At 39.9% G+C, this 254,573-nt stretch overlaps 4 protein-coding genes, 1 long non-coding RNA gene, 1 other non-coding gene and 1 pseudogene across 22 annotated transcripts; 4 read left to right on the plus strand and 3 right to left on the minus strand.

The window, feature by feature from the left end:
• Positions 1–2,913: 2,913 nt before the first annotated feature.
• On the minus strand, positions 2,914–3,020 carry LOC111758291 (U6 spliceosomal RNA). The gene has a single exon (XR_002792490.1). It is a non-coding gene; the product is annotated as a U6 spliceosomal RNA (small nuclear RNA).
• Positions 3,021–15,407: 12,387 nt separating this feature from the next.
• Positions 15,408–43,042, plus strand: Hexb (hexosaminidase subunit beta). The gene is made up of 14 exons (XM_063258351.1): positions 15,408–15,680; positions 18,805–18,950; positions 21,600–21,665; positions 23,019–23,065; positions 23,310–23,420; positions 28,094–28,195; positions 31,295–31,424; positions 32,983–33,163; positions 37,370–37,456; positions 38,756–38,828; positions 39,146–39,320; positions 40,538–40,628; positions 40,767–40,871; positions 42,622–43,042. The coding sequence occupies exons 1-14, from the start codon at positions 15,442–15,444 to the stop codon at positions 42,665–42,667; spliced, it is 1,599 nt and encodes a 532-aa protein (XP_063114421.1). The 5' UTR covers positions 15,408–15,441; the 3' UTR covers positions 42,668–43,042.
• On the plus strand, positions 28,202–30,767 carry LOC111758284 (protein FAM204A-like; annotated as a pseudogene).
• Positions 30,906–85,310, minus strand: Gfm2 (GTP dependent ribosome recycling factor mitochondrial 2). Of its 11 annotated transcripts, none has more exons than XM_063258343.1 (22): positions 85,138–85,310; positions 77,168–77,254; positions 74,790–74,874; positions 72,415–72,472; positions 71,930–72,027; positions 69,417–69,542; positions 68,515–68,603; positions 63,048–63,136; positions 61,796–61,856; positions 61,452–61,631; positions 59,510–59,590; positions 57,929–58,077; positions 56,151–56,291; positions 55,975–56,074; positions 54,301–54,490; positions 49,773–49,849; positions 47,646–47,784; positions 47,347–47,526; positions 46,913–46,965; positions 43,809–43,991; positions 43,083–43,207; positions 30,906–33,845 (listed from the first exon to the last, which is right to left on the minus strand). In XM_063258343.1, the coding sequence occupies exons 2-22, from the start codon at positions 77,228–77,230 to the stop codon at positions 33,782–33,784; spliced, it is 2,331 nt and encodes a 776-aa protein (XP_063114413.1). In that variant the 5' UTR covers positions 77,231–77,254; positions 85,138–85,310; the 3' UTR covers positions 30,906–33,781. The 11 variants fall into 11 exon arrangements, 9 of the variants coding, with proteins under 9 accessions (XP_063114413.1, XP_003461958.2, XP_063114411.1 ...); XM_003461910.5 differs by having other exon boundaries at positions 46,850–46,965; XM_063258341.1 differs by lacking the exon at positions 85,138–85,310 and adding an exon at positions 80,430–80,565 and having other exon boundaries at positions 46,850–46,965.
• Fam169a (family with sequence similarity 169 member A) lies at positions 85,138–165,347 on the minus strand. Of its 7 annotated transcripts, none has more exons than XM_063258347.1 (14): positions 165,220–165,273; positions 150,446–150,559; positions 144,967–145,099; positions 143,837–143,948; positions 143,333–143,418; positions 139,668–139,839; positions 114,555–114,734; positions 109,399–109,527; positions 108,603–108,715; positions 106,396–106,435; positions 105,725–105,875; positions 102,841–102,997; positions 96,801–96,995; positions 85,138–95,924 (listed from the first exon to the last, which is right to left on the minus strand). In XM_063258347.1, the coding sequence occupies exons 3-14, from the start codon at positions 145,096–145,098 to the stop codon at positions 95,394–95,396; spliced, it is 1,998 nt and encodes a 665-aa protein (XP_063114417.1). In that variant the 5' UTR covers position 145,099; positions 150,446–150,559; positions 165,220–165,273; the 3' UTR covers positions 85,138–95,393. The 7 variants fall into 7 exon arrangements, with proteins under 7 accessions (XP_063114417.1, XP_013013799.1, XP_013013805.1 ...); XM_013158345.3 differs by lacking the exon at positions 165,220–165,273 and adding an exon at positions 164,963–165,095; XM_013158351.3 differs by lacking the exon at positions 165,220–165,273 and adding an exon at positions 164,963–164,985 and having other exon boundaries at positions 143,837–143,936.
• On the plus strand, positions 85,395–91,793 carry Nsa2 (NSA2 ribosome biogenesis factor). The gene is made up of 6 exons (XM_003461911.5): positions 85,395–85,539; positions 87,198–87,385; positions 87,468–87,618; positions 88,849–89,028; positions 90,515–90,707; positions 91,601–91,793. The coding sequence occupies exons 1-6, from the start codon at positions 85,537–85,539 to the stop codon at positions 91,666–91,668; spliced, it is 783 nt and encodes a 260-aa protein (XP_003461959.2). The 5' UTR covers positions 85,395–85,536; the 3' UTR covers positions 91,669–91,793.
• An 82,309-nt stretch (positions 165,348–247,656) lies between the features above and the next one.
• On the plus strand, positions 247,657–250,890 carry LOC134478130 (uncharacterized). The gene is made up of 3 exons (XR_010050567.1): positions 247,657–248,317; positions 249,170–249,282; positions 250,351–250,890. It is a non-coding gene; the product is annotated as an uncharacterized LOC134478130 (long non-coding RNA).
• Positions 250,891–254,573: the final 3,683 nt, after the last annotated feature.

A 254,573-nucleotide genomic window follows, 5' to 3' on the forward strand; every position in this document is an offset into this window, starting at 1 on the left:
TTATTTGTATTGTTATTTTGTCTCAGTTCAGTTAATTCATTAATTTCTGCTCCGATCTTTATAATTTCCTTCCGCATATTAGCTTTGGATTTGGATTCATCCTGTTTTTCGAGGACTTTTGAGGTGTATCACCCAACAATTTATTTGAGCGTATTCTGTTTCCACTATAGGAATTCACTGCTATAAACCTCACTCTTAGGCCTGCTTTCATTGTGTCCCATAAGTTCTGACATGTCATACTGGCATTATTGTTTGATTGTAGAAGCCATCTAATTTCCTAATTTTTATCTGTTACCCACTGATCATTCAAGAGGGTTTTATTTGTTTATTTTTAAAATTTTTTTATTTTATAGAGAATAAAACAACAAAGCAAATCAGAACAGAACAATGCAAGTAACACAAGACTTCACAATAAGACAACAGGATGTCAACAGTGGTTACCATGGAAGTATCTTATTATTCCATCAATTTTGAAAGATAGTTTTGCAGGGTATATAAATCTGGGTTGGAAGTTGTTTTCTTTCAAGATTTGAAACACTTCACTCTAAGTTCTTCTTGACTTGATGGTTTATGTTGATAAGTCTGCTATAATTCTGATTGGTTTTTCTTTACATGTGATCTATTTCTTTTCTCTAACAGCTTTAAATATTCTGTTCTTGTGCTGAATTTCTAGGATCTTGATTATCATGTGTCTGGGTATAGATTTACTTTGGTTATGGGTAGTTAGAGTTCTATATGCCTCACTTGTCTGCATGTCAGATCCATTTCCCCTGTTTGGGAAGTTTTCTGCTATTATTTCTGTAAATAGCATTTTAATTTCATTTGTGTTGACCCCTGCTTAGTCACTGTTATGGGTTGGAAACTGGTGGTCAACTGAATACCAGCAGAATTAAATCACCATGGTGCTGAGCATAGATGTTCCATCTGAGGAAAGTTGCCAGCATAGAGAAAGGGAGAAGGAGAAGGAAAGCATTGCGGTGTTGAGCCGTTGAGGTACTGTGGGTTCTCCTATGAGTTGCTGTTTGAACCATTGATTCTCCTGGAGAAGCTCTGGTCTTTACATCAAGCATTTCTTCCTGGCTCCAGAGGGGAAGACGTGTGCTTCTTGGTCTCCAGGATGAACTCGTCATGCTGGCTTCCTGGAATGTACCAGACTGTGCTTATCTTTTGAGGAGCTCGGGGCCTCCATGTTGCTAAGGATGACTGTTGTGCTTTTCAGGACAGCCCTGATCTATGTTTTGAGCATGACCTCTTATCTCCAGTGTAGAACCTCAGCTTATCAGCCACAGCTCCTTCAAACTGCTGGCATGGACTTTCTAGCTTCTACCACTGACTGTTGGGCCTTTCCAGCACAGATCTGTAAAAGAACTGGCTTGAGTCCTGTTTGTGGGCTCTGGACTTCCAATTGGACTTGTGGGAGGCATTGTCATGAGCTCTAGGTCTTCATCTGGACTCATGCAGGACATTGCTGTGGGATTTAGGCCCTTGGCTAAATATTCTATGTCTTTAGTGTTGTGGATAGATTTCCTGCATTTTCTTGTGTTAACTCTGGGTGACCATCATAAAATAATATTATAAATTCCATGACCTGATTTTAATTGTTCTCTGTACAACCCCTGACTACAACAGTCACCTACACCTATCACTCTTAAATTATGCTTCTTTGCATCATCTTGCAGCCATTGAATTATTTCCTGATTCTTTGTTATTTTTAAGAGATCTTTCCTTTCATGATCACTAGCTGCAATCCTATCTTCAAGGTTTGAATGTCTATCTTCAGTCTCTTTCAAGTAGTTTTTCCAGCTTTTGATTGAATTTTTAATTTCCTGGATCTTTCTTTGAATGTGTTTCATGCATTATAATTCCTTTTTAATTCATTCAAGGTTTCCATCATTTTCCTATGCTCCTTTTTTAAAATCTATGTCTTCTTTAGATTTGCTGAGCAATTCTTTCAGTATGTTTGTGATTTCTTCTTTTACCTGAGACATTATTTCTGATTTGATTGTTTTTAAAATCTCATGAAGTTGTTTCTTTACTTCAGTTGCTATCCTCTCAGAGATTTCAGGTGAGTGACTTCCATTTTCTTCCATGAGTGTATCTTCCAGACATGTTCTGTGTGGGTTAAAGGTCTGAAATTTCCTTTTGCTCCTTCATCTTGACATTCTCCTGGGTTCCTCCCAAGCTGGTTGTAGGGCCTCAGGTACTCCCCTCCATATGGCTGCTCCTCCATAGTGTAGGGAAATGGGACAGGCACCTGGATTCCTCTGATTCCAGATTTACAGGGAGGTAGCAGGGCATGGAGCAGGCTTCTCCAGACCTGTGCAGCTACGCTGGGGCTTCCCTGATGCTCAAGGGCATGTGGACGTGGAGCTGTTTCTCTCAGCCTGTCTGTCTACACTGGGACTCCTGAGATGGTGGCAGGCACACAGGGGTGTGTCTGTGTGATTCTCCTGGTGGGTGATGGCTGCCCGAAGCAACCAAGGGCCTCCAATGGTGGCCTACTGGTGCACAGGGCTTACCTGGCTGTGTGTCTCTGCTCCTGCTGACTGCCTGCAGGAAGGGGCCTTCCAGTGGCAGTGCCCGGAAGGTGTGTCACTATTGTGCTATATAAATTTAAACTCCAGTGAGCTATGTGGAGATTTTTCAGGGTGAGCAACTGACAACAGATGACAAATCAGGGATTGTTAAATTCAGTCCCCTGCCTACTCCTTTGGAAATGGAGATGTGATGGGGCTCAACTACATGCATCAGTTTGTGGACTGTCTATGACTGCTTTCATTCTATAGTAGTAAGACCTAGTGGTTGAGATGGTGGTGGCACCACCACACACTTGAAAATACATTATCTGGAACTATACATAAAAAATATGCTAACAGTGGAGCTGAATGCATAACCAAATGGAATTCATTTTTTAAAAATGTGCAGTGCTTCATGAATTGGCGTGTCATCCTTGCAAAGGGGCCTTGATAATCTTCTCTGTATTGTTCCAATTTTAGTATTTGTGCTGCCAAAGTGAGCAGTGGAATTCATTTTGAAGGAAATGTTTTGAAAGCTCTAGAACCAAAAGCTATAATCCCAGTTCACAACAGAGGGACAAATAAACCCTTTAGTTATTTATGCAGTTAAAAACCAACCACGTGAATTGAGTATTTTAGGAATGATGTTCAAAATACCGTGAAAGCACAGAAATCCATTAGAATTTCTAAATCATGCATTTAAAAAATACATATATATTCTAGAGCTGAGTTGTTACATTTCAAAGTAAAAACTATTAAAATAACAGTAACTATTTTCTCCTAAAATCTGCCCTACAGCTTGAATGGGATGAAAGAAAACCAGGCTCGCTTTACTGTTGCTTCTACTGCTGCTTTCTACCTGAGATATCATGGACTATTTCTCCTCTGCCATGCCTCCCTGCAAGCAATGGACTGAAACCTCTACAAACTGGTAGGCAAAATATACCTTTCCTCCACTAACTTGTGAGTGTTAGATATTTTGTCTCAGGACAAAGAAAAGTAACTCAGGCTATTCTGGTTGCAAACTGAGTTGGACGAGGAATGAATCAAATTCAATGGTGGGGTTCAGAGTTCAGTGGTTGGGTTCAGTGGTTGGGTTTTGTTGTTGTTGTTTTTTTTTTTTTTTTTTTTTTTTTGTTTATGTAGTTTGGCTTTGAACTTCCTATAAAGCCTAGACTGAACTGAAACCCATGTTGCTCCTCCTTCGTCAGCTTGCCAAGAGCTAGGGTTACAGGTGTGTGCCACCACACCCAGTTCTGGTTAGGTTCAATCTATAATACTTAATGAAGAAAGTTCCTGTTTCATTTCATTTTATTTCATTTCATTTCATATTTTGAGACTATTTTGCTCAGCTCAGCCTCCCAACTCTTGAGCTAAAGAGATCCTCATACTTCAACCTCCTGAGTAGCTGGGCTTAGAGGTGTTTAGTGTTGAAATACATACTTTTAAAAGTACCTACTTCAAATTCTCTACCGGCTTACAATGGAGGAATTGCACCTGAGACTCACATGGGAACCTATCAGACACTCAGTGTCAATTGTCTAACTAGAACAGATGACCTATTTCTAATTGCAGGCTGCCCAACTTTTTGTAGGCTTAAAATTTTAGATGCTTACATATATTGTGTAGAAACAGGAGTTCACTAGGAGCAAAACTCAGAAGAATTAGTTTCAGTACAGATCCATTTCAAATCCAGGACTTCAGAGTTAGGCAGAATTGAAATCTGCAATCAGTAAATGGAGACAAATCCCATTTTCAGGCAAAAGAAGTTGACCAAAGACAAATCAGGTGTAAGACCCAGCTCATTTAAGAAAGACCTTGATACAGAAATAACACAACTTCTGTTTTTAAGAGATAGATTCTTTAAAAATAGAATATTGAATAAAGGACAACCTACTAACCATTTAGAAAGGAATAAATTAGCTTTTGCCACTATTTGTGATATGCCAAAAGCAGTTCTGGATAGATTTATTAAATATAAATGTGAGAAAAAACAAATTTAAGAAAAGCTTAAATTGATCATTTGATTGCAAGTTGGGAAAGTTGGAAGACAGAGAGGAGAGCATAAAAGAAAAGAAGGATGAAGAGTTTAAAATTTCTAAGGAAGACTGAGGAAGAAAGGGAGGATGGAAAATCTGGCAAAACAAAAATTTCCAACTCATGATCTAAGATAGGTGGCAAATGTCAAACCAAAAAAACAGAGTAACCCGTCCAATAGGCTGCAGAGGACTTTCTCGGGGAGCTGTCACCAGCAGAGACCTGCAGGTGTGCAGGAAACCTTGATGTACACACTTGCCTCGGGAGAGTGGAAATATACCATTACACCCAGGGAAGAGCTTGTTCAGTAATTCAACCTTTAGAAAAGAACCAGGGATCTACAAAAAGATGCTTTTCACCAGTCTGTTTACCATGGACTGGTGAAAATTTCTGAAAATTTGTGACATCTCAAACTAAGAAAGTGGATCAATAAAAATGAATCCATGCAGTCTCATGCCTTGAAGCATTATTTCAAAAAAGAAAAAAATATTCATGGTATTTAAAGTGTAAAGAGCAAGTGACAGAGGTATTACTTTCAAGAGTACAATTATAATTTTTAAAGTGAAAAATACATACCCGTATATAACAATGTTTATAATTAGATAGAATTGCAGATGCTTCTTTAATTTTCCTTTTTGTATTTTGCTGTTTCCCAAACTTTCTAAATCTATATGTATAGTATATATACATATATATGCAATCTGTATATACATTGTATATGTATATACATATATATATACACAAAATTTAAAAATATGTGTGTACACATGTGTAGAGGGAGAGTTATGAAATCAAAGCCCAGTGGATAGCATCTAGGCATCCCATCCCCCTCTGCTCCACATACATGTTAAAAACATCTTGTTGGAAACCACAAAGGACCATAACAGTGGATACTGCACAGGTGGGTTACTAGCTAAGCTTCCTTAATGAGAAATTGGGAAGATGTGAATAGCAAACTTGATTAAACCATTTCTTCTTAAAGCCATAAAAAAAGTCACCAAAGACAGATAAGAGCCTAATGACAGCAATATCAAAGACTGCAGAACAAATTCACTAAGAGAGAAAGAAAAATTTATAGACCGAATTCTTTTTCTGAAGCCAACTCCCTTTTGGGTATTCAGTTAATCACTGTTTAAATTATATCTGCAATTTTTGTAGCGGTTCCCATACTTTTCATGTTTGTAAACCAACATATCAACAATTCTTGCTCCACAGGATAGCATTTCTCCAAGGAGCTAGGAAAATACACCTTCCATTTTAAATATAATAAAAAGCATGACTACACACGCCTGGGTTCTTCATAGCACAGCAGAACCACATCTGGTTATTTTAAAAGATGCATTAGACAGAGTTGTACAAATTCCAGATACTTATTACAGGGAACTGTTTTATCCATTTAGCCCAATTTCCCAGATGTTTTATTACTTGGAGACAGGAGAATTGTAGAGAGCAGTGATAGAAGCCCGTTTATTTCAAGGGGGTAGACTGTGAGCCATAGGAAGCATTTGAAGCTGGGTAATTGAGGAGAGGGCACAAGGCAGCGCTTGAGGGGGGCTGTCATCTCACCAGGCACAAATAATCCCAAGGAAAGACAAACGACTGCTTTAGTAACTGGCAGCTTCATTTGCAACAATTGCCTCTTAGGCAAGCACTCGCCCACCATTTCACATGCAAATGTGTACGCACTTAATTGGAGCCATTTTCATAGCAGTAGGCCAAGCAGGCAGCCACATCAGAAATAGCCAATTGCCTGTGATTGGAGGCCTGATGGTCATTGTCTACTAGTGGCAAAATCTCACTGAAGTCTTGCCCCTCTGAAAGACAACAGGACCCCCTTTGCCAGGAGCAGGTGCCTGGACCCCCAACCCTGCAAGTTCAGGCCCCCTTCTCCTTACTCACCGCCTCCATCAAAGTCCTAAGGGGCCCTGAGGGGCATTAGCAGAAGGGCCCCAGACCCCAGACACTGCTGCTAATTAGAAGGCACCTAACTGAGGTCAGTTCTTTCTGCCTGCTAATCAACTTGCCCCAGCAGGAGGGGGGCTAGAAGTTTCTCCATGGTGGCTTCTCTGGTACCAGCAGCTCTGTTTTTTGCTTTGCATCTGTGCACAGCAAAAGGCTCTCAGGGCAGGGTAAGATGTTTTTTTAGGCCAGAAAGGCCACACTGCAAACCTTTCTCAGCCAGCATCTCTACCAGCAAGTGTTAAGACATTTATTATTTTGCTATTTTTGTTATCCTCTATCACTGCCACTGCAGTGCTGGGGATTAAACCCAAAGCTTTCACATGGATCTACATCTCAAGTGCCTTATTTATTCTGAGACAAGAGCTTGCTAAATTGCCTAGGCTGGGCTTGAACTTTTTGTTTTGTTTTGTTGGGTTTTATTGAGAGAGTCTCACTATGCAGTTCAGGCTGGACTTGAACTCACTATGGAGCCCACGTGGGCCTCAAACAACAATGCTCCTGCTTCAGCCTCTTAAGTGCTGGAATTACAGTTGTGCATCACACTGAAGCCTGGCTTCTCATAACCAGCTGCAAACTGCTTGCTTGGGCTTCATTTGGAGTCCAGATTAATTAATTACCTGATGAGCTCAGGAAATGTTCTCCTTGGAGCCTTCCAGGGGCATTTCAGGAAGGGCTTCTTCCAGCCACTGAGTTTTTTGTTTTGTTTTTCTCTTCACTCTTTGTCCTTTGATTTGGGTGTTTTCCTCTTCTCAGTGTCCAGACTGTTTTCTTAAATGTTTTTCTTATTTTCTTTTCATGCATGTTGGTAGTACATGTGATTTTTTTTTTTTTTTTTATCGGTACCAGGGATTGAACTCACATCTGCCTGCTTGCAAGACAGGTGCTTATGCCGCTGAGCTAAATCCCCAGCCCCAGTACATGTGATTTATAGTCATCTTGGGAAGAGGGCACATGCACGTAATGCAGTTCATTTCTTTTTTCAATCCCCTTCCCTTTCCCTCTGTCCCTCCTCCTCTCATTCTGCTTTCTCCATTTCCATCCCTGCTGATATTATTAATCCTAGCTCATGTTTATGGCGTACAATGCTGACACTCACGGAGGTTGTTACATTCCTGAACATAGCATCTCCCCCGACCTTGCACAGGGCTCAAACTCGTGACTTGTGCTTGCCAGGCAGGCGCAGTGCCGCTGAGCTGTATCCCTGGTCGCTGTGTGCAGCGCTTTCTACTTCCTGTCATCCCAGCACCACTTTACTATTCATGGCACAATTTCATCACAGATTTGCCCTGAGCACATTTTCCCATGTTCTTTAATACACGTAGCTGCTTTTCACTTACCATCAGCTGTGTACTTGCAATTCATTGCTCCTTGGACCCAAGAGCCTGAAATTAATGTGCTGAATGCATCATCTAGGGCCATAGTGCTTTAGTGAGTACAGCAGTACCTTGGTTCACAAACTTCTTTCCATGATTCTGGTTGCAAACTGAACTGATCATGAACCGAGTTAAACGGAATGCTTAGGTTCAATATTGACCTTATGGGAAAATTAGATTCAGTTTGCAACCAATTGGGAAATCATGGAAAGAACTAAGCTCATGAATTGAGGTACCACTCTATCAGTTCATTTCCTCTAGATTAAAAAAAATTAACCTCATCAATAAATCTGGAATTAATTCTGAGAACACTGAGATAGTTACCTAAATCAGCCTTTCCCAAAGGAACTTGTCCAGTGTTCCTGTTTTGTTTTGTTGAGACAGGCTCTCAGGATGCAGTTCAGTTTGGCCCTGAACTTACTATGTAGCCTAGGCTAGCCTTGAACTCCTAGCGGTCCTGCAGAGTGCTGGGCTTAGAGGCAAGTGGTACCTTCGTCACTAGTCTGGGCGTCCCTCAGCATAGATGATATTAACTGGTCATGTCTAACAGGGTGTGTATTGGGCTATCAATTCTGTTATTGATCTGTCTGGCTCTGATTATAATGTTGATAAGTGCAGGTGGGGGAAGAAGGAGACTGAGAGAAGAGAGAGAGAGGATTTCTGGGCAGGGAGCATGGTCTGAATCCACACAGGTCCAGGGGAACCCCAAAGCCTTAGAGGATGATGAGTCATAGAGGTCTCCATTTGGCTGGACACTGACGGAAGGGGCTACGGGAAGGAGAAGGAGGAGAAGGTAGCGCATGAGGTAGGATTTGATGGGTCCAGGGGTTTCAGGTTAATGAAACCTGACCATGTGCCCTACTGTAAAGCACACAAGCCAGGACACAACACATTACTGCAGTCTTCAAGGGCTAGGATGGTGCAGTGTGCCCCTGACCCACAGCTTCCCTCTCTGAAGTTTCAGTTGCCCAAACGGAAGTTGGAACATATGAAATAGAATAACCCAGAATTCAAACATTTTAAATAACTTATATGATAATTGTTCTAATTTATTCATTGTCACTACTAGCTGTTGTTGTTAATTTCTTATAGTGCCTAATTTATAAGTTGAACTTCATCATAGGTAAGCATGTATAGGGAAAAAACCTAACCAAGAGATGCTTCAGGGTTTATCTGCATTCTTGGCATCCACTTAGGGTCTTGGAACGTACCCCTCAGATCAGGGAAGAGTACGGTACACAGAAACGCAGGGACAAAGACACACCTGTAGTGAGGGGTAATGCTGCCAAAACAGCGCTCCCCCCCAAAAAGGTGCTTCAGGGCCCCTAGAAATAATGTCTTCTCATTCATCTTACCAGGTGTCCCCTGATCTCCGCTGAACCCCTGGGGTTCTGGAAATGCCCTCAATTGATAAGTATGTGAACAAATTCCATTATAATGGCATACTACTCAGGAACAAACAGGAGTATGCTACTGACACATCCCACGCGGTGAGTCTATGCAAATGAAAGAAGTTAGACCCCCAAAGAATATACTGCATGAGCCCATTTTTATAAAACTCCACAAAATGCAAAGCTGCAGAAAGAGGAGAGTTGTCCAGATGGGAAGTGGGGTAGGAAGAGTGGAGGGAAGGAGGGAAAAGAAGGGCGAGAAGGGGAAGAGGGAAGAAGAGACTCAAAGAAACCTTGGGCATGGTCCCCCCCCCCCACCTCAGTGTGTGACTAAGGCAGCTCCGCAGATACACACAGAAAAGTTCACTGGGTATCAGTTATACTCAATGAAGTTTTAAAAAACCATTTGCCTAAACAAGGTTACAGTGGCACACACCTATAATCCCAGTGCTAGGAAAGCTCAGGTAGGAGGATTATTGATTTAAGACCAGCCTGGGTTACAAAGTGAGTTCATGGCCAGCTTGAACTGTCAAAAAGACAAAATAAAATAAAATAAAATAAAATAAAATAAAATAAAATAAAGTAACAAAATAAAATACCTTTACCTTACCACGCTCTATGCAATAAATCTGGGCCAAAACTCGAGCACTGGTACTTTTTTTTCAGTTCCTAAAGTGAGCCTGATGCTCGGTCAGGTTGAAATTCCCAGGCCAGTGACAGCCATGATGCTTCCTGTGTCTCAGTCCCTTGCTCCCTGCAGGACAGGCTTCCTTGCTGGACCCAGGGAGGCTTTGTTTTGCTCACATCAGGACCTCAGTGAGAGTAGGAAGTGGCCACTCCTTTGCTGCCACCCTACCTATTTCTCTGACTCACCATGAGATTCAGGCCACTGAGGTCCCTCTGGTTTGTTCCTGCCAGTTCCTATCTTTCTTAGGGCTCCACCATCCCAATGTATGTGATGCTGGTGCTCAGACAGTGTCCCCCGACCCCAGCCCACTCTGACCTCAACACAGGTGAATGGTCATCACCCTGCCTGCTGTGGACCTAGCAAGCCCCTTGGTGTCCCTTGCTCAGAGTGGCAGCCCACAGTGCCTTCTACTAACCAGCCCATCAGCAACAAAAAGGAAGCTGTTCCTCATCCAGACTTCTGGAAGCTTCCAGCTGAGCTCTCTGGTCCTTCCCCACATACCTCACAGCTTTAGCTCAACACCACCCAGAGTCCTTCAGCTAGTGCCTGCTGCCTACACACGTGGGTATGTGGTGAACCACACAATCACCTCACACTGGGAGGAATTCTCTCAAAGACGTCTAACCTCTGAAGCAATAGACCAAACCTCTGTTCCTCAGACAGAGAAACCACTGCCATTCTGTCACCCTAGAAGACAGATTCCTTCCTCTCTCTGACCTCTTCTCATGGGAGGGCAGGGCATGTGGGTGTGCAGTTATGACAGCAGTAGGCTCTTGGGACGTGCAGTACTAGTGCCATTTCTGCTTGCTGGAAGGGTGTCCTGCTATACCCACTTGCTCATGACACCGAAAACTAAATCTTTTTTCTGTTAAGTTCCCCAGTCCCCTCCCAGGTCAGCTCCCTCCATCAATCCCATACTCCTGGGTGTGGAGGGTAGAAGGAAGGAAAAGCAGAAGCATCTTCAGGAGGGGTAAGGGACATGAAATTGTCAATGTGACCTTTGCCCCCAGTGCAGGGATTTCAATTCTAGAAGTCTTAAAATTTGGTTTCTTCTAGATCTTTTCATTTTGAAGCATGACATCAACCTTTGGTCTCCAAATTTGACCGTTTTTGTTTTGGATATGAACATCCAATTTATATAAATATGATTCCTCTATAAAGGAATGCAGAGAGTTGGAGGAAGGGAGCCTGGCTTCTCACCAGGAGGCACTGTTGAGCAGGTAAGAAAGTGGAAGTTGTTTGTGCAGCTGATTTTAGCAGAGCAGGGAGAAATGTCTGCCAGTTGCCTGAGCAGATTGCCCTTTCTTGCCCTGCTTCGAGAGTTCAGTTTAGTGCCCTATGCCCAGTGGAGCCCATCTCAGGTTTCACTAGCACAGCCATAGAATTTTCACTATTTCAGATGCGTCTGTGACTAGCATGGAGACCTCAGAACCCCAAAGACTCACTCTGCGGTTAGCAGCTGCCTTGCAGCTCACATAGGTCCTGCTTCCTCAGCGCTGGGCAGCTTTGGCCACTCACCTGTCTGCTGCTGAGCCAGCCACTGATGGGAGACCTTGTCACTACAAAGTGGCTTCGAGCAGGATTTACTTGTGATTCTGTCCCAGGCCTAAGGCCCTTGTCTGGAGATGAGCAGCGGACTCCTAGTAAGTGAAACTCTACGAATCACTGGTTCCAGACAAGACTGGTAGTGATCTGTGATGCCATCATGCCTCAAAGGACAGGTGAAGGCCACGGACGAGGACAACGGCTCTGACTTCATTAACCAGATAGAGACACAGCCACAGGCGTCTCAGGCCTGCCATAAATGTTAATCAGCAGAGAAGCTGGTCTCCTAAATCAGCATGATTTACACCTTGGAGAAGTCTTTGAACTGACTCCCAAGGTCCTGCTCAGTTCCCATGTTTTCCTAAGTATCATTGTCTGAAAACCAAATAAATACGAGCTGCCCAGAGAAGTTCTGTGTCTCAGCCCCAAGAATCTTGAGTTGTGCTAGAGGGTTTTGATCCTCCTGGAGCCCTAAAGTCATACCATTTATCTCATTTATTTAAGCCTTTGCTGTCCACTCATCTGGGAGGTTGTGGGCCTGATCAGGCCACGAAAGCTATCATCCCAGTGAGTGGTATCACGTTTAGTGAAGGTCAGAACCAGCTCCTTCAGCCTCCATCCATCTTTCCTCCTCTAATGACTGCCTGGGTGCAGCATCCTCTGTTCTTCAGTTCTGCTAGTTGGCTGTGATTACAGGAGGCTTGGATTCCGAGGGGGTCCATCAGACATGAGGTATCCCTTTTAATGGTGCAGACTGGAGCCACAGTGATGAAAGTCGAGAGTGAGCACCAGTAGCAGCAGCTTCTCCATTCAGCATGTGGCTTTCTGATCAGAAGAGAAACAGCTGCTCAAGTAATTTCAGCCAAGAATCAAATTCCATCAAGGATTCCATGAGGTACTTTATATCCAACAGTTAATTCTTCTGTTTAAAACTATCCAGAGTAGATTCTGTTGTCCAGCTCATCCTTGAGAGCTGATAAATTACTATGTACCTGAGCTGGACATGATGTTTCCTAACTTCCTCTCTTTTCTTCTCTGCCTTATTGGTCCACAAAGTTAATCAGTTGATTCCTAATTGATCCACTGAATACCACAAAGACACCCAGAGATTGAGGTCAATCAGCTGAGGATGGGAGCTGCTCAGGGATGAGACGTCAAGTGGAGGTGATTCTCATTAAACCCAGGTAACGGCCCTTTCTGGAAGCCAGCCATGGTGATCAGAGACCATGGGTAGAGAATAAGGAGTCTGCTCAGACAGCAAGCTATCTGGTGGCTTCTTGTTAAACTGAATTGTCAGGCACTTACAACCAACACTGCAGAATGGAACTTGAAAGGTTAGTTGTTTTGTCCAAGGAGTAAAGTGACTTCCAAACTTCCTCAAGCTTAAATGGCTCCTCTGTCTCTCCTCTACCCAGAGAAGTAGACAGAATCTGCAGATCCCAGTGATATAGGGCAATGAAACTCCCGACCTGTATACTATGTCTGGTACGAGCTGCGTGTTCTCTAAAATTGAAGAATGAATTTTAGGAACGGAGGTTAAGAGTAGAATATATTTATTGAGGGAAAGAAAGCTTCTATCTGAAGAGAGACAAAAGGGGTCCTGAGCAGGTTGCCCAGGACTCTGTCTCTTCCAGGGACTTTTATAAAGTAAAACTATGGGTCCAAGGTAGGGGAAGACTGAGAACTCACAGAGCAGATGGACATAAGGTGGGACATAACTATAGTTAGCCAATAAGATCAATAGTTCAGGTAAAATTGACTAAACTGCGGACGAATGGGAAAGCAAGTCACGTAAGAAGCAGGCATTCCTAGAGATCAGTGATTCCTCCTATAGGGGATTGGGATGGTGACTCTTGGCTTCTCAAAGTGATCCAGATTTAATCCCTAAGGATTATACTTAAGGGTGTGGTTGCATTTGTTTTGCCTTCTGTTTTCAGATCTGGTCCACAGCAAGAGGTGTGTGTCCCCTCCAAGGTCCTCCAAGATATCTGGTCCTCCATGCCGGCTTCCTCAAAGGCCTAGCCCTGTCTGACTGCCTATAATATTTCTAACTGGCTCAGCTGCCTGTAACACCAGCACGAGGAGATCCAGCCCAGTTCCATTCCTTCTGGCAAGAGAGGTCTGGACCCTGGAAGAGAAAGAAGTAATTTCAAAATGCCTGTTGGTCCACTTATTCTTTCCCACGCTGTTCTTTGCTATGAAAGACCCAATACAACTGTTCATGAAAGAGATGGTGATCTGAGGTAAATAGGCCTCTCCAACCACTGAGTGCTAGTTTAGGATAAATCCTTCTCCCTTTTTACCAAAATATGCAAGTACAAATACACACGATCCAATATTCTGTAAGACTAATATACACTACTAAAAAATATCATTCAAAATCGTGATTTAAACATTCACCTTGACATTGACAGCACAATAATTGGCCCATGAAGAGATGCGTGGATAAACAGAATAAACAGCTCCAAACAGAACTATACAGCTTTATGAAAAGTTAAAAAAAAGTACAGGAAATATCTCTAAGTCAGTGAAGAAAAGGTGGTTGATTCATTACAAGGCCCTCATGATTACCTAGCCACGTGGAGGAAAACAGCCTGGTTAACTTCCTGACTCAGTGACAAAATGAAAACAAAGCAGGAACCATCCCTCTCCGGGTGTCCCAGGGGCGTGGCCAGCTGACCAGGGCTGTCTTCCGCAGGGGTTATGAAATCAGGCTTGTCAGTGGCAATCCTTTATCAGACCAGAGGATGGACTGGGGCCTTCTTCGTGCCCTGGGGCTGCTGGGATAGCATCATGAGGGGTGGAGTCGTCCTGAGAACAGCTAAAATAGAGAAAATTTGGGCTGAAAACTCTGTAAGGAGAGGGAGGGGAAGACAGGAAGGTATGGCTTTCAAAGAGGTCTTTGCTCGAATCCAGATTATTTCTCTCCATATAGATGGTGAGGTCTGTCACTAATAAATATTTAAGTTGTTTTCAAGAGTTTATTAGAAATAGTTTCTTTCTCTTTTCCAAGTCTGGCAGTGGTGGTGCTAGAACTCAGGGTCATGAGGCTGTGCCCTGTTGGATGCAACCCAATTTTGAAGCTATTTAGCAGTCTTCTACAGTCCCTCTATGAAATCGTCTCGAAACCAGACTTATTACAGTAATTCTCTAACTTACGTATTGAATAAAACCTTTAAAGCATTTTCATTCTGTATTTTAACAAACCACGTTTTCCTTTTTTGGGAAAATTACGCATTGCCAAGATCAATCGCTCATACAATATGTTCTCTCTATCCCTCACTTCTCTGTGGACTTAGTCCACGGTGTCCTTCTGCAGTCCTCTCAGCCCTCGCCCTATCCCCTGGTTAGAACCCACTCCCAAGACTCTTTTGGATTGCATTTTCCTTTTTCACAAGATTTCCTTTTGCGTAATCTGGTAACCTGCAAAGTGTTCAGAAGTCTGCCCAGGGAGTTCTTGAGAGAGAGCATGATGGTGGTACATGTCAGCCATCTCAGGTCTCAAGAGGCTGAGGCAGGAGGATCTCCGTGACTCAGAGGCCAGCCTGCGCTACACCGTGAGTTCAAGGCCAACCAGAACTACCTCTCGAGATCCTTTTTCTATTCTAGCTGCAGCAGTATTCATCAGCACCCGGGCACCTGGTGTTTGGACTGAGTTCTCAATGTCACCACCAAAAGGTAGTGCATGGCCCAAAGGGGACCCAAGCTGTGACCTCGAAGCGGTTCCCGGCGCTCGGCAGGCGGCGGGGCTCCAAGTCCCAGGTTTCCGGGGCCTGGCCGCCGGGTCCCGGGCGCCGCGGCGGAGCTGAGAGTTCTGCCCCGGCGCGGGAGGGCGGAGTCGGGCGCAGGGGCGCGGTCAGCAGTCACCTGATCGGCGCGCGGCTGGGCTTCCTCCGGCGGCTGGACCCGGGGCGCAGATCCGCCGTAGCATGGAGCCGCGCGCGATGGGCCCGGCCGCGCTGGTGGCGCTGGGCGCGCTGCTGGCTCTGGCGCCGCGGGCTGCGCTTGCCGCCGCCGCCGCCCCGGTGCCCGCGCTGTGGCCCCTGCCACGCTCGGTGCAGCTGTCCCCGCGCTTGCTGCAGCTGGCCCCCGGGACCTTCTCCATCGACCACGGCGCCAACTCCACTGCCGGCCCGTCCTGCGCGCTGCTGCAGGAGGCCTTTCGGCGGTAAGATCCCGGTGGGGACCCGGCGTCGTCGCAGGCTGGAGGGGCGAGACCGCTGGCATCCAGAGTCCGCAGCCCGCGCCCTTCCCTCGCTCCCTGGGGCGCCCTGCGCTGGAACCCCGCTGGGGTCTGGAGGGAAAAGCCTCGGTTGCTCGGAATCGGTCCCAGGTAGCCGAAGAAGGCGACAGGCAGGGATGAGGGGGGGGGGGTCGCCGCTTCCCCCCACAGCTGGGGAGGAAGGACAGCTTCCTCAGAGGGAGGACAGCGCGCGGAGAGGCGGAGACAAGCCGGTCGGGAACCTGAGCAGCCTGAAGCGAACTGTCATCTCCGGGCCCCTGGCCTTCGCCTGCGCCCCAAGAGTGCACGGTTCAGACGGCAGAAGCCCGCGGGAAGCGGGGCTCCCTGCCCGTGACGCTTGACTCGGCTCGGCTTTCGTGTGGCCCGTGCTGGGCAATATTTTTCATCTCGATGTGTGACCCGGTCATGTGATGGCTCTTCCTGTTCCTCTTTATATCGGTACCTCCTTGTCACGCTCCATCAGCTTTGCCCCCCTGTAAACCCCCCCCCCCCATGATTGTAACCACAAGTAGGCCGTGCCCACACACTTGCTTTGCTAACCGCGTGAAATGCGGGGCACCTGCTTTCCAATGAGCCACCCGCGGCGGCTCCCTGGGACCTGAGTAGGCGACTGCCCTAAAGGGTGTAGAAAATGCAAACCCAATTGAAGAGGCCCCAGGTCTGAAGGCAGTGGTGGCTCCATCTCTGCTGCCAGGCGATTCCTGTATCCCTCTGTTTTGTGCACCTGGATGGATATTGGCGCCTGTGTTAGAGGCATGCTGACCACAGGGTGTGAAATGTGAGACCAAAATGTTCCTGGAATATGCAAGATTGCAGAGAAAGTTCAGACGCCTTGAGGGTCATTTAAAAAATCATAAGTACGAAATCTTTTCAAAACACCCTTGCCCTGTGTGTCCTGGGGCCCAGACCTGAAAGCAGGATTTTCTTTCTGCTTGGTGATGAGAGCAGGGTAGATGCAGGGATGAGTGAGTGAGTTAGAGGGTGGATAGCCAGGACTTGAGTCAGCTATGACACGGTTTGGAAACAAAGCTTGGTATTTGCAAGGCAGGTGGAGATAATGCTCTAGCATTTACCTCCCTCATTTGAGGCCTGTGTGGAAGGCAGCCAAAGTATAGTTGGTGTTGTTAGGAAGCAGGTTGTAAAACGCTGCTGGAGCTTGTAAGCACGCATTCCGGAAACTGCCGGCTCAGTAGAAGCTCCCTGGGTTTGCGAAAGCCCCTGGTGGCGGGGAGCTCACGCACCTCACTGCCCACTGCCGTGCTGTGTCTCAGACTCTGCGCTGGCACGGGATGTGACGTTCATCAGTGCCTGTTTGTACTACATAATGTTTACGTTTCTTGCGGGGGAATGGAGATGCTTTTTGCAGGCAGTTTAGCTGTCTGGCCCATGGCTGCTGCTTCAGCTTGTGGAAGAGTTTACCACATGCGTCTTTTTTAAAAAAATTTTGTTTTGTGGGGATCAAACCTGAAGCCAAGGTCCAAGGTCTTGCACATACTGGGCAAGTGTTCTACCACTATGTTACATCTCCACCAGCTCCTTTAATTTCCTTTTAATTTTTTTTATTTTTAATTGTGGCAAAACACAAAATGTATACCCCCTCCACTAGAGCGTGAACTCAAGGCCTCACGCTGCAGGTACTGTAAACTATACCCCAGGGCTTTAGTTTTTAAGACTGGGTCTCCCTAAGTTGCCCAGACTTGCAGTTCTGTCTCAGCCTCCTAAGTAGTTGGAATTACAGGTATGAGCCACCAACCTGGTTTATTTTAACTACTTTTAAATACAGACTCCACTTCAATTGTCTTAATTTCCTTTAAGTCTACAAGGTTTTCCTGTGCAAAAGACCTTCAAAAGCTAGCTCCCTTCTGTAGCTTCTAATTTTCCTACCCCTCCTTTAAAATTTTTTTTGTATGTTTTATTTTATTTTTGATACAGGGTCTCACTTGCAATGTAGGCTGGCTTTGAACTTTGTGTAGTACAGGCTGGCTACAAACTCCAGGCACTCCTCCTAAGCCTCCTGAGTACTGGGATTATAGGTATGTGCCACCATACCTGCTTCCCTCCTTCTCTGGAAAAGCACATGTGTTCTTATTGCCTAAGTAACATATACACAATCTAGCTTATCCAGATCTATACATTAGGACCAGTGCTGTGTATCAGTGATAGAATGCTTGTCCAGAATGCTCCAGGTCCTGAGTTCAATTCTCACCATAAATAAAAACAGAACTCTAAAACATTAAAACAGTTATTTTGAAGCTTGTCTTTTATTTTTTTAGCACTCTAAATGCGTATTTACTATTCTTTTTGTGATATTTGGGTCTCAACAAAATACAGTATGTATTTTAAAGGCTCTGTGGGCTGGTTACCGTGTGTGTGTGTGTGTGTGTGTGTGTGTGTGTGTGTGTGAGAGAGAGAGAGAGAGAGAGAGAGAGAGAGAGAGAGAGAGAGAGAGAGCTATGTCACTTTCGTCGGAGGGTAACAGGAATCCTGACTTGATCAGGCTTCAGCCGTAAGAAAACCTTACTGCCCTATGCATCCCACACGTGCTGCAAGCGTTAGGCTACTTGTTTGTATGGACTCAGGGATCCATGTTCTTTCCAGGGCTGCTCTGCAAGCTTTGGTAGCTGTCGCTGCAGCTGATTTGGTGTCACATGCAGAGAAACCAACTTTTTTTGTGGTTTGTTCAGGAAAGGACTGGTTAGCACATAGGCCTCATGGCCAGGCAGAATTGGTTTTCATTCCCCAAATGATAATTACCAAGGTAGATTACTGTGATGGATTTGATTGCTGCTTCTTCACAAGGGCTTTGGGGGGGGGAGCTTTCAAAATCCCCACCCTCAGATCCCTTCTCAGAAATTCTAATTCTGAAGGTTTAGACATTCTCAAAAAGCTCCCTGAGCGATTGTAAGGTACAGCTTAGAGCAACGGTCCCTGGTTGGACTAAGCGGGTATCAAATGGATTTGGGAGTCTACTGCAGTGTCCATGAGCATGTGTATGTTTAAAATTGGGCTGAAATGCTTTAAATTGAATTTCAGTTTGTTTATTCCACAGATATTATGACTATATCTTTAGTCACTACAAGATGCATCAAGGCTTTGGTAAATTTCAAGCCAAACAAGAATTACAGCAACTTTTTGTCACAATTACCCTTGAATCAGAGTGTGACTCTTTCCCTCGTGTGTCTTCAGATGAGTCTTGTAAGTCCCTGTTAAAAAGCAATGTGCACTGTCACTGTAGGGAATTTATAAGTATGGGAAGTGCAGAAGAAGAAAAAATCACTTATAATCTAGTACTCATAATCATTGTGATTGTAAATATATATGTGTCCATTGTGCAGCACAGAGTATTTATGTGTATTACACAGAAATACAAACAGTGACATGAACATAGGACTTGTCATTTTGTACATGTGGTTTCCTTTTCATTTTTGCTATCGAATTTTGCATAATAATACATATTTATGGACTGCATTAAATATTCAAACATTCCATCGAGACCTCATTTTTTTTTTTTCTGTCTTTTTCCTTTTTTATCGGTACCGGGGATCGAACTCACGACTGCCTGCTTGCAAGGCAGGCGTTTATGCCGCTGAGCTAAATCCCCAGCCCCGAGACATCATTTTTAATGGTGCAATCATGTTCTGCCACTGTATTGTAGAACTGGCTTGACTCACCTTTTTATTTTTGGACATTGAGAGAATGTCTTAATTTTTGTCTTTAAAGACAAATCTGTGCTAAGAACTGTGATCTCTACTTATAATCTACAGTAATCCTGCACAAAGAAGATGCAGAACTGGGAGTTGAGGGGGAAGAATAGCTGTTTTATTTGATGGATAGTATAATCAAACAGTGACCAACAGCCATGGATGTGGTCCGGGTTAGAGTGCTTGTCAGAGACTCAGGCTTCCATCCCCATGTGTATGTATGTATCCAAGAGAGAGAATGAATCAGTCGGCCTCTCAAAGGGGAATTTAGCTTTTTAAGTATTTTTACAGGTAAACACATTAATATGTTATTGGTGTACACACCTTCCGAAGCAAAAGTATTTGTCATATAAAAAGGTACAAAGGAGGTAACTGAAAAAGGAAAATATGCTACTCCTGCCCTGCCAGGGAGGTGATCATTGCTAACACCGATCACTGGATATCCAAATACCTGGAAAGCCATGTTTCCTCTTTTTTGCTCTATGTGCCTTTTTCCCGGTGGCTTGAATTGGAACCCTCTGTCTGTGAACCAGTCTGCATGACTGGAAAAGTGGCATCAAGTACACCAGCCAGTCCCTGCTTTTCAGTGGCTCTTAGTACTGTTTCCAGGAGCCTGCCAACTTACAATATGGCAAAAAGTGACCAACAGAGCCAGGGTGTGGTTCAATGGAAGAGGACTTGTTGGAAACCGGGGGTCCAGTGCTCAGTACTGCCTCCCCCACATTTTTTTTTGAGCTCTGGGGGTGCAAGGCCCTAGGCTGAATCCCTGGCACAGAGCTGGGGGGTAGGGGGACACAAGAAAAGGAAAAAAGAAGTAACCAGTGACTGATGGGATGTCGAGGGCTAGGTAGGCAGTAAAGACCTGGTTATCAGTGGAGCAGGGTCAGGATTAGCCTGTGCTCTTGGCAGTGATGTCCAATCTTATAATTCTTATCCTGCATTTAGCTGCTCTGTCAGGAGGCTATCAGCTGACAGTCACATGACTGCTACAGCTCTTTCCTTCCATTCGGCCACTGGTGAGGGACTTACAGTCTGCATGCAGGAGTGTCACATAACATGATCCGTCCAGAGTATACAGTGTGCAGTCACTAACTTGCACCTTGTGGGGACTTGGCTGTGTGGCAAAGTCAGTCTCTGTATTTGTTGCACTGCTGTACTCGATCTGTGGTTGACAATACCCCAGAGCTTTTTAAAGGACTAAATTGACTTTTTAAAGTGTCTCATGCTTTGCAAATGAGACTAGAGATGGAAAAATGAGCCCCGCTAGACCCAGAAGCAGTTGACAGGAGCCCCGTTCTTAATGGATGTGAATTTTGTAGTAAGTAGGACAAAACCAAATTAAAGAGAGCTGGAGAGCAAGTCTGTTGTTGTTGAGACAGTCTCACTATGTAGCCCAGGCTGGCTTCAAACTCACAATGATCCTCCTGCCTCAGGCTCCTAAATGCTGGGATTATAGTTGGGCACCACCATGCCTGGCCTGGAGAGCAAGTTTTCAAGCAGATTTTGGGAGATATTAAGGGAAGGCAGGACCAAGCATGAGGCAAAAAGTGAAGGAAAAGGAGTAAAAATAATGCTTAAGAGGAGTAGATTCTGAGTGACCAGAGCATTGAGGATGTTTGCGTTTCTCACCTAAAATCTTGGCTTATGTTCTATGCTCTGTGAAGATGCAAGTGGAGAGCACCCTGAGGGGAGGTGGCAGCTGAGTCCCTGACTTGAGCAGCTCAAGTCCCTGGATGGTGGCGCTGAGACTCACAGAAATAAGGAGTGCGGGATCAGCAGGTGGAGGTGTGAGGGCAGGGTTTAAGGAATCTGCAGGAGATCCAGGCGGAGATGTGCAGGAAGCCTCTAAGAAGTAAATCTGGGCCAAGAAATGGAGGGTCCAGCCAGGGCGTGGTGGTATACACCTGCAGTCCCAGCATTTGGGAGACTGAGGCAGGAGGATCGCTGTGAGTTTGAGATCAACCTGGGCTACAAAGTGAGTTTAACATCAGCCTGAACTGCATAGCGAGACCCTGTCTGGAAAAAAAAAAAAAAAAAAAAGGAAAGAAAGAAAAAAAAGGGTCTAGAGATACCTACGATGTGTTTAGGTTGTCAAAGCTTGTGTGTGACGGAAGGGCTGACAAAAGTGCTTCTCCCCGTACAGATACCTTAACTGTGCAAGCACCGGTGGCTTCCCTCAGGGCCAAGAGAGTCTGGGGAGCTCTGCGAGGTAAGCAGCTCCTTGTTTCTAGTGAAGGCACGCTTTCAGCAGGTGTTTTGTGAAACAAAGGAGAGCAGAACTTTGCTACATTGGGCCCTTTACAAAATGCTTTCCTGAGTGATTCCAAATTGAAATTACCTGAAACGCGAGAGAAATTTCATCTGACCTTTTCAAAACCTATTTGAAGGCAGAACGCAATTCACCACAGTTCTTGGGGCTCTGTCAATCATTGATAGAACTATAAGTGACCCTGTCTGGTCTGATAGAGAGGGTTTTTTGTGTCAGAGACTAGTTCTTGATGCCTTCAGTAGCAAGCATCTTGCATCCCACGGTTTAAATTCTTGGGTTTAGAAACCACCAAAGGTATAGGGGCTGTGAGGGCAAGATAAATATGCTATCGACTTGGTTAGGGGCAGTGGGCAGGGAGGAAACTTGGAAGCCTGTCTGGGGAATTTCAGGATTCCAGTTTCACAGTTTGGCACAGGACATTTATTTCTGCTGCAGAAAAGTTTCATAAGCTATTGCACTGACTTTTATTTTTTAGTTTTTTTTTTTTTTTTTTGTGGTACTGGGGATTGAACTCACGACCTCGTGCTTGCCAAGCAAGCAGTTATGCCACTGAGCTGAATCCCCGGCCCATTTCACTGACTTTTAAAAGCAAATTGTTTTATAAGGAAATTTTTCTATATGAGCTAATCAAAATTATAGTAGTTAAAAATATAAAAAGGCTTTGTATTTGACTCAGATTGTCTAAAATAGATACAACGAGGTGTGGTGACACACCTGTAATCCCAGCATTTGGAAGGCTGAGGAAGGAAGCTCAAGGCCAGCCTGGACTACACAGGAGACTTTTTTCTTTTTTAGAATTAGCATGCACTCTAGTGTATCAAGCAATAAGCCACTTGAGTAAAAAAGGTTCAAGAAATAACCTTTGCAGCTGTAATAGCTTACCAGTTTATAGTTTAATGGTTGTTTTCAAACATTTTTAATTTACTAAATTTTTATCTTCTAAATGACTATGATATTGGATCATAAAGTCTTTCTCATAATGCTAGGAATATTTTAAAAGACTGATATTTTATTTGATTAAATCACTTTTGTTTAACATGCAAACAGACTGTAGGTGACCAGTACACTGAAGTAAAGCACATTTATTAGATGAACAGAGAAAGCAAAGGGATTTGTTTTTAATTCAATGTTGGCTTTAGGAAATATGTTACAGAATATCAATACGAGACTATTTTAAACCACTGTATTTAATTTTATTGCCTTACCTAGTGATGGCTGTCTTTGAATAGTATAACTTTCACTGTCTCCATTTGTAGTTTTATAAATTAATGGAATAAATTTTACTCTCCTCAGGTTTAGAGACCTTTAGCCAGTTAGTTTATCAAGATTCTTATGGGACTGTAAGTATGATTATTATATGTTACTAAAATTAATTAGACATATTGCTATTACAAAAATGTATCCTGTTTAGCTATTGCTTCCTGAAGGTTTCTTTGCCCTAAGTGTTTCTCTTAGCTGGTACAGGTAAATTTCTTGCTTTTATTGTTTGACTTTTTTGTCTGATTCTCATAGAGGTAGTTGTAGTCTTCACTGAATTTAAGAGAAAATGCTAAAACTAAATAAAAGTTTTCCTTTGTCTTGTAGTTTACCATCAACGAAGCCAACATTATTGATTCTCCAAGGTTTCTGCACAGAGGGATTTTAATTGATACAGCCAGACACTACCTGCCAGTTAAGACTATTCTGAAAACCCTGGTATGTAATCGTGTGGGTTGATGGTGTCCTCTGTGCTGCTTACGGGTGGCTGCCATGCTGGTTGGAGCAGGAGGGTTTACTTCCTTGTACTGAGTGTAAGCACTCAGTGTGGTACTCTACTTCCACTCTCCACTGTCCTCAACCTGAAAAGAGGGTACCTGGGGGGGAAATCACCCTTGGGAGGTCCGAAGACCTGTGTTTCACCAAACAGTTTTCATGCTTTCCTTGGCCCTTGTGTACTTCTCTTTGTCAAATAATGTGTTTAGATATTTGACTTGAAATACATGGCTACCATACATCTAGCCAGCATCCTGTAAGTTTGTGACCTCCACTTTTTAAAAAGTGGCACAGAAAGGGATCTGGAAGCTGCCTTGTACCCGGGGCAAGGTCCCAAAGGATCCTTGCCTCCCCTAGGTGGAATGAGTGAGGGAGAGGGCTGACAGGAACTATTTTCCTAAGGACTTTTTTTTACGAGAATAAAACAGAACAAAGCCAGGCAAACAGGCAAAATAAAATAGAACAAAGCCAGTTGAAACAAACTAGTATAAGTGACACAGGACTTCAAAACAATAGGAAATCAACAATGGCTATCATAATGTTTCTTGCCGTTTTCAAAGTAGCTGTAGATTCATTCACACATAGTACAACAGAACAGAGACAACAGAACATAGACAACAGAACAGAATAGAACCAATAAAAATAAAACACTGAATGCGATAAAAGAATTCAAAACAAGACAATACTAAAGCGAAATGGTTGCCCAAAACAAACAGGATAAAATCCAACCCAAGTAAGCAATGAAAATGACATAGAGGACTCCAAAACAAGACAATAGGAAATCAACAATGGCCACCACTGTCAGGAGGAGATACCATGCCACACCATGTACTGTTATCCTCCAAATAGACCATCAGACCACTGTCCCTAGACCTGCAAAGTCAGTGAAACACCAAACACCACAAGCATCAAATTGCATTTCACCTCAATAGCCATCATCGCAGCTTGTGTTTCTTCAGATCAGCTGGTTGCTTACAGATGGTGGATGATGATGGTGGCGGCTGGCTCTTCTTGTTTCGCAGCCTGTGCGCGGGAAGGGGCTGGGGTCTCACTGCCTCCCCAGTGGTGGTGGCCCATGTGTGGTGCTTGTTTGCAGGGAAGGCTTGCTTCTTGACTTTTCTCTTCCTCTGTAATCCACGAATGCTGACTCACAGGAAGAGGATGAGTGAGGTCTAGCTTTTCCCCCTTAGTGGGACTAGTCCACACATGGTACATGCCTAAGGACTTCTTTTTGTAGGTTCCTCCCCATTGTTACCTGCCAACCAGCCATAAGCTTCTTTCAGTAGCTTTTTGCATTTTTAAATTAAGATTTGTACAAATTACAAATAGCTAATGAGAGCAATTATAATCACTAGGTCCATTTCATTTTCTGGCATACTCACACCTTCCTTGTTGGCTTAAGAGTGCTTCGGTGTTGTATTTGTCTGTAGATTATGTTGTTGGTACTTTTTTTATAATTTTGCCCTTGGTTTCAACATGATGAAATACTGACTCTGGGTCTTTACAAGTTCATTTTCTTAGAACAGTACAGATGGTTTAATTTCTATAGCTTTAGCAGTTGTTTTTCTTTTAAAGTAGTTTTATTTACTTAAACTTTTTTGAGGTGCTGGTCAAGATCTCTACCACACAGAGGTGCACACCGAGTCCTGAACTCATTTTAAATTTGTTTAGAAGAATATAGGGAAATGTATATGCTCTTTAGCAAGATACCCCAACTTAACATTTTAAAGTATTTACTTAATTAAAAATTATATCTGACATATTCTTCCTCTTTCTCTTAAAATGCACATGGCACTTACGATAATATTCCCTACTTTAGTCTGAATTCCCTAGAGAAAAGATGCATCTCCTATAGCTTCAATCCAAACACCAACGTCAAGCTGGTTCAGTGTCGCCCTGCCATCTGCAGGCCCCACTCTTCTCTGACGGCCCCTGCAGGTTTGATGGCCCATTCAGCATTGGGTGCTGTATTTGTTTACGTCTCCTTGGTTCCTTGTAGCCTGGACCTGTGTCCACCCGTTTTATGACATCAGAGGAGTGCGGGCATATCCGTGTGGGATGGCCACAGCTGCTCTACTTGCCATGTGATGCTCATTTCCTTGCCCTGTGGGGTTAGATCAGTGTCAGCTCAGTGCCATGTGCACTCCTAACACTTTGGCCAAGAGGTTATCTGCCACGTTTCTCCCCTGAGGTAGACAGGAAGCACCGTGTACTTGCTAACCAGGAAGTTGTCTCATGAAGAGAAATTCTGAGACTGTAAAATCTCCATGCTTCACCCAGTGTTTACCTGCTCGTTTTAGTAGCCACAGCCGCTTTGTCCCTAAATCAGCTGTAACTAAGGTAGCTGCCCAGTGATGGTTTCCTGATTCTATTATTTCTCCCAATACTTGCTCATTGGCATTCTATGGTGGGGTGAGTGTCCCCTCCTTCTTCACTGAGGAACTCACTGTTTTCATCACTGTGAATCACTGTTTGGTTCAGCGGGCTGTGAGCTGTTACCCTCCCTGTGCAGTGGTCTCATTGTCCGTGTTGGCCAGCTGGGACTCTTCTGGCTGGCCCTTGGCTCCTTCTGCCCATGCCCTCAAGGACAGCTTTCCTTTTTGGCATGTGACTTGCCAGGCCCAGCTCTCCATCCCAGTCTGGATTCAGGCTTTTCTTGGAGAAACCGGTCAGCAGTATTTTGAATCCCACAAGTGAGCTGTGGGTGTGCCCATCACCACGGGGTGCTCACACCCACTAGGCCCCCAACAGACACTACAGCCCGAGGGCTCAGCCTTTCACTCTGGCTGTTTCCCAGGAATTTAGATCTGTCACAAGCCCAGGATCCTCGGCCTGTGTTTACAATCCACCAGGTACAAAGCCGGGTTCTCCTGGGGTTCCAGGACCCGGGTAAGCACATTTACCAGTTTCTTATGAAGGCTGTTGTAAAGGACACAGACAGGCATGGGGCCAGGTATGGAAGGTCAAGGTGTCCCACATCCTCATGGGCACAGCACCCTCCTGGAACCTGCTGGTACAGCAGTGTGGAAGCCTTGGGAGCCTGTCCTTTGGGTTTTGATGGGAGCATGGGAGCTGTGTAGAGGAGGTGGACAGAGCGATGAGAAGCCCTGTGGGGCTCTGCCACAGTGCCTACTGGCCTCGCTCTCCTCCCCTTGAGGTGTGGGCAGCACCCTGGAATGAGGAGGCTCTGTGACTCTGTCTGACAAGGGCACAGAAGATAGTTTTTCCAGGGCAGAAAGGAGTTAAAATTAGTTTTTTGGTTTTTTTTTTGTCTTTTTGAGACAGGGTCTTACTATGCAGTGCAGGCTGGCCTTGAGCTCACTTTAAAACCCAGGCTGGAAGTAGAAGAGATCTTCCTGGCTCAGCCTCCTGAGTGCAGGTACAGGCGTGTGCCTCCACACCCAGCTTTAAAATTAGTTTCTATGACCCACTTTGGAAAAAACAAATTCTAGTTTTCATAGCCTGCTTTGGAAAAGGAGTTACAAACCAGGAACTGTGTACAAAAGCCAAAAAACATGTATCATAATATCACCATCAGCTACCTTTGCAAATAATTTTATTGGGTTGTAGCCACATACATTTGTTTACATGCTGCATTACTCTAAAGCTGGAGTAATTCTAACAAATCGTATGGCCTGAAAGCTGAAATGTCTCCTATCCAGCACTGTAAATCCCTGGTGTATGTGTTTACCTAGCTATATCTTTTTTGTGCTTTTTGAGACAGGGTCTTGCTATGTAGTTCAGGATGGTCTTAAACTTACTCTTGTAGCCCAGGCTGGCTCAAACTCGTCATGATCCTCCTGCCTCAGCCTCCTGAGTGCTGCAATTATGGGCACGTACCACACTTGGCTTCCCCTGGTCTGTATTAAAACCACCAATCAACTCCCATCACTACCTCATATTGTAGCTCTTTTCTCCAGCAGTGAGCACCCTCTCCTTTTCCTGACCGTGTTTACTGCCTTGGCCTTGGTACGGGGCTGTTTCCCATCATACCTGCTGAATCCCTCAGCTCTAACGAAGAAGGGAGGCTTTCAAAGGTTTTGATTACCTGGTGCAGCAAATCTACTCCCTTGCTGTTTAACTTTTCAAATACCTGTTTGTGTCTTATAAAAATATTGTTTGCTTCTCCAGGGAATACATTAAATCAGTATGTCACCTTGCCTAAAAATTTCCCTGGAGATTTTGATGGAAACTGAGTTTGTAATTTTTTTCATTTCTAAGGATTTTCATTCACATTTCCTAGCTGTGGGATTACAGACCTTGACATTTAAATCAGGAGTCTATTTTCCCTGTTTCTTCTCCAAACATAGTAGCAGTTGAAGACTTTCCCATTCCTGGCAGATGCTGTGTACTAGGAGTATTGTAAGCCTGCTCTGCCTGGGAGCAGGCTGACCACTTCCTGTCTGGAACACATTCATTCCACGTAGGCTTTGGGAGCAGAACACCCTGTGTATACTCTGCATGATGAAGAATTTATATCCTTTCCATAGTCTTTGTTTGCCAAAGAGGAACTTTTAAAAGGAAGCAGACAAAATGAGAAGCAATCCCAAATGTGGGTATGTAATAAGGGTTGTGTGTGATGTTTATGGAGTGTAATTTTACCTGTTTGCCCGCAGGATGCCATGGCTTTTAATAAGTTCAATGTTCTCCACTGGCATATAGTTGACGACCAGTCTTTCCCTTATCAGAGCATCACTTTTCCTCAGCTGAGCAATAAAGTGAGTAATTCATGGTACTGAAGGTCTACAAAATTCTTGGTATGGCTTCATTAGAAGTTTTTAATTTAAATGGCCTTTTTTATGAATACAACCAAAGTATGAAAGTTACATTTGTGGTAAAAAAAATTTTTTTTTTGTCTTTTTCTTTATTATCGGTACCGGGGATTGAACTCCCGACCGCCTGCTTGCAAGGCAGGTGCTTATGTCGCTGAGCTAAATCCCCAGCCCTCCCCAAAATTTTTTTAGGTGGTGGTTTAGCATAAAATTTGTATCTCTATTAGGGAAATAGTTCAGTGGCATAGTACTTGCCTACAAATATGAGGTTGTGAGTTCAATTCCTGATACAAAAAAAAACAAAAAACAAAAAAAAAAAAACCAAACCAAAAAAACCCTCACTTATATTTCTGTTATTACTACACGTGCTACTATAATAATGATAAATGTTACTGAAGATGTAAACAATCTCTAGGGGTGGTATAAATTTTTGAGACAGGATCTTGCTATGCCCTTCAGGCTGGCCTTGAACTCACTCTGTGGTCCAGGTTGACCTTGAACAGTGATCCTCCTGCCTCAGCCTCTCAAATCATGGGATACAGGTGTGTGGTACCATGTCTGGCTTAAATTTTTTTGTTCATTCTTTTTTAAAAATTTCTTTTCAAATTATTTATTTATTTATTTATGTACCGGGAATTGAACTTAAAACCTTGAGCTTGCCAGGCAGGAACTGTGCCACTGAGATATATCCCTGGCCCTTTAAAACTTTAAACTTAATGTTGATATGAATAACTGATAACACAGTTAGGACAGTAAGTAGTCCACAGCAGTTTTATTTTAGATTACATTGTTGGAAATATGTGAATGTCTGTTTTTCACCCTGAAAATCCACATTAAGTAGAGAAGGCTAGCACTGTGTGTTCTGTCTGCGCTAAACATTAGTGTTTAAATGGACCAATCTGGAATGGCACAGCTGGGAGCGCCTCAGCATCACCCGTCAATCCTGTGTCCCACTCTGCAGTTACATGCCTGTCTGGCTGCCTCCGGGAGTGGCAGGGCTGGGACCCCATTCTCCTTTGGCTCCAGTGTACTGGAGAGGAGGCTGATGTGAATGGCTTCCTGCTCAAAGAAAAGATGTGGAGTGGTCTGCTGTCTCCTGGCCGAAATGAAGGTGACACTGAGTTGGGTTCTGAAGATGAGGCCACACCGCAGAACCTTGATTATAACTTACAGAAGAGGGTGGGACCATTAGAGAAACAGACAGAAACAAGTGCATATAAACAGTGCCCTTCTGGAATTCACTTAAATATGTGAAACAAATATCAAGAATTGCATAAACATGCTGAACAGAAAACTTCAACCTCAGGGGCCGGAGATTTAGCTCAGCGGCATAAGCGCCTGCCTTGCAAGCAGGCAGTCGTGAGTTCGATCCCTGGTACCAATGAAAAGGAAAACGACAAAAAAAAAAAAAAAAAGCTTCAACCTCAACATTTAGAGGGAGAAAAAAAAAAAAAGGCTCCAGAAAAGATAAACTGAAGGATGAAAAGAATCTCAAAGCTAGCAGTCCTTAAATGAAACCCAGTGAAGGAGCTTACTCAGTACTTTAGAGCCAAGTAGTTGAGCTGCCTGTTAAAAAGGTGGAAAAATCAGGCCTTGCAAAGATGGTAGGCCAGGCTGTGGAGAACTGAGGGACTCAGCAACCAGTTAGCTACTCAAGAGCATGGTGTAAAAACTGCTAAAGGAGTTGCTGGCCACAAGTTCGTAAAAGCCCAAAAGGAGATTGAAAACTCCCATCGGGGTTTGAAGCAAAGAAGAGATGGGAAACCAAAAGCAATGTGGGAACTATGTAACTGGGTAGAAGTCTTCAAGACACATGGAAACTTATATGCTTAATTCAGAGAAAAGATTTTTCTGCTTAGGTTAAATATATCAGGAGATTGATAGAAAAAAAGTAAGCATAAATCTTGGGACTTAACTCTTTTCAGTTTTTTCTTAAGTTCATTCTACTGAAGTATTTTGTTATTTATGTAAGAACTTTGAGGATATATACAGAAAAAGAAGATAGAATTTTATTTATTTGTATAAATATATTATAGAATCAGTTTTGCTTTTTACCTGTTTGGTATAGAATAGCCATGATTCTTGTACTTCCTTATCCAGGCTTGGCATAACTGTACTTTGAAATTATGTTTCTTTTTTTTGTCTTTTTCCTTTTTATCGGTACTGGGGATCGAACTCACGACCGCCTGCTTGTAGGGCAGGCGCTTATGCCGCTGAGCTAAACCTCCAGCCCCCTGAAATTATGTTTTTAAGAATTGCTTTTGTAGGGCCAGGGATTTAGTTCAGCAGCCTAAGTGCTTGCCTGGCAAGCGCAAGATTGTGAGTTCAGTCCCCGGTACAAAAAAAAAAGATTGGCTTCTGTTTAAAATTAATTAGTCATAAATGCAAAAAATACATAAAAGGTAATAATAAAGTGGCTATGAAATACAAAAGCTATGCTTCATAGTAGGCAAATTTTCATTTGAACATTGATAAGGCCAGTATTTTTAAAAGTTTCTCCCTTTTTAAAAAAAAGTATTTGTAACATTATTTTACTTTTTGTGGCACTGGGAATTATGTCTTTTTTTTTTTTGGATTGGGGATCGAACTCATGACCTTGCACTTGTCAGGCAGTGCTTATGCCACTGAGCTATACCCCCAGCCTAAAAAGTTTCCCTTTAGAGATAAATATTTTCCCTCTTGTTTTTTTTAAATTGAAAGAGCATGATAGTAGATACTTTTAAAACAGGAGTGAGTAAATCTGAAATTAATCCAAAGATTCCAAGTATTTATTGATAAAATGATTTGACAAAAGGCCCCAAATGCCTATCCTGTGTATATATAATTCAGAAGAAATATCATCCTGAGTATGTGTGATTTAGTAGAAATTTATTTTTTGTGTCCTGCTGATTTTTGACTTGAAAGTTTGGCACTGTATTTTAAAGTGAATCACCACATGGGACTATTTAATAATTGCAACAGCAGGAAAACTAGCTATCAGATATCAAAGAATTGTCAACAATTTCCAGGATTAAATCTTTGTATATTTTAAATTGAATATTATAGGGAAGCTATACTTTGTCTCATGTTTATACACCACATGACGTCCGTAAGGTGACTGAATATGCCCGATTACGAGGGATTCGAGTCATACCAGAATTTGATACCCCTGGACATACACTGTCTTGGGGAAAAGGTAAGGACTTCATGTTTTATGTTGCAAAAAGTAAACACTAAGGTTTCTCCATTCCGTGTATTATGGCTTGGCATCTCGTCATTTTGTTATTTACTGTGGTTTGCACAGTAGTAGCAGGACTGAAAGATGTAACTGAGTAACTACTATGTGTCCACCATGAGCAGGTCCCTGGATTTAGGTACCACCTAATGTATAAAAGCCAAGAGAAAGAGAAAAGAAAAAAAAATGATTTCAACAAGTAGAATAATGGAATTCAGAAGCAGGTTTCATGGCTGAGGTAACACTAAAATGCTGCTCTTGAGAGATCATAGGATGTATATGTGTTTCTGGCAGAGGGATTAGCATGATGGGAGTCACAGCTGGGGAAAATCTTTGCGAAAGTGATTGGTTGAAGGGGAAGGAGACTGAAATCCTGGACCCAGAGAGTGAAACAGGATTGAAAAATAATAGACAACCAAGAGACTTTTTTTTTTTTTTTTTGGTCTTTTCGTTTTTATCGGTACCAGGGATCGAACTCACGACCGCACACTTGCAAGGCAGGTGCTTATGCTGCTGAGCTAAACCCCCAGCCCCGAGACATTTTAAGAATATGGCAACTGACTCGCTCCAGAAGGAGGAAAAGCTAGGGAGTTTGGTGACATTCTTAAAAGAATGCAGTAGAAGCAGAGAAGGGAGCTTGGGGGAAGCAGAAACTTTGGCTTTTGTTAGATCATATCCCAAGTGCTGCTAGGACTTGTAGTTGCAAGCAAAGAACTTGATAGATGGATTAAAGCTCGAGAAAGAGAGCCTGGGTAATCTGAGGATTTGGGAGTCACTGACATTTGAAATGGATAAAATCTGAGGCTGAATGAAAAAAGAAACCGTATTTGGTAAAAATTTTTGCTGGGATAACTTGAAAGAAATGACCAAAGTAACTCATGGCAAACATGCTTATGTTTTCTGCATAAGATCTCTTTTCTGTTTTTTTTGGTACTGGGAATCGAACTCATGACCTGTGCTTACCAGGCAAGTGCTTGAGCTGCTGAACTATAAATCCCAGGCCCTGGCATAAGATTTCTTACGGCTTCAAAATAAAGTTCAGATGGCTCTGACATGCAGTGGTTCCACATAAGACTTTGATTTTATGATGGTGTCAAAGTGACATGTACTCAATATAAGCCTTTCTCTGCATTTTGATCTTTTCCAGGCCGGTGCATGTGGGAGTGAGACACAGTAGAAAAGGCTTTAGGAGCCCACTTCCCAGCCGGCCACATGATCATGAGAGTGAATGACCCACATAGTACAGCAGTGGTGGTGAACCTTGTAGAGCTTTCGATGATAGTCTGCTACAGCATGTGTGCTGCAGGTTCGCCACCACCGCTCGATAGTGTATTGTGCTGCTGAGCCTATGCTGTTTGGTAGGTGTGTTGAGTGCACTTTTGACTTAGAACATTATCAACTTACAGTGGGGTTTAGGATATGACACCATCCTAAGTGGAGAGGAGTATCTATAGCATTTGTGCAAAGCCTGTTTTTTGTGATAAATACCCTTTTCTAAAAATCTTTGTTTTTCTTCTAGGTCAGAAAGACCTTCTGACTCAATGTTACAGTGGAAAAATACCCACAGACAGTGATGGGCCTATCAACCCTATGCTAAATACAACTTACATGTTCCTCACTATGCTTTTCCAAGAAATCAGTAAAGTGTTTCCAGATCAGTTCATTCATTTGGGAGGAGATGAAGTGGAATTTAATTGTTGGTATGATGATTCCAAAACACTTATTTCTTTTAAACTGTTGCAGCTGAAGTAGGTGTAGAGGGCTCCAGGGGAAAGGGAAGATTAGGGGTAACAACTTGGCTTGTAAGAGTTTCAGCTGGGTGACACAAGTCCTCCCATGCAAGATACACATCTGAGGGGTATGCTGAAGTTTGGAAGGAGAATCAAGACTCATAAAAGAGATTAAAAAAAAGACTATAGCAAATGAGAACATCTTTAGTGAAAGAGGGCAAGGATTAAATGGGGGACATTCTTCAGAGAAAAATTATTAGGCTCTGCAAATAGCCTTAGATTGGAGACATAGGTTTGGTTAGGAAAAGACTTTAAAATGAGAAATCGGCTTCCAGAAAAAATGTATTGCAATGGAAATCAAGATAATGCTTTTATTTTTATTTAGTGCATGTTTACAGTGAATGTCATTGTATGACATTCATCCTGTTGTGTGCACCCCACAAAATGTTAGGCTAGTTCGTGTTTTGAAGTCCTCTATTGTTTTGTTTTGGTTGGCTTTATTCTGTTTCATTTTGTTTAGTTTTATTCTCTTTAAAAATTAAAAACTACTAGTTAAGTCTGCACAGTGAATTTTTTTAAAAATTTTATTTAAAAGGAAAAAGAGAAAAAACAAAACAAAACAAAGCGGTGTAAGGGTACAAGTAATACAGAACTACAAAAAAAAAAAAAAAAAAAAAAAGTAAGAAATCACCAGTTAATAGATTACATATTATCATCTTAGAGATAGTTGCTCAAGTCACAGTATCAAAGCATACAAAGTGGACATTCAAACAGTGAGACTGCAAACAGTTGTGTTCAATGATCCAACCAAAAACATTAATATGGTCAGCTATTTAACACCCCTAAACACACTTGCTGTTGTATCTTTTAGAGCACTTTTTTTCCTTCTCTTTTTTACAACAAAATTTACACATTTTGGGTTTTATTACTCCTTAGTTCTTATTACTTTTTTTTGGGGGAGAGAATAAAGTCAAATATGGCAAAACAAAGCTGTCAGTCAAACCAACAAGGATAGACATAGCACATGATGTAAAAACAGAGTACAAGGTTATCAACAATGGTTACCATAATGTCTCTTGTTTCCTTAAAAAGAATTGTCTATCTCATTAGGCATTATAAAGTTGAACAAAACAGTAGAGAACAAGACCAATAAAACTTAAGCATTGTAAACATTATAGGACTTCCAAAGGAGACAATAGTCAAACCAGAATGGGCATCTTAGTGAATCTTATTGCCTTCAAAGTAGTTGCCTATACCCTCAAACTTGATACTATCATACAGAATGGAACAGAGTCTAATCAATCAAAACAAGATAGTGGGAGTATTACAGGACTTCAAAACAAGTTAATAGGAAATCAAAAAAAGTTACTATTATATATCCTGCTAATTTTTAAAATTTTTCCCCTTAATTAAAAAAAACCATAAAAATAATTTTTTTAATGAATAAGGGAGAGATTGAGATAAAAGAGGACATAACAATATAACAATACAGGTCAAAGCATGACTGTTACAGCAACCTAGTGCTTCACCACCAAATAACCCGACTTAATAGTAGTTACCATAGTGTCTGTCTTTTTCCTTGAAATATTTGAATAAAACTTCATATACTATAGCTTCAAATATTTCCATATCAAGAAGCCCGGAATAAAGCCTTTCCAATTAATAAGTGAAAACTTTATAAGGCTTCAAGGTCACATAATGGAGAATCATGATTACCACATATTTTTATATATTTGAATCATTACTTACATTAGGGAAACTATTCGGTATTCACACATGTGAGATTGATTTATTTCACTTATGAGTATGGTCTCAAGCTGCGCCCATTTATTGATAAATATCTCAATGTGATCCTTCTTTATAGCTGAGTAATACTCCACTGTATAGAAATACCCACAACTTTTTTATCCATTCCTCAGTTGATGGACACTTGGGTTGTTTCCAAGATCTGGCGATTACAAATTGTGCTGCTATAAACATAGGTACGCATATATCACTGTGGTATGATGCTTTCAGTTCTTCTGGGAATATGCCTAGAAGTGGAATAGCTGGAATAAATGGGACTTCCAATCCCAGGTTTTTGAGAAATCTCCAGACTGATCTCCACAAAGGTTGTACCAGTCTACACTCCCACCAACAGTGTAGGAGAGTTCCTTTTTCCCCACAACCTCTCCAGCATTTGTTGTTGATGGTTTTCTTGATCCTGGCCATTCTTTCAGGAGTAAGATGGAATCTCAGTGTGGTTTTAATTTGCATTTCCCTAATAACCAATGATGATGAACATTTTTTCATGTATTTATTTGCCATTTGTATTTCTTCATCTGAGAAGTGCGTATTCATCTCAGATGCCCTTTTTTGGATTGGATCTTTGCATTTTGGGGGTCTGAGTTTTTTTTAAATTCTCTATATATTTTAGACAGGAGTCCCTTGTCTGAGAGTTCACTAAAATCTTTTCCCAGTTTGTGGGTTTTCTTTTCACTATGCTGGAGATTTGTTTTGACATGCAGAAACTTTAATAAGAGGTGGTCCCAGTTATTGATTCTGGGAAGTATTTCCCGTGCGGTTTGAGTCCTGTTCATGAATTCTGTACCTACTCCTATGTCTTCAAGGTTTCTACCCAATTTGTCTTCCAATAGATTTAGTGTTTCTGTTTTAATATTCAGATCTTTGACCCATTTAGATTTTAATTTAGTACATGGTGATAGACATGGGTCTAGCTTTAGTTTTCGGCAAATAGAGAGCCGGTTTTTCCAGCACCATTTATTAAAGAGACTGTCGTTCTTCCAGTGAACCTGCTTGGCTCCTTTATCAAAGATAAGGTGGTTGAGTGTGTTCGTAGTTGTGGTTGTATCTTCTAATCTATTCCATTGATCTTCGGCTCTGTTTTGATTCCAATACCATGTTGATTTTACTACTCTTGCTTTGTAGTATAACTTCAAGTCAAGGATTGTGATGCCTCCTGCCTTGCCTTTGCTGCTTAGAATTGCCTTTGCTACTCTAGGTCTCTTCTGGTTCCAGATGAATTTTAGGAGTGATTTCTCTAGATCTGTAAGGTATGTCGATGGTATTTTTATTGGGATTGCATTGAATCTGTGTAACAGTTTTGGGAGAATGGCCATTTTCACAATGTTTGTTCTTCCTATTCATGAGCAAGGGATGTTTTTCCATTTTCTGAGATCATCTTCAATTTCTTTTTTCAGTGTATTATAATTTTCCTTGTATAGGTCTTTCACTTTTTTCGTAAGAGTAATTCCTAAATATTTCATTTTTTTGCTTGCTAATGTGAAGAATGTGGTTTCTCTTATTTCCCTCTCTGTGATTTTGTTGTTCGTGTATAGGAATGCTATTGATTTTTGAGTACTGATTTTGTATCCAGCTACATTACTGAATTTATTTATTGTATCTAAGAGTCTTTTAATGGAATTTAGGGGGTCTTCTATGTAGAGTATCATGTCATCTGCAAACAATGATAATTTAACTTCTTCTTTTCCTATCTTTACCCCTTTTATTTCTCTCTCTTGCCTAATTTCTCTGGCTAGTACTTCCAGTACTATATTAAATAGGAGTGGTGATAAAGGACATCCTTGTCTTGTGCCTGATTTTAAAGTAAAGGCTTTCAATTTTTGGCCATTTAGTATGATGCTGGCTGTTGGTTTGACATAAATGGCCATTATATTGAGGTAAAGACCATCTATTCCAATTTTCTGTAAAGTTCTTATCATGAATGAATGTTGGACTTTATCAAAGGCTTTTTTTGCATCTATAGAAATGATCATGTGATTCTTACTTTTGGCTTTATTGATATGGTAGATTGCATTTATTGATTTATGTATGTTGAACCATCCTTGCATTCCTGGGATGAATCTCACTTAGTCATGATGTATAATCTTCTTGATGATTTGCTGCATCCTATTTGCCAATATTTTATTGAGGATTTTTGCATCTGTGTTCATTAGGGAGATCGGTCTATAGTTCTCTTTTTTAGTTGGGTCTTTCTCAGGTTTTGGTACTAGAGTAATATTTGCTTCCAGGAATGACTTAGGAAGGATTGCTTCCCTTTCAATTTCATTGAAGAGTTTGAGGATGCACAGTGAATGTTAAGGATCTGTACTGCTTTAAGTAAGATTGAACACATCAAACTATTAGTGAAATTTTAATTACTGTTTTTTGTTTAAGGGCATCAAATCCAGATATCCAAAATTTCATGAAGCAAAAAGGCTTTGGCCAAGATTTTACGAAACTAGAATCTTTCTATATGCAAAAGTAAGTTACTTGTGTAGCTCTACTATTATCCAAGCTTTTTTGTAAAAGTTTAAGCTATCATTTGGTACTGTGCTTTATTTTTTCTCCACTTCTTGCTAAAGTGTGGATGTTGTGAAAATCCACTGAAGAAGAGCATTGCTTTCTTTAAGTGACCAGCTCGGGGACTGTAAGCATTTTGCAATGGCTGTTAAAATACAGAAATGAAGTAATCCATTTAAGAACTTAGCTCAAAGTTTCAGAAGGTCTTTCCAGCTTCCCTGGAATTCATTCCCTTTTGTCAGTTCCTGAAACGTCTTTTTTGCTCCCTACCTGTACTGTGTGATATGGTACCCACTGCCATGTGTACCTCTTTGTATTTAACTAAACTTTTACATTAGCCACATCTCAAGTTCCATAGCCCCATATCGGGGGTGGCTGTATTGGAAAGTGCAGATATATATATAAAATATTCTGTCGTGGCAGGAAATTCTGCTGGACAGAGCTGCTTTACACTAAGGAGTAACAAGTTTTTCCATAAAGGGCTGAAGGGCAACTATGTTATATATAGTTCATGGGCTACCTATAATCCCACATTTTTAAAAAATTTAAACAATGCATTTCAATGTAACCATGTAAAAATGGACTGCAAGCTATAGTTTATCAGCACCAGTGCCTGTTCCTATGATACATTCTCATTTATCCTGTAGAATGTTTAATATTGCCTAAATATCTGTAGTGCTTGTGGACAGTCAGCAGTTGAATGTGATTTGTGCTATAGAACAGGCTAAATGACAATCTCTCTTGTTCTAAGACCCATAAAATTAGCCAAGAGTACTGCTGTACACTTTCCTGAGTCGCCTACTCAGTTTGAAGCTACGTCCATTGCAAAGATGTGCTTTGCTCATGCATTCATAGCAAATGACTGCTAACCCGTCACCACCATGCTTATGCCAGAAAAAAGGCACTTTTTGGGTCATCATCCATTGTTTGCAGGTTCTGCACTATACCTTGTTATACTGAAAGGTACTTCTCAATGTTGCAAGTAATCCTTGAGAGAAAATGTGAGTGTTAGGCTGGGCATGGTGGCTCATGCCTGTAATCCCAGCATTCAGGAGGCTGAGGCAGGAGGATAGTTGCAAGTTCGAGACCAGCCTGGGCTACAAAGTGAGCTCAAGGCCAGCCTGAACTGCACAGCGAGACCCTGTCTCAAAAAGACCAAAAACAACAACAACAGCAACAAAAAAAAGAAAAAGTAAATAAAATGTGCTTTACATGTTACTCTTGTAATATGAAATCATTTTGTAATTTTTGCAATGCTAGGCTTTTGGATATTATTGCATCTATGAAGAAGAGATCCATTGTTTGGCAAGAGGTTTTTGATGATAAAAGCGAGGTAAGAATTGTGAAGACTGCATCTGGGACAATTGGGAATTCAAGTCCAGCTACTAGTATGGTATTACCTTTCTTGAAGGGGTAGTGATCTCCTTGTTCCAAGTTAAGTGAGGGACAAATCACATTGTAATCTGGGTTCATTGTACCTACAAGGTGTCATGTACAGGCAAAAGATAACCAATCTTAGGGCTGACAGAACTTGAATAGCAATGAAAACATACAGTGACTTAATTCTTAGGGAAAAAGTTATGGTCCTTAGATTTTCAGTTAATCAGCTGTATTTGCTAGCCCTAATATTACAATTTTTAATAATAATAGCTTCTACCAGGAACAGTTATTCAAGTATGGAAAATCAGAGATTATGCTTCTAAACTAAGTCAAGTCACAGCATCTGGCTTCCCTGCAATTCTTTCTGCTCCTTGGTACTTAGATTGGATTAGCTATGGACAAGACTGGAGAAAGTACTATTTAGTGGAGCCACTTGATTTTCAAGGTAAGAGACACAACCATCATTACCTTGATTTATTTTCTTCCTAAAACCACCTACCTAGGACATCTAACCTGGATATCACTTCCTAACTATTCCTCATTTTATGTTTGACAATTGATTTTATTTTATTTTATTTTTTTTGTCTTTTTCGTTTTTATCGGTACCAAGGGTCGAACTCATGACTGCCTGCTTGCAAGGCAGGCGCTTATGCCGCTGAGCTAAATCCCCAGCCCCTGATTTTATTTTTAAAGTCAGTATTTTTAATTCTGTAAAAGAAACCATGCACTTATCTGAGTAAAAGAAACTAAAAAGTATTTCACCTTAGATTTTACCTCCATTGTCAACAATCAGTTTTGTTACTTGCTTTCTACATGTGAAAGGTATTTGTATTAACTTTGGGAGACACCTAAATAATGACAGTCTGGATACATGGAATCTCAGGGAGTTGGGATTGTGACGGGAGGGTTTGAGCCATGCAGCTCCCTTAATAGTTCTGCTTTGTTCAGTGTGCACACAAGTGTGCATTTGGGATAGAACCTGGGATCTTGCACATGCTAGACAAGTGGTTCACTACTGACCTACACCCCCAGTTCTTCTGTCCAGTTTTTATCAGCCTTTAGTATGAGTTCTCCTTTGCAAAAAGGATTCTGTGACTAAGTTTCAAAACTACAGACCTGAGAATTGATGACTTTCTCTATAAATCATTTTAATATGATCAAAAGTTCATAATTACTGTTTTTAAAAAAGGTATGAGGCCTTCAGTCCTTATTTTTGTTTTTTTAAACACCAAGACATAGAAATTGAAGGGCAGCATAGCAGCCAAAGATCATTTAAAGAAAAAAATTAATATTCCAACTTGTATTTCCTGGCACACTACTACCAAGAACTAGAAGAAAATAGATTCTGGTGAGTACCCACATAAATTGCATAAAACTAAAGTGAGGGGTTAGGTGAGTGACTTAATGGTAGAATGTTTGCCTAGCATGCAGAAGGCCTGGGATTAAGTTCCTAGCACCTCAAAGAAACAAAGCATCTGTAACACTATCCCACTGCATTAGTGTGTGCATGCCAGCAAGCAGTGAACTGTGGGCCAGGGCTGGGAATAATGGTCTGCTGCCTCCGGGACAGGAATGCTGCCCTCGGAGGCAGACAGAAGGGTAAAGCACTATTCCCTCTACTTGAACTGCTTAATGTATATCAATTCAATGGTTTTAATGTAGGTTCTGACAAACAGAAGAAACTTGTTCTTGGTGGAGAAGCTTGTCTCTGGGGAGAATATGTGGATGCAACTAATCTTACTCCAAGATTATGGTAAGGAAATGAAGTGATAACACTTGATACCTTAGTGCTTCCCTATTTGGATGAAGAGAAAAAGCCTAAGAATTTCCTCAGCTTAAGACTTAAATATTTACTTAATATAAATTTAAACTCCTTTGGTTTCAATTTTAGGCCTAGAGCAAGTGCTGTTGGTGAGAGACTCTGGAGTGACAAGAATGTTACAGACCTTTCTGATGCCTATGACAGACTAGCAAAGCATCGCTGCAGAATGCTCAGGTCAGACCACACTTATTTTTTAAGCTAGAATTCTCTTATTTGCTATACATAGAAATGTTAAGCAATGGTTTCTCAAGTACTAAGAAATGGTGCTCTGCTGGGGGTAGTGGGACACACCTGTATCCCAGCACTGGAGAGGCTGAAGCAGGAGGGTTGCTATAAGTTCAAGGCCGGCCTTCACTATACAGTCTGGCCTTGTCTCAAAAAAAATAGTGCTTAGTTGGTTCTAAATACCCTCTAATACTGTCATTCTCTTGAATGGTTTTACATTGTCTTGATATGTTTGGTGCTACAGTATACGAAGTTATACTCAAAGATTTCAAGGAAAGAGACACTATGGAAAAAATATGTCGGGATATCTTGTGGTGAAACACTATTTTGCTTAAATGGTTATGCTTTGACCTGCGCTGTTTTGTTGTTATGCCCTCTTTTATCTCAGTCTCCTTTTTAAAAATTATTTATTTTTATTGTTATCTTTTTAATTAAGGGAAAAAAAAAGCAGGATACATTATAGTAACCCACTTTGATTTCCTATTGACTTGATTTGAAACCCTGTATAGCCCTCACCATCTTGCTTGGACTGATTTTCCTCTATTCTGCTTTGCTTGATAGTACCAAATTCGAAAGTATAGGCAACAACTGTAAAGACAATAAGATTCATTGTGACGCCCATTCCGGTTGACTGTTACCTTCTTTTAAAGTCTGTAATGTCTCCAATGTTTTGGTTTTATTCTTTACTGTTTTGTTCAATTCTATTATAACTGATGATATAAGCAATTCTTTTTAAGATAGCAAGAGGCAGTATGTGATTGTTGATCACCTAGTATTTTGTTTTTACATTATCTATTATGTCCATCCTTTTGATTTGACTGACTCTGTTCTGATATGTCACATTTGGTTTTACTCTCTTCAAAAAAAAGTAATAAGAACTGTGGGAGTAATAAAACCCAAAATGTGTAATGGTCATTGTACAAAAGAAAGGAAAAGTGCTCTAAAGAATATAATTGCATATGTATTTAAGTGTGTAAGATAGATAACCATATTACTGAATTTTGTTGGATCATTGAACAAAACTGTTTCCAGTCTCACTGCTTGAAAGTCCACTTTATATGCTTTAATTTTATAACTTGAACAACTATTTCCTAAGATAACAATATGTAATCTATTAACTAGTGATTTCCTACTGTTTATTTTTTCTGAAATTCTGTATAACTTGTACCCTTTATTTTTTTTTTTCTCAAATTAAAAAAAATAGTGCTTTAATTTGGAGATGTTGAGAATTAAATTTTTATACATGAGTAATGCCTATAAGAAGATATTAATGGGAAGTTGACAGGGTCTTGGACTGTGTAGTTCAGACTGGCTTCAAACTCATGATGATCCAAGTGCTAAGAAGATATATTTGGGCATGGTGGCACATGCTTGTATAATCCCAGCTCTCAGAGATATTGAGGCAGGAGGATCACAAATTTAAGACCAGCCTGGGCAACTTAGTGAGATCCTGTCTCAAACAATGGAAATGGGAATGCAGTTCAGTCATAGAGCATGAGCCTACCATGTGTGAGACCCTAGGCTCATTAAAAAAAGATTTCTACTAATGTTTTTTATAGATACATAAACGTCTTACATTCATCTAATAGTTTAAAGAACTTAATAGCTTAAATTACAATTACTGAAAATGACTGTTAAAGTGATTTAGACTGAAGTTTAACTCCATCTTGAAACTTATGTGTTTGTTATCTGTCTACAGACGTGGAATCTCTGCCCAACCTCTTTTTGTTGGATTTTGCAACTAAGAAAATATAAAAAATGAACCGAAACAAAAATGGGAAAAAATGGGACACAGTAAACAATACTACAATCAACTTGATTTTGAAATCATGTAAATTTAGATTATTTTTGAATTAAATATTTTTATTGACTGAACTTCTACCATTTTAGAAGACTGGCATCTTTCCTGCTCTTGAAAGCAGCTTAAAAAAAAAAAAAATCACAGAGGAACAAGGTTCAGGTTCATCTACAATAAATAAGGTTTGTTTCTCATATAAGTTCAAAAGGGCTAGTACTCATTGTCAGTTTTCAAGTTACATATTTCTTATCTCATTCTTTGGACCAAAACAGTAATGTATTTGTCTTGTACATAAAACTGTTCTTGAAAATGAAACAGACAAGCTGCTGCATTTTTTCCACTTCCAACCTCCAAACACTTACATTGTACCACTTTTCTGGCTGAGCAGTGTATTTTGGTCTTGAGGATTCATGGCTCGGTAAGTAGATAATTCTAAGACAAAAGTCGCTGACCCTGATGTTATCGTTCGAAGCACAGTCGAATAACCCTAAAACAATGAAAAAGTCATTATGTTTGCTTTCCTGCTAGTTACCATTTGACTCTTATCAGGAAAAGCTGGTGATGTTGCATGATATGAGGCTTAGCCATACTGCTTCCTTGAGACAGATTATGCAAGTACTTCTGTAGGAAAGACTGGATATGAAAATACTATGGAAAGGAGAAAAGCCTCGCATAAGCAGGCTACAGATTCATTCTGTGGTCCTGCAACTGGAATACGACTCTGCTCTTCCTACTATCTGCTCGTACCCAGGTGCCTGTCTGTAGAAAGTTTGGCTGATGGGGGTGGGGAACGTGACATGGGCCTCAGAACTAGTTGGAGATAAATACACAGAAGGGGGAAAATGGTCTTTCAGATTCCGTGCTACATTTTGGTATATACCTCAATCTTTATGGTCCTAGGACTTAGGAACAAAGTCCTTTCAGTGTTGCAATCTTTGGATTTCTCCAACAGTTTAAATGCTTGATGGTTAACATGAGTTCTATAAATCAAAGCCCTGATGCTTCTTGCAGGTGTCACTATTTTCACCTGGCATACCTAACTCCCTTATTACAAAAAGAAATGTATACTTCAGTTACAAAATACCTACCATAATTTCTGCTAAGGGGACAAATCCAATAACAACTCTGTTGTCCTGGCGAGTCTGGATCTCCTGAACGTTCCCTCTTCTCTGTGCCAGGTCTGCTAGCACAGGGCTGAGGAAATCTCTGGGCACTGTAACTTCCAGATGCATCAAAGGCTCCAAAATCTGCTTGTCAGCTTTTTTCAGGACCTAAAGAGATTGGAGAGTGAGTCAGATTTTTAGGATGGAAAAAAGGGCGATCTGTAATAACTGAAGTATTGCTCATACTTTAGAAAACCTACTGCTTGACTTCTGTCCATAGAGATCACATTTTATAAGAAGTCAGGAACATTACTGTTTGCTTACACATAATAGCAGCTATGAGCCAGAAAGGGGAACCAGGAGGTAAGAGCTTTTAAAAAAATACATATTTCCTGTTTTTTAAAACAAACCCTTTTTCCATCCACCCTACTTTGAGAATCTTAGACTACAAAGGACAAGAAGAACATGCACACAGAACATGATCTTCAAGTGGTGTGCAACTGAACATGTCTTTCAGGATAAAATAATGAACTGCCCCTTCTTTTTTCTTCACATCCTTTTCCTTGACAACGTGACCTAGTTGCAGGGCTTCACAGCACCTCCTACGAGGCTTCTTCGCCACCGTTCTGCAGCTCTGCTCTACACTGCAGCCATGTATGTCACTGGCCTGCTTCGGGATGGGTCTGAATATCCTATGGCTCTCAAAATGCCCCAGCTGAGCTCAGCATTTTCTCTTCCAACACTTTTCTTCCCTGTTTCTCCTGCTGGCATTTGAAGTTCACATGCACCTTCTGACTTCTTTTTCTTAGGAAGCTGTGAGGTGTCCATTCCTGTTGCTGCTATCCTAATTCAGACCTAGATTATCTCCTTCTTTGATCCCTTCTGTACTCAGATTGTACTTCCATCTTCACTCAGAATAGTTCAGATCCTCAATACAGTGCTGCATTTAGTTTTCTGACATTATTTTCACTATGTTGCTATCTGTCTGACATTACAATTAAAGGGATCTTTTTATCTCAATCTGGAATGTCCCTTCCTATGCTCAGATCATCATAGCTTGGATGTTAATTTATAAAAATCCTCTCTAATCACAAGTCTTTATGGTACTCTAATTGTTCTAATACTTTGGCTATCTAGCTATATTTAATTTGCTTTCTAAATCATGAGCTCCCTTAAAGAAACACAATTATCCTATTTATGACCTCCTCAAGCCCAGGGAACTGTAAGCACAACACAAATGACTCAACACCTTATGACCACCATGAGCATCTCATAAGCAGAAAAAAAGGTAGTTGTCCCTACATGAGGAGTAGGCAAGAGAACTCTGTTAGGAGTACTTTGTTTAAAGTAATGAATTAAGACTAATGACTAAACATTTTAGCCTCACAAAATTAATCCTCATTTGTTAGTATAATTTTATTAAAAAGACTAACCAATCAAATTCTTTGAATTTTTTTTAAAACAGGGTCTTGCCATGCAGTTCAATCTGGCTTTCAACTCTCTGTGTAGCCCAGACTAGCCTTGACATTGCAGTGATCCTCCTGCCTCAGCCTCTCAAGTGCTGGGCTTTAGGCATGTACGTCATGCTCAGCTAATTTGACTTTTTAAAAGGTATAATTGTGTATTTTGCAAGTCAAAATACTGGGGTTTGAAGCTGGGGATTCAGCTCAGTGATACAAGTGCCTGCTAGACAGGCATGAGGTTGTGTGTTCAGTCCCTAAACAAAGTGGAGTTTGAATTTAGAAACATCTTTTGGGTTCTTATTTCAATATTAAAACCAGTATCAGGAGAAAAAGTGGTCTCAAGATAGTAATGACTACAGGTGGTATTTCTAACTATCATAGGTGAACAATAAAAATTACTTTCTTCAAAGCAGTTTTTTTGTTCTCTGTTTTCATCAGAAAACCTCGAGTATGGATCTGTGAGCTATAGGTATGGTTAAGTGACACAGCTTTTTTTTTTTTTTTTTTTTTGAGATAGAGACTTTTCAGGCTGGCCTTGAACTCACTATGTAGTCCAGGCTGATCTTGAGCTTACAGTAATCCTGCCTCAGCCTTTCAAATGCTGGGGTCATGGCTATATTCTTAATGTGTTCTGTGTTCAATCCTAGCATCAACAAAAAGATATGAATTTGAACTCCTATGAAAAAGACAGTTCAGCTTAATTCAAGGGCTGAGATGTTTATGATTATGGATTTAAATAAGACTACAAAAAACGATCTCAAAATCAGCCCACGTATTAGAAAACAGTTGTAAAACCAAATGTTCTTATGTAAAATCAATCACCCATGAGACTAGGATATTCTCACACTGAGAAGGATGCTTGGGGTCAGCAGTTAGCATGCCACATTCCTGGGGGTCAATCCAGCCCTGAGTATCACTAAGGGAGGAAGCAGAGTCCATGATACTCAAAGTAATTCTCCCCAGGAACCCAAACCAACACCACATGCTTGATGCTTCAAGGAGCAAAGACACTTGCCCTGAGTCTGATGCTTAGTGGGACTCAGATGGTTTCTTAAGGAAAGCAGTCTTATGGGAATCAACATAAACTCTAAAGCCAGAGCCAACACTAGATCATCAGTGTCCTTCAGATTATAGACCAGGGCCAAGCTGACCCTTTCTGTAACCTACTAGGCTTGCCTCTAATGGATATGACTGGGATGTGGAAAGCACAGACACCACTGAAGGAAACACCTCTGTCAAAATTAGAGGGTATTTTAACAGCAATCTGTGTGAGCACTGATGTCTAAGATCATTCAGGCTAAGAACTGTTGCTGGCCGTAAGACTGGAGGCAAGGATAGAAACACAGGCTATACTATATGTACAGTGTCTGTGAGGTCAGTGGTGCTCCATGCAGTACAATTGCCTAAAAACAAAAGTAGGACTAGAACTATAGTCCTGTACCTTTTGTTTTTGTTTTTTGTCTTTTTCATTTTTATCAGTACTGGGGATCGAACTCACGACCGCCTGCTTGCAAGGCAGGTGCTTATGCCGCTGAGCTAAATCCTCAGCCCCCAGTCCTGTACCTTTTGTACACATCTTGAGACACAGGCAGAAATCATGGTTGCAGAGGTACCAGGATGAATTACCAGTGAATGTAAAGTAATTGTCACATCCTGAATGGGGGATCCAAGCAGTGGTCCTGTGCAAGAGAAAAACACTGTATTAGGGTTCAGTATGTAGTGAGGTATATAGGTACAAAGCAGTAGGAGAATGCACAAGTGAAGTCAGGAAAAGATGGAAATGATCTGTAATACCAAAATGATTAGGAAGCTGGAAATGTAGCTGTGGGTTTAATCCCTGGCCTGTGCACTTGTAATTGATTTATCCCAAATAGAAAACTAAATAGTGCTGAAAGTAGGAGCCCACTCTCCCAAACAAAATGAAACAACATCAGCTCAGTTTATAATAAAAAATTACTTAAATGGATGGATATATTAACATACCTTTACATAGTACGTTGCCACACACACTGATTCAGTGGCCAAGTGGGCTGTTATACTCCCCCGGGTTGACCTCTCACCTTGGAGGCATGCATTGTGAACTCCATTTTCAACAGCCTCTTGGGAGTCCTTTAACAGGTCTCTGCTGACACTTTTGGCATACTCAATCACTGGTGTGACAGATGGTGTCTCTCCTGGCCTTGCTTCCAATTCTACACTCACAAAATGCTGTTTGTCTCCTAAAGTTCTGTCTAAGGTATCTAAAATACAAATTAAACATGGCACCTCAAAGATTTGTTCTGGAAAACTGTTATAGTGTCATCACTGGCAAAAATGCAATCAGTAAGCTCATGGTGTTGGTCTTAGTCTTGTGTTTTACCTGTGGCACGAGCTGAGCTCATGATGGTCTCTCGGTATGCCACCTGGAGAGGTCCCAGATAGGTCTCCAGGCCATATTCCCGCTTGATTCGGTCATGAATAATCTCAAGATGTAATTCCCCCATACCACACAGCACAGTCTAGTTAGAAGCGGAGGAAAATAAATACCAAAGGAAAAATTACACTCATGCAAAATATTGTATAAAGGTATGGTATTAATGTATCCATTTAAGTAATTTTTCATTAATTATAAACAGCTTCTTTTGCAGTTTTTTTGGGGGGTGGGTAGGCTTCTATATCTAGCCCCATTTACTTTTCTGACTGGGATAAATCAATTAAAATAAAGTCACTTGAAAACTCTCTTATTAGCTCAAATATCACCTGTACAAATGGAAATCTCACTAGGACTATACTTCCCAATCATAAAGCCTAATTCTGGCCACTAGAACATGAGTATAATCATGTCTACAACTTCTGTATTATTCCTTTCAGAGGTTAAAGCCCTTTCCTTAATGAATAAGCAGCAGCTGTCTTAAAATTGTGGCTGAGGGTAACACCTTATACATGGGGAGATAATCTTTCCCCCAAACACTTCGGAACCACAAGGCATTTCCTAACCACCCTCTAACTTTTTGGAAAATCAAAACCTCCAGGATAGTTGGAGGTCTGCAAAAGAACCACCATGCAAAAGAAACTGACTTTTTTTTGGAGCAATATTAAAATGTCTGCCTGTTGGCTTTGTCCAATATCCTGTCTAACAGTGTGATCATGGCATGGGCTCTGGAATAAATCTTATCAACTCTGAACTCCAGAGAAACTAGAGACTAAAGGCATCAGCCCAAATGCATGGGAGGACTAGAGACTAAAGGTCAATCATAGACTATCTGATTGAGTCCCAGTAAAAGCTCTGGGTACAGAAGGCTTGGCTGAGCTGCTCTGATTGGCAAGGAAGGCTCTGTACCCAAAGCAGATTCCCTGAGAATGAGGGGGGCCTTGCGTTCACAACTCTTCCCAGAATCTGCTGTGTCCTTTTCCTTTGGCTGGCTTTAATTTGTGTCTTTTGGCTATAATAAAACTGTAATCACACATTTTTTACAAATGATTACTTGGCATACAGTTCCTTTGAAACAAAATTGAAAAGTAAATTATGTATTAAAACACAAACAACTTAAAAATATCTGTGCATATATATTTGGAAAAATATGTTGTGCTGAGTAATACAGCATAATAAAAGAACACGTCTGCAGGAAAAGTAAGGAAGGATAGTCAACTTTTCACAGAAAAGGGACTTCAATAATTTATTTTTTTGGTATTATTTTGCTATTAAAATACTGTAATCTTTTACATAAACTTTAACATAAACTTTTACAGAAACTTTTAAATAAAATCTTTTACAGAAACTTTTAAATAAAGTTTTATTAATAAAACTTTTAAATAAAAGTTTTAAATAAACTTTTATTTAAAAGTTTCTGTTTTAATTATTGTGGTATTTATGGTAAATTAAATGACTGCATTTTTCTGGCATTTTAGGAAACTAAAGTATTTCATATTTTCTAGATTAACTACATTAATTTATCTTTATAAAGACAAACAGTATTCTAAAGGATTTCTTTCTAAAATCTTAGACAAACAACACCGCTCTGCTAAGAAAAGGATGCAGGTGATTTTTTTTCTTGATGGTCTACTGTATCAGAATCCTGATTTTCCTATAATGCTCAGTTCTAATCCATCACTCTAGTCCATGTCAGATGTGCTACTGGCCTTTAAGTACTTTCCAGACCTCCGTCCTAAGTATGCTGCTTCTACAGGCCTTGCTGTAAGAGGCTCAAGGCTTTACCTTCAACCTGACCCTTATTTCCAAATCTCTCCAACGGCAGTCTTACAGAGGATCCAAAATGCTGGGGGGTAGTCTCTGTGCAAAGTGTAATTATATTAGGAAACTGGGTAGACTTTATTTAGCTTGACACTCAACCTAAATAATCAGAAATTTATATTATGAATCAAAAAAAAAAAAAGCTGTTTCAGGAGCATAGCCCATTGAGTGTTTTAGAAACATGCATATATCTACACACATACACACAACTACTGTTACAGGAAGATTTCCAGGGCTAAGGAATATTATGCATACTTGTCCAGAGTCAGGATCAAGCTTCACTTTCAAACTGGGATCTTCCCGCTGAAGGCATTTCAATGCATGATCCAAATCTAGGGAAAAACCAACAATTTCTTTACATTTTACTTTCCAGATAACTTAGTGTATGTCTCAGTGTGGAAAACAGATGAGCAGCAAACAGATTCTGAAAAGTGAATGTTATGGCTTATATCTAAGAGATTCATGTGCTCAAAGGGGTGACTTTTGGAAGGGGAGTACCACAGGACTCTGGAGCTAAATGTGATGTTAGGAGGTGATGTTAGGTTCCTGGTTGGAAGAAGTGGTCATGGGGAATGACTTGGTAGGGTCTCTTCCTTGGTTCCACCCTTCTGTTTCCTGGCCACCCTGAAGTGAGCAGCTCTTCTCTGCCCAGCTTTACACCTTGCTCTCAGGCCTTGGAGCTAGCCTAACTATGAATAGATAGATAGTAAACTGAATGTGGTGGTACACACCTGTAATCCCAGCACTTGGGAGGCTGAGGCAAGAGGATCACTGCAAGTTTGAGGTCAGCTAGGAAGTTCAAGGTCAACCTGAACTTTATAGAAAGACCCTTGTCTCAAAATCAAAGCAATAAATAAATAATAAACAAGCCAGCCAAAATAAACCTTTCCTACTTTATGTTTTAGGTGTTAGGTATTGTGTCTCAGTGACAGGCGACTAAGACAGCAAATTTCAAACAGCCATAAAATACTTTGTAGAGAATAAAACTATGTTACATAACAATGATGGGAGGTTACATAATAATGATGGGAGGTTAATAATGATCTGGAAAAGTTTCTCCAGAACAATTTAGAAAAGATACAAAAAAGACTGGTTTCAGATACAATGGTGGTACAAAGTACAGAAAAGTAGCAAGAAACCCAGTAGCCAGAGACTGATGGATAGGATGAAGGGTAACTGGCTGGGGAGGTACCTCAGTGGGGTCAAGTTGTTGTCTAACACTTGTGAGGCCTGGGATTACACCTAGCATCACAAACAAAAGAGTACCACTAGATGAGATGTGCTGTAGGGATCCTACCATACACAGGTCTATAGAACACAGTGAGAAGTTGGGATATGCACTGTGAAGTCACCAAAGGGTTTCTTTTTCTTTTTAAGAGGCAAAAACATCATTTGATTATATTATACAAAGATCAACCTAGGAGCCAATACTTAAATATGATTAACTGGTAAGTATATTCTCCTTTATACAATAAAGATGTTAGAAATTCAGCAGACATAAAATGACCGAAGGAAAAGATGTGAGCAATAGGTTAATGAGCTAACTTCGTCAGCCACAAGCCCAAGGTGCTGTTAGGCACGTAAACCAGGCCTCCTGGAAATGTGCTGCCTGGAAGCCACAGGCAGATATTACTAATCTGAATTGGAAGACACTGCAAATGTAAAATGCATACCAGATTTCAAAGTTCTATATGATGAAATGTAAAATGTTTCATTAGTACTTTTTAGTATTAATTTCATGTTGAAATGATAATACAGATTGAGACCAAAGTTCAGAGGATTTCAGATTTTGGATTTTGCTATCAATATGAAAATTGCCATGCTGGGTTAAGTAAAACATTATTAAAATCAGTTTCACCATTTATTTTCCTTATATGGCCGTAAGAGGTTTTGCACTACATATGTGGATCACATTCATCTCCACTGGACAGTGTGTTCCAGCCCCAAGGTCCCCAGGTGATCCCAGAGCCTACAACAGGCTCTGAGGTCCTGACCTGCTAAGTGAGACAGAGTCAACGCTTTACCAAGAATCCCGAGATGTATATGCACATGAAGGTTCACAGGTGTCATTTTAGATTGTTTAGATGTTTTTACAGAAACCCAAAGAGGGTAACTATGTGACTCCTTTTTTTTCTGAGTGAAAATATATTGCTAAATTTTACTGTAAAATATATTCATTCAAAATATTTATAGACTCGCCTTCAGGGAGTTTACTGTGGTGAACACAGCAATGTGTCTGAGGGTGTCTGGTGGAAACTGGATGAGGGAGAAACGCACTGGAAACACAGGAAGGGAACACAGTACTCTGCTCGAGAGTGGAGTCAGGAGCCCTGGGATGTCACTGCCTACAACCCTGAACTAATTCCCTAGAAAGAGACATCTTTGGGCACCAAACTTCTGGTAAAGGCTTGAGTTCTTAAAGGTCAAAGTGGCTGGTGCAGTTCAACTGCAATCTATATGAAATGAATATGCTTAAAAGAACTCACAGTGGCACACACCTGTAATCTCAGCACTCTGGAAGACTGAGTCAGGACAACTGCAAGTTCAAGCCCAGTGAACTCAAAATAAAAAATAAAATGGCTGGGTTGAGGTGCGCAACTTGAGACTTAGCAAGACCCTATCTAAAAGAAATTAAAAAGGTGCTGAAGTTATCGCTCAGTGTGAAGGTCTTGTGTTCAGTCTCCACTATGGCAAAAAATAAAAACAAAAACAACTCATGGTTACTGTCTTGGGCAGCCTCAGTGCTTAGGTGCCAGTCCCTCCCAATAGACCGGGTCGCCTGACTTATCATCCCCTCCTCCTTCTGTCCACACATTTCATATTTTTGATCTGGTTGAGACAGGTCTTGCTATGTAGTGTAGGCTAGTCTTGAACTAATTTTGTAGCCCAGACTGGCCTCAAATTCACAGTAATCCTCCTGCCTCAGCATCCAACTACTTGGATTACAGGCTTGTGCCACCACTCCTGGCCCCCTGATGTTTCTTACCTGAGTCAGGCCTATACTTACTCAGCCCAACAGCTCTAGAACAAGAGGCATAGGCCTTCAAGAAGCCACAGGGAAGGAATAAAGATTTCTTCTGTTTTTCTATAATCTGTAAATTCAACTTGTTTTTAAGGAAAGAGAAACTAAGTTTGTCCTTAATCTAATACAGTAATTCATCAAGAACCTCATAAAAAGGTGATGTTTGAGCGGAAGCCTAAAGAATAGTCAATATTTTTCAGGCATATATGGTCAGAGAAAACCATTATAATATGAAAGACAATAGGATAAAAGGAAATAGCAATGCAAAAAGGGTACAGCATCTTAAGACATTAAAACTACTTTCCAATGGGTGCTTAAGGTATGCTCTTATTTTTTTTTCTTCTGCAGTATGAGATGTTGACCAAGGAGCACTGAGACAGGCCCTCACTAAATTGCCTGGTTGGCCTCCTGCCTTTCTGTCTCAGCTTTCCAATGTCACGATTACAGTATAACCATTAAACCTTGCAAAAAAATACTTTGATAATTATCAGACTCCTATCTGGTCAGTGTTGGTCAGTGACATAAGAAATGTCCAGAGGGAAGGGGATACATCTTCTCCCCTCCTATAGCCTTTTCTGCTGTCAGGAACTCCAAGTGACACCCTAGGCTCCTGTAGTCATCATAGGACAGTACATTCCGGCAGAGCAGAAAGATCAGAGCCTGGGTGCCTAGTGATTCTGTGGAGCCAGCCTCTGACACCTAGGCTACTGGTGTAAGGATTTTTTTTTTTACAAGAAAAGAAAGAAAACAAAACAAAACTTAGGTTCTAATCAAAGCACTTTTTAGGGGTTTTTCTGTTTCATGTAACCAAATCTAATTGAAAATGATACAGCTGCAATCATAGACTTTACATTCCATACAAAGGACTCTGGTTTTGTGCTGTCAGTAATAAAAAGCCACTGAAGAATTTTGAGCTAATATACTAAACGAAGCATATTTTGTATTATGATTTGTGTCTAGGTGACCCCCCCCCCAAAGCCTCCTGCAATCATGGAGGTGGCTGAGTCTAGTATCTGTGATTGGCTCAGGGTAGGAATAAAGATTTCTCTGTTCTCTAGCACTGGGCGGTGTGAGTGCTGCAACAGTGCAGGGGTGGGTAGCTGGCATACAGGTATTAGGGAGGGAAGAAGGTGCAATTTTCTCTTTTGCCCTTTTACTCTTTTCACTCTTGCAGTCTGCAGCCACCATGATCAGTGGCTCCTTAGCCACACCACCCTACCTTGGAATCAGCTGAGTATGAACTGAAACCTCCAAAAAACTGTAAGCTAAAAAAACTTTTCCTTCCTTCATTTTTAGCGTCAGGTATTTTGTCTCAACAATGAGAGAAAAATAACTGAGACATTCTGTAACTCTTCAAAGATCAAACAGCATTAGCTATAATATATAAATTTCTTCACTGGATTCCAGAAGTTGGCTAAAAACAAGGTGGTATTTTTATATATGAAAAACTTGAGTGATCTATCAATTACTATCTGATCTAATACACTACAAGTAAGGCCAATTACTTGTAAGCTCATAGCTAACACTGGAAGAACAAGAGTAACAAAGAATATGACAAAAATGGCCAAGACATAAGAAAAATACAAGAGTTTACAAAACTAAAAACACCTTAAGTAAAAAGAAAACTAGACCAACCATAAAAAAATCTTACCAGTAAGTTCAAATTCAGTTTCACAGTCACATAGGAAATCCCTGAGGGTAAACTGTAAGTATTTTACTCAGCATCAGAACACTTACTCACTGATACACTAAACCCTGTACCTGGCTGCTTAGCCCACGACGAGGGTTCTATAGTACAGAAGAACACTGGTTCTGGGATCTCTACGCCAGCCAGGAGCAGTCTCTCCACTTCGCAGCTCTGTCTCTGCTGCTTTTCTTCCCGTCTCTTGGCTCGCTGAGCTGCAGCCAATGCGCTGGACTTGGAGGAGACGAGGGTGTCTCCAGTGGCAGTCTGAGTAAACAGACAACATGGAACCAAACAGCCTCTACCACTGACAGCTAGCAGATAAAAAATTCAAATGTGCCACTTTTATCTCCCTGAACTTCAGAGAAATAAATTCACAAATCTGAGTTTGATTCTCTGTACCAAAAAAATTAAAATAAATTCATAAGGCTCATTGTAACTTTGTAGAGGGAAAGCACATTTGACTTGGGTGAGAATTTTATCTAAAATATTACTGTAATAAATTCTAACAAACCATAAAACAAACCTATGTACACACAACACATACTCAAAGTTCATTTGGCAAAATCAATGTACCTGGTTAGATTTTGAGTCATAACAAGAGAGGTTAAGGAGAAATCCATTATAGTACTTTAAAGCAGTTAAGAATTTACTACTATTTTACAGGAAATTCTCAAACTAAAATACACAATTAACTGGGATACCCTGGATCATGTAGAATTGATAGCTTTTAAGTAGAATCCAGTTATTACTTAAAACTATAATTTTAATTCTGATCTTTTATATCATAAAGTTCTGTGCCAGTTTCTTTCTCTGAAAAGACAGTCCTATGAAGCAATAGTCTAAACCCATTTGTAGAGCTCCTTCAAACATGTACAAGGAGCAGGTTCTGCCTTTGAGTAGACAGAGGAGACATTCCATCAGAAGTTTAATATCCAGAGTATAGGAATTTTCTACCCAGGGATCCTAAGATTTATCATTAACCATGAAGAGTTTAACAATGTTTACCCAAATGACAAATACACCGAAGTTTAGTGAAAATATTTCTAATTTAATACACAAACATGAAATGTTTTTAATTTTAACCCACTTAAAATAGACACAATATCAAGTATTTTCATCTGTTCATACTACAAGTGTCTATTTCATGCAAGCATTGATCTATGGACAAGACAGATTTGTGAGCAAAAGAAACAAGAATCATTGCCTTTATGGAGCCTTCATCAGCAAAATATTTCCCAGTGAGTTGTAAGGTCAGATAAAATTTTCTGTGATGACCAAAATAGGCCAAAACCCAATGGGTATAAAACAATATTTAAGCTCATGACATAAATATATTAATGTACATATAAATATATTATATTAAATATAATATACATCTACTTATTTGGATTCGAACTTTGTGAATATAAATATAATTCACTGTGGGTTCTGTATTTTTCTATCAAATGTATGATATTCACCCATGTTGATGAATAGGCTTGCATAGGTTGCAATATTCATTATTTGATTACTGATTTTAGATTTACAGATTTTTGCTACTAGACAATACCTATCTGGGGGCTGGGGATTTAGCTCGGTGGCATAAAGCATCTGCCTTGCAAGTAGGCAGTTGTGAGTTCGATCCCTGGTACTGATAAAAAGGAAAAAGACAAAAAAAAAAAAAAAAAAAAAAAAAAAAAAAAGACAATACCTATCTGTAATTCAACATTTAGACTATTATTTTTAAAAATAGTCATTTGGTCACTTACCTGTTTAAGCCCAACAGTCAAAGCAATGTTACCAGCAGTTAGTGAAGGGATTTCTATATGTTGATCAGCAAATGGTAAAAGCAGACGACTTATTTTCTCCCTATAAAACCATGATTTATATTAGTAAAGGACTTAAATCAGTACAGTTTTAGAAAATAACTTAAGCTTCTACTTACGTGCAATTTCCATTAATATTATGGATAGCCGACTGAGGCTTTAGTGTGCCTGAGTAAATGCGTGTAAAAACCAGTGGTCCTCGCTGCTTGTCGTGGAGAACTTTAAACGCCAGTGCACATAAGTCACCATTATACCACTGCCTATAAATAAAAGGGCATTCCAGAAAGGTCTATAGAATACACTTCCCATGCATCTATACAGATCAAATCAGAATCGCTGCAGAGAAGATCCCTCTTGTCCTTCAGAACAGCTATCCAGGACCAGTAAGTAATGCCACAATAAGCTTTGCTTCCCCCAAGGACTACATTATTTAATAGAGATATGATAATATCTTTGAAACTAAAAATAATTAATTGTCTTTCCATTATTACCTTTACTTGCAAATTACTTCAAAGCCAAGGGTTCTCTCCTTGAGAAGTATTATCAAGACAGCATAACCTTTGTCAAATCTATAAAGGATGAACTCAATGGTACTTTTCAGCATTTACTCTTTATAGCTATAAAATTTTCCAGAATAGACCTAAACTTGTTTATACCAACATTCTTATTGGTGCTCACTGATAAGTTTTTGAAAGTTTGAATGTTCTTGAAATTGTCAAATTTTGTCCATAGATTCATTTTTCTAAAGAACATACTTATTAGTCTCGAAGTCTATGACTTCAGTAGGTTAAACATTTCAACATAATATTCTCTAACCTTATTCCTAGTCTTTCCAACTTTTAACTTTAGCAAATATGAATATAAAGAGCTTATTATACACTAGCACTATTCTTTGTGTTCAGTGTTAGCTCACTAAATTTTTATACAACCCGAGAGATGTCTTATTCTCTGTACTCCTCAGCCATACAGAAAGATAAACTAGACACTTTTATAGGTAAATAGACACACCTTGAGAACATACTCATTAGTGAGATAAGACACCATGTAAACATCATATTGTTTCATTACTGACAAAATAATAGTTATACTACTAATTTCTCTGAGTTGGTTAAAGAGAAAGATCTGTACTGGTATTGTCTAGACAACCGAAGGCAGATAACTTGTTCTCCGGTGAATGATTTGGGGATGACAATGTGCAATGTTACCTTTGATTGATGTACTTCAAAATTTTATTGTAGTTTTTTTCTTTTTCTTTTTATGTTTGAATAAAATGGATTTGGAAAAAAAAGTCTTATCCTCTGAATTTTATTGGTGGAGATGTTAACTTGGAAGTGCTGGTATTTAAATATAACAGCACAAAACACATTTTCCTAATTGTATCACCATGATGCTTTTCCAATTTAAAGATGTAAAGTTATCAGTGTCCTACCTAACAAAACTGAAGCCCACTTCTTTGCTAATTTGCTCAATGCTCACTGATTTTACAGAAATTATTACTCAAGAATAAAACTGTTAGTGACAACAGGAGTAAAACAGTGATCTTTCTTCATAGCTACAAATTACCCCAAGCTTATGAAAAATCCTGAAATTTATATAAATATTAATAAATCTAATGAATGTTTAACATAGGATCAACATTACTCATACACTGAAGTTACAGTTTATTAATTCCATCTGTAAATATGACTGGTTATAGGAAATGATAAAGTAAAAGTTACTATGTAACTTTTCAAAGTTTCAAGTAAAAGTTACTATGGCTCTTAATGAATCACTTACAAAGATATTCTTCACCACTGTTATTCAAAAGTGGTGATTTAACTACTTTTCCTAAAATAAGGCTTGCTTGCTTTTACCTGTCTGTTTTGTCAAGGCTATCGGATTTAATCTAGGCACTTACAGAAAGTCATAGTTGCGTTCTTCAGGTGAAGGCAGATACATAGTAATCGCATCCAACAAGGGTTGTATCGCTTTGTTTTTCAGGGCACTGCCACATAACACAGGCACTGCTGTCAGAGCAAGCGTCACTCTGTGTATTGCAGTCTGCAGCTACAGGTAGAGATACAAGTGAACATTTATTTTATGTCCAGTATGTCTGTCTCTACCAGAATCTCTCAGGATTAGAGGCATTCCCTAACCACCCTTTTAAAGCAGCACTCCTAACCACACCTTCACTATTCATCATGGCTTTGTTTTTCATCATAACACTAATTACTAACTGGCTTGTTGAATACTTGTTTAGTATCTGTTTCTTGTTCACTAGAATGGAAAACTCCTATAAGCATTATAGCGAGTCCCATGGAAATACTACTAAATTCCCAGAAACTAGAAAGGTTTAAGACATAATAGGGGCTCAAAACTTCTTGAATAAATGAATTAATACCCTTGTGATTCAATATTGAATGCTATTAAAATAACTGGTCAAGAATAAAAATATAACTTTTCCAAGTGAATTAAAATTCAAAAGAAAATTAAAAGTAAAAACAAAATAGAAATCAAAGAAAAAAATTTTAAAGCTCCTAAGAACTAAGAAAAGATTTGTAAGCTATTAATGAGAACTGGTTAAGAGTGTGAATTCACTAAAAACAGAATTCATGTTATGTCGAATAGGGTATAATAAATATGTTTAAACATTTTAAATATGAAAAAATTTCAAAAAATGTTTTTCATTCAAAAGAAAAAATCAGTTTTTCTTCTACAGGTCATGTCCAGTGACTTTAAAACTAAGCCTCAACATTTTCTTTTTTCTTTTTTTGAGACAGGGCCTATGTAGTGCAGGCTGGTCCTGAACTTACAGGAACTCCTGCCTCAGCCTTCTGAGTGCTGGGCTTACAGGCATGTGCCACTACACCCAGCCTCTAATTCTTGTCAAATGATCTTTAAGTGAATTTGCTGGATGCATTTGATGCACACTTTACTTGGTAACTCTTATGCTTCATAAGGGAAAATAAAAAATAAATAAGTTCACAGGGGAAGTCCCCAGCATACTCCTCTCTTATAATTAATTATTATGAGTATTTTACATGTCTCTTCTCACATATGATACACACCAAAAAAAAAAAAAAGTTTTTAAAAAAGAACTACAGTGAGTTTCCACTCAAACATAAAACCGACTCAGAAAAAAAATTCTGAGCAAAAAATGACATTGTGATAGCTTGGACTTAAGTAAATGTTCTACCTGTGATTTCCCTAAACATCCTCAGGAAAATGATAAGAATGAAGAGGAAGGGCTACAGAGGATAAGCAATTAACTGATTCTGGCTTCACATAAGAAAAGTTCAATTGTTAATTTTGTAAAGTATATCCAAAAGTAATAAAGTGCTGACACTGATTACCTGTTTCAGTGACTTTATCTTAATTTTGAAGCCAGTATATTCTGACAGTATGTAAAATTAGAAAAGCAAACACATAAGTAAGACAGAGAAATCAAAACACATTCAATTAGTAAAATTTTGTCAAAGTAACTGAAAAATGTAATTACCTTTTCAGCTGGTAGCAAATCAAAATTTTCACTGAATTTGCCTAAAACCAAGTCAGCAAATTCATCATCCAAATCTGCAACCTATAAAAAAAGCATGTATTTGCATAACTATTAATTTGTCTAGATATGACAAATATGCATTATTCAAATTTCTCAAGAGAGCTACATTATCTTCCTTATGCAAGTTAAACATCTCTTCATATCTAGTTAGGAAATTGGAAATTGAAGACATGCTATTATGAGTTTCCTAAATATACAGAAAGCCAGACCCTGATAAAGCACATCAGTAAAAGGCTATTTACTCAAGATTGCTCAAAGAAATGAACAAAGACACACATAGCCAACAATAACACACATAATGGATTAACAGACACAACAGTTTTAGATAAATTGTAGGAGTTTTAGTTAGTAGAAAGCTTCATCTGGTACCTAACATTTTAAATGATCACCATATTTTCTTAAGAAAGTAATTAACAGAACCAATCTTGTTATTATTAACCCCACAATGAAGGGAAAGATGAGGGGTGTTAGCATTACTTAATAAAAACGCAGCTTTCTAATTTCTATTCATAACCCTCTGCCTAAATGAAACAACTTAATTCAGCTGACAAATTAATAAACTAGCTTCACAAATTGGTAATAGTATAAGGGAGAAAAACATTTAAACACAGAGTTAATTTCTGCAGAAATGCATCTAACTGCCCACCCCCCAGGCAGCTGTGTGTGTGACAAAGCCCAGCTTCTGGCATCCGACTCCCTTGTAATGGCTTAGTCAGGTTGTGTCTCTAACTCTGCCAAAGCTCCTTAAACAGTGATTGGGTACCTCCCTCTAGTGGCCACTGTGAGGAGTGGCCACTAATTCTAATGCTTCAGAAGGCGTAGTAATGCACAACTGCTCAAATGTACTTAAAAATGATTACGATAGTAAATTATCTCCACATTTACCACATTTAAATTTATTTTTAAATTGAATTATAAAAGTAATTACAAAAGATGGATGAAGAAAATTCTGGTAGAATTTATTTAAATCAATTCAATTTGGAAGTGAAAAATCAGTGGCTCAGTATCAAATTATTTTTCTACTCTAAGATTCAGGGAGTCTGTGTTGTTTTACTGTTGCTCTATATACTAATAATATAATACAAATATGACAAATATTAACATCTTGCTGTTTTCTATTAAAATTTTAGGATGCATGTGACCCAGAGATATATGCTGACTAAAAAATTTTTACATTTCCCAATAATTTGCTATCTGGTATGGTAGAAGTCTAGCAGATCATAATCCAGCAATTCTAAGTGTGATACTCAAGAAATTCCTGCACATGTGCACAACGACACTGTCTACAATAGCAAAAAAGAAAAAAAAAAAAAAAACCACGAAGTCCACTGATAGCACACAGACAATAAATGTGGTATAATCATACACTGTAAGACTACCTAAAAAAATGAAAATAAACTATATATACAGCAACAGGGAAGAATTTTCAATACAATATGAAACAATGTAATAAAAGATTGCTTAGAGTTCATAACATACAAAACCAAGTTCTTTAGGGATATATACATTTGCAGTAAGCCATAAAAATAAATAAATAAATATAAAATGATATATTGGGGAGCTGGAGATACAACAACTTCCAGCACCAAATTAAAAATAAACTCATTTTATGTATCCATGCATACACGCAAATATATGTATGTACATAAACATATGTATCTATTTGCAGGAAGCAGATAATTACCAGGAGAAAAACAGGACTAGAAGTAGCATACAGATTCAAGGGCACTGCTAATATTCTACTTTCTGTGTGTGTGTGAGGTACATACCCTGGTGTTTATTTTTACACAGTCCCTATGTAATTTTATATAAAGTTTCACAATAAATATAGTATGTTCAAAAGTTACTAAATATACAATTTTAAAGTCAAAGTATACTTTACTTGTTCAATTAAGGCAATCCTTGCTTCAACTGTCTCCTTTAGCAATTCAGGGTCACTTTTTTCCAAGAGGGGTTTTCTCTCGAAGTCTTTTCCATCATCTGAATTAGAATTCCAAAGAAGTTTCTCTTTATTCACTATATCTATTACTCCTTTGAAAGTTTTGGCTTCACCAATTGGTAACTGCAAGTTAGAGTAAGATTAGCCCTATTAAGTGATTGCTTACTTAGAAGAGCATTAAAAACAACAATATTTTGAACTATACCACTTCCCCTAAAATATCTATTGTCATTCTTTTTTATTTACAACTCAACTTCTTTCAAAAAGGGACATATTAAGCAATTTACCTGTAAAAGCAAAGGCTTTGCTTTCAACTTCTCTCTGATGCTTTCAACTGCATATTTAAAACTACAGGAAACAAAATTAATCTTGGTTATAGTCAAAATTTCTTAAAATAGGTTTAAGCATGTTCTCTAGAATAATCCCTTTATTCTTCTTAATATTCATGTAATGACTTTCTATAGGACAGTGTCTTGAATCAGCTTTCATAACAATTTCAGGTAACAGTGATTAAAAACCCACTATAATGCTTACATGAAAGTGTAGGGTATTTATTATTATTATTATTGCAAGCCTCATGCAAGTCAACAATGAGGTTAGTGGATTAAGATCACCTAAGTTAATAAAGTAAAGATTCAAATGCAAGATTTTATTTGAATTAGCCAGAGTTATTATCATACATAGCTATTGGCTTTTCTTCCTAGGGCTGAATTTGACATAAATTTTTCTAATCAAGACAAGAGTTCTTTAAACAGACTTAGAATTACTGTGGAGAATTGAGTAAATACAACACATATGATTGTGTAGTCTTAGGGAAAAAATAGTTTGTTTTGTTTTTGCCTCTCCTGCCATGGATCAGGATCTATTCTACCATAGACCAGGATCTAGCCCTATCATATTTCCATCCAGAATCTGTACTATTCCTGATTCTCTCCAATTCACATTTTTCCAAGTCCTTCACATATTCTTTGTTCTCTACATTATGTAGAGAATAAGGTATCTGCTTTCAATTATCACTCTATAAGTCAACCATCATGCATTCACTCTTTTGTCTTATATACAAGTCTTTCACTATGGACAGTTTCTCCTCCCTTTGTTGAAAGCCTGCTGCTTAGGAACTAGAGAAAAACAAAGGACAAGAACAAACACCATTCACCAGGGCAACTGAGAGAAACAATACTCTTCCCCTAGTGAAGATGGTACCCTTAAGTAATACAGGGGCTTCCAGATTACCATGTCTAGTTCTATAGCGAACCCCTATGGAATCAGCAAGACATACTCTGTCAGGATCCTACAATGCACGATTCAGCTTCCCTACATCTTATGCAGGATAATTTGTCACTTACCAGCTTTGTGTTAATATCAAATTATTATTTAACCTAAGGATTAGCTACTCTGAAATTATTTTTATGGAAATAAGTTAGGATTCCATAGAATATTTTATACCTGAGAAGGAAGAGTAACTTTTTTTTTTTTTAAATTAGAATAACTACTGAAGTTGTAGTCCATGAAAAGCTCACTTTGATAAACCAAAGATACCTTGCCCCAGTTTTGTCCATCTTGTTTAAAAAGCAGATTCGAGGTATCTTGTGTTTATCGGCTTGCCTCCACACTGTGAGAGTTTGGGCCTAAAGGAAAGAGAAAAGGGAAAAACATATACACATTGATATACACACATCAGACAAAAATAACTACATTACTAGATACAGAATGAATAGATTCAAGAATCTCTCACACCATGGGGTTGGGCCTGATTCTATCATCTAAGTAGTTCCACTACACTTACACTTCTAGGCTCATTCTTTTGCAGTCATGTTAACCAAACTGAAAATACATAATGGGGCAGGTATTTGATAGTATTTTGGGTGAAGTAGGCTCCACACAAAGAATTAACACTTGAAATGTACCAAGAGTCATGTAAAGAGGACTAAACTGAGAATCAGAACCCTACATTTTGTTTAGCTTCATCTTTCCTAGTACATGTCGCAACAGTGAATTAATTTAATGTCAGTTTTCTGATGTGTGTATTGGGACTTTTGCCTTAATTCAGACAACTGATTTGAGAGGAAAAAGAATAGGAGTGTACAGTAAAAATGCTATTATTGCTAAAATCACATTTTATTGTGATATTTAAATGTTTACATAAACTAAGGAGGATTTAAAAGGGAAGGAAAGGAAACCAGTATCTATAAGGTATAAAAATCATACCTATTAACTTAATTTTTTGTTTATATTTATATTAATATTAAATACGTAATTACAGCCAGGTGTGATGGCACATGCTTGTAATTCCAGCACTCAGGTGGCAGGGTGATTGCTGTAAGTTTAAGGCCAGCCTGAACGACATAATACGACTCTGTCTCAAACAACAACAACAACAACAAAAAGCCCCACAAAACCATTTTTTAAAATCTATTTATCTATCTACTAAAACAAATCTGTGGCTAGTGGAACCCAATAGCCCCAGAGCAAAGCATAAAAAGCCTAATGTCCTGCCACTAGTTAGAAAGGAAGCCCATGTGCTGTTTAGGTGAAATTTATCTGCTATTAAATACAGATTTTAGGGCTGGGGATTTAGCTCAGCAACATAAGCGCCTGCCTGGCAAGCATGAGGTCATGAGTTCAATCCTTGGTACCACAAAAGTAAATAAATAAATAAATAAAATACATAAATACAGACTTTAAATGTATAGCTCAATAAATTTTGATATAAAGACACACATTCTTATAACTACTACTACACTCAAAACAGAGGACACTGTGCCACTCTATACCTTTTTCTCATGCCTCTCACTCTCCATAAACAACGCATTCTGACTTATATCTGCCTGTTCCTGAATCTCATAGAAATACTACATCTTCTTCAGCTAAATGTCATGTTTGAAACAGTCATACATCTTGTTGGGTATATTAGATTATTTTTTTATTGCCACAAATGTACTACTTTGTTTTTCTATCGACCTGTGGACATGCATTTGGGTTATTATTATGAATTTAGCTGCTATAAACATTATGACTCTCTGCTGAATGAATGTTTAATTTTTTGGATAAAGGTACAGGATCAGAGAATTGCTGGGCATATGTTTAACTTTATAAGCAGCTGCCAAGTAGTCTTCCAAAGTGGTTGTAGTGTACGACCTTCTGATCAGCAACGTACAGCAGCCCCAACTGCACCACACCCTCATCAATACTAATACTCTTCTGGGTGTGAAATGGTATTTCTATTATTTTTTTGTTTTGCTTTTTATTGTCATTTTAATTTGTATTTTCCTGACAACTAATGGGATTGTGTTTTCTCACCATTTTTGTGTCTTTTGTAAAATATTTGTTTAAGTCTTTCATCCATTTTTAACTGGGTTATTTTTGCTAGTCATTTGTTCTTTATAAGTTCTAGATACAAGTCCTTGGACATACATGTATGTTATAAAAGTTCCAGCAAATGCTTCCCAAGAACAATGATATTCTCCTATAAAAACAACACTATTATAGCATTTGGTAAATACTCATAAAACTTCAGCACTAGAAATATGTCCCCATGGTTATAGCTTACTTTCCTTTTTTTTTTTTTAGTTTAGTGAACAGATATAATTTTAATAACGTTAACTGAATTGATTTTTATCTTTTTATAACTTACACTTCTTAGGTTCTCTCCAAGAGACTGTTACCTACCCCACGGTTGTGAAGATAGTTTATTTTTCCCCTGCAAGCTATATATTTAAGCTTGATGTCATGATGCATTCAAAATTAATTTGGTGAGGGATTACGATAAAAGATGCATGGGAAAATATGCTAAGAATTTTCCATGAATGAAAACATTAAAGAACAAAATGCTTACTCCTTTTATCACTCTTGCTAACTAAAAGTCTATCTACTACACTAGAACAGTGATGGTAAATCTATGGTTTGGGTTTGTTTTTAAGACAAAAAATATTAATGTTTGAGTTGTTTTTCCTAAACTGAACCCTCCGTAGTCAGGTTTTATGGCACTGTTGGTACTTTGTGATAAATAATTGGGTTCTGGGTTGCAGTTTGGGCATTCATCACTAAAGGGTTCAACATCCTTATTCTAGAACAAGAGCTTCCTGTTTCACAAATTCAGATTTATTTCCTATTTCATTATATTTTGAAATTAAAGTAATGCAATCTGCCTGAATATCAAACTTATGTAATTAAGTAACAGAAAGTACAACCTTTCTATGAAATAAAGTGACCTACAAAGAAATAGAAATAAGGGTAAAATCAATCTCAGACCTCAGTGTCAGGCTTTTGAGACAGGATCTCGTTGAAGTTAGGGCTGACATTGAACTCACTATGCAGTCCTGGCTGGTTGTGAATTCACAGTGATTCTCCTGCCTCAGTCTCCCCAGTGCTCGGATTACAGGTGTGTGCCACCACACCTGGCCTCAGTCAGGCTTCACAGCAAGTGAGCAGCATTGTGAGGGCCTGCCAGTGTGGCTCCCAGGTACGATCTTTTCCTAATTTTCATCTTAAACAATTCAGATTTATCGAATGGTTACAAGAACTGTAAACACTTGTACTCGTCACTCAGTTGGCCAAATATTAACATTTTGCCACATTTACTTTTTGGCCTCTACTACCACAGTGCATGTGTGCACTGTGGGTGCGGTGGCTGAGCAGATGTACCACTCACACTTCCTCCTAAGAGGAGCAAACTGAGGGCCCAATTCTGCCTCACTAGACCTTCCAACATGTTCCTGCCAATGTCCAGCTTCCTGCGGGCTGCTCCCAACTAAAGACTCAGTGCAGGCCTGTTCTTAGCAGACATAGCATTCCTCGAGAAGGGCCTCTGCTACTTGGGCTTTAATGGAACCATGCTGCAGTCTGAGCTCCTTCTCCCTGCTTCCTTTACAAAGTCGGGCCTGTCTTCCAGTAGCGTCATGATGCCCTCTCCACTTTTCTTTCTTGCTTGATCTTCACAGTCATCTGCCCCAGTAAATCTCCCATGATCTCAACTGACCCCATGTTGGCAGTTACTTCTCAAAGCACCCAAACTAATACCAGGTGTGTAAGTGGATTTGGTTGGCTCCTGACAGTAATGTATAAATACTGTCATACATTAGCCTTATCGACTTCTTAGATGTCACTAAATACTCAGCATGTATTTCCAAAGAATATAGACTTTAAAAGGCCAAATATAATTACTACAGTCGTAAAATTTGACAGTGTTTTTTATCTAATACCTCAAGTCAACATTCACATTTCGCCAATTTTTCCAATGATAGTCTAACTTTTAGTTCCAGAATCCAACCAAGAATCATAAATTAGTTTTCTTGTATCTGTAGAGTCCTTTACGTAAGAATAATTTCCCAGGTGGACATGGTAGTTCACACTGTAATCCCAGCACTCAAGAGCCTGAAGCAGGGGTATCAGTGTGAGTTCTAGGCCAGCCTAGGACACAAAGTGAGTTCAAGGCCAGTCTGAACTACATAGCAAGACACTCTTTCAAAAAAACAAAACAAAACACAGAAAAACAAACAAACAAAATCCCAAACAAAACCCCAAAAAACAAATAGTTTTCAGTTTTTTCTTTAAGCATTCATGATTCTTAATTAAAAGATTTTTTTCCCCCAATTTCCAAAAAATTCTGGTCAGAATTTTTTCAGAATGACTTTTCACTTAGTTCTCTGATTATTTTCTCATAATTAGATATGGACCATTTTGGGCAGGATAAACACATATAATGGTGCATTCTTCTTGGTAAATCATGCTATATTAATTGGTCTTTTTTTTCTGGAGACAGGGTCTTCTATTTTGTTCAGGCTGGCCTCAAACTCTCTTACATAGCACAGGCTGGCCTTGAACTCACAGTGATCCACCTAAGTCTCATAAGTGCTGCGATTACAAGCATGCACCACCAGACGTAGTGATCTGACTCACTTTTGAGGGATGTCAATTTCGGTCATTTAATTAAAATGATATAATTAGTCATTTAAGGTTAGAGAACAGAGCACGTGTCCTATAGTCACACAATCTTGACATTACAGGATCAAGGGGACACTAGCTGTAGAGTGAATAACTCACCCCTATAAAAAGGGTATAACTTATCCTGCTAGCAATGCTTATTATAAATTATTTCTAAAATTTATTCAAGAAATTATTTATTATAGTGCTGTAGATCAAATCCAGGGCTTTGAGCCTACCAGTCAAGTACTCAAACACTGAGCTATATACCCTCAGCCCAAGAATCTTTATATTAACTGGTGGGAGAGAACTGTTCATGGATCTCTCATGTTTTGCCTGTTACGTTAGGACAGGAACTGAGTCCTCTTTATTCAGGACTACATTTTTAAGGATGTTTGTATTGCAAAAAGCCTTGAAAGACAAAGACAGTCTCCCTCTGGAGCCAAAGGCAGGTTTAATTTTCTTTTATTTTGGTACCTGGGATTGAACTCATGACCTTGCACTTACTTACCAGGCAAACACTTGAGCCACTGAGCTAAATCCCTGGTCCCAAAGGCAGGTCTACTTACAGCCCTGGAAAATAACCTTCCTTCATGGCAAAATGCTTAAAATGATTCCATTCTCTCAACACAGAAGTCCTCTTAACCCTATTACATGTGCAGCTGTCATTGGAGTCTCTTCATGTCACCTTCTAGAAATAGGGACTTAAGAGAACCAGCACAAGAGAATGCTGAAAGTCTAGCTACATGATTTCTGTGACTAATAAAATCCTTTGTCTTGTCCCAGGAATCTTCTGTCTTCGGCCAGAAACTATGGCAGGCTAACTTGTTAGCTTCAAAGTAACTTGGCAAATCAACTCCTTCACAGTTTTAACACTTTTCTACTTCCTACAAAAAAGCAAACTATTCCCTTTTTACTGTATCTAAGATCCCATAGATCACATCGCAACATTAAATTCCAACTTCTCTTTAGATATTATTTGATTTGTATGATCTTAGGATTATAGTTGACTAATTCTGGCATGTTCTACTGCTTTTACAATCATGCTAGTCTATCCTCACTTTATTCTGGCAATACTTTTTACCTCTACACCAGCAGAGGCATCAAGCACAGCCACCGCACCATCCAACACTCTTAGGCAGCGCTCAACCTCCAAGGTAAAGTCCACATGACCTAAAAAAAACATGAGAAATACTTAAACTCTTAAAAAAACAACCATGTGATCCAGCAATTTCATTTCTGGGTACATACAAAGGAGTACTGAAAAGGAGGTCTCACAGAGTTACTCTTACACTTTGTTCACAGCAGCACTATTCACAATAGCCAAAAAGGGAGAAGAAGCTCAAACAGACCACAATGAATGAATAGACAAAATGTGATGCATACAGTTCCCCTCCACAGTATGGGTCCTGAATTTGCAGTCAAATAATTATAAACTGAAAACACTCAGAACAAATCTATATTTATAATGAATAGGTAAATATCTATTTATATGGGGGAGATTAGCATCTGCAAATTTTAGCATTTGTAAGGGATTTGCTGGAACCAAACCCTTATGAATACCAACAGACAATGATACATGGAGTACAACATAACCGCATAAAGGAAGGACATCCATGCTACAACATGGAGGAATCTTGAGGACTGTATGCTAAATGAAATAAGCCAATCATGAAAGGCCAAAAAATGTATGATTCTATTTATATGAGGTATCTAATGACAGAAAACAGAACAACGGTTCTCAAGGGTGGGGAGAGGGGACACATTAGAGTAACTGTTTAAGGGTACAGATTTTCAGATCTGAAAGATGAAAACGTTCTGGAGATCTGTTTCACAGCAATGGGTATATACTCAACACTATGAAGTATACATTTAAAAATGGCTAAGACAGAAAATTTTATGACATGTATTTTTCACAGTTAAGAAAAATGCAAACAAAATCCCCAAATGATGAAGCACCTCTGTATTGGTGAGGGAACATCATACCTGGTGTGTCAATGAGATTGACTCGGTAGCCCTTCCAATCAAATGTAACAGCAGCAGACTGGATAGTTATGCCTCTTTCTCGCTCCTGAGCCATGAAATCTGTCACTGTGTCTCCATCATCAACATCTAACCAAGAAAAAGATGCCATGCTTTAGTTTTATTGGCAAGTGTATATTACTGGTACTAAGTATCTGATCTGACTGAATTTGCTTTATGAAAAATCTCTTGCAAAAATATTTGGTTTAATATTTAGAACCCGGAATCTTTTTCTAAGTGAATCCTTATTTTAGAAAAAGTTTTTCAGACAAGAGTAGTAATTTTTTTCATAAAACAATTAAATTTTGCTGAACCATATATTGTTCATTTTTTCCCTAGCTTGATTTTTATTAACTCTCCTGACCCCCTAGGAGTTGGCAGAGTATAGTGAAAGAATGAATAGAGTTCTAGATTTAAATGCTAACTTTACGACTCACTACTCCATAGTCTTAAGCAATTTATCTAACCTAGTTTGTAACAAGGATGAAGTAATATCATGTATCTAGTCCAGCAGAAGATAAATGCCAGCTACATGAAATATGGTATAGAAAAATTCTTCTAAAGTTAAATTATACATTACAAACTCTGCTCAATACTACATTCTCCAAGGAGAAGGAATGCATATAAAGTCTAAGGAAAACTGCCACAGTTCTTCCATAGTTTTAAAGTCATGTATAGAAACTTTATCCTGTAAGCTTACTCAAATTATTCTTCTATAAAATTCTCGATTCACACTTTTTATCCTGATTAAATTTATGTACAACATTGGAAGACACAGTATGGTTAAAAAAAAGAAAAGAAAAAAAATTTATGTACAACAAAATATATGAAACAGTTCAAAATTCAGAAATGCAAAGTATCATTACCTTTTGCTACTATTTATGTCAGCACTGATACCCTAAAACTAGTTCCTCCTGTGTTTGTGTGTATTTACAAATATGTATAATGTGCATATACTGTATAATTTCAACTCCAGAATGGGAAATAAGAAAAAATATGTCAGCAACTCTAAATATTTATTTTAATATGTATTAATTGTATCTATGTTGCCAATTATTCACACTATAACTACTAAAAAAAAAAAAAAACATTAAGAATATCAAGGCCAAATAACCAAAACTCCTAAATGTAAGTTTTTAAAGTAAGATTTTTCAGTGACAAAGATTTTTATATCATATCTCTTTATGAAGCTTACATAGTGAATAAAATCAATCTGAGATCAACAAAATCTATCACAATTTGGCTAATTACTAGGCCTACAGAAATCTAAAATCACTTTTTCAAGTTTCAGATTTTGGAGAATTCCAATTTCCAGATTATAAACGACTAACTGGTAATCTATGCAAATATTCCAAAATTTAAAAAAAAACCCAGAAATCTGCAATATTTCTGGTATTTCAAGCTTTGTGAATAAAGGTTAATCTGCACTTAACTGTACACTTAAAAGTGGATAATATGTTATGACCTGTACACTTAAAAACATTAAAAATTTTAACACAATAACCTGAACTTCAGATATATAAAATGTCAATAAGGTAGGATTATTATTAAATTTATGACACAAATGAGAAAGCCTAACAATGTGCCATAATTTATTGTATGTCATACGCCAATTCACCTAACAGTCATTTATGAGAAATTCAGATGGTTGTACATTTAGGAATCCATGACGATGAAGATTCTAATTCTAGTATTCTTTTTGTATATAACTACTAAGTCTCAGCCCCTTCTAAAGATCTAGAGAAATGGCTATGTGGTACATATCATTAACTAGACCCTCTGAATCTTAATTTCCACAGTGAGGCTAGGGCATTATCATTTAAAAGCCAAACAACAACAACAAAACAAAGCTACACAGGGATCAACATTTGCATGCCTACCTAAAAACCATAATTTTTACATATGATTAAAAAATAAATTAAAAACGTAGTTAAATACTACTATTGTGGGCTAAAGATTAATACAATTTTTTCCTTTTCTACATTAGAATTTGATGTCTGATTAAGAGAAGTATGTCAACATGTTAATGTGGAAAATACAACTTCTGAATGATAAAGTAAATCTGAAATGGGAAGAACTATAACTTGGAATTATGTGACAAATTTCTCTTTTGTGGAACCTGGAAACTCTGCCTATGGAATTATAATGAGACACTCCTTCTTACAGAACGTGTAATTCTAAACTAGAGTGGCTCTTGGAAAGAGTATCTACTGCTATTGCTAAACTATGCTTCTTGTTCTGTTTCACCTTCTGAATAGGCCAGTGCCAAGTGAAGCCCATGACAGTCCTGTAAATCTAAATGTTTAGCTGAATCTAAGAAGCACCCTTTGGTGGGTGCTGCAACTACCTTATCTTTATGTTGTGCTTTAGACATCAATGACGCCATGCCGTGTTCAAGGTCTCTAGCTTGACTTCTTAGTCAAAATATTTTCCAACGGTCCTCTGCTAATAGAGTGGAGAAAGGAATCCATTCTAACCTCCCAGTGATCTTGTGTATCCAGAATAGTACAATATTCTTTCTGTAGTAGTAGTTTTGCCTGCATCAATGTGAGCCATGATTCCAATATTACGGATTCTGTTTGAAAGGAGGGAAAAACATGCATGATGAGGGTATATTATAAAGACTGTAAAACCAAATATGTTCAGTATTTCTATAATTTATAATTTATATAATGAAGTAAAAGCTAGAGGTAAAAAATGAGGTAAGTGGAAAATATATTTAGAGTATATCTTACCACCTTACTCTGAGAAGAGTAACAAAAGGCCTAAAATCTTAAAAATATTTTATATGTTACTATCACAAATATGCAGTAAAATTGTTACATTAAAAACTTGTAGCATTAAATTGAGAAAAGAAAATCACTGCTGAGATACACATTAACACCTATGTAATTCAGAGAATACTTGTAACATTTCTCAATAATCTGTGAAAAAGAACAACTGTATCAAAGACAATACTTACTTAGCTATAGGAGGATTAATGATGGAATGAAGGGATTTGATATCATTTCCTATCAAACCTAGTGGAAAGAGGGTTAAAATGTAACTGTTAAATATACAGAATTTGCCCTTAATTTACAAATGAATAAATCTAAAATAATTTAAAATGCTGCAATTTCAAATAAAGTAAGACTCAAGTGAAATAAAACTCATTTATCTAAAATTTATTTCCCTATAGTTCATAAGGAAAAGCTATGATTGACAGCAAAATAAGAGAAGTGCTTTTACACATTAATTTCTAAATCATATCCTTAGTTTCACTTGTTTTGTTTTGCTTTGTTGGAGAGAGGGTCAAACTATGAAGTCAAGGCTGGCCTTGAACACATTATGTAGTCTAACTGGCTTTGAACTTATGGTGCTCCTCTTGCCTCAGCCTCGCAAGTGTTGGGATTATACGCATGCACCACTATGCCCGACCATAGATCATATCTTTAGAAAAATTCAGATTTATCCTAGTCTCTATTCCTATTATACCTCTCTGTATAAAACTGTAGAATTAGAATTAATATTCAGGTTGACAAAACTAGTAGATACTGAATCAAAGAAAAACTTTAAATGGGGTAGTGCCATAAACTTCCCATTTTCCAAGGTATGAAGAGCTCAGAGTAACACCCACATTGGATGACAATAACTTTTTACACAATCTGGAACCCACCTTCCTCTCATCAGCCCCAGAACACAGTACCTTTAAAGACAGCCTAGGGAATATCAATAAACAGAAGTTGTAATAATCTAGTATGTCCAAAAGGCCAAGTAGAATTTCCTATATAAAAAAGGTCAAATTCCATGCTTACCATAGGTTTATTAATAACCAGTATTAAAAAAACACTTCAATTATATTTGTAAATTTAATCTACATCTTCCTATTTAACCCAGTTTCTATGATAAAACAAGAAGAATTTTGAATTATTTTTAAAAATTCAGGGCAGGGGCCAGGCCAACCCCTTGCTGTGAGCCAATGGTGCCCTGTGTTCTGGGAAGAAAATCAATATGCCAACGCCTTTCTGTGAGCCAGGCAGCGCACAGCCTGAGAAACAAAAAGTACCAAGGCAGTCCTTTCTCTTCCGCTCCATAAGCAACTGGCTGATTCAGAGAAACACAGGCTGAGATAATAGATACTGAAGTGAAAAAACAACTTAATGCCTGTATTGTTGGACTTTGCAGGCCTAAAGCTGGTAGTCTGAGCATCTATTTAAAGGACAAAATACGCAATACAGCAACAATGGGGGATCTTCTTCTGAAGGTGGTAGCCGTTGTTAATTCTCCATCATTTTGTTTTAAAGTCCTGTATTGTTTTCATTGTTTTGTTTTGGTTTTATTGTTTTACTTGATTTTATTATATCTGATGGCATGGGTAGCTATTTCAAAGATAACACGATATATTATGATAGCCATTGTTGATTTCCTATTATCTTGTTTTGAAGTCTTGTATCACTTTCATTGTTTTGATTGGTTTTATTCTGTTCTGTTTTGTTTGATTTTATTATGGCATGGGTAACTATTTTGAAGATAGCACGAGGTATTATGGTAGCCATTGTTGATTTCCTATTACCTTGTTTTGAAGTCCTCTATCATTTTCATTGTTTTGTTTTGACTGGTTTTATTCTGTTTGGTTTTGTTCTCTTTAAGAGAAAAATAAAAACTTCATGGCAGCCTGATGATCAAAAGATAATCTACACTTCCAGAGTTAAACTTACATGGCAGAATACAATATCTACACACAATAATGTAGCTCATTAAATTTATGTCTTTGTAACTCAGCCATCAGTCAGTACTGTACTTTTACTCCACTATTGTCACATGGCAAAGATGATGATGACAACAGCAACAGAATTAACTCATGGAGCCTGCCATGGTTGCTTGCTTTGAACATAGCAAGCATATCAGCACTGAAAGCAATCAGGTGCTCAGCTTTTCCACTTCTAATAGCCATATATTTATGCTACTGTATGTAAGTATTTAACCAAATACTTCTAAGACTCTTTAAAATAAATTCCTGCAGTAAACTTGTATTGACAGAAGACAGTTTTCAATAAAAACTAGCAGTGAACTAGAAAGATATAGTTTAGAGTAGGAGCAGTCTAAATGCTAACTTCTGAGCCAGCTACTCACATCAGTGTTTCTCTCTGTTTACTTCATCAGCGTGTCCAACACCTGCAGACCACTGATATCCCTCCCGGCACCTATCACAATGCTTCCACCTCGATACTCTCAGAGAGATGGCCAAGAAATAAAGATGGTTGGAGACTGCTAAAAAGGGAAATTCTCAAAAAAGTGAAAGAAAAAAGAGAAAATTTAGGCAGTTTAGGTAAAATGAGAAGAACTTCTTCTCTATACCTGGTAGGGAGCTGTAATGTTTTCCAAGAAGTACATCTGGCTTTGATGGTCTTAATCTTGTTGTTATTTTACAGCCGCACATATTCTATTAAGGAGCAAAAGACATTTGACATTAATCTTGTTTTGGCATTAAGACTTAAGTGGCTTTAATATTGTGACTATACTTTGTCAGAAGAAAATATTTTCCATCTTGTCAAATAAACACAATTTCTTAACTCCAATTCTTTAAAAAATTTTTATATTAATAAAAAATTTTGTATTAATACAAATTACATATTAACATATTATATTAATATAAAAATAATATTTTATTATAAAATAATATTATTTTATAATATATTATTTATAATAATATAATATAATATTCATAATATTATAAAATGTTATTTTATAATATAAAAACTTTTACATTAAAGAAAAAAATAAGCATAAAATACTGATTAACTACTTTGAGCTGACCTTAAAACAATAGTTTTCATAAACCTTCATTGTTAGCATAAAGTAAGCCTTATTTGAAATCCAAATTTTTAAACAAGACAATAGCATCAGAAATTCTTGAGAATAGATACAGCAATCTGATTTTAAAAAACACTTCAGCAGATCATGATAATTAGGGGCTATGAAGTATAGATAAGACAGCCACAAATGTTAAATAAGGTACTACCCTACCCAAGACAGAAGTTGGTTCTTCTCTGCAGATGCTACAAGTCTGCAGGGATCGTGAGCTCAAAAATCATTTGCTGTTTTTAAAGTTTCTAATGTAGTCAAACTACAGAGTAAAACGTTTGCACAAAGCCACTTATGCTGACCATGAAGAAGTTGAATATTTATTCTCCATCTGAATTTATCCTTTAATTACTAATCACACACTAACAACTGTCAACATATTTGAAATTGTATGCGTAATGATTTGGGGCTGTCACAATCTTTTTATGACAGCCTGGAATGTATGCCTATGCCTTCTAAATTATTCTACATTAGTTACCAAGTTTCTGGTAATAATACACTATTAAAGAGATAACTCATTTAACAATCTACCCATTCAACAACTGTTAAAACTTATAACTCACCACTTGGATTTACAAACCATCTCTTTTTTTTTTTTGTATAGTTCTTGTGCATGTTGTTATTAGAGCCTTAACATCATTTCTGTACAGTATACCTTCTTTATACAGTATCATAATTCTTGCTGATTGTACTTTATGGTATTATAAATTTATATTGTTACACATTATATTACTGCATGGAGGAGTTATACAAATAAAAGCAAAGTCATCAAGGTGGAGTTTCTTTGACCATTTCATTGTTCTGAATATTATAATATATATACTGTATACAATTTCTCATTTAGTGTTAAACAAGGAATGTCAGTATCCTAAGAAAATGTTTCAGAGCAGAGATTCATTGCTTAAGAACCAGGAAAAAAGACCCAGTAACTGCCTGTCATAGGATGAAAGTCTAGACATAAAAGTCTAAAAGTATAGACATAACAATGAAGAAAACTTTGGGCCACATAATGACATCAAAAATGATGTCCACGAGATTTTTAAAGCAGCAAAATGAATATACAGACGAGCGATGGTGAACTTTTTAGAATTCTCAATGGTACAACAGCCTGCTGCAGCATGCTGCATGGCATCACAACCACTGGTATAGACCAGTTATAAAGCATGCTTCCTCTGGTTACAGTTTCTCCAGTATCCCCTCTGTGCCTTGCTGGAGAGAAAGACCATGACCTAGACAAGCTTCAGTCTCTCACTTAACTGTAGAAAATAAGAGCATGATTTCATTTGAGAATTAACCTTCCTTTCCCTTCTTCCCTCCATCCACACCGTGGACTGAATGAATGGCTTTGTGTGTATTAAGGGCTCTACCACTGAGCTATAGCCCCAGCCCAAAGATTATTTCCAAATATTCCAAAATTAGGCACTGTACTATTAAATGTTCAATTTCGACATTAACTTAAGAGGAAGTTTCACAGAAGTGAGGTGTGCCCTTAGCAATTTAATGATGATATGTGTTATTCTTTGAGGAGATATACAGCATTATCTACTTTCAAACTCAACTGTATTCTGGTACTCTCAAAGAACAGCAGTCTTAGCTGTTGTTTTTTTTAAATTATAAGGATAACATACACTACATATCTTATGCAATTCAGTCTTTTAGTTTCCTTTGAGGACAAAGGTTATGACTGAACTAAATGTGGAATAAAAACTTTATTATATACCAGGCCAGAGATGGCACACTTTTTAGAGCTTTCAATACTACAAATAGCCTAATACAGCATGCATACCATAGGTTCACCACCACTATTCTAGGTCTTTGGAGTACATAATTGAGGATGTTGTAGTACATTTTATTTTATAAGAAAAGCTTACATTAATGTACAAACTGGACATTTTCTGACGATTCACTGCAAATATCCTCAAACTGGTCAACATCTTGATCCTCTAAACTGTTTTTCTCTGAAAAAGAAATACAGAAAATTATAAAACTAAATTAATGTATTACAAGTCAGTAAAGTATATATAAGGCATACGTATTGTAAAAAAAATGTGCTACTTTTGGTCTTGTTTTCCCTTTGGAGGGCTGGGTACTGAGGATCAAACTCATGAACTTTTGCTTGCCAGGCAAGCACTGTACCACTGAGCTATATCCCCAGTCCCTGAAAAATGTACTATTTTTATAAATGGGAATATTTTTAGCCATCAAAAACTCAAATATATCATTCAGAAAATTAAAATTTCAACTAAATAGGAAAAATATTCTCAAGCTATAGATGGCCTTTTTTCAACGCACTTTAATGCCTAAAGAATGCTATGGAGATATTATTGAAATACATATTAAAATTGCTAAAAATATATCAACCAAAATAATTTTTATTTAAGAAGTAGAGAAAAATAAGCATTCTTGTTTTTTTTTTTTTTTTTGTCTTTTTCCTTTTTATTGGTACCGGGGATCGAACTCACGACTGCCTGCTTGCAAGGCAGGCGCTTATGCCACTGAGCTAAGTCCCCAGCCCCAAAAAATAAGCATTCTTACATAAACTCATTAATTTCTCAGTGGCAGTAAAATTTATCTGCATATTATAATTTTCTTACCACAAATATATAAAATAAATCAACTACAAAAACATACCTTTGAAAAAAAACACACAAAAGGATGCCTTGTTCCTCTTTGACTATATAAACTAAGTATCTGCCATTTAAAAACATTTTATTAAATGGACTTCAGGTGTAGTTCAGCAGTAGATCAATTGCCTAGCACATGCAAGGGCCTTGGTGTATCCTCAGGACTACCGAAAGGAAACTAGGCTTTCACTAAATGTTCACTGTGTTTCAAGTATTACATCAAAGCTGTGCGGAAAGCATGCAAACATCTAAGATTAAGGGCAGAGAGACAGAGACAGAGAGAGAGAGAGAGAGAAAGAGAGAGAGAGAGAGAGAGAGAGAGGTAAACCACTGTTTCTATGTTTGTCAGAAGCCAAGTCAAAACTCACTGGTATTTTTCCTAAATCTGATCCTTTCCTATTTAGGAAGTCACCAAGATCTTTCATTTTATTTCTTAAATATATGTTGAATCATTTCTTTTTATTCCAAATGATAAACCTTGTGGGCTGGGGATTTAGCTCAGCAGCATAAGCGCCTTCCTTGCAAGTGTGCGGTTGTGAGTTCAATCCCTGGTACCAATAAAAACGAAAAAGACAAAAACAAAACAAAACCAAAAAAAAAAAAAAAAACCAAAAAACACTTTAGGACCTCATCATTACTCTCCAGTTACTATGGTAACAAATATTTGTCTCCAGTCATTCCAACCCAGTGCTGTAAATAGGAAACAACATTGCAGTGACCACTACACAGGAGATACCTGTCAATTATTCCACCAATCTGAAAAACTAGCATCTACGACTAAGGGTTTGACAGGCAATCAATACTCAAAAGACTTTTACAAAGAGATCTGTGATGCTATGAATGATTTTTTGATATCATGTAATGAATTCTGTCAATAACTGCAAGATCTGCACAACTCAGTGAAAAATTATTTTCCAAATAACCAAAGCTTGATGTTTCCAAAATCATGCACTGATAAAAGATACATTCCAAACTAGAACAGGTTTTATTATAAAAGCATAGAAAAATTTCACTAATATAGGCCAGGCATGGTGGCATATGCCTGCAACACCAGCACTCAGGAGGCTGAGGCAGGAGGGTCGCAGCCAGTTTGGGTCCAGCCTGGATTACAAAGTGAGTTCAGGGCCAGCCTACAGTATACAGTGAAATCCTGTCTTAAAAAGACAGACAAACAACAACAACAACAAAAACTAGTAAATAGTGCTCTAATAAATCTGATTACACATCACGGCTAATCTTTACAAACTACTACTTAACAAAGTTTCTTACATTATCTATGATGATACACAATATTCTTGAAATACTCTTGTCCAACCATCCATTTATATGATGGATTTACGTCACAAATTGTAACCGAATTAAATAGGGAAGCCAAGATGCTATTAAATCAGACATATAAAAAATGTCCAAAATTGTAAAACAACGTCATAGTAATTTCAATAATTTGAAACCAAATTATTTTTGGCTCAGAAAATGTTATTTTTCTTTCTTTTTTTAAAATTTTATTTAAAAGGAAAAAGAGAAAAACACAAAACAAAACAAAGCTGTGTAAGGGTACAAGTAATACAGAACTACAAAAAAAAAAAAGTAAGAAATCACCAGTTAATAGATTACATATTATCATCTTAGACATAGTTGCTCAAATCACAGTATCAAAGCATACAAAGTGGACATTCAAACAGTGAGACTGCAAACAGTTGTGTTCAATGATCCAACCAAAAACATTAATATGGTCAGCTATTTAACACCCCTAAACACACTTGCTGTTGTATCCTTTAGAGCTCTTTTTTTCCCTCTCTTTTTTACAACAAAATTTACACATTTTGGGTTTTATTACTCCTTAGTTCTTATTACTTTTTTGGGGGGAAAGAATAAAGTCAAATATGGCAAAACAAAGCTGTCGGTCAAAACCAAGGATAGACATAGCACATGATGTAAAACAGAGTACAAGGTTATCAACAATGGTTATCAACAATGTCTCTTGTTTCCTTAAAAAGAATTGTCTATCTCATTAGATATTATAAAGTTGAACAAAACAGTAGAGAACAAGACCAATAAAACTTAAGCATTGTAAACATTACAGGACTTCCAAAGGAGACAATAGTCAAACCAGAATGGGCATCTTAGTGAATCTTATTGCCTTCAAAGTAGTTGCCTATACCCTCAAACTTGATACAATCATACGGAATGGCACAGAGTCTAATCAGTCAAAACAAGATCGTGGGAGTATTACAGGACTTCAAAACAAGTTAATAGGAAATCAAAAAAAGTTACTATTATATATCCTGCTAATTTTTAAAATTTTTCCCAATGTTATTTTTCTTAAGACTATATTACATTAACATGTAATACTTATTTTAAAATAAAAGTTGGTTTTTCGATAATAATACACAAGTTATTAGCCTTATGTTAACACAGCTAAAACACCTATTTTGTGGGTTAAAAGGATTTGCTTTATACGTGTATACTCAGTGCAACTAGAAAATACTGTAATTAGAATCTACAATACCATAATTTGAAAGATGCCAAATGTTCTCCTTTTTTCACGTGGAAAAGGAAAATTCCTTTGACAATCATTTGAAGTTTGAACAAAAATTCCACAACTTCGTTATTCCTTAGGATCATTTTGTAGTCTTCAGGAAGCATTGCTCAAGGTGAGGACCAGAGCTTTCCTGAAAAGAACCACAGCCACCCTCAGTGACAGCCTCCAATGATGATGACAGCTGAGTTCATACCAGGAAAGCCAGCATGACAAGCTTCTCCAGGAGAATGAATAGCACACCATGTTCCCCTCCACTTCTCCTTTTATGCTGCTGACCGCAATCCTCAGGTGGGCCTTCCACACCCAGCACCACACTGATTCAGTTCAGCTGGGTGTTACAAGTGGTCTACCAGTTGTCAATCACAAGACCATCTAGGAAGCCTTCTCTCATCTCCTGAAAGCTTTAATACTGTTCTCATTACACCTGGTACTCAATTACTTAGAATAAAAATGATCCAAATTATTTACTACTTGAGTTCTCCTACAGAAGGGATCTTTCACCAGGAATGTCTAGCCCTACACCTAAAAATGTTCTTACCCCATAAGAGTCTTCTATGCCCCTACGGTGATTTTCTTCTTTCTCACTCATCAGTGACTTCAAAGAAAATGACTTTCTAGCCAAGTGTGGTGGTGCATCCCCGTAATCCCTGCACCTGCACAGCTGTGAGTTCGAGGCCAGCCTGGGTTACTGTACATAGCACAGTTACTGAACATAGTAAGTTCATGGCCACCTTGCAAAAAAGACCCTGTCTCAAAAACAAAAAAAATTTTTTTACTGGTGTTATAAGGCCCTCTAGAGGCCTTAAAAGTATGAAAGTGCTCACTGAAAGTGTTAACAACAATTTTAGGTTTACTAGAGACAAAGATACCCAATGGAACTCAGAGAAGGGAACCAAGCTTCATTACACCACCACTGGCAGGCCCAGAGAACCTGCACACTCTGAAGTCTGAGCTGTAGAGCTAGTGTGGGAAGTTACTTTTATACCATTTACCAGGCAGGGCAGGTGGGTCTTTTGTGAGTGAGCAGAACTTTACAAATATGGAAACAAATGGGCAACTCCCAAATTGGTACTACCACTGGTACAATTCTGTTTACCAAAGTCCAAGGAACACTGAAGACTATTAATATATTTGGAGTTTAATACAGTTTAAACACAAAAGTTCTTCTACAGAAGCTATCACACCTGACAGTATAGAAAGGCAGTAATGTGAAAACTGAGGAAGCACCCGTTCTACCTAATTAACAGGCAACATTACTAATAACCAAAAAAGAATCCATGGACTGTTTGGAAAACTATCATTCCCATAAGGGTTTTTGTTTGGTTTTGTTTGAGTCGAGCTCTCATTACGTTGCCCAGCAGCCTCAAATCCTAAACAACTGGGGTTATGCTAACAAGGTAAATAAACAAAAAAACCAGAATCATGAAAATGTGGGAATAATCCTAACAGGCAAGTGAAAATAAGAACATTGTTCAGAATTAAGCAATGTAGGAAAGGCGACCCTAAAACTTCAAGTTTAAATAGTCTGTACGTGGTATTTGATACATCTAATGTTAGGAAATTATCAAGTATGGATTAAGTCAATATATTCATTACTGAATAATGTCAATCCATAACATCACGTATGCATTCTTCTTTAAGTTCAACAGTCCATCTTAAAATAATTTAACTGATCACTTACACTACAAAATTTATGTGTGACACAAGTTTTAAAATAAGCCATTTTGTCTATACTTTAAAAATTAGTTCTAGGGCCAGAGATTTAGCTCAGTAGCACAGTGCCCACTTCACAAGTTAAGTCTCTGAGTTTGATTCTAGGCACCAAAAAAAGGAAAGACGAGAAAAAAATAGAACAGAAAATTAGTTCTAGAGCCAGATATGGTGGTACATGACTAATCCCAGCACTACAGGAAGCTGAAACAGAAAGATCACAAATTCAAACCCAGCCTGAGCAATTTAGAATACCCTATCTCAAAATTTTTCAAAAGGGTTGAGGAATGTATTTCAGGGCAAAGAACCCAGGTTCAGTCCCTAATACTGAAAACAAACAAACAAACAAACAAACCATTCAGCAGTTATATTTAAGTCAACTGGAGGGATAAAGCACTTTTCAATTTCTTTGTTCTAACGTTTAATGTGGAAACATAGAACTTGGCTATCTGAAATACAAACAATGTGTTGGTATCACATAATCTCCAATTTCAAAAATAGTTAGGTTTAAAAATTTTAGTCCATCTTCTGCATATGAAAAACATTTCATCACAATACTTTCTGCAAAGCTCTTATTACTATACTTGTTCCTCCTCTTTAACATAAATAAGTTTTCATTTTAACCATGTACAATGAATAAAGTAGATCCCACATTCTTCTAGTTTATCACTTCTTATCTATACCAATAATTACAATGTAAATTTCATTTAGACCAGAGGACTATCATTCTATGCTTCTGAAAGTCAGGGCACCTTCTACATACTTGTGACAGATTTTAGAAAGTAGTGATGTTATCCAATTTGGCTACAGCCAGGCAAACAGAAAATAATGTAAGAGCTTTTGGTTGGTATTAATCTCTTTGGCCCATTTTAAATCCTAAAATAACAAGTGAAAGTAAAAACAAATAATAACATAGCCAAACAATCTGGCTTTGTTATTTTATGCACATCAAAGAGCCATTGCTCAACCTTTAAATCTTCACTTATTTTTTATTTTATTTAAAAGACAAAAAAAAAGCATAAAAGAAAAACAAAAAGTAAGAGACAAATAACAAAAGAATCCAAAACAATAATAATATAAGCTTTCAAAACAAGATGATAGGAATTTAACAATGGTTGTTACATTGCATATTATCTTCAAAAGAGTTGCTTAGATTACCAGATACAGACATGCAAAACTGATCTAAGTACATGAGTATTAACTGCTTTTTTCCAAGAACTAATAGAATTAGTTTTCATCCTAGCTATGTATATATATATATATATATATATATATACAAATTTATACCTTTTTCCTTTTCTCCTTTCCCCTATCCCAGTTAATTTTTTCCCTTTGAGCAGCTTTTTCCCCTTTCACAATATTTACTGTAGATTTTGGATCTTATTTACTCTTTCAGTTTTTTGCACTAGGGAGACAATACAATATTTACACATGTGAGTTTGATTTATTTCACTTATGAGTATGGTCTCAAGTTGTGTCCATTTACCTATAAAAGCCTCAACTGTGATCCTTCTTTATTTGGAGTAGTACTCCAAAGCTTATTTTCTCTTCAGAAAGAAAAACGGGAATTGATAGATTTGGGAACCATAAATGAAAAAAACATACTGACATAAGTACCCAAATAAAACACATTAAAATTTCTATCATATAAAAGAGCTACAACAGGTAAGCAACAAGGGTAAATCTTAAATACTAACAAATTAAACCAAAATGAAAGAATTGATATGATTATGACAAGGTAAAATTAATCCCTTTTGTTAGAAGTCTGGATAGTATTTACTCTTGGGAGTATTAATGACTGAAAGAGCAAGTGCTTTTGGTGTACCAGTTAAAGCAATGAAAAATCCACTGAAATGTACACTTAAGGTATATTCATTTCACTGCAAGTATGTTACACTTCAATAAAGACTTCTTAAAAAGAGACATAACTATACTTTAGAATCAGTGAAATTTCTGGAGCCTCAAGTTTTTTATGACTTTGAATAAATCATTCAAAATCTGATTCAGTCTTTCATCTATCATATCATATCATAGGATTTGTTATAAGAATTAAATTCACTTATGCAACAAGAATTAATCTTCTAAGTTGTGCCTTCTAGGTTTACAGCCCTCAAATAAAAAACAATAATAATCCTTGCCTTCATACTGCCTCTATCCTAATCAAGGGATACGAACAATAAAATAAATAAAATACATAGCATCTCCCGTGGGGACAGGTGTTAGTGAAAAGAATTAAGCAGAAAAGATTACTGGGGCAAGCATAACTGGAAGCAAGTCAAGGAAGGTCTCACTAAAATTGACATTTAAACACGTATCAGTATGCCACAGAGGCAACTGGGGCGAGGGGTTCCTAGCCAGACTATACAATTAATTGCACCTGAAAATATCCAAGTGCTAGTTAATATTCTGATTTTAAAGAAAACAAAAAGCCTCTTAGAAGGTGCCCCAAAATCCTGCTTCAAATTCAAGCAGTAAGATATACTGCGATGAATATTTTCTTTTGGTACAATTATTTTTGCCCCCATAACTGAATCAAGTTCCAAACTTGGGGTAATTCAGGATTTTTTGTGACTGTGCAATTAAAACAAGTAAAACCGACAGGTGTTCTCAAACAGATGCTCTTCCTTAGGAGGTAGTTTCTTCCAGGCACTAGAGGGCCTCCACATACAAGTGAGCTCAGCACTCAGTCCAATTTCAAGAATTAGTTCTGCACCTCAGGAAAAAAATAGACCGTTGTTTTCTTTGCTGGCAGTTGATGAGGACGGGCAGTTTTACTTTACTATTAATACACTATCCTTTTCTGCATCCTTCTTAGTGGTGCAAACTTTACAGCGGCAGGAAGAAAAACCATCGTCGCCCTCGCTGAAGGAAACAGCAAAAGGCTCGCCGCCGAGCGAATGGTCAGGAGTGCAGGGCTCCCTTGGTGACATGCTAAGGAATGTCAGCGGCGCGGCGCGGAACCTACCTGAGTGTCCTGCACCGGACAGTGGCTTCTTGTCAGGTCCAGGCCTCTCGGAAATATGCAAAGACCTCAAGTTTCTCCGCACCACCTCTACGACCTCGCCACAACCGTCTGACGTAAACCTAAACCTGTCGCTTGGCTTCTTTTCGCAGTGGCAGCTCAGCACTTCCGGCGGTGCAGCCGCCAAATGCCACCTGCCAGCAACTTCCGCCCTGCTAGCTAGAGAGGACCTCAGAAACTCGGAATGAAAGCGTCGCGCTTGCTCTTCACTCGGCCGTTTTAGAGGGTAACTCTTTCCTGTTTCCTAGTGCGCGGAGGTAGCTGGTAGGTCTGTGAGACCCCAAAGATAGGACTTTTCTTCTCACGCCCGAGGCCGCCCCTGGTGGCTCTGCAGCTGTCACTATGGTAAGCAGGCCTTGTCAGGCTCTCATCACGGAACGGAGTCTGAGTTAGTAAGGCCCAAGAGCTGGGGGTGAGATTTGGAAAGCGGAAGTGTGATACTGCTGGGCGGAAGGAGGGTGAAGTCCGCGGAGTGGGCTGTGGGCAGTGGAAAAACTTTAGGGACATAGAGTGGGATATTTGCTAGAACACAAGTCGTGGAGTGAGACAGAGTTTATTCTGTTAACACTGCTGGCTTCGGTCAGCCGAGGCAGAGCCCAGTGCAAATGTAATTGACCCTTAGCCCTGTGCCGCAGGCATTAATCGCACCCCTTCAAGTTAATTTTGATGGGTACCTTGCTAAAGGCCAAATAGCGAATGAACTGCAGAACGGGGCCCGGACCTGACTGCCAAAGCCTTTTTTGCATCTTTAATCTTTTAGTCTACAAAATGGGATGCCTCATACCTTTTGGATGCTACAGTTCATGTGATAGCAGTTAAAAACACCACACCTAATTTATTTGTAATAGTTGAGTGGGCCAAAAATAGTCCAGGTTCTTGTGTACAGCGAAGAAAGAATTGCCAAGCGTACTCTCCCGAATAAGTAGTATGGGGAAGATGGCAACAGGAACAGGCCCAAAGGGTAAAAAAGGGCCGTGGTAACTCAGAATTTTAGAATTTAAAGGCCAGAAAACTCTTGGCTTTTTGGTGATTCCTGAATTTGTCACTGGCATCAGTGTTCAGCTGCCTAGGGTATGGTGATCTCTTATTTTGTACTTTTTTTTTTTTTTTTTTTTGTCTTTTTCCTTTTTATGGTACCGGGGATCGAACTCACGACTGCCTGCTTTCAAGGCAGGCGCTTATGCTGCTGAGCTAAACCTCCAGCCCCTAGTTTTTTTTTTTTTTTTTTTAATGAAAGCGTAAGTAACCATTAAGCTTATTTTTATAGTTTTAAAATAGGTATGGATTCTGGCCACATGCTTAAAACAACTGTTGTTTAAAATGCAAATGAAATCCTGTAAGTTACCGTGGAATGCAAAGCAATACAGTGACTCTGGAAAACAATCTGGCGGTAAACAGATGGCCAGAGATCTGCCTACAGTGACTTATTGTGGCTTTATTCCGAATCAAAAAGTGAGCAGCCCAAATAGCCATCAGATGGTCAACGGATATATACATGATTTTATAGCCATGTAGTGGAATAGTGAGCAATAAAAAACAGATTTAAGTTCTGATACATCAACAGCAAGATGGATGAGCCCAAAAATCTTATGCTGAAGGGAAGAAGCTAGTTAGAAATAACTGTATTTTATAGACTCCACTTATATTTTTCTCTAGGGAAGGCAAAAGTCTATGGATAGTATCAGACTGGGGATGAGGAACAGGGATTAATTTCAAAATGACATCAGGGAGGAAAAAAATGAAAGATCCCATACTCAGCTCATACTTTTAGTGGTCAGGTAGATTTTGGGCAATTCCCTTCAGTAACAGTAATTTTCAGAACATAATTATGGATGTAAACACTACTTTGTATCATCAGGATAAAAACTTAAATTTACATTGTGTGAATACATTTATCTGGGTGGTATGGACTCCTTTGTTTGTGTGTGTGCTGTGTAAAATAATTGTAGAATAATCTTGTCAATACTTTAAAAATTACAGTAACATTTCTTGCATCATTATAGCCACAAAATGAATACATTGAATTACACCGCAAACGGTATGGGTATCGTTTGGATTATCATGAGAAAAAAAGAAAGAAGGAAAGTCGAGAGGCTCATGAACGTTCAAAGAAGGCAAAGAAAATGATTGGCCTGAAGGCTAAACTCTACCATAAACAGCGCCACGCAGAGAAAATACAAATGAAGAAGACGTAAGTGATCCTATTTATTTAACACCATCCTTTGAGTTATAATTGCTAAACAGATAATCTTGAATGTTTCCTTCTTGATTAGTATAAAGATGCATGAAAAGAGAAACACCAAACAAAAGAATGATGAAAAGACCCCACAAGGAGCAGTACCTGCCTATCTGCTGGACAGAGAGGGACAGTCTCGTGCAAAAGTACTTTCCAATATGATTAAACAAAAACGTAAAGAAAAGGCGGTAAGCAATAAAAATTAACTTTTTTGTTCAGACAGTTAAATTCAAATTTCAGATGTTACTTGAGTTTAATTTTGAATCACAATGGGAACATTAGTTGGAAGTTCAGAAATTTTGTAAATTTAAGCTGATCGTAAGGTTTTCATATAATCAGATTTTAAAATTTTAGTTTTCAAAAATTTGTTAAGCAGTCAGACATTTTTGTCTTAAATAATTAAAGCTGGGTATGGTGGCTTTAATTTAAGGAGTTCAGGGTCAGCCTGAACTATGTAGTAAGAACCTGTCTAAAAACAGGTTAGTGGGCAAGTAGTGAATTTCAGATTCAGTATTTAATGGCTTCCTACACTTGAAAGCTCAACTATTGTTTTTGTTGCCCTGCAATACCCAAAATGTCTTCAAAACAAAAATAATGTAAAGTTTGCTAAGTGATACAAGCCAGATAAAAAGTCAGCATTTAAAACAAACATACAATCACCAAAAAACAATCTAGATTGTATTTGGTAAACACAATAGATAAACTTCTGCAAAAAAACAGAAAGGGAGAGTAGATACTTGTAAACACCTGTGGGAATGAATCTCAAATTAGAATGGTGTAACTTCAGTACTGAAAGAAACTTGGTTATTTATGTAATATAGTCTCATTTTATAGATGAAAAGACTGAGAATCGAAGAGTTTTGTAAATTATTAGTCACGATCATCTGTGAGATAGAATATGAGAATTATGTCCTAGTAATTAAGTTCAGAATTCCTTCCACTTCTTAGTATGCTATTGTTTTGTTCATACACACACATACACACGTACAAATACACCACACACAGTATACACATATACAAAAATTTGCATTCTGGTGTACAAAATATGTGGTGAGAATTTTGTCTTACTAGTAATATAATCAAAAAATGCGTTTCAGATACAAATACAAAGATATATTAAGTGAAAGTCTTCCAGTTCTACACGTTAACTAGTTAACACGTTCTGCTTATAGAAGTTCTTACTACAGATTTTTTTCACCCATAATGTTTTAAGAACTTTAGCTTAAGTAACCCATTTATCTGATGTGCCTGTGATATGTAAACTAAACTAGTTTTACCTAACTCTGGCTTGAGGATATGGCAGACTTGTAGAAAACAACTGAACCTAACACATGCTGAATATTTTATGTTAACATGCTTATTACTTTGTGTGATTAACATTCATTTTGCCTTTTATTACAATATAAATTTTTTATTAGGGAAAATGGGAAGTCCCTCTACCCAAAGTTCGTGCCCAAGGAGAAACAGAAGTATTAAAAGTTATTCGAACTGGCAAGAGAAAAAAGAAGGCATGGAAGAGGATGGTTACTAAAGTCTGCTTTGTTGGAGATGGTTTTACAAGAAAACCACCTAAATATGAAAGGTTTATTAGGCCAATGGTAGGTCCTTTGCAAGACAATGGGAATTTAATTAGTTCCCCTTGCTACACTAGATAAAATGTTAAGAATTTCCTGGAATTGCTAAAACTGGTAGGAAAAATATTTTTATCTCATCTCTATTACTTTTAACAAATTGGAGGATTACTTGGCACTTTTCCCACTAACACTTATTTTTGGCTTCATAAGATTTGAAATGTAAAAGATTGTTATACAAGACACTATGAAGTATGACTTTTGAAACTTGAGAATTTTTTCTCATAAGAATAAACTCTATTTTTTGTTATTTTGAGACAGGCTGTATGTAGTTCAGGCTTGCCTTGAACTATGTCGCCAAGGCTGGCCTTGAACTCACAACGATCCTCTTGCCTTGGCCTCTGAAGTGCTTGGAATTACAGGCACATTCAGCCGCAGCGTGGGAATGCTCTTGAAAACATTCAGTATGTAATCACTTAAAGAAAATATAAAAGTTGCTTCATTTCTGTTGACAGCAGTAATGGTCAGATACCCCAAACTAATCCTTACCTATCCATGCTTTGGGGAAAATTGAAAATATATTTTTGCATAATCCCTTCAAGAAGACTACACTAGATTTCCAGCTGCTCAAAAAAAACAAAGTGTGGGGTTCAACCTAAGTAATTTTTAATGGATTAAAATGTTGGCAGTCTGTTTCTATAAACCTTCCCCCACTCCCAAGAGTTGAGTAGTTAAAACAGATCATGTGCCCTACAAAGCTTAAAATATTGTCTCATCTTTTACAGGAGGTCCTTGTCCATCCCAGATTCTGTTGTGTTTGATTTCATGTATGATCTGAATAATTTTTGTTAATATCAGTTCTATAAGGGGAGTATATACTAGTCAGGCTGTTCCTACTAGTTTGATTAACGAATCCATTAGTAAGAACTTCATTTGGTGTTTTCTTTTCCCACATCCCCAAATGAGTAAAAATTAAGACTACGAACCAAGTGTGTTAATGTATTACACAACGAAAGACCCCATCTAGCTCTGTCTCTGTAGCAACGACTGCAGAGTCCTCTGTGTTACCAGCACAAACGAAGCTATTTCATGGAACGAAACTGTGGTATATAGACTTAGAATGGGGAATACCATACACCATTTAGTCTGGAAGCAGGTCGTTAACCCTGCAGATCTGTTTCACTGTTTACCACAAAGGGACAGTGGAGTCTGTTACATAAATGAGCCAGTTGTTAACTCCCATTATAATTCCTTGCATGTAGCAGGTCTTCAATAAGTAAAATGACTAGCTAAAGCAAAAATATGTGCATTTTGTGAAATAGCTATTGCATGGTAAAAATGTTTCCCCAGAAATACATGCCAAGCTTTGCCTGTGAATTTATTGTCAGGGTTTTAGTTTGTAGAAATATTTCATGACTTAACATTATGGAACCTGTGGTTTTCTGAAAGGATTCAAAGATAAAAAGACTACTTAGAAACATTTTAACATCAAATATTGTGATTGACTTTGTAGGGCTTACGTTTCAAGAAGGCCCATGTAACACATCCTGAACTGAAAGCCACCTTTTGCCTGCCAATACTTGGTGTGAAAAAAAATCCTTCATCGCCACTGTATACAACTTTGGGTGTTATTACCAAAGGTACAGTGATTGAGGTGAATGTAAGCGAGTTGGGCCTCGTGACCCAAGGAGGCAAGGTTATTTGGGGTAAGTTTCTGAATGTAGGCTGTTGCTGTTCAAAAGTTACAACAATTATTTTTCAAGGTGATTTAAATACAGTTTTTTAGTGTGGGAGAGCAGGGTAAAAATGTATATTCAATTATTTAATCTTTAGGAACAGTATTTTTTGTGTATGAGTTACAAATGTTATTCTATATTCCAAATATCCCATGTTGGTTTCAGTTATATAAGGTATACTCTGTTGTGATAGTTTTTGTTTTTTTTGAGACAGGGTCTCACTGTGTAGGTTAGGCTGGCTTTAAACTTACTGTGTAGCCCAGGCTTACCTCAAAATCAATGAACTGTGCCACTTCACTTTGCACATGTAATTTTTTTTTTAAATACTCAGTTTAGAAGGAAAGCAGAAATAAAGTTTAATCCAAAAGTACTAGAAGAAAATACAGTAAACTCACCATTGCTGGGGAAGCAAGGCATACATCAGACATAACCATACTCGGTTAACAATTAAAACTAAGTCATTAGCTCATACTTACGTTGAGTGACCTTGTTTTTAAAGTATGTTGTTAGATTAATTTGAAACTCATTTAAAACCTGATGCAACAAAGGCTTGCTAATGCAGTAATGACTGTCATATGTAAAAACAGTATTTACATGCAAATGTGTTCAAAACACAAGTTAGTCTTGAATCACAATAAGTGTGAGATCTTTGTTCTTTATTACCATATTCTTAAAAATGGTAATTAGACGTATTTGAAACAAAGGTTACGGTCTTTCAATTTTTGAGCTGGAATGTAACTGTTAGTATACTTGCCTTGCGTATGCAAGACCCTATATGTTTGATCCTCAGAACCAGACACATGTGCACAAATTTTTATTGGTTAATATTCCTCTTTTCTCTTTTTTTTTGGCTGTTTATGTAGGTAAATATGCCCAGGTAACCAACAACCCTGAGAATGATGGATGCATCAATGCAGTCCTACTGGTTTGACACTTACTGAAGACTACAGACTGATCAGGAAAACCTATTACGGGAAATACAACTTTTATAATTGCAGTCATCAAGAGAACTATTTATTAAATTGTAAAAACATTAAAATGGCCCAGTTTTACAAATTGGTCTTAAGTTTTTCTCAAATAGTCTTATTGATAATATTTTAAGACTGTCATTAAAAATTTATTTAGATAATTCCAATTTAGTGGTACTGATGCCCTGAAAAGAAACTTTGTTCCCAGTTAATATAAAATGGTCATGTTAGGGTTCTACCTCAAGTTTTGTGATCTGAATTAACTTGAGCTTTGGATATCTGTATATAACACTCACCAGGTGCTTTAAATTATGTTTATTTTTAAAGGTCTGTCTTTGAAGTACAACCAGTATGATTAATTGTGCCTTTAACAAAATCATTCAATGTCTAAACAGATTCAGTATCTAAACATTTTTATGAATGTAATTGGGAAAAAGAGAAGGCAAAGAATTTCAAAACAGAGACCAAAAAACAATCACAAAATATAGGTTTAATTACAAAAGAAAAGAACATAAGTACTCTCATAAGACTTGCTACTTTGTATAATGTAACTTTTTTCTAAGTTCTATAAACAAAGTTTTAGAACATGTACAGACTCTTAGAAAAGAATTGACTAGTAATTCTTGGAAATGATCCAGTGATAGAATCACTTGATAGAAGCTGAACCTTTGTTGCAATTAATTTTGACAAATTATTTTGCCACTAATAAAAATGGGTGATACGTGAATTTCTTAAGTTCTAAAACAAAAAGAAAAAACTGACTTCAGCTAATCACACTACAAATACAAGGAACAAGGTTAGCTTATTTTTTAAAAGCAAAAATAAGCAATTTTGTACAAAGGAAGCCTGATAGTATAAAGACAAGCATAATATTTGTAATAATTTTCACCCATGAAAGACTGGATCACACCATAAATATCATATTGCTACTAATGGACATAAAGGGAACAAATCTAAGATACTGTTATACAGATGAATAATGTTAATATAAATTATTTACATTAAAATGTTTCAGTTTGCTGGTGTGACCAAACCTTAGATGGTATCCTAAAGGATAAAGCCCAGTGTAAGAGCAGATGTTTTCATGTCATGTTAAAGGCTCAAGTGGATACAATTTATAACCCTTTCAAGGTACTTTTCTTAAGTTGCTGCAGCCATGTTTAGGTAGTGCTCTGGTAATCTGCTAAAAGTAAACTATGAATGACTGTATTACCATATTTGCATTGAATGGAAACAACATGAATACACACATTTTAGATGGAAGACTGACAATTCTAAGTCATGCTGTTTGATTTTATTAAAAAATCATAATAGAACCGCTCAACTTTAAAAGTTGTAGAAGAGCTTTATAATAAATTTTTAAATATACTAATTTCTGTGAGGTCTAGCTATTGAATAAACTTGAAAGAAGTAAAATTCTAATCACCTTTATATTACATAAGGAAATATATATGTATGTACACAAAAAGTGAATATCCTTTTCTGCAAAAAGGACAACAGAAAACAGATCACAAAGGACTATGTAGAATGTGACAACACCTGACAAGTAGATTAGCTGGCTGAAATCACACACTGTGGTAATGCCTTGCAAAAACTAAATGCATCTGATTAGACTCCCTATTATGGATAAATTTCTAATAAATTACTGAACATGAAAGGGATGTACATGTGACCTAATTTTCTCCTCTATGATCTACAAACCCAACGATATTTTGTCACATGTAATAAAAATTTTCTGTGAACAGAAAGTTGAAATTGCAAAAATTTCCATTTAAAGCAAACAAGTATAGGTTTATACTGTTAGCCCCAGTCATATATTAATGATTTTTTTGAAACTTTTACATCAAGTTATCAGTGGGTGTAATGTTTTTTTAAAAAAAAATCACATTTAAACAATGAATTAAAAAATGAGCAAAATATCAAGTTTTTAAATAGTTTAAGAAATGAAAACTGGAAAGGTATTTTCTAATTCTTGTTATTTCCTTATATTAATAAGTTTCTCAAAGCAGCAGCAAGAATTTTTGATAGACTCACTAGTATTGTTTACGTATTTCTTAAAAACATGGCAAAAATCCTTAGTCTTCACTTAGAATGAAATTAATCTCATTTCTGCTGATCAGTAAAACAACTGTTTAGGATCTAATAGGACTACTTCACCTGCTTAAAGATTTTAACTAAGACCTTTCTAATACTAATATCCCAAAATAAAACGTAATGACATTTTATCACCTGACTGAAGGCTGAATAAATCTTCCACATAAATCCATGGCACTCAAAATAATGACAGGAAGCCTAACATGCTTCTTTCATATACGATCAAGTACAAGCTGTTTCAAAAACAAGTATAAATGGGCTCAAAATATTCTCCAACTTACCTGCAAATTAAGTAAATGCCATACTGCCAAAGTTTTGAGATTTTTTCTGGACTCTAGAATTTTGCTTGTTTTAAAGCAAATCACTGTATAAAAACAAACATTTTAGGGATCTTCCAAGTTTTCCTAAGCAAATAAAATGCTTCTGCTATGACAATACAAATTACATATACAGGCTAGGTTACAACCAGTACTCACAGAAAAACCTAATGTGAACAAAACCAAATGGGCAACAGACCCCTCTCATTTGAATTAAGTTCGTTTGTAGCTCCTAGGGCGGCTTTACTCCTGACGTGCAAATCTAAGGTTGGAAGGTGTGCTTGCAAATCTATCCAAGAAGAGATACCAAGGCATAAGCTGGCAAGCAGACCTTCTGCCAGGAGAATAACTCCAATGAAAGCTGAGGAGAAAATAAAGACTGCAGTACCTGGACGGAGTTACAGAGGCTTAGGAAGAGACAACGCTGCTGACATAAAAGACATTAACTGGGTAAGAACAAAGCATCTCTGGCTTAATTTATCTGTGATTGGGACCACAAAGTCCAAGGTAAACTCTCTAAATTTCATTATCTGGGATGCTTACATGATTGAAAGTATACTCAAACTTGGAAGCATCTAAAGAGATTTTTTAAAAATGAGTGCAAAGTAATACTACAAATGGAACTTTAGATAATGACCCCACGTGCTGTAAATGATGCAAAGTGGGGAAACAGTATTTTATGTATCTTTCCACAGACACTAAAGTTGAAGGAAGATACTCCATCTACAAGAGGATCTACAAAATCACAATATCTTCATAAGCATTTGATCATAAAATTTCATTTTGTGCTCTCATTTACTTGAGGTTATAATTACTCTAATTTACTGAACTTATTTCTGTTTAGGCATCCCTATATTTTAAAAACTGGCGATTAGTTTTGATAGACCCCTCAGTAAGTTTTACTATTAAAATCCTTAATATAAAAGACTTCTGTGATCCTTACAAATAACAGAAAGCCAACTACTTTGTTTTTTTTTTAATTTTTTGAAATATTAATGGTCAGATTTTCCACCTCCTAAAGAAAAATATAGTATGATCTGCTTTCCCCAAATTGAAATGATTAATAAAAATAAAAAATTGTATTTACACAAAGCCTGAAAATTTAAAGAATGTTCAATCTTATATCCTAAAGGGAAGAGAAAAACTGCATTGTAAATAAGTTCAAACTGAAATTTTGGAAATTTTTTTCCTGTACCCCATGCTGTTTATTCATTACAATATTTAAAAAACAATTATGTTACAAAGAGGAGGATTTATCATATGCATCTCTTCTTCGCTCAGGTCAGCTTGGCCTTCTTCTTGGCAGGTCCTTTATGCCCTTTGGCCTTTCTTCTTAAATTCCGCCTGTCCACCACAGGCACTTCCACTTCAATCTCCTCTGAGCTGCTATCCACAGCTTTCTCTGCTGACTGTGTAAACTGATCCAGTTGTTCCGACGATGCTTCAGACTGCTCCTCGGATTGGTTCTTCTGTCCTGCATTCTGTGAAAATGGCACATCTTCAAGTTCAACCTCTATCAAAGAACTCTGAGGAAGAGCAGTAGTGGTTTCCCGGGGCTCAGGCCCCTCCTCGCCCTGGTCATCCACTGATGATGTAGTGTTGGGTGATAAATTCTCAGAGATTGGTTCTTCAGAAAATTCAGCTATCACAGAGTTTGGAAAACCACTATCAGCTCGTTCTTCAACACTATCTGAATTCCCCAAATATGTTTTCTTTTTTGGAACTGGGGGCAGTTTCTCTTCAGTGTGAGCCTTGTCATCAGATGGGCCTTGGGCTATCAACATTTCTGAGTCAGCTATGAGTGGGGTCTGAAAATAAAATCTTGGTCAATAAGCTTTTCTTTTTTTTTTTTTTTTCAATAAGCTTTTCTAGTATAGTTCTAAAAAGAATTACTCTCAGACATTAATGTGTTTCAACAATAAATTCAGAATTCATTATTTTGTTAATCGTGCATAAATTCTCTCTATATAATCCAAATCCCTTGAAACTGTCTCCTGATAATTCTAATGCACTAAATTCTTACTTCATAGATATAATAAAAGTAGTTGTTTTACCTCAGGGAACTAAAACTTTATGTCATAATTTTTCAAAACCATGAATCACCTCTTAAGTTTTTAGTATCCTAGTATCCCTGGAACCAAAACAAAGAATCCTTGGGGCATAATACTGTTCTACTCACTAAATTTGACTATTGTTTCATTACATGATAGGGAAAGACAATGTAAGTTCCATTTACTGATTTAAGGGAGACAGAGTAAAACAATCAAAATAGTTTTTTAGCCTTGAATTATTTTAAGTTAAAATTATCTTAAAATATTAAAAAAAAAACCTTTTTTGTCAGTGAATCTGTCTCCCTAATTAAAGTGAGTGCACTGGGCAGATGATGCAAGCAATAAGGACTCAAATATTCGGTATATCATGTTTTATCCATTTTTTTAAGCATTCCCGTAAGCCTACGAAATAAAATTCATTTTTCACAAGGTAGATAATGACTTTGATCAGATGATACAGATTGAGCCACATAAGGAAGTTATAAATCAAGATTACAAAGATTTAAACAGAATTACTGAGTATATTTTCTCACAATATTATCTAAAGGTAAATTACTTGTCAAGGTGGAGGAAATATATTGGAACTTAATAAATACTGGCATTTTAATTAAAAAAAAGTCATTTGTGCCTTACTTTATCTGGTGCCACAGTCTCAGGGTGTTTTGAAGATTCTACCCCCAGTGGAACACTATTTGCAGTGTTTTCATTGGAATTAGAAGACTGCACTTTTAATTCTTCTTCATTACCAGAGTCTTCCTCTTCAGTAACAAGTGAGGTCTTAATACTCTCGTCCATTATCTCACCATTCATTGGCTCCAATTCAGAATCCTACACCAGGAGAAGAAAGTGGGACAAGGTTATAAACTAAGTTATTTGTTATGTAAGATGGAGCCCTTCTCAGTTCCTATCTGTCATCTACCAGGAATCACAATGGATTTAGAATAGAGAATATCATTAACTATTATTTAACTCTTTTTAAAAACTTTTACTAGAAGAAAAAGGAAAACTTGGGAAGCAGGGTCAAAACAGGGAATTCATGAGTATCTCATTTTCCCACCATCCTTCCGGAGACAGGGTTAGTCCAGGATGCTGTACAGTCACACACTGTGGGGCAGAGTCTCAGAGAAAAGACTGCCTCCTTACTCATAATTCTTACAGGGCAACTGGAAGGGAAGAGCCCTTTCAAGAAAGAGGCATCAGTACGAACTGTAAATGATGCCAGCTCTTTTAAGGAGCACCTACTATTCAAGACCTACAAAGACCAAGCAATACGAGCCCCAGGGAGAGATGAGTTTGGTGGCTGCTTCTTGGTGGGTGAAGACAGCACCAACTGCATGTAGTTTACTGTCAAATGAGGTCATTTCTATACGATGCAGTCCCTTGCATCATATTACCAAAGTATGGAAAGGTGACCCGGCAATACAAATCCTCAATTTCTGAAATTCTTCCAAAGTTTATCAGTTAACTTCTTTTCAATATCAAATATTTCTAATTAATCCTAGTGAAAATTTCTTTTCTGCCTTTCTTGAGACAAGGTCTTATATGTTTGTGTGCCACCACATGGTGCTCTCAGGGACATTCTAATAATGAGTTTTATTATCACTTTAAACAATTAGAAATGGTACATTTCAGTGTTCAGAAATAGGCAAGCTGGGTTATAAAAGATACCTGAAAACATGGAGTCACTGCTGTAAGAATGCTCGCTGGCTATGTGATTCACTTAACCATTTGTCCCTGATTTGGTCAATTTTACCTGAACAATTAATCTTATTAGCTAACCATAGTTCTATCCCACCTTATGCCAGTCTGCCTTGCAAGTTCCCAGTTTCCCCATCTTTGACTCGTCTCACCCCATGATTTTACTCCATAAAAGTCCCTAGAAAAAACAAGAGTCTTTGGCAACCCATTCAGGACCCCTTCTGTCTCACTCAAACAGAAGCTTTCCTTCTCTCAATAAATATATTCTGCTCTTAGAAAAAAAAATTTTCCTTTTTTAGAAGGAAATTTTAAAAAATGACTGAAATCTGAAACTTCTGTAAGAAACATTTTTCTAAAATAATTTTAATCAGAAAAAACAGCAATTACTTCCTCAAGTTTATAATGTTTAAATTTTTTCTTTTTCTTCTCTTACTTCTGTTTACTTCTGTTACTTGTATCTACTTCTATTAATTTACTTTTACTCCTGAATTTTTTATTTCATTTTTCCCCTATTCACCTTCCATTGTACAATTTTTCAAATTTTCTTTCTTTCTCAAGTTCCCCAGCCTCTCTACATTTAAGCTTCTTCAGAAGCTTCAGACAGTCAGATAATTCTATGCTCTTACTGCTGAAGTTTTTTCTATTGTTAGTGGAGAGGGAGCTGTTGAATTTAGTAGATTTACTGTTATGTCAATATCTGGTTGGTCTTACGTGTTTGTACGGTAATTATAAATCTCTTTGTTAGAAGAGTCAAAGGTAGCACATTACTGGTTTTTTATGGCATCTTAACATCCAATTTATGTTTGATGCTATTACTATTGCTGATTTTACTGGAACTGCCAAGGTGACATAGCTGTTGCTACTAAGGGGTTTTTCATATGCTAATATCTGCACGGCCCTTATTAGCATTATATTATATGCAGGCCCCCCACTTCCTGGAGAAGTGGGTCAATATATTCTCTCCTCCAAAATTACAGAGGTGGTTAGATCTTGGACAAAGATAAAGGCCTATAGAGTTAGTAATATCTAGAGTGCATCTGTGAAAAGCAGATACTAACTAAAAAGGTTTCCATGTGAGCAACAAAATCTTTCCACTATTATTGAACCAGAAACTCTAGGACAGGGGGGGAGAGAGAGGAGAGAAGAGAGAGAGAGAGAGAGAGAGAGAGAGAGAGAGAGAGAGAGAACAAGATTAAAAAAATCTTTCAAAAGCTTTCATTTCCCCCAAAGCTGAGTCATGGGGCATGAGGGGAAAAATTCAAAAGCCACACAACAGTTAAATTATTTAAAATGATAAAACAGATTTTTAAAAAAATCAATAATCTGACATAATGGACTTAACAAACAAACAATAAAACTTACATGGTAAAGCCACTAGAATTAACAGCAAACTTCTCAACACAAGCTTCACAGGGCAAGAGAGCTTGGAGTGAAATGAAACAAGCCACTTACAACCCAGAATGATACATCCTGCAGAAATATCTTTCAAAACTGATGGAGAAATAAGATACTTTTATGACAAAAAGCACCATGTTAATTCATGACCAGCAAACCAGCACTCCAAAAATTTCTCAGGTATATCCTAGAAAAACACAATGAAGTTAAACAATGCTAAAACGGCTACCAGAATGAATTCATCAAGCAAGATAAGCAGTTATGCAAAAAGAGGGAAAAGAGGAATGTGTAACATGAATATAACAGAACGACGGGAATAAATTGACACTGTTCAGTACACGAAATCTCAACTCACCAATCAGAAGATATGGACAGGCAGAATGGCTCAGAAATAAAACCCAACATTGTTCAGTGTATGATACAAAATTCTAAAAGAAATTCACAGACTAAAATTAATATGGAAAATAATACTCATTGTAACAGGAACCTGAGAACAAGTAATAGATTATCCCAATATACCTAAAATAGCTATCCTACTTTCAGACAAACTGGAGTTCAAGTCAAAATCAGAAGAGGCAAAGAAAGATACTACATATTGAAAAAGAAAACAATTCAACAACAAGAAAGAGTAACCATTATAAACAAACACCAGGCATTGAACTTCATAAAACATACCAGATATAAAAGGTCAGACAAACATCAACATAATTATAGTGAGAAACCTCAATACCCCACTATCACAAAACAGATGAACTGAACCAAAAACAAAACAAAAGAAAAATCAACAAAGAAATATCAGTTTAAACAAATGGACTTAATAGACAGCATCCCACCTACCAACAACACATTCTTCACAGCCTCACATAGAAATAGACCACACAAACCCATGAAGCATGCTTAAGTAACTGCAAAGGAATCAAAATTCTTCAATGTATATTAACATACGATAGCACAATGAAACTAGAAATTAAAAGCCAAAGAAACCACAGAAATTATGCAAACAGATGGAAATTAAAACAGTACATTCTTGGAATAAGCAATGGGTCACAGAAGACATCAACCAAGAAATTCCAAGGAACACTTCCTACATCCAATGTAGTTCTGCTACAACATACCAGAACCAATGGATTACGGTGCAAGCAGCCCAAAGAGGTGAGTTTACAGCTGTGAACGATCCCATCAAAAAACCAGACTGAACCCATGCAAATAATCTATTGTTATGTACCTCCAAATAAAAGAAAAACAAGAACAATCCAAATTCAAAGCTAGTTCAAGAAAGTAAATTATGTACAAAGATCAGAGTACAAATTAACAAAATTGAGACTAAGAACCATTCTATATTGTTGGCAGGAATGTAAACTAGTACAACTACTATGGACATCAATATGGAGATTCCTCAAAAAACTAAAATACAAATTCCATCTGGCACAGTTATATTCCTTTTAGGTATCTTCTACAACAAGTTAAAGACAGCAGATTACAGTGGCACATATACACCCATGTTAACAGCAGCACAATTCATATTAGCTAAATCTTGGAATCTGCTTACAAGTCCATTAACAGATGAACACATAAAGAAAATATGGTATTTAAACTCAGTGGAGCACTTCTTTGCCATAAAGAAGGATAAAATTGAGTCACTGCAGAAAAATGGATGTCCATCAGGACCATAATGTTAAGTGAAATAAATCACACATCCAAACTTCTATACTGCATGATTTCCTGTATATGAAAAACTCAAAATAGAAATGAAGAGAAAAATAAAAGATGGATAATAGAAAACAGGGGCACAGGTCTTTTGCAAAAGGAAAGGGGCCAACATATGAAGAGAATGGGCAGGGAGAAAAAGGGAAGTAGATGAAAAAAGAATTAAGATGTGTTATGTACATGTACTTCTCTCTCAGGATATAATCATTATGTATTACAAACATACACTAATAAGACAAAAAAATTTTACAATGAAATATTTCCTATAGTTAATAGGTATTTATTTCATTATTATAACAGGTGGGATACAAAAATTAACTGCACACAAAAGATGATTACATACAGTAAATTCACAAAAGGATCAACCAGACTAAGAGAAATATTATGTGGAAAAACAACAGAAAGAGCAAATGTTGAAAACAAAATAGAATTGTAGTAACCAAAAAGTAGAAAGCAAAGAAGAAAGAAAATTAGTCCTTCAAGTTTTAGATTGAGAACAGAATGAAAGAAACAGGAAAATAGTGTTAATACAGAACTCAAAAGAATAAAGAGATAGATTCCCTATTGTTGTCCCTTAACTGATGTATTTTGAAATTCTGTTGTAGTTTTTTTCTTCTTCTTTTTTTATCCTCGAAATAAAATGGATTTTGGAAAAAAATAGAGATTTTAACTTTTAAGAGGACAAATATCATCTGCCTACATAGAAATATTAAGTAGGCAAGATACATTTATAGACAGACAGACAGACATAAACAAACATAAAACTTCAGTGATTAAAAAAATCACCAAGAAACAACAATACACAGGAGTTACAAAGCCATCAGTTTGGAGTACTTCAAGTAGGGAGAGTAGTCAACTCCAGTAAGGGAAAGCCACTGACATTTAGATGCATGTAAACACTGTATTTAGTAAATATTTCATTGTAAAAAATATTAACTTTTTCACATATATTTTATTTCCCCAATGTTCTCTAAGAAAAGATGCCATTTCAAAATACAATTTCAGGAAGTAGGAGAAGCTAAAATGGAGTGACTTTAAAATAAGCTGGGCATGGTGGTGCATATCTGTAATTCCAGCACTCATGAGGCAGAGGCAGGAGGATCATTGTGAATTTAAGACCAGCCTGGGTTACAAAGTGAGCGTAAGGCCAGACTGACACCTGCATAGCAAGACCCTGACTCAAAAAGACAAAAAACAAAATAGAAAAAACTCCACAGTATTCACCAGCTGTATAAACTTGGGAAACAGGTGAAAGGTTTTTCAAGAAACTCAAGTGTATACCAAAGAAATAAGGAATCTGAGAGCAAAAAGGATTGATGTTATTACAGAAAAAGGACAGGAAACAGGAAGTAAAAATGAGAGTACAGGTTAAGTATTTCAGAGGCTTTTGGAATCAAACCAGATAAACAGGTTAGTTACAAAGGATTTGTCTATTTGTTTTCTCCTACTTTAAAAAAAATGAGTTAACTTATTTGTAATCCATAAAACCAATTTTGGTCAATTTCTGTTTTCTGAATAATTAATTCTTATTGTTCTAACCAAAACAGGGACATAACTGATGGTTTTCTGGATTTGAAGACATGCCAGTTGTTTTGGTAAAGCCACACAGAATTTGTGTACACATTTATCTTTTAAATGCACTGGGGATCTTACTACTTTAAACAACTCTAGTGATACTTGCTACAACTCAACTTTTATGAACTGAGCATGAAATAGTAATTATTTCTGTTTTACTACCTGACTTTTATACCGTATATGCCTTTCTAGCACCACAGTTTCTAAAATTTATCATTATGTTTTTTGAACAACATATTGATCAAGAAACTTAGAACTTAGTTACTACTATCCACTTCATTTAAAACCAACTGCATACTTTTTCACCATCCTGCTTCTCTGGATGTGGCTGTGTTTTAGGTGTGGGCCGTGCATCTTTATCACTGCTGTCATCCTCAAAATCAGTCCCTCTCTGCTCTGGATCTTCTTCTGGGAAGTCTTCTGAACTCTCTGACGTGCGCACAGTCGACTCTAATCTAGAAAATAAAAGAAAACTATTTGTACTCATTTTATTATCAATAAAAAATTTCAAGAAACCAAGTTACTATTTTAGAGAATTAGGTTAAGTGTCATTCCATCAACTTCTTTAGGTTTTGCAGATCAAAAACCAATCTGTTCAGCTCTTACAATTTGTTCTCATTTCCATCTTGTTCCTCAGTTCAATTAGTATCATATCATCTTCTCAGTCACAGAAATCAGACCTGGTTTTTATTCTACCCATGTATTATTCAACCTTCTTTTATTGCAATGAACATATATTCCAGTATTTTATAAACGTTGGTGTTTAGTTTGTGAAGCTGGTGATCCAATGTACCTTAGTATGCTTGTGTAAACTACACATATCATATGTTTCACCAGTGAACTACATGTGGCCCTGATAAAAATACCCCTTTCATTATCAAAAAAAATCAGCATGGAAAACTAATTGTAATGCTTAAGTTCTATCTCCAAAATGCCTTTCAAACATATCTCTGGCTCTGTACTCCCATTTGGGCTTTGGGCCCAAATTCTCTCTGGACTGCATATAGCACATTCTTCATCAGAACTTTCAGAGCTGTCGTCCTGATACATGGATCGTCACTTGTTACAGATCAATTTGGGAACTTTCACCAGCTCTCCCTAACCTCTCTGAGTAAAGCGTACCTCTTCTCTAGACCTAATCCAACCAGACCCCTACCTTTTTATTTCCTACTAGGTAGACACTAACACTTTTATTTAGTTCTTGTTCAATTCCATTTGCAACCAAAACCACGGCAAGAATTAAGTTCATGAACCGAGGTACCACTATACTTTATATAGCAATTATTCTAATCAAAATGTCTTTGTTCCTTTGCTCATACTCCTTTAGACTAGGTCTGCACTAATACAATACCCACAAGAGACAAGCCACTATTTTACATTTAACTTCAGTACAATTAAATGAAATTAAGTACAACTAAATGAATTATAAAATTCAGTTCTTCATTTACACCAGCCAGCTTCAAGTCTGCAATGAGTACACTGGCTAGTGGCTACCACACTGTGTGGTGCACACACAGAACACCTCCCTCACCTCTACTGGACAGCTTTCCTCTAACATCATGGTGCTGGGCAACTTTTCTGTTAGGTTTTATAGGCCCATGGTCTATTCCAACTACACATCTCTGCCACCATAATGTGAAATCAATCTGGACAGAAGATGGATAAAGTTAATAAGCATGATGTCTTACAATAAAAATTTTATTTACAAGGACAAGTGGTATGTATGGCTGGCAATGCAGTCTAGTGTTATAGCCCCTACCCAGTATGCACAGGATTAGACCACTCAGCACTGCAAACAAAACAAAGAGGAGATCAGACTCAGCCTGTGGCCCACAACTTATGGACCCTTAGATTAGAAAATCTTTCCTCCAAATCTGTATTGAGCATCCATAGAACTTTGAAATCCAGGCCCTACATTCCAAATCTCTTCATCCCTTCAATTAGATGCATCTCTCTCCTTTGCATGCCTTACCACTGTTCTATCACGTCTACCCTCCAAGGCTCACAAGTGTGTATGTATCTGTCTTTACCACGAGGCAGTCAGTTATTCAAGGGCAAAGGAGAAGTCTGCTTTTCATAACGTGAGGAAGCATTCATGCATTTAGTCTTTTCTTTCCGTTTTTTTTTTTTTTTTTCCCAGACAAGGTCTCACTACGTACTTCAGTTCAGCCTTAAACTCAATGTGCCTCAGGCTGGCTTCAAACTCAAGTAATCCTCATGCCCCAGTCTTTTAAATTCTGGGACTACAGGTATATGTCACCACACCCAGCTCAAACATTTAGTCTTAACGTTATTGTTCTGTTTATGAAAAGCAAACGAATTCTACAATAATTCAGGGATGTTCTAAGTAGAATCATTTATTATATTCCCTCCTAAAAAGGGCACTTCTCAGTTAGAAAACCATACAGTTTTCCCATAAACTCATTTATTATTCATTTTATAAACTAGATTTAAATACTTATAGTCTTTTAACAATATAAACTTCTCACTAAAACATTTACATATTTAATTACCTAATTTTGAAATGATTTACATAATGAAATCAGCACAACTACAAAATTCTCTACACATATAAAATAATTTGACAGCAAAAATGACAAGGCTATGAGCTGACTAAACAGTAAACTCAAGAATGGTCAGAACTACTAGAATACAAGATAAACATTATTATAAAATTTTTAACCTTGCCTTCTTTAAGGAAAAACAAGATAAATTTTGACCCAAACATTCTAATGATTTACTTATTAAGTTTCTGGAAGAACTGACTCTACTATTTTATAATTATCACTACACTGTAAATTGTAAGTAGCCCAGTAAAATATATCAGTTATAAAGTACAAATGGGGATTTTAAAAAGCTGACTTAGCTTCAGCACTGCTAACAACTATGCTGTCAAATTTAAAGTTGGTGATAAGCACTCATTTACGATCATATAGTGTCTAAAATATTTTCCCCAATTATCATACATGAAAGAATCAACAGTGATTTCATTCCACTCTCACAGCAACTGCTATTAAGGTAATATCACTAGGAAACATACCCAGGCACCTTGTAGACAGATCCAAATATAAACCTCTAGACCAAAGATTTCACTACACAAAGAATTGAATAACCTCTACTGTTAAGTACTAAATACTAATAGTATGAAAGAATAGAACAATACAAGTTAAATAAACAATTACTTATTTAGTGAAGCTGTAGGTGAAGTCTGGGCAATTTTTTCATCTTCATCTTGAGAACTAGTGAATTCAGAATCCTGAAATCGCTTTCCAATCTTTGGCCTCTTCAAATGACTGCCCCGGGCACGAGTAGAAGCAAGTGTTTTTTCAAGACCTGAGGGAAAAAATATACCAAAATTGTACTTAATTATGCAATGAAAGGATGACCTATAAAAATATATAAAAGTATGAGCACTACTCTAGCTTTCTTATAATCCTACCACTATACTTGGTATGTCAAATATAAGCTGTTAAGTGTCTTAATTTATATCAAACTAAGAAAATAATGTCAATGTCATTTTCTAAAGTGTAACACAACTCTGTCAATATTTATTTCTCACATTTCCATTAACTCTGAGCTTTGGAAAGTGTTTTTTTCATTTTTAACTTATAGTCTCTCCTAATGAACTAGGAAATAATGCAGAGATCTCTGGCCCTATTTCACAGATATTAAAACAAGTGAGAGGTCACACAACAGTGTTCTCAGCATTTATGCCCAGCAAAACTAGAGATAGTGGCATTAGCACCAGATCTAGATTTGAGAGCTGTACAAATCTTCACTTATTCTAGGTCTCACACAGGTATATCCATCCTTACACCTATCTCAAACATGGATAATTAGCTCAGTTTCTTACCTTCAGAAGTGCTTGCGAAGGCATCTTTGAGAGAATCAATCTAAAAGAACCATATAAATTAAAATCCAGAAATATAAATTGTAATACCCCGTCTAATTTCACATCCTACCTACCCCCAAATGAACTTTACTGCTCCCCATTATTAGTCCCTCTTTAGGTGAATGGCATTAACAATTCAGTCATCATAGCAGAAACCTAAGAGGTAGTAATGATTTCTTCCTATCCCTCACTGATTGCTCACAGAGTCTGTCAATTTCAACTGAAGAATGGTTCAGAATTGTCTGGTCTTTTGCACTACCAGTGCTTTAAGTTCAGGACTTATCTTTAACCTAAACAATTTAAAAAGCCTCTTCACTGGTATCCTTCCCTTAAACGATAGCCTATCTATACCTTTCCAAACTGGAGACAGAATGGCACGTTCATGTCACAAAATGTACCACCGATACTTAAAAAAAAACCTTTAATGGTTTATCATGAAATACAAGCCCAAAAACTCTTCAGTAACAAATAGCACTCATATTAAACATGCCATTTTCCTTCACATCTGTTTTTAACATGCCTTCCTCTGAAATGCTGTAATAATCCTTGCCACAGAACCCCTAACAAACCCGTACAAGTCTTTTTCTGCTATGTATCTCCAATCATGTTTCAAGCAATGCAGTTTGAACCAGTTATCCCATGTGCGTAAGAACCATATCTCTGTATGCTCAATGATAGTACCTACCTACTCCATTATAAACTACAATCTATTCACCGTCACACATTTACAGATTTATATTAAAATAATTGCCTTTATTACATATAGGGGAAGAGCAGATTTGTTACTTTCCTTGACTTTATTATAGCTGGTAACTACTAAATGAATCTATATACCCAAGGAATTAGACAATAATATAAAAGAAGGGGGGCTTATTCTGAAGTCTGAAGTTTTTTTTTTTTTTTTTTTTTTTTTTGTGGTACTGGGGATCGAATTCATGACCTCGTGCTTGCCAGGCAGGCACTTAAGTCACTGAGCTAAATCCCCAGCCCTAAGTCTGAAGTTCTAAATACAGAAAAATTTTTTTAAAAAATTAATCCTTGGGGCCAGGGATTTAGCTCAGTGGCATAAGTGCCTGCTTGGCAAACGTGAGATCATGAGTTTGATCCCTGGCACACACACACACAAAAAAAACCCTTTATATACATGTATATTAGTCATTCTTCTTAAAAACATACAATTTTTTTTCACATAAATATAGTCAACTGTCACTCAAACAAGAGTAAGTATAAATAATTTCCCACAGTAGTGCTTCCTTACATCAATCTGAAATTTACAGACATATTCAATATTCATTAAAAACATACTCAGACATGCATGTAAAAAACCTTGACTGTAATAAATAATATAATTTATTTATGATATGCATAAATAACCCATGCATAAAGAGATTTCTAGAATTCCAGCAGTGGGGCCATATTTTAAATAATATCAAGTTCTGCAAACATAATTCTAGACAAGAATCTGCTAAGTTAATAATGAGACCTCTCTTCTCCTTACAGGATACCTAACATGAGCAAAATCTACTCATTCTGCAGAGACCTAGAGCACAGAGCCTCAAACCTCCTACAAAAAGCTTCATAATCTCTAAGCTACTTCTAATTCTACTTCTAGACATTTACATGCACAAGGAACAATTATACATGCAAAAAGATTCACATACAAATGTGCTTGTTCCTGTACTACAGAAAAATGTAAACAAAAAGTATCCTATGTTAAATAAAAAAATGATGAGATTTATATATAATGTAATAGTGTGCTACTATTTGACAATCATGATTTAAAACAAAGCTATGTAAAAATCCTTTTGTTAACAGAGAAAGACAGAAGAGTATTACAGAATAAACACAAAAAAATCTGTACATACACATGCTTTATAATATATAACAAAGTTTAACAGTGGCTCTAACAAGATTATCAATTTTTTATATTCTATATTTTTAAGTGAATTCTAAATTGCCTTTAATTAGCTTGTAATACTATTAACCCCATTATAACTATCTTTCAAAGAAAACTAAGTCCTTACTAAATTCACAGAAAATGAATGCAACTGAAGTTACCTAGTAGCATTGCTGAAGAACTTTAACATTCAAAACTTAAAAATATAAATGGGATCCATTTTAAAGAAACAGCAATATTACTTCCTAAGGTGAATATATAGTGTACCTACAGTTAGCTGCATCTCATTAGACTGACTGTCTTTAGTTCCTGCTCCATATTCTGGAACAGCTGCAAGACCATATTCTCCAGACGCTGGTCTTTTTGCGTCACTGTGAGACATCGCTGTGTATAGAAAAAGCACTTTTAATCAGTATCCACTCAGCATCTGTTTTTAATTTTAACACTGTAATGTCTTTGTACACCCTACACAGAAAGAAAGTCTAGGTGTGAAACGTTCCCATCACGGTATCTTATAATGAACTTGCTCCATCATCACAAGTCTTACATATTTCAGTAGTGTGTGACATTGGGAAGAGGTGTATGAGCTAAGAGGCCACCGCTGGTCTCTGGAAGCCTATCCGATGCTGTTTCAATAATCCATGGGTTCTTTTGCTGTTGTTTTCTTCTTCTTCTCCTTCTTCTTCTTCTTCTTCTTTTTTTTTTGAGACAATAGTCCCACTGTATATTCTAGACTAGAGCTAAACTTACTATGTAGCCCAGACTGGCTTTGGACTCATGGCAATCCTCCTGCCTCAGCTTCCCAAAGACTAGGATTATAGGCATGCACCACCGAGCCCAGCCAATCCATCTTTACTTATTATCTGTCAATTTGTACCAAGCTGTTACATTCCCCTAGGTCCCTTTATTGTTCATGACTCAAGAACTGATACATAATAAAAATTTAAACTTCAGATATGAAAGCCTGAAGCCAAAAACATGTAACATATCACTTCTCTGGACAAGACCATTATGTACTAGGTGCTACTTTTAAAAATGGAACATGTTCAAACCAGAAACATTCCTACCTGTAATTTTAAGAGTTTCTCTCTGCAATGCTCTGGTGACTGGTATTCTCTGGTACCAGTGTCCAACACCTTCAACTTCCCAAAGGAGTTCATGATCTCCTGGATACTTTTCAAGGTATTGTTTGCAAGCTGTAAAATACATTTAGAATTTCCTAGAAATCTCAAATACCAACTGTTTTGAAAAACAGAAGATAGAAAGTAAGCTGCCCAGCTCAATGGAGCTAACATTACAATGATACCCAAACACTATCAAAGCAAGTCAAGAAAAGTATTCAGCAGTTTCGTTTATAAGAAGTACTATTAAAACCCAAAAGCTTCAACACTGATAAATCTATACAAGCAAATCAGTATGTGTAAAAAAGTCACATAGTTTTAAAATGCACTAAACAAAACGGCACAGCACTGTGGAAATTGGCAATTCCTCAAAAAGTTTAAACAAGCAATTACCATGTGAACCAGTAATTTAACTCTCAAGTATCATAACCAAAAGAACTGAAAACAAAAACATAGAATTCTATGAATCAATGTTCACAGCAGGGATACAATAGCCAAAAGCAGAAACAACACAAATGGCCCGCATCACATGAACAGATAAACAAGATATGATGATTTCATGCAATGAAATACTATTTGGCTGTAAGAAGGAATGACAGATGAAGGGTACAGCTCAGAGGTAGAGCGACCACATGCAGGGCCTAGGTTGGAGCCCCAGCAATACACACACACATACACACACACACACACACACCATTAAACTTTGACATGTTACACGTTACATGTTTTTAAAAAGTGTATTGGTGAAATAAACCAGGCACAGGGGAACAAACTTTAAATGATTCTATTTAGCTGATGTACCTAGAATAAGAAAATCTGAAGAGACACAAAGCAGGACAAAGGCTACAAAAAGACTGGGGAAAAGGAGAAAGGGAGTTACTGTGTAACAGGTAGAAAGATCATGTAGGGGATAATCAAAGTAAGTTTGAATACAGACAGTGGTGACAGGTGCACAAGATTGTCAGTCATGCCACTGAGTAATTCATCTGGAAATTTTAAGTGTTATATGTGTATGTATTTTAACACAATAAAAAATTTAAATCAATTAAAAAGCACGCTAAACAATACTTTATAATGCTTCCATGTGACAGCATACGCAGGAAGGATATACACCAACGTCAAGTGAGTGTCTCTGGGGGAGAAAGGAGAAAGAGGCAGGGGATTAGGCAGGGCTTAGAGGAGAACATCAATGGCATCTATGACAAACGCTGTGTAGGCTGGGTAGCCATTATCCAAAATACTTAGGCCAGAAGTGTTTCCATGCAGAAACAGGACAACATAGGAGACTTTTTGCTGAAACCCTTTTACATCTTGTGAATTTTGTGACTGTACTCCCTGTTCAGTGGGAATAATTCAGTGTTAATAATACCAAAATGTCATCAAAATAAATCTTAAAAACAAAAATTAAGAAATAAATGAAAGTATTAAAAATTACTATTAAATTTAAAATAGAATATGTAAGACAGGTGAAGGCAGCAGGTTCTGGTTATGGATGTTCCAGTTTTACTGACCCTTAAATCTCTTAGAAGTAGGTTGTGTCCCCATTTTCTACTGATAGCTAGTTCTTTCTTTTTTCTTTTTCTTTTAAGTTCTTTGAGACAGGGTCTCACTGTGTAGTCTAGGCTGGTTCCTTCATCATGTAGCCCAGGCTAGCCTCGAACTTGCAGTCATCCTCCTGCCTTTACTTCCCAAGTCCTGGTATTACAGGCATGCATCACATGCCTGGCTGACAGCTATCTCAATTAGCACATCACTCAAAGTAAAATTAAAGGTACAAACTGGGTATCCTTTATCAGAAACTCTGATTTGGCAAGGATATTTGGTCTCTGAAATATCTGAACATATGTAATGAGATTTCTTGAAGATGGTATCCAAGTCTAAACACAAAATTCATTTATATTTGATAAGTCCTCTGCATAGCTTGATGGTAATTTCATATATTTTTATTAATAGTACATGCAGTTTCATAGTCACCTGGTGACTTTACATCACATCGGCATTTGAAAACCTTCCTATTTTGGAGTATTTCAGATTACGGATTTTCAGATTATGTATACTCAATCTATAACAATCTCAAATATTTGTAACTTCTTTTAATTTTTGAGAATTCAGGGTCTCCATTTTGAGACAGAAATGGCTCGACATAAAAAATTAAACAATAACTGAGTTTTAGAGAACCTTGGCCTTATTTATTTCATGTGAGTACAATATTATATGAACCTACTTTCAATGGTTAGCTAAACAACTCCTCTAATCTGGGACCAAACCCATTCATATGTGAAATGAACAAATTTATTTTCATTCTCCCTCTCCTCTTCTCCCCCTCTCCCCCCCCTCTCTCTGTTAGTTTGCTGGGTAAGACACTACAATCTTTTCTAAAATGCCTACAAATGCCACTGGAACCAAGTGAAGATTATCAACCTTCATGTAACATCAAGGAATTATTAATTAAATTGAAAAAGGAAATAAAATGAAAATCCAAGCCTTTCAAATGTGTTCTTTCAGGGGAGTCAGGAAAAACTATAAAGTAATAGGTCATACAGACTGCGATAGGATTATTAAAATGTCTGTTCTCCAAGTGTTCCTTTACTTACTGTCACATTTCAGAGACCAACAAAATTAGAGATGATACCAATAAAACACTGTCAGAGAATCTCACATCTAAACTGAAGGAAAAATGAAGAGCTCAAGCCCATTAAGACTTTACTGATGACAGAAATCAGCACTTACTTTCCTGTACATAATTAATTTGGCATGCAATTTGTTTCATTAGACTCCCAGAAAGACAACGTATTAAGGGATTCTGGATGCAGTGGAGGGAGGTCTTTGCATTCCTCCCCAAATTCAGTGAGGCAACAATCAGGATAATCCACTTCAGAATTTTCAAAGGGCATACAACATCCATCCCACTCTCATATACAGCATGAGGCTAGAGACAAAATAGGATTCGAGGGGGACATGCAGTATTTGGTTCCAGTTTCCTGGATTACTTTTGATATTAAAAGGAAGAGGGCTTAGAACAAAAACAGATTTTTTTAGAGGAAAAAGTCTGATATTACATTGAAATCAATAGTGAATTGCATTTTACATTTGCAAATAAATTACTTTCCAGGATTAAGTCTTCAAGAAAAAAGCTGCATGAGCTTTACACAAATGCAAAAGTAAATCTGTTATGGTTTTCAAAACATTGCCAGATGGTATATTCACACTGTAACATTAAAAATGAATATATTTCATGAATCCACGAATCTCATGAACATAAAGATTAATAAAGCAAAACTAAAAAGAATTTATAGAACATATATTTACATAAAGTACTCAAACATGTAAATCAATACAATATGTTGTCAGAGGATACATACATATGCACTAGAAATCTAAGAAATGCATGAGAAAAGTAAATGTCAGGGGAGGGAGGCAATGAATTTAATTGGGTAGGGATGCATAGGAAAGTTCAACTGTATTTGCAGTAATACATTTATCATAATGATGCATACTAAATGATAAATGAGCACTTGTTGCCTTATTCTTTTTGTTTTTTCTTTCGTGTGTTGGGCGGGGGATGGGGAACCGAAGATTGAACTCATGACCCTGTGCTTACCAGGCAAGCACTTGAGCCACTGAGCTAAATTCTCAGCTCTTGTTATCTTATTCTGTATCCTATTTGAGTGTCTGAAACTTTATTGCTATTATTAGTTTAAATAGCTACTTTAGACAACTCAAAGAAAAAATAGTCAAAGGATAGGAATAGGCCATTTCTCTAAAAACAATATACAAATGGCCAATAAACACATGAAAATTTGTTCAACATTAAATACAAATCAAAACTATAATAACATGCTACTTCATATCCACTAGGATGACTATAGTTAAAAATGCACAAAACAAGCTGAATATGGTGGTACACACCTATAATTCTAGCACTCTGGGAAACTGACATACATTCCAGCCCAATCTAGCATGTTAGTGATTAGGGAATGTAAAAATGATGCAATAACTTTGTAACAAAATGTAGTGTATGCGTACAATGGAATATTTTCAGCTATAAAAAGGAAGTATTAACTCAGGCTAACCATGGATGATTCTTGAAAGCCTTATGGTTTCATTGATATGAAGTGTCCAGAATTAGCAAATCCAGAGAGATAAAAAATAGGTTAGTGGGTGCCCACCAGTGGATAGAAAAAGAGGGGCAATGGAGAATGACTGCTAATTTGTACAAGATTTCTTTCGGGGGATGAGACCGTTCTGACATTAACAGAACTGCACAACTGTGAAAACTCTGATTTGTGAACTATAAAACATAAGAATCTTAATTGTAATTCTCCTTGATCGCTTTTATGTCACTCAATTATATATACTAATGACCTAATATCATTGAAAACACTTCTACAACTTCAGAAAACTTCAACAGCCATGAGATGATTCTCTTCCTTGCATTCTTATTCGTAAAAAGCTTAATATTAGCCTCAAAGAAAGACCGGCTAATTTGCAGTGGCCAAATTCATGCTAGCAGGGTTAGTGAGATTATAAACTAGTATTTCAGATGCTAGGAGCCCAGTATCTAGAGCAGGCTTTCTCCAAGCTCAAGTCCACAGATAACCTGTCAGACACTGACAATATCGCTAACTGGCTCCAGCGTAGACCTATAGAACCAGAACTTCTCCAAATGAGGCCAGGCATCTGTATGTTTTTTTAAATAGCCTCAGGTTATTTCTGTGCATGTAGAAACACTGCAGACCTTACTCTCAAGAGGGGTTTTCTAAAAGGATAAGAAGGCTCCTATTTCACACTATCTAAACTGACCCTTCCACTGACATCATTCTCCACAAATTTCTTTGAAAAGGTAACTTTGAAGGATACTTGGCTCATTATGAGTTATATCTTGGGGTTTTTAAAATTGCTTTGTTTTGTTTTAAAGGCTACCGTATACTCCAAAGCATACATATGAGATACAGGCACATTCACAAAATTATTTCTTAAAAGAGCCCAAATTCCAAACTTCCTTACCACTGAAACACATAAATTTATGGAATTCTGGGAAACAAGTTGGAAGCTGGAAGTGACATTGAGACAACTTAACATTTTCAGCTTAGTCCCCTTACCTGTGCATAGGAAAAAAGACAGAGGGTACCGCAAGCCAAGTGCATCTTCTGTAAAGGAATCAACAAAGTCTTCCAGCATATGAAGCCCAAAATCTTTGCCACGGTATTTCTTCCTTACAAACATAGTATCAAGAACTGGCAGCTGGTAACTCTGGGTAAGAAACGAAGCACACATACTTCCTGCAGTAATAAGAACAAAAATCTAACATTAAAATACGTATACATTGAGGGAATGAGTTAACAATTGCTTTTCTAAAGTCATTTGCCTTTTTCCTTCATCAAGAATGGTTAAGAAATGTGTAAATTTCACATTTTCCAGCTGTTATTACATATCATGTCATTTATTTTTGCCAATAGCACTGGCTAATGTCAAACAATCACTTGTATTTTCTGAAATACATACTTGACTACAATATATAATATATTGTAGTCAAGTATGTATTTCAGAAAATAATATATACTATATATTATATATTTTTATATATAGTATATAAAAATATATAACTATATTAAAATAATATATAAAAATAATAACCAACTATAGGCATACAGTTTTGAAATTTATCAACTACCAAAATTTCAGAGCATCTGATGGTTTTATCAGTATATAATTTTGAGCTTAATACCCATTATTTAACCTTTTCCCTTTCACTTTTCCCGAGTGAGTCTCTGCTCATTATATCTATCATGGGGACAGAGTCTTACTTTGCAGTCCACACTAACGTGGAACCCGCAGCGATTCTCTTGCCCCAATCTTCTGAGTGCTGGGATTAGAGGCAGGAGTCACCATCCCCAGCTTCATCTGGATGTACTTGATGGTGGTAAAGAAATGAATGCACTCTCTAAAAGCTTAAGGCCTATAATTAGGACTCATCAGAAACATCTGTCTTAAAAATGGCTAAGTGGGCAAACATTTTATGGAGCATGTATTTCTAAACTGATGTATGTGTTTAAGGTTAGACATGAGAAACTGTGTCTAGCTCTGTCTTCCCAGTGGTGGGGCTATGCTCATCTGCCTTTGAAGAAGCCTGCTATCCTTAAAGCAGCATCAGCAGCCACAAGAAACTCAATCTCTTCATGACTTCTGACTGAAGAAAGAGTGGAAAAGGCATCTCAATGCACCTTCCCACATCTGCAGGAAGATTGTGTCTTCACCCTTTTGCAAAGAGCTGAGATGGAAGTACAATGTTTGAATCCTTCCTATCCAAAAGGATGATGAAGTCAAGCTGTGGGAGTACGCTATGAAGGTCAACAGACTTGCAGAGTAGTCCAGGTTTACAGGAAGGAGTGCATTGGCAATACTGAACAAGTACAGTGAGAAAAGGCCAACAGTACAACTGTCCGTGTGAATTGCTACCACCAGGACAAACAGGACCCTGACCTGAAAAAGATCCTAGAACAGAGTCAACTCTCACCAAGCAGGAAAGAAAAAGGGAGAATATAATGAAGAAATGCTTGTGAAAATGCAGGAATAAAGTATGTATCACTTTCATTAAAATCTACTGAAATAAAAACAATGAAAAGAAGTACAACAGTTTGGGGCTTTTACAAACCTGAAAAGGACACTGAATTAGAGTGACTCATGAGGCTAGTTGGAGGCTGGGCAATTATATAAGACAGACTCTGGGGAGAAGAAATCCTGAGGCCTCTGCCTCACCCCACCATCACTATACATGACCCATCACCATAGGATTTCAAACCTGGAAGTCTCAACTGACAGCCTTGAAAATGAGCTCCACCTACAAGTAAGCCTAGCTGTGATCTACTGGAATATAGATAGAGGCCTGCAGAGGCAAGGGCCCAGAGAAGACTCTGGCCAGCCTGGACACCACTCTCTAACCTGGGTCTCTTCCCTAGTGCAGCTGTCAGCAACACAGACCCTGCAAATTCCCACCTAAGACCTTTGCACTGATGATCTGTATTGTGTTTTCTTATACATGTAAACATATTGAAAATAATTTTTCTTCTGGTTGCTGTTTTACTTTTAGCCTGTATGTGCTAGGATAGTTTGTTAGTATAGTTTAAGTTCTGCTGCAAGGTTTAAGTTCCTATCATATAAATACTCCAAAGCAGACTGCCTTGTAGTTTGGAGCAGCCTTGAGCTGTTAAGATAGATCCACTGTATTTAAATTTTAACGAACTCTTTGTGTAAAACAGAAAAGAATTAAAGAAAAGATAGCTGACTGATGTGGTGGTGGTGGTACACAACTGTAATCCCAGCACTCAAAAGGCTGAGACAGGAGGACTGCTATAAATTCAAGGCCAGCCTGGTCTACAAAATGAGTTCAAGGCCAGCCTGAACTGCATTGTGAGACCTTATCTCAAAAAAGAGAAAGAAAAGAAGAGAAAAGAACAAGAAAAGAAAAGGAGACAGAGAGAGGAGGAGAAGAGAAGAGAAGAGAAGAGAAGAGAAGAGAAAGAGAAAAAGGAAGAGAAAGAGAAAGAAAGAAAAAGAGGAAGAAAAAAGAAAATGAAAGAGAAGAGAGAAAGACAAAAAAACATGTGGGTTCTGACCATCAAAACAGGTGTCTGAGCTCCTTCAACATATAATCTTAAGGCAGTTTAGAAATTGAGGGTTCCTGGCAGGGTTTCCACCTTTCCATTATTTTTAGAATTCATTCACAGTTGTCAACCAACATTCTCTTTTTTGCCTCAAATAAAATAATCTATTGTTGCCGGGTGTGGTAGCTCACGCCTGTAATCCCAACACTGGGGAGGCTGAGGCAGGAGGACTGCTGCAAGTTTCAGACAGTCTAGGCTAAAAAGTGAGCTCAAGGCCAGCCTGAACTGCATAGTAACCCTGTCTCAAACACACACACACACAAATAATCTATTGTTTTTAATCAGATTATTCATGACTGGATAATTCACATACAACAGTTTAAGAAATAAAATGTCACAAGCTGACTTTTACCAGTCACATCATTTCATGAGTTCATCGTGACAATAAGACTTTCAGTTCAAACAAATGTGAATTTTTTGTGACTTATGATTTAGTTGCAGAATTTCAGTGACTTTTTAAGGTCTTTAAGACTATCAATTAATTTAAATTTAGAATAGGTAATACAAATTGTTATACATAGATCTTAGTTGCTGACATGTAGGTAGGCTGCTTCTAAGGGTCTACGTTTTTTGTTTGAATCCAGTAAGTAGTACTACCAATAAGCTAGTGTGACCATTATCAGTTTTTAATGCCTTGAAATCAGGGTTTTCTCATAGAGTGGCTATAGAACTGATCATGAAATTAAGAGACATTATTTTATTAGTTGTAGTTAAAAGTTTGAAGTAGAAAGCAAGAATGAGAAGGGAAACCACTTTATCAAGCTCTAGTTCTCAACAGAAAATCTGAAGATGTAACTATTAATTCCGAGTGCGCTTCAAGTTCCTTACAAAATAATACAACTATAATTATATGAAGGAACGTTCCCACAAGTTGAATTTTTTTTTTCTGATTTTACAAAAACATTCCTTCTAGATTGGAAAAGTTAAGTTCTAGCCTCTAAGAGTAACATTAAAGGAGTCTGGAAGAACATGGTGGATAGATACCAGCAGCCTCGGAGGCTCTCTGAGAAACCACACTTTAAATCTAGGAATGGTGCCGGGCAGGAAGTCCCAGGCAAGGGGGGATATTCTTTGCCGACCCAGGAAGGCACTAAATTAAGAGAAACCATCTGGAAATGCAATCCCGGTGATACAGCAGGCACAGATGAAGTCTCAGCACGGAAGCCGGACCCGTGTCACTGGAATCTGTGATTTGAATTTCCTGCGGTGTTGCGTACCAGTGGGCACAGCGCGGAGAGAGGCGCAAAAGCTCGGAGAGTGGGAAGTGTTGAAAGGAGTTGGGAGCAGGACTGGCTGGGTGCCCTGCATCAACCTGTGGTGAGTGAGCAGATCGGGACCCTTCCATAGAGAAGGAGGCTTCAGCAGAGGACATACTTGGACCGGGCAGACTTCCCAGAATGAGATGCTGCAGTGACTTCAGTCACATATACCCCTCCAAGCGGAATTGGTGGGGAGTGCCTGGCCTGAGAGACGCCGCTGGCTGAGACCCAATAGGCTAGCCCAATTCAGGTCCCAGCACCTGAAGGTGCACCCTAGCAGTAAAGCCTTCGGTAGGTTGACCTGGAGGAGCATAGACTGCCCAGGTCTGTGTCTCCATAGTGCACTGCAGTGGGCGGGAACACCAAGCCTGCGCAATTCAAACAGACTGTGGCCGACAGGGAAGGAAGCTGGGCCTCCTATACACGCTTAAATATAAGGAACAAAGAATATGGGAAGAGGGAGCAACAAGAAAGGGTCCTCGGCCCCCAATCCTGAGAAACATGCAATAGCAGACACGGCACCAAATAGACATAAAGTGCTATCTCCAGAGCCTCATAGACGAGTTCAGGAATGAAGTTATTAATGACCTGAAGCAAGACATAAGCAGAATAGTTAGAGAAATGCTAAGCACCGCCCAAGAAAAAACAGATGGTAGAATGGAAGAACAGAAAAAAAGGGGAGAACTGTTTGATGGAGAAGATAGAGAAAACATAGAATACATAAACCAGGTTCAAAGAGATTACCAGGAAACTAAAAACTCTATTGAAAACTGGCATAACAACTTGAAAGAAACTAAGGACAGATTTTGGAGGGCAGATTTGTAATATGGGAGCATGAAATGAAAAACTTCTTAAAAATAACAAAAAAAAAATGACAACAATACAAAAACTAAAAGATGATAAGAGGATCTATAACTTAAGAATTAAGAACATAAGAGAAGAAGTGGGGGACACAAACAAATAGACCACAAAAGCTATTCACAGAAATAAATCCAAGAGAATTTCCCTAATTTGGAAAATGGTAAAGATACTCAGATATATGAGGCATACAGGACTCCAGCCACCTACAACCCAAACAGAGCTACACCCAGGCATATAATAATCAAAATTCCAGAAATCCAATATAAGAACAGAATATTAAAAGCCATCAGAGACAAGAAACAGATCACTTACAAGGGAACACCCATCAGAATTACAGCAGACTTCTCGGCACAAACCATCAAATCACGAAGAGCGTGGGGGGAAATAATTCAAGCTTTGAAAGATAATAACCTCCAGCCAAGATTGATATATCTTGCACAACTGTCCCTAGAGATTAATGGAAAAACAAGGTGCTTCCAGGATAAAGAGGAACTAGGGGAATTTGCAACCACTAATTCAACTCTACAGAGAATACTGCAGGATAGTCTAAAAAAGGAAAATACCAAGATTCCAGAAATAGTGGCAGAGAGGCCACAATGAATGGAGCAGAAAACGAAATGAAGAAGACAAAATGACAACAAACGACAGAAAAAGAGCTCAAAAGAAATGAAGCAGAGAAGATTGTAAGGTAGGAACAGCAATTTTGGAGAAAACAAGACATCATAATAGCTAGTGCTGATTTAGTATCATCTTGTTTTGAAGTCCCATCAAACATGTATTCTTCTGTCTCCATTGGTCTTAAAAGGTTACATCTTATTGGATTTTATTATATATGATAATCTAAGCAAAAACTTTTCTAGACAAGGAGTTTATATAGAAATCATTGTTCATTGGCTCTAAATACCCTGTAATAATGTCATTCTCTTGAATGGTTTTATAGTGTCTTGATCTGTTTGGTGCTACAGGTGCTCAAGGATTTCAAGGAAAGAGACACTATGGTAACTATTTTTATGTCAGGATATCTTGTGGTGAAACACTATTTTGCTTAAATGGTTATGATTTGACCTGCGCTGTTCTGTTGTTATGCCCTCTTTTATCTCAATCCTCCTTTTTAAAAATTATTTACTTTTTTCTTTTTATTTTTTTTAATTAAGGGAAAAATAAATTAAAAAATAGCACGATACATTATAGTAACCTACTTTGATTTCCTATTAACTTGATTTGAAATCCTATATTGCCCTCACCATCTTGTTTTGACTGATTTTCCTCTATTCTGCTTTGCTTGATAGTACCAAGTTTGAAAGTATAGGCATAACTGTGAAGACAGTAAGAATCATTATGACGCCCATTCCGGTTGACCATTATTTTCTTTTAAAATCCTGTAATGTCTCCAATGTTTTGGTTTTATTCTTTACTGTTTTGTTCAATTTTATTATAACTGCCAATTCTTCTTAAAATAGCAAGAGGCAGTATGGTAACCATTGTTGATCACCTTATATTTTGCTTTTACATTATCTATTATGTCCATCCTTTTGATTTGACTGACTCTGTTCTGGTATGTCGCATTTGGTTTTAATCTCTTCAAAAAAAGTAGTAAGAACTGTGGGAGTAATAAAACCCAAAATGTGTAATTGTCATTGTACAAAAGAAAAGAAAAGAAAGTGCTCTAAAGGTTATAACTGCATATATGTTTAAGTGTCTAAGATAGATAACCATATTACTGAGTGTTTTTTGGATCATTGAACAAAACTGCACTGTCACTGTTTGAAAGTTCACTTTATATGCTTCAATTTTGTAACTTGAACAACTATTTCTAAGATGAGAATATGTAATCTATTAACTAGTGATTTCTTACTGTTTATTTTTTAAATTTTGTATTACTTGTACCCTTTTTCTGTTTTTTTCCTTTTTCTCCTTAAATAAAAAAAACAAGAGTAACATTAAAATGGTTGGTTGATGTACAAAGTATCCATAAAATTTAAAGTTCTTTTACTATTTTTACCTGCCACATACTTATTTATTTAAAACCACCACAGTGGTCTTCTTCCTTGCCTACTCCTTAGTTTTCCAGGAGTCAATTCTTACACAAATGCAATGAAATAAAGGACAGAAAACTTCCCATGTTACCAGAGATTATTAACACACATCAACAGCTGCAAGTAGCAGCACCATAACATAGTAAAGCAAAAAACCACAGCCTGCTGTGAAGGTGAGGTTTTCATTATACTAAATCAAATTAAATACTATTGTACATGGTAGCCACAGTATTCATATTTGTCTAAATCGTATCTTTGGCCCTGTTCTCTTTAGCTCTCCCATGACTTCCCCCATTGATTTAAATGCTAATGGCCACTTATTTCTACCTTCAACCTCTGTATGAGACTTACTCCAAGATCAAGAATGGAAGAGTTTACACAAATGTAACTAAACAAAAGCCATATGATCATCTCAGCAGACAAAAGACATCTGAAAAACCCCAATACCCCATAGGTGGCTTTATAGTTATGAATACTATGACCACCATGTGCAATACTGCACGTTTTGCCAAACTTTATTTTACTAGTTTAGAGAATTTCTTAAAAATCTACTATGTATCAGATCATGTCATCTGAACATGTAGTTTTGCTGTTTCTTCATCTGAATGGTGTTTATTCCTGTTTCTTAGCGAATTACTGTCACTAGAACCTTCAGTGTAATGTTAAATAGAAGCGGCAAAAGTAGACATCTTATTGTTGTTTCTGATTTGGGCAGAGACAGCATTTGAATCTCATCAAAATTAAAAACTTTCGCTGGGCATGGTGGCACATACCTATAATCCCAGTGCTACAGAGGCTGAGGTAGGAGGACCACCTGAGTTTGAGGCCAGCATGGGCTACATGAGTTCATAGCCAGCCTGAACTACATAGCAAGACCCTGTCTCAATAAACCAAAACAAACAAAGCTTTCATGTTTTAAAGGATATCAAGAAAACAAAATGGGATCAAGCCCATGAAATAGTTTAAACATTTTCAAGTTATGTATTAGACAAGGAACTTGTACTCAAAATTCACAGACTTACAACACAGAAAAAGGAGACAGGAAGAAGAATAACCCAGACTGCAAACCAACTGATAGTCTGCAGGATTTGTGGGGTATAGGAGATGGGGGTGACTGCTAATGAAGACGAGGGTTTTTCCCTGAGGCACTGACAAAGTTCTGAAATCAGGCAGTGGTGATGGTTGTTGTACAAACTGTGATTATAGTTAACAACCACTTACTTGTACACTTTAAAAGAGTGAATTGTATGACATGTAAATTAATTATGCTGAGTAAAAGACCCAAACTCCCCAGTCCAATGTAACAAGAGGGTGCATACACACTGTATGACCATATTCATAATAAATTCTAGAAAAAAAATGCTAATCTATTGTAATGAACAGCAGATAAGTGTGTGCTTGTAAACAAACAGGTTTAGGAAAGAATAGAAATTATAAAGGAGCAAAAGAAACAAGATAACAAGTATGTTTAAGTCTTGCTTGTGGTGATCGTTCCACTGCCATATATATATTCAAAACTACAATTTGTAGATTTCAAATGGACAAGTGTTTCATATGTCAGCCATACCACCATAGAGCTGGAAAAAGTATTTTTCCCAAACCCTATATAACCCAATTAAAAACAGGCAAAACAACCATGTGTGGCCCAGCACACCTGTAACCCCAGCACTTGGGAAGTTGAGGCAGTATAGCTGGGAGTTCCAGACCAGCCTGGGCTACAAAGGGAACTCAAGTTCAGCCCTGTCTTAAGATTCACAAATGGCCCATAAGGACATGAGAATATGTTCAGCATCTGTCACTCTTCTAGAAATGCAGGTCAAAATGACAATGGCAAGCACCTTCACACCTACTAGGTTGGCTATGATTAAGACAGAAAAGAACAGATGTCAACCAAGATATGGACAAACTAAAACCCACAAACATGACTAGCTGAAACTGTTAGAATGGCACAGGTGATGTGGAAAACAGCTGTAGTGCCTCAAACACAGAAGTTATCATAGAACCCAGCAATTCCATTACTAGATATATTAACTCCAAGAAAAAACAACATATTCACAATGTACACACTTCTACATTATTTACAGCAGCTTTATTAAAAATAGCCAAAAACCTCTTAAGGCTATCATGTGATAAAGATAAAATAGTTGTCTTATACAAGGGAATATTATTTCATCATAAAAAAAATACATACATGATATATGCTGTAGCATATATGAGACTTGAAAATAAAGCAAAAAGAAGCAAGACCCAGCAAACCACATGTTATATGAATCTATTTAATATGACTATTCAGTAACTAGTGGCTGCTAAGGGCTGTTAGCCTGGTAAACAATACTATGGTTTTTTTGGGGAGTGATGAAAATCACCTAAAATTGGTCGTGATACCAATTGCACTTCTTCTTCTTCTTCTTCTTTTTTTTTTTTTTTTTGTACCATGGATCAAACTCACAACCTTACCTTCATAAAACTTGCTCAACAGCCTCTGAAGCTGTTAATGTAGAAATGCCTCCACAGACACATGGAAAGTGAACCCCAAACAAATAATGTGATTATATTGTGATGAGAGGCATTTATCATTAGGTAACAAAATTCTACTTACAGTCTTCGTGTTTTATAAATCAAAATAATGCTAGATATTTTAAAAAACCAGACCATAGCTTTCCATGGTGGTATACCGCTGTAATCCCAGCACTTAACAGGCTGAAGCAGGAGGATCAGTGAGTATGATGCCAGCCTGGGGTACATAAGCAACTTCAAGGCCAGCATGCACTATATAGTGCAACCCTGTCTCAAAACAATGAACAAACAAAACACAAAAAAACAGATCAAGAAAGCTTAACATGACAGAAGTTTCATTTTTATTTAATTAACAATTCTATGTAGGTGTTCCTGAAAGGTTGATGGTTTTTCCCTTACAGTCATCCACTGTTTCAGTTACCTACTCCTGCTTTAAAACCAGCCCAAATCATATTGACTTAAAGCAAAAATCCCCTCTCTCCTATTGATGACTGCTCACATAGTACCAGTCGCCCCTGTACTCTAGAAGGTATCTGTGCAGGCTGAGTGCTTTAGGCAGTCTTATTTCACACACAGTGACTAGGCTGATGCACCACAGTGGAAACTGCTGAGCCTCATGGGTTTAGACCAGTGTTATTATGCCCCGTGTTCTCCTGCTGAAGCAGGCTAACAAGGATGAAAATGCACCACAGAGAAAGACCAGCACAAGAATCCAGCTTCCTTAATTTGTGGCTTGCCCATCCTATGTTCTCAAGCTTCTCTGCATTCAGTAGACAGATAAGGAAAAGGAAAGCGCCTTACACTACCTTAATCAGGAGCCACACACATCATTTCCTTCATTATTTTGAGAGCAATTAGTCACAAAGAATAACATAAATGTGACAATGACTACAAACCATAATCCCTGACTAGGCAGCTGTTGCCCAGTCACTTCAATAGTGAAAAAGAAGCACAAATTTTGGTGGACCACTATTAGCCTAAGCTAACCTTTCTCTTTACCTTATCTCCAGCATATTAACATTTCCTTTCAACTTTGGGATATCAACACTCATGTCACTGGAGAGTGCTCTTAGCTGGCAGTCTCTCTAGTGTATTTTGCTTACCTCAAGTTGCTTTCAGTAATTTACATCGTCATATCAATATTCACAAATGCACATACACTCTTTAAACAACAATTCTGACTCATCTTATCCACACTGAAAAATTACAATGATTTGGGCCCACATAAATATTCAGTTCCCCCATGTCCTCTAACACACTTTCAACTGTGAGAGACTAGACGTTCCATGGGAATACTAAACTTTCTGAGGCTAAACTGAACTCCTCTCTTTGTGTCACGGTCTTAGTCAACAGCATCTCACAAATACTGAGGCACAGGAGCCAAACTGCTCAGATTATCTCCAGCTCCTTCCCTGCCTCTCTACAAACAGGCAATGGAGTTACTACACTTTGTCTACTAGAAAATCTATCTACCATATATATGTTTCTCTCTTTTAGTAGTTGACTGATTGTGTCAATTTGACAAGTTTAGAAGTTTAACTGAATGGGGTTCAGCAATTTTACACCTTAGGAAGGGAGGATCTATCCTAGGGGTGGCTCATTGCCTGGATGGTATAAAAGGGAAACGAGGAAGGACAGACTGGCTTCCATTCTTTAGAGGAGCTCCAGTCTTTGCCTTCAGCTTAGTCATCATCTCCTGGCTTCTGGCACAGACTCTCTGGCTTCTACCTTGGATCCTTCAGCTTTTTGGCGTAGACGTTTCAGCCTTTGGTTGCAGACGCATCAGCCTCCAGACACGGACTCATATGGCCAGTACAGGGAGGAGCTCCAGGTCTTGGATTAGACCCGTTAGCCTCCAGACACCCTCTGCACAATTTCTCATCCAACTCTGTAGCCGACCATCATAAAAACCATCTTGCAATTTCTTATACTTTTGTATATCTGTTTCTCTAGTAAAACACTGATTGATACATCTCTCTATTCCTACCGCTACTGACTACTAAAATAGCTTCTTTAATGACTTCCATGACTTCAAAAGACAGTTTTTCCTCAGAAATGAAAAAGATGAAGGGCTGGGGATACAGCTCAGTGGCACAGTGCCTGCCTGGCAAACACAAGGTCCTAGGTTCAATTCCCAGTTAAAAAAATAAAAAAAGAAAGAAAGAAAGAAAGAAATCATAACGGGCACTGTTGAAATCTAGAAGAGTATTAATACCTACTTTGAAAACCTGTATTCCAATAAATTGGAGAATTCAGAAGAAATAGATCTGTACATACATAGGAATGACCAAAACTGAGCCAAAAAGATAGAAAAATCCTACATAATTCAATGAGAGGCAATAAAATTAAAGTAGATATTAAAAAGCCTACCAAGAAAAGCTCAGGACCCAACAGCTCTACCACTGACTTTTACGATTTACCTGAACTTCAGGGAAGATCTAACTCCAACACTCTTCACACTCTTCAATGACAACTGAAAGGGAAGCAGTATTCCTGGTCATTCCTGGAAGCTAGCATTACCCTGATTCTAAAACCAAAAAAGAATCCAAATGAAAAAGAGAACTACACACCAACCTCTTTAAACTGAACACAGATGCAGAAATCCTCAACAAGACACTGGCATACAAAATATAACAAGTCATCAAAAAGATTATACATCACGACCAAGTAGGCCTCATTCCTGCTTGGCCTGACTTAACATATACAAATCCATTAAAATATTGCATCATGTAAACAGAAACAAGGACAAAAATCAATCAAAGCAAAAAAAAAAAAAAAAAGTGCCTTTGATAAAATTCGATATCACTGACATCATATTAAATGGGAAAAAGCCAAAAGCTTTCACTCTAAAATCAGGAACAAAACATGGATGTCCAGTCTTATCACTCCTGTTCAATGTATTACAAAATATTAGCCAGATCAGGAAAAAAAAAGAAATAATAAAAATACGTTTAGGCAAGAAGGAAGTCAAATTATCATTATTTACACATGACTTGCTCCTCTATATAGGAGACCTGAAAGAGTCCACCAAAAGACTCTCAGAATTCATAAGCAAATTCAGTAATGCAGCAGGATCCAAAATCAACACACAAGCTGGGCACTGTGGCGTGTATATGTTGTCCAAGAACACTAAACAGGATATGAATGTTAGGCCACAGTAGTGAACAATATTAATCCTTGTTGTCTTGGTAATCTCAGTGATCAGGAAGCTAAGGCAAGACATGTCCATATGTTCAAGGTCAGTATACAACACATAGTGAGAATCTTATCCTCCCTCCCCCCAAAAAACCTCCACACAAAAATAAATAGAATTCTTGTACACCAATAATGAACTCATCACTGGGCATGGTAGTGCACATCTGGAATCCCAGCACACAGGAGGCAAAGGCAGGAGGATCACAGAGAGTTCAACACAGTGAGTTCAAGGCCAGACTGAACGACATAGTGAAACCCTATCTCAAAAACACACACAAAAGAAAATACTCCATGAAGAAAGAAGTTAGGAAAATAATACCATTCACAAATGCATCAATGACCATACTCCTCAAACTGACGGACAAATACAATGCAATCCCAATCAAAATACCTTAGCATTCCTTATAATTACAGAAAACAGTCCTAGAATTCAGAAGGAATCAAAAGAGATCCAGAATAGCAAAAGTAATACTGGGTAACAAAAAGCAGAAGGACTCACAATCCTGGACTTAAAGTTACATTATAAAGCTAAGTGATTTTTAAAACAAAACAAAACAAACCACAAACAAACAGAATATTGGCACAAAAACAGATCTGTGAATCAACTGAACAGAATAGAGAGAGGATACAGAAACAACCCCAGGAACAATTCAGCCATTTGATCTTTGGTAAGAGGGCCAAAATATATGTTGGGGAAAGAGCTTATTTTACAAATGATCGTGGCTAGCTACTTGCAGAAGACTGTATCTAGACCCGCATTTATTACCATGTACTAAAATCAAAATAGATCAAAGAATTAAATGTTAGAACAGAAACATTTAGTCTGCTGGAAGATAAAATAGGTAAAACTACTGATAACATAGGCATACATAAGGACTTTTCGTTCAGAACTACAGAGGCATAAGAAATAACATCAAGTATCAGCAAATGGAATTATATCAAACTAAAAAGCTGCTGTAAAACAAAGCAACAACCAGCAGAGTAAAGAGACAATGCACAGAATGGGAAAACTTTTTTGTCAGTTACACTTCAGATGGAGCATTAGGATCTAGCATATGTAAAGAACTCAAAAAAATTAGACTCCCTAACATAAAAAACCCAATCAAAAAATGGGCAACTGAAATAGATACGTATCACAGGTACAAATGGCCAATAAAGACATGAAGAAGTGTTCAACATTGGCCACTAGAGAAATGCACATTAAAACAACACAGATATTCCACCATACTATACAAGATTAGCTATCATCAAGAAATCAAATAATAACACTGACAAAGCTGTGGGGAAAAGGAAGTCTTCCACATTGTTGGTAGGGATTTAAACTAGTACAACCACTATGGAAATCAATATGGAGTCTCAAAACCTAAAAACAGAAATTCAATTTGACCTAGTATTCTACTTCTAAGTACCTTCTGCAAAGGGTTAAAAACAGCAGATAACAGTGCCCATCAACAGATGATTAGATTAAAAAAAATATAATATTAACTGAAATAAATCAGGCTTGCAAGTTTAAATAAAACATGATTTCTCTTATATGAGAAACCCAAAATATAAATAAATTACAAAACAAAATAAAAAACAGGTAATAGAAAACAGGGAGATGGAAGTTTTGCAAAAGGGAGGGGGATCATGAGATGAAGGGAGCTGAGGAGGGGAGGGAGGAGAAGAGGATAAATAGAAAAACATGAAGATGTGTTATGCACATGCACCAACTCCCCAAGAGGAATATAACCACTTACTGTAAATACGTATTAATAAAAATAAAAATATTTTTAATTTTTTTTTAAATGATGATTTTCCTATCCATTATCCAATACTCCAAAACTTGTGTTCCTACAATATTTAATAATATTGCTGCCACATCAAATCTCTTTGAATGCTTTCTGGCTAACAAAATGTTCAACACTGAAGTATGACAAAGTCCTTCACAATGGGACCTTTGTCTTCATTTCTACAGTTTAGTCCCACCAGCTTATTCAGGATATAGTCCAAATACACCCTGAACTTTCATGACTCTATGCCTTTATTCAGGATATAGTCCAAATATACCCTGAACTTTCATGACTTTATACCTTACTTTATGTGTTCATATCCTATACATATTTGCAAAGACTGTTTTTCCCAGCTCGTACTTCTCTATTAACTACTAACCCTCCAAAGACACATTTAGAATACCACTTTTGTCAGTGATACCTTCCCCTAAGCAAAATTAACTGCCTATTCTTCAATGATTGAAAGTGTTGATCCCTCAAATACATTACTTATCAACCTGAATTATGGTTACATGTTGACTGAGCACAGTTGTTTTCTGTCTTATCCACTGGATTTTGATGCTTTGAGCTCAACTCGTGACCAGCTGGCTATCTTCGTGACTTTACTGAGTCATCCTTATCTCGCTGTCGAACAGGATGCTCATTGGAAGCATGTATTCTTTCACATAGCTAAACCTGAGCAGAGAACCTATTTCATTCCAAGAACAAACTCCCTACCTGCAGAATAGTCTGGGCTTTGTTTATTTTCCTAGAGAAAGGATTACAGCTGGTCACTTAAGTCCTGAACATATAACCTTGATTCTTCAACACAAACTTCAGCTACATTTTATGTTTAATTATACTATCAATCCCTACCACTCTGTATCACAGGGTTTGTTGCTTGTTAAAATAATCTTAAAAGGATTTTAAAAGTAGGAAATGATGTGTTCCAAAAACATACAAAGTTCAGACCCCCCCCAAAAAAAAACTGTTTTACTGTGTATACATTATTTCACATGGAGATTATAAAAACTCAAAGTACCTCAGCACTAATCATAAATCCCTTTTATGAGTGAGCCTAACTATACTTCCCCAAACTACAAGTCTTCAGAGTAGATAAAGATGGTTCACAGTTGAAGCAAAAACAGTTATTTCCAGAACAGCAACTAATGTTAGTACGCTCCATTTTAATTTTTCTCCAATTTGTTTACATATATATTACTTCTAGACACAGGGAAAATGTCATAAAACTTCCAATGAATAACCACTGGTTTTTATTTTTAACAAGTCTGTATTTTATTAAGTTTCTTAGTCAGCATAGCCCTTTAAACAGACAGCCCTGATCTGTATGGACCCTCTGAAGATTAATAAAATTCAGCTAATTTCTGGTACACACTGATTTCATTCTGGGTATAGTTCTGTTTTTCAAATGTTTACTTTTTGCTTTCATCGAAGTTGTACAACAGCCTTAGAAGATGTTGAAAAAAATCCTAAGACCATCTCCCTGGTCTCTAAATTCAGCACTTTGCACATCTCAGAAACAAATGCTTTGAAACCATTTACCTGATCTTTTTAGTATTTACTCCCATATTTCTAAATAATTTACTACAGCTTGATTTTTCCATTTTAGGCCTCATCAACTGACTTCTCAGTGTATAAGAAGAAAGTTTTAAGTCTTACATACATTGACAGACCCCAGTCTCAACTTCAATATAAGCATACTTCCCCATCCACGCCAAAACAGAATTTGCAGTTTTAGTTAGATCAGTTTTTGTTTTCCACATTAGGATTATGTAAATGCTTTTGCTAAGAAGTGAGCCACACACCATATCATCTTTTCTGCACTGCTATGTAAGTCAGTGGCTACCACACTGCAAAGAGTTGCTCCAGAATGATAACAAAGCTGATTTGGCAGTATCTTTTTTCTCTCTTATCTTAGTTTCCTGATTTGATACCTTATCTCTCCTAATTTAATTTCTTATTTTAACTGAGTATAAACTGTACCCATTTCCTGGAAATGATGCATGAGTACCAAATTACTGTGAGGTTGACCATGTAGAAATAGCTTTACTTTTAAACTCCACTGATAAATTTGACTAGCCCATAAATTACACTGGATATCATTTTCCCTCCGTGTCTTAAAAGTATTGTGCTAAGAAATCTAACATTCTTATTCTGTATCTTTTGTATAAACTTTTCTCTCACTCTCTGAAACCATATGAAGTCTTTTCTCTAACCCCAATGTTTTGAAATGTCACAATAATATTCCTTGGTATAGATGTGCTTTCATTCATGGTAATGGATATTCAACCTGGGAACGCATACTCTATAGCTCAGATTTTTCTTAAATGATTTCATTGATAATTTTCCCCTTCAGTTTTTTCTTCTCTTCTTTGGACATATCTGTTTATTAAGAATGATCTTGTGGGGCTGGGGATTTAGCTCAGCGGCATAAGCGCCTGCCTTGCAAGCAGGCAGTCCTGAGTTCGATCCCAGGTACCGATAAAAAGGAAAAAGACAAAAAAAAAAAGAATGATCTTGTATCTTTTCTTTCCTTTCCTACCATCCATAGGTTATTATTTTTTGCCCCCTTTCTGATCAATTCCTGAAATTTATTTTCCTTACACTGAAATTTTTAATAACCAAGAGCTCAATGAACATTCTTTTAAATGTCTTCCCATTTGATGAATTCAGTAAGTACTCTCACTTTTTCAAAAATATTATTTGGGGAGTGGGGTGGGGTGCTTATAAATGTCTTCCTCCAAACTGTTTTCTATTCTTTCTTATCTCTACCTTTCAAAGAAATGCTTTTCCTTAAGTATGACTTCCAATTTAGAGTTAAGAATAAGCTATTAAATAGCCAATTAAAAGCTTGTAGTGGGGACTTATGATAAGTTTAAAAACAGGCTTATCTGTCTGCATTTCCCAAAAAGGTTTCCCTTGGTCTAGGGAAATTCACCAAAAGAAACATTTTTGCTCATGTAACCATTAAAATAATTTTAAAATATTATGTACTCACACATCTTTGGTACTAAAATTTTTATCTTGCTTCAATGTTTATAAGAGATAATTCTGGCATACTGTCAATATTAACTTTTAAAAAGCTACTCATTTGTTAAATGATTTAAATAATTTCAGACTTACAGAAAGATTGCAAATATTACTATGACGAACTGCACTATGCCCTTTTCTAAGCCAAATTATTATTATTTTTTTAACTAGGGATCAAACTTGCGACCTCATGCTTGCCAGCATAAGCAGGTGCTTATGCTGCTGAGCTAAATCCCCGGCTGCCAAATTACTATTATCAGAATCAGACAACTGGCATTGATATTATACTACTTATTATAGACTTTACTAAAATTTTACCAGTTTTTACACTAATGGTCTTATCTGTTTTAGAAGCTTTTGAAGGTTCTGCAACATAAACTGGGGCTTTTTTGCCCTCCATCTTAATATCTTAGGATTTAGTTATCACATATCTACCCTTTTGGCAGATTATAAAATTTTGCTATTTACCTCTCCCTTCTCACTGGATGTCATTTTTTGATCTATGCTGTTTTTTAACAGAAATATTATCAGAATCACGTTTTCAAGATGTCTCAAATTTCTTGTGTGGGCCCCTGAGGACAATGGTAATAAAAGGCTGTGATCATGAGAAAACACTGCAGTACAGAGTTCACAGTGTGGTCAGTAGCTGAAGACTCCTGAAGGGCACAGTTCGCACTGCACTGACCCGAGCTTGTAAAACTGTCTTTGCTGTCACTGTGGTGGTGCTGTAGGAGGAAGCTCATGGCTGTGTTCTAGCCACCACTTTCAATAAAAGCATTATTGACATAGCCAGACCCTGACCCATGCCCTGCCAATTCCAGCTTTCTTAACATGGCTACCAAATTTTAACTATTAAATCTGAGAAAAGTTTGCAAGAGGAAGAAGTTGTTGCCATGGTTTGAATATCCAAAACTCACGCTGAAAATTTAACCCTATCATAAGATGCTAAGATGTGGGACTAGACGAAACCCTTAGCGGGGATCAGGAACACATCCTCATGAGGGCGTGAACAGGTTAGGGTAATGTGCTGTCTTGAGAGAGTCTCCAGTATGACTAGGTCTCTTGTGTGCTTCCTGTTTCTCATCATGGGGCCTGCCAGGAAGATGGCCATCATCCAGTGCAGCCCCCAGTCCTAAGAGCCATAAACCAAAACAAATCTCTTTGTAATATATACAGTGTATGCTATGGCATTACTGGGGGGGGGGGACTACAAGATGTGTGTTAATCCCCAGTGCTAACTGCAACTCGGATGGAGAATGCATGCCAAGCTCTATGCTGGAGTTGAATGAATTTGGAATGGTAGGCATGAGTGAAAACACGCAATGTAACAATTATAAAACTGTTGCTGTAGAGACCAGGTGTGGTGACACAAGCCTATAATTCCAGTAGTTGGAGGCTGAGGCAGAATTGTCTTGAGCTCTTGGTTCAAGGCCAGCAAGTGCTACATGAGTTAAGAGGCCAGCCTGAACTGCACTGAGACCCTAATGAAAAAATAAGCTAGCAACCCCCTCAAAAAAGAACAAACTGTTTATCTACAATTATTCTTTTATACTCTTCTTTGTCCTATGAAGCCTTTCTCTGCCATTTTACCCTTTTGTAAACTGTTTTTGCAGATAAGTTTTTGTTATACATTGCATGCTCAGATGGAAAAACTAAAATACCAGATTTTGTCACTATGAACACTATTAACAATCTATAAATTTCATAAAGTGCTTTCCTTTAAGTCTTTAGTGCAGTGCAATAACATACAAGTTACAGGTTTAGCACCTATGGTTCTCAGGAATACACAGGACCATGCAGGTCAATGGAAGGGAATAATCTGTCGTTTTTCTAAAATACGCATCAGTTTTCCATTTGTTGCCAAGGCCTCATTTTAGGTTATATACCATAGGTTCAGAGGAAAGTAATGGTTTTGCCTCCTCAAATAGAAATTTAACACTGACATCCTAAAAAAATTTTAGCCAAAAAATAAACTTGTATTCACCTAAACAGAGAAAGAAAAAGTCCCTACCTCTCAAAATCATCTGAGTACATTCTTACAGACGTCTAGAAAAGAAACAACACCACAGAATAATGGTGTGGCACAGCCTTCTAAAGTGTAAGATTTGCTAATAACTTACAGGGGAATGTTTTAATAATACATGAGTCCTTATGAATTTTTTTCACCTTAAAAATAACTAGAATCAACCGGGCATGCCTGTAATTCCAGCACTCGAGAGGCTGAGGTAGGAGGATCTTTGAGTTCCAGGCCAGCCTGGGCTACGTAGTGAGTGTAAGGCTAGCCTGAACTATGCAGCAAGACTCTGTCAAAACAAAAAAAATAAAAACAAAAAATCATACTTTAGAAGCTTTAGTCTACATTTTTTTCAGCAATCATAGAACTTGATTTGAAATCTAGAGAATATAAAGTTTACCACTGTTCAGTTAGGAACAATTTTAAGTTGAGACTTAACAGGATATATTAGTAAGTAAAAATTTTAAACTTAGATGATATTAATTACGTCTATCTCTAAAAATGAAAAAGGTACTATATTCTGAAACATTTTTTCCTGATAGTTTGATACTTAAGACCAATTTGCGTGTTATTTGCTATAAAGAACAAAAGAAATACAATTCGACTATTTTTGAGCCCCACAATTGACTGGGAACAAAACACACATGGTATATACCTGTGATATTCTACAGTCCACTAAAGATTACAAAACATAAGAAATGACCTCTGCTCTCAGTATATAATTTTTCCTTAAGCAATTCTTATTGGTAATTCTAAATTAAATTCCTTATTGCTCTTTAGGAACAACCTTGTAAACAGGTGACTTTCAAAAGTTTGGAACAAATATATTACAACATGAAATATCTAGAATCAAGAAAATAATTGAGACATTCTGAAATTAATACAAGTTACCTTTGGCCTTTACAATTACAACAACAACTTGCAGACATTTATTAGTACAGCAAACTGAAGTGCACATACATTTTTTTGAGAGATTCTGTGTATGTGCTGAGCTATTATTATCCTTATTATTGTTGTTGTGAAAATACAACCTACTACCAAAAGTCTGAGGATGTAGCTAGACTACTATTGGGGAGATAAAGCCTCTAAGAATTTAAAAGTACTGTATAGAATATGATTTAAGCCAAGTATGATGGCACACTCCTCTAATTCCAGCACTTGGGAAACTAAGGCAGGAGGATCACGAGTTCGAGACCAGGATAATTTAATTCAATCAGTCTAAAGGGGCCAATCATAGGCCTTGCAATAATACTACATAAAGTAAGACCCCATCTCAAAAAGATTAATATGATAAATTCTGTATTTTTATTACTTAATTTTACAAATATATATGTAGTTTAAGTTAAATAAAGCGTTCAAAGATTACTAAACTTCAGTTTCAGATTAGAACAGACCTCTACCCAGACAGTTTTGGAAAAGTAAATCTACCTGAGATATTTAGGAAGCACAAGTCTGAGAGGTAGGTAACGTACAGATTTTCCTAGTCAACTGCCATACACCATATAGAATTTGCCACGATGGTTCACTGTGATTGGAAAAGAAATTATATAAGGTTTTCAGGAAAACCTTATACATTAATGTTAGTGTTGAAGAGATCTCTATCATTACCTATTTTAAGATGAAAGGACGTCAACAGTGTTGTCTTTTACACTGATAATGAACACTGTTTTCATAGAACACGGGCCTTCAAAAAAAGGTTCACAACAAGGTAAGATAATGGTATTCTACAGTACAATTTAATTCAATCATTCTAAAGGGACCAATCACAGAGCTTGCAATACTACTACCACAATCTTGCAACACTGAGGAAACTACAACTGAAATCAATTATTGTAGCCAGGCACACATGTTTGCAATTCCAGCACTCTGGGAGACTGACACAGGAGAATTTCAAGTTCTAGCCCAGCTCAAGCAACTTAGCATCTTAAGTAAGATTCTGTCTCAAAACAAAAAATAAAAAAGCTTGAAGGTACCGCTCAGTACAAGAGCCCTGGGTTCAACCCCCAGTACATCAAAAACAACACCCCACCGGATATACATAAATATATACATAAAATCTTAAGTAAAAATTTAAAAATCTGCTTCTGATATACAGAAAAAGGAACTGGTCCCTTTAGAATTAACAAAGACACACTTTCAACCTTAAGAAATACAAAAAAAAAAAAAAAGAAAGAAAGAAAGAAATAAAGATTACTTAGTGGTTTAGCCCGAGGAGGTAACACTGTAAGTATTCCACTGCCAGAAGTAAATCTACTGGATCATCAGAAAAGGTAAAAGCACAGTATCAGAAAACTTAAATAACTCCATTTTCCATAGTGAGAATGTTTCTCTCAGAGTAACATGAGAAGAGAAAACAAAGTCCTTCATGAGAGGGATGGGTAGTGTAACGTGACTTTCAGATTACAGATGATTTTATAACTAGGAAGTGAGACACAAACTATAACTCCCCAATGCCTACCATGATGTGCTCAATAAATAATTTTTATTACTATTCACGATCTTTGTTAGAAGCCCAAACATTGACATGTATAATGAAGACCAAACCTGGCAACCAGAGGAAGCTGCAACACTGTGAGGATGTGTCCATACTAGTAAGCCCTAAGGATAGTCACAAGAAAAACACTGCTCACAGGGATTGTGAAGGAAGCGCTAATGGACAGCACAGGAACACTGCTCTCTTTCTAGGAAATACAATGAAATGAGCCTGGCCATGTAGACACTAACTCAGAACGCCTGCATAGACCCCACTGGGTCCAGCTGTGCACCCAGCACCATAACTGCACACGACAGACCTAGCTTATTGCTTTCAAAACTCGGGTTCTACAGACTTTGTACAGCCTACACATAGAAAGTAACAGCGAGAAAATGCTCAAGCTTGAAACTATATGTGACTTCAGAAAATGAGATTTATTTACTGAGAATAAAATATAAAGAATGAAATAAATCACACAAAAAAGTAAGCCTGAATATAATCTCTAAATTTAAGAGCTTGAAACTGCTTTCATAATTTTGCCTAGTGAGAAAAAAAATCTTCATTCCTATAACAACCTGGATAATTTCTCATGGAGCTTTGGAAGCCCAAAATCTCCTGGATACTAACTGAAATCTTCTACATACCACCTATTTAAAAGACACATTTAAAAAATAACTTAATTGTATAGTATAGTGCACTAAAAAGTATTGGCTTTCAAAAAATGAATTGATTAAATAAGAATAAATTATTCCAACTATTTCATTAATGATTTTTTCAACCTCAAATTTGTTGGCAATCTTGGGGTATGTAAATAAGAAAGTAGAGAATCAAGCATATTTTCAAATTTCTTATGAATATTTTCACTTTCCTGGATTGATGGCAGTATGACACTTGTTTTGAATCATTTTGCTTCCCTATGTTCCCCACCCCTCCCTAGACCAAAAACCTAGATATGAACCAAGTTTAGTAACAGAAGACATTCCAAGATGCAAATAGTAGATTCCAAAAGATATCCATAACATAAAAGCAGTGATAATGGCTTCACTCTTATGTTCTTCCTCAAAACAGTGATAAAGGAATCAGCTACATTAAGTACAACTGCTGACCACAAAAGTGAGCATTTATTCTACTGATAAGAAGAATTCAGGATTCATAAACAATTACTTTCTAAACCCTCTTTCAGTTACAAAAATAAACAACATTTGGAAAAAAAAAACTTTGCATATGAAAGTTTAGTTTGGTGCTTCTGGAATTTTCTGAATATATAAAAGATCACACACAGGGCTAGGAATATGGCTTGTGGGAACATGTGGATTTCATCCCCAGCACTGCAAAAATAAGTAAATAAGTTAACAAATAAATAAATGGAAAACAAGCCTTAAAGGCACAAATTAATACAGTCCCTACATTAGACTAACAACAGAAAAAAACCAAAAACCCCACAAATATCTTTTAGCAAAACTCCCTAGCTCCTCCCAAAAACTATAAATCTCTCAGTAAACTTTATTAAAGGCAAAAAAGAACTGATATAGTTTACTGAATTCCATTATACTATAATTGAACTTGGACATCATAAACAAAAACACCTTTTGCATATCAAAACTATTTTTATATACAAATATCCACCCCAACTGATTCACTATTTCATACACACAAAAATCATAAATGACTCCACCATGACTTTCATTCAACCATAAATCTGCTAAACAAAAATTTTACCTTTTTGCTACTGTGTACTTTTTACTATATATATGCCTGGAGGGGGGAGGTCACAGTGTTTTATATTAAAATGTTAGAATTTCCTCTAAAGAAAAATCATTTCCCTGAACTAAATGCCTACTGAAGGGCCAGTGGAGCATATCTAATTCCACTGTGATCTCGTAGAAATAAACAGCTTAACAGGAAAAGATCTAAAGTAAACAGCAAGGATGTAAGATGACATGAGAAAGTCCGGAAAATGTTAAAAGTGGCAGATACCATGGTACCTGAAACCCTCTACAGTGTGAAATGAGTTAACTACTAGAACTAACAAAACTAAAGGCCAGGTCTTAGAGGAAGAGGAACCTGGAGACACACACGCAATAAAGAGAAGTCAAATACTGATCAGAAATACTAAAAGGGAACACTATGCTCCTCAAACTGTGCCTTGAATAGAAAGCAAACCCTCAATTAAAGGGAGTAAACCAACATGTATTTCAAAAGTGTAGGCTGGTTTCAGGTAGGAAACCATGCTAAGGCCCGTATGAGAAATAAAAAGCCTCAAATTTTCACAGGAATTACCTTGTATAAAATAGAGGATACAGAAATTAATCACACCTCAACCCCAGCCACTAAACACCTAAAAACAACAAAGTGATACTTTTTGACATAAGGTAGCACTAAACTTTTATTAACCATTCCTTTTTACTTGTGTACAATTAATAGCTTTCTGAACTTACATAAATCACTGGTTCTACTTCAAATCTATACAAGAACAAAACAGCATATTAAAGGAGACTCAAAGTAGTCACCATAAAACAAACAATATTTCAAATTATACACCACAGGTTTTTATTCTGGGGGGGGATGATCTTCCTTTTATTGACTATCTGTACTAAGTCCCATCACAAATATATATCAATTATGGGATTAAGGTATCATTCCCAACCTTCTTTTAAATCTGCAGTAAATGTAGTATGAGCTTTTAACTGGTTCTGATTCAAAAAGCTAAGTTGGGAAGACTGGTAATGGAAAAAAGAAAATAAAGTGTGTTTTTGGTCAAGGTACAGAAGGCAGACTGGTGGTACAAGGCCTGGGGTCTTGCAGGTACAGAAGGCAGATTGATTTGGTGGTACAAGGCCTGCAACTCTCAAGCTGCATTAGTCTCTCATGAATAAGATAACATTCACTCTTTGAATTAGAAGCCTAAACTTAAAAGTTAACAACTTAAAAGGAGTTTGTATCTTCTATATATATATTAAAACACTTTTGTTTTTCTTGTTAACAAGTCAGGTTGCTCATTAACATGTTGGACTGAACCAACCATTCTGAGCAATAACATTTAAACCACGTGGTCTTAGAATTAGGAGCCAGTAATAGTAACAGCACTAGAAATCAAAATAACCTTTAAATGAAAGCAAGTGCAAGGGGAAAAAGACAAATTCCAAGCTCCACTCTAATATTCTCTCTGTATGTGTGGAAAAAAAGCTGTAGCAACTCTTTATTTCTGGTTTTTTCCCCCCAAAAGACATCCCTACCAATCTCCACTTTCATAAGAGAATTGAAGTAGTTCCAAAAAATAATAAGTAGAATCACCTCAATTTGCACTCTGCAGTTTAACAGGGAATGACTCAGTTGGAGGTTTTAAAATGAAGGTTTCTATAACATACAATTTAAATAACTTGAAAAGACTCACCTGTAGGCTTAACTGAATAAAACCCAATGGCCTCTCCTTTCTTCCACAGAATCTTAGCATAATCAGTACTGCTATGACACAGGAATGGGATCTCATTTCTCTCCATTTCCTGTTTTCTATAAATAATGCGGTTCAGAACATACAGAACCACTCTCTCCCCAAGAGTGCTCACCTACAAAAAGAGGCAAACAGCAGGCACAGCAGTTACCATATGCAGCCACCAGGGAAGGCTCCTCACCCTGCCCCTGCCCCTGCCCCTGCCCCTGCCCCTGCCCCTGCCCCTGCCCCTGCCCGGCCCCTGCCCCCAGGCCTCACAGGCATTCAGAGCACTCTTGCTGCATTCGAAGCCATTTATAAGACCTTTTGTTATCCCAGAGGAAACCAATCTTTCACACCATTTCCATGGACGCATCTTAGCATGGAATACTGCCTCTCAGAAAGTCTAATAAATACAAGCAGCAATAGGTCCCCAGTGCACCCCTTACTCGCCCAGCACCTTCTTTGTGCTCAGTGTCCTCTTCAGCCGTGCAGAGCCAAGGTCTCACACAGCCCTACTCGCAGCCCCTCTATGCACCCTGCTTCAACTCCTTTTACCCCTTTCCAGCCTCCATATTTAAAAAAAGAAAAAACACTAGCATACTCTGGAGACTTCAAGAACAACTAGCTCATTTGCTGAAAGGCCCTGATTACATCCTTGGGGAGGGCATCTGTCTCAATCTTTTCAAGTGAAATATTCGTTTAACAGTCTCGTCTTTGCTATAACTGTAAGACCCCATCCCACTCAACCCAAACACTCTCTGCTAAGAAACCAGATAAGCAAGGATAGTGACACTGGAACAGTCTAGTGAAACATACGACTTGGGACAGCCAGAGAATAGAAACATGGCCTCACGTTTATACAGGCCACACCATCAGAGGAACCCCACAAACACCTACAGCCTTCTGGCATCAGTTTTTTCCCACAGACATCTTTCACGCTAAAAGCAAGAGTTCTGTACATAAAGCCTTTTTTCTTCCAAATCCTGAACTGAAGGGAAAACAAGTTCACCTCCTGATTAGCTGAGTGGAGAGAAAGGATTTACCATGTGCAGTGCACACACTATTCTTAAGTGGCCCGGCAGGGGATCTGCCTTATCAAACAATATGGGCAATGACAGAGGGGACTCCACCAGAGGGCAGCCCATTCCTTCCCTGAACAGCTCTGACCAACATAAAATTCTCCCTCAGACTGGGGTGAAACCTGTTTCCCAAAGACTGTATTTTGATAGTCTGCAGCTACACAGCCAACCAGTATCTGAAGACAGCAATAATTCTCTTCTACATTTCTTACCAAAGCTGAACAATGAAACAACTGAAGGGAAAAGGCTGACCAAATAAAATTTGGAGAACTCTTGCCATTTCTCTCCTCTGCTTTGGAAGACATCAGATCTTTAATCTCTCTCTTCTTGTTTGCCACAGGATACAATAGAAATAAACACTAAGACACTGCTGAGGTAATGGGACATCTCTAGAGAAAATTAATGTTTTCATAGTTTCGTTTTATTCCTATTTAAATACAGCCCTTAGCTAAAGCCCAAGTCTTTTTCACATGTGCTACTGTTTCAGTTTGGTACTCATGGCAGACATGCACAGGGAACTATCTTGGAACCTGTGAGTGCTATGGCACATGTACCTTATTAATTTAATTCGATCATGTTAGATCCTTCTCCTCTTGACTCCACCTTCCGCAGATTAGTTCTTTCATTCAGTTCTGTGACATGCAAAATTGATAAGCTACCTGTCCATAATTTCCTCTAAATGGTGATAGGGGTTGGGGGAAGAGACCAGGACAGAAAACGGGACAAAGTTTTACAGTATGTGATTGAGGACCTTCCTTCCGAATAACTGAGCACCAGTTTATAGGCATAGGATTGCCTCATTTAATTGTTAACTCATTTGATTTTACCACAATTATGAGACACTGAGAATAAGGTTTATAGTAAGAGTCACAGCTAAGGTCATGTGTTTAAGTTTCTTTCATTTATTAATGTTTATTCCTCAACTTTTCCTTACTGGCACAGATTTAACTAGAATAAGTCTCCCTTCACTGATTTTCCTACATTTAAAGTAGGGAAGTTGTCTCAAAGTAATTAGGCTTAAGGAGACCTATTGAGGTGATTCCAAATAATCTAATTTTGGCCCTGACACCCTCTCCTCTCTGCAGTCCACATCTGGGTATTTTATACTTTCTTAGGGTGAGGAGAGGCTACACAGACTATCAGAAGATTTCTCCTTCTCTGTCCTTCAACCTTCCAGCCAAATGTCCAAATTTCCATCACACTTAAACACCTCAGCATGTTTATCTTCTGGTCATGCACACCTCCCTCAGCTATCAGCGGTTTCTGAGAGCAAGCTATAGTCTTCTATTGCTAATCCACTCCTCCCCTCTGATAGCTCTACGCAGAATTTTTTGTTGTTTTTTGAGATAAGGTCTTGCTATGTAGTTTGATACACAGGATTTTAATTTCCCCTCCTAATTTTGTGTTTGAAGTTCCTTATCAAGATATATAGGTGTACATTCTCCTAGTCTTTGTGAGATGGACTCACTGCTCTGGAATCTCAAGGCACATTCAGTAAAGAATGCAATACCCAGAAGGAACAAAAAGTGATACTAAGTATTACTACCCTTCCATCATTTCCTCCCTTTAAGTTTGATCCTTTTTGAAGTTCCAAAATCAAAAGGAAGAAATGTGAACACTCCAGTAACCTGAAAGATCCTCATTTTCCTATGCTGGATTTCAAAGTTTCTAGAAATGCTTTCCTTGTTTCTTCTGACTGGCTCAAACTGCGACTAAAGTGAACAGAGCAGCTGATACCCTGAAGATCTAACAAGTTTTTATAGACTTGACCTATTCTAGAAACCTCCTAAAGGAAGAATATTAGGATATGTATTCATATCTGTTCATTCTAATCCCCTCAGCAAGGTCTCTTCCTCATAGCATTAACAAAGATCTCTGCATCTTAAGCAATAGTAACGCTTAGTATTCCCTATAAGAAAACCCTGATGCATCTCGACCAAGCCAAGCATCCTATTCCTCTACTTTTACTACACTTTTCTACTTTGCCTTATCTATTCTATTATTTCCCATCTTGGTTCCTATACATTTTTCTCCTCTTGTCCTGTTTACTCTCTAACCATAGCACAGATATACCTCTTGAGCTCTTATAGCTCTAATGCACAAACCAGTATCCTTCGTGCAACACAAGAGTTAGTTGGCTTCTGTTGTGTGAACTTGATCACTGTCCTGTTTCAAACATCATATCTCAGCCACGAGAGGAGGCTCGAGTAACAAACAAGGCTCTTGGTCCATCTTCACCAGTGACATGAAAGCTTAGCACCCACACTAAGTGAATTAGCCTTTCCACCACTAAATAAGAAAACCATAAGCTCAAATGGATAAAGGACACAGCTCAGCCAACCCACCAGTGTTCTGTCTTCTTCACCCAATTGCTCAGACACCTTCAAGTCACATAAAATAGAGGAAACCCAACCTGAGCTCTGGATTCAATAAGACTAAACCTCCAGGGGTTTAATACAACGCTATCATATTAAAATGGGGATGAGTTTAGTAACTTCACAGACTATCACTGTTTACAGGGAACCCTGAATTGTAAGAGCTTATTACCTGCATAAGTCCTTCTCTAGCTGGAACAGATGTTTTCACAATATCATCAATAGCCCACCACTGATCAGCAAGGTAAAGAGCCACAGCTAAAACAGAATAAATGATCATTAACATACAAGGCTTAAGGCTAATGTGTACAGTAGTAATGCTAGATTTATATTACTTCTCTTAAATTACTCATATCTTATAACACAATATGGTTCCATTTATACTATTTTTCTGTTTTATCCATTTGACATTTGATTATAAGCAACAGAAAATTACATTATTCAAGGGTATGATGGTGCATGCCTGTAAATCGCAGCACTCAGGAGGCTGAGACAGGAGGATCACTAATAAGTTCGAGGCCACTTTGAACTACATAGCAAGACATCTCAAAACAAATTACAGTTTTATACATTTATAATTTGAAATAAATTCCTCCCCATTGCTACCCTATCAATAAGTTTCTAACAGTTTGGAGAAAAGCTCCTCAATTTACAAAAAACAAAGCAACAAAGAGACCTGTGAGTGAATCCTCAGGAGCAAAAAGAGCAAGAATTTTCTGTGTCTGTTCTCCACCATAAAGAGGTACAAAGCCTACATTTGATAGGCTAATAGGAATCTGAAATGACAACTGATAAAAGATTAGTTAAGGAAATATATAACATACTATAACCATGAACCAATCAAAATAAAAGATGTTGGAAGAAACTTTAAAAAGAAATTACATAATAAAAATATTAAAGTGTTTACCCAAATATTAAGTTTGTCTTATATCAACTTTTATTATACAATTTCAAGGTGATACTCTCTCTATTCCCAAAAGTAAAAAGTAAAATCAAATGGAATTTCATTTTTTTTGGTAGGATTATTTCAAAATGTGTTATTATGTTCTGGCTACATGATAAAAACAAAAGCCATGATATAATCCATAAAGTCACTGAAAACCAAACATGGTTTATCATCTTTATTTGGACTACATGAGGGGGATATATTCCATTTTCTAGTTAAAGAAGCCAGTGAAGTACATTCATTTTTCCAGCAAGATACAAGAAATAATTTTTTAGTTTTTCACTAATCCAATATGCATTCTCCAATCAGAGTCAAAATTATTAGTCAGACAATAAGATACTGGTGCTTCAGGAGATGTCACAAATCTTTTAAAGGCACACCATTCCCAGAAGAAAAGTCTGAGGGCTGTAGAGGTAAAGGAATTTGCCCACCTCTGTACCAGTGGAAGTCTAAAGTCAAAAGGCATCAGGTTACTGACTAGAAGTTTTAACACTTTATGTTTCAAAACAGAAAATAAAAGATTAATGCCACAAAATATAATTTAGTGTTTGGCTCATTTTTCTAATTAAGAAGAAATTCCTAAACTTATATATTCCATATCTAAAATAAATTTAATTAATTCTGATATGGTAACCAGTCTTAGAAAAACTGGCAAGCTTCTTAAATATAACTTTAAGGACAACGAAACAAACATTAAGCAATAATTTGTGCGTTTTTGTCTGTTTAGAAATTGCTCATTTTAACACATTTTACTAAGCCAGATTTCCAAAAACACTATGAAATAACTTTTTAAAAGACAATGCTGATTTCATGTATAAACTAGATTCAAAACCTCAAAAAAACACAGCAGAATGCCCTACCGTAATATTGGGAAGAGGAAAACGCTCTGGATTGTCAGGGTCTCCACATCTTAAATCTGACATGTAATCTTCAGCAGAATTTTCCAGTTCCTCATGACTGCAATTATCCAGCAAATCCACAGGAAATGCCATCCTTTTAAACAAGCAAAATGGAACAACATGTTTCAGAATATAAAATGCTATTTTCCTTATACACAAAAAAAAATTCTTCTGTAATACTGTCTTATTTTATCATGAGACTTTCCATTTCAAGGCTACCTGAACCTACTGATTTAACCATATTATGTCAAAAAGAAAACTTTCTAGCATTCTGCATTTGTATTAAGAACAGGCAATGAAAATAGGGTGTGGTGACTCACATCTGTAAAACCAGCATCTGGGAGGCTGAGGCAAGAGGACTGTTGCCAGTTCAAGACCAGCTAAAGCTACAAAGTGAGTTCATGGCTAGCCTGAACTACAGAGTGACACCCTGTCTCAGACACACACATACCGCGGGGGGGGGGGAGACGGGACACGACACAGTGAAACAGAAACACACACATTCCTTAAATAAAATAGAATCTGCCAAAAGAATGTATACACACTTCAGAAAAAGAAAAGCCAATGGCTAACACTTTGAGCATCTCTTGTAATTGTAAAAGCCAAAGGTAACTTGTATTAGTCTCACAATGCCTCAATTTTAGTATTAAAATATTTTATGAGTCAGCCAGGGGTGATGGCGCATGCCTGTAATCCCAACACTTGGAAGGCTGAGGTAAAAGGATCATTATGAGTTGGATACCAGCCTGGGCTACAAAGTGAGCCCAAAACCAGCCTAAACTACATAGCAAGACCCTGCCTCAAAAAAAAAAAAAAGCAAGTTTTTCTTTTCTGAGGTACACATTTTTGACGCTCTGTATATTTATGCAGAATATATAAGTATGTACATACACACAAACTATGCATATAAATAGAACCCCACATACCACAACATAAAAGTGAATGGAAAAGTCAAGAGAACTTTCCAGAAAGATACAAATGTTCACAACTGGGTTGGGGGAACAGATGCACAACAGCTACAAATTTACTTTAAAAAAAAATTAGCTGTTTTTTTACACATTATATTGTTTACATATAGACACCTTCCAGCCTACTTTTTTGTAATTGATTCTGTGGAGGATCTTTCTCTCTCCTACTTTACTCTACCATGCATTTCTTCCTGGTGCTGTCAAAGTGCCCCATCATCTCCCAACCAAGGAGCAGGCACACCAGAATGCCTATCCCATGATATCTTAAAGAGTAACGTAAACATACAAGGTAGTATGTTATTTTGTCCACTGGTGTTTCAAAGAGACTGAATTCAGTAGCTGTTAAAAAGAATTCTGGTACTAAGTACCTTTTTTTAAAATTTTTTTTGTCTTTTTCCTTTTTATTGGTACCGGGGATCGAACTCATGACTGCCTGCTTGCAAGGCAGGCACTTATGCCGCTGAGCTAAATCCCCAGACCCCAAGTGCCTTTTATTGTTAAAAGTTTTTTCTTTGATTTTGAACTGGGCAATCTATAATAATAAATATCTTTCTATGATTAAATTACCCTGAGTTCTTTCTGTTGCTGCAACCCAAGAAGTCTGGCTAATGCACTATTGTGGCCTTAATCCAAATTCTCACAGCAATTTAATAGGAAATTTGTGTAAACCAGACCCAAAGTTTTGATTCAGGAGTTTACATACCTCTTTTTTTATCTTTATTGCTTTTTAAAATTCCAGGACTCTTTGGTTCCAAATGAATTTTAGGATTGTTTTCTCCAATTCTGTGAGACACACTACGGGGATTTTAACTGGGTTCACACTGAATCAGTATAACAGTTTTGGAAGTATGGCCATTTTCACTATATTGGTTCTTCCTACCAAAGAGAATGAGATAACTCTCCATTTTCTAATATCCTCTTCAATCTCCTTTTTCACAGTACTGCAGTTTTCAAAGCAGAGGTCAAGAGTTTGTTATCTGTGTATTGATTTCTGAGCGTTGACTTTGTAACCAACTGTTACAGAATTTTATTAAATCTAGTAGTCTTTTGGTGGTTTTCTATATAGAATATGTCATCTACAAATGACAGTTTAACTTCTTCCTTTCCTATCTTTATTACTTTTATTTCTTTCTCTTGTCTAATTGATCTAGTTAAAGTTTCCAGGACTTTGGTGAATAGGAGTGGAGACAGTGGATATCTTGGTCTTGCTTCTGATTTTAGAGAAAAAGCTTTCAGATTTTGTCCTTTTAGTATCATATTGGCTGTTGGTTTGTTATAGATGGCTTTTATTACATTGAAATAAATACCATCTACTCAAATTTTCTGTAGGGCTTTTTTTTTTTTTTTTAATCATGTATGGGTGCTGGACTTTGTCAAAAGCTTTTTCTGCATCTGTAGAGATGATCGTATTTTTGTCCTTGGCTCCGTTAACATGGTGTATTACATTTATGGATTTACGTATGTTGAACCATCTCTGCATCTCTGGAAAGAATCCCACTTGATCATGGTGTACAATCATCCTGACGATTTGCTGCAGTCTGTTTGCCATATCTTATTAAGGATTTCCGCATCAATGTTCATTAGAAAGACTAGCCTTTAATTTTCTTTCTTAGTTGAGTCCTTTTCTGGTTTTGGAAGAAAGGTAATGCTTGCTTCCAGGGACGAATTTGAGAGTATTGCTTCCCTTTCAATTTCATTAAATAGTAGTAGTAGTAGTATTAGGTCTTCTCTAAATTTCTTACAGAATTTAGCAGTGAACCGGTGAGGGTCTAGGCTTTTTTTTGTTGATAGGTTTGTAATTACATCTTCAATTTTATTTATTGATATTGGGTTATTTGGGATTTTTATATCTCCTTGATTCAGGGTTGGTAATTAGGAATCTAGGAATCTGTCCATTTTCTCTGTACTTTCCATCTTATTAGAATATAAGTTTTCAGAGTAGATATGGATGATTTCCTAGATTTTTACAGGGTCTGTTGTGATTTCACCCATTTTATTAACTGTGGATTTGAGTCTTTTCTTTCCTTTTTTTGATAAGGTTGGATATGGGTTTATCTATTTTATTTAATCTTTCAAAGAACCAAATCTTCAATTTATTTATTCTTTGAATTATTTTTTTGGTCTCCAGTGTGTTAATTTCTAATCTTTACAATTTCCTCCCTTAACCTCTTCTTTTCCTAGAAGTTTGAGGTTCAACATTAAGTTGTTTATATGCGCTTGCTCTGTTTTCCTGATTATGGGTATTTACTGCTATAAATTTCCTTCTCAAGACTGCTTTCATTGTGTTCCACATGTTCCAGTAGGTTGCATTCAGCTGTAAAAACTGATTTCCTCGTAAATTTCATCTCTGACCCCTAGTTGCTCAGTAAGGTATATAATTTTCATGTGTTTATGAAGTTCTTGCGGTTTCCTCTGGCATGAATTTCCAATTTCATTGCACTGTGGTCTGGTAGTATGTATAGGATAATTTCAATTCCTTTGCAGTTACTTAAGCATGTTCTGTATGCCAGTATCTGCTCTATTTTCAAGAACATCCCATGTGCAGCTGAGAAGAATGTGTACTGTGATGATGTGGGGTGCAACACTCTATAGACATATCCACATGTTCAAGAGCTTCATTTAGTTCTAATATTTCGTTCTTGATTTTTTATCTAGTTGACTAGTCTTTCTGTAACAGCGGGGTACTGAGGTTTTCCAATACAATTCTATTAGGGCTATTTGATTTTTCATGTCTATCAGTGATTGTTTTATATAGTTTGAATGCACTGGTATTGTAGCATATATATTTCTGATTGTATAACTGTTGTTTTAAAAACTGTTTTCTTTTATTGGTGCTTGTCAGCAGTATAAAATGAGTACATTCATCTTAGAGTTGGTACCTGTGTATAACCCAATCCTTAACTTTGCCCCCCTTCCTATCTCTTTATGCTGCAGTACATTTATGATGGAAATAACAATGGCAGTAGACTCTAGAATGAGAACCCTACAAATAAGATTATTCATTTGCCTTCATTCAAGTCTTACCTAGATGGATAATATAAACTACGCAAGCATCTTTTCCTGTAGGAGACTTCTCTGGTTATTTTTAGATCTAGCTTCCTCTTTGTACTTCAGACTCTACCCTTGTCTTCTCATTCCTTCCTTTCCCTTTAGTACCCGAGATCTTCCCCATCCTAATCCTGCCAGTACTATCTCTGAATGAGGTATTTTTTAAGCAAAAAGCAGGCACATCCACAACATTCAAAAATATTGCTTCAAAAATTGCCCGTGCGCTAAAGCTGTAACCCACTAATGATCATTTAAATAAAGTGGCAACTGAAAGTGTTTTTCTGAACATTGATAGATATATAGAATAGTGTTTAGGCAATAGCACCTGCATTTTTAAAAATCGTAACTTACAGTGTGAGAATAAGGGGGAAAAAACATTCTTATTCTATACATCCATATTTGGGTTCACTATCAATGTGTCTTTCTGGTACTACAGTAGTTTCGTATTCTAGGGCCTAAGTACAAAAAAGGTTTCATTCATCTGGTTATCTCCCATGGCATCTAGGTCAGGCTTGGCAAAGGTAGATGTTTTCTAAGGTTAGAAATTTAATGGTCTTGAGTAACTTTCCAGTGAGTGGTAGATTAGACAACAGATTTGATGGAAGCCAAGGTAGTGCTGCAGCTGTCAGCCACGGGGGTAGGCAGCTACACTCAGGTAGGTATGTGGCAGGCAAAAGCCTGAGATTTATACCCATCGAAATAGGTAGAAGTGAGGGGTCTGACCCACTACAGTGCTGACACAGATAGCTCTTTTTGTCTAATGGCTACTGTTTCTGGGGTGTGTTTTTGCAATCTTTCACTGTTCTGACAAAGTTTCACTGAAGAAAATGGAGTATCTCACATGGCAGGTGGCACACACTAATCAGAGGTCAGAGACTGCTTAGAAATCCACTAGCTAGTTATTGAAAAGCATTCAACAGGAGCCAAGATCAATGCCTTAGGAAGGGAACTGGTAAGAACAAGGCAGAAGAATGCAGATGCCGAAGTCTACTGGTGGTAAGGATGACAGTGCTGAGCTAACAGGTGTGTGCTGATCAGAGTTCACTGCTTTCTGCTCGAGTCCACCTTGTTCTTAGCAGTGTGGGGAGGGCTGGACCTGCAGAGAGCCTCCGCTGTGGGCAAGGCTGAGGTGGAGGCTAGAAATTCAGACATGTCAGAGAAAATTTTCTTTTGTAGTTTTTCTTTTCTCTTTATTTCCTGTGGCCAACTATTTTAACTGATTGTAAATAGCTTTCAGACTTATTCTATATTTTAATACCTATTTAGACAGGGTGTTATACAGTTGCAACTAAAGTTCCTGCTGAGAATCAAATTTAACCATGCCCCAGATAAATGATATATGTACATTAATTCATATTCTGAAGCAACCAGAACTTCATAAACTGTCTTTCTTTTTATATATTTGAGGCTACATTGTTAGGCACCTGTAAGTTTGTGATGACTGTCTCTTCTTCGTAAATTATTCCAATCCCGGGATATAGATCAGCAACCCAGTACCTGCTTGGCAAGCGTAAGGTTTTGAGTTCGGTTTCTGCTTCCTAGAACCAAAAAAAGAAAAAAAAAATGCTATTCCAAGTTTTAAATAAGATGTGGCACACACCTGTAATACTAGCACTTAGGAGGCTGAGGCAGGAGAATCACTTTAAGTTCAAGGCCAGCCTGGCCTACAAAGTGAGGTCAAGGACAGCCTGAATCATACAGTGGAAAAGACCTTAAAAAGACCAAAATAAATAAATACATAAATAAGACTGAGGGTTTTTTTTTTATTCTTTACGATCACTTTGCCTTAGTGTTTAATTTTGTGATGCCGGTGCAGCTGTGGTGCTTTTGGTTCACCACTCTTTGGTATAACTCATCTGATCACTTTCAGTTGGCCCACATCCTCACGTTTTAAGTACAACAGTTGCTAGGAATGAATGTGGAGGTATGCAAATTATATCTCATACACACAAGTATCTGTGAAGGCAAAAAACTACACCAAAAAGTCTATAATTCACTTCATTTTTTCATAAATATTTTATGGTTAACTTTGAGTATTATGGGGAAACATAAAAGGCTTTTCTTTCCCACTACAGTCAAAACAACAACCAAAAAACAAGGACTCTATTACTATCTAACATTCTGTAGGAAATGGGCAATATAATTATCTTCTTTTTTTATTTTATTTTACAGACAAAAAAGAAAAAAATTTCAAAACATAACAATTAGGAGGTAACAATGGTATATACATTGGGTATTGTTATCTTCAAATCATTTATCAGTGGGCCAGTGTCATTAGACAAGAGAAAACAAGGAGAGGCTTAACAAAAGGCAGGGGAACAATGGAAGGACTATCACTAGCTGTTACCACTAGCTGGTGTACTAAGTTGAAAGACTCAGAACAATCCTTGGAAAAACAATTCCAAACAATAAAAAATATGGTAAAACAGGATTTAAAACTAACAAACTTTTGTACAAGGATAACAGGAAAAAAGAAATAATGAGAAAACAATTAAAAGCAAAAAAGGGCTTAAATTTATCAATACCACAAAGATACTAGTTCTCCCCAAGATAATGTGTTACCATATTCCTAATAAGAATGCCTTGAGGGGCTTTCTTTCCAGAAGCAAAATAAGTTGATTATCATAAAAAAGTATGCAAAGTCAAGAGACTGAAAATCTAACAAAAATGAAATAAACACATGAGAGATATATACAGTAAGTTATATATAGCTAATACATTTTCCCCAATTTTGAAGATATGAAAAGAAACTTTTTCCGTAACGTGAAATTGAAATCTTGGTCTTAAGGACTATAAATTTTAATATATATTAAGTTGAAGACTAATTTTACATGAATATGTATTTTTCAATCAAATTGATTTTTAAAATCAAAATGTAGAAACAGAACATAAACTCACTAAATGTAAATGTCTAAATTTTCTCACTTAGAGAAAGCAAGAAAAATTTGTGAAACTATTTGAGAGTACTACCAAAGAATTTCTATGATTTTTTTTTTTTTCTGGGTCTTTCTGACACAGTCTCAGTATGTAATTCAGCTGGCCTTGAACTCATTTTGTAGCCTAGGCTGGCCTCAAACTTGATCCTCCACCTCCCAAGTGCTGGCTGGGATTATAAGCATACACAGACACACTCAATTTGGTTTTTTTTGGTCTTTTTGAGAAAGGGTATTGCTATGCAGTTCAGGCTGGCCTTGAGCTCACTTTGTAGACCATGCTGGTCTCGAACTCGCAACAATCCTCCTGCCTCAAACTCCGGAGTGCTGGGATTAAAGGCTTGAGCCACCACGCCCAGCTGACACACTCAATTTTTTAAAAGGGGAAATATATATGAATTTCAAAAGAGATAAATCAGGAACTTAAATAAATATTATAAGTAGAAAATGATCACAAAATAAATTAGTAGCTCTGAAGAAGTTTATAAGCTTGGGTAAATCCTTGTATCTCAAACATAGATTCAACACGGAAAAAAAATTAACTGTATTCCACAGTTAGAACATTTTTTCCTCTATACTGGAGATTCAACTCATGGCCTTCAAGTTATGCTAGATCTCAGCCCTTTATCTTTTATTTTAAGACTGGGTTTTCATGGTGCCGGGGATTTAGCGCAGTGGCATAAGCGCCTGCGTTGCTAGCCCAGTCCCAAAACAAAAAAGGTAAGACTGGATTTTCATAAAGACACCAAACAACCCAAGCTTCAACTTGCCATTCTTTTGCCTTCCAGACTGCTAGGATAACACATATGCACAACTATACATAGCTCACGGATTCTACAGATTAAAATTTTACATAGAACTATAAATACAGGACAAGTGGTCAACAGTGGATCCTAAACAACAGTTAAGATAATAGGAGAATGTTGTATATACAAATCCAAATTTATAAGTATTTTTATCAAAGATTTAAAGTCCATTAAAATATTAAGACACACTGAATACACCATAAAATTGGCGAATAAAGCTCAAGAATCAAATATCACAGAATTCCCTTTAAATCAATTTACAAGATTCACTTGAGTATTATCTCCCAAAACAAAGTACGTACAAAACATTTAAGAATTTCATTTGTTAAGCAAAAAAAAAAAAAAAAAAAAAAACCAAGCATGGTGATGCACGCCTATAATCCCACAACTGCCAAGTTCAAGGTCAGCCTGGGTTACATAGCAGCCAGCCTTAACTACATAAAGAGGTTGGTCTCAAAAAAACCAACAACAAAAAAAAACTTTTTAAAAAAAGTGTAACTGTAATATAAATTAAAAGAATAGTGCCATAAACTTTATCTATAAAAACATACCTGATTATAATCACAGAATGACAGTGTAGGTAAAGAATACAAAATGGCATTATAAGAGCCTGATCAAAGGGCAAATTTACACAATTTTTTTTCTTTTTCATCTACTGTTACTGTGATACTATGGTTCTGTAAAAGTTTTAAATGCTAATGTCACATTTATAAATTCCTAAATAAAGTATTTTCCTTAAATTTCATCAATGGTCAGTACACAAACTAGTTTTTCTGAGTGATGTAACACAGAATCCAAAACCTTTCAGGGAAGCACACAGTCTCAGAGGTCTTCGCTGCCCACTTGCATGCTGCTCTTAAGTCAGACTGAGACCCACTGTGCTGCTGTCCACTAATTCTTCATCCCAGTGCAGCCCAAACTTCAGTAATGTGCATCCACCTCAAGATTTTTCTGTGTGCCTCAGCCCTGCGTCACTAATATTTTTGTCAATTTGCTCCTTTCAAATATCTACATACACACACACACACACACACACACACAGCCTCATCTCGTTGCTGCTCTTTTAAAAACTGGAGGCTTTTGCTGGTTTTGCTTTGTTTTGTTGTCTTTTGAAACAGGATCTTGCTAATGTAGTTCAGGCTATCCTTGAACTCACTGTGTACCCTGGGCTGGCCTCAAACTTGTGGTAATCTTTCTGCCTCAGTCTCCCAAGTGATGGAATTACTAACTGCTGCACCAGCATACTTGGCTTAAAAACTGTTAAAATATAACAAGATATATCATTTTTATCATTCCTAAAGATATAATTCCGTGACACAAGTACATTCACAATAATGTGCTGCCTTCACCACTATCCATTTACAGAATTTAGTTTCCAAATAGAAAATCTATACTCATTAAAATGGTAACTTTCCATTCATCCCTGTCCTCAGTCCCTGGTAATCTGTCTTTCTGTCTCTATGAATGTTAACTATTCTAAGAACTAAGTGAATTAATACAGCCAACTATTGGGGCTGGGGATTTAGCTCAGCGGCATAAGTGCCTGCCTTGCAAGCAGGCAGTTGCGAGTTCGATCCCTGGTACCAATAAAAAAGGAAAAAAAAAAAAACACAGCTAACTATCTTTTCGAGTCCCTGTTTATTCTGCTCTGTATGATGGTTGAAGGTTCTTCCAAGGGGATGTATGTATTAGAATTTCTACTCGCTTTTTTTAAAAAAACATTTTATTCACCTGAACTATTAAGACCTAAACTACAAATTTCTATTAGATTAGACAGATTAGGTTATGTATTTTCCTAACATTAAAATTCCTATCATTATTTAAATGTTCATGAGAGTTCGATCCCAGTATCAAAAATAAAGAAGTAAATAAATAAATAAATGTTCATGAGTCTGACCTAAAAGCACCTAATTCACTATCAGATATCAGCGCAGGAGAAAGTGCAACTTGCACTGAGGATTGTTCTCACAAAGCCTCCTACTCAGGCCAGTGGAAGGCAACTGCAGCGTGCAACAGGACTCCTCACCCTTTGTGCCTAAAACTTTCGGACAGAAAGATAACTTTTTATTGTTAGTCGAAGGTTATTTTTTAATATACAAAAATGTTATTCAAATGCAAAACAATCCTGTTTCCATGTGACTACTTAGGTCTTCAAATCTGCACACAAAAGAGAACCAGAAAAAAAGAGAAGCTGTGATTTCTAAACACAATTTAAAAAACAACTACAAAAAAAACCAGCCAGGCATGGAAGAACACACCTGTAATTCTAATGCTCCATAGAGGCCGAGGCAGGAGTCTAGTCAGGAGTTCAAGGCCAGTCTGAGCTACAAAGCAAGACCCTGTCTCAAAATAATGTAACATAACATGTCATGACACCAAACAAAAACAAAGTAAGATAAAATAAAAATTAACAAACAGGGCCAGAGATATGGCACAGTGCCTGTCTGGCAAGCATGTAATCCTGAGTTTAATCACCAAAACCAAAAAACTAATAAAATAAATAAAAACGCTATTCATCACCACTCTTAATACAAAAAAATTATAAATTATTTCCCTAATTCCAGAAGCCTACACACACACATACCAACCTGTCCTTAATTAAATTCCTTACTTTGCTACAGTCACTCTGAATGCTAATTTTCATTAATTTTAAATGATTAGCAGTAGCAGGTAACATTTACTGAAGTGTCCATATGCCAGGGTTTGACATATGACAAGCATTTCTATTAGTCCTACTTAATCAGTGAAGCAAGAAAGCTTTGAGGTTCAAGAGACCTGACCACATCGCACCACTAGCAGGGCCAGAAGAACTGAACCCAGGCAATCAGCTATACCTTCCAATGTAATTATTTTTATTCCATATGCAAAATCAAGTATCAGTGGATTACATCGTGGTTATACAAAATTTACGTTTGTAAAATCATAACCCGTTCTTGGTTTATTCCATATTGTACCAGAAAGAGCACTGGAATTGAATTTCTGTGACCCTGGTTCCCAGGTCAGTTCCACCCCCTCTTTAGCTTTTCCAGGGAAGTACTGCACTTCCCCTCTTCAGGCTTGGGTGTGCCCACTGGTAATGTGATTCAGTCAGACAAGATAATCCTAAAACCTTTTCACCTCCAAAAGCTTCTCATGCGTTTGTTCAAAGTCCTGCTAAATCTAAGGCTACATAACAACTAGTGTTATGATGGTTCTGCTCCAGTTTAAAGAGACAAGTGAAGTGGTAAGATATAGGTTAAGATAAATCCTTCAATTCTTTCTCTTTTTTTGTTTGTTTTTAAGCTTCTGTTCTATGTTATATAAGTGTAAAGCTGTCAGATCAAATTTTGTCAAGCACTTTATGCTCTGCCCATGAGAAACCAAAAGGCCTAACTAGATTCTACATGACTGAGAAAGATTAATGTGCCTTAGCCAAATCATCAAAATATTGTCACAAATGGAATGAAGTGTAAAAAGTGTCCAAATTAATTTTGAATTAAGCAAACAGTAAGCTCATTAATTCTGGCTAACCTAGATAAAAAACAAGATGACTCTTACATAAGAGCTTGAATAAACTCAACATAATTTTTAAAAAAGCTTGACAATATCCGTCTTTTAATAATTTTACTTCTTTTCCCTCAGGGAATTACACAGCTATTTGAAAGAATGAAGATGCTATTAAGAAAAATTTGAAAATTAAGTTGGAAAACAAATTTCTATCACTATGATTTGTTCTATTTATTGTTGATTACTGGTTGTCAATTCTACTCTAAAAAGAGGCAAACATGTTTACACGTTCAGTTCCTGAATTACTCCAGGCTTCTCATAGGTTACTGCAATTGTTTGAGGGCTTTAGAGGGAAGAGAAGATTTCAAAATTGGAAGAATTCTCAGAGAAACATAATTATCTCAACCTATCAGTTTTGAGTTTTCTCTCAATTCCTCCCTTCTTTTTCTTGCTACCATCATTTATTTCCTTCCCTAACACAGGCCCCACATTACATCAGCTCAACTGATCTCTTTAGCTTAGTACTTACCTGTTATTCTGCTAGCCCTCCTGCCCCACACAAGGCCCTAAATCCTAGGCTCACCTAGGTACTACTCATCTCCTCTGAGAGCTGAGATGCTGAGTATGACAAAAACAAAATGACTCATGAGACTACAACTATCCAAATCTCCAATGGCCTCAACACTGCTTGTCAATCTCGTTTCAGCCTCTTGAAAGAAGAAAGATTTAATTACATATGGTAATTAGCTTAGGACTGCCTGAAGTTTGTAGGCAATAGACAGGAAGACAAGCACTATCCATGTGTTGTCTCTTAAAGTAGGAAGCAAACCCATGTTTTAAGTAACACTCACTAACCCAGTAGTAGTAGGCTCTATTATAAACACTTCAGCTGCATTTCCTGAGCTCACTGTTACTGCAAACCAAAGATGTGGGTTCTTTCCTCACAGATGAGGAAACTAAGAAATAAAGCGGTTGGGTAACATGTTCTCGGCATACAGCTAGTAAGCAGCAGAGCCAGCATTTGATTCTGATGCCTGCTCTCTCAATCACAACAGTGTCGCTAGAAGTATGATATCTTAGGAGGAGATGGCTCAACAACTGCTTACTGTTTACAAAAGGGGAATGTTGAGAGTATTCTTTCTTACAGGAGGTTTAATTCAGTCTTTATGTCCAGGAGAATACTCATCCAAACACAAAGGTACCAGGCAGGTGGTCTGCTACAGAGTTTCAAAAACAAACTCAGATGACCTAAGGCTCTGCATGTGTGAAGGTTGCATAAGACGCTAGTCCTGGGCATGGGAATGTGCTCGAACCAAATGGATGGGCTTGCCAGCTGTATAACAATGGGCAGATTACTTGAATATGCAGAAGACATGCAGAGGAAAAAAACCTAAGAGTTAAGGAACACTCTGTGACTGACTGCTAAGTATATATTAAAATGTTTGTTTTGCATTTGTGCTAGGTACAGCATCATATGCCTGTAGTCTCAGCTACTCAGAAGGCTGAGTCAGAAGGATCTCTTGAGCAGAGTTTGAACCTATCCTGGGCAACAAAGCAAGACCCTATCAAAACAAAACCAAAACTAAAAACAACCCTGTATGAAGAAACAGAAAAATGGTTGTGCATGCCTGTAACCTCAACACCTCGAAGTTAAAGCCAAAGGAGCACCACAAGTTTGACGTTAGTTTGGACTATATAATGAGTTCAAGGTCAGTCTGAACTATATAGGGAGGTATTTTTAAAGAAAAATCAGAGGCAAAGTATAATCAATATGGCTGATCGCTCATAAGAGCTAATATGTAGCCCAGGATGACCTCTAACTTAGAGCAATCTTCCTGCCTCCCCCTTCCAAGTGCTGGAATTATAGGCATGTGCCACCACACCTGGCCAATATTCTTACAGGGGAGGAAAAAAACAGAAGTAATTCTTTTGAAAAGCTAAAACATAAGCAAAAGGGGGCTGGGGATTTAACTCAGCGGCATAAGCGCCTGCCTGGCAAGCAGGCAGTCGTGAGTTCAATCCTGGTACCGATAAAAACAAAAAAGACCAAAAAAAAAAAAAAAAAAAAAAAAAAAAACCCATAAGCAAAAGATATAATAGATAATTCATGGAACAGGAAAAATAAGTATCAAATGTTCTCAATATCTGTGTCTGTAAAAAATCGTCCTGAATATATTTTTTAAATAGTTTATGGATAGATATGGTCATACACACCTATAATTCAAGCACACTGGGAAGCTAAGGAGGTAGGATCAAAAGTTCAAGCCCAGCCTGGGCAATTTAGTGCTTGAATAAGACCCTGTCTCAAAATGAAAAAGAAAGTATGTTAGGGACAGAGCTCACTGCAAAGGTCCCAGGTTCAATCCTAGTACCACAAAAAATTTAATTTATGGATAATATCAGTGTATGCTTATAAAGCAAAGTCTGGAAAGACACACAAGGTCAGTATTGTTAACAGTAATTGTGCCTCATGAAGGAAGGGAAGGAGCCCAGTGGAGAAAATATAGGAAAGTGAGCTCCAGCCTGAGCACCATTTCTCCACCAGCTAGCTTCACACATCAGGCTCCCACAGATGCACTACACAGGCAAACTACAGATGACATGACTATATCTGACCTCTGAGAAAGGCAAACCACCTTGGTGCAGAAAAGTAGGTTTCATAAGACTAAAATGATATTCATAGACAAAGTCTTAAAAGGTGCTAAACAGTCAGAAAGCAAAATAAACAGTAAATAACACTAAGGAACATAAAACAATACCTTATCTTGCTACCTGTACAGTAAAATTCAGATATAGAGAATGCTTCTTCATCCTTCAGATCTATTTGCAGAAGTCTAACTATAAATTAATAGATCACCTAAAAAAAAAGATTTTGAGTCAAAACCTCCACCTGACCCTAATACATACCATGCCACAGTAAAGAAATCCACACATCTGCCTTTAAGACACACAACAGTAGTACCTCATGGCCCAGATTAATGAGCACTATTTAATAATCTTAAGGTAGCAGTTTACAAGACTCAAGAAAAAAATAATAAGAACTATTAATAGGATACCTCATAAAAACTTCACGCATTTCAACATTAACCAATTTTTCTAACATTCTTTATACTTGGCTTCTTCAACAAATAATATATCAAACTACACAGGCTTTTATTAAAATTAATAGGAAGCAAGCACAGTGATGGATGTCTGCAATCTTAGTATTCTGGAAGGAAAGGAGAATCCCAAGTTCAAGCCTAGTCAGTGCAGCTTGGTGACTTAGAAAGACCCTGTCTCACAATTTAACGAGGAGGGGGCTGCAAATTTAGCTCAGTGTTAAGGGGATGGGTTCAATTCCAATATATATATAACTTTAAAAAAAAAAAATCCCAGCGAGTGTTTGGCATAATCTTCACCACTGCAGTTACAGTATTTTAGAACACATGTCCATGCCAGGCATGTTGATGCTATCACCTTAGTCTGGAGGCTAAGGTTGGAGGACTGTAAATTTCAGGCCAGGCTGGGCAATTTGGCTTTTGGTGGTACACACCTGTAATCCCTGAAGCACTGAGGCATGAGGATCACCTGGGTTTGAGGCCAGCCTGGGACACATAGTGAGTTCAAAGCCAAGCTGTACTACAGTGAGACAGTGAGACTTCGCCTCCAAAAGACTAAATAAATAAATAAATAAAAATTAATTAGATAATACTGTTAATTTAAGTCTCAGAATAAGATTATGAGGTATATTTGAGGCCAATCTAAATTTAATGTGTGAACTGCATAGTAAGACCACATCTTTAAAAAAACCCTTAAGGTTCCTGATAACATTTCACTCCCAAGTTCAACTGGCTATTTTCCTTATCACTCTTGTTGACTATGTGACAGACCAGATCCAGCTGACCATCTCCTGCTATCTAAAAGTTTCTCTTGTTCCTGGACACCCAGGTCAATACTCTCTCCCAATTCTTTCTATCCACAAATTTCAGGGAATTAACCCTCTCTTCTGCAAAGCCCATCAATTCACGCAAACTACTAAACTGATGTATTCCCAATTCATATTTTCAAAACCTCTGTGTATGCAGACATAAAAGACCTTTAACATTTTAATACACAGTATTTATGATGGTTGTTAGGAATGTTATCTTGTCTAATGGCTGTATGAACCAACTATATCCACCAGTAGCTTCCAAATCTGTACTTCTGCCTAGATCTCTCCAGGTCATTCATACATTTGTAACAGCCCACATCAATTTGACAGTATCCCTGTCTCTACCTGGATTCTCCCCCAGCAATATAAAACTAAAACAGATCCAAAATTAACTTTTCTCCCTCTTCAAGCCCACTTCTTCCTGTTTTCTTATGTTAATGAAGCATCTCCAGTGGAAACCGCATACCAAAACCTGTTGGAAGCACCCTACACTCAATGATTCCTTTCCCTTAGGGTCACAATCATTTATCATCATTACAAACAGAATTTGGCTGCACTATTATTAAACACTTTTGTCACCTGGCAGGCAGTGAATTGTATATATTATAGTAATCCTAAATACTGTGTGCAGTCACCCAAGTATTGTAATCCTCTATTTAATTTTCCTCACAATCCAACAAGTTGTATTTGTAATCCCATTGAGACAACACTGTAATCCCAACAAATTAATTCCAATCTACCACCACTAATGCAACCATTAAAGAGTAAAGACACCATGACGTATTCCAAATTAAAGGCAGCCAAGGGGTCCTAAATCCAATCCCCGAAAGGATGTGCTGACAAAGGCCTTGATCCTAAGCCACTTCCAGAATTTATTATCTTGTGAAGAAGGTGGTGGCTCAGGGATGAGTGACAGTGAGGATGGTGGGAATTACGTAACTTGAGCTGGCTAGCCAGGTGAAAGAGATATGCAGAAGAATTAGTTCACATAATCTAATTGAGGTAGCAGCTGAATTGTTTAGGGAGGCTATCGCTTGGGTTTCTGATATGCAAACTCTTGTATCCTGGGGAGTCATAGCCTCTTTTCCTTGAGGCTCATACCCAGTTGACATTTCTGGAGCTATTGGCTCTAACATCCTACTGTGCTCATATCCTGAGAACACTATTCGAGGAAACAGGACTGTCTGTTGGCTTTAGAGAGTACATACCAGTACCTCAGCTTGCCCTATTTGCAATGCTTAGAGCCAATTCAAGACAGAAGGAAATATCATAGCCAGCTCTCTACATGTCAGTGTAAGGAAATAAGTCTCCAAATAAAGTCGCAGTAATTGTTTTGCATTCAAGGGGAGTCACTGGAGTTGTCTCCCACATACATTATTTCTAATAAGTTTGCAAAAGATATTTTTTACTAATTTCACAGCTAAAGAAAGTAGCCATGCCTCAAGCAAGCTTAAGTTCTCAGATACACAAGCAACAGGGTCCTGATTCCCTCTGGAACCCAATCTGTCTGACATCCTGTCACAGAGAGCTCTTGCCATCTGAAAGGCTGCCTTTCTACTTCAGCGGGTCTCCCACCCCCCCCCTTTGTTCACCAGTGTCACCACCTTGATTCAGAATCTTGCAGATTATTATAAGAGTTCCTGATTCCTTCAATCTAGCCTTCAAACTGCAATAAAGTGATCTAAAACTGATCTTTAAAAAAATCTGTCAACTCTTCTCTTCACAACAGAGCAAAACCCCTACACATCTCTAATCACAACCAGGCTTCAACCCAGCATGGGATCTGGGCCAACTCAATTGACTTCACTGCTATCCAACAATACCAGTCATTAACTCAAGCTTTAGTGTTTGCTGTATTTCTCCTCATGTCCCACACCTCCAAGGCAAACTCTCCTTTATTGTTCAGTACCATGTTCAACTATTATTTTGTTAAGTCCATCCAAACTCAATACATCCCTCTTCAGCACACCCTGTATGTATACAATATACTGTAAATATAAGAGTAAAACTTGGATTGCGAATAACTTGTTCTGTGAGTGTTCTGCCAGACACACAAACATTTCTAGTAAATTACAAGTACACAGGCTGTGATGCCAAATGTCACATGATCATAACTGGGTTAATGGTTTCTCTCTGCCTGCCTCCTTAGTCTCTCCCTCCTCAATCTCCCCCTGCCTCTAATCTCTCTCTCCCTCCTTTTCCATCTCTCTCCCTCTTCCTCTGCAAGACTGTGGGTGATTATCTCCTAACAGCAAGAGGTTACTGAAGGGATCTCATCTGTGTAAGAGGGGAAGAAAAAGGTGGAGGAATCCCTCACCTCAAATGACATTAGGGAGATGTGTAAAATGTGGGTAACTGCAAATTTTGTAGGGAAGCACCACTCAAATAAGGCTGTGGCAGTGTGAGCAATGAATCTGTTTAACAATATAATGTTACATTTCCAAGAAATCTTCAAAAAGAAGCAAAAGCAAGTTTCTTGTTCAAGTTGCAAGACAATAAAAAAAAACCTCCACTGAGGTGATAGCAGCAAATCCATTAATGACAGTAAAAGTTGGTCTACACAATGAGCCTCTTCTCTTTTGTGTCTCATGCTGGCCACTAAGTTTTTTAAAGCTAAGTGCACGCTAATTTATTTTTCTTTGTCTTCTGTATGTTCATTATTACTTTGTACTGCATTGCATTACATTATTGTAGCCATGTTTGTATGCTTATTTTCAGGTTGTAGAATGAGTCATTTGAGTTTCCATTATATCTTATAAGGAAATTTCCTTTAATATACAAGTGCTTTACATTACAATCATGTTTCTGGAACAAATTATGCTCATAAACTAAAATATTTAGATATAGACACTGCAGGTATTCTTTCTTGTCCAAAGCATAGCTTAAGCTGAATGAACAGTTCAGTGTACAGAATTGATAAACGTTTGGTTTTCATACACAAACTTAAAATTTCATGCAATACTTATGATATCTGGAGTAAAATTACCAGCTTCTATTTCTCATCACACCTATCTTCATGAATTTAACCTTCAGTAATGTCTTCAAAGTTATGAAATATCCCTCTTAACACTGTACCAAATTAAATTCAGAGATAAATAAACCTGCAAAAGTCTACTGATGTGTGAAGAAAACATTATCTTAACTCCATTACCTTCACTCCATTTCTTTTTCTACTTAAGAATCATAAAATCTTAGAAATGAAAGGGAACAGAAGGTTGATTTTAACTTCCAACCCAACGAACAATCCTTTCTTCAGAACCCTTGGCAGATATTCAGCAGTGCCTGTATACTAAATTCTTTTAATTACTCTGAACAGTAAATGTTTCCACATTTTTTTAAAACCAATGACCGAATTCAACACAAATAAGGCTTCTAAAGGGCTATCAGGTGAGAGCTAATGAAGAAAAATACTAGCTTTTTTCTTTTCAATTTCTCAATCAATGGTAAAATAATGTCCAAAATCTCAAGCCACATAAAGATAAAAAGCACACCAAATCACCACCAAAGTCAAAAGATACCATTTGTACCAAGTCAGGGAAGCTCTGTAACAGTTATAATGGAATCAATGTAACATTCTGTTTAACTTCAAACTGGGTTTGCAACAACAAATAATCTCAACACCACAGCCCCCATAGGCCTAGATATAGTTCAGACAAGTCCCTGGCAATTCCTAGCAGTCATACGGCTTAGAGCCTCATTTCAAAATACCCAGGGGCCCTCTGCCTCCACTACCATCACTATAGAAGGCGTCATGATTGGGCAGCACAACATTCTGCCACAGATGGTACACTGTGTTTGTTGGGTTAGTGTGAGTTTGACTCAACAGGAAAAAAGAAGTTTAGATTAACTTTAAAAAGATGTAAAAATTATACTCTCAAAACAATTATTACATATTTTGTTTCCTCCAAATTAGAATTAAGTCTTTTGTTTGATGCATACTTTTCCTTTTTAAAAGAAATTATACTATCTGTAATTATTTGAACAGTACTTCAAAAGTCAGACTAGTTGAAACTTTCCAAGATCTAAAATCCACAGGTAAAAGACCATAATTTATGTCACTCACGTGAAAAAGTCAATGTTACTCACATACGATATTTCTAAATTTCCCAGATGAATCCTCGCCATAAACTGTCACACACTATGACAACTCTAGGCTTCCTGTGAAAGACTACCACGTTTATTTCTTTTTGGGCTGGAAGTCTTGTTACGAATAGACTTTTCCCCAGATGTTTCTCACCATCTCATTCTCTGTCCTCTAAACCAAACAAACAAAGATTTAAAAATAGTAATAAAAAATAAAATAAAATTTGCGTTCCACTCCATCCATTTTTGTCACTGAAAGCCTTTCACCTAGTAAATGCTTCATAACAGGTTAACAAGATGTAATTATATGGATTACCTGTACATCCTACGATATGCACAAAATTCGAGAAATCAAAACTTACAGCACACTAAATCCACATCCATTTTGAAGAAATCCCTCCAGGGCTCAAATGTATGCATTATGCAACAGTCTCCATTCCAGATGTTAATCCCTGCCTGTGATGCAGTGATAAAATCTCAATGGCGAGGGTACAATCTATTCGGTTCTTTAGTAGGATTTACATGACGACAAAATTAAAGCAAGAATTATCAAATTCTCCGGAACTGGAGAATGACAAATCGTCCACAGGTTCTGAATCACAATGAAAACTTTACCTTGGATAATCTTCCAAGAATACCTCCCTCCAGCCCCAACCCCCTCAAAACATCCTTTGACTGGAGCTTAGCCGTCCCGGCCATGAAAGGCTCCCCGGGGAAGGAAACCTGCATCAGGTGGTTATCGTACAACCGACTCCCACACCAATTTCTCGGGCCGAAGCGCCGGCGAGACGCTCCGCCGCTCCGCCGCTCCACCGTTCCTCTCCAAGGACAATATAGGAGAAAATGGGATCCGGAGCGAGTCGCGAACCACCCGGGGCTTAGGGCTGCATCCTCCTGGCGCCTCCCGAGGCGCAGGCCGCCGGCGCTGGGAGCGAATCCGCTCGGAAAAGACCCAAACGGGGGAGGGGCCGGGCGCCTACCTGTTCCGAGGTGGCCACGGGCGCGCAAGCGTCAGAGCTCCGGGGACCTGGCCCCGCGGGCGGCCGGAGCGGGGACGGCGACGGCGACGGCGGCGGCGGCGGCTGCGAGGCGCGGGCCACGGAGGGGGCGGGCGGGCTCCCTCCCAAGATGGAGGCACCGCGCACCTGGCCTGCGCAGGCCCGAGTCGGGAGACGGCGGGCGGGGGGCTCGGCCTCAGCCTCGGCCTCGCACTCTCCCAGACGCGGCGCGAGAGCCGCTGCAGCCGGCGGGAGGCGGGGCCGCGCGAATGAATGGAGCCGGCCGCTGCTCGCGAGCGACCCCGCCCGCCAGGCCGCGAGGTCCGGGTTAGGTGGGCTGCAGCCCCGCGGTCCTGCCGTGACGCACGCACCCCAACACCGCCCTGCCGCCCCGCCGGGCCCCGCCCAGCGCGCGGGGCCCGCAGGTGTGCGACGCCCCCTCAGGGCGCGGGCCGGAGATTAGCGGATGACCTTGGTTTAGGCGCAAAAATAGACGCGGATCAGCCTAGGGCGCCTGCGCGGAGTCCCCGAGGCCCCGTAGCGCCCCCGAGCGAGTGGACCCCCCTCCCCGTGTAGCCCTCGGAGAACCCTGCAGATAGGATGCTGAGGCCTCCGCCCCGCGCCGCCTTCCTAGACACTTTCTACCCAAGGAGACCACGGGAGAAGCCTGGATTCCAATTCTAGCACAGCCAGAAGACACCACATTCAAAGCCCGAGGCGCAGAAGCTGACCCCTACCAGAGAACAGGCGCCGTCCTCCTCCTGTCCCCTCCCTTCCCCCACCGCACCGGGGGTCTTGTGTGCCCCACACACCCGCCCTCCTGGAAAACCGGTTCGCCATCATGGAAATGTGGTGGATTTGCTTCAAAGTGATGCCTGTCCTTTAGATGTATTTAGTAGATGTGCTGGGAAACAAGAACTGAAGTAATTTCCAGACATAAACTCTGGAAAATGAAATCATACAAGTGTTGTGGAGCTGTTTTCATTTCATCCATGTATATTTTATGGGAAAAAGCAATGAGAACACTACTGATCTTTCATAAATCTATTAATGATACATAAGATCAATCAGTACTTTGGATTATAGATATCTTTGACTCCCATTTTTTTAACAAACGCAGTTTTCTGCCTCGACCTCGCAATTCTTGTGTATAATTTGTAATAATTAGCAGAAATCTTAATTACATCATTTACCACTTCTAGTGGAATTTAACTAGATTTAGCAGGGATTTTTTTTTTTTCTTTTTTTCTTTTTGAGACAGGGTCTCTCTGCAGTTTACACTGGCCTTGAATTCACTTTGTAACATAGGCTGGCCGGGAACTCGCAATGATCCTCCTGCCTCAGCCTCCCCAGTGCTGGAATTACAGGCATGAGTCACCACACCCGACTTTAGCAGGAATTTTGGATAGTTCAGTTATACCCCCACCAAATTCTGAATGAACTCTGTTATATAATTTTGAATTTACCTTTCTAGATCTGTTGGTAAGTCAGTCCCCAGTGTAAACTTAAAATTTGTCATTTTAGGAAAGTGCTCTTATTAAACTGCCAGACTATCTATCCCCAGTGGTGTTGAAGCCTAGGTTTTAGTGTTATAGGCAGTTGAGTTAGTTAGAATTAGCAGACAGGGCTAGGCCCTAGAAGAAGCCGACCCAGAGGACCAGACATCTGGTGACCTTGGAGGAGACACATACGTCTTGCTGTGGGCCAGCTCTCAGGACAGAAGGCAAAACAAACGCAATCATCCTTTTAAGTATAATCCTTAGGGATTAAATCTAGATCACTTTGAGAAGTCAGGAATCACCATTCCAATCCCTAGGGAAGAGTCACTGATCTCTAAGAATGCCTACTTTCTATGTGACTCGCTTCCCCATTTGTTCCCAGTTCAGTCAATTTTACCTGAGCTATTAATCTTATTGGCTAAACATAGCTCTGTCCTACCTCATGCCTGTCTACCTCATGAGTTCCAGTTTTCCCCAATTTTAGACCCACCTCACCTCATGATTCTGCTCTATAAAAATCCTGAGAAAATACTGAATCTTTGGCAACCCACTCAGGACCCCTTCTATCTCTCTCTCAGAAAGAAGCTTGCTTTCTCTAAATAAACATTTCTGCTCTTAACCTCCGTTGTTCCTAAAAGTCACTCCTCAATTTTAGAGAACACAAACTCATTCCGCACATATAGTAGGTTGGGAGTTTCATTCCCCTATGTCATTGTGTAAATCTAGAGATGTAGCACTTTGTTTAAAGTATCAGCATAATACTGGATCCAGTGGACCCATCTCTTACTTTTCTACCATAAATTTGTACTTTAGCTTTATGATAGCTGACTGTGCATCTCAGTGCCTTTCCCTGAGGGATATAGGAAGAAATCTGTATGTTTACTCATTTGGTATGGCAAACTGCAAGGTGTATGCACCTGTGCAAAAGTGATGAAATGGAATTTTTATCCATTTTGTTGGTTTTATATATATATTTATTCAAGCATCCCAGAGGGTCCAAAAGACCCACACCCTTCCAGAATTTCTTTTTAAGCTTTTTTTTAGTTTTTCTAGTAGAAGTAACACAACTTGGTACAATGGCACATGAATTAGATTTGCAAGTTTTGAGGCAGTTGAAAGTGAATCATCAGATTGTCCAATCATGGATGATAAAGATGATCCACTATGGTAAAGTACATGCTTTCATAACAGAAGGATGGTGCATATGTAAGATGATGATGGTGATGATGATGGCGTAGGCTGTGTGAGCCAAAGTTCCTATGACAGTGAAGTGGAACAAGAATCGACTGATATAGACATAGGAGATGCAGACCTCCTTGATTCAAATTCAGATGACAAAATGGCAATGTAAGTACATATCTGACTAGTCAAAATGTTGTAATATCGCCACCCAACCAATGGAGCCATTTAATGCTAGAACTAGATGCAAAAATATAGTGAGGCTCTTGGCAGGGGTGAAACATACTAGACAGAATGCCAGCACTCCCATTCAGTGTTGGAAATTGTAACAGACAAAATGCTACAAGAAGCTGTGAAATACACTGACTTAGTTGCTTTTCGTTCATTGCTGTGAAAAATACCCTATACCCCATACCTATGAGTTAAGGGAGAAAAGGTCTACTTAACTCACAGTCTGTAGAGGTTTCAGTCCATAATCAGCTGGCTCTACGGTAGACTGACATATGGCAGAGGGGCAACAGTTCATAGAAAACAGTGGAAAGCAACAAATAAAAAAGAGAAAGACAATCCTCTTTCTGTCCTTTATATTATAAGCAGGTGTGTTGGTTACTTTTCTCTTTGTTGCTGAGACAAAAAACCTGATGTCCAAAATTAAGGAAGGAAAGGTTTATTTAGCCGATAGTTTGTGGAAGTTTCAATTTGTAGGGAGCCAAGTAACAGCCCATTGCTGCCTCCCTGCCTCTGTCTCCTATGGGCACTGCGTCTGCCTATATTAACCATAATCCTCTCCTGCTTACGTCACGTATCCGGATGTGACAGTGACCCTGTTGTATTCTTTCCTTTAACCTCTTCCTGTCCCAGTTCCCGCACTTAGCCTATAAAAGATGTAATCACTTCCGGAATAAACGGAGGCTTGATCGGATTATCTTGACTTGCCTCTATCTCTCTTTGTCTCCCCCATGTCTTTTATTTAATCCCCGTTCCTCCTTCAGGAGTTCTCCATGGATTGATCTGCAGGCCGGATCATCAATTAATACTCAGCTGGTTCCAAGGCAGAGTGGAACATGGCAGAGAGCAACAGTTCATGGTGGCCAGAAAACAGCAAAAGCAACAAGAACCAAAAGGAAGGAGCAAAGAGAGATTTCTATCCCTTATATTGTATGTAGGCTACCCATTCTAGGGTGAGTTTAGTACTCATACCTATAATGTCAACATTTGACCATGAATCAAACACAAACTCTAGAAGCCTGCCCCCATGACTACAGGAGGCTTTGGGGGACATCTAGGCACAAACCATACCAGCAGGCTACCTGCCCTATGGAGGGTACAGTACTCACACCTTTAATCCCAGTATTGGGCCATGAATCAATCACAAGCTAGATTCAGCTACCTCTGGAAAGTCCACTACCTGATAACTCTTTGAAGCTCTGGGGGGAAACAAACCATAATGTACACAAAGGCTGAAAGACAATTAAAATGTTCTATGTGCACCAATAGCCATAGTAAAAAATGTATCTATTGTGATACCTCATTGGCTGAACTAAAAGCATGTATATGTCTGCTATACTTAGCAGGGATTTCTCATAGTAACTGTAAGAATGTGAAAGTCATATGGAAAAGCGTAAATATTGCATAAAAATTTATGCCCTTATAGATGCGAAGACTTAAATTTAGATGTTTATCCTAAGACTCAGCCATCAGGTCTTTATTCATATAGTAATAAACCAAATTATGTTGTGAACAGACTTGTTGCTCCCATCTCCCAAACTAAATTGAATGTGATGTTACACAGTTGGCTTACCAGTTTCCAGTGTTTTGGAGCCTTTGATGCTGAACACACATGCAAGGCTGAGGTGTGGCTGAGGCATGACTGAACTGAGAACAAGAGACATCTCAAAGGGCAAGATAGGCCACAGCTGTGGACACCTGGCTCCAACCCCAGTCGATAAAATAGAGATTGTAGCTGCAGGCATTTCACTCCTGTGGTGAAAGCCACCTGGAGACTTTCTCCTAGAAGAGTTCTTCTAAATTATCATAGTCTGTTCTTGGAGGGGTCCTTGAACTCCTCTCAAGGTCTTGCTCAGGTTTCCTGCATTTTCCACTCTAACCTCTTCCTTATTTGAATTCTACATAAATATGGGCTACCCAGAGACATTGCTTGTCTTAGCCCCCAGGGTCTCAAACTCTGCAGAGAATTTTGATCCTCCTGGAGCCCTAAAATCGTACTACTTGTGTCACTTATTTAAGCCTTTGCCAGATACTCATTTGGGAGATTGGAGATCTAGGCCAGGTCCCCAGTGCACTCGATGGTACCTTTGCTAACAGCACAAGTTAATCAGCACAGGAATTATACACAGGAACAAAGCATAAATTCCAAATGAAATGTTGTAATTTCAAAGCAGAATTGTACAGTACAATTTTTGGAGAAAGATATAACATAGGCCTTGTATATGACAAAGAAAAACAAACTCGTACTGCTGATGTCAACATTGCACCATGAAGAGAAAATATTGACAGGGAAACCTCAACAAAGCAAAAGCCTGAGACGGAAATCTTTTATAACAAAACCAAGGTGTAATAGATATTGTTGCTGAATTATGCTGCGACTATGATGTTACTCGAACAACAAAGCATTGGCTAAAATGGCTCTGTTTTACTTGATCCATAAATAGTTTGATAGTTTACAAAGAAAATAAAATGTGCAAAATACCATGGAGAAATTTTCTTATTGGACTGAGACTAAAACTCAGGAGAGATCATTTGCAGCAGAGGAAAAACAAAATGTTCCTGCCCAGGGAACTATGCAAAAAAATTGTGGAACACATTGGTGAGTTGACAGGGGAACAGGTAGTTGCAGTACCCCAAAAATCTCCTACGATAACAGGACAACATTCATTCCGTCAGTGTAAAGGGTACTTGTGTATGGAATATGCAGTTGTCACGTATGAAGACTGCGTTGGGTGTGACAGTTGAAGTAAAGCTTATTTCTGTGGTAGATGTTTGTATTTGCATTGTAGTTCATGTAAGTTTTTATTTTTTATTTTATCTGTTAGGTTTTGTAAGAAGGCCAACAGTTGATGTAAAAATGTTTATGTCTGTTCTAAGCGCTCATTACAGATTTGATATTTTATTTTATTGATACCTAATTTCCCTGCTAAGTGCATGTTATACGATGGTAGGACACTCCTGACAAAACAGAAAAAGAGGAGCTGGTAATATATTTCGGTGGCACAAGTGCCTACCTTCAAGTCTGACATCCTGAGTTCAATTCCCAGTACCAAAAACCAAACCAAAACAGAAAAAGAAGTGACAAGACTGCCACATAGGAAAGGAAAGCTAAATACATATGCTATCGGTATAAGCAAAACATGCATTGAGCATGCAGTTTTCATATGTGCAGACTGCCTTAAGTGTGACAGTTGAAGCAAAGGTTACTTTTTTGTAGCAGTCTGTTAGTATTTTCATTGTAGTTCATATAAGAATCTATTTCTGCTGTTATCTTTGAGGTTTTTACAGGCAAGTACTCAGCTGATATGAAAATGTTGACGTTTATTCTAAGCATACAATACATGTTAAGAACTTCATACTTTATTTTATTGATATTTTATGTTTCTGTTAAGTACACATTGCATAATATAGTAAGAACCTCCCGACAAAACAGCAAAATCAGTAAGATGTCAAGTATATCCTACAAAAAATCCAGGAAAGCAAAATACATGTGCTGTCAATAGAAGCAATATGTGTGTATAGAATGTGCTATTGTCATATGTGCAGACTGCCTTAGCTGTGGTAATTGAAGTAAAGATTATTTTTTTGTAAAGTGCTAATGGTGTTTCATCGTAGTTCATAAGAATTTATTTGTGTTGGCTTTTTTTTTTTAGTCTTCATACATCTAAAAAGTCGTTCAAATTTTTGATGTTTTCTTATAAACACTGTTAGATACTACAAATTCAGCACTTTATTTTTGTGATATTTTACTGTTAAGTACTCATTTAATAAAATAAACTCATAAAATTAAAGTTGATAATTCATTAATGGAAACAGTCTAAAGAATAAATGTGGGTCTGACAGAACCGTGCTCCAGTGCCTTTATGACAAAATTAGTGTTAAAATGTTTGAAATGACTGAGTCACCAGAAAGGGTCCATGGAGGTCCCTAAAACGGAGCTGAGGAAACTGGTCTTGCCCCTGCCCATGGGACAGGCTACAAGTCCACTGACAGAAAAGACATTTTCAGGACTTCCCAGCAAGAGGCATAAAGTGATCTATTAGAATGTAAAGTACACATTCAAAGAGATAGCATGTCAGCCCTCAAGAGAGAGGCACATTAGTTTCTAGAACCGGGAATACATTCGTTTGCTATGACTTGTGTTTAGATGTCCTCCCAGAGCCTCATGGAATCCTAGGTGGGGGTTTTCATCCCTAGGTAAGGATGGCTGGCTCTAGAATGTGTGATGCTGGAATTGAATCCTGGTGCAAGGCTAGGCTCAAGGGTACTAGGATGAAGGGTGTGAGTACTACTTACCCTAAGTAGTCTGGATAAAATGTAAGGGGTAGAAAAACTGTTAAGGCCCCTGTTGCTTTTGCTATCTTGTGGATGCCATCAACTGTTCTTCTCTCTGATGGCCCTCTTCGCAGTCACCCAGCTTTGGAGCCAACCTCTTGTGGACTGACACCTCTAAAAACTGTGAACTAAACAAACATTTCCCCCCTTAACTTTGAGTGTTAGATTTTGTCTCAGCAAGGAGACAAGTAAGACAATGTTTGTTCCTGAGGGGGTGGAAAAGCTATGGAATTTGTGGATCCATAAAAAGTTCTGTCTTGGTTTACAAGAGAACAAGAATGGCCCACCCACAGGTAAAAGGGTAAGGACTCATTTTACGGGTGAAAGGATAGCCCATTTCACAGGAGAAATTGGGGGCCAGTCTATTACTTTCCTAAGGTCAGCTTTCTGCCTTTTACCTACTCAACTAAGGTAATTTATAGACCTGAAGTATTATAGACAGCTGGGTTAGGCAGAAATATTATAGACAGTCAAGATGATGCTGGGGCTGCCTGGGAGTCAGGGCAAAGATGAAACTTATTAAAACTGTGGCCAGATGCACATCTGTTAGAGGCATCTCCTCAAGATACAGATGGAATGACCAGGCCTGGGATAAGTAGTGACAGACACCTAGTCTAATACAGCCTAGCTAGACATCAGTCACCTCAGTGGGTGGTCAAGACCCTCAGACTCATCCGTTCCTAGAAAGCTCTTTGTTCCTCCCATGTACAGTACCCTTATTACTTGGCTTGCTTCCTAAAGATTTTAAAGATACAGGGCTCTGAACCTGCCCTTTTCACCAGTAAATTGTACTCCTTCTATCCTCAAGGAAGAAGTGGTACTGTGAGAAACAAAGCTCAACTTCAAACGCTTGTAGATGATTTGCATTCTGACACAGCCTGTCAAATGGGCAGGCTGACAAACAGTGGGAATACACATCCTACATTGCCCACCTTGAAGACAGGCAGATTAGGATGATCAGACTGGGAAGTGGGAGTGATTTTTTAATTACAAAGTTCCAGGACAGTAAGTACCCAAAGCTCTTTATGTGGAACCAATCAGAAAGTGTTATCTTCAGTTCTTCTCACGAGAACTGGGGCCAGTTTTGATAGAAGGCCTTGACCTGACCTCAGCCTGAAATGAGGAAGGTACAAAGATGGCCATCGTGAGATCTGGGTCATCATGCGCTCTTCACAGGAGTCTTCTTTCACCCTTCAGAGTCTACTTTTACTATTTTTAATTGGCCCACAATCTCTCTGCAGAACGTATTTCTGTTCTTTTCCACTTTTCATAAAGTAAAATTTTGCTACCTTATACTTGTCTTGACCAATGCTTTACTCACAGAAAGAACCTAGAAACTACCTCTGGAAAGAGACTCCAGCACCCCAAAACCTGGCTACAAAGATACTCCCAAGATCCCAAACATATTCCCAGCTCTACATTGTGGTATATTACTTTCTCCAGAGGTCCCTTATTTTATTTCTTTGAGAGTGTATTGCCTAATTTCTGCCTATTAAAACCTTCCCCATGCTTTTACTGACTGGACCAAAACTTCATTTTCCACAATGGGAATCAGGAACCCTTCAAACATTCTGTTTAGGGTGGCTAATGTCCTTCATGTCAGCTGTAGAGACCTCCTCAGACCCTATCCAGTGAGACCTTGAGCATGAATGTTACTTAATTCTCATATATTTGTTAATTAATTCTATTCAGAACTATTCTTTTTTTTACAACATCAGGAGCGCTGGACTTTATCAAACAAAACAGTTCTCAGTCTTCAAATGACACCCGGCTGCCCTTAGAACTGAAGCGTGCATAGGAGAATTGCTGTGATGATAGCGTTCCTGGGATGGCGTTTTGAGACGCTCTCCTCACCGTAAGATCAAATGTGAGAACTGCAGCCTTTAACCCTGACAGCATAGTATTTCCTTGGACTCCCTTGTTATTTTCTTGCAGTTTATCAATAAACCTCTAACTTTTCTATATTCCTTGACTATTGGTAAATTCTTGTTACCATTGATGGCACCAACTTCTCACATACTGCCCCTCTCGTGAGTGTAATCATCATGTACTGCAAACATGTACTAGTAAACACAGATTTAAAAAAAAAAAGTAGTATATTCCCTTAACCATAATTCTGTACTGTGAAGCTATGAAACATATCCAGTACACCATGTTTTCATACTTAAATGATTTCCAACTTAATGACTTGGGGAGACCCTGCCTCAAAATTGAAAATTTTTAAAAGGACCATGAATATAGCCCAGTGTGAAGGCCTTAGGTTCAATCCCCAGATGCCTCCAAATAAAAAGGAAAAAGAAAGAAGTTATAAGGCTTTCTCTGATATATATTAAGCAAAATTTTATAATCTATTGGTTTTTTAAAGGTGCATTTTTTTCTTTTCACATCTTTTAGGGGTAATTGTGGGTCTGAGTTCTTGTTGTTTTCCAGGCTTTTAGAGACAATTGTAAGTTTTATTTATATTCATTTAGTGAATAGAAAGAAACATTTCTTGCAAAAAGTTTTAGAGCCAATTTTGACAATCTGGTAAGATTTTAAAAGGTAGAAATGAGTCCTGTTATATGTTTTACATTCATAAAATCAAAATGAGAAGTTTTTTTTTATGACTGAGACAGCCCATGTAGGGAAAGAAAAAATAAAAAGAGACACAATAATAATTAAAATTTGTGCTTTAAAAAAGAATACAGCTTCTAGGTCCAAGTTGAAGTTACCTAAGGTGATCCATATTAAAATTCCTTTGGTTAAATTTAGGCTTTTTCCTTCTAGATCCATGGTATCAAAAATTTCTCAAGAAAACTAAGAGGTCATAAACTGGGTTAGTTAAAAAAGTGAAGAGCAGGAACCTGATGCCAAGATAAAGGAACAGGTTGAAAAATCAAAAAATGTTTTAAATTACCTATCAAAAAACCAAACTGGACCCAAACATACAGAATGAGTGAGTACTCCCCTAAAGGGCTAGGTCACCCATTCTCCTAGGTTTCCACTCTTCAAAAGAAATATAAATGTACCTGATCCCCAAAAAAGTCTCATCTTTGCATACTTGCACTCCACATGTGAGTGTATACCACTAAAATTTCTGCCTAATAAACTCTTCCTGAGCCACTCCGTGCACCCGAAAATTTCTTTCTCTGCAACAAGAGTCAGCAGACTGTTGTGTTTTACTATCTCCACAATTCACCTACCTACCATCCTGTTCTATGGAAGGGTTGGGCAAAACCTTTTCAGGAGGTATAGGGTGGGGAGGGGTGTTGGGGTTCTTTAGCTGGATTATAGACAGAGAGTGACCAAGTTGCTGCTCACAAAACAGAGAGCAATAAGTTTGTATGGATTCGTTGGGGAGGGATAACGTGTAGGAATTGTCACTGGTCAAGGACCTGGTTTCAAAAGATATTTTTTCATGTGGAAGACCACTGGGTGCTCACCATCAACTCATCATAGAGACTGTTGACTTTTTGTGTATTTGGAACCATCATTCTGAATGAAACAGTTTGACTTTGCAGTTGGTTGATTAACAGATGATCAACTTTGCTCAGGAACTGAGTAACTCAACTCTTCTGCCAGGTATTCTTATCTTGTATAAATGTCCTGTCTTTGTAATAGGGCATGAGACATTCAGTGCTTGGGCTGCTGAAAAAATATGAGGTTGGAGTAGGAGAAACACACACCAGCTCTGCCAGACAATAGACCAAATCAAACTTGCATCATAGTCTTGGAACAGACAATTTTTCAATGTTTGACATATCCATGTGCAGAGCTGAGAAGAATCTGACTCAGGGTTTAAGCCAGCAAAGGGGGCAGACATATTATGAAGACAGAAATTCTGAGCTTTTTAGCCACTCCGGTCAGACATCAGACATCTGGGGACCCATGTGGAGAGCCCATATTCTCAGCAGAGATGGCCTTCAATGCCCAGGGAAAAAAACCCATGCAACTCTTTTCATAACCCATATGTCAGAGGTGTAATCTACAGCACATCTAGTGGGAAAGTAATCATGCATTGTCTAGCTGTGTGACTTCTGAATTTAGTGATTTTAAGTTGACTAAGTAATAAAGATACAGGGATTTTACTCTTTGCAAAAATTTTTCACTTCATGCGAACATCCTATTTTTATGGTTTTACTAGGGTCTCATGATGAGTGTATTGAAATGTGCCATGCTACAGTGATCATAATTTTTGCACCAGGGGCTTATTTTGCAATTTTAGCCTTCTGTCCCACCATTGAAGTGTCTAACTATCTCAGCATAGGGTTTAAGTATAAGGACATAGTTCTTGATATGTTTAGCATGGGTTTAAGAGAAATAGTATGTGGTGTTCCTTATATTACTAGTGAAAAAGAACAGATTCACATTCATGGTACATACAGCAAGCTGCCTAGTCAACATCCATTTCCTCCTTCTTTGGACAAACTCAGTTTTTCCAGGGGGCAACATGCCTACCTGAAACTCTTCTCCCCTGGGCTACTCTTCTTGTAGCTGGAATAGTACATGGCCATTTTAACCACTCACCTATAACCAGATTATGAGGTATGGTTTCCAAAAAAGTATTTGTTTTTCCAATTAAAAAGGACAACTTCAACTAGCATGTACTTTTTGCCCTTTGTGCTCTTTCCTTCCTGCCTGGAAGGAGGACTTAAGTTTAGGAACAGATCAGCTATTTTGTGGTCATGAAAATGAAACTTACATAGCAGAGGTCAGAGATAGAAACCTGGGCCAAAGCAAGCAGCCCAGCTCCCTGGTAAGCAGCTGTGGCTCAGGCAAGTGGCGGCTGCCCCAAGGGGAGAGCCACCCAGTGTCTCCCACGCCAGTTGGAACTTGGGGCCTTGTGAAACAAGCAACCAGCCCACCTCCCTGGTAAGCAGCCCTGAGCCTACTGGCATGCGGGCTGAGAATCGAATATACTTTCCGCTGCCCCCTCCACCCCCGTTAGCAAATGGGAGCCAGAGGTCTGCACATCTCTTGGAAGGATGACTATATGCAATATAGCAAATAGGGGGGATTTCCTTTTACCATCTCTTTGAAGGCAAATATTGTTATCACTGTTTTGCTTTGTTCTGATTGACTGTATTGCTCTATTCAGTATTCTGTTTTGATAAGTTCTATGGAGTTCTGTATTTGGATTGATTTTGCTATACCTGATTGAAAGGACAACTATTGTGAAGATAACGAGATATACTATGGCACCTATTACTGTTATCCTGGTAACCTGTTGTGATATTCTGTACCAATTTCACTACACTGTCTCAGCTAGATATGTTCTGTTGTGTTTTACTATCTTCAAAAAAAAAAAAAAAAAAAAAACCTGGGACAATGAGGATGTCATGGAGTTTCTATACCAGCTCCAGACCATACCACCATTCTCCTTTGTTGCTAGCAACAAAGGACAGCCTAACTTATATCAAAGTTAAAAACTATGTCTATGGGCCAGGGAATTAGCTTAGTGGCATAAATGCCTGCCTGACAAGCGCGAGGTTGTGAGTTCAATCCCCAGAACCAAAAAACAAACAACAACAAAACTGTGTCTTTGGTACAAAAGAAAAAAAAAAACAAATCTGTAGCTTACCCTAAACACATCCTTTGACTTTGCCTCTGGACCAAGTAACTGTCTTGCAGAACTTAGTGTTCTCCACAATTCACCTACCTAGAATTTAATGAAGACTCATAAAACCCTGACTTCAAACTTTATCCAGGCAAAATGGTACATGCCTATAATCACAGCTACTCAGGAAGAGTGTAAGTTTGAGGAAAACCTGGGGAATATAACAAGACACCAGTTGCAAAGAAAAGGAAAAAGAAGAAAGGGAAAGGAAGGTAGAAGAAGGAAAGGAAAGGACATTTTATATTCATTTAGTGGGTGTGACTTTATTCATATCATGTATTGTCTTGGTAAGTCTCTAACTGTACAGTAAGACAGGTAGCAGGTAATTGTAATAATGTAGAAATAAGTTATGGTATTAGTTATCACCATACCAAGTAAAGAAAGACAGAAAATAGACCACGAAGCAAGCCTTAGCAAATTTTAAAAAATAAATTTCTTGCATCTTATCAGATCATAATGGGATGAAACTAGACACCACTATCAATACAAACCACAGAAACCATATAAACACATAGAGATTGAACAATTCACTTTTTTGAATGATTGGTGGGTTTTTGAAGAAATCAGGAAGGAAATGCAGAAATTACTAGAATCAAATGAGAATGGAAATACAACAAAGGCAGTTCTAAGAGCAAAGTTTATAGCTATGAGTGTCCACATCAAAAAAGCAGATCTCAAGTAAATTAATCATTCATTTCAAAATCCTACAAAAATAAGAACAAACCAAAACTAAAGCAACAAAAGGAAAGAAATAATAAAGATCAGAGCTTAAATTAATGAGAACAATAGACAGGATCAATGAAATGAAGATATGATGCTTTGAAAACATAAGATTCATAAAACCTTGGCCAAATTAACCAAAAGTAAAAATCTTTAGTTATCCTGTTGTGGCTACTTCAATGACTTTGTGGAAAGAGCCAGGAGTCAAATGATGCCAGCTCCTGTGAATAAGGCGGATGAGAATACACTGTAATTTTTTCTTTATCAGCCTACCTTTCAGATGGATGACAAGTAGCACAAAATTTCAATATATTTTTTTATCACACTATAAAAGACACTCACAAAAGAGGAATTCCAGAACTGCTTCAGAAAGTGGCAAGCAAGATGGGATAAGTAAGTTTGAAGCAACGGTGAGTAGTTTGAGGGAGACTAAAGACAATGTGTCTTTCACTGTGATAAATTTTTTAATTTAAACAACCACCATATTGCTGATCACTCTGCACTGTGTGTGCTTAATGAAGTACTATTTGGTCATAGATAAAACAATGATTCATCATTTTCAGGAAAACAGATGGACCTGGAGATCACTGTGTTGAGAAAAAGAAGCTGGCTCAGATGACAAATACTGCATATTCTCCCTAATATGTAGAATCCAAAAAAAAGATGAAAAAAAGGTAGATAGGAACTATTATTAGACAAGAGAAAGGGAGTAAGGGGAGGGAAATAAGGATAGGTAATAGAGAAGATAGATAAGATCAAAATATATTACATGAATTGAAACTCTCTCCAAAAATGTGAAACTGGGCGGGTGGGTGGAGCAAAGGGGGCCTTAGACAGATGAAAATGATCAAAGTATGCTATGTGCTTAAATGAATCTGCCAAAATGAAACCCACTAGTCTGTATAACCAACATGCACCAATAGGAAAGAGGCAAACCAACAATAAAAAGCAGACGGAAAAGTATAATTAGACTTTTTCTCCCTCTAAGCCAGGGTTTTGCTGACTCACTAAGTTACCCTAGGCTGGCCTCAGATTTGTAATCTTCCTGTCTCAACCTCCCAGAGTCTTGGAATTACAAGCTTGCACCATCATGCTTGGTTTATAAATTTCATTTTTAAAATTAAAAACAAGTAGAAGAATCAAGATATAAAGAAGGATTCTAAAATTAGAGGATGTTGGGGCTGGGAATACGGCTCAGCAGTGCAGTGCCTGTCTGGTAAGCATGAGATCCCGAGTTCAGTGCCCACTACCTAGAAGAATAACAGAATGTAGTCTGTGTATTTTAGATATCAACCTGGCAACACGTACCAAAAGTGATGAAAATGTGAATGTATTACCCATAATATCACCCTATAAACATATCCATGGAAATATTTTAAGAAGAAAAAATTATGTGCATAAAGATGTAACTGAAACATGTTGTTCTTTAAAAGAAGCCAAAATGTGCAAATGGATGTCTAATAATAGGCACATTACTATAAATGAAAGAAAGATACATTTTTCAGCTATCTTACTGTAATCAACAAGGGTTTCTTAGTCATTTCCCTTGTCCCTGGGACAAAATACCCAGCACCTACAATTTAAAGGAGGAGAGTCTTATTTTGGCACACAATTTCAGAAGATTCGGTCCATGGTCTACAGTTTCTAAGGCAGAAACACCATGGAGGATTGACCTGGGCAGAAAATGGCTACTCACCTCATGCAAGCCAGAAACCAAAGAGGAAAATGAGAAGCAGGGACAATAATATCTCCCTCCACATAACACCCCCAGTGATCACCTCCAGCCTGGCCCCATCTCCAATAGCTCAGTCAGTTACTGAACTCATCACTGAATGAGTCCACCCGTGAGGATAGCGTCACCATGTTTCAATTACCTTCCACAAACATGAGAAGATGCAGGACATTTTAGATCTAAACCATAAAAATGGCCCTTTTAAAAAGTACTAACACAAGTACTAAATATTATACGTAAGTGACCTCTCTTATTTGATCTCCACAATACCTATTTGAAGTACTGTTATCCTCATTTCACAGAGAGGAAATCGACTTATCGAAGTGAAGAAATTGACCTAAGGTTCTGAATTACTCTAGACTTTAGAGAATGAACTATCAACTTAGTTGTACTGCTTCTCAGTCAGTACTCAGCTTCCAGAAGATACTGCATTGACACCTTTTCTCCTAGTATTTATACATTTGTTAAGTCCAGACCCTGTGAAGTGACAGTGGTAGATGGGACAGATAGAGACAGTACAGAGGTAGCCTGAGGACCTGTGACACACACCAACATGTGAGCAGTTGAGAACTGAAGCTGGAGGCTCAGGCAGGACAAGCTAGTCTTTTTAAGAAATCCTGGCCAGTCAGGGACCAAGCCTGAAGACAGTGGTGACTCATTTAAAAAGTTTAAGTCTAAGGAAGACAGAACCACATTTATACATTAATAAAGAGATGAAAGCCTGGTCTAGAGCCAACAGGATGAAGAGAAGTTAATGGATTCTAGAACTCAAAGGTGGAAAGTAGACTCAACAGGAGCTGGAAAATGTGCAACATAATAGAGAAGCAAGACAGCCAGGTTTCTGCTCGATCCACTGGCTACGCTGGTGTTTTTACTAAAAGAGACATTGCTGCAGAATGAGGACTTGGTGAGAGAAAGTATAGTCATGAGTTTAATTTTGTCATTGAATTTTATGGGCTTGTGAGCTACCCAGGTGGGGACATCCAAAATAGTGAGGTGTCTAGGATGGTGCTCAGGGGAGATATCTACACTAAAGGTTTGCATGGGGAGGGTACTGGAATGATGGAGCTGGCTTAGAAAGAATGGGGGAGAAAAGAACTGGCCCAGCTGAGTTCTCATAGGACCACAAGGACCAGGATAGGGATCCTAGATGTGGCCAGAGACAAGAAAGGGTATGGTGACATAACTGGGTGTGGTGGCACATGCTTGTAATCCCAACACTTGGGAAGCTGAGGCAGGAGAATTGCTATAAATTTGAGGCCAGCCTAAACTACACAGTGAGACTCCGTCTCAAAAGAAAGAAAGAGAGAGAAGGAAAGAAAGAAAGAAAAGAAGGAAGATGCCACAGAAACTGAAAGGAAATCATGAGTAGAGATGAATGCTCCCTTTATGATTTATAACTTATCTAAAGGAAAAAGTTAATGGTGAGCACAAGACGACTTCCATACTGTCGGCAATGGCAAACATTGGCAGTAGGGAAAAGGGGGGAATCCATGGTGAAGCGGTTGTTAGATCATGTTATCGTGTCCAGTAGTAGAGAGCTGTGTGGCTTTAGATCATATTTCTGAGGTGACATGGGAAAATGCCAAGTAGAAAAAGCATCTGTTTAAAAAGTGTGATGCCACTTTAATTTATAGAATTATGGTAAATTACATAGATATATTCAGAATACTTAAGCTAGAGGGACATACACGAAATGTTAACATCAAAAGTTGGAGATGAAAAAAAAGTTGCAGATAGATTAGAAAGAGGCAAGACAGGGTACAGAGATTGCCAGATGGATAATTTTTATTTTGTTTGTTGTATTCTTCTCATTTTTCATGGTGAACATATAGTCCTTTTATAATATGGAAATTTAATGGATTTTTGGCTAAGAAACTTGTGGTAAGTAGTATATAATATGCAGTGACTGCATGTACTTATGGAAACTAAGCAGCAATATATAAATATGAATGCTGTAACATCAAATTCTAGCAAGTTACATGGCTTTACAGTGAAAACTTCAGGACAAGACATTGGCAGAAGAGCCATCAAGGGTAAACAGAGCCGAAACTAAAGATGGCAAAGATAAGTATTTTTCGGTAGCTACTACAGTACAGAAAAGAGCTGAGATTAATTCAGACTTGTAAAAGGAAGTGAAGAAGCAAGAATGGGGAGTGATCTGAGCTGGAGCAGTGTGAGAACTGAAAAATTAAGCAAAATGCTGTAGAGCAGATGGTCAGTGCCAGTGTGACGAGCCCCCAGCCCCTTACCTGCTAACTAGCATGCATCCATGGAAAGTCCAGGAGAGAGAGGCCACCCTGTCCTTCCTGCTAATTACATGCAATGGAATGGTTCTCAGTTCTTAAAGAAGGCAATCTGGAATTATAGAAGATACAAACACATACACTTCAGAGGGGCAGGGGAAGAGTTCACAGTTCTACAGTCTTTTAAATAAATGCTTCAAAAGATGTATCAAGAGCCGATTTGACTGGAAAAAATGATAAATTTCTTTGGCAGTCCTGAGCCTGGTCCATCATGGGGACATGGCTAAGGGCTACTTGAAGCATGGCCAGAAATTGGCCTAGACTTTCAGGGCAGGGGTTTGACTGAAGGCATTTGTGCTAATATACAAGATCAAAAAGTAGGGATAGAGCCGGGACGACTGAGTGGGTTGTCTTTCTGCACGATTATATGAAGTCCCTGTGCTGTAATCCTGTAGTGCCCAGTAAGGTCCACTTGTGGGAGATCTTGGTGCATGCCTTACTTTCCTTGTGCTATGGCTTCTCCACCCAGTAGTCCCTTGCACAAGGTCACACACATGCAAAAGTCTGCAATCCCTTAGGGGCACATATCTGTAATCCTAGTGCCAGGGTATGGCAAGAGGATTGCAAGTTCAAGGCCAACTGGATTATGCAGCAAGTTTTTAAAATTTTGTTTTATTTATTTTATTTTGTTTGTTTTGTTTTGTTTTTGTCATTTTGAGACAGGATCTCACTATGTAGTTCAGGTAGGTCTTGAACTCACTTTTACCCAAGCTGGCCTTGAACTTGCAGTGATCCTCCTGCCTCAGCCTGCCAAATGCTGGGATTACAGGTATGTGCCACCACACCAGAGTTATACAGCAAGTTTGAAGCCAATTCGAACTTCATAGCAGGCTGCTTTGTAAAAGAAAAAGATTTAAAAATGGGTGAAGGGAAGGAAAGAAGGAAGAAAGGAAGGGAAGGGAAGAGAAGGAAAGAAGAAAGGAAAAAGGGAAGGAACAAAGAAAAAAAGACGCAGTCTTACCCAGGTTCAGGTACCAAGCCGACTGCCCAAAATGTAAATTTCATCAGACAGAGGGAGGTGCATATTTCTACCTAAGCAAACAGGTTTTTCTAATAAGCACACACACACACACACACACACACACATACACACATGCACGTACACACAAAGTATCTTTCTGTATTAAAGTGACCAGAATTGTATTAGGTCAAAAATTTTTGACACTGAAAAACAGACCCAACATAATTTGAGAACACCTTTGTAGCCCTATGACAAGACCTCTCATTCTAACTGAATATTAATTTCAACATATTATTTTGGGTTTTGGTGGCATATTCCACACTCTGAGGACAATGCTTTGCACCACTCTATTAGTGAACACAAGGGTAGTACTTTGTTTTGTATTGGTCAACTTTCTATGGCTAGGACCAATAACTGGGGTATACAACTTACAAGAAGAAAGATTTATTTAGGCTCACAGTTTCAGAGGATTAAGTCTATGGCTACGGGGTTCCATTGATTTTAGGCCTGACGTATGGCAGAAACATCAGAGCTGAAGAGCTTGGGGGAAGAAACCTGCTCATCTCATTGCAGCCAAAAAGGAGAGAGAGAGTGAGGGGAAAAGGGAGGAAGACAGAGACAGAGAGAGAGAGAGAGAGGGAGAGAGAGAGAGAGAGAGACAGACAGACAGACACAGAGACACAGAGACAGAAATACAGAGGGAGACAGAGAAAACAAAGAAGGCTCTGGGGACAACATATAACCTTCAAATTCATGATTTCTGGGACCGGCCTCATCCAGTTAGGTGCCACCTCCTACTAAACCCATTCAGTCATAAACACATGAATGGATTAACTGATTGATGAGGTCAGTAGCCTCATGATCCAGTAATCTCTCTATCACCCTTCTGACAATGCTGCACCGGGAACCAAGGCCAAAAATACATGAGTCTTTACATATTTAAACCATAGCACACTTACCCCCGTATTTAGTAACTTTAGAAAGACACTATAATCTAGCCACACACACCAATCATCCTTCTACTCAACTCTTCAATCACTCCATTAGCTTCTTGTATACATTTAGAAAGATCTTCTAACACAGGAGGAAACAATATTAGTGCTTGGTTTTCTGCATCCTGATTAGTTATCCAAACAAGGGATATGATAAACTAAATTCCCTCCTATAGATAAGGATAGAACTTAATATGCTTTCAGAGTAAAAATCTGCATATGTAAGCAACAGGTGTAAGCAAGAAAAACATAAAGCAATGAATTCTTCATTCCAGGTTAAAAGTAAAATCAAACAGACAAACAAATGCCTGTGTAACTCTAAATACTCCACCTCAGCTTGGACAATTAGGGGAGAAAGGATCTAGTGGATGTTTGAATTGTTTCTTATTGAAAAGATGCAAAAGGAGAGACAGGAACAGAGATGAACTTTCAGTGAACACGAAGTATTTCCTTCGGGGAAAACATGCCTTGCCAAGCTGAGGGAAGGACAGTTTTGCTTCCCCCACATCAAGGCTGAAACAATGCATAATGCGTCTCAGTTTTGTAGCCTGGCCTTGGTCTGAAAATGCCGCAGTGAGACCCATTAGCACTGGGCTGGGGGATGCGCAGAATCAGGCCTTCATTGTGGACTGTGTGGACTGGTTTCTGGGGCCTCCCATACACATTTAGCACTGGTTCTTGAATTTCTGTATTGAAGCGAAAGGTCCTGGGTCTCCTCGCTCTAATAATTCCAAATCCAAGAGATCAAGAATACAGCCAAAGACTGCATTTTAAAAAAAGATATACATTCTTTTTAACTGACACATAATAAGTGTTTTTGTGGGGTATAATATGATACTCTGATACAAGTATACATTGTAATAATCAAATCAAGGTAATTAGCATATCAAGCACCTCAAACACCATTTTTTTTGTGGTGAGGATGTACACAACCTTCTTTGAGCTAATTTAAAACACACAATACATTATCATTATCTATAGTGACCCTAAGCACACCAGAACTTATTCTTTCTAACTGTAACTAACCTCTCCTTTCCCTTCCTTTCCTCTTCTGCATTTGATAGGCAGCATATTCTACTTTCTCTACTGTGAGATCAACTGTTTTGGATTTAGATATTGTCTTGGTGACTTTCTAGTCACTGAAACACAGTACCTCACACCTGCAATTTAAAGGGAAAAAGGTTTATTTTACTTACAATTTGTAGAAGTTTCAGTTCTTAGCTAGCTGTCTCCAAGGCAGGATGGCATGGCAGAAGGGTGGTGTAGCAGAGGAGACCTGGCTTACAGAATGGTAGGCAGGAAGTACCAAGAGACAGATGGAGCAGGAGGAAGGGAGACAGGCCTTTCTAGGCTGCATCCCCAGGGACCGGCCTCCTCCGACTAGGTGTCACCTCCCAACATGCATTTAGCTATAAGCTCTTCAGTGCACTAATCCACCACCTTGATCCACTCACCTCCCCAGAGCCCTACCTAAGAACTCATGAGCCTTGGTGGGGTGCATTTGGATATAAGTTATGTCAAGTGTGAGCCAGATCATATCATATTTGTCGTTCTGCATTTGCCCATTTTACTTGAATCTGTATTTCAAAAAACTACCTTAGGTGCTATCTTTATCAAAACTCATAGCTGATAAGAAACTGGAAAAAGAAGTCATATTTATGGCAAAATAAAGAAATTTCAACTTATAACTTTTCCTTGGGTATTAGTCAAGTTCCTGTTGCTGAAGACAATACCAACATGCACAACTTATAGGAAGAGAGGTTGGATTTTATTCACATTTTAAGGAAACTCAGTCAGTCAATGGTCAGATGGCTCCAACAAGAAACACTGGTGCAGAGAAGTCACTTGGCTCAGAGTGACTGGGAAGCAGACTAGGGGAACCAGAGAGGAAGGGGCAAAGGACCAGACATAGACCCTGAGAAATGTGCTCTAATTCTCCAGCTGGACCCCAAAGCCAATCAAGTGGGGAGTACACACTGTCACCTCCCAGTCTTTGTCACTTTCACACCTGAGCACATCTAGTTAAACTGTACTCAGTCTCCAGATACAGACAATGCAAGCTCCTAACTCTGCCTGAATAATATAATGATTTTTCACACAATCAAAGCAACAATGATCCCTTCCCCAAAGTCTCAACAGTTCCTGCACTTTTTAGAAGCCCAAGTCAGTCTTTTCTGAGATTTAAGGCAAAATCTTAGCAGTGATAAAAAAACAAAACAAAACAAACAAACAAACAAAAAAAAAAAAACAAGTTACAAAATCTCACGTTACAATGGCAGCATAAACATTCTCATTCCAAAAGGGAGGAGGAAGGAAGGGAGAAATATAGAACCAACGCAGGACTGAAATGCAGCAAACACTGCATCCTATAGCTCCATATCCAGCACCAGGGGAATATAGTTATAGGATGCGAGTTTCAGAGAAGTTGGGTGGCCTCACCCCTCTGGCCTTGCTGGTCACAGACCACGTGGCCTCTCTCTTTGGTTGAGTCCATCCATAGTCTTCAGCCTTCCTCGGTAGATGTGTTATACTCCTGGCACCTTCAGTTTCCTGGGGTCTCCACCGCACCTTTTGCTTTATTCCCACAGATTCATTCACACACTGCCCTCTCAGGGGCTTCTTTCCTGTCCTGCTAGGGCTTCCTTTAAAATCTAGGTAGAAGCCTTCCTGACCCCACAACTAACTAACATTCTTTATGCTGATAATATCAGTATCATGAGGACAATGCCAGTCTGTTTGATCAGAACAGACTGAGATCATGGTTGGATTGGATCATGATTATAGTTGCCCCTGAGTTCTAGATAGCTGAGCAGAGTGACATTAATTCCTGGGAATCTATTCCCAAGGCTGCACTTCTCAAGCAGGGTTCCCAGGAGATCTTTCCTCCAATGAAAGATTTAACTTTATACCATTGAACCTGTCATGGGTGGGGTCTTGCTGTTCTCTAAGATCCCCTCAATGCATCTTTCTTCCTAGTTTTATTTAATAGCACTAATCTCTTTCGCAGCCACACCTCTTTTGGCCCCAGTTTTGCACATGATTCCATGTGGGGACAAATATGAGTTTTTCAAAAATTTCTGCTCTGCTTTTAATACTATATTCACTATAAATCTGGCTAAAGAAGGCAGCAGTGTCCATGCCATAGGCTGACTGTTGGGCTGCCTTGAAATTTCATCCTCTCGGTCAATAGATTCACCACCCTTAATCTAATTTTCCCAAATGTCTCAGGACATTGGCAAAATGTAGATGAATTTTCTGTAAAAGTGTAGTGCCTGTGGCTGTTAGTCTAACTGCTAATGGATTACTTGTTTCCAGCTGAAGCCTCCTGTATGTGGCCTTTACTACCTGCATTCCTATCAGCATTCTGGTCTTCTGGGATCTATCTATCAGATTCTGCTCATGACACTGTAATACTTCTCTAATTCACATTTTCAAAACTTTCCAAGCCAGTTTTCAAAGCTCATAAACCACATGGTCAGGCACTGTCACAGCCATGACCCCACTCTTCATACCAACTTTCTGTGTTTGCTTATCAATGCTAGGCATAATAACCAACATCTACAAGTTAGAAGAAGAGAGATTTGATTTGGCTCACATTTCAAGGGGATTCAGTCAATGACCACATGACTTCAAAGCAGAAACATCATAGCAAAATGGTGTAGTCAGGAAAAACTATTCAGTTTGTAGTGGCTGGGAGGTATAGCAGAACAGTGCCAGAGACAAAGGGTGGGGACCAAACTGATGACTACATGACCCACACAAACACCCAGAAGCGTGCTCCACCAATCTCCCAGAAAAATTTTAAAGCCAATCATGTTGATACTTCTCTAACTGCCACAGTCTGTGTTCAAATTTAACAGTAATGGGAAATACATAAATTACGTATTATTAAGTGCACCATTTAATGAAGATTTACTTGGTAGACACCTAGATAACTACTATGGCTATGAATTTATATTTATGTGCCCCCAAACATCATACATTGAAAAATACTTTATGCAATGCCCTCTTATGATAATATTAGGAGGTGAAGTCTTTGGAAGGTAAAGGATTCGATGAGGTCCTGAGGGTGGAGCCTTCAGGAATGGAATTAGTACATTTATGAACCATGAGAGATCTTGTTTTCTGTCATGTGAGGCTTTAAGACATGGACCATCTGTGACTTGAAGAAAGCACCATCTAGAACCTCCACTGACACCCTGATTTTGGACTTCCAGTCCCTAGAACTGTGAAAAATATATTTCTGATGTTTGTAACCCACCTGCTGTTTGGTATATTTGTTATAGAAGCCTGACTAGGCTAAGACAAGTCCTCAAATCCAGATAGACAGCAATTGCGAATACTCCAGTAGGTTCGAACCCACAATATGCCTCCCAAGAGATAAACATTATTCTGATGCCTGATATCGTAGATTTGACTATTTTTGAACATCATGTAAATCTGTGTTCTTTCATACAAATTATGTATGAGACTCTTTCATGTTATTGAATGTAGAGTATCTTCTTTTTAATTTTTGTGTAGTATTCCATTGTATTAAAGTGCCATGATCCATTTATACCTTTCATTGGTGAGCGTCAATCACTTTGAGATTCTCTGGTATTTCCATATGAAACTTTGGATCACCTTGTCTTTAATAGGAACAACGCGAGCAAACAACTTTGTTTTTGTTCCTTATCTTATGGGAAAATCTCTGTCCTTCACCAAGAAGTATAATGTTAGCTGTAAATTTTACATAAATGCCCTTTATTAATTTGAAGCAATTGCTACCATATTTTGTTGAGTGTTCTTATCATAAAAGAGTTGGATATTGTTGAATTTTTTTTCTATTAAGATTATCCTGGATTTCTTTTATTCTAACACACAATGTACTACACTGATTAAATTTCAAATGTAAACAATTTTGTACTTGTGGAATAAATCCCACTTGGTTATGGTACATAGTCTTTTTTGTATTACACTGTGATTTACTTTTCTAGTAATTGTTGAGAACTTTTGCATCTGGGTTCATAGTTTTCTTTCCTTGTGATATCTTTTTTTTTTTTATCAGAGTAAAACTGGCTTCATAGAATGATTTAGGAAGTATTTCCTGTTCTATTTTTTGACAGTATTTGAAAAGGATTAGTGTTAATTTTTCTTTAAAAGTAGGACAGATCCAGGTGTGGTGGCTCACCCCTGTAATCCCAGAATTTTGTAGGTCGAGGCAGGAAGATCAACTGAATTTGAGGCCAACTCGGGCTACATAGTGGGACCCTATCTCAAAAAACCAAATAAATAAAGACTTGCCATATTTGCTGATCTTTTCCAAAGAGCCATTGTTTGACTCTGTTGATTTTCTGTTTTGTTTTTCTACTATCTATCATCTTTTTTCTTCTTTGTACTTTACATTTTTATCTTGCAAAAGCAAGTTACTGCTACTTTCTCAAAATGATGGTTAGGTTGATTTAAGAGTTTTCTTATTTTGTGATGTAGGCTTTTACTAGCATATTTTTCCCTTTGTGCACTATTTGTGCTGCATCCTATTCATTTCAAAGCATTTTTAAAAATCTGTAGAGATTTGTTCTCTTATCCCATTTTTTTAAGTGTGCATTGTTTCATGTGCATGTGTTTGTGAGTTTTCCAAATTTCAGGTGTCATTAACTTCTAATTTCATTCCACGGGCATCAGAGACATACTTTATATAATTTTAAATTTTTAAAATTTAGTAAGATGTGTTTTAATGTCTACAGCCTGTCACTGGACTGGGTCTGAGGAGGTCCCAGTACCTGACAATCCTCCTGCTTCAGCCTCCCAAGTGCTGGGATTCTAGGAATGCACCACCACAGCCAGCTCATGCATCTAGTTTTAATGATCCTTTCGTCATTAAAAAGTTTGTTCATTTCTGTAAAATCTTCTTGGTATTCAAGTCTACTGTGATAGCTTAGCCATTCTAGTTCTCTTTTGCTGTCTGCACAATGCCTTTTTCCACTTTTATATTCAACTTGTTCCTTTGACAAACACCACCATGATAAACTTATCAGACAGTAGATTATCCTCTTATGCGAAGGGTCTGTTCAAGTCTTTGCTCATTGCTTTTCCTCTTGGTGCTACTGGATATTGAACCCACAGCCTCACCCAAGTCAGTCAAGCATTCTACCCCTGAGCAACGTCCTGAGATCTTTGCTCATTTGTGTTTAAAATTTTTTTGTCTTTTTCTTCTGATCTGTAGAAGCTCTTCACATATTGTGGGTACAAGTCCTTTTCCAAATCTACTGTTTAATATTTTAAAAAATATACTCTACATATAAATACCCACCTTATACACAGGCATACACATATATATAAGAAATTGACAGTCAATAAATAGAAATATAAACCCAATGGCTAATAAACCTCCATATATTCTTAATCTTATAGTTAGGACATTATATACTAAAACCATAGTAAGAATATATCTTAAATCAATCAGCATTTGTTCCTTCCACTCATTAGTCAGGGGAAGACATGAGCAATGGGCCTGAAGGTCTGCTGATCTGAGGATACGTCAGTACAAGTGCTTTGGAGAACGAGGGGGCGTGCACTGGTCAGCCACGGCCAGTAGTGCAGTGTAATGCCCGGCATGGTGTGATGCAGGGTTGGCCTCAGACCTCCAAATGAAACAGGGGAAATACTATAACTCTCAATCTGCTGGATGTCACATATATCGAGTTCGTGTTTCCCAAAATGCTTTTTTTAATTAATGCTTTTTTAATTAATTAAGTTTATTGGTACATTTTAGGTATACAATTATGTATTAAATCACATTCATTATAGGAAATTTGTAACTGTACATGGTATAACTTGATTATTTTATTATTCTCTTTCCTCTACCCTCTGTTCAACCTTTTCCCCTCCCCTCCTTATTTACAAAATCTTTGCTTCCATTTTTTCCTTTTCTCATTTTTTCTTTCCTTTTCTTCCTTTTTCTCTGCCTCCTCCCTAGTTCCCCTTCCCATTTGAATATCAAAGAATGAATTCTAAGTAACAACAGAAGTTAAGAGTAGGAAATATTGATTGAGAGAGAGAGAGAGAGAGAGAGAGAGAGAGAGAGAGAGAGAGAAAGAGAGGGAGGGAGGGAGGGAGGGAGATAGCTCCTGACAGGCAGGAGGGGCCCCGAGTAGATTACCAAGAACCCCACTTCTCAGGGGAAGTTTTATAGAGCACAACTACATGGGTACAAGGTAGGATGCAGCTGTGATCAATCAGTAAGATTACAAGTGTAGCCACTTAGGTAATGTTGATCCCATGGGCAAGCGAGTGTGCATGGGAGAAAGAAAGTTCTTTTCACACAAAGCACTTTTCAGGGAGGGATGCGTCCGAGGGTCTGGGTCTATCTATCTGCTGTCTATCTAGACTTTATTTTACCAGGTGTTATCACTTATTTTATCACTAGGGGAGGCAGGTAGGCCTGGTCACTCCATCTGCATCATGAGGCCTGGCCGCCCACAGATGTGCCTCCCACCCCAGCTGTAACTGTAACAGGCAGAGGGAAGGGGGAAGCTGCGGAGAGCAACAGGTTTGTGTAAAGCCAACAAGACATGAAATTTATTGTGTCTGGGTTCAGGCAGGGAGCACAGTAAGACCATTTGCCACAAAGAAAAGTCTGTCCATTTGTATAGGGATGGAGAGAAGGCAGGGGACATTAGGCAAGGAGCTCCCAAAGTTCTCTGGCATTCTTTCATCTCTGTGGGAAGAGTCCTTGAAGTGTCCAGTGTAAATTTTGGGGTCTCTCCAGATGTTTGCAGATGTTCCAGGAGCTGCTGGATTCTTTGTCCTGTGTACCTCCTTTGCTGTGCTTGCCATGGCTGGGAACTGAGCTGAGTTTCCTGCTGAGAGCTGGGTTTCCTGCAGGGGGTAGTGCTTTTGCTGGCAAGCAGGTGGGGTAGGGGGAGCGGGGTGTGGAGTGGAGGCTGGGGGGAGTCAGTCTGATTGGAACCTTACAGTCATGTATGTTTATCTTTTGTATTAAGTCTTCTGATGGCCTAGTCCTGTCTAACTGCCTACCTAATTTAGTTGTCAAATAGTGGTGCATGCCTACAATCCCAGCACTCCGGAGCCTGAGCGGGGAGAGCTGCTGTGAGTTTGAGGCCAGCCAGGGCTACTTGGGGAGGCTGTCTCAGAAAACCAAAAATAAAATAATATATAAAATAATATTTTAAAATCATTGCTACAATATTGATGGCATGAGGAGGGCCTAAAGAACCAGCCAGATGACCAAATGAGATTGAGACAATCCTGTGAATTGGTAAAACAGTGTAAGGGCATTCCCTTGGGGTGCAAGTCAAGGACACAGATCAGTGTATCTTTAACCCTGGCTGCCTGCTGGCAGTCTCTGAAGAATTTCCAAAATAAGGATTAGGTAAGGGGGACAGAAAAGTCTCTCTCTCTCTCTCTCTCTCTCTCTCTTTTCTCAGACAGCCTTGGCTTGGTGCCCAGGTTGGCCCCAACTCCTGGACTCAAGGGATCCTCTTGCTTTAGCCTCCCAAGTTGCTAAGACAACTGATGGAACCACTGCACCTAGCAATTACAGCTTTAAAAAGCTTTCTAATCTCAGAACAAGATACTGTTTTTATAAGTACATTTTGCACTATGATCACATTCATCACGGGGAGTGTGCCTGGAATGACCTTCCTTGAGAATCTATGTGTGACATAGTCTCGTGTGAACTTTCTTTTCTTTTTTTGTTTGGCTAGAAAATGATTCTTACTTTCAAAGTTGTTACAGTCCAGTTGAGAGATACAAATAACAAAGAACAGACTAAGGCAAGAAGCAGTGTCCTTGAGGAAACAAAATGGTTTGGCAATAGTGAAGGTTTGAACTCAGCCTTGAAGGACCAGCCTTATCTGAGACAAGGGAGAAGTTGGGGTGGTAGACAGACTCCAGGTTTAGGGAGCAGCAGGAGCAACACCTCTGCAGTGAGAGGGGGCAGGTCACACATGTCTCATTCTCTCCTGGATCTGATCCGAGGCCTGCTGGCCTCATCTGCGGCCCAGCCCCACACCCAACCTCCTGTGGCCTAGCTGCTTCTGCCTTGCCTCCGCTGCCAGGACTCCTGGATTCCTAGGCAAGGTGGGATATTTCCTACAGTAAGCTTGAGAATGCCCGATAGCCTAAAGACTTTATGCTTTTGAGGTTTTTATATGACAAAATGTATGCTCACAGGAAATGTAAACAATAGAGAAGGCTATAAAATAGGAACTGAAAGTTCTCCAAACCAGCCCTCAGAGGTAACCGTGGTTCATGGTTGGGAAAATGTCCCCCTAGTTTCTCCATCTCTGTCTCTATTTCTGTTTCTCTGGGATTGTTTGCTCTGCATCAATGTACAGGTATGTTATATGCCGAAGTGCATACATCATACGTGCACATGCTATTACATTCCTTGTATATACATATACTCCATATATCCATCTGTATATTCCTATATGTATGCATATGTATAGGACTAAATTAGACAACTATTTGTGTATATATTTGCGTATATACTTGAAAAATCTACTCAGTGTGTCTAACTGTGAGGAATCTCTCCCGTATGCGCATACGTGTCCACGTGGGACACTGTGGTGTTTATTCAGAAGGTACACACCCCTCACTAGCGCCTGCTGCCCGTGCATCCCTGAACAGGTGAGGAGTGTGCTCTGCACCTTCCATGCAAGCCCTGTGTGGTCAGGCCTCTGCTGCCTCTGCTTCCAGCCTCCTCCCCTCCATGCTGTTCCCTTTTCAGAGGGCTCTGCTGCAGGTGGAACAAAAGGAAGCCTACTCCTTCTAAGCATTTTCTTGCAAAAATGTGTCTTTTCAGCATATTTCTTCAAAAATATGTTGCCAGCTAGATTGCACACCGTGATGAGGAGGAGCCCTCAGGGGGCAGTGCACAAGGAAGATCAGGATTGCGCACGGCAGTCACGGGCAGCGGCTGGTGTTTCATTCCCTCCCACACTGCGCAGGGCCACCCCATCCCCCTGGGATGTTAGGAGTGGGCCTCCACACTGCTGCAGTCACACGCAGTGCTTCATAACCTGCTCACCTGTCCTCACGCAAGCCCAGCTGTTAGCATCACTGTGCTTTTCACTGTTTCCATGTCTCAGCTGACCCCGGCTGCTGGGTGAACTCCAGCTGTCTTTCAAAAGTAGCTATCTTTGCTATACGGAGATCACAGGGAGACGTTGCAACCCAGAGATTTAGAAACAGCGCTGCCACAATAAAGCAAGCAGGCACCGTTCACCATGGTTTAATGGGATTAGTGCTTTGAAGGAGGCGACCAACCAACTGTGTATGAATATGCGACTGAGAAATATGGATATTCTCACATTAAAAAGAGTATGAAAATTTGTTAGGTAATCTCAGTTGTCGATATGGGAATAAGTAATTTTATAAATAAGCACAATTAATTATGTGGGCCTTATCTACATCACACATCTTCCCTGGTGAGACCAGGAAGGGCCACAGAGGACAAAGCGGGGAGACAAGGATACGCAGAGGCACAGGGCAGCAGGTACACAGCATTCATTTCTGCTGCTGCAGATTATTCTAGCATTTGAGTTGATTACAGCTTGTTTCCTTGTCTTACTCTCTTCTTTGCTGAGAGAAATTCTCACCATTTAAAGAGAGGTTTATTTTGGCTCACGATGCGGTCCGTGGTCAGCTGGCTTCAAGGTAGCATGGCGTGGTGGAAGCGCCTGGGCAGAGGACAGCTGTTCACATCATGGTGACCGGGAAGTGGAGAGAGAAGGAAGGAGCCGGGGAGAAGACACACCCTCCCAGGCCACATCCCTGGTGAGCGCTCCTTCTAACTAGACCACGCCTCCTGGTAGCAAATCAGCTCTATTGCCCCCAGGACTCAGTCACCCCTTAAAAGCTCTGTCTATGAGGGTAGGAGGCCTTGAGAGATTCTTGACCTAAGCCATAACACTCCCAGAGGTATAAATTAGGATGGGTTCCGTATGTAGTCATCATAAACAGTGCTCAACAGTCTTTCGCATCCTTGAGCTCATGAGCTTGTACTTTCTAGATACATGTCTGGGAGTAGGTCTAGAATGAATCTAGAATGCTTCCCCTCCAAAGGCTCCTGTGTGGATGGCTTTGTCCCCAGCTGGCCGCACTATTGGGGAGGGATGGACACCTTAGGAGGTGGGGAGTCACTGAGGGTGTGCCACGGAAGGGAATGTGCTGAGCTTAGGTCCTTCTTCCTGCTCTCTCTACCTCCTGAATGCTCTGCTCTAAAGTCGTTCCCAGCTATGAATTTCAGCCTCACTAAATACCGCAGTAACCAGGGCAGGTCACCATGGACTATCACCACTGACACTGCGAGCCAGTGTGAGTCCTTCCTCCTTTCAGTTACTGCTCGTGGGTATTCTGCCCCTGAAATGGAGTTACTGAATCATAAGATTCCACTTTACTAAGCAGAGGCAAATAGTGCTTCAGACTGTGGCAATGGACGGTGTGACATGTTCCAGTTGTTCTCCATTCTTGGCAACATTTGACATTGTCGTGCTTAAATGTTTGGTAGTCAGATGCAGTGGGGATGCTGTCTCGCTGTGGTTTTGCTTTGCATTGCTCTGATTAGTGCTGACATTGTGCATCTTTTTTATGTTTATTGGCCACTTCAGTTTCTTCTTCCTTCCTGTTTCCCTAGTGGATGTATTCTTTTGCAGGAAGAGAGAGAGAGTGACAGAGAGAGGGAGGGAGTCGTGTTCTCTTGGTCTCTGTCTTACTTTTTGAACTTAAAAAATTTATGTTCCTCAGCGTCTTCATCTCTAAAATGAAGGTAATATTATCAAACAAGTTAATATATGTAATGTACTTAAAATATTGCCTAGAGCTAGGTGTGCAGCTCACTAAAGAGTGCTTGCCTCGCATGAGCAAGCCTCAGGGTTTGGTCTCCAGTGCGGGCACTAAAAGTGAAAACCAATACCTAACATGTAGGTAACATTTATATGATATTTTGATTTTAATGTTTACTTTTCTTTCATTTTTACCCATTTTCATTCCTATGGCTGTTTTCAAATGCTAATAGTTAACATATGTTCAAGGATTACTCTTCTTTTGCTTTCGTAAAGTTTACTAGGCCTTAACAAATGAATGTTCTACCAAAGACTATGTATGTTCAGTGAACTGAGTCGCTTTGCTGTTCTGTGAAATAAAACCTTACCCAGCGTTATTAGCCAAGCATTACAGTTATCTAGCAATGAGCCTCATAATGATTCAAATCACTGCCAGGTCCCTCTGTGCTCGATTGTTCCCTTCGGCTCTATTGAAGGCATTGTTATGTTTGAGAAATTTTCCTGACTGTAAAAGGAGGAGCAGTCACTACTCAGCAGAAATGCTGGCAAATACAGAGCAGCCCTTTCTAAACCCGGGGAGATCACGATGGGCTTGAAGCCACAGAACTGCACAGGACAGCTGACACAACTAAGCCGGGTGCCAGAAAGGTCCAGAGCTGCTTCCTGGGGAGGGAAAGTCCTGCATGGCTGCATAACTCTGGGGCTCCCCTCCACGCAGTCCAGAGGCCTCCTGTCCAGCCAAGCATAGCAGCACTCAAGTAGCTTCTATCTTGTCACTTTCTGAGATTTATAAAAACGCTTTTACCCCAACCACTTCCTGGGGAATACATGCAGCATTTATAACAGAAATCCAGCCCAAGAAAGGGATACTTAGGGAAGATTTTCCCAAAAAATGTCTGGGCATAAAATACTCTAAGAAGTAGCACTCAGAAGTTACTCAACTGGAAAATGGGAGACATTGGGAACTGCAGTTTCTTTTTTTGAAATGAAAGATTTTCATAACTGAATACATTTATCCTGAGCACAGACATCATGCACATAGAGACATCATGATCACATTTTTAAAAAAAAAAAAACCCATGTGTTTTACTATTCTGTTTTCAAATTGACTCAATAGGGCTCTTCACATTTTTTAACAAGAAAATTCTATAACAAAATAATTGAGTAACAATAGTTAAAACACAGTATTGCCTCATTCATGATAAAAATCCTACAGAAAGTCAGAATAGATGGTTTCTACCTCAATCTGATAAAATCTGTGTATGACAGCCCAACAGCCAGCATCATATTAAATGGATAAAAACTGAAGGCTTTCACTCTAAAATCACAAACAAGACAAGAATGTCCATTATCACCACTCATACTTAATATAGTTCTGGAAATTTTAGCCAGAGCAATCAGGCAAGAGAGAGAAACAAAAGGAATAAGAATAGGAAAGAAAGAAGTTAAATTATCACTATTTGCAGATGACACGGTACTCTACATAGAAAACCGCAAAAAACTCCACCAAAAGGCTACTAGAATTAATAAGCAAAGTCAGCAGCATAGCTGAATAGAAAGTCAGCATTCAAAAATCAAAAGCATTCCTGTGCACAAACAATAAACTCACTGAAAGAAAAATTATGGAAACAACACCTTTCACAATAGCATCCCCCCAAATGAAATACTTAGGAATCAATCTAACAAAGGATATAAAAATTCTATATATTGAAAACTACAGCACTCTGAAAAAAGGAGATTTAAGAGGATATCAGAAAATAGAAAGACATCCCTTGCTCTTGGACAGGAAGAATCAACATTGTGAAAATGGCCATACTCCCAAAACTGTTATATAGATTTAATGCAATTCCATTCAGAATACCCTTAGCATACCTCAGATCGAGAGGAAATGTGCATAAAACTCACTTTGAAACAGAAGAGATCTAGAATACCAAAGGCAGTCCTGGGCAACGAAGGCAAGTGAGGAGGCATCACAATCCCTGACTTGAAATTACATTACAAAGCTACTGTGATAAATCAGCATGGTACTGGCAAAAACAAAAACCACAAAACAAACCTGAAGGTCAGTGGAACAAATTAGAAGGTTCAGGCACAACTACAAAGACACTCAGCCACCTTACATTTGACAAAGGGGCTAACCATGTTCACTGGAAGAAGGATAGCCTCTTTAATAAATGGTACTGGAAAAATTGGCTTTTCACATGCCAAAGACTAAAACTAAACCCATGTCTACCACCTTGTGCTAAACTAAAGTCAAAATGGATCAAATATCTGAATATTAAAGCAAACACTAAATATACTGGAAGACAAGGTAGGTAGAAATCTTGAAGACATAGAGGTAGGCAAAGAGCTCATGAACAAAATACCAACTGCATAGGAAATATGTCAAAGAATCAACAACTGGGATCTCATCTTATTAAAAAACTTTTGCACATCAAAAGAAATCACTAACAGGGTGAAAAGAAAATCCACAGAATGGGAAAAAAATTTTAGTTAACTGTCCCTCAGACAAAGGACTTCTATCTAGAACACCTAAAGAATTGAAAACACAGGCCCCTCAAATTCAAAAGTCCAATCCAAAAATGGACATCTGAGATGAATACATACTTCTCAGATGAAGAAATATGAATGTCAAATAAATACAAGAAGAAATGCTCAACATCAATGGTCATTTGAGAAATGCAACACTGAGATTCCATCTTACTCCAGAAAGCATGGATGTCATCAAGAAATCAATAACAAATGCTGGTGGGGCTGTAGGGAAAAATGAACCCTTCTCCAGTGCTGGTAGGAATGTAGAATGATACAACTACTGTGGAAATCAGTGTGGAGATTCCTCAAAAAACTGGGATTGGAGGTCCCATTCAATCCAGGTGTTTCCCTTCTGGGTATTTTCCCAAAAGAATTAAATACATCATACCACAGTGCAATATGTGTACCCATGTTTATAGCAGCACAGTTTTTAACAGTGAAATCTTGCAAACAACACAAATGCCCATCAACCGAGGAATGGATTTTAAAAAGTGGTATTTTATACAATGGAGTGTTACTTAGCTATAAAGAAGGATAAACCTGAGGCTTTTATAGGTAAGTGGAAACAACTAAGACCATACTCATAGGTGAAATAAGTGTAAATAGAATATTGTCTCAGTAGTGCAAGAAGCTGAAAGCTACAACATATGAATATATACATATATGTATATAAAAATAGTTAAGATTTCTCTAAGTTCACTGAAGAGAAAGATTTGTGCTGGTATTGTTCAGGCCATTAAATGCAGATGTCTTGTGCTCTGGGTGATGATTTAGAGACAACAATGTGTAATGTATGTATCATTGTTGCCTCCTGTTTGAAGTGTTTGACTTTTTCCTTTTTTTCTCTCTTTGAAATAAAATAGATTTGAAAACCCATCTGCCTTAGCTCTCTCACTGAGGGTCCCTGTGCCTGAGTTCCCAGTGGCAGAAATGACACTGCATTCTTTACTTTTGGTTTGATTTATTACCTTTATTTTTTGAGACAGGGTCTCACTACGTAGTTCAGGCTGGCCTTAAACTCACCATGTAGCCCAGGGTGGCACTGACCTCACAGTGATCCTCCTGCCTTGGTTTCCCTGGTGCTGGGGTTCAGGCGTGCACCACCACGCCCAGCAGCCTCGCACTCTTTAAAGTCACCCTTCACTCTCTCGTCCCACTGCTCTCTGTATTAAGATGATTGCCACAGCTCCTGCACTTCTCATGCCTAACTAAGTGCCTGCCCATCACTGCGGGTAGGGCTGGCTTTGTGCACTCCAAGCTGTAGCCTACAGCAGATTTGACAAGCACTCCTGTGCGGGAGGTCCTGGAGCTGGCCCAGGGGAGCTCATTCGTAGTGGGTAGCATTCCAGCAATACTCTGTGCCAAGAAATGAGATCATAACCCAGGGAACGAGGCCAGAGTCATCAGTCAGTTTCCAACCTGGAAGTTCTTGGACACTGTTATAAGCCAAAGGAAGGAAGCCAGGGTCATTCGCTGGTGATACAAATGAAAGAAGCAATGAGGGTCCAAGCAGGGCCCTGGGGGCACATTAAAGGGGCCTCCAGCTGTGTCTCCCGAGGAGCGCAGGCTCTGATGACGGGGGTACAGGAGAGGGTGAGGTGTAAGTCAGGCATGTAGTAGGGGCTCGCAATAGTGTGGAAGATCATAGCAAGAAAACATGCCCTGTCCCCCTAGAAGAACTACTTGATCTAATTTAGCTTGTTTAAAAAAACCCTGGCACTTATGTATCTTCATATATCTTAGCCATCTGCTTTTGTTTCTCGATTTAACAATTTGAAGCTATACCTTCCTATTAAGTGGGCGATGAGTTGGGCCACGGTTATCTCCCACCCTCCCTGTTCCTCCAGATAAATCAGGGGTTGCTGTATCATTATGACTGCACATAGGCTTAGTGATGATCTGAGTCGTTATGTACTTCAGCTAAACTTTGGTTTCTCTAGGACTGACGATTTTAAAATTCTATTTTTTACTTGTAATGTTTTCCCACTACGTGGCCCATTTGCCCTTTTAAACAACTTCAAGTTTTCTTTGATACTCAAGCAAGCTAGGTAATCTTTCATTTCCCTCCTTCTCTTTCTCTGCTGGGGCCCCCTCCACACACTTCACCCTGCTCCTTCCTGCAGCCTGCACAGCTCCTGGCAGAACTTGCTGCACAGCTACCGTCTCATGAATTCCCTCCTCTCCCCTGCGGTTTCTCTCTGTCCTGCCCGGTAGGTTTTTCAGGACCCAGTGCTGGTCTTCCCTGGGTTTCCCTTCTGTGTGCGCCGGAGCACAACCCTGGCAGGCTCCAAGGAAGTAAAGTGTCTTAGTCCTGCTCACACTTACTTCGTGGTTTGGGGGGGTCTTTTGAAAGGTGCTGTGTATTCCATGGTCTCTTCTGTCCAGTAAGAAATGTCATGGCTCTCCGACTCATTATTTTATATACAATCCGTTTTGTCACTCTGTAAGGTTTTAAGATTGCCATGGCCAGGAGGTTAGCTCAGCAGCACAAGCACCTGCCTGGCAAGCACGAGGTCATGAGTTTGTCCCCCGTACCAAAAAAAAAAAAAAAAAAAAAAAACAAACAAACAAAAAAACATTGCCTGCTTATTCCTGAAGTTCTGACACCCATGATGCCAGACACTCATTAGAGAGCCTTTCCAATCCAGACAGTCTACACCCTTCAGTTTTGGGAGATTTTCTTGTGCTTTTGTCCTTGAAATATTTGTTTTCCTTCTTTTTCTTGTTCTTGGTTTGATTTTTCCATGTTCTGTAATCTGTTCTTTTCTTTTGAATCACTTTCTTTTTCTCCCAGTGCTGGGAAGGTAATCTTAACCCCTTTTCCTAACTCTTCAGTTAAAATGCTTTATTTCAGTCAGATGTGATGGCTTACACCCAGCACTTGGGAGGCTGAGGCAGGAGGGTCCCTGAGAGTCAGCGTGGGCTACACAGTGTGTGCAGGGTCAGCCTGAACTATATACTGAGAACCTGCCTCAGAAAAAATAAAACAAAATACACAGAAAGAAACAAACAAATACAGACTATATTTGACTTCAGTTTTCAAATTATTAAATTTCTAAGTACTGGTCTTTATTTTTCATCGTCCTCTGGTCACTTTTTATTTTCTGCTAATGTTACTTATTAGATATTTTGTTTTCTTTCATTTTTCTTTGTTTCCACTGTAATAAATAATCTCTCTTATTCAGGAACACCCCCATCACTGCTGGGGGGAGGAGCGACTGGACTCCAGAGGCCGTGACTGTGAGGCCATTAGTATGGAGCTCACACAAGTTGGTCCACGTAGAGATGGGCACAGTCTCGCTGAGAGGCTGTGTGCTTTCACGCCTGACTCATAGGAGCTCCTCCCCCATCTGCTGGGGCCTGGCGTCTGGGGCTCACAGACTGTCCTGGGCAATCACTTTCATCCCACACCTGTTGTTTCTTCCCCAAACACCTTTCTCTTTTTACCCTTCCTTCCTCTATGTTTCTCTTTGTGGTCATTTTCAGCCTTTGGGCTTCCCAGGACTTGGGAACACTTGTGAGCAATCACCCTCTACCCCAGAAGCTTATCTCCAGAGTGAGCCTTTGTACAGCCTGTGTGTTCTTGTCTGCTAGTGACCAAACTAAATCTAAGCATAGTGGCTTATTAGAGCAGTTAAGGAATATGGACCAATTAAAAGTATTTTTACTTCCCACAACAGTAAGTATGCTTTATCAGCTTGCTTTGTTCTTTCTCAGGTGAAAGTTTCTATCAAATATTTTTTGTTTCTAGTATTCAAAATCCAAACAGTTGCTCTATTAGTCCTGTTCTCAAAACATCCAACATCTGCAACTTAAAGGAGGAGACGTTGAAGTGGCTCAGTCCGGGGTTGGCTGGCTCCGACTAGAGGTGGCATGGGAACAGCACGGCAGAGGAAAGTGGGAGGCTGCTGAGCCCACTGTGACCACGAAGCAGGGAGAAGGGAGGAGCAGGAGATGGGAGAGTCCCCTTCCGGGTCACTCCCCCAGCAACCCGCTGCTCCCTCACATCACCTCTGAACGTAGCCTGGATCCCAGCAGCTGCTATCTAAATCTTCATATGAGTCATGAACTAAAAAAAAAGAATCGCTACCAAGTGGTCAGTTTCAAAGGGGTTGATGAGAATAATATATGCGTGCACAGGGTTCTAGTAGTGATTAGGGAAAAAAGAAAAGTCCAAGTTCTACCTTTAAAAAATCTCTCTGTTTGATGTTCAATCTCAATAGGCTGAAACAAGGTAAGAAGCTCAAGCCAGGTGTGATCCTGGCACTTAAGAGGCTGAGGCAGGAAGATCACCATGAATTCAAGGCCAGCCTACACTACACAGCAAGACCATGTCTCACAAAAAGAAAGAAAGAAAGAAAGAAAGAAAGAAAATCTCAGATCTGTTAGATGGTATAATTGTTTTTGATAATTAGAATTTAGTATAAGAAAGTGAATCCGTGAGATCTTCCAATTTGCCCCACTTTCTTAAACATCACCAACCCTTTAAACATTGAATGTGTACAGATGGTTAGAGGCAGAAAGATCACAAGTTCCAGGCCAGCATGACTAGATAGCAAATTCAAGGTTTCCCTGAATTACATAAACAGACTCTGCCTCAAAAATAAAAACAAAGAGACAAAAAAAGAAGATTGGAAATTGTTGCCCAGGCTTGTAATCCCCAGGAAGGGGCTCAGGAAGACTGATACAGTTGAAACCCAGCTTGGGCAACTTAGCAAGTCTCTGTCTCAAAATCTAAAAACAAACAAACAAAAAACAAAAAGAAAAACAAGTGTGACACCCATTTGTAATAAAAAAAAAAAGCCAACAGAAAAATTGGAATTATGGTCTTTACCTCAATCTGATAAAAGTCATCTATAACCAATAGCCAGCATCACACTAAAGAAGACAAAAACTGAAAGCTTTCACTTGAAAGTTAGGGACAAGACAAGGCTGTCCTCTACCACCACTCTTACTCAAGACAATTATGGAAACTGTAGCCAGGGCAATTAGACAAGAGATAGAAATAAAAGGAACAATGATAGGAAAGGAATAAGTTAAATTATCATAATTTATGGATGACAAGATACTCTACATAGAAGATCCCAAAAACTCCACCGAAAGACTTCTAGATTTAGTAACCAAATTCAGCAGTGCAGCTGGATACAAAATCAACTCTCAGAAATAATAGAATTCCTGTACACAAATAACAAACTCACTGAGTGAGAAATTCAGGAAACAACACTTTCATAATAGCACCCCCCAAAATGAAATACTTAAGAATCAATCTAATGAAAGAAGTAAAAGACCTTTGCATTGAAAACTATAATGCTGTGAAAAAGGAGATTGAAGAGGATATCAGAAAATGGCAAGAAGGGGCCAGGGATATAGCTCAGTGGCATAAGCACCTACCTGGGAAGTGCAAGGTCTTGAGTTCAGTTGCCAATACAAAAAGTAAAAATCCAAAAAACCCCAAGAAAATGGAAAGATATCCTTTGATCTTGGGTAGAAAGAGTCAATATAGTGAAAATGGCCACACTTCCAAAACTGTTGTTCAGATTTAATGTAACTGATCAAAATTCCAACAGCATATCTCACAGAATTAGCGGAACCATTCCTAAAATTCATTTGGAATCAGAAGAGACCTAAAACAGCAAAGGCAATTCTGGGCAACAAGGGCAAGGCAGGGGGCATCACAATCCCTGACTCCAAATGACACTACAAAGCTACTGTGATAAAAGCAACATGGTACTGGAAAACAAACAAAGAAACAAAAAACAGCAGACCTGAAAATCAGTGGATGCAGAAATAAGTCTAGACATACTTAGCAGCCTTATCATCCACAAAGGTGCCAAACACATTTACTAGAAGAAGGATAACCTCTTTCATGAATAGTGCTGGAAAAATTGACTTTCCACATGTCAAAGACTAAAATTAGATCCTTGTCTCTTACCATTAAACTAAAATCAAAATGGATCAAAGATCTAAATATTAAAACAGAAACATTAAATCTGCTGGCAGGTAGATAAAATTCTTGAAGACATTGGTGTAGGCAAAGGCTTTATGAAAAAAACCCTGATCACATAAGAATTACAAAGAATCAACCACTGGGATCTCATCTTATTAAAAAGCTTTTGCACATCAAAAGAAACCACCAACAGAGTGAACCTACAATGTGGGAAAAAAATGTTTGCGAGCTGTTCCTCAGACAAAGGGTTACTATCCAGAATATATAAAGAATATAAAAAAGTCCGTTCTCCCAAATTTAAAGACCCACTCCTAAAATGGGCATCACACTTCTCAGACGAAGAAAGTCAGAAGGCAAATAAATATACAAAAAAATGTTCAGCATCACTGGTCATTCAAGAGATACAAATTAATACAACACTGAGATTTCATCTCACCCCAGAAAGAACGTCTATCATTAAGAAATCAAGCAATAACAATGCAGGAGGGGCAGTGGGGACAAAGAATCACATTTCCACTGTTGGCGGGAGTGCAGACTGGTGCAACCACTGTGCAAATCACTGTGGAGATTCCTCAGAAAACTGGGGCTAGAGGTTTCATTTGACCCAGCTGTTCCCCTTCTTGATAGTTTTCCAAAAGAATTAAAAGCATCACACCACAACTCCATGCACACCTGTGTTGACAGTGACACAATTTGTAATAACCAAATCTTGGAAACAGTCCAAATGTCTATCAACTGGTGAACAGATAAAGATGCGGTCTTAAAAAAAACAATGCAGTGGAGTACTACTCTGCCATAAGGAAGGATAAGCTTGAGATATTTCTAAGTAAAAGGCTGCACCTCGAGACCAGAGTCTTAAGTGAAATAAACCGGGCACATCTGTGTAAATAGTGCATTGTTTCTCTGGTGTGAGACACTGAAAGTGTAAATACGGAGCAAAATACATAGTAGATATTGTGAAATAGGAATGAAATGTTCAGATGAGGGGAACAAGGGAAGAAGGGAGGGAAAGGAAAGAGGGAAAAGTTTAAAATGATAAAAGAAGGAAAATATGGAAACAAAGCTTTTGTAAATGGGGAAGGGAGGAGAGGATGAAGGGAGGGCAGGGAAGAACGGGAAAAAAAGAAGTTCCATCATGTACAGGTACAAAGTCTCTATGATGAGTGTGATCCTTGTGTAGATCTAAAGTGTGCCAATAAAATCTGATTAGAAAAAGAACTGCCTGGCAAGCACAAGTTTGTGAGCTCCATAAGTGATACCGAAAAAAGGAGGAGGAGGAGGAGGAGCAGGAGGAGGAGGAGGATGAGGAGCAGGAGGAGGAGGAGGAGGAGGAGCAGAAGGAGCAGGAGGAGGAAGAGGAGGAGGAGGAGCAGGAGGAGGAGGAGGAGGAGAAGGAGGAGGAGAAGCAGGAGGAGGAGGAGGAGCAGGAGGATGAGGAGGAGGAGCAGGAGGATGAGGAGGAGGAGCAGGAGGATGAGGAGGAGGAGGAGGAGCAGGAGGAGGAGGAGGAGCAGGAGGAGGAGGAGAAGCGGGAGGAGGAGGAGGAAGAGGAGGAGCAGCAGAAGGAGGAGGAGGAGCAGGAGGAGGAGGAGGAGCAGGAGGAGCAGGAGGAGGAGGAGGAGGAGGAGGAGAATTAGAAGAAGCAGCAGCTGCTGCTGCTGGGGATGGAGCTGGGTTTGATCTCCAGTAAAACACACACACACACACACACACACACACACACACACACACACACACACGGGAGAGAGAGGAGAGAAAAGAACTCCTGTTAAAAACACCCGTCTCTGAAGACTGCCGATATGACTGCTTTTCACCCTCATCACTTCCATTCCCATAGTGTGTATATGAGGCTGTCAAGTTCCTTGCACACCCATTAACACACCATCTCTTACACACGCTGGAGGGCCTGATGTTGAGGCTCCGTGGGGTGCGGCCTGGGTGCAGAGCTGTGCACAGTATCCTGTGGAGGCAAAGCCACGGATCGGTGTGAATACCCCGGGAGCCCGCCCTCGGAGCAGGGCCTTGTCGCCTGTGTGAGCTGGGAAAGTGTGGTTTTGACCCTCACGTTCTCAGGACCCAGGACAGCGGCACATGGCAGCTAGGATCTTTCTATCTGTTGAGTTAAAAGGAAATGACAGGTATCATCCCCTGACTATGAAGAGAGCTATGAACACTCAATAAACTATCAAATGAACGACTGACGGGCATTGCCGACTTAGAGGGAACACATTTTCTTTAATTCGAGAGTAAAAGTATCTAGCAAGGAGGGTCAGGTTTTAGGAGGTTTGGGAGCGAAGGTTGGGATGAAGGGTGTGACTGGCCCTTGTTCTCTTCAGAGAACATCAGAATCCCTGTTCTGAATTTTTTTCTTCAGTTTTTTGAGACAGTTCTTGTTGTACAGTCCAGGCTGGCTGTGAACTCACTATGTAACCCAGGCTGGCCTTGAACTCGTGGTGATCCTCCTGCCTCAGCCTCCGAAGTGGTGGGATCAGAGGAATGCACTCCCATCCCTGGTCCTGATATTTATCTATAAAGAACAACAAATGTGTATTTTTTGCAGCAAAATGGATGGAACGGAAAGACCTGGTGTTAAGTGAAATAAACCAATCACAGAAAGACAAATACCAGGTGTCTGTCCTATATGTTTTCAGTTTGGATGTAACGGGTTCTCAATGGCTCACTGTGTTGAAGGCCTGGTTGCTGATGGGCTTTGGGAAGGTGACTGGACTGAGAAACACCTAGGAAGTAGTGAAGCCCAGTCTGGGGCTGCCTAGGAGCTGCTTCCAGAGGCAACTGGCAGGCAGGACTGCCAATCCGGGAGGGACACCCTCACTGCGAGTGGGCAGCTCCAGCCAGCAGGGTGGGCGCCTGGATGCAGCAAAAGGGAGAGGAGGAGAAACGTAGCCTGCTGAAAAGCAGAGCCCCCGACGCCGTGAGCTAAAATAGAGCTTCTCTCCTTTTCGTGGTCAGCCTCAGGTATTTTGTCACAGCAGTGCAAAGCTGACTAATGCATATGCAGAGGCTAGAACAAATGGACCTGCATGTCCAACTGTGATCACTAGATCCTGGGCAGGACGATGGGGGCAGGGGACAGGGAGGGTGGGCAACGGGTACCCAAACAGTTGGATAGGGGTCAACTGGTGTCCCGCAACACAGCAGGACACTGGGGCTCAGGACAGCGTGTGTTACATGAAGATCTGGCAGAGAGGAGCTTAACAGCTCCACAGATAGAGAAATGACAGGGTGAGGGAATTGCTGATCACTGATTTGCTTAGTGTTTGCCCTGAGAATGTACTGAATATCACAGCCAGGCATACACCTGTAGTCCCAGCACTCTGGAAGGCTGAGGCAGGAGGATTGAAAGTTCAAACCCAGACTGGGCAAATTAGCAAAACTTTGTCTGAAAAGTTTAAAAGAAAAAAATTTAAAAAAAAAAAAAGCTAATGTAGTTCAGTATAAAGGTCCTACGTACAATCCCCTGCACACAAATAAAAAGGTAGCAGAAATACCACATTAAACCATAGTAACTCGTATAGTCATGTGTTATCAAAATAAATAAATACTTAAAAAGAGAATCAAATGTCAACAAATGTGAAATTAGGAAAGACTTGAATAGATGTCACAGGAAATAGAATTGAATGAGTGAGAAGCGACCTATTTTAGGGCGGGAACACAAGTCTAAATCATGTAGACAGCGCCAGGCACTTGCTGGGAACCGAGAAAAAAGAGGAGGAGGAGGGAGTGGAAGGGAGAGGACGGAGTCCCGTCCTTGCAAAGACAGGACAAGTGTCTGAAGCTCCTGATAGGAATTAGGGACCTGTCAGCCCCTGATCTGCTGGTACTGAGCCTGGCTGGAGTCGGATTACAGCATAACTTGGGTGGTCGCGCCCTCTGGTGGAAATTCTCTGTACATTACCGCTCAGCACCTAGACACAGAGTCTCTAAGTGAAACAACTATCCGGGAAAGAAGTACATATACTAAAAAGACGATAGACAGATGGCTGTTACACACCTAAAAGTTTTCCACCTATAGTAATTAAAGGAATTTAAATAAATTGTGCGTGTTTAGCATAACTGTAAAGAGATCTATCTGTAGTGTTGTATGAGGATATGGGCCTTCCTGCATGCTTGGTGGCAGTGTACACCATTAATATAACCATCTGAGAGAGAAATTAAAGTGGCTTTAGCCTGGTGTGGTGATGCCTGCCTGTAACCCCAGCACTTGGGTGGCTGAGGCAGGTGGATCACCGCGTGTTTGAGCCCCGCCTGGGCTACATAGTGAATTCAAGACCAGCCTGAATTATACAGTAAGACCCTTCACAATCAATAAACAATAATAAATGAAAAAATAAGGTTGCTTTAAAGTGTTCACATTTTCTGGTCCACTAATTTCACTTCTAGAGATCTTTCCAATGGAAATGACTGAAGATGGAGATAAGTTTTACCTTTTAGGATTTTCACAATTTACATAGTAAGGAGAGAAAAAAAAAACCCAGAGAAATGTGAAAAAATAGAAAGATAGCTAATAAATCTATATAAAGAAATATTATTTAACATTAAAATTTGTGTTTTAAGTACAATGTATTGATGTGAAAGAATGCTTTTTTAAAATGGGCATTGGGTTGAACTCATGGCCTTGTGCTCGCCAGGCGGGCACTTGTGCTGCTGAGCTGAACCCGCCCCGGAGCGCTGTTAACACAATGCTGAGAGTGTAACAATTGCAATTCTGTCTCTCCCCTGTAACCTATCATCTGTCTTTCTGTCTCCACATGTGGGAACCTAGAAAGGAAGGAGCAGGAAGGGAAAAAGAGAGGATTAAAGAAAGAAGTGAAGGAAAGAAAATCTACCCGAATGCCAACAGCTACCGTTTCTGCGAGGAAGCAGTTATGAGTGATTTTCAATTTTCCTTTTTAAACTTTTCTGCATTTGCCGAGATCTCAACAAGGAGCGTTGCATTAAACATTAAATAATGCAGCTTCCTTTTTACGAAATGTTAGTTGGGGCTTTACATTTTTAAACTTGGTTCTACACTGTAAAACTGTTGTAACATTAGCTTTCCTCACTGTATCTTTCGAAGACGTTTTCGTACTAGCATTTATAGTTCAAACTCATTTAAATGAGTATTAATTTTTATTTAGAGGAAGAGATACTCATTTTAAACTGAAAAATCGTTACCGTCGACTTGAAGGGCGAGACAGGACGGCGAAGGAAATACTCCTCCTTTCCCCTAGGCAGAGGCCGGCGGGGACTGCCCCGCGCTCCGCGGGAGTCGCCAGCCTGCCCGCACCAGCCCATGGACAGAGCAGTGGACAGGACGCGAAGGCCCTTCTCCACCCTGCCTTGGGGAACCCTCGCGCCTTGCTCAGGTGAAGCCAGAGTTCGTCACAGGAGAAGGCTGTGCGGACCCAGAGCAGTGCGACTACGCAGCCTTGGTGTGATGCATTTTCGCTGGAAATCTACAAGTCAAAGCCCCTTCAAGAACTCTAGATTTTTAAAATTAAAAACTATATCCACATGCACGATAAAATATCCCCCCCCCCCAAATAACACTGTCCTCCTATCTCAGACCTCTAGCCCTTTAGTTTCTCTCCCCGAATAAACTATGTTAGCAATCTCTGGCATATTCCAGTGGTATCCTACTCACAGCAAAATAGAGAATACAAATCCATGTCAGATCCCTTTTACAAGCAAGTGGGAACACACTGGCTATGCACTATAAGGCTGTATTGAACTTATCTTGCTGCTATAATTATATACCTGAGACCATTAACTTATAAAATAGAAAGGTTTATCTTGGCTCAAGAGCTGGCGACCTGGGTCCAAGGAAGGACCCTTGCTGCATGCCTGTGGTGAGGGAAACTTTTGGGGAAAGTGGGTCAGCTTTGATTATATTTAAAGTCCATTTTAAGTAGATAAGAGACACTCATGAAAATCAAAGCAGATGTGAAGCAGACCTCGAGGAGTCCTGTTTCTTGGCCTGCTTTTGTCTATACAACCTCACACCTTGTCCCAGGTAAGCACTTTTATTAGCTCCCCACATTCCAGTGTTTCTCTGTGCAAACACAGGCGTTACACAAAAATCTATATTATTACCCTACTTTCTTACCCCAAAGCCAGCAAACTATATGTGGGAGAACTTCTCTTACCAGTACAGATAGAGTGCTTTTTTTTACACTTTGGTCTTACACAGCCCATTTTCCCCCCATGTTTGGTTCTTAGTTTTCAAATGAAAAGTGTCCATCATCATTTTAAAATTCTGCAGCTTTTACAGGGTATGACAAAATGCCTCAAGTTAGAGATTTAATTATGAAGTCAGCACCATCTGTAATTTGTATATTACCCAGCTGAACTCCATTATTTTAAAGTTGTTTCGTTCTTGGCTTTGAATGCATCGAGGTTGTTTGTACATCGCTGAAGATCCCTGTGTGCCATGCTTTCGTTTGTTCTATTGGAAGATCCATTGAAAATCTGACAGATTGGAAGAGTAGATATTTTTGGAAAGATGGTGGTTCAAAAGTGCTTGATTGAGATTTTCTAGTTGTAAGACATGGAAACCCAATTGGAACTCGCTAACTGTTGACTCAAAGGTATCTAAGCTGGAAACCTGGAGAAAATGAGTGTGGTGATTCTTGGAAATAGAGTCCCCAGTGCCGTCCAATCATTTCTCTCTGTGTTTCGCTTCATTGTTTCTCTTTTGTACTTCTTTTTTTTTTTTTTTTTTTTTGTACCAGAGGTCAAAGTCATGATCCCAGCTTGCCAGGCAGGGGCCTACCCTACCAGGCTGAGCTCAATCCCCGGCCCTGTTACTGCTCTTTCCCATCAGCCTCTTTAGGTCAAGGCAGCTTCCAGAGGTGTAGAAATCCAATGTCTTTGTTGACACCAGAGATTTGTCATACTTCTCAAAGGGAAAATTCAAACTGATCTAAGAATGATTAGGATGAAGGTGGCTGGTAGCTTTTTTTTTCTTTTTTTGTACTGGAAAGTGAACTCGGGACCGAATGCTTGCCAGGCGGGCGCTGTGCCACAGAGCTCCACGCCCCTAGAATGACTAGGATTGATCCAGATTTTAGTAATACCCAGCCTGCACCCTGAGGGGAGGTGCTGGGATTCTGACTGACAGTTGTAGCAGATTTTATCGTACACAGTCCCATCAAGCTGCCCTGGAAGTCAGCGGCAGATCCTTGTTCCACTTACCTCTGACTTTCTCTCTCCCTGAGCGCTTGCTGTGATTCCAGAGCAAGCTCAGCCTGTGTCAGATCACAAGGACAGACAGGTAATTGCCTTCAACGGATGACTGCTGGGCACCGGGAAGAAACAACCCCAGCTCTTCACCTCTTGGTGGGAAATTTCCACAGCACATTCTAGAGTTTCACAGAGGATCCCAGTGGGATTGAGCCCTTGTTACCATAGCAACGACTGGCTTGATAATGCGCTCTTTTGGGGGCTTTCCCCCTTTCCTGGCTCACTTCCCTGCTCCTTTACCATGTGTGTAAATCAACTTTTACTGTGACACAATACTGTGAAGCAGCTGGATCTGCTGGCGTACATCTGTCATCTCAGGAGGCTGAGGCAGGAGGATCAAGAGTTTGAGATCAGCTTGGGTAACTTAGTGAGACCTTGTCCCCAAAATGGGAGAGGGCAGAGTTGGTAGCATAGCTTATTGGTCCAACACTTGCTAGCACACAAAAGGTCCTGAGTTCAACCCTTCAGTCCTTAGGATTGTATCACGACAACAACTTGAGACCGTTTCAGAGATTTTGGTCCATGGCTGGTTGGTCTGAGGCTTGTGACAAGGACCTCTGCTATGGCAGGGAGCAATGCTGCTCACCTCACAGCAGCTGGGAAGTGAAGAGGGAGAAACAGGAAAGGGCCAGGGTCCAGGATCCCCCGAAGAGCCGCCCCCAGCGACCTGCCACCAGGTCCTGCTTCGCAAAGGCCCCATTTTGTCCCAGTAGCACCCCCGCCTGGAGGCAAAGTCTTCTGTACACAGGTCTCCAGGAGACATCCAAGGCCCGAAATGTAGCGGTGTGTCACCTGCAGTCCCCTCCCACACACCCTCTCGCAGGGGCCTCTGTTTCAGGATGTCCTTCTAAGAAAGCCAAACCGAGACACCGTGTGCTGGAAGCGGTGGGGTAGGAGGGGAAGGAGGGGCAGTCACTCAAAGGGGGGACGGTACCTTCTCAGAGCAGCTTAGCAGGTGAGGGAGTCTTGACAGCAGTCAGGGGAGGGGCGCTGCAGACAGCTGGCTGTCCCTGGAAGGCCAGTGAAAGGATGGGCGCTTCGTCACCTTAGTTACGCTGTAAACAGCACACTAAGAAGGCCAGTTGATTCTCTCCTAGATACGGAGATAGATTAAAACTCCATGACACTGAGCTACAGCTACACTGCTGGGTCAACAGGAGCATGGTGTTCGCACTGAACTGGATCTCCCGGGTTACAGTCTCTCCAGATCCAGTCATCCGGGTTCCCTCTTAGCATGTATATATATATATATATATATATATATATATATATATATATGGCTTATTATGAAGAAAAGACACTCAAGTAAGTATTAGGCTGTACAAATTGAGGTAGTCTTTAAATATATCACCAAGAGCTTTCATCAGATATGTGATGAATGCATCTGGCAACTGTTGTTAAGTCTCACTCGCCCTCTAAGCCTGGCTTGAGAAGACCCCTAAGGCTGCCGGGAACGGGGAATCTGATGGAAATGAGCTGCCAGCCACTCAGCCCTTTCCTAAAATGCTGCAAATGGGCCTGGAGAGCCCAGTCCTCTTTCCACCTCCTCCTTTAGACCCCAGCTCCACGAGCTGGGCCTTCCTAGGGCCTGTGTCTCCAGGTGGTGAGGTGGGGACCTGGAAGGACCTTGCAGGGGCGGCCGCAGAGGTCTTTGGGATGGGGGGCGCCCCCAAAGGGAAGGAGGGTTCTTGGCCCCTTCTTTGTCCTCAGCCCTGATGTGCAGGCTTTGTGCAGCCACAATGTGTGGGCTCGTCATAGGTCCAAAGCATTGGTGCGGACTGATCACTAGTCTTTTCGGAACCCCTAAATGATAAGCCAAAACAAACCCTCATAAAGTGAACGTGATAAGCAGTGCACCAAGGAACTCAAAATAAACCCTTGATCTTTTAAAAAATTTTTTAAAAATTTAACTCTTGATCTTAAAAGTTGACTTTTCAGGTATTTGTTATAGCAACAGAAAGCTGACAAACACGCCTGTCCTCTTCTCACTTCATAAACGAACGAGATTATTCCATGGTGTAGTCCTTGCGGGACGGAGGCAGCATCTGGGGCTGAAAACCAAAGAAGAGTTTGAACTATTTCTGTCCATTCTATCTACTGAGTTTTTAAAAAGCCTGTTGTCAGACAAGTGGCTCCCAGCTCTTCCCTTTATCAGTGTGGATGGATATAAAAATTTTGGCATAACATTGAGGAGTGCACAATCTGAGTCATGTTGCCACTTGAGAAATTTCTCAGTGCTTCTATTTGTAAAACCTCCCCACAAAGACAAGAACCAAGAAAGGAAAAATCAGTCTCATCCATTGCTTCAAGGGACGTGCTTCTATATAATTTTATCAAAATTTATATTTATGTGTTTTGGTTAATTACAAATAGTTATAAAAACCTAAGATAACTTCAAAGCCTTATTGATCAGCCCTCCCTCCCTCCTGGAAAGAGGAAGAGGCCCCAAACTCAGAAAGTACAAGTTGCTTCTGCTCCGGTGAGGACAAAAGATAATCAAAAGTAACAGAGGCAAAACAGAAACCCCCAACTGAAGCAGGCCCACAGCCCAGCAAGGAGACTGGCCAACCACTCAAAAGAAGACGCATCTGCCTGGCCCCCTTCCTGCCCCGAGCCCGCTTACGCCCCACACAAGATGCTCCTTCTGCTCCACTGGTGCCTTGGCCTGGTCCGCTGGGTAAAGCATCACTTCTGCTTCCCTTGCTTACAGCCCCTCGTGTGGACTTCGCAGCATGTGATCTGGTTCTTGGTGTGGGCTTTGCCACTTTATCACTTCTCATCACAAACATTTGTTCTAAAATTTTAATTTATACACATCTCTTTACTGCATAGATATGACAGGCTGATCAGTAAAAGAATTTCCAGCACGTAATACTTTAGGATCAAGATGTATGGCAATGTAAAACTGAGTTTAAAGACAAAAAGAGTAATGTAAACTTTCTGACTGTCAAAAAACTCACTAGCTGGGTATAACAGCACATGCCTGTAATCTCAGCACTCAGGAGGCTGAGGCAGGAGAATCACTGCAAAGTCAAGGCCAGCCTGAAACACAGTGTGAGAGCTTTTTCAAAAAAGAAAGAAACAAAGAAGAAAAGAGAAGAGCTTGCCAGCCCAATTATCTAAAACAAGATGTAAAAATGACATCTACCTGCATGATGCCCAGGATATCAATACATAATTTGGCTGGCCAGCGACACCCAGGATAAACTGTTAAGTGGTTAAAGAAATAACGGGAGGTGTTAAATTGCTGTGAGTTATTAGGCTCCACTTGCTACATTCAAAAAACCAAAAATGCGATTTTAAGAATTTGATACCATATGCTAGAAAAACAGGCATTTTTTATAACTAAACATATGGTATAAAATTTCATCTGTCAATTAAAAATGTGTGAGAAGGATATTATAGGACTTACAGTTTTAGAAAGGTTTTCCTTTTTTAGAGATTACGGAAGCAAAATTATTTGAAAACTATTGCAGAAGTCTCAAATAAGTAGGAGTTTTTAAAATCTACCTTTCATGGGCTGTGGATACAGCTCAGTGGCATAAGCACAGCCTGCCTGGCAAATGCAAGGTCCTGAGTTCGATTCCTCGTACCAAAAAAAAAAAAAAAGGAAAAAACAAAATAAAACAAAAAACCCAAACTTACCTTTTATGAATCTTTGTTGGAAATATTACTCAAATTTATATTCCAGTCATCAGTACAATGACTCAAAATCAACAACTCTAGACTGGAAAACTCACATTAGGAAGAAACAACACTGAAATCCACTCACATCATGAAAAGTACTTACACATAAATATCCATATTCAAATTTCAAACTTGTCAAAAGTGAATGTCAAATGGACAGAAACACCAAGGACATTCTCGAACCTATTATACAGTCTGGGCTGGCCTTGAACTTGCAATCCTCCTGCCTCAGCCTCTTAAGTGCGGAGGTAACAAGGTTGCCTTTTAGCACTCTTTCTTTGCCACTGTTACTGATATTTGAACTGATATTTTTAAAAACAGCTGTAGCACATTCACAGTTCACAGGTTCTGTTGTCTTTGCCTTTGCTCCGTTAGAACAAGTGGCTTTACTGACACATTTATCAGCAGTATGCATGCATCTCCCATCTCCTGCATGCCCTTCAGCTTCCCTGAGGACTAAGCTTTTCCTCCAGGGGGCCCTGCTAAATGCTGACACACCTTGAACTCTCCCAGAACACGGAAATATCTGCAGTTTTCCTTCTGCACAGTACGCTTGTTAAATAAATGTGAAGAAGCAGTGGTTGTATTTTTCAGGGTGAGTACACACTATGAGATGATGAAAAAGTTCAGAGTTTGAAATCTTCACCAACGAACACCCAATAGGAAAGTATGGACATGATACCTTGGTCTGTAAGATCAAAAATGAAGGAGAAATTGATGTGATTTTGGTAAGAAGCCATTTGACAAACTCCAAATGTTATTCTCCAGTTGAAATAAATAACACTCCTAAGCCTCATAAATAACACTTTGGGAACAAAACCCTCAAAGTGCAATTGGCTGGTACTGTCCAGGCTGACCTAGACACTGATATCCAGGCCCCTCCAACTACGTCAGCACATGCACGTCACAAGACTTAACAGAAGACAACTTTAGGCAAACCATTCCATTTATAAAATAGCTCATCTCTCTGGACTGGTGGTTCTAAAATTTCCTTTTTTCCCACTTTTCTTTTTTATTTTAAAGAGAATAAAACCAAACCAAGTAAAACAGAATAAAGTCAATCAAAACAAAACAGTGAAAGTGATACAGATTTCAAAACAGGACAATAGGAATTCAACCATTGCTGCCATAATGCCTCTTGTTATCTTCAAAATTGCTGCCCATACCATCAGACATAATAAAATTGAACAAAGCAGAACCAAACAAAACCAGTAAAAACAAAACATTGAATAAAATAAAACCAAACAAAATAGAATGAAACAAAACAATGAGAACAATACTGGATTTCAAAAACAAGACAGAAGGAAATCCCCCATAGTTGCTACATTGCATACTGTTATCCTCTAAATAGATGCTCAGACCACTGCCTTTAGGTGTGCAAAGTCAATCAAACAACATAAGCAGTAAGTTGCTTTTGTATCTCAGTTGCTGTCAGCTCAGTCTGTGTTCCTGAGTTAGCCAGTTGCACACAGGGAGAGGGGGCTTGGCTCTTCTTGGCTCACAGCCTGCATACCACACAGATCACTGGAAGGGCATTTCCTGTTTTCCTCTTTGGCCCACAGTTACCACTCCCAAAATTTTTAAAACTTCATAGAAGTATGTGCTAATAAATTTGCATTCATTTGTATATGATTCAGATTAAAAAGTGTGAATGATTAAAAAAACCAATGTTCAAGTTTAGAAATTATTCTCATTTTAAATATGAATTGCATTTCTACAATGGAAAATTATATAACAAACTATTCAAACTATTAATTCTCATTAGTACTTGATTAACTCTAACATACCAGAGCCCTAAACTACATAGCAGGAGTTTAAATTTCAACTGCATTTGAGAACACACAAACTTTTTTCTTAGAAATGAAGGAAAACCTGAAGATGTCAAAGTGAAGATGCTGTTTTCAAGAGTGTGTTTTAAGATCCAATATGTGTGTGTATGTTTTCTAAATAAACCAATATCAATCCATAACACTTAAGATGTAATTAAAAACCTATCAAAAAGAAAAGCCCAGTCCCTGAAACCCACTGCTGAATTCTACAAGAAATTTAGAGAAGACCTAACACCACTACTTCTCAAACTCTTTAATGAAATTGGAAGGAAGTAATGCTCCCAAATTCATCCAAATTCATTCCTGGAAGCAAGCATTACCCTGCTACCAAAACCACAGTAGGACCCAACAAAGAGAATTACAGGCCAATCTCCCTCATGAACATAGATACAATCTTTTTTTTTTTTTTTTTGAAAGTAGTAAAGATGCAACAGCACAAGACAGAACAAAGCCAATCGAGACAATGCAGTGAAATTGGTACAGGATTTCACATTAGGATACTGGGATAGTAGTAATATGTACTATGGCATGTCTCTTTAACTTCACAATGGTTGTCCAGTCAATTAGGTATAGCAAAATCAAACCAAAATAGAACATTATAAAACCAATTGAGAATACTGAATAGAGCAAAAGAAATATAACAAAACAGTAAAAACAACCTATGCCTTCAAACAGAAGATAGAAGGAAATCCCCCATATTTGCTATACTGCATATGGTCATCCTCCCAAGGGATGCTGAGACATCTATCCCCAGTAGCTACTGAGGGGTGGGGTGGGAAGGGGAAGGGTGCTTGATTTTCAGCCCCTTTCAGGCAGTAGGCTCACAGGTAATGGTTCTCCTCATGGCTGTCCCTGGGGCGCTTACCAAGAGGGTGGGTAAATAAGCTGCCTGAGTCCCACCATGGCCGGATCTCGGGAGTTCTGGGTCTCCTTCTGGCCCTTGCCACAGGCACTTACCAAGAGGGCGGGTGAATAAGCTGCCTAAATCCCACCATGGCCAATCTCGGGAGTTCTCGATAGAAACATTCTTAAGGGGCTGGGGATTTAGCTCAGCAGCATAAGCCCCTTCCTTGCAAGTGTGCGGTCGTGAGTTTGATCCCTGGTACCGATAAAAAAAAATGAAAAAAAAAAAAAAAGAAACATTCTTAATAAGATACTGGTGAACAGACAGCAGCAAACTGTTAAGAAGATTATACACCACGATCAAATGGGATTCATTCCAGAGATGATTATACACCACGATCAAATGGGATTCATTCCATTCATTCAACATATTTAAATCCATGAATGTAATACACTTTATTGACAGAGCCAAGGACAAAAATCATATGATCATCTCCATAGATGCAGTAAAAGCTTTTGACAAAGTCCAGCATCCAGTCATGATAAAAGCCCTACTGAAAATTGGAATAGATGCTCTTTATCTCAATCTGATAAAAGCCATCTATGACAAACCAATAGCCAACATACTAAATGGACAAAATCTGAAAGCTTTCTCCCTAAAATCAGGAACAAGACAAGAATGTCCACTTTTTCAACATAGTCCTGGAAACTTTAGCTGGAGCAATTAGATAAGAGAAAGAAATAAAAGGAATAGCTGGGGGCGGTGTACTCCTGTAACTCCAGCACTTGGGAGGCTGCAGCAGGAGAACTGTTTGCAAGTTCAAGACAAGCCTGGGCTACAAAGTGAGACACTCCCCCCCCCCCCAAAAAAAAGAATAAAGATAGGAAAGGAAGGAAGAAGTTAAATTATCATTAGTTGCAGGTGACATATTTTGCATAGAAGATCCCCCAAATTCCACCAAAACACCACTAGATTTAATAAGAAAATTCAGTAATATAGTTGGTTACAAAGACAACACTCAGAAATCAATAGCTTTCCGGTACATGGATAACAAACTCACTCAGAGAAGAATCAGGGAAACAACATCTTTCACAATAGCATCCAAAAAAAATGGACTCAATCTAACAAAGAATATAAAAGATCTTTATACTGAAAACTACAGTACTATAAGAAAGGAAGCTGAAGAGGATATTAGAAAGTGGAGAGATATCCCATGCTTTTTGGTAGAAAGAATCAATATAGTGAAAATGACTGTACTTCCATAACTGTTACATAGATTCAATGCCAATCAAAATTCCAATAGCATATCTCACAGAATTAGAAAAAACCATCCTAACATTCATCTGCAACCAAAGAGACCTAGAATAGCAAAGGCAATCCTAGGCAACAAAGCAAAGACAGGGAGTGTCACAATTCCTGACTTGAAATTATGATGTAAAGCTACTGTAATGAAAACAGTGTGGTACTGGCAACAAAACAAAACAAACAAACAAAAAACACAGAACTGAAGATCAATGGACCAGATTAGAAGAAGCAGAAACAACTCCAGACACACTAAGCCACCTTAACTTTGAAAAGGTGCCAAACACATTCACTGAAATAAAGAGCCTCTTTAATAACTGGTGCCGGGAAAACTGGTTCTACACATGCTGAAGATTAAAACTAGATCCATATCTTTCACCACGCACTAAGTGAAAATCAAAATGGGCCAAAGATCTTAATATTAAGACAGAAATATTAAATCCTCTGGAAGATGGAGTAGATAAAACTCACGAAGATATGGTAAAGGCAAAGACTTCACGAACAAAACTCTGATTGCACAGGAACTATCACAAAGAACAACAAATGGAATTTCATCCCGTTGAAAAGCTTTTGCACAGCAAGAGAAACCACCAACAGAGTGAAAAGGGAACGCACAACATGGGAGAAAATGTTTACCAGCTGTTCCTCAGACACAGGATTACTATTGAGTACATACAAAGAACTCAAAAAAATCAGTCCTCCCAGATTTAAAGATCCAGTCTAAAAATGGGCATCTCACATGAATGCATACTTCTCAAATGAAGAAATACACACAGCAAATAAATATGTGAAAAAATGTTCAACATCACTGGTCATTCAAGAAATACAAATTAAAACAACACTGAGATTCCACCTCACCCTATAAAGAATGGCTGCTATCAAGAAATCAAGCAATAACAAATGCTGGCAAGGATGTGGGGACAAAGGAACCTTTCTCCACTGTTTTTGGGAGTGTACACTGATGCAACCACTCTGGAAATCAGCGTGGAGATTCCTCAAAAAACTAGGACTGGAGGTCCAATTTGATACAGTCATTCCCCTTCTGGGTATCTTCCCAAAAGAATTAAAAACATTATACCACAATGATATATGGGCACCCATGTTTCTAGTGGCATAATTTGCAATAAGATCTTGGAAACAACCTAAATGTGTTATTGACTGAGGAATGGATAAGCAAGATGTGGTATTTTTTGATAATGGAGTATTACTCAGCCATAAAGAGGGATAAATTGGAGACTTTAATAGGTAAATGGTCTCACTAGTGTGAGAAGCAACATATCTATTCATATATATATATATGTACATAAAAATAGTAAAGATAATCATACTACTCATTTCTCTGAGCTCAGTGAAGAGAAAGATTTGTATTGGTATTCTTCAGCCAACTGAATGCAGATGTCTTGGGCTCTGGGTGAACAGTTTGGGGATGACAATGCACAATGTACATACCATTGTTGCCTCCTGATAGAAGTGTTTTGAAATTTTGTTTTTTCTTTCTCTTTGAAACAAAATGGATTTTTAAAAAAATCTAGTATAACATGAAAGCCATGTACAATGACTGGTGATTGAAATGAATATGAATAAGGACCCCTTACTCGAATTCCAGAAATGATGCCCACGTAGGGATAGATTTATATGAACAGGGAAGGGGCCATTCAGATCCTCTGGGGTGCGTTCTCCATGCTCAGAAGCGTGCATAGTAACCCATCACTTTAGGAGCGTCAGTTTCCTACTCCTCCACCGCTGTGTTCATGTCTGGTACGTCCCCTCCTCACCAGCAAAACACGGGGCATCACAGTCCACCCAGCCTGGAGGAGGTCAGTGGGTGGACCCAGGAGGGGAATCATTCCTGGAAGGACTGCCTTCCCCTCCAGTATTTTCCATCCTCTGGTAAGCAGGAGGCTCTGCATCTCCCCCGAAATGCTCTGGAAGCCTGAAGTCTCTGTGGAGTGCTGGGTTCACATAGAACTGAGGGAGGTCACAGTTTGTTTTTATGAAGCTCTGGTGAGATCAGGGGTACAGCCCCAAGCCCCAGAACGTAAAAATATCTTCTGTGAATTGGGGAAAACCAGCAAGGGTTTTAATTTTCTCTTTTGGAAAGGGAGGAACTCATCTTGGAGTTGATATGTACTAGTTCTGATTTGTTGCATAGGAAATATATGAAAGCATCATATTTACATTAACACGACTTTAACAGGAGAGGCAGACACTCTGCTCTCCTCTCTGCAGACATGGATTTGACGTGGGAAACTGGCTCGTGGGAGCTGCCAGCTGACCTGTCATTCCTAACACTGGGCCTCAAGGCTTTATAAACAGACTTGTGAACCACAAAGGCTGTGCTGCTTTACTGCGCACATGGATTTGGAAGGGATTAAATAAATTAGTGTTGGCTCTGCTAATGAGTGCTTCTTTAGAAAGAATCTAAACTCTTCTAGGTTTCCAAGAAAGCAGACATCAGGGCGGGTTGTTGTTACTGGCTGTATAGCAATTAACTTTTTTCCTTGGAATGAACACGAGGAAAATGAGAAAATGCATCTGAAACCATTAATTGATTTTTTTTTCTTTTTGGTTTATTTATTTTTTGTTTTCACTTTTCTCTTTCTCCTGAAATCAGCCTTAAACTTTATTGATAGCATTGTTGCTAAGTTTATGTAGACATCATCTATCACTAACAAAGGTTTAGTATCTCACCTTCACACCTGAGCTAACTGATGGCATCTTACCAGAGAACAACAGTGCTTCGAGGCTGGAGCAGTCAGATGGGTTTCCAAAGATGGCATTAGGGGCATCTTCTAGTATGTGGCATGCAGTAGGTCAGGAGGTATTTCTTTAGCTGTCTTTTCTCATCTTTGTTCTCTTCCTTTTCTCTCTGTCCTCTTTGGCTTGACCATTTCTCCAAAGGGTTTGCAAAGGGTTCTATTTGGTGTCATATTCAGAAGACTCCTGAGCAGTGGCACTTCTTGGTGTTGGGTTGCTTTTGGTGGTTTGCTACCTCAAAGTCTACACATTCACCATTAGATAGATTGTGACTAGCAGTTTGCTTGGATGTTGGATTTATTTTCCAATACACTGATGTATAAGAACCCAAATTATAAGAATCCGTTGTATGTATTACTGTGTCTGTTTTTTGCATTTTCATTTTTGGAATTTAAGGTACTGCAATTATGTAGGACTCAGAACTTGCTCTCTGTTCCTCTCTTAGACACTTCCCTGCCATTTGAACACAGTGCCTGACATCTGCAGCTTACAAGAGGAGTTTACTTTGGCTCACAGTTTCACAAGATTCAGTCCACAGTCGTTGGTTCCAAGGCAGAAGTGGCCTGAGGGGCAGAGCAGAGGGAAGCTGCTCATGTTACAGCAGCTGGCAAGCAGAGCCCGAAGCAGGGGATGAGGAGGGTGATGGATCACTGCTCCAGTGACCATTTCTTTCAGGGTGGCTTTGCTGACAGCCTGTGGCTTTCCTCAGCAGACACTCCACATTCTTCAGTTCTCCGTGCTTCTGGGGTCTCCACCACACTTTCAGCTTCACTCTAACAGCTTCACACGTTGCTCTCTCAGCGGCACACTGCCTGACTTCTAGGTCTTCTTCTGAAATCTCAGTAGAAGCCTCCCTAATCCCATAATTCTTGCATTCTGCATGCACCTAAAAGCAGCACCTTGTGGGTGATACTAAGGTCTGTCACCTGCCTGATCAGTAGCCAGGTCCCCTTGCAACATGACTGTCGAGGCCTCTCAGCACCTGGATGGCTGAACTACGGGAAATTCTTTCCTACTTGGTCCTGAATGAGTCAGGCTCCCTGGGGCTCTCCTCTCAAAGCAAAGTCCTTCAGAGGACTTTACCTTTACCACCACCCCCTCCTTTCTGAGACAGGGTCTCATTATGTAGTTCAGGCAGACCTTGAAGTTACTATGTAGCTCAGGCTGGCCTCAAATTTGAGGCAATTTTCCTGCCTCAGTCTCCTGAGTGCTGAAATTAGGTGTGAAACCTCATTCTTGGTTCACCTTTAACGTTTGCACCCTTAAGCCAGTGAAAGATAGTGTCTTGCTCATTCTTGAGATGCCCTCAAGCCATCTGTACCACAGTCCTGATACAAAATATATGGCTTCTTTATAATGCTCTCTCTCTCTCTTTTTAGCAACCATGCTTTCCAAGGTTACAACACTGCCAGTGCTTCCTTTTGGGAAAACTGAAAATTCTTTCTGAGATAAAATATTTTAGGGTTATTTAAAGCTTATTTCTACCTTGACTGTGCAAAATATGAACGCCATAAAATGTTCATTTCTTTACTTCATAGTTTATAAATGTACACTATAGAAGTTTAAATTTATATTACATGTTTTTTAAGGCAAGAAACTATATAGAAAAACATATTTTTCTGCTTAAGCCATACTTGGAAATAGAGTATTATACAAATTATTGCACATCTGAAACCACAGTGCATAACAGGCTATCAACATAAAAATGCTAAAGAAAAAAAGCAAAATTACTTGACTTAGGTCCTAAATACAAATTGGACGAGAAAAATAATTTTCTTTGTCAAAGTATGCAACACGCTGAAAACTCTGGCTTTTTTGTTTGGTACCTTCATTATTATTATTATTATTATTTTGTCTCTTTCCTGTTATCGGCACTGGGATCAAACTCACAACTGCCTGTTGCAAGGCTGGCGCTTATGCCGCTGAGCTAAATCCCCAGCTGCCTGTTTGGTACCTTTAGAACCAAGACTCAGCAAGAACTGTAGGATATAAAAACACATTTTTCTGTACCTGGATTTATTCCTCTTCTTAAACTTCATACTAATGCTTTTAGAAGGCTAAGAAAATACAAGATGTTCTTTAAACTCACACTGCATTAAAATGTAAGTCGAGAATGCTGGTCTTCCTGCCCTTTCCAGCTCACGGATCTAATCTATACTTGGACGTCCACAACTTCGTCTCCCCTACGCAGTTTTGTAAGTACGGACACATTCAAATTAGCTTTGGAATTGTAACGATAGAAGATCCAGTCACAGACCCGGTCTGGTCTTCAATTTTTGTCTTTCGTCTTTCTCTTTCCTCCTGGTTGCTTACCCGCAAGAGCAGACTTGCAGAGTGCTTGACCTTAATTGCTGCGCTTGCCAGCTGGGCGTCTCCCTCGGAAAGAAGACAGCATGAAATGTTGTTTTCAAAACACTGAATGCTCTGCGGGCTGTGCGGGTCATGTCCGCTCTCTGGGATTTGAAAGTGCCTGCTCGTGTGTAAGGCGAGGAGCTGGACCCAGAAGAGGCCGTGGCACTTCGGGCCCTGGAAGCGGCGTCGCCGGCGCCTGCAGGGGAGCCGCGCTCCTCCGGGCCGCACCAGTGCTGCGCAGGCTGCTCAGCTGTGTGGGGAGCAGCTCTTCGCACCGGCTTCGCTGTGGCCGCCGGTCACCCGTGTGGGCGGCCGTCCGTCTACCTCTTTGGCGGGGCTCTCTGGCCTACAGGAACCCTGGCAGGCGCTCTTGGCATCCGGCGGTGGGACCTGCGGCTGCATCCTGTGGCGCAGCAGGGCTGGGCAGTGCAGCGGGGAGAGGTGGGCAGGGTGGCCGGCCCTGCCGAGCACCCGGGACCCGGGGTCGGGTTAGCCCGCGCGAGCTGCCGTCCCAGCGGGAAGGCGCGTACCCCGGCCGGGCGAGGTCCAGCGCACACGTGGGCCTCCTGCCACCTGGGGGACACCGCCGGCCCGCTCCCCGGAACAGCCGTCCTGTAGCGACGGCTGCGGCCGGCCGCTTCCGGCACCGACCACCGCTGGCAGCCGCCGCCTGCCGGAGCAGCTGCACACAGCCGCGGCACACGCCTGCGCTCAGCGCGCCACCTGGCGGCGGAACGCGCACCCGGCGCAGGCGCGAGGCCGCCTAAGGGCTCGCGGGGTCTGCGCAGGCCCGCGGCGCGCGCTCCCGGCCACGCGTGAGTCGCCAGGCCGCCAGCCCGGATCCAGAGCGGGCCCCACGGTGCAGGGCAGGGCACGCTGGCTCCGCGCGCGCGGAGGACGAGACGGCAGAAGCAACTCTGTGGGTCAGCGGGACCGCGGAGTCCTCTGCTCCTCTTAAGGTGGCGCCCGGAAGGTCCTGGGGAGCCCGAGGCAGCGAAGGCCCTCAAACCTCAGAGTCAACGAAGAAAAAGGAAACCTCAGAAACAAAGTCAAAATCTCCAAAACCTAAAATGCCCAAGATCCTTCTTTGGATTAAATATAAACTAGCGACGCCTCTTTTAAAAACCGAGCTCATTTATGTACAAACTGACAGGTTTTCGACAAGTGCCAGTCAGCCTGGCGCTGGACAGCACCTCCCTTCAGCATGGCCTTTGGTTTTCTTCTAGCAGAACCCGAAAATTTGAACCTCCCACTTTTCGCGCATGCGTGAGTATTCCCCCAATCTTTAACTTCACCCCTATCAATTCCAAATACAGCCTGCAGTTTTTCTTTGTCCCTTTGTCAAAGGGCGCAGCCCTCCTAGGCCACAATGAAGGCCTTTTTCTTTCTTTCTCCGTTCTCTCTCCTTTGTCTCTTCTCATCTGATGGAGGATGCAAATGTTCTTAGAAAAGTTGTAAACTTGGGGCTAGAGATTTAGCTCAGCGTCATAAGCATCTTCCTGGCAAGTGCAAGGTCATGAGTTCGATCCCGGGCTAAAAAAGAAAAGAAAAGAAAAGTTGTAAACTCATACAACTAGACAACTGCCAAGATGAGTAAGTACTGGAATGGCTCGGCTGCACATTCTTGACCCAGCAGCGTCACCTACTTCAGTGTGAGCGGGGAAGACTGAGTGGAGGCGAGCTACCAGCTGGAATCCTGAAGGCTGAGTGGCCAGGGTGCCAGGAGGGGTAGCAGGCCACCCCAGCGGCAGCCCACTGCCTCTGTCTCTGCACGCTGCTTCCATTCTGGCTCTCTCAGACGGGGGACCTAAAACTAAAAACTTTTTAAATGGACTTTGAGCTCCTGGTTTTTACTGTGAACCTGGCTGAAAGCAGCCAGAAGTACCCATACCACAGCCTGAAGGTTGGGCCGCTTCGGAATTTCCTCTGCCAAATTAATTGGTCTACCACACTTAATCTCAGTCTTCTACAAAGTCTCTGGATGTGGGCAAAATGTAGACAGATATTCTGCTAGAGTGTGATGGGCAGGTCTCAAATTCCACTTCCAATGGAGTCCTTGTTACCAGCAAGAACCTCTGGAGCCTGGCCTTTGTGCCTTTACTTTCCACATTTCTGTCAGCATTCTGGTTGTTGTTGTCTTCTTCTTCCTCTCTCTTTTTCTCTCCCTCTCCTCTGCCTTTTTTTTTTTTTTTTTGAAACAAGGTCTCACTATGTAATCCATAGTGAGAGCCTGTTCTCGTAGCCCAAATTTAAGGCTGACCTTGAACTTACTATGTAGCCCAGGCTGTCCTTGAACTCCCAGTGAGCCTCCCAAATGCAGAGATTACACATGTGTCCCCACCTGCAATCTGGTTTTTGGAGCTCTAACTAGAACCTCCCACTAAGCTCAGCTTATAGCATTTTGGGGCTTCTCTAGCTGGCATCTCCAGGCCTTTGTAAACTCCTCCTAGAAGCCAGCAGCAAAGGCTTCCAAACTACATGGTTAGGTACAGTCATAACCACTTCTTTGTGACTCCACTTCTTTGTTACCAACAAGCACTGTGGGAGACTGAAGCAGAAAGATCACAAATTTGAGCCTAGCCAAGTACAAAACCCATGTCTTAAAATAATTTTTAAAAAAAGAAGAAAGAAAAAAAGTAAGTAAGTTTCTATTTATTTTGGAGCAACCATGTTCTCAGGATGGGCATTTTCTAATCTGTTCCCAAACAGACCAGAATAAAGAACCTGCTTCTTAGGAGTCTGTTTCTTGTCAACTGTACCAGTAACTGGGTGAGTGAATGTACATCACCAAGGTAATACTTTACATTGGACCACAGCCAATCACAGGTATCCTAAAATATTGTACAGAATTGCCCTTCAGCCATGTGTAAAAGATGTATATGAAACATAGATGAATTTCATGTTTTAGCTAGGGTCCCAGTTGAGATATTTCATTCCATTTGGAACATGTAAACATTCTAAAACCTAAAATTATTTGAAATATGAAACATTTCTGCTGCACTAAAGCATTTTTTTTTTTGTCTTTTTCCTTTTTATCAGTACCGGGGATCGAACTCACGACTGCCTGCTTGCAAGGCAGGCGCTTATGCCGCTGAGCTAAAGCCCCAGCCCCAGCACTAAAGCATTTTGGATAGGGACCCTTGACTTGTGTTTTTATTTTATAGACAAGAATGATGGGGTTCAGAAAGATGAAGAAATGCACTCCAGGCCATGTGCTCCAGGCCCTTAGATTTTACTGTCTTCTTCCTCCTGGAGCTTCCCCTCCTAGATTTTCAGGCTGTGGAGGGCAGGTAAGGAAAAAGCTGCTGTTTTCAAGACGGGCTCACATCTCTCTAGTCGGGTTTTCTGAATAATCTCGGAGCTCAGGCGCCAATAAGGCAGAGAATTTCCTCCAGAGGCTGTTTATCTCTTCCAACACTCCACACTGTGGGAGACAACTCCAGTGACTCCCTTTGAATCCAAAACAATTGCTGTAACTTTAATTACTTGGAGATTCATTTCCTTATTCTGGTATATAAAAGGCTGGCTAGAATATTTCCTTCTCTCTTCAATTGGCTCTAAGCATTGCAAATAAGGCTAGCTGAGGTGCTAATGTGCAAAACCTATAGCCATCAGACAGTCCTGTTTCCTCGAATGGTGCTCTACACAATACAGGATTGAGCTCTCGAGATGTTAGAGCAAATAGCTCCAAGAATGTCAACTGGGTACAAACCTCAAAGACAAGAGGCTATCGAAGAGCATGGGGGGAAATAATTCAAGCTTTGAAAGATAACAACCTCTAGCCAAGATTGGTATATCCTGCACAACTGTCCCTAGAAACTGATGGAAAAACAAGATTCTTCGAGGATAAAGGGGAACCAGGGGAATTTGCAACCACCAGTTCAACTCTACAGAGAATACTGCAGGATATTCTTAAAAAGGAAAAATACCAAGACTTCAGAAACAGTGGCAGAGAGGTCACAATGAATGGAGCAGAAAGCGAAATGAAGAAGACAAACTGACAACAAATGACAGAAAAAAGCTCAACAGAAATGAGGCAGAGAAGATTGGATGGTAGGAACAGCTATTTTGGAGAAAACAAGACATCATAATAACTAATGCTGATTTAGTATCATCTTGCTTTGAATTCCCATCAAGCTTTTATTCTTCTGTCTCCATTGGTCTTGTCAGTCAAAACTGCCTAACGCTGCTTTTCATTATGATAGACAATGTTAGGGTCCAGCACTAGAAATTTCTATCTTCCAGATAGAAATCTGCACTTCTACAAAAGTTCTAAGCACATTTATTAGAATTTTATTGCCTATAGGCACACTGTTATAAACAGAAGTACAGAATTCCTACACCTTTGAAACCAAATGCCCGGCAACTCACATGCCCCTCATCCTCAGACCCTGGAAATCGCCATTCTACTGCCTCCTTGAAAGGTTGCTATATTTTAAGCATCTCATATAAAGAAAACTGTGTAGTATTTGTCCTTCTGTGATTGGTCTACTTCACTAACCTTTCTGGGCTCTTCTCCAAAAACAACAGAAACCAGGAGTGAAACGATCTGCGCTCCCATGTTCACAGCAACACTTTCTGTAACAAACAAGATGTAGAAGCAATATAAATGTTACTGTTGCAGTGGATAAAAACCAGGCCATACGATTCCTACAATCCAAAAGTATTCTGCCACTAAGAAGAAGGGGAACTCTGTCAGAGGTAACAATGCAAATACATTTCTTTTCAATTAATTTAGTAGCCAGAACTTTGTTAGGGAAAGATGGGAAGCCCCAGATAACTTCTCTCCCACACAAATTACAACTGCAACCAGACACAGACAGAAAGCATGTACTGTACTTCAAAATGCTGCAAGCATGCAGGACTAGGCAAATGGGGACTGGAATCCAAAGGAGAACAACAGCCCATAATGTTGGATTTCTCCTACTGTGTCTTCTAGCTTTGTCTAGGGAAAATCAATTCCACTAATCACTGAAAGAATAAATACTGGACCCCAATCCTTGTTTGGATCCAGAGAAGTGTGGACTTCGGCTCGGGGTGGGGATGGGGGGATGCATCTGAGGCTGCAAGGGTCATCCCCACCCCACTTTTGTGGTTTTTTTCCTCACCAGTTGCAAAGTTGTCCAGCAGCCTCAGGAGTGGCAGAGGGACCTAAAGCCTCAACAAATGACCTGTGCCCACAAAGGAACAGGCAGTGACTTCTGCTGTATGAAGAGAATGAGGGAAATTGCCACTATGTTTGTACACTTTTCCTGTTGCTGATGGCCTCAGGGTTGACCTGCCATGGGGAAGTTCTCCTCTTGTAGCAGGAAAATGTAAATGGCATTTTAAAGAGGGGAGAGCTGCAGAAAGAAATCATTGAAGTCTGTGTAAGAGGCAGCACCAGGTCTAGACTCACACTGAGCGGCTTGCACAGAATAGTTCCAAAGAAGCAAGGCAAAGGCTTTGGGAAGTGACTCAGCTATCAACCACCAGGCATCTAGTAGACCACCGGGGCTGGGGGTGGGGCACTGTGGCCTGAGCACAACCTGGACCCTGCAAAGCAAATGCAGGATGCAGTCTGACCCTGCTGCTTTGAAAGCTTTGCAGAACAACAGAACAAGAGAAACCATTGCTTGCCTGAGGATTTTAATAGGAACCAGAGTCTCCTAAATCAAACAGCAAACTGTCCAGGGCACTATCCAAAACTAAGCAATAGTACATATAGAAAATTACGACAATCTGACCAATCCTCAAGGGAAAGGGCAATATCCAGCCCTGAAACAACCCACATTAAGGAAGGATCATGGAAAACACGTACCATGGAAGCAGAAAGCCTGATCAAACCATAGACACTTTGTAAAGCAAAGGTAAAGCCATTCTGTACTCAGCCACTGAACTCAGCTAAATCATGTAATTTCATGCAACTGAAAGTCCTGGGAATGTGCTGACAACTTTGCCACACACAACTATGTTCACCACAAGATAGCCATTGTACCACAACCTTCAGCTAAAAGCTTGCAACTCTTCCCTGCAACCTCTGTTTGCCACTCTATAAAAAAGACAAGCTCTCTGCAATCACCACCTCAGACTTTGAGGATGACTCCCATGGAGACCACTAAATTTCCTTTCTTCTCCTGAGCTCCTGGTTACTGTTGGCTCAGTTTCCCCTACAACACTAAAAACAACCATTCTCATAGACAGAGAGAGAGACAGAGAGACAGACAGAGAGAGAGAGAGAGAGAGAGAGAGAGAGAGAGAGAGAGAGAAAAAGGCCAATACCCTTGACATGAATGGAATATGACATCAATGGAATTCATTTAATGGAAATAAATAAGCTTCCATCAGAAAAAGAACAAGAGTCCAAGACTCTGCGGGGCATTAAAATGCCAATCTAAAAACAAAGAGAAAGAAAAAAAGAACAAAATAATTAAGAGTCTCAGAGACATGCAAAGCAACATAAAACATTTTAACATCTTACCATCCTCGTGGGTAAAGGAGGAGTCGAGGAACAAGAGAGATACAGGAAAAAGTGGGAGATAGGTCACAATTCATGGAAAACACATCTAAGATGCTGGGAAAAGTCTCACCCAAGACACGCTCAACTCAGTACACAAGCATAAAGACAAGCTGGAAAATACTCAGAGAAAATAACAGGCCCAATACAAGGAAATGTCAATTTAAAACTTCCCATGGAAAACACACCAGCCACAAGAGACTGAGAGAACACCTTGCAGGGCCAGAAGAAAAGGTCCCCCCAGGCACTGTGTGTGTGTGTGTGATGTAAGTTCTGGGGCCCATAGGAAAATAAATAGGAAGGTTAAAGGAGGGGAGAAAAACGCAAGGGAATCTGTTACTAGAAAGCTTGCTACAGAAACACACGAAGGGATTTCCTTCAGGTTGAGGGTAAAAGGCAGGAACAGGCAGGGTGTAACTTCAGGAATCAAAGAGGAGGAAAGGAATGCTGCCTGTTTGGATACCAGAGGCTGGTTTCTGTCCTCTTCAGTTCACACACAGGGCAAGAGCAGGAAGATGCAAAAGCCTGATGCCAAAGCTTTCAAGTGTCCCAGGCGGGGCTCAGGCAGGAACCCTGCTCCCCTAGTCCCTCCTCCTAGGATCAGGGCCCACAGGTGACAGCCCCAGGGCTCTGCATCAGGGCCCTCAAGGGACTGCAGCAGCTCATTTCCCCTTAGCTGTCCCCCTCAGCCCGGGGAGGAGGGCGGGAAACCTGCAGCCTGTTTGCAAGCAATGGCAATCCCTCAGGGTCGCGGGTTCCTGTCCCCATCTTGCTGCAGAGAGGCAGAGGGACCGCCCTCCCGGGAAAGTTACAAAATGTTGCAAACGCGCCGCGCGGCTTTTGACCGTTTGTGCACGAGGGCACGCGGGCCTGAGCACCCGCCTGCGGGGCGGTTTTGGTCTCGAGCTGCGAAGCCGCGTCCCAGCAACAAAGCATTGCGGTTCAGGCGGCAGAGCAGTTGGCTGCTTCAAGCAGTGCGCTCTGCCAAGGTCTGGGATAGAAGTATCCCCCGTTCCCCAATAGTTCCGGGGAGCAGTGCGGCGGGGCTAGCTTTGCCCCGCAGCCCTGCTCCCTGCCCGCGGGGGCAGGAACTTGCCCCAAGGGCCCACCTTTGTGGGCCCCTCTCTGCACCTGCCCAGAGCCCTGGGTGGGCGCATCCCGCTTAGCCAGTGTGCCCGCGGATCCAGTCCTGACGTCTGGCATCAGGCATCAGGCATCCCGGGCTTGACCTCAGTGCTCTGGGCAAGAGTGTCCGGAGCACTGTTCCCCTACCTGCAGGCCCTTTTGGCCCTTGAGGCCCTTGAGGCCCTTGCGGCCCTTGGGGCCCATGGGCCAACAGGTAGGCTCTCTTCTGGGGAGGCCAGTGCTTCCCGCAGAGGATTTTCAGACACGCCGCAGCAGCAGCCGTAGGTCCTCCCGCAGGGAGTGCTCGGGCATTTGGCTCTTGAGGCAGGAGGCTCAGCAGAGGAGGGCCGCCCAGGAGGCTGCGAGGCCCCCGTCCGCCTTCAGGCCCGTGGTAGGCCGGCGAGGCCAGGTGCCTTATGTCCCCAGGCCTGGGCCTCTGAGCACAGACCACCGCAGGCAGAGCGCCAGAGCTCCAGCTGCCCCCTCCCCCCAGCCCTCCTGTGTGAGCTCCTTGAAGCGAAATGCCATCAGCAGCTCCTACAGCTCCACAGGGGGGCTGCCGGGACAGCGCAGGAGGGCTGCAGCCCCTTCGCACACCAGGCCGCCCCCGGGCTCCACCAAAGATCTGAAGGCGGCCAGGCAGGACAGCCTCCAGCAACCCTGTTCGGCCCCCCAAGTTCCCCGCAAGACCGGGAAGGAGGTGGTGGCAGACACACCATCCAGACACGAACAAACCAGAAAGGAACACGAGATGACACCAGAGGGTGCTGGCCTAGGAAGAAGAAAGATCCCTCTCCAGAGGCGTAGCCAAGGGCCACCCCTCAGGCTGCCACCACCTCCGGAACTAAGCTATAAGATCACCGCGGAGCACATAGATCAGGAGAAGGAGGCAGCATTCCAACTTCTGAATGCCAGGCTGATGGGTAAGTTGCAGGCCCTAGACATCAGCAGCACCACACAGCCTGTCTGCCCTCCTCCCCTGCCTGCCACAGGTACTGCTCCTGAACCCTTGATCTCTGCGGGGGAGATTAACCACAGAAAGCAGCAGGACTCCACCCTGACCAGTAGCCCTCAGCCTTCCTGCTCTGCTTCCCAGCCTCTGCCAGGCACTGATCCACCCATGATCCCTGCAGGGAAAGGTAAGAACAGAAAGAGGGCCCTAAGAACAGAAAGGGCCCCTAAGATCTTTGATGCCACAGAGCCTTCCTGCTCTGCTCCCCTGGCTGCCCCAGGGACTGCTCCTCCAGACACCATTCTGACAGGGAAGGGTAAGAACAAAAGGGAGAAGGCCCCTGAGGTCTTTGACCACACACAGCTTTTCTGCTCTGCTCCCCTGGCTACTCCAGGGAAAGCTCCTCCAGACACCATTCCAACAGGGAAGGTTATGACAGGTAAGAAGAAAAGGGAGAAGGCCCCTGAGGTCTTTGACCCCACACAGCTTTTCTGCTCTGCTCCCCTGGCTGCCCCAGGGACAGCTCCTCCAGACACCATTCCAACAGGGAAGGTTATGACAGGTAAGAAGAAAAGGGAGAAGGCCCCTGAGGTCTTTGACCCCACACAGCTTTTCTGCTCTGCTCCCCTGGCTGCCCCAGGGACAGCTCCTCCAGACACCATTCCAACAGGGAAGGTTATGACAGGTAAGAAAAAAAGGGAGAAGGCCCCTGAGGTCTTTGACCCCACACAGCTTTTCTGCTCTGCTCCCCTGGCTGCCCCAGGGACAGCTCCTCCAGACACCATTCCAACAGGGAAGAGAAAGAACAAAAGGGAGAAGGCCCCTGAGGTCTTTGACCACACACAGCTTTTCTGCTCTGCTCCCCTGGCTGCCCCAGGGACAGCTCCTCCAGACACCATTCCAACAGGGAAGAGAAAGAACAAAAGGGAGAAGGCCCCTGAGGTCTTTGACCACACACAGCTTTTCTGCTCTGCTCCCCTGGCTGCCCCAGGGACTGCTCCTCCAGACACCATTCCAACACGGAAGAGTAAGAACCAAAGGGAGAAGGCCCCTGAGGTCTTGGACCCCACACAACTTTCCTGCTCTGCTCCCCTGGCTGCCCCAGGGACTGATGTTCCACACACCAATCCAGTGGGGAAGGTTAAGATCAAAAGGGACAAGTCCCCTGAGGTCTTTGACCTCTCAGGGCTTTTCTGCTGTGCTCCCCTGGCTTCCTCAGAGACTGATCTTCCAGACACCAATCCAGTGGGGAAGGTTAAGAACAAAAGGGACAAGTCCCCTGAGGTCTTTGACCTCTCAGGGCTTTTCTGTTCTGCTCACCTGGCTTCCTCAGAGACTGATCTTCCAGACACCAATCCAGTGGGGAAGGTTAAGAACAAAAGGGACAAGTCCCCTGAGGTCTTTGACCTCTCAGGGCTTTTCTCTCCTTCTCCCCTGGCTGCCCCAGGGACTGCTCCTCCAGACACCATTCCAGCAGGGAAAGGTAAGAACAGAAAGAAGGCCCCCAAAGAGAAGACAAGCAGGGAGCCTTTAGGCTCTGCTCCCCTGGCTGCCCCAGGGACTGCTCCTCCAGACACCATTCCAGCAGGGAAAGGTAAGAACAGAAAGAAGGCCCCCAAAGATAACAAATGCATGGAGCCTTTGGGCTCTGCTCCCATGGCTGCCCCAGGGACTGGACCTCCATCCACTGTGCCTGCAGGGAAGAGTAAGAACAGAAAGGAGAAGCCCTTCCTGGGCTCTGGGAACCCACTGACATCTCCAGCCACAGCTACAGCCTCTGCTGTACACACAGACACTAAAAGAATAGAGCTTCCAATGGACATCACACCTCCACCTGATCCTTTCCTTTCTGGGCCTCTAGCCCCTGACACCAGTGGCAGCTCCCTCCTCTCTGCACAGCCAACTGTGACACTGCCCCTTGGCAGCACAGCCATAGCCATGGGCTCCGGTCCCCAGTCAGGAACTGACACTGGTGTAGAACATATGGATACGACACCCCCACCTGATCCTCTTCCCCGGGGTACACGCGCTGGCACCAATGGGAGCTCCTTCCCATCTGCACAGATGACTGTGGCACCATCCAGTGGCAGCACAGCCACAGGCACATCCTCTGCTCCCCAGTCAGGGGCTGACACTGGTGTAGAACCTATGGATACCACACCCCCACCTGATCCTCTTTCCCAGGGGGCTCCCGCTCACACCAGTGGGATCTCCTTCCCATCTACACAGATGACTGTGGCACCGCCCAGTGGCAGTACAGCTATAGCCATGGGATCTGGTCCCCAGGTGGGGCCCAGCTTTGGGCCGACCTCTACATATGTGACAGCCCCACACAATTCTCTTCTTCCGGCACCTCCCACTAACACCAGTGGGAACTCCTTCCCATCTACACAGATGACTGTGGCACCGCCCAGTGGCAGTACATCCATAGCCATGGGCTCTGGTCCCCAGGTGGTGCCCAGCTTTGGGCCGTCCTCTATATACGTCACACCCCCACACAATGCTCCTCTTCCGGGGCCTCCCACTGGCACCAGTGGGAACTCCTTCCCATCTACACAGATTAGTGTGGCACCGCCCAGTGGCAGTACAGCTATAGCCATGGGCTCTGGGCCCCAGATGGGGCACAGCTTTGGGCCGTCCTCTATATACGTCATACCTCCACACAATGCTCCTCTTCCGGGGCTTCCCACTAACACCAGTGGGAACTCCTTCCCATCTACACAGATGACTGTGGCACCGCCCAGTGGCAGTACAGCTATAGCCATGGGCTCTGGTCCCCAGGTGGTGCCCAGCTTTGGGCCGTCCTCTATATACGTCATACCTCCACACAATGCTCCTCTTCCGGGGCTTCCCACTAACACCAGTGGGAACTCCTTCCCATCTACACAGATGACTGTGGCACCGCCCAGTGGCAGTACAGCTATAGCCATGGGCTCTGGTCCCCAGGTGGTGCCCAGCTTTGGGCCGTCCTCTATATACGTCACACCCCCACACAATGCTCCTCTTCCGGGGCCTCCCACTGGCACCAGTGGGAACTCCTTCCCATCTCCACAGATTAGTGTGGCACCGCCCAGTGGCAGTACAGCTATAGCCATGGGCTCTGGGCCCCAGATGGGGCACAGCTTTGGGGCAACACCTATATATATCACACCCCCACACAATTCTCTTATTCCTGGGCCTCCCACTGGCACCAATGTGAACTACTTCCCCTCTGCACAGGTGACTGTGGCACCACCCAGTGGCAGCACAGCCACAGGCACATCCTCTGCTCCCCAGACAGGGACTGACACCGGAGTAGAACCTATGGATACCACACCTCCAGCTGACCCTCTTCCCCAGGGGGCTCCTGTTGGCACCAGTGGGAACTCCTTTCCATCTGTACAGATGTCTATGGCACCACCCAGGGGCAGCACAGCCACAGGCACATCCTCTCCTCTGCAGACAGGGACTGACACTGGTGTAGAACCAATGGATACCACACCTCCACCTGATCCTCTTCCCCAGGGTGCACCCACTGGCACCAGTGGGAACTCCTTTTCATCTGCACAGATGACTATGGCACCACCGAGTGGCAGTACAGCCACAGGCACATCCTCTGCTCCCCAGTCAGGGACTGACACTGGTGTAGAGCCTATGGATACCACACCTCCACCTGATCTTCTTTCCCAGGGGGCTCCGGCTGGCACCAGTGGGAACTCCTTCCCATCTGTGCAGATGACTGTGGCACCGCCCAGTGGCAGCATAGCCATAGCCATGGGCTCTGGTCCCCAGGTGTGGCCCACCTTTGGGCCGACCTCCGCATATGTGGCAGCCCCACACAATTCTCTTTTTCTGGCGCCTCCCCCTGGCACCAGTGGGATCTCCTTCCCATCTGCACAGCTGAATGTGGCACGGACCAGGGGCAGCAAGAGGGCAGCCTCTTCCTGGCTAGGACAGAGCTTGAGCGTTGGTGTGCCCCCACATAAACGGCGCTCTTAGTGTTCCTCTAGCACCCTGCCCACCCTGGGGGCCGCTGATGGGCAGCAGCACGGAGCAGCCACCTCTACCCATGGTCTCCGTTTCTGGGCCTGGCAGCTCCAGCTCTAGGCCTGGCCCCACCTCCTGTTTCAGGTCAGCCAGCCTCCTGTAGCCCAGCACAGGCAGCCTTTGGGGATCCTGTCTCACAAACACGACCTCAGGCATCTTGGACGGCTCCCAGGCAGCTTCTAATGTCACCCAGGCTCTTTTCCCTTCTGGAACTTCAATCACAGCTGCCTCTGCCACAGCCACCTACATGCCCAGTGCTCTGACCCAAGTCTGGAACAGCAGATGGCCTTTCTCCAAGGTAAAGCTCAGCCCTTATCCAAGGTAAAGCCTGGCTAGAGCTCAGGCTTAGTGATGGTGACAGCTTCCGGTTCAACAAGGGGCCAAGCCAAGGGAAGCTATGGGTGCACCCAGAACTTATAGCCACAGTTAGGGTACTGAGCATGTCTTCAATGTGAGGAGACAGGGCCTTGGGGAACCCAGGGATGTGAGAAGCAAGGCTGCCTCAAACCACCCACCCAAGCCGGCCTCTAACCTTGGCCTTCCTGCTTCTCAAGGGGGCAAAGTTAGGAGGAAGCTGGCCTTCAAGGCCTCTGCACACAATGCTGCTCAGTGAGCCACCAAATCAATACCACAAAAACTCGTGAGTCCATATCGATATAATTAAAATTATAGAATAAATTGACAAAGTAGGGAAAAGAGATGTAGATATTATAAACAAGCTATGTACAAATATCTGAGTTTCCTCCAAATGCTAATGCCCAGACAAACCAGCACTGGCTGTCTCCATCCTCACCAGGGAACGGCAGCTACTAGGATCCAGCCACCTCTATGTGATTCATCCCAGGGAACACTCCTCACCTCTGAGGCACAAGTCAAGAAAGCACAGTCTAGTGGCACAAGGGAACACGCAGACTTTCCTCTGCAGTTCAGACTTGCCAAGTACAAAGTCATGCCTGGGCTCCTGGGCTCCTGGGCTCCTGGGCTCCTGGGCTCCTGGGCTCCTGGGCTCCTGGGCTCCTGGTCTCCTGGGCTCCTGGGTTTCTGCGCTCCTGGGTTTCAGGGCTTCTGGGCTCCTGTCAGTGTCAGCGTCAGTGATGGTAGGAGCCCAGGAGCCCAGGAGCCCAGGAGCCCAGGAGCCCAGGAGCCCAGGAGCCCAGGAGCCCAGGAGCCCAGGAGCCCAGGAGCCCAGGAGCCCAGGAGCCCAGGAGCCCAGGAGCCCAGGAGCCCAGGAGCCCAGGAGCCCAGGAGCCCAGGAGCCCAGGAGCCCAGGAGCCCAGGAGCCCAGGAGCCCAGGAGCCCAGGAGCCCAGGAGCCCAGGAGCCCAGGAGCCCAGGAGCCCAGGAGCCCAGGAGCCCAGGAGCCCAGGAGCCCAGGAGCCCAGGAGCCCAGGAGCCCAGGAGCCCAGGAGCCCAGGAGCCCAGGAGCCCAGGAGCCCAGGAGCCCAGGAGCCCAGGAGCCCAGGAGCCCAGGAGCCCAGGAGCCCAGGAGCCCAGGAGCCCAGGAGCCCAGGAGCCCAGGAGCCCAGGAGCCCAGGAGCCCAGGAGCCCAGGAGCCCAGGAGCCCAGGAGCCCAGGAGCCCAGGAGCCCAGGAGCCCAGGAGCCCAGGAGCCCAGGAGCCCAGGAGCCCAGGAGCCCAGGAGCCCAGGAGCCCAGGAGCCCAGGAGCCCAGGAGCCCAGGAGCCCAGGAGCCCAGGAGCCCAGGAGCCCAGGAGCCCAGGAGCCCAGGAGCCCAGGAGCCCAGGAGCCCAGGAGCCCAGGAGCCCAGGAGCCCAGGAGCCCAGGAGCCCAGGAGCCCAGGAGCCCAGGAGCCCAGGAGCCCAGGAGCCCAGGAGCCCAGGAGCCCAGGAGCCCAGGAGCCCAGGAGCCCAGGAGCCCAGGAGCCCAGCCTTTCCAAGTGTGTTACTTAGTTTCAGCACAGTTCTTTTGTTTTCCTCTTGTGCCTTGGTTAGAAACATCTGTCATTCCACCTGCTTAGAGAAGATACTTCCTGTGAAGTCAAAGTTTTCAAACACTGTGCAACTTCTGGGTCCTGCACCCCTGTGGTCAGAGAAGATACTTTGTATGACTTGGGATTTCAACAATATCCTGAGCATGACCTCACATATGGGACTTACGGCATGTTTCATGTAAAATTGGGACAAAATCCTATGTTGGCGCTCCTGAATGGTGCACAGTGGATATCTCTAAGGTCTAACCACTGTAGAGTTTTATTCCAGTTCTTTTTTTTATTGCTCTGGTTGGTGGTTCATATATTTATGATTGAATTTTTGGTGCTAGAATTCTCCTATTAGAATTGTTCAGTGGTGTGTTCTTTGGTATTTTCTGTCCTTTCACTTTCCACTTATTCCTAGTTTAGAGTCTAACCTGCACAGTGACAGCATAGAGCTGGATCCCATTTTGTTACCATTCTTCAATCTCTGACTTTGACTTTCGTACTTTATTCCATTGATTTTTATTTACTGTGACCTTTGCCTCTCACGTCTTATGTCTCTATTAGTTTTGTTCATTTCCTCCATTATTGCCTGTGTCTTGTTTTGTTTTGTTTTGTGGCGTATCGGTTTGGTTCCCTTCTCAATTCCTTTTCTGTTTAATTTTAGAAATGTGAATTGGTTACCTCATTAGCTGTTTTCTAATATAGCAAATGTGTAGGGTAATGATGTTATATACAAACGATATCCACTGGCTCAGTTTGCAAGGTTCCTGTCCAGGGTTCATTACACTGTTGTTCTTACTGCTTTGGCCCTTGGCAAACGGCACATCATGGTGGGCCTATGTGGCAGAGAGAAACCACCCCACTCATGGATAGAAGCAAAATCTCTCACTAGGCTACACCTCTTCAAGGTTGTACCCCTCCCCCTGGCACTGCCCTGGGTTGACCTTTAGCACGTGGGCCTTTAGCCTGCCAAGTTTAACAGTGAACCTGAAGGCGCCAATGAAATCTGAACTCTATAACAAGGTAGTTTAAATTAATACAAAGTAATATCTGATGTTTGGCATAGAGAATTTGTATGTAAGCGTTCTGTTTTGGTTGCCAGCTAGGACGCAGATGCTATGGCCTGCTTGTGTGATGTATTTTTGCAACATGTGATCAAGGAATGGGGCATGCACTGGACAGGAGAAGGGCAGGCCTGGCCTGTGGTGGAAGCATCAGTAACTGAGGTGCCCACAGGACATGCAGTGACCTGGCGTGAGCAGAGGCGGTAGCTCAGGCTGAGCACTGTGGTATTGGGGGTATCCTGCTGAGTGAGTGTTTAGCTTGAGAATTGAGGTTATTGGCACAGACACTTCAGGACAGCCTCTTCCCTTCCCTGTCTCATCCGAGGGGATGGGGCCTAAAAGTACCCAAAGTCTACACAAGGGTAACTGCTAACCCTGGCAGCCAGGCTCTGCAGCTCCTGCCAAAGATGACGATTTGGTTGATAAACCTGCTCTTTCCTCAGGAGGACCAGCGAAATGATCTTTAAGAATGAAAGCACAGGTGCCGCTCAGGTCCTGGACAGGTTGGAAGCAAAATACAGACACCTTTTAAAGAAGTCATGCGTGTTTCTGATATATAATGACCGTGTCCATCATGGGTCGATGGTACCTGTGCGGGACACATCTTGATTCTCTTTGCCTCCCTGCTCCTCTCGCCTTCCCCTCCCTTCTTGGCCCTCTTCTCATTTGCAAAAGGTCTCTATTCCTGTTTCCTATTATCTATCTTTTCTCCTGCTCTTTAATTTATGTATACTTTGGGTTTCTTTCTTCTTCAGGGACGTGTCAATTCCTGTCAGTTGCCCATATTTGATCTTTGATTTTGGGAGATCTAATTTCTCTCTTATTTTACATACGCCAGATATTGGTCATCTATTGGAAACATAGGTGGCAGAATTTTTTTGCCATCCTGTAGGTATCTCAGCACTCTGTCGGTTGTTTGTTTGGCTGTGAAGAAGCTTTTTAATTTGACGTGATCCCACTTGTGAATTCTTGATGTTATTTCTCATGTCATTAGGTTCTGTTCAACAAGTCCTTGCTTACAAACCTGACTTCAAGAGTTGTACATATTTTGTCCTCTAGCATGTTAAGTGATTCTGTTTTAATATTTATGTACCTGGTGTGTTTTGATTTTAGTTTAGTACCTGGTGATGTCCCCAGGTCTAGGCTCAATGTTCTGCACATGGACAGCCAGTTTTCCTAGAACCATTTGCTAAAGACTCTATCTTCCTCCACAATGTTTTTGGCTCCTTTGTCAAACATCAGATGGCTGAAGCTGTCCGGAGTTGTTTTTATTTTTGTTTGTGTTTGTTTTTTTGAGACAGGCTCTCACTATGCAGTTCAGGCTGGCCTCGACCTGACTGTGTAGGCCAGGCTGGCCTCGAGCTTGTGGGGATCCTCCTGCTTCCTGAGTGCCAAGGCCCTGTGGGGTCATTTCTACATTTTCTATTCTGTTCCAGTGATTCACAGATCTGTTCTAATGTCACTACCATGCTCTTTCTATCCATGTAGCTTTGTAATATACCTTGAAATCTGGCATGCTGAGGTCTCTTGCTTTGGTCTTTGTTGCCCAGGATTTTCTATTCTAGGTGTCTTCTGATTCCACATGACTTTCTAGTGCTGTGAGGAGTTCTGTTGGCATTTTCATTGAGGTTGCATTAAATGTTGTATGTACGACCATTTTGATGACATCACCCCTGCTTACCCAGGAATGGGATCTCTTTCCATTTCCTGGTGTCCCCTTCGATCCCTTTTGTTCAGAGTACTGTACTTTTCACTGTAGAGGTCTTTCATTTCCTTGGTTAGGTCAGTCCTAAGTATTTAGGTTTTCTTTATGTTATTGTGAATACAGGATTGTTTTCTTAATTCATTTCTCAATTGGTTCGTTACCGGTCTACAAGAACACTACTGACTTTTGTGTATTTTGCTGCTATATTTTGACTTTGCTTGGAGACTTTTGGAGGAACTTTTCCTCATTTGTTGCTCTCTATTTAGTATGATTCTGGCTGTTGGCTTGTCCTCATGGCTTTTATCAGATTGAGATAATGTCCTTTTGTAGCTATTTTCGTCAGCGTTTTTAATATGAGTGGATGGATTTTGTCAAAAGCTTTTTCTGCATCTATTGAGATGATGGTATGGGGTTTTTCCTGATATCTCTTTATGTAATGTATTACATTTATTGATTTCATAGGTCAAAACCTCCTTCTATCCCTGGGATGTAAACTTGATTAAGGTATGTGATCATTTTGATAATTACACAGCAGGTTGCCTGGATATTTCTGAGGAATTTTGCATCTATGTTCATTAAAGAGATTGGCCTGTAGTTTTCGTCTTGTAGTTGTTGTGTGGAGGTTTATCTTGTTTTGTATCAGAATAATGGCAGGTTCTAGCAAAGAATGTTTAAAATTTTTTTAGAAATTTAAAGACAGTAAAATAAAACAGAACAAAGCAGATCAGAAGAAAACAATCTAAGTGGCATAGATTTCCAAGCAAAACAACAGGACATCACCAGTGGGCTACCATAATATCTGTAGCTTTCTTCTAAATAGTTTTCTATATTTCACACACAATGAATTCATACAAAACAAAATAATATAAAATGGATCACAACCTAATAATGAAGACATTTTAGGCCTTCAAAACCAGACAATAGGAAAATCAACAATGGCTGCCATAATGTCTCTTGTTCTCTCCAAAATAGCTGTCATACCGTCATGTATGTTGAAGTTAAATAGTACAAAATGGACTAAAGCCACTCCGAACAAAGAATAAAAGCATTACTGGATTTCAGAGCATGATGATCGGGAATCAGCAATGGAAACCATAATGTCTCTTTTTCTTCAACGTAGCTGTTTATTTCATCACACGCAATACAATCGATGCTCATGAACTGTTAGGGAGAAGTTCTAGGCATGTATAAGCCTTTACATATACACCTATCTTTCTGCATGAAAGGGAAAAGCAAAACAAAATACTAGAAAACAAGAAACAAAAAAGACAACAATAGCAAAATACCTAAAACAATGACGACATAGTCCTTCAAAACAAGGTGGTAAGAACGGAACTATTTTACATAGGGATCTTCAAAAGAGTTCTTCAGATCACCAGACATAAACAGCCAAAAGTGATCCAATCCTATGAGAGTTAACTTTTTTGTCCCAAGAACTAATAGAACTTGCAGCACAATCATCTTAGTTATCTTAAGTGGGTTTATACAAATTTATATATATTGTGCTTTTCTTTCCTTTTTTTTTCGCATTTTCCCTGACATATTTTCCCTTTTGAGCAGATTCTTAACCTTTCACAGAATTTGCTGTGATTTTGTATCTTACCATTTCTTACACTAGGGAGACAATATAGTATTTATGTGATTTTGATTTATTTCCCTTATGAGTATGGTCTCCAGTTGCATCCATTTACCTATAAAAATCTCAATGTGATCATTCTCTAGAGCTGCGTAGGATTCCACTGTAAAAAAGTATCTCATCTTTTTACCTATTGCTCAGTTGATGGGCATTCAGGTTGTTTCCAAGATCTGGCTATTACAAATTGTGCTGCTATGAACATGGGTGCAAAGATATCACCGTGATATCATGTTTTCAGTTCTTCTTTAATATGCCCAGAAGTGGAATAGCTGGTTCAAATGGGACTTCCAATCCCAGCTTTTGGAGAAACCTCCAATCTGACCTCCACAGAGTTGCACCAGTCTACACCTCCCAGCAACAGTGCAGGAGAGTTCCTTTTCCACACAGCCTCTCCAGGATTTGTTGTTGATAGTTTTCTTGATCCTGGCCATTCTTTCAGGATGTGAGTAAGATGGAATCTCAGTGTGGTTTTCATTTGCATTTCTCTAATGACCAATGATGCTGAGCATTTCTTCATGTCTGTATTTGCCGTTTGTATTTCTTCATCTGAGAAGTGTGTATTCATGTCAGATGCCCATTTTTGGATGGCTTTGTATTTCGAGGGTCTGATCTTTAAATACCTTATGCTCTAGACAGAAGTCCTTTGTCTGAGGAACTGTTGATTAAGATTTTTTTTAACATTCATGGTTCTTTGAACTTTGTTTGAGATTTCTTTTTGAAGAGATCTCAGTTATTGATTCTGGGAAGTACTTCCCATGCTGTTTGATTTTTGTTGAATTCTCTTCACTACCTTCAAGATTTCTACCTACTCTGTCTTCTAGCAGATTTAGTGTTTCTGTTTTAATATTGAGATCTCTGATCCATTTTGACTATAGTTTAGTACATGGTGATAGGCAAGGGTCTAGTTTTAGTTTACAGCATATGGAGAGCCAGTTTTTCTAGCATCAGTTATTAACAAGGCTGTCTTTGTTCCAGTGAACGTATTTGGTCCCTTTGTCAAAGATAACGTGGCTGAGTGTCTTTGTAGTTATAGATGTATCTTCTAATCTATTCCGTTGATCTTCAGGTCTATTTTTATTGAAGTACCAGGCTGACTTTATGACAGCAGCTTCATAATGTAATTTTAAGTCGGGGACTGTGACGCCTTCTACCTTGCCTTTGTGTTACCCATAATTACCTTTGCTATTCTAGGTCTTTTCTGGTTCTACATGAAGTTTTAGAATGATTTCTGTAGATCTGTGAAATATGCTAGTAGCATTTTGATTGGGGTTGCATTAAATCTGTATAACAATTTTGGGATAATGGCCATTTTTACAGTGTTTGTTCATTCCTATTACATTTGATAGAAAGATAGGTCATGAGAAATTGTTTACTAACCAAAAGGAGCTGGACCTGCCTGCCCCTGGTTTGAGACCAACAGGGATGTGGTTTGGAGCTCAGGGACATCAGGAGCAAGGACGTAAACTGTGCCTAGGACAGGGCAGATTCTGGGCATGACAGGGTCGAATCAGAGGTGGCACAGACCAAATTCTAGGAAGAAGGACCAGATAAGAGGACTGGGGTAGGCGATGCTCTGACCCGCCAGAAGCTCATTGTCCACGTGCAGTGTGAAGGATGTCCCTGACAAGCTCTTCGGATGGTTTTGGGAAACCTACGCAAGATTTTCTCCAGACTATGTGGAGGTACCGTGACACACACACGCCCCACACGACCCACATGATCCTCCCATGCCTGATGCCAGTGACAGTAACCCCTGTGCCCCCAGAGGAAAGCATTCATGTGAATCAGCATCCGATGGCCACACAGGCCATAGGAGCTCTGACTTGGTCCGAGCTACAGTTCCCAGTGATCTCAAACCTCTGAGGCTGGAACAGGTTAGACCAGAAGAAAAACATTGTGGTGACGGAGCGGAGCCCACCTGACCCAGGCCCGTGGTCAGCTGGGGTGCCAGGGAGGGGGCTGCAACAGTCAGGCCCTCTCTCTCAGGTCACATCCCCAGGCAAAGCCCTGGCCCCCACCATCCAAGTGGCAGAGCATAGCAGATGTGGACACAGGTAAGCACATGGATCCAGATGGGGAGGGCCTGGCTTCTGGGGAGCAGGGTCTGGGATGCCTGGCCTCGGAGTCTGCCAGGGGCTCTGCCTCCTTAGTCTCTGCAGAAAAGAGGCAGAAAACTCCTGCTCCACTGTGGTGTGCCAGGCCACTGCCATCTCCCACATCCACTGCAAGTACTGAACAAACAGAGGTTAGTGCCTCTAGAGAGCACAGAAGGAAGTTATTGTTTCCATCATAAAAGGAATATACTTTCATGGGATGCACTCTGAAACTGAGTAGAGTGTGAATTATGAAAGAACGCGCCCTCCTATCTGCACTTCCCACGGCTCAGCCTACTGAGTGTCTGCAGTGTTTTCTCCTGGCCTTGTTTCCAGGCTTCTTTCTTCTGATTCCAGGTCATGGTGCTGGCTGGTACAGGTATGGCAGGATGACATGGTCCCTGGGACAGTCTCCATGCTCCTGAAAAGTCTGTGCCAATCCTGATAACTGCCTGTGGTTGAGGAGGGGAGATTGTTCCCTTGGTGCCTCTCAGTTGGGAAGGGCAGATCTGGGGCTCTATCTAGACACCCCTGTAGGAGCCATGTTTAGCAGCTCCATTTCAATGCAGAACAATTGCTTCAGCATTAGTTCAACTGAGTCTTGTTGCCATGCCCTGCTATGTACAGAGTTGGCTATGGTATGTCCATCACCCTTCAACTGGCTCCAAGCAAGGCAAATCAGGGCAGCCAAGATACTGATATGTAATCTTTAAGGCCAAGTGACATTTTCCTCACACTGGGTTCCCTGTGAAACAGTTGAACACAGTGGGATGGCAGAACCACTGCAGTGAGCTCCAGCAATGTCCACTGCGTATGAGCCTCTAAATAAAAGTCCGTGACCTCCCAGGGTAAAACAGTTTGCGTAGCAGAGACCAAAGCAACCCTCCTAAAACTGTTCAAATGCTACCGTCATTGGGTTATGCAGACTGGTCCTTCTGCATATCATTCTCCTTGCATATTGAAAAGATGCTTTTCTCCCCACCTGGCTAGCCAGCTCAAAGTACTCATGTAAAACAAAATTACTCATGTAGTTCCTGCCATCCTCACTGTCAGTCATCCTTGGACCACTGCTTTCTTCATGAGATAATACACCATGAGAGAGACCTTACATCAAGGCCTTTGTCTGTGTATCCTCACTTGGATCAGACTTGGGATTCCTTGGCTGCCCAGAACTTAGACGAGGGCTTAGTGTCTTTACTCTCACCAAGCCTTGCACTGGAGGTGGTAGATTGGTGTTAACTTGCTGAGATGCCAATTAGGTTACAGTGGAATTAAATATACCTTTCCGGATTGTGAGGAGGAATGCAAAAGGAATTGCAATATTTGGATTATAATATGTAATATTTGGATTACAGCATACAGCATTTGGATTATAATATATAATATTTGGATTGCAATGCAGCTCCTCCTTTTCTTCATCCTCATGAGCCCTGTCCAATGCCTGCACCCTACTAAGTGCTAGGGTTATTTACAAAAGATGAAAAATATATTTTTATTTTTTTTTTTGTCTTTTTCCTTTTTATCGGTACCAGGGATCGAACTCACGACGGCCTGCAAGATGAAAAATATTAACAAAAGATGAGAAATAAAAAATAAAAAGCGGCCTTTATTCCGAGAACACAGAGAGAGATGACCGACACCCCCACCCCTGGTGTCCGAGATCTCTCCAGCTGACACATGGCATGGGGGCCAGTAAATAGCCTTGCTTTGGGGTGGAAACTAAGGCGGGCATTAGGGATACACAGGTAGCCCATTGGTCCTAGGTTTGGCGACATATGTAAATTTCCAGGGGCAGGAAGATGGCGTCACAGGTAACTTCCTAGGGGCAGGGGAGATGGGGCTTCCTGCTTCCGGTTGTGGCTTTCCTGGCTACAGTGTGCTGTCTGGGCCAAAACCCTTTCACTAAGTGCAGTAATCCAGGAAGGCAAGGGAGACTGGCAGCTCCATGCCTCAGCCATGCCCAACAAGGCCCCCTTCTGTGTGGAGGCATGAGAGTACCCAGGTGGAACAGAGGGGTGCCCTACAGGACACACAGGTACAGGCTAGAGGAAGAGGCTGCTGGCTCATACAATCTGCAGTTTTCTACATGCAGGCCAGGAGAGAGCACCCGCTGTGTGGAAAGGTGCAAGCCCCCATGCTTCTGTTGGTCCAACAGTGCTAACAGTGAACCCCAAGGTCCCCAGACAAGCTGAGCTCCAGACACGTTCACTGGCAGATGGTAAGGAGCAAACAGCAGTGTGCATGGGAGGGAAGGAGGACATTTTAAACAAAGTGACCAAGGAGGCCCTGGCAGGAAGGTGACATTGGGAGATACCCAGGTGGGAGAGGTTCACTCACCAGAGACAAGGAGCCAGGTGGTATAACTCAGGTAGGAGTAGCCCAGAGGCTCAGGGACATGGGACTGAGTGTGGTGACAGTAGAAGAATCCAGGAGAGTGAGAGGTCCAAAGGCAGCATGCCAAGAGAGCTTGCAGGGGAAGCAGGAGTGGGGGCACCAAGGTACAAGGCATGGGAGGGACCGGCTGTGCCCCAGGCTTCACACACGCTCTGACCGCACGTGGGGAGGCCAGGGGAGCAGGGGAGGAGGGTCACCCCAGAGACCAAGGCTGAGTTTCAGCTGGGGATATTGGGGAGGGGCTCCTTTGTTGAAGAGTGGTAGAGGATTCAGAGATGGCCCTAAGGAGTGAGGTCTGAGAAGACAGAAGGATGACAATGGCGTTGACAGTACTGGGGGTGGGTATCCTGGGCAGTGGCAGCTGGGGCTGAGTGTGGTATTTTTGTGCATGATGCTGGTCAGCCAACCACTGGGGGCTTGTGGCGGGGGCCAGAAGAAAGCATCTCAGCAGGGGCATGACGGCTGGGATAGGTGATGGTGGGGGCAAAACTGCACTGACAGACAAGAAGGGCCTGGGAACACACGTGCTACTCAGAGGGATAAGAGGACACCAAAAATTACAAAGGTCAGGCATCCTTGGGGGGCACAATCCAGGCCCTGAATGGGTGCTTTCAGGATCTGAAGCTCTGCAGGGCTTGAGAGCAGCTCTCCATCTAATTTTCCTCTCACCTCCCAGGCTCTGTTAGCTGAGGTCTGTGCTCCACCCTCTCTGCTTCACCTGCAACCTCCTCCAACCCTCAGGACAGACAGCCTCAGAGGTTCAAGGGTATTCAGAGCCGCAGGGGCAAGGTGAGGCTTGATGGAGGGGGATGGCTGTCCTGGCTGGTCTGGTGAGATGGGCTGGAGCTGTCCCCAGATGCAGGAGTTCTTCCTAATTCTCTCTCCTGCACTCCTCCACACCCATCTCTGAGTGGGCTGCCTCAGGCTCTGTGCTTTTTTAAAAACCCCTTCAAAGTCTTGGAATACAAGACAACAGTGCTCCTCAATCACCAGTTTTTCTACATATAGTAGCCCCTTCATGTCTGGGGTTCAAAAATGTGGATGCAACTCTAACCAGACCATAAATATTTGGGGAAAAAGTGTGCCTGAACTGACCATGACCAAATTTCTTTTCCTTTTTATCCTCCTAAAATGTGGAATAACAACTACTTCCCTAGCATTTCCATTGGTTCAGGCATTATAATAATCTAGTGAGGATTGAAAGTGTATGGGGGCAGCACACAGAGCATCATTTTGTATAAGGCACGAGAGCATCTGCATTTGGGTAGTTTTGGCTGGATGGATGTGTGTGTACTGGAAGCAATCCTCCATGGACATTAATGGAGAAGTACACAGAAACTTTGAAGCAGGGGTGGAGAGGCAGTTCACAAGTAGAGCACTTGCCTACAGTGCTCAAGGCCCTAAATTTGATCCCCAGCCCTAACAAAGTCAAGTGGAAAAACCCCCAAAACAAAAGGGCATGGCAGCACACACCTGTGGCACTTAGGGAGGCTGAATAATTAGCTTTCTCACCTCTGTGTGTTATGGTAGATATACTGTGTCAGTCTAAGAAGTTTAGAAGAAGGTTGCCTAAGAGACTCTGCAGGGAGCCAGCATATTTGTAAATGTTCTGAGCATGGGTAAGAGCAGAGCATGGAGAGGGTGTGAGCGCTACACCCAACCTAGAGTGGGGGTGGTCTGTGTGCAGTATAGGGGAGGAAGAGTCTTGTTTCCTGGCTTTTTACGCTGGCTGCTTTTGCTGACTGCTGCCTGGAAGCATATCCCTGGTGCCCTGCTACCCTCCTTGCCCTGGAGTTAGCTGATTTTTGACTGAAACCTCCACAACTAGATAAATAAACCTTTTTTGCTTCATTTCAGGGTGTTGGATGTTATGTCCCAGCAACAAGAAAAAAGTAACCAAGACATTGAGACACAGTACTAACCCCCACAGTTTAATGAAGGAAATATTTCATTGGGATCTGAGGTTCTGAGGACTCAGTCCATCACTGGCTGGTTCACAAAACGATCATGGCAAAGGGGTGCCACAGAGCAAAGGTGCTTGTTTCAAGGTGACTGGGAAGCAGAGCTGTGGAAAATCACAACAGAAGACAGTACCGGGCCAGAGACCCCTAGACCCACTCATCAGGATCTACCCAGATATACCCAGAGGTGTGTTCCTCCTTCTGGTAACCCCATCAACGAGATCACCAAAGCAACCAAGTTCCCATTCTACCCTCAGTGTCACAGTAGCTGAGGGAGAGGATTGAAAGTTCATGCCTAGCCTTGCAATTTAGTGACTTCCTGAGACCCTGTCTCACAATCAAGAATTTAAAATGGGCTGCAGATGTGGCCCCTTGTGAAGTCCTTGGGGTAACTGGAAAGAAAATAAAGAGCAAAGAAGCAAGATTAAAGAGAGAGGAAAAGATTGCTCAGATACTGAAACAATCTAGACCATTGAAAAATATTTATTATAAATATGCTCAAAGATAAAATAATAAAAGAAAGATCTTGAGAATCAAAGCAGAAAGTGCAAAGTGTAAAGAAGAACCAAATAGAAGTCCTCGATCTGAGAATCATGCCCTAAGAAATATGTATAACTTTAGAGAAAGGATAGGGCCAAAGATGTATGTGGTGGCACATGCATATCATCCTAGCACTCTGCAGGTTCAGGCAGGAGGATTGCTGTGAGTTCAAGGCCAGCCTTGGGTACATAGTGAGTTCAAGGCTAGTTTAAATTAAGAGCAAAACCCTGTCTCAAAAAACAAACAGAAAAGAAAGAATAAGCCAGAAGAAAAGATTAGTGAACTGATGAATAAAAATAATGAAAATGGAGACCCCACGTAACTGCATAGAAGAGTCACATCAGAACTGCTCAGAGAAGAGTCACTGAGCTGCAGATACTCTTACACCCCAAATCAGAAAAGGTGATCCCTGTAGATCACACCTAACATGTAAATCACTCAAAGCAGGGAGCAGAGCCATGCAGTGGATCCACACGATTTCTGCCGTGCTTGAGAGCAGCCAGTGTGAGAGCACATGTCAAATCGACCCAGTGCAGGACACACAGCGTGGTGGTTGGGCTCCTGGGACAGACTTTTGGTGTACCAGCCCCTTCCCTCTATCTCTCCTCCTCCAAACGCAGGGATGCTGCATTCCTGCAGCATTCTTGCCAGCTCACTGAGGGCAAGGGAAGCCAGCCCCATGCCTAGAGAGCAGATAGAAGGCCTGTGCACCCCACCCAGGGACTCTGCAGATCCTCTCTGGAGAGGGACTGGCCCACCAATCTTGAGGCACCATGCCTGTGTGTAAAATCATCTGCCAGCCCCTCAGATGTCCATTCAGCACACACACTTGTTCTGAGTTTTCCAAGGACCCCCACCCTACCTCTACCCCACCAGAGTGCCAGCACCCCTGCTGATGCCATGGACCCCCACGGGCCATGGCACCTTAGGTGGGAAGAGGCCCTAAACGGAACCTGGGGACACTGTCCGATTCCATGTGTAAGCTGGAGCAGACATTGCTGGCCACTGGGTTGGTCTAGGTTTTGAGTGCAAGGATAAAGTGGGGGAATCTGGTGTAGCTTTCTGCAATCAGAATGCACCTAAATAGGAAAGAGCAAGGTGAACACTCAGGCTTCTTGACATGATGATCCCAGGTGGCCTGGGTCCCCATCAGATTCCTTGACCTCTCCAAGACCTGCCCACTGCTTATCCTAGGCCAGTTCCACCACCTCTCACCTGGATGACCCCAGAAGCCTCCTCTTAGGTCCCTGTGCATCCTGTCTTGCCCCTTGTATTCAAAGTCACTTAGCAGCCTGCATTCTCATCTCCTGTCCCACGTCATCTCTCAGAGCTGCCCTTATTCCCAGGACTCTGTGTTCCAGTATCTCCTGTGCACCATGTCTATCTCCCTTCACCCCACCAGCCACAGAGACATGCACCACACATCACACTGGCCTCCCTCCTGTCTGTGCTGTTGCCATCCTCCTTCTTCTGGGTCCCCTCTCTCAGTCTCTGCCTGGAAAGCAAACTCTCAAAGAACGTGGATTCAGCAGTTAGTTCCTCCAGGGGCCTTCCTTGGCCAACCCCTTGTCCTGCCTGGCTCAGAAGCCCTGATGTATGCAAACAACCCCTGGTTGGCATGTATCACATCACTGACTACCTCCCGACCCCACCACCACAATACCTGACAAGCAGCTTACTTAGTGCATCTGCAGATGTGCAGCTACCCAGTTGCGTTGTACCCAGCCCCCAGAAGGTATAGAAGGCACATGAGCTGCCTTGCACAGGTGCCAACGGGACTGCAGTTCACTTGCATAGATTCTCCTATGCAACCTCAGGAAGATCTCACCCTGAACTCTCCCAGCTCTGACTGCACGAGGAGAAAGGGTCATCCTGGGATTGTTATGGCTGTGTGGCCAGGACCTTCTCAGCACTTGGTAATCTCCCTTTCAGGTGGTCAGGAAGGAACCCAGGATTCACACATGCTATGCAAATGTCCTGGTGCACAGATGTTGTGTCCTGCTGCATCCCAGGTCCCTCCTAGGTTTGACCTAGCAGGGGCAGCTGTACACATTTACAGGGTGTTCTCAAGCTGTTGAAGTTGGAAATGGATCACATGTGTAGGGCTGTGGCATGGCCATCCCAAGAACAAAGAACCCCTGGGGCAAGCCACAGGTTTTGGTTGAGTGGGAGACAGAACCAGCATTGGGTCCAGTCTGTGTGAAGTGAAGACCATATAAGGGCATATGTGTGATTTAGTGATTGAGGAATAGTGGAGGCGTAAAGTATAGTGAGGGAAGGGGCAGAGGTAAGCTAAAGGTGAGGATGTTAAGAATGGGTATCTTGTTTGGTTTGGGATCATTTTTATATTCAAGTTAACTCCCAGGTCTGTTCCCCTACTACAGCGTCTCATCCTCCAGGTGTGGTCTATCAGCCAAGAGGATTGCCTAATCATTAAAGTAACAGGGTTATAGGAACCTAGTGTGTTGCAGATCAAAGTGTCAAGAAAAGTTGATCCAAGGGTCCTGTTATTTCCAAACATTTGTAGGACTTGGGCCCCTGACCCCAATAGTCTTGCAGTCCCATGTGGAGCACTAAAAATGTTTTGGACTAGAGGAGGAGGTTTTTAGTCAATGAGGACTGTGGCCATGGTGAGGTATGTTCCTTTATCTCCTAGCACAGTTCACAATAAGAGAGGCCATTTTGCATGAATCAAGAGTTTATATTTCTAATACTCTTGTGAATTGGAAAATTGTCCCTAGTGGTTTGGAAAGGAAAGGGAAGAGTCCATGAGAAAGTCTGTGAAATTTGTATAAAGATTAGGAAGGAGGGGAATATGAAGGCTAATACCCTTGCCATCATGATAATTTTAGACAATTGAGTGGTTATGCAAGAATCTAGCAAGGAACAGAAGGGTTATGGTCATCTTGGTGTCACTATAATGGAGGACAGGAGGAGGAAGAGGAGGATGAAGTGGCGAGGCTCACAGAGTGAGAAGGAGATGGGGTGGTGAGGTTCATGGAGAGGTTCAGAGGGAGGAATCTGTGGGTACAGTGAAAGGCAGGAGAGAAAGCAAAAATGACTTCATCAATAGGATTGTTAGGATTATCAGGAGGGTTTAGTGGTGTAGGGTGTGTCAGAAGTCCTGGGGCCAACTCTCATGTCTGAATGAGAGGGATGCATTCTAAAAGCATCACAGGGGGCAGCTAAGGTGTCTCCAAGCACTTGCTGTTGTGAAAGCAAATGCTGTCTAAGTTGCAGAGAATGCTAAAATGGAAAGTGCACTGTTCTAGCCAGAATCTGTTATTGTTCATTTTATATTGGATCCAAGCTGTCGGGAAATAAGAGATTAGTCATTTTAGTTTAGAGTTCTCTCTGAGACCAAGAGTGTTTAAATTCTTTAAGGGACACCTGAGTAGAGTGTGTTTTTGTGGGTGGGAATGAGTATTTCTCATAGTGATCAAATTAGAGGTGATCTGAAGGCCAGAGTCACTCACAAAACCTAAGGAGGATTATCACCTTAGTTGTGGGTGTGACAGAGAGAAAGAGGTGCCCCATCAAACCCATTGGTTGTCATCCACAGTATGGAGGGGTGTCCTG

The sequence above is a fragment of the Cavia porcellus genome, unplaced genomic scaffold, assembly GCF_034190915.1.
Source record: "Cavia porcellus strain 051 isolate PalLab524CR breed Dunkin Hartley unplaced genomic scaffold, mCavPor4.1 scaffold_11, whole genome shotgun sequence".
Classification (NCBI taxonomy): domain Eukaryota; kingdom Metazoa; phylum Chordata; class Mammalia; order Rodentia; family Caviidae; genus Cavia; species Cavia porcellus.

Coding starts and splice junctions, on each gene's coding strand:
- Hexb (XM_063258351.1), top strand. CDS start 15,442: ATGGAGCCGCGCGCGATGGGCCCGGCCGCGCTGGTGGCGCTGGGCGCG. Junction 31,425..32,982: donor TACACTGTCTTGGGGAAAAG/GTAAGGACTTCA, acceptor TTTTTCTTCTAG/GTCAGAAAGACCTTCTGACT. Junction 37,457..38,755: donor GAATCTTTCTATATGCAAAA/GTAAGTTACTTG, acceptor TTGCAATGCTAG/GCTTTTGGATATTATTGCAT.
- Gfm2 (XM_003461910.5), bottom strand. CDS start 77,230: ATGTTGACCAGTTTGAGGATATTTGCAGTGAATCGTCAGAAAATGTCC. Junction 47,527..47,645: donor GAGCTCAGCTCGTGCCACAG/GTAAAACACAAG, acceptor TTTGTATTTTAG/ATACCTTAGACAGAACTTTA. Junction 46,966..47,346: donor TCACAATGCATGCCTCCAAG/GTGAGAGGTCAA, acceptor TCTCTTGCACAG/GACCACTGCTTGGATCCCCC.
- Nsa2 (XM_003461911.5), top strand. Junction 87,619..88,848: donor AAAAACGTAAAGAAAAGGCG/GTAAGCAATAAA, acceptor ATTTTTTATTAG/GGAAAATGGGAAGTCCCTCT. Junction 89,029..90,514: donor AAAGGTTTATTAGGCCAATG/GTAGGTCCTTTG, acceptor TTGACTTTGTAG/GGCTTACGTTTCAAGAAGGC.
- Fam169a (XM_023567226.2), bottom strand. CDS start 145,098: ATGGCATTTCCTGTGGATTTGCTGGATAATTGCAGTCATGAGGAACTG. Junction 109,528..114,554: donor GTCTTTTTTCCTATGCACAG/GTAAGGGGACTA, acceptor TGTATTTTACAG/CTTGCAAACAATACCTTGAA. Junction 106,436..108,602: donor CTAATGAGATGCAGCTAACT/GTAGGTACACTA, acceptor TGGTTCTTTTAG/ATTGATTCTCTCAAAGATGC.